At 42.1% G+C, this 279716-nt stretch overlaps 7 protein-coding genes across 10 annotated transcripts; 3 read left to right on the top strand and 4 right to left on the bottom strand.

The window, feature by feature from the left end:
* Nucleotides 1-103645: 103645 nt before the first annotated feature.
* Nucleotides 103646-149952, bottom strand: mrpl23 (mitochondrial ribosomal protein L23). The gene is made up of 5 exons (XM_033634070.2): nucleotides 149819-149952; nucleotides 147475-147597; nucleotides 133923-134005; nucleotides 127594-127667; nucleotides 103646-104688 (listed from the first exon to the last, which is right to left on the bottom strand). Exons 1-5 carry the CDS (start codon nucleotides 149836-149838, stop codon nucleotides 104524-104526), a joined length of 465 nt encoding a protein of 154 aa, XP_033489961.1. The 5' UTR covers nucleotides 149839-149952; the 3' UTR covers nucleotides 103646-104523.
* Nucleotides 149953-161171: 11219 nt separating this feature from the next.
* On the top strand, nucleotides 161172-193512 carry LOC117262625 (SITS-binding protein). The gene is made up of 11 exons (XM_033635670.2): nucleotides 161172-161649; nucleotides 161725-162388; nucleotides 164860-165031; nucleotides 177382-177589; nucleotides 177759-177909; nucleotides 184125-184322; nucleotides 184726-184994; nucleotides 185112-185248; nucleotides 186223-186344; nucleotides 189524-189703; nucleotides 189866-193512. The coding sequence occupies exons 2-11, from the start codon at nucleotides 161918-161920 to the stop codon at nucleotides 190037-190039; spliced, it is 2082 nt and encodes a 693-aa protein (XP_033491561.1). The 5' UTR covers nucleotides 161172-161649; nucleotides 161725-161917; the 3' UTR covers nucleotides 190040-193512.
* Nucleotides 193513-199495: 5983 nt separating this feature from the next.
* cpt1ab (carnitine palmitoyltransferase 1Ab (liver)) lies at nucleotides 199496-218936 on the bottom strand. 4 transcript variants are annotated; one of them, XM_078168029.1, is made up of 20 exons: nucleotides 218784-218890; nucleotides 218278-218306; nucleotides 214908-215072; nucleotides 214251-214393; nucleotides 213052-213223; nucleotides 211744-211845; nucleotides 211241-211378; nucleotides 211042-211119; nucleotides 209079-209186; nucleotides 208318-208405; nucleotides 206041-206236; nucleotides 205489-205677; nucleotides 205284-205389; nucleotides 204894-205010; nucleotides 204069-204233; nucleotides 203512-203643; nucleotides 203225-203377; nucleotides 202615-202728; nucleotides 201473-201565; nucleotides 199496-201369 (listed from the first exon to the last, which is right to left on the bottom strand). In XM_078168029.1, exons 3-20 carry the CDS (start codon nucleotides 215046-215048, stop codon nucleotides 201286-201288), a joined length of 2319 nt encoding a protein of 772 aa, XP_078024155.1. In that variant the 5' UTR covers nucleotides 215049-215072; nucleotides 218278-218306; nucleotides 218784-218890; the 3' UTR covers nucleotides 199496-201285. The 4 variants fall into 4 exon arrangements, with proteins under 4 accessions (XP_078024155.1, XP_033490652.1, XP_033490654.1 ...); XM_033634761.2 differs by lacking the exon at nucleotides 218278-218306 and having other exon boundaries at nucleotides 218784-218936; XM_033634763.2 differs by lacking the exons at nucleotides 208318-208405; nucleotides 218278-218306 and adding an exon at nucleotides 207747-207831 and having other exon boundaries at nucleotides 218784-218936.
* A 5873-nt stretch (nucleotides 218937-224809) lies between these two features.
* Nucleotides 224810-246324, top strand: LOC117262002 (uncharacterized). The gene is made up of 14 exons (XM_033634609.2): nucleotides 224810-224948; nucleotides 236845-236918; nucleotides 237666-237751; nucleotides 237965-238004; nucleotides 238117-238197; nucleotides 238558-238665; nucleotides 238778-238887; nucleotides 240377-240425; nucleotides 241985-242105; nucleotides 243388-243482; nucleotides 243757-243822; nucleotides 244020-244119; nucleotides 244536-244688; nucleotides 244798-246324. Exons 2-14 carry the CDS (start codon nucleotides 236853-236855, stop codon nucleotides 246183-246185), a joined length of 2463 nt encoding a protein of 820 aa, XP_033490500.2. The 5' UTR covers nucleotides 224810-224948; nucleotides 236845-236852; the 3' UTR covers nucleotides 246186-246324.
* A 1732-nt stretch (nucleotides 246325-248056) lies between these two features.
* Nucleotides 248057-253508, bottom strand: uevld (UEV and lactate/malate dehyrogenase domains). The gene is made up of 12 exons (XM_033634611.2): nucleotides 253323-253508; nucleotides 252461-252545; nucleotides 252303-252368; nucleotides 252038-252201; nucleotides 251804-251942; nucleotides 251626-251717; nucleotides 251396-251501; nucleotides 250886-251056; nucleotides 250629-250793; nucleotides 250318-250405; nucleotides 249988-250111; nucleotides 248057-249791 (listed from the first exon to the last, which is right to left on the bottom strand). Exons 1-12 carry the CDS (start codon nucleotides 253362-253364, stop codon nucleotides 249627-249629), a joined length of 1407 nt encoding a protein of 468 aa, XP_033490502.1. The 5' UTR covers nucleotides 253365-253508; the 3' UTR covers nucleotides 248057-249626.
* A 257-nt stretch (nucleotides 253509-253765) lies between these two features.
* spty2d1 (SPT2 chromatin protein domain containing 1) lies at nucleotides 253766-259368 on the bottom strand. The gene is made up of 6 exons (XM_033634610.2): nucleotides 258781-259368; nucleotides 258358-258472; nucleotides 256669-258243; nucleotides 254707-254866; nucleotides 254534-254611; nucleotides 253766-254445 (listed from the first exon to the last, which is right to left on the bottom strand). The coding sequence occupies exons 1-6, from the start codon at nucleotides 258841-258843 to the stop codon at nucleotides 254352-254354; spliced, it is 2085 nt and encodes a 694-aa protein (XP_033490501.2). The 5' UTR covers nucleotides 258844-259368; the 3' UTR covers nucleotides 253766-254351.
* A 2622-nt stretch (nucleotides 259369-261990) lies between these two features.
* tmem86a (transmembrane protein 86A) lies at nucleotides 261991-275236 on the top strand. The gene is made up of 3 exons (XM_033634252.2): nucleotides 261991-262149; nucleotides 272449-272713; nucleotides 273387-275236. Exons 1-3 carry the CDS (start codon nucleotides 262129-262131, stop codon nucleotides 273812-273814), a joined length of 714 nt encoding a protein of 237 aa, XP_033490143.1. The 5' UTR covers nucleotides 261991-262128; the 3' UTR covers nucleotides 273815-275236.
* The last annotated feature ends 4480 nt before the right edge of the window (nucleotides 275237-279716 follow it).

The raw sequence follows: 279716 nt of genomic DNA, 5'->3' as shown, positions 1-279716 counted from the left end.
TATAGCTGCTGCGCAGCCGGGCCGGGCAATTTTAGGCAAAATTAGGCAATTCTGAGCAACACACACACTAAAACAAAGCATATCACAGCATACAAGTTACATCATATAATTATGGCATGCCCTTCAAATTGTGGATGAGTGGCTGAAGTGATCAGACTCATAATATACAAAGGAAAGAAAAAACTCAAGAACAAGAAAGTAAGAATAACATTAACTGCTAGCAATTATGAACAAACTGGCCTCATCTAGCTTAAAGCTAAACATTATCCATGGTGACAAAGATGAAAACATTTTTTAAAATGTAAAAGTAGCTGTTGGATAGACTCTGCATATTGACTGATAGCTAAGCCAAATAAACAGGGAAAAGAGACAAGGGATAACAGGGAAAAGTGTTGATAAAGAGTATTTGTCTCTCCGTGAAACTGCCTGGATCATAATTATTTTAACCTTAGAGGTCTCTAATCCACATAGCATGATGCCTGAACATAGGACTTTCACATTAGAATGTTTGATCTGCCTTAGCTGAGGCTTGAACTCACAACTTCTGAGACTGAGGTCTGTCTTCTAGCTCACTGAGCTAATTGGCAAGTGACAGCTTATGTGTGGCTTCACAAATTGACTAAGCCAAGCATCAGGGTGCCAGACAGAAGCCAGTCATGCCATGGAAAAGCAAATTTCAAAGTGAAAGTTCCAAATCTGTAGCACATATGGGTGATTTGTTGGGAATTTTCAAAATTTTGAACTTTAGAGGCTTGCTGTAGCACCTCCATCAGGACTATTGGTGTGTTTATTGCAGCTGAGGCAATCTGGCATGAGACTGGACCTTTGTGCAAAGTTTGGTGATTTTTTGCGCGTGGGAAGTATGATTTCCTCGGAAGAAGAAGAAGAAGAACATGCAGCAAAACAATAGGGTCCTGGCAGCTTAGGCTACCCGGCCCCTAATGACTGCGCCACTGTGCCTCCTATTTCCAGGAACATATTTTAGTGTACTGTTTAGCTGTAAAATGAGAAAGTTTGTGACCTGACTGCCATGTTGGAAACAGTCAGCCAAAGCACCAAGCACTGCCTACTGGTCGGACCAACTTTCTCAGCTAAACAGTACACTAAAATATGTTTCCGAGAACATTTGAGTAATAGGCAACGCAGTAACAGAATCTCGATTTATATTTGATCAGCGCAGCGTAGTTTGACAGTTTGACTGCAGTTCAAAAGAAGTAATTGACATGATTGACAGCTGCCTTAGAGATACCTCAGCTCCGATTGGTTTATTTTGTTCATGTGCGAAAAGGTCATTAGAAGTGCTGGAAGGCAAAAGAGGAGGCAGAATATGATTTTATGATTTTTTCTTAATAAAAGTTACCACAGCTACTACAGCTTTAAAGCAAATATCAAATCAAATCATATACTCACAGAATCCTGTTTAAAACACATTATCATCAAAATTTTTACTTTTCATCAACCAAGAAAAATCTTTTTGTATAAACTTGGTTAACACTGTCTCAGTAATTAAACTGTCTTTTCTGGGGTTTAATGCTCTTACAAGAAGAAGAATCATCATGAAACTGACAAATCAACCTTCAACACAGATTTTTAGGAGTGACAAACCTGATATTCAGTCACTCCTGAGAGCAACAATCAACTATCAGCCCACTCAGCACTGGATGTGGGAGAGCCAGGGCCTTAGCAGTCACAGTCACAACCTCTATTAAATATTAAAAGGGAGTAATAATGCTAGAAACACAATGCTACAAAAACACCCCAAAATTGCCATTGTTTTATTGTCAATTAACACAGAACATCATCAGTATTTTTCTTTTACTCACTGAATGCAGATGCCGTCTTGGGTTTTGAATGACCCCTTGAGATGAGGTAACAGCAGTGGTTCCACCTTAACTAGACATTTCTGGGCAGGAAAATTAGCTGCAAATCCACATTTGGCTCCGTGTACATGTTGGGATAATTCCTATGTACATGATCCTGAATGCATGTCTGTGCACGAGTGTTCATAACCAGTTTTTTGTCCTGGTTTATGTATGTTAAGTGTGTTTGTGAGAAGTGGCTGCGACAGGTAACCAGGAATTATCCAGTGGCTTGCTCCCCAGACAGACTGTGTGCGTACGCAGTGTGCCAGGCTAGTAATTGTGGGCTCGGAGGGAGAGAGGCTATACCATGTTAGCCTTATTATTATCATTAAAGCGAGAGTTAGCTAGCTGTCTGAGGCCAGGTCCAACAGGGAGATGTTCCTCCAGACAAACTGATGCTTACAAGCCTTCTGTTTGTCCCACGTGTGCTCAGTGAATCAACCGCTGCCTAGTAGCAATTACTGCCAGACCATCACAGCAAATAACAATTTGTCTTTATTTGACCTCCAAGCTAAAACTACTTTTTTTTAAATTTGAAAACAAAAAAGTGGTGCTGATAGTGTCAGACATCTCTCTCCTGCAGCAGTGTGCTGTGTGTTTATTAATAATGTCAGTTATTAGCCCCTGTAAGTTGCGCCACCTGCAGCCTCTCAGTCTGATAAACAATGAGAGCTGCTCAGCTCTCAGCGCCGAGAGCCACCTGTGAGTTTCTGTGTGTGACAAACTGTACCTGTTCATCATCTCTGGACTCTTTTAACACCTGTAACTGCCCTGACAGCTGCTCAGCTGCACTGTAACTGTATTAAGAGACAGTGACAGAGGGAAAGTTAGGTGCTGGTGGGTTATTTCAGGGTACATTTATTTTATCCATTTTTGTTACTTGAACTTTATTAGAGCAACTACAGTGAACTTTATATTGTTTATTTTGGCGGCCTCTGTGGACAAAAATGGTAGTGTTTCAATAAGCACCACGTCTTCCTGTTGTAAATATCTTTATTTGGCTAGCACGTTTATTTGCTCCAGAAGGGAGTGAAAGGAGGACAAATCATTTTTAATGCTACTTTTCTTTTTTTAAAACACAGCTGTTTGCAGGATGCATAGTGATGAGGTAATGCATCTATTTGTGGCTATGTGAGATTCATATCTGTACTATGATAATAGTGGAACAGAGTAAACATTATTTTTGCCAGAAATATAAATTCCTACACTGATGTTAATCAACATCTTGGAATGTACTGCATAAATGAAATACTGTAGACATAATACATACCAGTCTCGGGGGAAGAGGGCCAATTAAGGATCGGATTTGAATCCTTCCAAATCCAACAATTATCTCCATCTGTAGAGTGACCAACCGACGTTGACTCATGTTTTCACCCGTGCTCTATCACTGCCCTTTACAGTTCTTTTCTTTTTCTCTTTGCTGATCCTGTCTCTGTAGTAGCAATAGCCAGAAAATATAACTTCAAAAATCAAATTCTTTAAAGAAAAATCTCCTCCTGCTTCCCTTTAACTGGCTAATGTACTACTCACTGCCAAACTTTACCTGGGAAAACATAAACACAAGCTGTTTTCTCATATGAACTCTGAGCTCTGGGACAATCACGTCTGGATATTGTTTCCCTTGGTTTCCCTTTTCACACATGTAGCACACAACAGGAGATTGTCCATGTCCGAGGTGTTCTCACCTCATGGAAATACTCCATTTGATTTTGGCAAGAGGTTGCACCTAGGTAGAGCATGTAGGGGGCAGGACATGACGTGGATTACGGCATGGTCATGTAGCCAGTTTGTAATTTGGGGGTAATAAGGGAGACACACCAAACTGACATCAAAGTATTAGTGACACACAGGGCGACTGTTGTATCCCCTCAAGTCGCCTGTGTCTCGGCCAAAAACATTGCACAAGAACACACCACAAAGACTACAGCCAGCAGCCAACTGGCACATGTGTTGTGCGCCTGCGTGAGAGTTAATAAATCTCCATTCCAGCAGTTGGTGGTAGTCTGCAGTTGTTACTCAAAAAGGGAAACCGGAAGATCAACAGGACAGGCTCAAGACACTAGCTAGTTAGCACATAAACAACACAACCCTGTAGTGAAAGAACAAATGATGCTCAGTGTGCATTATTAAACTATGACACAAAGAATTACGAGCCGATTCTGCTAAAGAGCCCTATGCCCCCCCCCCCCCAAAAAAAAGCTTAACTAATATAACAACTTTATTTCAATCTCACGCCCCTTGACTTCAGTTATTTTGTTTACTTCCCTCACTTCCATTTCTCTTCTCCTGCACTGAGCTGAACTGCCAATCACAGTGATTTCACTCACTGACAGGTTCCGCTGTCTCTGACGCCGATTCAACCTGCTGAATTGGACAAAAAAAAATCTTACAAGAGCCGACAAGGACCAACAGTGCGGGACACACTACAAAAACTAGGGCGACAGATGCTCAACGATGGCCTAACATTGACCAGCAGTCGACCGTCAATGTTAGGCCGTCGTTGAGCATCTGTCCCCCTAGTTTTTGTAGTGTGTCCCGCACTGTTGGCCCTTGTCGGCTCTTGTAAGATTTTTTTTAAGCAACAGAGTCTCTTGCTGTTCTTTGAATTTGTCTAACAATTTTGGCTTTGGCTCTTACCGACAGAAGTTCACGGATCCCATCGTCTCTCCAGACATTTTCATTGCCACCTTTGTTTGAGTGACCCCTCGTCCTTACCCTCTGATGTTTGTTTTCTTGCACTTTCACAGGAACTGAATAATGTCATCATGTCATCAAATGTCATCAACATGCCCTAGCACTCGCTGTCAACTGTCTGGTTGTTTACCCGCTCCATTCATATTGAGGTTGTACAAGGGAACTGGCAGGGTAAAGTCCATTTAATGTCTGATCCAATTGATTCAGATTCAGCATTCTCATATACAGCTCCACAGTAATGTCTAGATAATCTCAGGTTTGCACTGCATGCGTGGAAGGGGCTATGGGCCCTTTCTGTTTGCGTAGTGTAAATCATTTCATCTGATTTTGTAATTTGGACCTGGTGACAGGTATTAAGAATGATTATACAGAAATAGCCAATGTTCTCACTGATGGACTTGTTTGCTTATAAAGTAGCTTCGCAGAAAGAGGTTTCATAACAAGTTAAAAACTCTTGTCAGCTGCTTTAAACTATATACATCCCAGCAAGGTTTGATACCTCTTTTGCAAGGGACACTTAGCCAAGATTTAGTCAAGAAAAGTTATAGCAAAAACAACACAAAAGCAAAAACCTGATACACAATTGATATTAAAACAGATAATGATACTTTAATAAGGTTAAAAGTAGGCTAAGACAAAATTAAATTGAATTCTGTCAGATATATCAGATTCACCTCACTGAAATCCTCTTGCAGGTTATTTAAGGTGAATGAAGCAGAAGACACGTAGGCTCTCTTTTCCATTTCTGTCCATGTATTCTGTTTCCTGAAAAGATAAAAATCAAAAAAAAAGAAAAGGGGCCAAATGAAGATCCTCGAAATATGTCAGAAATTATCATTTCAAAACTGAAACTTGAAACATCCTGTGGTATTTCTTCTTTTTCTTTTTTCGCTTTCATTTTTCATTTCCAATAAAAAACATTTTTTTTTTTTTAAAACAAAGATATCATTCTTACTATTATGTATCTTTCACGAGTCAGGAGGGAGACAGAGTTCTCGCCACGGACTGGCAAACCAAACAAAAAAGCAAGCAAAACAGCCCCGGACAACAGACAAAGTTTTATCAATAAAGATGTTCTTTCTATGAAAATAATCACAGCGGCCAAACAAAACATGGTGCAGGATCCAGAGCTGTTGTCGGAGGTTTGCCAGCAGACAGTCTTGTAGGAAACTGAGCAGCAGAGGGGACAGGGATGACGCCACAGGGCCTTTTCCCCCTAAATGTCCCCCTCCACCTGTCCCAGTCCGCATTCCAGCAGTATGACCTGCTCATCTAAGTCCCCTACAGGGAGAGTCCGGAGGGTCCGGGGGTCCTGCTTTCCAGCAGTCTGATAATAAGGGATGATGTGTCTGCCAGCTCAGCTCCCATGTGTCATCAGTGTGGGGTTTTGTCGAGTGGGGGAAGGGTGATGGGGACAACAGCAGAAAAACAGGGAGATTAAAGTGCACAATAACACTTTTTTATCATTTACTATGTCCACTCTACGTGTTAAAACGAGCCTCGCAAGACCCAAAGACCCGCGAAAACAACACTTTGGAGGAAAATAACACCCAGGGGTCACTTTGTTTTTGTAATTTTGCTTGTTCCCTTGTCTTCCTTTAAACAAGCAGCTCTGTTGAGAAATACCAAGAAAAAGTGTCACTTCCCCTTCAGCATGACATCTCCATTATTTGTGTGAATTTCTAAGTGTTTTCCCAAAGCTTTAAATACTTTATAGACAAAGTAGGAGCTTATAAATAGCAAAAATTCCAATAACGGAAAAGCCTGATGAAATATAACCTGAGGAGCCGATTTAAACGACAAGGGACTTATGTCCAAAAACTCTGGCATTGGTCTTTAAGACAGGAATGGAAAGAATTTTGATTTCTTCAATTTATTAATAGCACATGGCAAAGAAGCAGTGTGTGGGACCGTGTGTGAGAAAACGATGTGTGCATGTCGAGCACACAACAGGTGCCAAACATAACAGAGGAGACGAGAAAAACATGGTGGGGTTAGCTCACAGCCGGGCTTCCCGCTAACACAGTGTCACAAACAAAGAATGGGACTGTGCGTAAGTTTGAGCGAGTCTATGCGATTTTGTGACTATGTGTGATGTTATGCGTGTGCATTTGATAGATAGTGTGTCTCAGAGGATGCACGTGCGTGTGTGTGTGTGTGTGTGTGTGTGTGTGTGCGGCAGTGTCCGCAGCTGTACGTGTGCAATGAGCGAAAACAGTATGGGGGAAATGAATGAGGTATGTGTAATGGCTTGTTGCTCTGCTATGTTCATTAGGCTACAGTGCATGTAAGTGTGTCTCTGTCTGTGTGTGTGTGTGTGTGTGTGTGTGTGTGTGCGTGTGTGTTTGCTTTGCTTAAACACAAATTCCTTGGAAACAGTAGGAGGTATGGAAAGTGTTCCCTGCACAGCTTTTGAGGTTTGGTTGTCAACATTGTCAGTATAACATCACCGACAGTAACACATGAGACAGATGCTGACACTGTAGCGGATTACCCTACATTTGTTTGGCTCAATGGAACGATAGATCATATTTCTCATTTCTCTGCTGCCTCTGTGGAGAGTGACATAAATTTTGGGCCTTGCATGTTGTGTGGTGAAAATATGTTATTCAGAGGAGTGAAAGCCAGCATGTCCTTTAAAAACCTTCTCACTGTGGCGTGCTGGAACATCATATATTGTACGTGCTGTGTGTGGGCCATTTTTTTTTTCCGATATTCAGGCAATATGCAGTGTATTAGCTGCTGCCTGTGTCTGCCCAAGTAACTCTAGGAGGTACCCTCCAGCTGTTTGGATCCAGAGAGCTTTGCATAAACTTATTTTCTACCTCCTCGTATATCACTTCGCTCCCATCCTATTACCTGTTCTTTCACACGTAACCATTAAGTGATTGTTTTTCCCTGGGTCACTGAGGTAATTGAAATATATTGTCTATATGCACCATATAGTTCAGGAGAGCATGGAAAATTTGCGGCAGAACAATGCATAAAATATAATTCATAACAGAGTGAGATTTTCCCATAAGGTTAAGTGGATATAAATAAGATCTTAATGCGCTGTGACATATTTGGCAAGCCCTGTAACATATACAAGACATATATTTCCATAGGCTATGCTGAGACACACTCTTTCTTGTGTGCCAGACCATACAATAAACACCATTTTTACAGCCTCAAAGCCAGGTCTTCCCAACATCATTAAATGTATGGACCTTGTTAGAGAAGCCGTTATGTCCACGTTGTCCAAGTTGTTTTCCATATGAGGCTGTACGTTTCCTAACTTACCCTTGGCTGTCCTCATATGGCTGGGCTGAGCTTACTGACCCCCAGCACAGTTTACTGGGAGTTTCACTTCTACAGCGGTTCCCAAAAAGCTTTCCGACACAGACAGCGATACAGCTGGCCGCCCTACAGCTGACATTTACAACAGCCTCTCATCTGACAGTGATTCAAAGCACACACACTAAAGATATATATTGCACCAGATGCAGCACTGGAACTGTACAACAACAACAACCAAAGACACTGATGATGAAATATGTCATGCTGAGCAGGTGAACAGGTCAAACTGCCTGAGGGCCTGAGGGGGGGATATCTAAGGTTGGGGCTTCGCTCTACATTTAGGCTGACAGTGTACTCAAAACAAAATGAAAATTGGAATTGTTTGACATCTCAGGCTGATGTTGCAAAAGACTCATCTCGACTTGAAGTTCATTTTTAATGTCATCCATGCTGGAGGAACTTTTACAACCTTTAAGTTTCTAAGAACAAAATGGAAATAGAAGAAAACATTAGATTTTTTATAACTGTTTAGAAGTAAGTTTACGAGCAGTGATTGACATGATTGACAGTCGTGTTAGAGACTTCTTGGCTCTAGTTGGTTGTTTTTGGTGAGCGAATGCTATTGCAAGCAGTAGGAAGAGGAGGAGGGACTTGAATTTCTTTACGGACTCTCACCTATAGCTACAAGGCTCATTTATGCTCAGCAGCACTGAAATCATGAGGGCAGTGTAGCCAATTGACATGACCATAGGACTTTGAAATGATTGTAGTTTTTGATGAGAGGTTATTCAAGTTGGTCAGAAATTTTAATCATCCACATGACTTTACTTAGCCCGGGCACAGGCACAAACAGTTACTACAGAACAGCTGGGAAAAGATTTGACGGGAAATAAATGTGAACTGTAGTGAAAGAAAAGTGGAGGTTTGTGCAGCACCACTGTCCTGTAGTAACCTCTAGTAGATGTATCCATGCCAATGTAAAGGACACATGGAAATATGTGGGCAGCAATGGTTATAACATTTGAATTAGACATACCTATTTTTGTATGTAAAGGGAGTACAAACCAGGCCCCCAGGAAGTATGCTTTGCTTTGAAGCCAATTTTCATAGTGGCCAAACAGTAGAATTACAACTTCTGAGTCCATTGGCTCCAAAAATACTTTTCCCCATAGATTTCCGTTGTGACAGAGATGTCTAGTCAGTCAGTAGATACGTTTTTTTGAGTGTGACAATCCCTGCAAAATGACTCATTTCTCTATCAGAATTTGATTTATGTGATCCAATAACATTTTGAAAGTCTAGAAGAGCTGCCCGATTAAATTGAGCATAGCGTTAGCTCAGACAGGACACGATGTCAAGCTCAGCTCACATCCCAGCTACATCAGCTAATCTCAAGCAGCCCAGTGGAGCAACTGATTGATGGAGGGGAGTCAGCTGATAGATCACATGATTCCTTTCTATGCAATCAATGGCGAATCTCATTCAGACCATCTGATTTAAACTGCTCTGGCCTGCCTACTGGTGCTACTTCCTTTGCAAGCTGGTTTGCAACCTGCCTCCACCCCAGCTCCTCCTTTTCATGCTGTGTCTGACTTATCAATGTCATTTCTGTTCATCATCGATGCTGCTCTGTTCTGTTCCTGGGAGGTCTTTGCTGCTGCTCATTCTGCCTTATGCTTCCATGTAGGCGCATGGAAGGGCAGGGAGGTTTGCTCTGTCTCTGTGCCTCAGGCTTTCCTTGTTTGCGCATGGAAGGGCAGAAAGGTGTGCTCATTCTGCCTTATGCCAGGGCTACACCGGACGCGGAAGCGCTGCGAATAGCCTTGACGCACCTCAAAGTTAAGCCAGTTTCCGCGCAGCTCCGTGGCCAGCGCTGCAGCGATCGTTTCGGCGTCTGGTCTATTTTCTGTGCGAGCCGCGAGCAAATGTGTCAAGCCGGGCAGGAAGTCAAACAAAGGAACAACAACAGCATTCGGTCAATTTTCAGAATAAAACAAATTTCAAAATAAAACACCCCATTTGACAAATGCAATATATATATGTGTGTGTATTTATATACATATTAGTCAGTGTTATCTAAAGTGTGCATGTGAGAGAGATGAACACACACACACAAGAAAGAGAGAGAGAGAGAGAGAGAGAGGGAGAGTGTGGGCCGGCTATAGGGGGTGCGGGTTGGGGCACACACACGAAAACAGAGAGAGATACCCATGATGGAAAAACAGCCCCAAATGTGATGGAGACAACAGCTGGGAGCAGAAGCACCTGTCGACCGGTGTGGAGAAATGTGCGTCTGATGTGAATGGGCTCGCGCGAGAATTTCGGTGCACTGCACTTCGCAGCACTTCGTTGGCAGTGTGGCCCTGGTGTTAGGCTTTCCACGCAGGCATGCAGCAGGGCGGAGAGGTATGCTCTCTCCGCCTTAGGCTTTCCATGTAGGCTGGAAGAGGCTTTCTGCACAGGCCCGAGGAAAGGCAGAGAGGCCCCAGAACAGAGCCATACTGCTAAATATAGAAATAAAGTTTTCTTTGACTAAAGTGTTCCTGACTGAAATGATTTTTATCCCCATTCAAGTTAGCAGAGCGCTAAACCGGATGTAGCTGGTTCAGGTGGCAGAAGTCTCTCGTGCTCTTGCTGTATGGGCCCGATGATGTGGAGGCAGCCAATCATCTGGGCAATATATGCAGCAATAGAGCGTTTCTGGCTTCATGCACCACTAAACAACTTTTATAGGAATGAACAGGGTCCCGCCTCCAATGCTGTATCCAGATCTCTTTATACATCCGTGATATAAATGAGCCTTCAGGGGAAGATAAATGATGCTGTCAAAAAGTTCAGAGGGCCCGGCTGCATGCAAAGCTATATATGCAGCTTCTTTCTGGTCACACTGCTGATGCTTTGCATGTGAGAACACAACTAAATTTACTGGCAGCTTCAGTCTGAAGTTTGCAGCCAACATCACAGAGGCTTTTCAGCCTTGAGGCAATACTATCAATGGATTCTGAAAAATTCACATTTTTCACATTGTTTTTGTGCAAATTGACCCATGGCACCATAATTTGCATGAGAGAACTTGTGCTGCTTTATCTGATAGTGCTATATCAGTGTGTATGATTGGAACTTGTTGCTGGCAGCAAATTCTTTTTAAAGCAGCCTTAATATATGAGTAAATACCTCAGCTACAGAAGCTATTTCCCTCCCCTGGCCAGCAGGAGATCACTGATGTGTGTGTGTTTGGGAAATAGTGTAAGGTGGGATTGCAAATAAAAGTCCTGACCCCGGGCCGTGGAATTCCAGGGTCGGCATTCGAGGAACATGCCCAGCCCTGAGAGTAGACGAGCCCAAATCCCCCTCTGGGCAACTTCAGCCTTACACAACACGTCTGCAACACACACATTCACACATGCACTCACACACAATACACACACACATACACACAATAAGCAGACAGTCCCCTACCCCCTTCCTTTTGTTGTTGTTGTTTTCTCTTCTCCCCCTCTCACAATGGAAAGGCATCTCCACTCTCTAAGAGGCCACAGTGAGAGATCTGCTCAGTAGTGGAACAATAAACAGAATCTATACTGGCAAGGCTCCGCGCCTACCTTGGACTTTAGTCGGCTAACTGATTCTTAGATACAAGGACTAGATAAGGCATAGACAAGCATGCTCCAGCAGGAGTAGCAGAAACACGCACACTCCCCTTCTGTCTAACACAGTTGTAGATGAGGCCACTCGTAGGCTGCTTGAAACAGCATCAACCCCTCGGGACGGGGACCGTTTGCCGCTGAGGCCCCAGCAGCATCGAGGCGCTCCGTGAGTCGCTGTCAATACAAAGCTCCTTTGAGCTTGAGCATTGTCTCCTCCCCAGCTTGTTCTCTATGATTAGTCAGCAATCTGCTATCATACAGGGCCCTGGCCTACTTCTGCACAGGAATTCAACCTATGACGTCAGTCTGCTGCTGCAAAGAGGCCAAAGTCTGTCCGGCGTGGGCCTTATAAAGTCCAGGTGGAACGATTTGAACGGTACGGCTGTTTTTAACCTCATATATAAGTGATTGCTCCCCTTTCTTTGTCTCACTCGCTAACACACACCAACAAACCGCACGCATAAAAAACATTTCCTGAAATGTCATTAAATGAGCACAAAAGTGAGAGAATGATGAAAAGATGATGCAACAGAGGCATGACTGGAAACAGACACAAGGTGGATGCAAAAATGTTGTGGTGAGTTTTTCTTATTTAACCATGACCAAAGGCTTTCAAACTCCAACCACAGCCATAAACCTAAACCATACAGGGTATAGTTTCAGTTTCTTAACGTTAACCAAACCTTTGACCGCCCACACCTCACATTAAACGTTACGATTAGGTAACCATAAATGTGATGAACACAAGATGTCAAATCTGCGTTGGTGTCACATAATCTAATTTGTGGTAAGGCAATACACTGTTGGCAACACATTATTTACATTTCAGACTTTGTACTCATTTGCTGAAATTTTACAAGGCCTCGATGGTGCACGCACACACACACGCACACACACACACACACACACACACATGCAGGGATTGAAAAAGACACTGATGGAGGAGGGGTTAGAGGGAAGGAAAACAGAAAACGTGAGAACAGAAACAGGGAAGAAAGACTGATTAATCCTCCCTTTGGTGGTGTTCTCAAGACGTTTGATGCAACCGTGCACCCAGCCCCTCCAAGCCCCCCCCCAAAACCTGTCTACTTCTCTGTGAGGTGGTTTGATGTTTCATTCTTTCTTATCAATAGCACCTTTGCATCAATTACCCAACAAAAACATCCTTCAGAGGGATGGGGAATGGGGGAGTGCAGGGGGTGGTTTCTCTGAGGGAGTGTGGGAGACAACCTCCTTGTAGCGCATTCCAGGCTTTTGTCATCCCTGGGAATTTGTTTCCTGTCAACGTCTTAAGCCAATAGATAATACGTTATCAGGGATGAGAGCAGCCTCAACGCCCCCTTATGATGAGAGAGGAAAATATATATGAGGAAATACCTTTTAAGTGAGATGCCTCCTTTTTGATAAATGTTTGCTTTTTTATGTCCGTGGCGGTTATCATTAAAACAGGATGGGGAGACTCAATTGGTGGAGTCATGATTTAAAGCTCAAGAGAGGAGAAGAAAGGCCAAATAGTTTACTAAAAAAAAAATGATCAAGAGAGATGATAAAGTCAAGACGCTGCCAGGTTCTTACTCGAAGTGACATAAAAGATGTTTACAGATTTCTCTCTAATATGGATGTTTTGGGGTATTATTTCATAGCTATTTGGTCTAATTTATGAGGTGCTCCACACATGAGCTCGTTCGGTTTTATGGCCCTGTGTTTCCCAGTGTCTGCAAAGAGATGTGTGTGCCCTCTAGACGGCCAGCCTGGGGCCAGTAAACCTCTCTCTGTACAGGCAACCGCAACCATTCTCTCTAAATTACATCACCTTTCCAGATCCCACCAGTGAAACCGGCGCTCAGCTGCTGCTGAATTCACCTCATTTTGTTTCCTTTTTTGTACTTCTCTCTCCACTTCTCCTTTCTTTCTAGATTTTTTTCAAAGTTCAGTGTATGAAATTTCACTCTTTTTCCAACCTATGACCCTGGTAACACCCAAAGCGTTCTTTTTAAATCATAGCAATATCTAGAAACTTGATACTTTTCCTGTTGCTACATACTCACTTTTCTCCAGTGCAACCTGTGCCCACCATCTTCTCCTCTTACACCACTTTTCCATTTCATCCCCTTCCATCTCTGAGACCAACTTGGAAGGAAGTGACTGTGGGTCAGTGGTATGCCTGCAGAGTAAACAGCGGCTAACGGAGGCCTGGACCAGGCTTATCAGGTCGCGTCTGTCTGATTGACCCTCCACTCCCTCTTTGTTTAGACGTCCTGACAGGCGGGTCACCACTCCACATCCTCCTCCGCCTCCATTCCATTATTCCCACAATTTCATGTTGTAAAAGTGAAAGGCCATGTTTTACTTCTTTACTTGAAGGGCAAACAAGCAGCCGGAGGTGCTTCTGGGGGAAACCAAACACTGCAATAAAGGGACTTGGGCTGCCACCTGAGACACGGCAGGTCAGGATGCTTAGACAGGCATCTGTGATATGCAGCTCATCCTACAGAAACAGTAGGGAAAGGTAAAGGCATGTTGTGGGCCGTTGACAAATATTTACAGCTCACTTGGACAACAGGAGGAATGCAGGGCAACGTCTCTATCAGAGGTTACTCACCCCCCACCTTTCTCTTTCCCCTCTGTGTGTGGCAGCGCTGTGTTCTTCAGCTGTTCCCCAGGTCTGTCTGAGGCCACTGCGGCCTGTCAGCCTGTCAGATTAAAGTTTCGGTCTCCCAGTCTTCCTTAAATGCCACACGCTTTGTTTTCATTGAGGAGGGGTGCAGAATGCGTGTGATCTCTTGTCGGCCTCCTTCTCATCCATCTCTGCCAGAAGCCGAGGGGGCACGGGGGGTAAAAGGGGGTTCAGGCAGGGGCAAGGGGCAGGGTCACACAGGGGGAAGAGCAGGGTCAGAGGTTAAGCTAGGTTACCCCCAGCCTTTGCAGTAGAGCGGCGAGGACCTGAAGAGAGGCCTACCAGACACACACACAAACACACACACACACACACACACACACACACAATTCTCTGCCCACCAGTAATAAAGCCTTCCACTGACATTTCGCTCATGTCTGCAACACTGCCGTTATTCATGCAGAGTGTGGCCTGTTATTGAGTGCAGATGTGGGGCTGTAATGAGCAGTGGCTCTGGCACTGACTACCCAGTGATGAACAGAGAGCTGCGCTGTGCCCAGACATGGGAGAAGAGAGAAAGAGATGGATGAGGAGAGTGAAATGGATGAACTGAATGAGATGAGTCTGTTGTTTAATAACTAGGGGAGATGAGGAGTTGAAGTGTCTTTCACAGGTGCAGAATGTGTTGTGTACAGTCACCTGTGAGCTCTCAGTGGAGCTGTGTCACTGCATATTCAGCTGTAATACCTGTAAACTGGGCACCCTGCTGACCTAGAAGTTAGGGCGCAGTTACTACCTGCAGCATCCTCAGTTTGCATCCAGCCTAGGACTTTTGTTGCATGTCATTTCCCATTTCTCTCTCTCTCATCATTTATTGTCATCTCTACTTTTTATACCTGACTCAAAATTATGTCAGTTGGATCAGATTTGGCTGCTCAATATGAATATTCGACTACTTGCTCCTTTTTTTCCATGTAGAGTTTGAGAGTTTGAACAGGGTTTAGTGGGACGTGCAGGGTGACAGTGATGTTCTCGTAATATACACAGTAAGCCAAGTTACCCCTCCGAGCAAATGTGTGCTAAATATCCTAACAACGGATTGGAATTGTGCAACGACATTTTTTGCTGACACTCAGAAAGCCGAGGTAAACATTATCTCTGAGCTTCACCATGCGAAGCCTCTCTTCCTCCATTGCAGCTGTCTCTATTTCACTCAAATTTATCCCAGGTCTGGGTCCGCAGCTGCCTGTACAGGTGAGCACAGTGACAGTGAGGAACACAGCCTAGATCACACAGAAAGTGTTTTTGCAGGTTGCAAAATGCGAGGCGCATTGCACTGCCTTTTTTTAATTTGAATGCCACAAGTAAAAAAAATGCTTGCTGCACCTTTTCATTGTTGCCAGGCAACCACCCCATCACGCCCTTATATTAACCTTAACTTTTAGGGTACTTGCTCTAGCTCTGGTTGAGGGTGAGAGGCTGTCAGGAAATAGTTTGTTGGGCACAGAGAAACAGAGATCTGTGTGGGTACATGAGACCCTTAAAAAGAGGGTGGATCACATGACTCGGGGGCAGTCATGACAACCTGCTGTCTATCATCAGGCCATACAGCTCTAGGTATCCAACAACCGCTACCACCAGTTTGTCCTCCATTGTTTACCAACTGTACACTTGTTCTCGTGACCGCCACAGAAGGCCCGCCTCTCAAATCATGTGATTGGACCATAGAGAAAAAGATGACACAAAAGAGATGACGTGGGGCACTTTTCGGCTCTGAATTCAAGTTCTTTCAACTTGAGGAGTTCTGAACACTCCAGCAAAAACGCCAGGCGCCTAGAGCACGGAAATGCAAAGCACGTCTCAACAAAAAAGAATACAAGTAAAAAGCTTCTCAAAAAGCATTCTCATTAAAAACATTTACAAAAAGCCACCTACAGCTGCAAAAAAAAAAAATCTGTGTGATCAGGGCTTCATTCTGCAGCTACAGCTAGAGACCAAAATGTCCCCAGAAGTTCACTGACCAAAAAAATAAAAAAAAGAAGAAAGAGAAAAAGAAAACAACTGTTCAGCGTAAAGAATCTCCATCAACTGAGAGGTTTCCAACTGATGACCTGGACGATCTTTACAGAGAAATGAATGGTGTGCTCCATTCAAACTGTGTAAACATTACCTTTCCCCTGTTAAGAGTCAGGGAAGGATTTGTTATGAGTAATAGTAGCGGTATAAAAAAAATTCAGTGAAAGCCACATGAACAAAATGGGTAATTGAGAAAGACAGGACTGAGGGGAAAAGGAGAAAGGAAAGACAGAGAGAACAACAGAAAAAGCAATCAATCCTTTGAGAGTTTGTTGAGACTATGTACTCTTTTCCACTGGACTGGTGTAGTCCGCACCACAGTGGACTTAGTGAACATCGGTCAACTCGTGTTGGAGCCTTTCTAGGTCTTACCTAATCAGCTGATATCAAGTTCTAAGGTTCAAAGATCACTTATCAGGAAACCTACCTTGTACACGTTGACAAAATTTTATGACGTCATTATGCACATATATATATATATATATAATATGTAAATTCATCTGTGTAAAATATATATTTCTAAAGAAACTCTTCATCATCTTAGAGTAAGTTAGCATTTTGTGAAAGCACAGAACATCAACAGAGTTTACTGGGTGCACGAGACATGACTTTATTTTTAAAGTAAAGATATCCTCTTTTTATTTTGCAATTGTACTTTTTAACTGTGAGATCAGCAAATATCCTTGCAGGATTTCCTCAGGAGGACGAAACTATTGAGTAACCAGTGAGGGGGCCATTTAAAAGTATTTTCATTTCCCCAAAAGCGTAAACTCAGTGCTGCTGTGGTGCAAGTGATGAAGTTAAAAATAGCATGTGTCATCCAGTGATTCATCATGTGAGAGAATCAGCACTAGAAGTGGGAAGAAAAGTGTCATTCTCTTGTTTCATGAGTTAATTCACTGGTAAACGACATGAACCGGGTAACTTAAAGCCCAGTTTCCACCAAGCAGTCCCATTCAGTTCAGTTTTAGTTTGGTGCACATTTTTTCCATTTCCATTGTGAAAAGCTGTGGACGGTTTCATTTTTGGTCACCCCTCTGTTTGGGTATTTAGCACACTGGTACTAAAAGGTGGAACTAGAAACACTGCAGTCCGTTGACTGGTAAATAGAGGACAGTCACTCTTGCTCAAGGCTGCTTAGTGGCTGGTTTTGAAGCTTATGTAACCACTGTTCATACCGTGGCAAGTTTTTCATACATTAGTAAACTATAACTATAAAATGAAATGATGTTTTACTGCCTCATGCAGCAGCTGTAAACTGAGAAAGAAAAAAATCAATTCACTGGGCCCACTGCGGACAACTTTTGAGGTGGAACATTTTAGAGCTGATGACGTGAATCCATCAACACACCCTAAATTGGAATATGACAACTCTGACCATTCCATTGGTTTTCATTGTCTCTCTTTGATGACATACAAAAATATAATATATATATTTGTCTGCAAAATGTGAGCTGTATGTATTCTTATCCTCACTTGGAGAAAAAAAACGAGGGGAGCATCATTTCAGTGCACTCTGGCAGCACTAAACCCCTGTGGATGTGGCCTTAAAATAGCTGCAGACAGAGAAAAGCAGGCAGGTGAAAATAGGAACAGGTGAGCATCCCCGAGTGTCCCCCTGGGTAATGCAGTTTATCTAAGACCATTATGAATCAACCACAGACCCTGAAATAGAGAGGGGCACCAGGAGCTTGTGAGCAGTGCTGGTGCACAAGAAAAAGTCACGGTACACCAAAGTGCTGGCACTGCGTATCAGTGAGTACCAGCTCACTTTGAACACTAGAGAAAATAAAATTTATTGGTTGTGTCAGATTAAATCCTGTCGTAATTGTTAAGAATCAACTGCTGCTTTTGTGTGGGGATTTTTTTTTTTACAGAATCCCATACAATCTGTGAAATCATTATTTTCTCAAATTTAGAAAATCAGTTAAGGCAAACTAGCAAAGTGTAAAGTAAATAAAGGGTTGGGGGCACAAACCTTGGCCCCGGTGTAGTGCTTATCAAACAAAAGGCCATGACAGAGCAAATACCTTATCTGAGTTTAGTCCACTTTTGAACTGTCTGGCTGACCGTCTGGGGAAATTTGAACAGCACTCTCCCTGGCGCCATGACACATGCTAACTGTAGGGGCCAACATACAACACTGGACTCAGGTCAGACTCTATATAATCACATAGATTTTCATGTCTATTTGTAATCAAAAAAGATTTGAACTTGAACTTTCAAGTTGGCCTCTTGTGTATGCAGCATCACCTCTGAGCAGATTCTCCTTTAACTGAATTCAATCAGCTATCATGACATAGTGATAGTGATGATGATGATGAGAGGAAGAGGGAGGCTCCAACAGCAGAACATCCAATAACAGACTGTGCACTTGTCTGAGCCTCTGTCCATGGTCCTGAACCACTCATCTACACCCATAGACCTAGAGCAAGTAGATTAGCCTGACCAGACATTTTATCATCAGGCCACCCAAACAGAGCTTACGCTCAAGAGAAACTGGCAGCAATCTCGAAAAAAGACATTTGTTTGCACCCTCACATAAAATTGGGTGGAGTCGCCTTTCTTTTTGCGGATCTGTCAGATTTTACAGATATTAAACAATTACTAAAAACAGAGAATTACCATATAATACTGTTGTGCAGAAATGTGTCACTTATTTACATCTGACACTTTAAAGTGAGGAAGAAACTCTTGCTGAGATGTGGCTGCTGCACCTGAGAGAAGCCTTCAGTGCAAAGATGTGCAGATTCACTTCAAATCTCATGAAAAATTTAAAAGCTATTAAAAGTTAAAAGTGTAACATAAACAGAGAAAGCTATCTGCAAGACGACTTCCCACCGTCTTCTGTCCTTTCCCCTCGCCTGAGCATGCCATCCTCCTTTGTTTTCACCTTCTCCTGCGCTCTCCTGAGATGTCAAAGACGTAAGTGTGCCGGGAAGAACAGAGCACTCACCTCAAATGGCGTCCACTCACATAATGCATGAGGCGATGTCCTCAGTAAACACCACAACAGGAAGTGTTTGAATCTACGAAACATCCTGCTTTCTGAAAGTTAAATGATGTGCTGTAAATAAGTTGTCCTGCCGCCCACTGTGACTAATACAAATATGAGCTGCCAGGGTACAGGCTGTGCCGCGCACGGCCAAAAACTGAGACGTTAAACTGAATCCATTAATTAGAGAAAAATTTTCACAGTTTTTACAGAGTGCTGATGCTAACAGGGAGCCTGTGACTCGCTGCGGATGTGCGTATGTGTCTTACTCACCTCAAGCCACAGACCATAAACCCAGAAGGATCCCGCTGTGAGCTCCTGACCTTCCACCCTAATAACGTCCACCTCACTCAAACTCACTCCTCATGTCTCACACACTCAATCATCTTTGTTCAGTGTTGTGCAATCCCAGTAGCTGTTGTTGGTCAAACCCTGATTGAAAACAACCTTTCAATCAGGGGAGTGGAAATTCATTTATTTTTAATACTGTGCACACAGAGGAAAAGTTGAAAAGAGGCTGTTTATCGCAGTCAAGACCTCCCAATTAAAGCATCAGTCATTTCAGCGTGTTTACGTTCAAGTGAAAAAGCCCTCTAGCGGCTGTGGAGAGCATGACTGTGGTCTGTTAGGCGCAAAGGAGGAAGTCGAGTTACCTCGTTATAGAGCCACACAGTCCACAGAGGGAGGAGTTTGGGGTGGATGGATGGGTCAATAAACTGTTGGACTTTAACATGGGAGACCACTGTCATTTCCCCTTTCCTACAGACAGTTAAAGTTATTTTGTTTTAAACCATGACCTTGGTCATTCCCTATTGTTGCAACTATAATGAAAAAGGTCCCCTAACCTTAACAGAGTAGTAATTTTAAACCAAACCATGGCCTTTCCCCAACCCTAACCAAGTTGTTTTTGTATCTAAATCCAACCAAAACTTGACCACAGCAGTGTGAAATCAGAAAACAGTTTTATTTTTGACACAGTGATGTTCACATTATTTGTGCAGGAATAATCCCCTGATTGAGTCCAGACACTGGTGGTGGAGAAAGAGTGAAAAACAAGCCTAGTTGAAGATGTGGATGAATGTGATGTGGAGAGGGAGAGAGGGATGCCTGATGAGCTCATGGGAAGGACCTGTTTGACAGCTAGCTTTAAAAAGAACTGGGGTTGAATGGGATGGAGGTTGGTCACATCAATGGACAGTGACATCTGGCAGCAACATTAAAAGAACCAAATTTGACAGCAGTTAGATGATTGGCTGCCAGAGGCTGTGGCACAATCTGATTGGCTGAAGTGAAAAGCATCAATGCCCTCAGTCTGAGTTGGAGGTGGAAAGCAAATAAAATCCCAATAAATAGAGCAAGAGTGAACATCGTCCTGATTTGACTTGTTTACCTTCATTGCAAGACAAAAAAAACAACGCTAATACTTCAACTGACTTCACTAAGCCCTGTCTCCAAACAGTGATTGCTATTTAGCAGGCATGATTATGTGCAACAGGCTTGTCAAGCTTTTAATTTCTACACATGCCAAAGTGAGGCTCAACATTGCGTCAACAACAGCGTTGTGCAAGTTACTAACAAAAATGTACTATATTACATATTGCTGGTTACCTTCATTTGAAGGTAATAAGTTACTTTATAACATTATTCTCTGTGTAAAGTAATAAGTTACTTCTTACAAAATGATCTCATAAGAGCAAATAAATGGATGATGGTCGTGTTATTTCACTGCAAATAATCAAAGCACAGATGCTCCTGTTTGTTACAGTTCATTCAAATCCAGTGCTGCGCAGGTCTGACCCATTTATGCGTTGAAAAAAAAAAAGATAAATATGGATTAATTGGCCTAGACCTTTTTAAATAAACAAATCGCCTTGGACACTGGGTGGGTCAGGCGAAGGATCAAAGTCTGATAATTATGAGACATGGATCAATATTTGTAGGCCTACGACATATAACACAACAAACAAATGTTGAGGTTAGCACAACAAATGGATTGGCAGGGCAGTTACTATGACAAGCACGAATTAAAACAACGGAGCTGGAACACACACCTGCCGGATCCCGGTGCGCGAGGCAGCTACAGCAGCACTGTTGCTTACTGTTACAGTTACCGTTACAGTTACTTTTGTAATGCGATACCCCCAACACTGGTCAACAAGTGCCAATAACCCAAACCACACCTTCTGGGGGGAAGAATGACACTGTTCATAGGACATCACACACTCGGCTATTAACAAGCTGAAATAACTGACAGACAGCACTTAGCCTAACAATATCTTGTGATTGAATAAAATATGTCTGTCTGTACATGTCTGGATACACAATATCAAGCAACTGTGTTGGGTCATCAATCCTCTTGGATGGGGGAAGACTAAGGAACCATGGTGACAGACCGACCAACCTTCATTTAATACAGTATCTCAAACACTGTGGTTGAGGCAGGGTCACAAAATAATTATTAGATGCATCCATAAAACGAATGTTACCAAGAAACAAATACACACAAACATGTCAAAATTATAATCTAGAGTGAGTCAATTTGTGTTGACAGTTGACGTGACATTGACATGACTGACATCGCCTGTAGGAATGAAGTAGGCCTACTTCTGTGTGTGCCGGGTTAGTCTATAAGAGTGATACGCTAAACATTTTAGAAGGTAGTGTCTCTTTTTTAATCAACTTTCAGAAACCAAAACCACAAGACCAAAAGCGTAAGGAAAGGGTTAAAGAGTGAGTCTATAGCCCTTTTTAAATAGGAATTGTGCAGATTTGCAGGAAAGTCCAATCAGTCTTTTTTCAGCATTAGCAGTATAAAAACAAAATCGGGGAGTGCAGCAAAATGCCGCCTGCCTACTTTTGTTTTTACAGAATGCGCCTTTTTCGGGGCAATGGGGGGCGTGAGCAAGTAACAAAATGTGTAGCTCAGCGTGTAATGTAAACAGTGATGTGGGAGGGAAGCTGCGGCTGGTCAGGCGGCGGTTGTCAGAAAGTGATTCTCTCGTAAATCGGCCCGTTCTTCACCGTCCTGTCATCTGACGGTTAATGGCCTATTCGTTTGCGAGGGAAAGGAGGCTGCGCAATTCCTTGTCTCCCCAGTTGCTCACCTTTACAGTGTCTGTCAGGTTTGTGTTTCACTCTTGCTACTAGCTGCTCGCTAATTCCTGCTATCAGCTGTTTCCTGTTTATCCACCGCCAGTGGCTCACATGTGCGGCGTCATCAACAGCTCCTCCCACAAGTCTTCAACAGCCCCTCCCGTTGCGGAAATCGGGCTTATGTTCTCATTAATTGCAAACATTAACATTTCTGGTTAACTGGCTTATTGCATCGAGTGGCTCGGGTGCCATTAGACTTTGGAGTATGTGCATGTATGTAGCCATCATGTCCTTTACATGTTCATCCATGTCGAACAAATCAGCCGGAAACACTGACACTTTTGTTTTGTTTTCCCTGCTTAAATCTGCAGACCTATTACTTAAAGAACTGCCACAAATTTCGAGTAGTAAATCTGCCATCATTATCACTGTAAACTGTCCAAGTATCAGGCTCGGACTGGCTGTCGGGCAATTTTGGCAAACGCTAGATCGGCCAGCCCACCCTGTGAGCCACAAGACCACCACCAGCAATGTTGGAAAAAAATTGTTGGGGAAAAAAAAAGCAATCCATCTGATCAGGGTTTACATGGTCCCAAAATTGTCAGTAGCCCACCCACTGTAAGGCAGGTGCAGTGGTACTGGCCATCGTCACCTTCCTCGAGTCCTCCGAGCAGATCTGTCCATCATGTAATGTCAGATGTCAAGCAGATGATTAATGAAATCAAAGCTGAAAGAGCAGAGTAAGTGGAATAAAAATACAAATTGGATGGATAAAGAAGCTTAAAGATCAAAAAGGTGGAGCAGAAATGGTAAGAAACAAGAAGAAAAAAGTGTGCAAGGCTGATGCTGCAAGCAGGCTGATACTAGAGGAGTAATGTTAAAGGCTGGAGATTCATTATTTGGTGATGTGTAGTGTAGATACAGTATGTTTGGAAGACTGGAAGCCACAGTGTGTCCCTAAAATCTGTTGAGTGCTGTCGCCATCATCCTTCATCTTTACATGTCTCTGCCCTCCCCTCGCTCCTTCAGTGTCAAACACATTCATGCACATGCACAGCCACACATTTTAACACACTAGAGGAAACATGAGGCATGAAGTCAGCAGACGCTCAGTATGTTCTCAGCTCAGATGGAGGCACATACTGTACAAACGCTCACATGATTTTCTCAGGAACAACCCAACACTTCTTCTAAACCTAAACCACTCAGAGCCCTCTCTGAATTCAGCTCATTTTTGGGGTTCTTCGACAGCAACGTTATCGGGGATACAAACGCTCAACACTGACCCTTCCGATATCACAAGCTCCAACTTGCTGTGGTCGGTCACTGATTAACCTGAGTTTTGATAACATCTGTTGGCTGAGTTGATAAGGCCCCTTGTGTCAAACACAAGGGGAGATCATTGACACTCGCTCAGCATTATGAAACACCAATGCTTCAGCAGCAACCTGTCTTTTCGCAGAAGTGGAAGGTTGATTGATTGATTCTGTTCTGTTCTGTCCTCTCTGTGTGAGATGTGCTTCCTGACCATCACCCCCCCCACCCCAATCCATTATCTTTACCAGAATGTGACTGGTACCTGGTATCATGACAAAATTCTGCTAATTCAGAGGATGCGTGTTGCACTCTCTGAGAAAAGAGACTGGGAGTTGATGTGGACAAAAGAGGCGCTAACTGATAAAGGTTAAACGTTCATGATTTAAAACAGTGAGGGTAATGAGATGCTGTCTGAAAGCAGATAGTCAGTTTTAAACTGAATGGAAGAAAATCAGGATTTATATGTTTGCTTTAAACCAAAAATAAGTGAAAACAGCAATAACAGAAAAAAATTTTTTGCGTAGTTTGCACATAGTAGGTTTATCCATCATGGTAGCCGTGGTATCCCTGCGGTATGGCCCATGTGGTTGCCAGATTACTGTATAATGTTTTTGAATCAACAAACATCTCCATAGTGACACTTTTTGTAAGCCAACGTTGTGCTGCCACTTCCCCGTTTGTAATGACTGAGAGAGGTTTATGTATAAAAAGTTTAAAGGATAGGTTTACATTTTACCCGCTTGCCCATATGTACACTGACGTAGTTTTTTTTCCTGTCTATGCTGGCTGTAAAGAGGTCCCTTGTCAACATAATCTTAAGATAGCTTGTGGGCAGGATTGACATTAGGAATAATTAATGCAATCAATAACTCTTTCTGTGTAAGTATGGGCATGTTGGTATTGTTTTAAGCAAGACAAGAAAAAACGTGAACCCACCCTTTAATGACACTGACATAAATAGTTACATTACCACTAAATAATTCTGGTTTTCTGAAGGCAACCACAAAAAAAAAAATAATTAAACCGATCCACACCTTTGTGAAACTTATTTGGAATGTAACAGAAAATCTAAAGCATGTTGGACTAGTTTGGACTTGACAAATGTTGCACCATTTCATCTCCATATTTATTGCTCAGCAGCTTTGTTTGGCTCCGTGCTAAAGCACTTAATTGATCTGCCTCTGCAGCTCATGGCACACATTCACAAGTCTGCATCAAAGCCTCTGAGGTCGACACCAGAAGCCTGGCTGTTATTCCGGGGAACAGGACCAGGTGGGACAGTGCGGCATAGGAAGCTCAGGCACTAAGATGCTGCCTGTGGGGCTGATGATTTACAGAGAACCAACCAGAGGAGGCAGAAGCCAAACTCCACCCTGACTACAATTGGTGCAGAGAGTAGAGGACGCGGTCACAAACTCCATGAACCCCTTCTGCCAACATCCAACCCTGCTGACTGCTAAACCTTTCACTGCACTGCCAAGATTCCCCCCCATATGGGCATGGACTTAGATCTTTGGTCAGATCTTCGAAAGCCTTCATTCATAAATTCAATAGAAGTTCATTGATAAAAACAGTCACATTGACCACATGATTCATAATAATTATCGATTAAAGAGTCAATATCAGTGCTGATTTGACAGTGAGCTCACGTTACATGTAATGCCCGAGATTTCTATCAAATATTGTGGGAGTAAAAATATATTTACTGGATACTTTTCTACGAATAGAAAAATGTTTTGTTGGTGTAAACTTATCATTCACATTTCACCCCTTATTCTTTACAGGTAAGCAGTGTTGGGCAGTAATGTGATAATAGACATGAACAAATACAACCTCACTTTTGTTGTCTACCCCCTACTGATTTGAAAACTAACAATCAATCACATCCCTGGTTTCATTTCAATATTCACTGTGCTGCACATGCATGTCACAAAGCAGCAAGATAGCTTGGAAGATGGACCTGCTCACAGTGCATTCAAAGGCTGCAAAGATTTCCTCTATTTTATTTAATTTGTCGGAAGGAAAGATAACAAGAACGTGGATATTCCAGGTATTGGTTCTGAGACTCTTCCCACTACAAAAAAACACCTCCTCAAACTTCCTGAAACACCTACTAGGGCCAGCAGCACAAGGCAAAACTCCAGGAAATACACCCCCCCAACGGTCAGCCCACTCCAGCCACAAAAGTTGGCTGAAGCCCTGCAATGGCGAAACAATCAAAACTGGATTTTAATCATGTGTAGCTGCAGGGCTACATGTGACAAAAAAATAACAAAGCTTGTGGTTAGATATGTGGTGGATGAAATGTATCTCTATGATATGGTAAAATACCAGTCACAGGCAACGGAAGACCCAGAGGTAAGAAAAAATAATTTAAATGCTATAGCCTTAGCTGTGCTTATCAGAGATTACATTGAGGTGCACATGTGAGGTCTGAATTTTGAGGAAAAAGGATGCAATTGCCAATTTTGTAGGGTGGAAAATGGAATAGTGATTAGTAACTAATAGCAATTTTTTGAGCACTAAGTCCAACACTGCAGGTAACAAACTACATTACAACTGCACCAGATTAAAAGCCCTGACAGTAAAAATAATGATAATAATTTGACAACTTTAATCACTTGTAAGAATGTTTGGGTCCTCAGACTTTTGTTGGGTCAAATCAAATTTATTCGTTCATTATCAATTTTACTTACTGAAGGTCTGTAGACAACATTGTTAATTAAATGAGTACAAGTGACTGAACGCACTTTATTGTGGGACAGTGATTGTGTTTTTATTTCCTCCACATTCTCTAAAATCATTCATAAAAGTGTCTCTACTCTACCTCCGCTTATAGTTGCCTCTTTCTCCCTTCTCTCGCTCTATGCCTAACACACACACAAAGTCACGTACGCTCATATATAGACTCTGACAAAAACACCTAAAGTATCTGCACATGACTCTCTCACGTACATGCAGAAGCACACTGCCCATGCACACACATTTCCACTGCAAAGCGTCACTTTCATGCGAATTATACTTCCAGGCAGGGAGCAAAAAACTTTACTTAGCACAGGCTGCCCTTGAGCAGATAACTGTGTTTGGCTTTCTACATTTTGGACTTTAGGCTCAGTGATGGCCTGGGAAAGAAAGTTCTGAAATCACGTGGATCAACAGACTCATTTCATCATGATGTCACACTGCTTTTAATTTTTAAAAAAAATCGGGTATTAAAGAAGATGTCATTTCGATTTATTACAGAGATTAGAGCTGCTGATCCCTGCAGCAAATCAAAATCATTTCAAAGTGACTCCACAACAGTACAATGGGAGTTCTTTGGAAATGTTACATTTGAAGTGAGACCACTGTGTGTGTTTCGGGGAAAATTCAGAGAAGTCAAGTTTCTCTAAAACAAAAAGAATAGTCAACAAAGCTCAGCTGTAGCAGCAGAAAAAAAGCCAACGGTCACCTGTGGTTTTGTGGCATTCACAGGCCATCGATGCCCTCATTCTTTTATGGAGTGTATTACAACAATATTTGAGGATGAAGTCACCCTTTTCCCCAAATAATACTTGAGGATATTTGTTCAGCAAAATGATCATGATATCATGACATCATGCAGGATGTGACCTCAAACAGCTCAGATGACATAATTGCTATCACCTGCACGATGCCCAGACATTCCTGAGACCCACCGGCGTTGAGGCAGTGATAATCCTTGCCATCATCATAACAAAAACACACCACACTAAGAGGTTTTGGTAAGCACGTGAGAGTGGATTTCATCTTACTATGAAATGTGACAGAATTTCCTACCACCAACGCTGATGTTTCAACACTGCTGCCAAAGGATTTCCATGCAGACTGTGTCTCTTTTGGCTGCCTCTGGGGATTCTGTCTGGGTCATACTGACCTGGAGACTGATGGGAGTTGTACAAGCAGCAGCAGTTAAAGTAGGAGATTTACTTGTAACAGCAGCAGTTAGACTTTTAACTGTTATGAGACTATTTGATGTGTCAGAGTTTAATATCCATTAATGGCATTCCTGTCAATGCTTGCTGAGAGACGTTTGAAGAAATGCCTCCTTGATTTCAAAGGCCACACTGGTATGCTGCCATCTGCAGTCATCTGCGTGGGACAGAGCTCTGTCTCTTTCTCTCCCTCTTTGAATTTGTGTATCTGCACGTGCAGTTGTATGAACTTGTCTTGCTACACTTGAAATGCCATGCCAAGTGAAACCCGTCTTGTCTGTGCCACTTACTTGTGTGACACATCTGTGCCACATTTCAAAGGTCTAACATTTAAAACAAACCGTACCCTTGCTACAAAGTATGTCTAGTGAAGGTCAAATAAATGACACATCTGGTCATGACCAAGTGCTTTGCCAAAGCTCGTATTCATACCAAATATAATATTTTCACTGCTATGAATTTTGTCCAAAACAGTCTTTTGATACACCTCTTTTACACAAGTTATCCTGAATGAGACTAGCTTAATAGCATATATGAACTGACAAGGGGAAAAAAAAGATCTTCAGGTGAGGCCTAAATACAGGCTGGACAAAGCACGTCCAAATTAACTTAAAAAATGTCTTTGCATTTGGCGCCAGGGGAGCACCATGAATTTAAAAAAAGTTTATATGTTGAAACTGACTGTAGTTTAATATAATTTTAGCAGAGGTCAGGAAAAATATTCAGATCCTTAAGTAGAAATACTGCAGTGTAAAAATACTTTATTACAAGTAGACGTCCTGCATTTGAAATGCTACTTATCAACAAAATGTACTTAAAGTAAAAAAATATGCAAAAACACGTTGTTGTAATTTGTCACTGCACTAAAAAAAATGAAGAATTAAAAAACAACAACGCAATAACACACAAATGGATTTAGTTTTTTCAACTCAATTTCAAAGCAATTGTTTGTGAACTTGATAATCTGACTTTAAAAAATGTAATCAATTGTGTGTTACTGATTAAAGTGATTGTTTTAATTTGGTGATCTATAAATCTATCTTAATTTGAAAAGTAATTACTAACTGAAGCTGTCAAATAAATGCTTGGGAGTAAAATATTTCTGAATGTAGTGTAGTAAAAGTATAAAAAAGCATGAAATAAAAATTCTAAGTACCTCAGAATTAGACTGCACTTGAGTAAGTGTACTTAGTTACATTCCACTGCTTAATTTCCTTTGCATGTCTCAGCTGGTTCACGAAGATTTGTCATAAGTGACAAAGTGGTTGTGAGCTTTTAAACGCCTGCACAGTGAAAACCTCAAAAAAAAAAAAAAAAAAAAAAACATTGAAGAATTTTGATTCAGCTTTGTGTGAATTAAGCCAAAGCTTTTTTTTCTCATTCATGTCTTTCTTCTTGGACTCATCTTCAGTCAAGTCAGTGAACTGTATTTGGGACCTTGTGATGTAACTTTCTTGCTAAAATCACTCTCTCTGTCTCCGCTCTCTTGCAAAATACCAAGAACTGCAAAACACATGCTGTGAACTTTGACCCAGAGGAGAGCAAACAGAATTCAGGACTATGCTATGAACTGTTCTCCCATATCACATTACTCTTTATCTTGTTTTAATGACTCTATCACAAAATGAATGTCATGTATGAACCAGTCAACTGTCGGAACATACGGATGTTTTGCAGATCTTTTCCCTAATGCAAAGTGTCCTGTCACTAGTGAATGGTGAATAGTGAATGGTGAGTAGGCAGCTGTTGTCCGGCCTGATTGCCCACAGGCCACATCAAGCGTCTGAGAGTTTGGAATGCATCTGTAATAGGTCAATATAATGATTCACAGTGAGCTCTGCCTTTCTGATCAGTGGATGAAATGAATCCAGCCCTTATAAGAACCAGGGCAAAACTCTTTGTCCTTCTCAGTTGCAGACTTGAGAGAGCCCACACAGTAAAAAAAAAAAAAAAAAAAAAAAACCTGCTCTGCCGAAATGCCCTGGAACAATGGGCACTAACACACCCAGGAGTGGTCACGCATGCCTCCTCATGGCTGCCACGAAGGTCAAGTGTAGGTTACACAGAGCTGACTGACCTCAATGATAATGTTGCCACAGTTACTCTGCTCCATATGTCCAACAGATTTATTAGGTCAGAGCAGAGGGCCGTAACCCACAAACAGTTAAGCAGCGTTCACTCAGTAAGGAAAGGCTTTTTTTACAAGTCTATTTCAGAAGTCTGAGCCATCGTTTCTGTTGATGATGACGGTATTTTACTCACTAGAAAAATTGCTAATGTATGAGTTTGCCCAGCTGAAAACTGTTGTATGACCAAGTTCAGAGGACATCGTGTACATGGACGATCAAACAGGTTCAAACAACTTTAACCGATTTATCAAAAACACAGACTGAAAGTGAAAACAGCGATGAACAAAGCTCAAATTCTGATCAACAACAGCAGTTTATGCATTCAACTACAGCAAGCAAGAGTGAGAGTAAGTATGTTTTGGTCAAGCTCTAATGGAATTTTGAAAAAAGAAAAGTTTCATTTGGTTTTTTTTGCAAACAAGGAGTTAAACTGGACCTGTTTAAAACTCAGGAACAAAGACAGTCTCTTTTAACAGATGACAATAAATACATTTAAAAATTACACAGAGGTTAAAAAAAAGACAAATAAATGAGATGCTACTCACAGAAACCCCTTCAAGCTGAGCATACAATGTGCGATCTGACCCGGTTTTTGTGCTGCATGACTCATTTTAAAGTCAGACCAAATTTCAGCTTTGTCATGCATGTTGGCCGTGCAGTGCCCAGCCAGGAGCATGGCTCGATCATAGCCTGATCAGCTGCTTATGACCTGCCATCGGACAATGGGATGAATTTCTGACATGTCCAAAGTTTGGGTCGGCTGTCCTCAGGCTCTCGCACATTTGAAGCAGAGCCACGAGTCACTTCCCCAGGGTCAGTGCCTTTATTCGCCATCAGTCATACGGTGTAGCCTAGCTAGTTTGTTGGAGCTGCTAACTTGGTAAAGCCTTGTTCACATTACGCAATTTTAACCACGATTTTGACGTCGCGGAGGATCTTGAGAGCAACCTTGGGTCAGAGGTGAGTCGGCAGATAGTCTGCCACGTCGATTCCTCATGTGTGAACAAGCCTATGAGCAAGTCGCCCCCTCTTCTGAGACTGGGACTGGATATCTGGCATGCTAGAGTACTGGAGAAGTCTGACACGACTGACAAAGAGCATCAGCCAATGTGAGGAGGACAAGCTGCAGGGTTGCCAGGTCTGCTTATTAGCTGCGACTTTGGGCATGTTTTGTAAAGACGCTTACAAATATTGGTAGCTGCGAGTAGCATTTTTTTGGGCTTGTTTCTATAGTGAAGTTGCTTATTTCGGCTTACTCTCTAAACATTGCCTTTCTCTATATATATATCCATCGCTTCTTTTGGGCTTGTTTCCATAGCCCTGGTTGCTTGTTTCTCTCCCAAGATCTGACAACACTGACAAGCCAGCAAGCAACAACCACAATGGCGGCATCCACAGGATCACGGGGAGTGCGTTGTGTTTGGACCCAGGCCCTGGAGGCAGATCTCATTCAACACTGGGAAGAATATCCATGCCTTTACGATGTGTCGTCTCCAAGTTAAAAAATGTAGTTTGGTGACATCACCGTGCTATGTTGGGCTCTGTCACCAAGGGCTCGGTGGAGAAATCTTGTGGTGTGCACACACAGGTCGTAATGCAGTTGGCGAGACTCCCGAAGACAGAAACACACGTCGCCAGGTATGAACACTCAAAAGATTACGATAGTCTCCGTGACGCAAAATCAGGGTGAAAATCGTGTAATGTGAACTAGCCTTAACTTGCGTGTGTGTATGTGTGTGTGTGTTTGCATGAGAGAGGGAGATAGAGAAAGACAGGAAGACTGAGAGACAGAGGGACTGACCCATTTTTGCAGAAATGGACTTATAAGCTCTTTGAAGGACGTCTGTCTTTACATATGTGAACCATACTTCCGCTAGGAAACAAACTTCTGCCTGCCTGCAGCTGCGGCGGAGCTTTCAAAGGAACCCTTATTGACAGTTGTCAATAGCCATAACAGCCTGCAGGGGCCAATGGAACATTTTGTTGTCTATTTTAAACGTCAAGTGTGACCACATAAATCGTGAGCTTTGGCTTTACACTGCAGATGACTCACTTGTACAATTGGAGTTAAAATTAAACAACAGTTTGTCTATAATAGGCTCATATTGTACAGTGTATGCCCAACATTACTCAACACAACGTAATCTGATTAACATAAATACTGATTGATGGAGCTTTAATATTTATAAAGTCGAACAAAATCCACAATCAATTTTTATTCCACAAATCAGGCCACAGGGGTTCAGGCTGCATTAATATTCATAACAGATTCAAGTCTGCATCACAGCATGGCAAGGGGTCACCTTGATGAGCATCCACACTGTACAGTTTGAATATCAATGTCTGAATATCAGTGCCAAATTATGAGTTGAATGCTGCCTCCTGCACAGAAACTCAGTCCACACAAGCATCAAGAGTAGACATGTCTGAGCATTTGCCATTTGATCCATGTAATGTGATGACGGTGAACTGGAGAGGGAGCACTCAGATGTTTTTATGGGGCTTGCAGCATTAGCATACTAAAGCCCATTTGCAGATGGAACAACTAAATTCAGCTGTGCACAACTATTTCCTGAATGTCTCTATGAATAAAGTCGTCCACCACATTACCATCGCAGTAGACTTGCAAGCAGCGGAATTCTGGCCACATAAAGTTACCATTATAGAGCTGAGGATCTCTCTCATCCTCGTTTGATGGAGAAAAATAACATGAACCGTTAGCCACAATGCCACAGCAGACAGGCTACTGTAGGCTGCGTATGTCAGTCTTCATTTTACAGTAGCACGACTAGAGCCCTTTCTATCACTCAATCTGGCCGCAATCTTTAAAGGGGAACTACGCCCACTTTCAGTATTCATACATGTTATTCCTATGGTCTAAGTCAGTCCAAAAATACTTGTAAGCACGAATGACTCTCCCAAATCCAAAAACTGGAGTGCTTGAACTCAAATTTGTGATGTCACAGGGTATAAAGTCAGGAGCTGCTCCATAGACAATGAATTAGGAAAGATGTTCTAGAGAGAGAGAGCACCCAGGGGGAGTGTTGTGAGTATATGGGCATATTTCTGTTATAACTGAGAACACTATAATAGTTTTTTGTTGTACTGTTTGCGTTCATGTGACTTGTGACGTGCAAAATTCAGACAGAGGGTAGGAAGTGAAAAATCTGTATACTGTGTGAATTGGATATGAAGAAGAGTGCAACTGGGGCGTCGGTGGCTTAGTGGTAGAGCAGGCGCCCCATGTACAAGGCTGTTGCCGCAGCGGCCCGGGTTCAAATCCAGCCTATGGCCCTTTGCTGCATGTCATCCCCCCTTCACACTTACCTGTCCTGTCCAATAAAGGCAAAATGCCCTAAAAAATATCTTTAAAAAGAAGAGTGCAACTTGGTGTCACTCTGAGGTTGTCAAAATCCGGCGCATGGGCAGTGACTTGTGGCATCAGACACCAACGAAAAAAGCCGTCCTTTAACATCGGCATAATACGCAGCTGGCTGTTGTTGTAGTTTAATGGTGGCCTGAAGCGTCAGAGGGAAACGCGGCAGGAGAAGAACGAAAGGTACAGCGGTGAAAGTCAGAGTGGGGTGGGAGAGAGCGGTGGTGGATAGGTCGGACAAACACCAACTTTCACCCAAGAGAGCGGTGTTCACATCCCATTACATTATAAAGTTAAACCACATGTGATTGTTGGTGAAGGAAAAACACACGTCAATTTGTGATGTTGTACCGACATAGTGTGTTTATTTTGAAAGAGGCAGTATGTAAACAATAAATTTCCTGTGAAAATGTAAGTGTATTTTGAAAGAGGACAATGCATGTAACAGGCAGAGCTTGACACAGCGTCCCAGAGCATCAACAACCAACGCACCCAGGGTACCTTGAACGTCATATGTGGACGTGGAAAGTCCATGACCAAACGTCAATATGTGACGAAGTAGGAGTGAGAATGTGTTGGAGAGTGACAACATAGAAGGGATGGATGAACCTGCAGGCAGCAGGAAGCCATCGTCAAAAAATTAAACTTAAAATTAAACTTAATTAAAAGTCATGTTGGAGGCGATCCATACAAACTGACCGATTTGCCCAGTGTGAGCATGATTGTAGTTACAAATTTCCATGACCTTTAGACCTCCTAACGTTACTAACGTTACACAGTGAGTCGATGAAAGCGCACAAGAGTCTAATGGGCTATAACTACTTTGTGTGCAGCTGGCTCCGCGACTGAAATGGCTGCTGTCTTGGTTTTTGGGCAGGTGAGTAAATGTGTTTGAATGTAAATGTCTTTTTAATATTTCAAGTCTGTACATAGATGCACCGCTGTCAGGCTAACTTTACCAGCTAATGATAGCTAACTTTAGCCAATATTTTTTTACCTACTGGGTCAACTGTTCCCAGAGGTCCAGTGAAACGCTGTGAAAAGTCCAGGTCGTGGCCAAGAGCACAGAGAAGTTGTCACAGCACATTATTAATGCACCCAGCTCGAGGCAGGATTAACACAATGCTATGATGTTTATATTTGAAATTAGTTGACTCTGCTCCTCCAGACTGAAGATGGAGTTTTTGAGCCACACCTGCAGCTCTTTCTCAGTGATTTTTTTTACTTCTCCCTTTTGTGTGATACTATTTTCAGGACTTTAAATGGCCCTTGTTTTTGTCCCAATTCAATAGATTCAAACAGCCATAAACAGCGCAAATCATATGCACTTGTGGAGTGCTGCTAGTCTTTGCCTCCAGTTGCCTGCCCTACATCTGGACAGCGCACTGCTGTATGACATCATATGCAAAGAAGCAATGAAATAAAAATAATTTGGGTATAAAAAAAGAAAACACACATTTCTTTGGTCTACAAAATCAGACTCCCATTCGTTGTCTGTGGAGCAGCTCCAGACTTTTTCCTTGATGACATCACAAGTTTGAGATTTCCTTCTCTGGTTTCTGGCTTTGAGAGAAAATAGCTCATGTTCACAAATATTGATTGAACTTTTCCAGGCCATGGAAAAAGCTTATTGGAGTTCTCAATTTAGGTGTTTCCCATTAAAGCCACAGCTCGTACGTTAAAAACTACCTGCACTGTAAAAAAAAATATCCCTCAAAGAAACGTCATGGTCTCACTTTCTTTTTCAAAAAGCCACACACTGTATAAGCGATTAAAGTCAAGTGTTGGACGGTGGCAACAAGTGGTGACCTAACATGATGACATCATCTTATTTTGACAGTTTCCCCATTTAATGTGGAAACGATTAAAGAGGAAGACAAAGAGGGATTTCACCCATTACCCATTAAAGTTAACCACCAAATTACATGGGATTTTATAGGTCATAAATAAGAAAATGCTGCTGTATTCTGCCCTCCTCTAGCCACTGTTGAACCTCCCCTGTGAGAGTGTGTGTGCATGCTGCCAAGCTCAGGGGGAGAGACTTCGCCACGGGACTCACCCGACTCACTGCTGCAGACACCCGGCATGCAGCACACAAGTATACAGCACGCACAGTTAGTAGAGGCTTGGACACGGGATAAAACAAACACACACGTACTCTTACTCACTTTCAACATATTGAACTAAATTCAAGCCTATCAAATTACAGTCCTTACTTGGCCAGCCACCTCTGGCAGGGATCATGTTAACTATGCCGACTGCTGAACGCTGTAATTCCTGGAAAGCAACGGGCAAACTTTTTTACAGTTTATTATCTCACGCAGCTCCCTCTCACCCATCCATGCAGCCATCACAGCAAAGGATCTCTCAGCACTTTCACCATTGCGCCACTCATTCTCTGGGCCATTTGGTTGCGATTTACTACCAAAGAAGTTTACAGCAAATTGTTCCTTCCTCTCCTTTTTTCTTCATCTCTTCTTCCCCTGTATTCCCTTCCCATTCTGATCTGTATTATGGCATTTCATTGTGTTTTGTTTGTTTCCCCGTGACTCCTTTCATCTCTCAGTCTGTCTGGCCTCATATCATTTTTAAAGTGGACCCAAATGCTTTCTCTGGCACTTGCCAGCATGCGTTTCCAGTAAGTCTGAGACATAAATCGAATATTTGAAAAAAGACAAATAAATACAAGTGTAAATAGCCTCTTGGAAATGGCCTTAGCAACTCCTGTGTATAATTAGGCTGTCGTCTGTGTGTGTGCGCACATGTGTTCGTTTGTGTGTGTGCGCTTGTAACTCTGTGTGTATAAGAGAGAGGGGGGGAGTAAGATGCAAGATGTTAGGAATTGTGTTTGTGTGTCTCCATTAGTGTGCGAGTGACTAAATGCCCTTTTTAACCAATGTGTGAAATGTTCCTAGTGGGGATGGAAGTGACTTAGAGCCCCCTCGGCGACGGTTAAAGGGTCTTTTCCGTGTTGGCAGACATCAGAGCGACAACCCCCTCCGACCACCCAACACCCCTACCCCTCCAGCAAGCGCAACATTTGACCACCGAAAACATCACTATGGGTTGGAATTTATCTTATGGCTTACTGTCTCACTGATTCACTGCCGTCTGGCTTTGAGTTCAAATTAGCTTCCAGGAACACAAGAGAACAAGGGATAGAAAAAGACGGCGAGAAAGCATGACATAGTTGGCATTGTGGAAGATGATTCAGAGAAACCAATACATGTCTGTGAATGTCATAATCACGATGAGATGATGGGGCAACCCCACTATTTTTCCTTCTGTTGTTTGCTTGTGTGTACATGTGTGTGTATGTGTGTATGGTCGTACACCCGAGTGTGTTTTATGCCAGTGTCGCCAGTGAGTTGGCATATTTGCCGTGTTTATGTGTGGGTATTGTGTCTGGACTGAGTGGTCATTGTATTCCAGACATGTGGTATATTCAGTACTGAGTGATTCACTCCTACCAGCATCTGTTGTCTACCTCTGCAGCCTCTGAGAGGTCTGATTAACACCACGCAACTGACCCACCCGGAACTGACCGGACCTGACCGGATCTGACCACACCTCCAGAAATAAACCAGAGACAACAGGATGGAACCAAGACAGAGGAAAACAATCATCCCTGCTACAAATAACACACATCACAACAAAGGCAAAAATATGTTTTATTGGTGTGATTTCTGGAAAGAATCATTTTACTGACCTTACCAATGTACAAACAATTTTCTTTTTTCTTTTTTACATTTATGGCTGATCTCCAGGGTTTTGTCGTTATTTATCTAGTATGTAACTATAAGCGACAGTTTATGGGCTGTTCATTTTCAGCAAGAAAAGGACACATTATTTCCTCTTCAATTTTCAGTTTGGTAGTTGGAGATAAATCTGCATTGTGAAATACTAAGATGGGATTTTGGTGTGGCAGTTTCATTGCCAATTTCAACTTCCCAGAATGCCTCTCCCAAAGGCGAAGGGAAACAATCTTTCCCCATTTTCAAACTGTAACCATCATTTTTACCAAAACCATTAAATCATTTTCTTTGTCACATAATAGTCAAGGCCTCAGTGAGCTTACAAATTGGCTGTGGCACTGCCTTAGGGCATCTGAAACCCCATTTCTGACAACAGAATCAGTGGGGTGGTGGGGCTGTGTCAGTTATACAATCACATCCTGCGTCTTACTTTGTATTCTTCCATACTTACATTTGCTGTTTTACAGAGGTGTGGACTCTAGTCACTTGACTTGGACTGGAGTCAGGCTTGAGTCACAAGTTTGTTGATTTAGACTCGACAAAATCAAAAAAGGCCTGCAATCTTAGTTGAACTTTAACATCAGTGACTTGTGACGTCACTTGGACAGGAGTCTTTTGACTTGAAAATACTTCAAACCTTCCCCCAGGTCCAAAGATAAAAAAAATGTCATTTAAAAAGTCAAATCATTTAATTTTCCTTCCTTTCTTGAATCAGCTGATGTTACCACATTTAACTCCCAGGAAATTGACATTTTTTATTCCCAGATCCACTGTGTCTGAATCAGTCTGGCAGCATCCAGTTAAGTTGCACAAGACCATGAAGTGCTAATGTTATGCTACTGAGCGCCACTTGGAAAAGATTATAACAAAAATAATTTTGTTTACTCACAAACAAAAACTATGTGGTGATCAATGAATAAGAAATCATTGAATGCAAAATGTGCAGGTCTAAAATGACAGATGGAAACGCAGCAACTTTCAATTTAATTTAACATTTAAACATAGTTAGCAAGCTAATGTGGGTGCAATGAGCTATTTGTGGTACTAAATACAAATTTTAAAAAGCATGAATGATTTTTGTAAGTTTAATATATCATTACTCTGGTGTTAAAGTGGAATTACATATGGTGAACAGCACATTATAACTTGTTTCAGACTCAAAACTCAAAGTTTGAGACTTACTTGTGACTTGCAATACAACAATTGGGTCCCACCTCTGCTACTTTGAGTGCATAAGTGTGTTCACATTGTCAACTATGGCAAAATGCTCCCTGTTGACAGTCAAAAACTTACGTGGGTAATGCTGGATACTTCACACCCTCAATGTGCACCATCTTGGCTATGTAGCAGAACAAGAGGGACCAAAAACTTGTACCAGTGGCAGCTGAGGAAGCTGCAGCAGTTGTGGTTGCTCAAGTGAACAAGCAAACAAGCTGGCAGATGTTTTGGCAGGTGACAATAGGGGTCAAATGTTGGTGATAATGCTCCGTCCAGTAGCAGGAAAAAAAAGAAGAAGCAGTCAAATGTTGCATAATAATTTCTGGTGAGTGCACAAAAGCTGTGCTCGATTTAGGGGTACACAGTGTACTACATGGAAGTGTACTGGCTCTGAACTGAGACAATGCAATCACCCCTGCTTCACGCACTGATTGGTCAGGTATGAAGAGTTGTGAGACGAAGGCAGCAAGGTTTTAAGTTTTCTCTCAAGCGCTGTTTTTCATTCTCCATGCAACAACTTCTGCCACTTTTCATGTAGAATGCAACATTATCAGTGCCTTCAAGAAGAGATGGTACACTTTATCACGTCAGGCTCACTAAGACATGCACACAGGGAAAGATCGGATGCAGCATGGAGGAGTGTACAACTGCAGGCCTTTTGCTCTGCCTATTAAGCGTAGCCATTCATAACAGGTGAAAACATTTTTACCCTTAGACATTGCGTGTGCCTCGTCTACCCCAACTGAGGAGAGAACCAGGTTATGTAAGAGAGAGACATTTCATAATATGTTACGTGTTTTATCATATTTTAGTAAGAGACCTCCACAATTTGCTTCCATTTGCTGTGTTAATTTGATTGTTGCTGTGGTTTGCTGTTAATACAAACTCAACACTTCCTTCATCTGTTTCACATTAAAACCCATTCAGCGGTTGGGACACATAATCCCTGCCCTTCCCCGGGGTGCTTTTATTGTGAAATATCTTTGGGAAAGGTTGGGTTAACAGCAGCTTAACATGTGGACAGAACGGCAAAGCAAAGGCTTGACTAAGACATGACTATGTTGTTGCAGAGATGGATTTAATACCGTGGAAATATTGATTATGCTAAGAAAAATACCATGCAAGCCACTGCGGTCCACATACTGGTATTTTAAAACAAGGTTTTTCCCTGTTCTCCTTTGCCTTTTGAGGGCTTTTATTTGTTCAAACAGGATGTTATTTACCCTCTTAGACCCACCATAGAGCAATTTTTGTTTATTTTTTAGGGTGAACAGGGGGAGATAGCAGGTCAACAGTATGTGCCACATAGAAGTGGTTTACATCATCTGAAAGCTGGAAAGATGAAGATTCATTTGAGATACAGCTTAGCACAGTGTGTCAAGTTCTAGTGATATATACAAAAGTAGTGTTTTGGTTAGTTGCCTATTCAAACATTGAAAATGTATAGTGTATACAGCCTTAGAACATTATGATGGAAGTATATGATGGCCATTCCTATGCTCAATTAAGTCTCAAAAGCTGTTGCAGCAATTTTTGAGTTAATATCATTTGCTACACAGATTTGGTGCAAATTGTTAACATTTTTAACAACTCAAGAATTGAAAAAAAAAATGCTCAGAAATCCCTTCAAAATACCACATTAAGACACTAAGACCTTGAGGAACACCATAGAAAAATCCATGCTTTGATTTGGTATCAAAAACTTGCCAACCATACATCCTCTGAATGTCCAAGATCTCTAGTTTGTAGCTGTAAAGTTTCATGAGGCTGTGATTATCCTTGAGTTCACAATAGGTTATTTTATACAGTGATGTCTGTTTCAAAAATGGTCTCACTACAATAAAAAGGCTACTACGGGGACTAGCATCATCACACACAAGAATAAAATTGGGCTCTTGAACCCACACGAATCTCAGCATTCTAATCATACCAAAGTTATGGAATTCAAAGACTGTTTAGGGACCCTAGTATGCAGAAATGTTCAAATATAGTGGAAAAAATTAACATACCTGCACTGCATGCAAAAAGCTGCAAGGTTTTGGCCCTAAATTTTATGGGACTTGCATAAAGTGGGCATGTCTGTGAAGAGGAGACTCGTTGGTACCGACAAAATCTATTGTCACTCAGAAATCTTGAGGTGAGAGGTCAAGGGACCCCTGTGAAGCTGGTCATGCTTCATGCTAGCTTCAAAACTCAACCAGCTCAATAGACAATAATGTCAGCCGAGATCAGCGGCATCCCGCGGGACTCTTAAGGTTAAAAACACTCTCAGACAGGGAAAAAAAACATTCAAGAGGCAAGCAGTTTTCATTAGTGTTCACACCTTTAAAAACCTTTCTCTGACTTTCATGTAAGTGATCAGCATTACTATGCAAGGTTGATTGGGCATAAACATAATCTGCAGACTAACAAACGGCTCATGTTAGCCCTCTGGTGGAAATTACAAGTACAAATTATAGAATTACTTGAAATTATTATTTTTTTTAAAATCACACAGACTTTATTAGAAATGAAGTGACATATATACAGGGCATGGCACAGGAGCAGATCATGTCTCTACTGAAGTGTTTCAATGTTTATATTTGAACAATCCAAACATTACTGCTCATGTTAACACACTGTCACTCCAACCTGTCTGTTCCAAAGCTTCAAGGACACTTTATCACTTCAAGTATAAAAGCTCACATTTCATTGCATTTGGTCATCATTATGCTGATGATACTACTTTAATGTTGTAGGTCAGTGATTCTCAACAACTGTGTACTTGTCTGCACAATGCTGGCTACCAGGCTGTAAAGATGTTATCTGACAAGAACTGATGAACCGTCCACTATGTAGAATGGTGCAAGCGGCATCAGTTTGTTTTCATATCCATCTGATGAAGGGGGGACGTTTCTCTGGGCTTACCTTTAATCTCTGCAGTTTACACAAGTATGATGTGGAAATTTGAAGCCTCCAGTGCAAATACACCAAGAAAGGACTTTTCAGTGAAGACATCATGTCACCAACACATATTGCATATTCACATATTCTGGCGGGGGAGAATAATGTGGAAACCAGTATCAGACAGTAAATGTTAATCAGAGCTGATTATTTTTATGTTTCGAAACATTTCTGGAGAGGTTCTTGTAGGCGAGATGGTGTTGCAGATGACCGCTCACAGAGATGTTTCCTCAGTCAGCTGCTTCCATGAGATCTGGGGAGGATCAGTCACAAGCCCACGCATATGCAAGTCCTTGAGGAGGCCGTGAAAAAAGGCAGCAGTATTTATCCCACTTGTGGCTGTTTTCAGGACTGGGAACAATGCTGTCTTTATGGTGTGGTTTTATCTCTCTCCGGCCACAGCCAAGAATGGTTGCTGTCTTGTGATGGCCACCGCATAAATCAGTTTTGGTGCTCTCACTTGGCAATGTTGCAGGGGCGGGCGTTAGATAAGAGGAGGACAAACGGGGAGAGGGGAGAGACGGGCCGGGGGAAGTCATGAAGACAGTCAGAGGAGTTTCACATTAAAATTGACAGAGGAGGAAAGATGAGGACAGAAGAGCAAGGAGGGGGGGATACAGGCAGGACGAAGAGACCTGGCTATTAAACCCCCAGTACAGTGTGTGCTTTTAAGTACAAGTCATCCCTCCAACCACCTAAGCTCCTTTTGAATAACTTACCATAAATAGAGGTTTCTAATCGACTTATTCATCAAAGGGGGGTTTCATTACATGTGCCTGTGAATGAGGCAGAATGAGGTGTTCCTCCAGATTACAACTCCTCAACTTGGTCTTTGAGGATTAGGGGAAGTACAACAGAGCACAATGGAGTCAGCCAGGGTGGGTGCTGCACAGATAAGTACTCATAGGAATCAGCAGAGGGGCAGATGAAAACAAAATGGTTTCCTGCCCATGTATTTCTAGAGAGCCTCTCCAAACCAAAGCTGAATATTACTGTCTGAATATGTGAACAGAGATATTTAACTTGGCTAACAAGATCATTTTTCTAAACGACGTTAAGTGGCTCAGTCATCATTTAGACTTTTTTTTCCTCCTCAGACAAACTGCACTGACTCAGATAATAGCTGTTGATTAACATCCAAGAGCTAAACAAAGCGCATTTATCAGATTCATTCACAGAAATGCAGATCAGAACTTGTGCGCATGTATGTCTCTATATGTGCACGCATGTGTACACACACAAACACACACACAAGTACGCAGGCCTCCTTGATGCCGTGGTAACCCTTCATTAAGGCTAGAAAACACAGGCAAAGTGAAGAGACAAGGCCATGCTTTGTTAAGCTGCAGAGGGAGTTAAGTGATGCTGCCGAGCGTGTGTGCTCAGTGGATTAGTCTTAACTGTCTTTGGCGTGGATGAGATTTATCATAAATGTCATAACCATATCATCAACACAATGGCTCCTCAGCCACGATTACAGGAGATTTGGTGCGCCGAGATCTTTGAAGTCTCAGACGAGGTACACAAACAGTGAAACATTATCCCGACGCGAGTGAGACAGAAGTACGCAGATTCACGAGCTCTCGAGGAATACAATAGAAGAAGAGAAAAGGTATGAATGGTGAGTGGGGGAAGTACATGCTGCGGATGCCCACAGGAACCCAGGAGGTGCATTCCCATTCACCTTATTCCGTGTGTGTGTGTGTGTGTGTGTGTGTGTGTGTGCGCGCATTCACGCATCTGGTTGATGTTATGTCAGAAAAATGTGATGTCCATGCAGCTGTATTGGCAGCAGCGTTATCACAACCTGCTACAAGGAAACAACAGCTCCTTTGTGAACATGTGTGTTTGTGCAAGGTAGAGGGAGAGCTTTTTGGCAGGACTCATTACCATACAGCCCCTCTCTAATCCTGCCCTTCCTCTCTCCACCTATAATATGGCTGCATATCCGTTAGCCAGGCTACAGACAGAGAGGGATCTGCAGCAGAGGAGAGGGCGATCAGAGGGCGCGTAATTGAAAACACACAGAGAGCACTGACTCAGAGAGCCCAGCTACCAAGGGAAGGTGCAGTGTGTGTGTGTGTGTATGTGTGCGTGTGCCCATGTGCTTGTGTGTTTGTGTGTGTGTGTGTGTGTGTGTGTGTGCAATGCACTGAGCGAGAAAGCCCTGATGAACAAAGGTTTGAATTGCGAAAGAGACAAACTCACTCTGCGTGACATCTGACAAAATACTTTCATTGTTTCTCTTGCCGAAAACAAGTATCAAATATCGCGGCTGGGAGTGCAAAGAGACACTGTTCTGAGACCTGCCTCATTAACTCACCCCAACGTGTGCTCAGTGAAGAAGAAAAAAAAAACCTAACCCTAAACTATAATAAGTCAATTCACATAATGTTGAGTCTCGACATATGAACAAACTACCACTGGGCTGAAATAACTCCAGCTGCTGCAGACCAACTTTTACTCATTTTCCTAATATGAGTGGAATCTCACTTGTGGCTTGTCTTGTTTTGAGACAGATACTGTGAGAAAATTCCTGAATTTTCAAAAACATCACTGAAATTGAAGAAAAAAAACAAACAAACTGGAAATAATTATCTCAACTTGTTAAGTAACATCTTGACTTGTTTTAGAAAAAATCAAAAAAAGACTGTGAGCATGGATGGCTTATTGAATGGGCCTACTGGAACCCAAAGCATCAGGGGCCCACCTGGCATTCACCTGCAAAATGTCAAATTAACACATACCAAGACAACACAGCGATGCAAAGGAACTGCAAAGAGACACAAAATAACTAAAAAAAGGGGGGCAAAACAACCAATAGCGACACAAAATGACTACAAAGAGACACAAAACCACCAAAAAAGACACAGAACTACCTAAAAACACACGCAAATTACCAAAAAGAAACACATAATGACTATAAAGACACACAAAATAAGTCAAAGGGAGCAAATTAACCAAAAGAAACACATAATGACTATAAAGACACACAAAATAAGTCAAAGGGAGCAAAATAACCAAAAGAAACACAAAATTACTACAAAGATAAACAAAAACTACCTAAAACACACACACTGGACACAGACATATACACACAGACACAAAATTACTGCAAAGAGACACAAAACGACTACAAAGAGATCAAAAAAGGGCACCCAAAAAGACACATAAAATTACTACAAATACAAATTTACCTAAAAACACACACACACACACACACACACACACACACACACACAAAATTACTTCAAAGAGACACAAAACAATTACAAAGAGATATAAAATGACTACAAAAAGGGGCAAAACAATCAAAAGAGACACAAAATGACAACAAAGAGACACAGACACCAAAACAAGACACAAAACCACCAGAAAAAGACACAAACAACCTGAAAAAAACCTCAAAATTACCGCAAAGAAACACATAATGAATATAAAGAGACACAAAATGACAACAGAGACACAAACACCAAAACAAGACACAAAACCACCAGAAAAAGACACAAACTACCTGAAAAAAACCTCAAAATTACCGCAAAGAAACACATAATGAATATAAAGAGACACAAAATAAGTACAAAACGGGCAAAACAACCAAAAGAGACACAAAAACCACCTAAAACACACACACACTAGACACAGACATACACATACACACAAAATTACTGCAAAGAGACACAAAAAGACAACAAAGAGACACAAAATATCCAAAAAGGAGCAACGGAAAAGGGACATAAAATGAATACAAACACAAGTTTACCTAAAAAAAAAAAAAACATGCACACAAAATTACCTCAAAGAGACACAAAACATCTACCAGGAGACACAAAACGACCAAAAAAAGATACAAAACTGCCAAATAACATACAAAATTACCTCAAAGAGACACAAAACATCTGCAAAGAAACATAAAATAACTACAGAAAGGAAAAACAACCAAAAAGAAACATAAAACAATGAAAAAAGACCTGCCTCAAAGACACACAAAGTGACTACAGAAAGGGGTAAAACAATCAAAAAATAGACCAAAAAAAGCCTAAAACAAAGAGACAAAATCACCACACAATATGTGTGTGCTTGTACCAGGGGTCCATTTTCTCAAAATCCACCCATGACTGTGAGGGTAAGTCGGATGCTAAGGTAAGTATTTCTGGCAGTTTTCTTGCTTTGTGCTCATACTGTGTTACTCAATGTTTGTGTGTGTGTGTGTGTGTGTGTGTGTGTATTTTCAGTGTCTTTTATCACCGTTTCACCACTGGCGAGAAGAGAAACAGTGTTTGAAGATTGTTTATTCATCTGAAAGGGTAAAACAATGTAACCCTGTGCACTGCTACTTGGAAGCATCCTGAGGCCTCTTGGAAAGATTTAGTACTCAGAGAAAATGCGATTGATACCGGGGAGAACTTGAGGTTTCTTTCACCGAGGTCTGAAATACGCTCCCGGCATTCAAGCCACGAGGATGAAAAGCTATCGGACCAGGGAGCTAATTTAAATCGAAAAATCTGCGGCTATATGGTTGAATTCTATACTCCCCATATCGCATTTCAAATGACTCCAGTGCTTGAGTGCAATTCAGCGTTTGGATTGTTTGATTGTTTGGGGCTGTCTGGGCTCTCAGTCATGTGGCAGTGCTCCTCGGGACACAGGCCAAACTCATAGCATATGTTGGAAGGGTATGACAGGAGTTCAGTGAGTATGTGTTTTTGAAGTGTACACACACAGACACCCACACACTGAGAAATGGCCTTTGTTTGAACGATATGTTTTTGGCAAGCATTCACACACATTCATGAATAATGAATGTGTGTGTGTTCGCGTCTGCACAATGACACACACACTCACTTTCACACACTTTCTCCCTTTGTCTCGGTGCTTTACACGTACCTAAGCACACACTGAATTCAACAAATAAACAAACACTGAGGGGCAATTTGTCTTAATTTTAGAGCTCGCCTCTAATCTTTGAATAGGAAGGTCAGAGATTTTCGATATCAGGACGCTGGTATCGTCCATCTGAATCAGGGTTTTTTCTCAATGTGTGTGTTTGTCTGTGTCTGTGTGTGGGTTTCTAGCCCACATTGTCGCAGACGTCTGCCAGACACACAACCATGTAAGGTCATTCTGCCATCCTAGATGTGTGTTTTTTTTTGTGAACATTAATATCTCAAACATCTGTGCACGTCTGTGGTTGTGAGTTGGCAACCTCTCCAAAGTTTGCTGCGGACTCCGCGACACGATCAAAAACATATTTGTGCCAACCTTATCTTAAGAGTGGCTTTTATCCGCCATGCTGACTGCTGCTCTGGTATTTTTCTGTTTCTCATTCTTTCTCTCCCTCCCTCCTTCCTCTTCTCCCTCCATCACCGGTCTCAAGGATTTCCTCTATTATTCACTTGTTTTTTCCCCCCTTTTTCTCTGCTCTCCCTCTCGCTCTCTCTTTCTTCTTCTTGCACCCTGTTTTGATTCAGGATGTGCCAGTTTGGGTGGTGAGGATGGAGCTCCCCAAACCCTGGAGGGGTATTGGAGCCGTAGGAACACTGGTCCCCGCCTCTCCATGCGTCGGCATTGTGAGCGTGGGCTAATTGTTAAAGCGAGGCCTCAAAGAGAGAGGACAAAAGGTCATGGTGGGTCACTTTGGCGTCCTAACATGAAAGGAGCTCCCAGTTTCAATGAGGATTAACCAAAAATTCCATTGACTGCAACACTATGGGAGCTGCCAGCATCTTATACATGTGAATTCCCCACCCATATGAAAGTGCTCTCTCTCCTCTCCTCTCCTCTCCTCTCCTCTCCTCTCCTCTCCTCTCCTCTCTGGGCGCACACACACAAACACACACACACACACACACACACACACACACACACACACACACAATCACAAACACACACATACAGACAAACACACAATGCACACATCATTCAGCGGGGAGTTAAATGAGTTCAGTGTCGGCAGCACTAACGGTCAAACCCTGCCCCTTGACCCCTCGGCTGCCTTTCATTGAGTCTGTGTGTGTGTGTTTGTGTGTGTGCGTGTGTTTGTTTGTGAGCGCGTGTGAGGGAATTAAAGTGTCTGTGTGGCCAAGGACAGATTAAGGTCCCCACGGCCAGAGCTCATTTAGAGGTTAATGTGTCAGTGAATGAACTGAATGTGCATAGCTCAACGGTGCTACGAGGTGAGATCCCCAGGACAATGGCGTGCCGTATCTCCGAAATAGGGCGGCGCGCTTTTGCTGGGTTGGAGTGTTACACCCTTGTGTGCTCTCTCATGGAGGATGATGAACTGGGATCAAAATTCAGGGCTTTGTGCCACAACGTAATCATTACACTAAGGGTGAAGAATGGAGAGAATGAGATAAGTGAATGGAAGGATGACAGGATGACAGGGTTACTGAACCATGGCTGTGCCCCCAGTTTTTTTTTGACCTTAAGGCTACGACGCACAATGTACACTCAGTTCCAATCATCTCCGTTCTTCACATGGTGCAGAGGCCAGCAGTGGGGTGCTGCTTGACCGGATTGGCACCCACCTCATGTCATTGGCAGCGCTTAAAGGAATACTCCGACGATTTGGGAGTTATGCCCTTTCCTGTCATTTTCACATTGAGACAACATGATCAATATCTTTTTTGTGTCTGTACGTCCAGTGGCTGGGTCTCAGCGGTTAGCATTGCAGCTTCGCTTAGCGAATGCAATTGAAGTCTATAGGGGGTCAGTAGCCTACTCGGTAAAAGTGAACAAGTGAACAAAGGCCTGAAGGAGCTGATGGACAGCTTTCAGTCGAGTGAGTAATATCGCTTTATAATGCACATTTACAGTGCCTTTTCATCTAGCATGAGAAAAGTTACCTAAAATTGAACTGTGTGCAGCTTGTTGTAGATCACACGAGTCCCTGTAGGTTTTCCTTGAATGTTTTTGCAAGTTGCAATAATACATTTTCGAGGCATGATCGTCCATGTCGTCTCTTTGTTTGCTTTTACCGAGTGACCTAGCGTACCTGTCCCAGAGCCAGCTGCAGCTGTTGCTCATAGGTGTATCCCTCCGCGCAGGGCATAAACACACTATAGTTCCGTGTATCAAACTTCTTCTAAAACGACTAAAAAGGACTCTCGTTTTTTGAATTAATGTTTAAACATGTTTATTTTAAATGCACGTGCAGAAATGCCAGCTTCAGGGTTTCTGTAACGTTTATTTGTTCACTTTTACGAGTAGGCTACTGACCCCCTTTAGACTTCAATTGTATTCATTAAGCTAAGCCGCAATGCTAACCGCTGAGACCCAGCCACTAGACGTACAGACACAAAAAAGATATTGATCATGTTGTCTCAATATGAAAATGATAAAGAAAGGGCATAACTTCCAAATCGTCGAGTATTCCTTTAAAAGCTACATTCCTGCCGTGCTGTAAAGCTATATGCCCATACCACTAGTGGGTCATTATGACAGAGGCAGGGTCCTTATTATCTTCCACGTCATAGTGACCCAACATGAACTTCAAACACGTTCCTCTGGCTCAATGGGTCGATCATGCAGAACCGAGCCCCATTCAGGTCCATTCCTTGAACTCCATTATTTATGACATGTTTTTCATACTTGGTGTAAACCAACCGTCGAGTGCTGACTAATGGCGAATACTCTAATCAAAGACAAAAACGTTGCACAGTCATCTCTTGTTTCACTGTGGTTTCTTGTTCACTATCGGGAAAGCTCACCAGGGTTAAAGGAATTCTTGAACCTTTGTAATATCCCAGATGTAAAATTATGTGTAATGACTGTTATTTTAACTTGCAAAACAGAATTATTCATCATATTTGAGTCATATTGTCTTCTTTATCATATAATGACTGATTTATACCTTAATTATATCCCCACATCAATTTTAACACTTGGCTGCGTTACGTAAGAGTGAGGAGGAACCCCACGGGGCCACACAAGCATTAAAAAGAGTTGTACTCAAAATGAAGACTACACAGCTGAACTAATCTTGTAACAGTAATAGAATGTTTTCCTCTGAATTTCCATGCGAATCAAAATAAAATCTGGAATATTTTTTGCTAAGTCTGTTGAACTAAAGGCTCCGGGGAGCCCTGCATACATGTGTGTGTCACTGATTAATACTGCAGGCTTTCCCAAAAAAATGTGAGGCAGAGGAAAAAAGAAAACACCAACTATCAAAAGGAAAACAAAGATTTCCCATCATCATCCTCTCTGTCACAGGCCAACGGTAAAAGTTCTGGGAAAGAAGCAGTAAAGCTGGTAGTCATGATTCAGTGGCCACGTCAAATACAGAAGCATCAGAGGCCACTGATAGTCATGAACTATTACACGTGGGCTGCACACGTAGGCAGCTGTGATACTGAAGATGATACTGCGCTTTAATTTTGATGCCAAAAGCTGTTAGACAGAGAGCATACCGACATGCAGTGTCACAGAAATTGAGGGAAATGTGTTCCCTCTGATACAGTGATGGGCTGGACTGATACTGTGCCCCCTTTGTGCACTCGCAGGCTGTGTCGGGTGCAGAGATAGGGAATGGGGCCCATGGCACAAGGGACGACAGGCACAGAGGGTGAAAAGAATGGGGCGGACCTGAGTGCCAGCATATGTTACTCATCAACAGGGAAAGCATGGTGATAATCAGGGCTGGGCTTTGATTACTGTGAATGATGTATTATTACATACATGCTGCATACTTGTTAGGTCAGGTGGCTCAGGTGGCCGTGGTTATATTACAGCGCCATTCAATGCTTATATTTCCTTCACCATCAGCTCGAATAGGCTCAACGACCTCAGTGCCCCTCTTGTTCCAACTCTGCAAGACCCCTGACATCCGTTTGTGCTTTTCTGTTCTCTGTTCTTCGCCTGCAAAATGAAACATGTTGCCGTTTATGACCCTTTTTGCAGTCTTTGTACTGCTTTATTTAATGTCCTCTCAATCTGTCTACACAAGTTTGCAATTTACCACAGATTTTCACTGTAATAAGAACAGATGAGTGGTTGACAGAGTAACACAGAGGCTGCAAATATGCTGAAAATTTGACAGAATATTGTCAAAGATTCAAAATAAATTTCTTGACGATACATCCATTTTTAACTAAAAGGTAAAGTGGCATGCTGTGACAATAATATGACCCCAACTGGAGCAGTTTTTCACAGCTTCCACCTCCAGTGCTGAAAGTAACAAGTTAAGAGGAAAGATTTTATTGAGCGAACACACACAGAAATTGAAGATTAAGAGAGAGCATGACAGAAGAACACAAACTGAAAGAAGGAATGGCAGAGACAGACACATGCACATGCAGTACACGCGCTCACACACACACACACACACACACACACACACAAATCCCCAAAAGGACAAACAGCTTTTGTTTCTGTCATGCGAGGCTCGGAGAGGCAGAGAGAGGCTTTATTGGAAAAAGGGCTGTGGTGTTTTCCTCTCCAAAATCACTAGGGCTCATTAGAGAAGACATTTCAGAGCTGGAAAGGACCACATGACACATCACACTTCAGACAGCTGACCTATTTACGGGGTGACTTGTAGCATATCTATAAAACACATTACAGCCCCGTCACTAGAGACCAGTCCATACAATTGGGGGAAAATATGAACTAATCATCTTCTGAGGTTATGTAGAGGGAAGGGAGGAGGGGGTGGGGGGGTGGGGGGGTGATTTAGCTGTCAAAGAGAGAATAACAGGAGCACAGTTCACACACATCAAACACACTTCAAATCCAAGTGACGCACACTTTCACACCCACTCAGACAAATGCACACTGTTATTTGTGCACTACGTATGCTCTGTGAATATTTGATATATACTTTATATGTATGTGTCTGCAGGCTCCCGCTAACAGTCTCCACACCACAAGCTTCCAGTCTGTGCTGATGGCTTCCATGTGTTGTGTATCGGCGGTGAGAATTACCTTTTCCATGGAAGAGGAAGGGCAACCCAACACAGTGGCATCCCTCGAAAATGTCTCCTTCTATGAAAAAAAAAAGCCACCATAGAAAAAGAAACCATAAACCATTCAGCGAGATGAGGTCATACATTTTTAGTATGGGTTACCCCAGTGGTGGGAAACACAATATTGCTGTGGATCATACAAGACTGTCTGCACTTCTGCAGTCATGCCTGACAGCATTACTCAAAATCGACTCTTTCTCTTGGGCTGTCATCTGGATTTGACGCTGCACGGAGGGTACAAAAACACTTTTTCAAAGTATTCTTCAGAAAATCATCATGTAAACAATAAACCTTATGGTATTATGCTTCTTCTTATTGTCAACAAAGTCCCCCACAAATGCTGAGACCAAATGTGTTAGTCCGTCTCTCTACTTGTGCAGCCTTGCTCTCAGCCCCAAGCCCACTGGTTTCTACTGAACACATCTAAAAACTAGTCATGAATATACAATGTGGTTGTTTTTCTTGAGAGGCCACTATATTTGAATAGTTATTTTATTGTGGGTATTTGTATTGTATGTTGTATTTGTTGCATTTTAAATGTGATTTGATTGGTTGCTACCTTGGGGACTTCCTGGTTAAATAAAGGTTAAATTAAAAAAATTAATGAAAATGTGTTGGAGACTATTTTTAGTTGTGGATTAATGCAATTTTGCTACACTGGTGTGTATGTACAGCAGCACAAAGGTGCCAGATGTGGGACTGGCCTCTATACAATTCTACAGTTCTCAGGCACTGTTTGTACATATACCTACAAAAAGTAATGCACCACAATTTGTGCATAACCCTTGTAATCAGTAAGGTTGCGATCACGTGTCCAATGCACGGAAGGGAGTAAAGAAGGAAGAAGGAAGCAAGTAAAGAAGGAAGTCCATACAAGGAAGCAGGCTGGGGTGGTGGATGGGTCACAGGAAAGGAACCATGACAAACAGAATGAGTCATTTAAAGTATGTTGTCACCATGTTTCCTTTCCTAACCCTAACCAAAGTAACTGTACTTGCCTTAACCTAACCTGTGTAAGCTACATAACTTATGTTAAATACGTAACTTTACAGTAAGTACATAACAACATTCATGGGGTGCTAATTTGTTAAATATACGAACCATTGTATGAAGGTACGCTGCATCCATTGCAGCTCAGTGGAGCTCTATGGCACAGAAGAAGCACTATCAGGTTTGGATACACAGGTAGCACAACCAGTTCACTAGGTTGAAACAGAATATCGTCATCCTTTAGCAGCTACTGTTGAGGTGGCCTTCAGAAATTACCTCAGCCTATATTTGCTCCCATGACGCAGCTCAGTAGCCAACAGTGAAAGGGTGAAGTTTAATTGGGCAGATCCCACATGAAACTATGTAAATGTGAGACCAGGTGTTCCCGATAAGAGTTTGCATGACCAGCCAACCTTGTTTCAGACAAATACAGTTTTTTAATGTCATCTTTAATCAGCAAGTGCAAATATTTGCGCACCCGCTACATATGTTCCCACAGCACAGGAGCAATATGTTCCTATCTTTCCTTGTGTCAGCAGTGAAACTCCATCCTTTCCTCCTGTCTCGTTCCCACCTATCCAGTTCAGTCCAGTTGTGTTTTGAAAGGGTGGTTATATTCACTGTTATTGTATGATTTCACAGAACCTCTCCTCCCAGCCTTTGAAGCAGGGAAGAGCTGACCGAAGCTGAGTGATCCCTGCTGTAAGCCCCAGTCTGGGCAAGACCTGAGTCAGTCCCACTACCAGGACTCTTCCCTCTCCCTCATACCCATCCACATTCTTCCTGCTCCTTCATGCAACTGGAACAAATTTATGCCAGCTCAACAGATTTCCAGGGCACTTTTGAGGCACACACAAGGCAGCTATCCTGTTGAAGTTGACCTGGGGGTATTTGTCCGGGTTGAGGCCTTTGAAAATAAACAAGAGGACAGAGGAGCTTAGTCTTGTGAAGCGGTGAGATTTCAGGGGCAGAGGAAAACAACAATTACCCAAGGCGTTATGGACATTAAGTGCTGAATGAGAGCTGTCCAGAGGTAGGGCTCTCTGAGTAAATAAGCAAAGTGGGGATACTATCTGCCGCGCCGTGGACATCGATGAAAGGGAGTAATAGAAAAACATAAATAAACTTTATCTGACTCGGCACTGACCTCCTTTGTCAAAGTGCTACCGCTGGGTTGGAGGTATAGGGTTTCCGTCAGCTACGCTGTACTAAGTTTTCACACCGTAATTAAGGCCTCAGACTCTCGACGAAGCCTTAATGGCACAACGAAGGCCTCTTTCCCAGTCAGCGTTGACCTGAAGTAGCCGAAAACAATAGTGCGTTTGTTTATAAAGCAGTGCAGCTGCAAAGGGATAGTGTATCAGTCCAACAATGTGCAACAAGATTGCAAAATGCCGTGTTTACTTTTCATCCGCCTACTCGTGCTGGCTGTTTAATTCTTCTACTCTTTCGAGGATTTGGCAACGGCGCTGATGGGCCTTCCAGTCTAACCTTGAAAGCTCCAATGACCTCCGACTGATGAGCTCCCACAGGCTTTAGATCCTCTGCAACTCAGCAAGATGAAATGTTCTTCTACGTATGCGTCCTCTCTTGAACTCCTTGTCCTTAAATTATTTACTTTTTCCCTTCCCCATGTTTATCCAGAACCAGACCTCGTTGGAAAACACCACATTTACATATACATGCCTCCAAGTGAACATAAAGTCTTGCCTGTGAGTCATGTGAGTTCAAATATGAAAGAGTGACATGCAAAAAAAAGTGCCTTTAGGGAGTAGGAGACAATTAGTATGAGGCTGTGTTTTTGTTCGTCCTAATTAACACAGCAGTTAATGGCCTCACAAAGGTCTGTTTGCTGTAAAAGACAAAAACATTGTTATTCACCCCTAGGTGCCCCCATGACCTTGTAAACAAACAAGAACTACAAAAGCTGTGGCAACCTTTAATTTCTGCGTGTCCCTGAAAGATGCCTAACATCAGAGCAATGATGGCAGTTTACAAAGTCTAGACATTTTTTTAGTTATTTTACAACAGCAGCTTTTTGTTTTGTGCAAGAAGCAACTGCCCTCACTTTGCCTCCTGTTTGGTGTTTGAGGGCATGCGAACAATTGTGATTCTAGGAAGTGGGGGATATCGGTGCAGGCCAATTGGCCCTGCACAGACACGCACAGTTAGCACAGCAAGGAAGAGCCCTTGGCCTTGCCGCTGCTATAATGTTGTGGCTCACTGGGTCACCATGAGTTCCTAATGACCCAAACAAATACATCCTCTATCCCTGTGTGCTTCAACTGCCTGGTTTTTGCTGCTATTGATTCTATTCTCCAAGTTCGTGCCATTACATGTGCCAGTGTTGATGGGGCATGTTTATGAGCAATTACCAACAATTACGGTTGTCCAGCTTGCTCCATTTGCATGAGAATGTTTTTTTTAATTATGTTTGCGCTAGCACCCGAGCATGAGAAGGCTTTTGTCACAAGAGGGCTGGCTGCGGCACTCAAACGTAGTGACTAGAGACTTTTAAGTGTAGGTGTCCCACACATACAAAGACAAAGCTTTTTTTAACGAGTCGACTTTGTCTTACTGACAGGCTGTGCATTTTAAAAATGACCTTTTTATCAGGCAACAGTAGTTGCTTTAATCATTAACAGGAGGGACATTTCAAGTATTATTGTACTGGTCTGTCACATCACTCTGCCACAGATCATATTGCAGCATTATTGCAGCATGTCTAGACCAGTTACTATGGGAATACTTAAGTGATAATGAAAACAACATCAATCAGGTCTGGAATTTACTACAAATTCCTCCCCAGACAAAGTCTTTATTTTCACTTAAGTACTTTGTATTACCCAAAAATGACTCATGTTGCATCAGTGAGAGTTTTATAGGAAAAACTCAGTCCTACAGTCTGTTTATATTTATTACAGATATTTAGTATAGCTTAATTTATTTGGTGTTATGAGAGAAAGAATGACCCACAACTGTGGCAATGCCAAGGATAACACAAAAAAGTTATTTTCATTGTGGCTCTTGGTGTAAACCAATATAATTAATACCTATATCATTATCACTACTCGTGACGGCCAACATTCCAAAAAATATATTATGTAAAGAGGAAAAAAAGCATAAACATTTGAACCAGAATGGAAATCTTTTTTTTTTTTTTTTTTTTTACAAATGTGTTATTATTATTTAACCCGTTCAGACTCCCCATTCATTCCAATGGACATAACTTTCTAGGATGTCTAGCTCTATGATTGCCATCATATGACTGCAGCCAAATGCATAGACTTATTTGATTGGGCAGTGTATGCTCAAGTTACAGATGATTCCTGTTTAATGGCAAAACACCCAAAATGGCCACCATGCTACGGCAACGTTATTCCACAAAAACTCACAATTTTCACCAGAAAGCATCATCAAGGTCTTGAGGCTTTTTCAAAATAAATTGAAGCAGATCTGGTGAAACTGCGAGGAGTAAATCAAAGTATAAAACATGTTATTTCTTGTTGCCAGAAGGTGGCGCTATAACTTTCATTAAATACTGGCAAGTAGATGTGCTCAGGCCAGGACTTTTATCCAACATGTAAAGTTTGGGGCAAACTGGACCATCTACAGGGGAGTTACAAACCACTTCCTGTTTCATGGTGAAACATGGAAATTTGATGCTTCGCCACAGTGACACAGTTTGATGAAACCTCAAGCTTCTAACAACTTTTGATGTAAAAGGTCTTTAGTTGGTACAGACAAAATTTGAATTCAATCGGATGAAATTAGTTAATTAAAGACAAATGTCCAAAATTACACAAACATTGCTCAGAAAATTCAAAATGGCTGACTTTCTGTTGGGTTTAAGGTATGGCTCTAAGAGACTTTTTTGTACATCTTGGGATGACAAATGTCACTTGCAGTTTTCATACCTCTAAGTGAAATGTAATGTAGGGGCTATTTCTTTGAAATTTTGTAAAGGGCACTACTTAGCCATTTTTTTTGCACGTGAGCATGAGAACCATAAAGAATCAAACTCTCTTCAGTGCACATACCTTAAACATATATGAAATGTGTTTAAAGCATCACTTTATTAATTGATATGAGTTAACCATCTGTGAATAATAAATAGCGTTATGTTATTTATTGAAAAAAGGTCTGTTAAGACCATTTATTGTCATTTTTACGGTGAATGTGAACACAAGAAGCCACTTGATTGTAAATGTGGCTACTCTCGTTCAGATTCTCTGTCAATTGGAATGGACAGACAGAATACCACATAGTAAAGTATAATTATTAAAAAAATGCTAATCTGTTACGAGCACTTTACAGTAGAAATCCACCATTACAAATATTTTTTGTGTTGAAACAAAATCTCAACCTGTTAATATGCAAAAGTAACTGATACCTTCTCCAGGCACCACATGACCTAAAAGAACAGATGTGTATCTGTTCACACAACACTGGCTGTAGTCTAGTGGGCATTATGGTTCCAAAAAACTCCACAAAGGTGGCCTTCTGGGATACTCAAGGGCTACTGATACATACAGACAGCCTGACACTGGTCGCTAACTAATGCAAGATCAAAAGTAACAATCACAGTAACAACAACAGTGGCTGAGCTGTTCAGTTAAGCACTTTTTAATTCAGAGGATATGTTGATCCAGACTCAAGAACGTAGTGTAAGAGCAGCACAAGTATTATCTCACTGAGGTTCTTCATCATTTGTGATTAAATGGACAAACGCCTTGTTTCTGTGAATGACTGTTAACATGACATATTTGCCAGCACTGTTGGCAAGTCATGAAACCATAATGTCAAAATACTGAAGCTTACTATGCAATGTGTCAGCTTGGCTCTGTGTCTCATGATCTGCTGCTCACTCTTTCTTTCACTGTTTCTTTTCTGTATTGGAATAAAATCAGGTTTTCTGCTCACTGGTTATCCAACCTCTGCTGCTGTTTCAGCAGAGTGGAATCCAAGTGAAGCAACTTGCTCTGGGCCACACACAGTCCCACATGCGCATACACACTCAGACCTGCTCTTAAATATATAGATAAGCAGTCATACGTCTACAGACACCAACTTGGACACGCTCACAGGAACCCACTCACCTTAGCAGGCAGGACTGTGAGTTCCCCTCCAGAGCACGCACATTGTTGGCTGGTGGAGGAGCTGAGGAGGAAGGGCAGACATGCTCTGGCCCCATCTCCAGTCTCCTTCAATATTTCATAAGGAACCTTTCTCCTGTCCCCTGGAGCCCAGTGGCCTTCCCCTGCATGCAGCTTCAATTCTTTATTCCTCCACAGCAAACAGCTGTCACTCGTCTCCCGACAGGAAATAAAGGAAGTTCAAAAACCCTTTTGCATACTTTTACAAAACTATTTGCACTGATCATTCATTTCCTCTGGGCTTCCCGCAGCGTTGTGCTTTGTGCCGCCTTGGAGTCAGATCAGCTGGTCAGGATTTATGTTTGGCCTTCCAGCAATGAATATTGTGGTTAGTAAACAGGCACAGTGAGCCTGGTAGCTTCATGAAATCAGGATTCATACCATTCCAGGTTAATGGGTGGAATTACTCAAAAAATGTATCTGATGCAACTCTCTCCACTGTACAGTCAAAAACAACATGTGAAACTATTTGGGGAATTCGGGGAAGAAAGAGTGGTTATGCCATTTGATTGCACCAGACAGCAATTAGAGACCTGATGTGCAATACAGTTCAAGCAGTTTTTTATGTATTTGTGTAAACACATATCTCAGCCCTTCTGTACAAAGCTGTACATTTTTAAAGGCAGGAAAAATGCGGGAAGGTTCTGGAAACAACAGCCAGTCATAACCAGGCAAAAGGAGCTAACATTGGCAATCTGGCTGAACTATGTTGGGAAATACAAATAAACATATACACACATAAAACACAGATTGAAAAACCTACCAGGAAAAGCCAGGCTCTGGCCAGAATACTCCCACAAAGTATAGTTTCTTTCTTTGTTGTGGTCATTTATGAGTTTTCCCCCCTCTCTGCAATTGTAAGCAATGATGTCAACCATCTTAAAAAGTGACCGTGTCAGGAGCAGCGCCTCGTCTCAAAGCTGACCTGATTCTGATTGAGGAGGAGCCACCGCAGGTAAGTCAAAGTCAACATGGTTTTCCACAAAACATTTGGCTTCTTCTCTGTAGCAGTTTGGAGAATTATTTTTCCATGAAGGAAATGATACAGCTCAAAAAGGAAAATTTACTGCTATTCTTCATGAAGGCTTTCCCCACTTTTTACCAACTTGCCTGTTTACACCTGGTGTTAGCATGTATCTTGGGTGATCGAATCACAAGTGGACAGCTCAAAATCTGTCTGTTCACACCTGGCATCAGGATGCAACTCCACATATGCTGCGAGTGACCACTTGTGATTGGATCTCGATCATTACCAAATGATTATTAACATGTTTAAACAACAGACTTGAGATGTTTTGGCGTTGGTATGAGTTTGTTGGAAGCGTTAACAGCTGCTGATGTGTTAGCTCATGCTAACCGGACTAGGGCAGTCACAGCTACTGCATTTTAGTTGTCGTCAAATACTCCCAAAAGACGTTGACTGGTCAATCACAGGGGATTTTTTATTTCACCTATTAAAAATGATCAATACTCGTCCAAAACGTCTCAGATACAACCAGTTAAAGGCAAACTAATGTATGAGGAACTCACCTGGGGGTAGGTGAAATAGCAGAGTCTTCGACTGTCTCTGAGAGGCTGTTTACAAATGAATGATGTTCTGAGTGGACTGAACCCTGAGCAGGCTTGTCTGAGCTGAAGGTACTTAGTTGTTACTGAAGAGTTTAAGTTTAGCAGTGAAGATGTTAAGAGCATATCTATCTGCTATAGATGCATTGCAACTGCTCTGCTGAACCGTGCTAAAACCACATGTGAACAATTAGTTGACAAGCGATTTTGATAGTCGACTAATCAATAATTCGAAACCTCCCCAGCCAAAATTTGCACGTGGAGCCCATGTGGGTAGTAAATGGGCTGAAAAATGGGCCCTACATGGGATTGTACACAAGTTCCATATTGGCCCCATGCAAACTGCCCACATGGTTGGATTTACCCAGGTGGGCCCCACATGAGTTATCCTTGGGCTACCTGAGTACCAAGTGGGTATGGACCCAGAATGGGCATCTCTTCTGGAGCCAACTTGAGTAAACTCGCCCATGCAGGCAATTGGTTCGGGGCAAATATGGAACCTGCAGACAATCCCATTTAGGGCTCATTTGAAGCCCATTTACTACCCACATGGGCCCCACATACAAATGTTGGCTGAGTCTAAACTGGGCAGATGCTGAATTGAGTAGAGTGGCTCTGGGGAAGGTCCTTCACCGCTGCATCTACTGGCGGTGAGTCAATAAGCAAGGACGTCAGGTGAGTAGCCAGTCCCTCACTGTGGCCCGGGACACATTAGTGCACAGACTTCTGAAAGAATGTGGCCACATCTAGCCCAGACCACCTGTGAATGTGGTCTGAGCAATCGGATCTCAAGACGTATTGTGGACACGTTTGTTGCATTGACAGCTGTACTAAGAGCTGTCTACTCGTCATCTGATCAGCCAAGATGCATATTAATACCAGGTGTAAACAAGGTCTCATTTTTTTTCCTTTTGGCTCTGGTACCCGACAAGACAACTGTCAAACCAAATCCAGGGTTCAGAGTGTTCTCATAAAAATGTCCTGGTGTCTAGGTTTAAAATACAGTACTGTCTTCTGGTTATTAATTTATTGTTTGTAACTCTTTACATTATTCTGTGATTTACCGCTTTTTATACTTCTTGTTAGATGTTAAACTGTATTTTGTACCTTGTTACCTGTACTCTGTGCAATGGCAACAAATCTGAATATAATGTAATATCAAATTACAAAGATAAAATGTAAAATGTCATTGAATTTCAAAGGAAAAAATATATACTGGTCTTGTTTTCAATAGAACTCTAGTTAAGCGTTTGTGAAGCAAACATTTAGCAAAATCAACCTTTTATATTTGTCCTTGAGTAACAGAAAGTATGTAAACACACAACCATGAGCCTCAAATAAAGTCAAAACTGAAACTATATGTTTCAAGGAAGTGCAGTGACTCAGCAGTCAGCGCTGTGTCCTCTTCGCTGGAAGTTTCTGAGTTTCAAGCTCAGTAACAAATAGTAGGAAATAGATGGATTGACCCAGTCCCACCACGAAGGGGAAGCCACTTATCACACATTCTGTGAAATAAACATTATTTTATTTACTGACAGAGCGAGAGAACATTATATTTATAGTGTACTTAGGACAAACATCTAATGGTTTGAAATTGCTGTATGGTTTTGGCAGCAGGCAGAAAGCTTTATGACACCCGGGTTGAAGTAAAATGTCAGCAGGCATATTTCACTTGAGGCAAAAACAACCTCCATTGGCCTCTGTCTAATTATTCAGAGGATTTTTACAAGCCTTCATAAGTATGTTTGTGTTTCTGACAGCTCCCTCTATTTTGTAACAGGAGAGTTTTGGATAAAGTGTGTCAGACAGGGATTTAGTAACAGATTTACGGTAATACTGTTTTAGTTAAAACTTCGCAATTTGATTTTTGACAGCTAGAGAGCAGAAAGACTTCTAAACAAATCAGCCTATCTAGTTGTTGTGGGTAACTTATTAGCTTACATTAGCGCTAAGTAGTGTTGTGTTTATAGCTATCTGCTGGGTGCTAATCCAATGTTAAGTCCCCTTAAAGCTCTAGTTTGGTTTCAACCAGCCTCCTGGGATTTAAAGGTAAATTTCACCCCCCAAATGACCATTTATATCAGTTACCCACCCAATGTTACAGTGAATTCATGAAGAAAACTCCACCTCCACAGTGAACAAAGAATCCAAAAACAGAGAAAATTATTGATGAATTGAAATCGCAAAGCATCCATTTAAAAACTGTAACACAATCTGTGCAGCATAATTCAAGTCTCCTTCATTCACTGGTATATTCGGTACTTCCCAAATAAATGCAATTTAGCTGGTAGGAGAGTTAAACTTGTGTATGCTTTCTTGAAAGCCAGACTCCATTGACCGTAACAGTGATTTTAACTGACGGTGGGTGACCTGTAGTTTGTTTGTGTAATTGACTTTAGAGAATCCAAACTTACCCTTTAATACACCAAAGTGACACAATAATACAAACAAGCTAACTGACTGAAGCAGTGATAGACCGGCAGCTCCCATGTTCAGCAAGGTAAAATTATTGTTTTTGTCAATGGAAACTGGCTTTGAAGAGATCATAGATAAAATTAACTTTCAGCTCAGTTTTAAACAGGCTTTAGCTAAAATTCATGGCTTTGGGGAATACTAAGCATTTGACTGGATAAATGCGACTTGGATTATACTGCACAAGTTGTGTGAGAGTTAATAAAAAGATGTTTTGATGTAGTTTTGCTGTTGTTAAACGTGGACCCCTATGACTTCAGTTCATCAAGAATTTTCTCTGTTTTTTGGACTTTTCATTTACCGTAGAGTTATGCGAGAAAAACGACATTTTCTCCATTAATTCAACCTAACATGGGGTGAATAATTGGTACGCAAATGGTCATCTGGGGGGTAAAGTATACCTTTAAGTTTGCTGGCTGCTCAGCTTTCTTGGTGCTATGATGATGTACACATGACTCCTCTGAGCTTGTTACATAGAAATTGCTGCCCGCAGCTATATATAGTGGGTTGATGAGAGTGGTAAGACTCAATCATACAGCTCATATGCAGACTCGGAAAACCAAAATAATAACCTAAAAGAGAAACAAGTCTTTTTATATAAGAGCTATTTGGTAGTGTGTTAAGCAGTGTGACTTTTTTCTGTATAGTCACTATAATTGATAAAACACAGAATAATGTGCAATAATATGATGCAGAAAAATATGGTATTTGTCACTAGTATTGCATGTATGATTTGGTATCTTTAAAATAGTCCTTTTTTTATGCAATTTTGCCAGATCAGAAATAATAATCTTGATTTTTATTCCTCTACTTTGTTTGTTATTTTCACCAGGAGGTTATGTTTTGGGCTCAGTTTGTTTGTTTATCAGCAGGATTATGGTAAAACTACTGGCCCAGTTTTCATGAAACCTGGAGGAAGGGTGTGGCATGGGCCAAGGAAGAAGCCATTAAATTTTGGAGCAGATACAAATCACAAGGCGGATACACAAATAATTTATTGATTTCTTTAACAATGTGAGATAGGGCATTTGATCTTGGTGACGGTCTGCACTCTCCATGTGCCCTTCAAGTGTTTATTTTTTTTTTAGACACAGAAATTTTGAAAATTTCAGCAAAGATATTTCAATATTTCATGGACATCGTTAGATTTTGTCAGCAGCTGCTATTAAAACCTGTTGTATGCTTTCTTTGTAAGACAAATCTTTCCACTTCTGTCTTAAACACAAAACCGAACAGACATCATGAGGAAACACTCTTTATCAGATGGAGCCTGTCTGTGTATTTGTCATCGTTATATTCCCCTGGCCTGTCTCCTCCAGGCTTCCTCTCCTTTGAGGCAAGGGGGGGATGATACACAGATACGCCGCCCCATAGAGAACCTGATCACAGAGATGAAGGAATGAGAGACAATCAAAGATAAGAGAATAAAAGAGATGAAAAGATGAAAGGAGGTAATCGCTGCGTCACCAGCTGAATCGCTCATTAGATCAGACCACATTCTCAGAAACGCCCAGCGTTATAAGACGACCGCGTGGTGTGTGTCTTTCCCCATCCAAATTTTCTCTCTGCATTTTGGCGCCTCTTGCTTTATGCATCCCTGCACTCTCGGTGACCATTGCATTTCCATGAGCTCCACACAGGCCAAGTCACAGACTGAGAGGCACACTTGTGGCCACTGGAACATTCTGTGACGTAGATAACAGTAGAGAGGCATACATTATGCTGTCGCTGTCTGTCAGTCAGTCAGCTCCTCTCTCCCCACTACAGACAGTCCAGGCTGAAGAGCTCTGTCACATTCAATGTGAGCAACAAGCCTAATTGTTTTTAAGTCAGCATCTGTGGTTACAATCTATCTGGAATTTGAACTTACGGAGTGACAAGGTCGCAAGATAAGATGTAGTGCGCTTGTAAATAATAAATACCATTGGTCTCAAGATGAGGGATGAGGTGACTGGTGACTGTGCGGCCAAGGAGTGGGGTGAGCGACGGTTCAGCATCAAATCACAGCAAACAGGCCTCCGCTCTGGAATAAACCTTCAGCCCCTCAAAGCGGAAACATGAGTCTGCTTCTGCCGAGACGTGCCGGATTCACAGAAGTCCTCACAGAGCAAAGGGATGGGAAAGGGGAGTGAGGTGAACAAGCAAGCAGGGAGCGAGAAAAAGAATGCAGGAATGAAATGGATATAGAAGTGTTCGGGGAGAGGGATTGATTTCATAAACCCTTTACCCCCTACCCCATCACCCTGTGCAACCCTCCAAGGTTAGGTCTGTCCATCTGGCATGAGGACTATATAGGCCAGAAGGAAGGAAACGGCAGGGGAAGGAGGATGAGAGCGAGATACCTTCCCTGCTCTGCTATTATTCTTTGTTAACCAGTTTTTAGCACTGCTCAGCCTCTCTGGTGGTTTTCATTAAGAAAGGAATCACCTTGGTTTTGCCAGGACCCCTAATCAAAACCAGACGCGTTGGAGTTTTTAATTGAAGCAAGATGGACCTCCACGTTGTACACAACTGGCTTAATGTGACAACTTATCCCATCACTACAACAGTGTTTCCCAACGGACCGGGGAGAAAAACATCCCCTCGACGAGGGAAATCTAGGGGGTTTGTAAATATCCCTCTGATTTCAGAGGGCTGTTATTGTTGAAACAACTCCAGACTGCTATTTACTACCACATCAGCCTCTCCTTCTGTGTTACATTATTTGCATTGCGTTCGAGCCTCATCTTGTCCTTCGTCGGCTAATGTTATGGCCATTAGTACAGTACCGTGGCGGCATGTGTCTGGTTCTGGTTGTTTTTGAAGCCCGAGCAGAGCAGAGCTTGGCAGTGGGAGAGCGAGGAACACATTGTGTGACTGTGTGTCCAGCGCTAGCCAGCTCACTGGGCAGGGGAGCTTGCTTTTAGCTGAAAGAAAACAAGAGTCTGAATGAAAACGACAAGCTCAGAGCTGAGGATGTTTTTTTAGCTACAGCCAAAGCACCAGTTCCAGTTCTTGCTGTAACCCTGCCATAAAGATAGTGTTTCATTCAGCTTTCAGTCTTTATATAACCAAGGCCACTACTGACTTTTTTTCCTCTCTTTCTCTCACATGTTGACAGTTCACTTGAACCAAAAAACTGCACGGGGACAGATAATCTACCTGCTTCCTTCGCTCTCCCTGCCCCCTTTCCCTAATCCCCTGAGAGTGTTTGGATTACCTTGAAAAACAATATTAATAATTTGGAAATGTGGCTCCTCCGGCTCCTGCTGCGTGCTTTTCTTTCTTTGCTCATTTCCTTCTCAAAGCTCCCTTGATGTGGGGCTTGTTGTGCTGTTTTCAGAGGAGTGTGAGACCTCGGTGAGTTATTACCCAGGCCCCTTACCATACACCCTCTCTAACCTCTGAGACCGAGGTTGATAGTAAGCATCACATATGAAACCAGAAAGCCCCATGTTCTTCATATGTTGTGTTAAAGCACGTGTAGTATGATAACGAGATAGAGATGTTATGAGTGGAGTGGGGGACGTTGAATGAAGTTGGTTTCGTATGTAAATCTAGCGGGCGTGTGTATGTATGCCGAATGTGCACGAATGAACGCAAGGAACATGTCATCGGCCACAAATTGTTTCCCACCCAGGCAGATTTACACTGGGCAAGTCAATGAACTGTCTAGCATTCAGAAACCAAAGTCACCAAAGCCATGACCACAGGCATGAGCAGTATCCTCTGAGGGATGGAGATAAGAGGGAGGAAGTGAGGGAGACTCTGCATATGAACAGTAAACCCTCCGTATCAATGCACATTCAATGTAATTACCGTTCATAAATCAAAGACGCAGCTCGCCTTGTCATCAAATAGCAGTATTTCATCTGTTTGCCATAGATGTGCAGCGTTCAATACTTCCTCCTAATCATCACTCCTTCACCCGGAGATCTCTGTCACTCTTCCTGCTACATATCTATCTATACATCTATCTTTTTAGGCTTTCCTCTCCCTCCCTCGCCGCCCGGTCTTTTCCCACCCTGCGTGCTGCAGTGCAGCTGTGTGTGAGCAGTGATGGAGAGAGGCCCAGAAGAGAGGGGCAGGGAAGTGGCTGATTATTAGTAAGACACAGAGAGAACTAAGGACTTCAATATGTCCCGTAGCATTTCAAGTGGGACAGGGTGAGTCGAAGAAGCCAATTTAGTCGGCCACAAGGAGAGAGTGTTTGCGTTTGCTGCGTTCACAGATTGTTATTCTAACCACCCACTCTCACCAGCATCCTCAGACCCTCTTTGCTCTCCTTTGTGCACACCAGCCCGTTCCCCCCCAGCCTCAATTATTTTACCCTAAGTCGGTCAGCTGCTGTGTACGGGATGACACAAGACTGTTATTTAAAAACAAAAAAAAAACACATTTGTGATTTACCCGCAGAACTTCACTGGCAGCCGCACATGTGGGGAAATGCGGAGACCTTCATGTTTTATGATGATTAGTATAGCATGCAAGCAGACGATCCTTCAAGGCTAAAGGTATTTAGGTAGTCAAAAGCAGCTGAAATATTGCAAACTCTCACTCAATGAGTCATTCAAAACATGCAAATACTCAACATGCTTGTACCACACACACAGTCTTGCAGCTTGTGGTCCACCAGATGACAACAGGCACTTTTCTGCAAGTGCTCCATAATGCGTGTGTGTATCTGTGTGTGTAGCTTCACAACATCCTTCTAGTGGTTCCTTTAGGGATGGGAGGGGACGATGACACAGACGGTGATGAGAGCAGAGGAAGGGTCCTGCCACAACTTTCCAACATCATCCAGCGGTCTCCTCCAACACCGGCACCATGGGACCTTTCAGCGCCAAAAAAACGAGAGCGGCGCTGCACCCACAGTGATAGGTGCATAATAGGACACGAGCAGTTTCATGTGCATCCAGATTCATCTACAGTTTTGTGAGATCTCGATCAAAACAGGGAGTGGCGGAGAAGAGTTGTTGATGGCCTGGCCTCCCTGTGAAGCGGATAGGCCCAAAACAAATAAATCCTAATATAATCCTAGTTGTGGTTAGACACAGCATGAAGAGACTTTTGATCTACCCCTGAAATAAAACACTACTGTACATCTGCCTCAGCGAATGATCAAACCCCTTGATGTTGAATGAATGCCAAAACTATCACGCTGACCACAAAAACGCCCCGTCAGTTTTCGGATCTTATGTTATCCATAGTGGAAAGGAGCAGACAGGACAGTCTGTAGATGAACAACCTCTCGTGACATGAAACACCCACTTAAATGTAGTGAATATGTCTTGTTAGCCTAGATTCCTTCTGCGGCTAGAGAGACCCTTGCTAACTCGGAGCTGTTAAAACAAACAGGGAGGTCCCTGAGCACAGCGCTTTGGACAAAGGTTAAAGCAATATCCCCCGGCACTATTCATTTCAGAGAATCCATCCCACTCACCGGCTTTGATCCTTTCTCTCATTCTCTGCCCCTCTTTCTCTCTTGCTTACCCTGAGCTGGTGAGGAGGTGGTTGTGTGTTTCTGTGAGTGTGCGATGAGAAGCAAGAGTTCATCGCGGATTCCTTGAAAACATCATCTCGCCGGCTGCAACAGCCATGGGCGCCCGTACGGATCTGTCAGTACCGAGAAAAGCACTGAGCTGAACCCGAAGTGATAAGTGCAAAATAGGCACGAGCAGTTTGAGCCGCACACAGATTCGAGTGTGTGCGTGTGGGCGTGCGTGTATGTGTGTGTGTCTGTAGTTCAGCTGCCGAAGGCCCCAGAGGAAAGCCTATCCCTCAGGCTGTTTACCTCCACCAGAGTTGTTTACTTGACCCCTGATGATTTGATGCATAACCAAATAAAAACAGCCAGGGAAGTTCAAACAGCCAGTGACGCATAAAGGGTGCATGAGGTGGGACAGCACTGTGTTCGATGATGGCTCACAGCTGGACCTCCCCACGTCACATCCAGCATTAGAGATGAACCAAGTAGACCAGCTACTCATAATCCTATATCAAGCGCTTTTTCAAACACTTAAGAACTCCTCGAGCCCTTTATAAATCTTCATAACACATAACTCTTAACGTGTTCTGTAGAAGTCTGTGGGTGCCGGCCAAAAAGTTAATTTCATTGAAGTTCAGCGTTCATGGGAGCGGACCATGATTCATAAATTTGCAAAGAGAAGCCTTTTGTAAACTCGCCCAATCTTCCCTTATGTGTGTACATATAATCATGTATACCACCCCTGAGGTGGATTTCATCGTTTTTCAACATTGTGAACATTTGGCCATTTGTACAATGTTGTTTATGTTTTGACAGGAGGAGCATTGTTGTGTAGCAACGGATCCATTTACATAATTTCTCGATGTTGTAAGCACTTACATAATGCCCCCATTCATTTGGATTGAACTGCAGCTCCCTTCAAGGCCCCTGGACCTGCAGACTACAGGACACACACCCATACGCTCACTCAGGTCTGTGGGCTCATACACTTTCTCATGTGGATACTTTACGGTGCAGTGTGTGAGAAAATGGATGCAGAGAAAAAGAGCAGGAAAATATATAAAGAAAAGATTGAGTGCATGAGGAAGTGCGTGGCTTAGAAAAAATAAATCAAATTAATTCAGAACTGGAAATGAGCACAGACCCTGGATTGTCCCATAGGTGTACACAACTTCAGACGTACGCAGAGAGGGGATCATGTGACCTACTGTAGACTCATGTTGCTGAACTTAGCCGAGGGAGCATACGCCAACACGTAATTTAGTTGTGGTGACTACTGCAGCAAGGGAAATATCTGAGAGGGTATAGTTTAGATCATGTTCTCACATAGGATGATGTCACCCCTTTCAAACCAGCAGACTTTGCTTCACACCCACACATACCCACATACACAGTCTTATTGGAGCTCAAACCCTCTTGGGTATGAATTGATTTACAGTGAGTTTAGGATTTGGCAAAATGCTGTAGTGCCACAACAGCACTAGGTGGATGTACTGCACATTATCAGGTTGTGTTGTGTGTTAATATACACCCAGAATAATTGTGTTTACACTGGCTGAGAGGGATGGATGCTGTGTTAAAATTAAGTTGAATCTCTTCATAAATTGTGCTGGCAGAGGCAGTGCGACACCTTTCTAGTCGGATTAAGCCACGTAAAAATATGTGTTTATTAGTCTGTATTGTTCACGAAGCTGCTGCCACACGTGGCAGTTTGTTTACATGCCGCACAGAGCCATCGATTGAGGTTGTCCTGAGTGGCATTTGGTGTGGAAACCACGCCCACTGTGCCCTATGATAGAGAGTCACAGTGGGAACAGTGGGTTTGCTCTGGAAATTCCACTGAATCACAACATACAAATTTTGTCTAGCCACTGAAAAGAGACTGAGCTGTGAATTCTTTTATTTACTCAAAGTAATTGGGATTAAATGTTTTCCTTCACTTTGTGATAAAGAGCGATGATTGAGGTGTCACTGCTGTAGATCACAAAATATAATTATGTGTACTTTATGAAAGAAGTAGAGGATTTGTTAGCTCTTGTTGCTCCATTTTCACAATAAACAATCTCTGAAACAAATTAGAAACATCTCTGGCGGAAAGCAGTCTAACTTGACCAATCATTCATTTTGTGGTCATCTCATGGTATTGTTGTCGCCCTCGTGTAGTTTTATTTTTGAGGTGCACTGCATCAGCTCCAGCAGCACTTCACACGTAGCCTCTGCACCGCCCTGACACAGGCACATAAATCCGGCTTTACACTCATCCGGTGTTTCTCTCCCAGTAGCGGGCCCAGGCTGTGGTAAGATGCTCGAAATAGAAAAAGGAAAGAAAAGAAACAAGGAGAAGAGGAGTAAGACGAGGAGGAGGGGACGGCAAACACGTAGTTACAGATGCATTTACCAGCCCAAGGTAGCTCTGCTTCACTCTGATAGTAACCCGCCATCAGGAACAAAGCACCATCAAAAATTATCAGCCAACCGTAGCAGGTGGCTAAATTTGGACATGCGTGCGTTGGACACTGACACAGTGAGAACCATCTTCACAGAGACATCAGGTAGAGGAGACGAGCAGTGAACATCATGAATATTAATCTTCATAATCCCGTTTCAGACCTCACAAAAACACTTACATGTTAAGTGACGAAAATGATGTGAAAATTGATATATAGTCAACACTCGGCTGTTTGTAATGTGGTGATAGAAATACGAGGAGGGTGGAAGAGCCACTGAAATGGTTTTGAGCTTTAAGTGTGTTGAGCTCTGTTCCATGACTGAAGCAGTGACCTTACAGTTGAATCCTGTGTAAAATCTGTCTGACATCACTCACCGAGGCTTTTCCATCTTCCAATCTGAGCACTGTTTTATTTGGAGAGTGTGATAGTCTCGCACTCTATTTTACTTCCACACACTCACTCTCTTATACCGTAATGTGCAATCACACAAACACGTGCGCACTCGCGCGCGCACTCACACACAGTAAGTGTTCTCAGACAGGGCGAGTGAGTGATATTCCTGGTGTGGTTGAAGGGTGGAGTGGGAAACAGTGGACCAAACCTGGTTTAAAGTTAGAATCATGTTGCCATATGAAAATGATCTCATTTCTAAATTGAGGGAAACCCTGATGGATACTTTGGAACACAATACAGTGGCAGGGCACCCCAACGTCTCTGTCATGCATGATAATAATCTCATAACACTGAGTGATATGACAAAGACTTGGCAACGAGGATGGCCACATGACGTCAGCTCATGACTCCGTGGCTCCTTTTTGGTGCCAGTGAGTCCACTAATCACATGATACTGATGGATCTAAACAGCGCTCCTATCAGAACACATATGTACAGTACAGTATAGATGTCTCGTGGCTGTTTTGACTCCAACTATATGATGAAGGAAGGAACATCTCTGTAATGGCTGTCATGGAATAAACCAAGAGTAATCAAGCAGATTACTTGGCTCTATATTGTCTTGGCCTTGCCAGCGGTGCGGCTTTTGTGCTGGTAAATATTTGCTGTGAGTTGAGTAGCATGGCATCGGCACATCACAGGGACATTTTGTGTTTCCCAAACATTAGGCCAGTGACGTCAGGAGGCCTTAATGATGTTTAACAAGCCCACCCAGTCCAGCATCACCCCATAAACAACCCTGATATACCCTTAGTCCCCTGTTCAACTACTTTGGAGTACAATAGAACCCAACACCCACTTAACCTGGCCGTCCTCCATGTTGTTTTAAGGTAACAAAAACAGACACCCGGACCTGCATAAGCTCATTTTGACGCTCCTTCACCAGGTTGAGGGGCTGATCAGGGCTGGCCTACTGAGGGACATGGCTCAGCTGTTTTGATGTGGGGAAACCCTGTTTGATAATTACAAAAGAAGAAAAGCAAGTGACTGGAAAACCCATAACATCACCACTCCGAAAGTGAGAAAAGGAGAGAAAGTGGACACACCTTCGAGAAAGGGCCGGAGTGAAGAAGAGGGGGAGGAGGAGGATGGAAACGTGACAGTAAAAAGTCATAATTTGTGACTGATTAGCAACCGTTTCCAATTAGAACAGCAGAGGACAGGAAAACCAGAGGGAGGGAGGGACGGGGTCGGTGGGGTTCATTTCCATCCGGCAAGCCTCAAACACACACACACACACACACACACATACACACAAACAAGAACTCGCATGGAGCAGAGTTTTCCAGCAGGAGCCCAATTTGTGTTTGGGCTCACTTACACTATTATATTGGTCCAGTATGATCTCAGCTCAGACTGAGGCTAAATGTCTGTGTCTGTCTGTTTGTAGGTGGGATTTTATGTTTCTGTGTGTGTGTGTGTGTGTGTGTGTGTGTGTGTGTGTGTGTGTGAGTGTGTGCGTGTGAGCAAATGTGCATGCATTTACGTGCATGTGTGCATGCATGCATGCAAAATGTGCATGTACGATATCCGTGTTTGCATGCGCGGCGGCGGCGGCAGGCATGCATATATGTGAGCGTGTGTGTGTGTGGGGCTGCCAGTGTGTCTGACAGGAGAGCAGAGGTCATGCTAAGGTTGGGATGAAGTCAGAATGTAATTATGCTTCAATGAACCAAAGGGGAAGTAATAAAGACCAGCTGCATGTTGTGTGACTCTTAAAGTTCCACTTAAAGCAAGCTGCACATTCTCCCTGCTCTCCCGCGCTGTGCTGAGAAGGGGAATACGCGGTATGTTAATGCTCCTGCCTCGAAAAAGGGATACAAGGAGAGTTTAGAAAAATACACACATGCACACACACACACACACACACACATAAACACACACACACACACACACACACACAGTGAGAGACATTATTAAAAAGCACAGCGTCAGCAGCAAATAAAGAGATAATAAAAATGGGCAAAATATTTCCTCTCACATTCTAATGGGGTGGGGTTGCCAAGGTGACCTGGCATGCAGCCAGGGACGGAGATGGTCACTGAGTGCATATATGGGAGGAAAAGGGGGTAGGAAGGGAGGGCGACACACCAGGTGGTTTCACTCGGGTGATCCAGTCTCGACTGCCTGTGTCAAAAAAAGAAGGGAAAGGAAAGAAAAAACATCAACTGGCCCGTCAAAAACAAGAGGGAAAAAAGGGAGAACTTTATCTTCCCCTGAATGAGCCTCCCTCTTTTCTCTCTCCCTCCTGTGATTTTTCCCTCTCTTTTCTCTCTCTCTCTGTTTTGCTTATACCCTAAATCTTTCTCATTCTCTTTCCTTTCTTTTTTATTTTTATTTATTTTTTCTTTCTCTCATCATCCTCCCCCCCATCTGTCTCACTCAGACATGTTTTCCAATGCCTGCCATCCATAGATACCGTATCCACCAACAGTAGCCCGCCAGTGCCTAGCGGAGAGCCCCTGGGGAAGGTGCAGAGCTGGGGGAGGGCCTCCAGGGAAGGCCTGCTGGGTACGGGGTGATACGGGTGAGTTGCAAGAGAGGTCATAAGCCCTCCTACCTGATAACCACAGCATTTTTATCTCGAGACGCATGAAAGGAGAAACACACTGGCCCATTTCCAGTACAACAATAGAGACAAATGGGTCAGCGGTTTATGAATTTATAGTAGTAGTAAGTAAGTATAAAGTAATCATAATAATAAATCAGGTTAATAACACAATTTTCTTTTTACTCAGAAATGTTTTTAACATGAACATAAAAAGAGAAAAAAAGATATTGAAAATTAGCCAATGAAACTTGCAAGCTGTGACACTGATTACATGTGAAGAAAATACAAAGTATTTCCAGTGTCCTGCTATCAAAAATGTTGTATATCACTCGTCTTTGCATTCAAGGGTGTAGGTTTTGTTTCAGCAGTGGGGGGACACATATGAAGCAAGGGCATTTTAGGGTCTTCCACCAGATTTTAAGGATTAAACACTTAATTTCCTGCATTTCAGTGAACTTTCATGCACAAATTTGTGCCTTTTCTGCATCAATTTATGGTCAAAATGTCTTTAATTTGGTCAAAATAAAAGTCCTTTTGCTACTTTAATGATTTTATTGTGGTTGTAGGGGGGCAAATGGGCAAATGCACGTGTTCTAAATATTGAGGGGGACATGTCCCCTGCATCCTCCCGAAAGCTACACCTATGTTTACATTTAAAAATATGCTTCATGTGACTGCAAGATATGAATGAAAAAAAAACAAAAACAAAAAAAAACCCCTCTTAAATCTATTGTTTCCAATAAATTGCAAGTCGTTCAATTATTGTTTTCAAGTTTGAATTTCTTTATATAAATTTATATGACAACAGTTTAACAGAGGCCGCGATGTGTGCTCATTTGTCATACATTAAAGTCACAATAAACATGAACACACTCCTTAAAGAGACAAACAACGGCTTGTGCAGAGTTCATACACATGCTTACATTGTTGTGTAAGATCTTCTGGTTAATGCGTGGCTTATGGAGTCCCATGAAAGTATTTACAAGATATTGGGAACTTATATGGAGGAGAGAGGTACAGCTTGGCTCTTGCAGCTCAGCTTGCTGGGAAGAAAAAAAAAACACTCCGAAATTCCAAGAGTTTTCCGGGGAAAAACAAGCAGGACTTTATCAGGGAAAGTACAAGTCACTAGGTCCCGATGTGGCAACTGGAGGCTGCTGTCAAAAGGGAACTACGTTAACAGATACTCAGCAGTCACCAGTCATCCCCAAAACATGTGGTTCCTGTAAAAACAACCCCCCCACTGCCATGAACCCCTGCCACTATCCAGTCACACTGCCCAATCGTCAGAGAGCAAGAGATGTGTTTTTTCCTGAGGGTGTCCCCCATGGGTATGATGTATGCGTGAGTGAGGGTGTGTGTTTGAGTGTGTGCACGAGTAAGACAGGGGCTGTTCATTATTTTGGTGTCAAGGTCCACACCACCACACTGCAACTGGTATTGATTTAGATGAGACCTATTCTGTGAGGGGGGCTGCTTCTCGGACAAGGTATTGCGCAAGCCTTGTCTTAACTTAGAAATTAAATGGAAAAGTATAAACATTTACATTATGGTTTTGATGGGGTTTTTTTCAGGCTTTTTCCTCTTGTTGTAGATCCTTCATGGAAAGACAGGGATGACTGGAAATGAGGGGGGATGACATGCAATGGTCTTACGTGGAACTCTCAGCCAACAGACCCACCAGGATGATAACTCAATAAACATTTTCATTCTTTGTCTTTTAGCTGATGCTCTAATAAAGCAGGGATCTTGCAGTGATTGTAACAGAATAATATAACCTCAGCCTCTTCACTGAAAGCATTACAAGTAACAGGAAAGTCATTTAACAACATTTACTACTGTTCTGGAGGTATTACCAGAATCCTCAAAAACTCCTCTGATCACCTGGATCAAATAAAAAAATGCTGCATTATAAAAAGATCTTTAGTTTTCCAAGATGTGACTATTATTGACAAATCTCCTTCTATCACCTTAAATAAAGTTTTAATTGCTTTGTGAAGCACAATTAATTAAAGCTTTATCAAGCTTTATTAAAGCAATGTAAATGCAGGTAAAAATAATAATAAAACTTTTCCCATAAGGGTAAGACCAAGAATGAGAGCATCATTCATTACCAAGTGCCACAAAAACTAATATGTTTACATTCAAGGGACAACTCCCCCTTGTGGCCATAGTAATTATGACAGGAGCAAAGAAGGAAGTCAGGCGACATCTTCATAGAGCGACAAAGCCCATGTTAAGAGGAAGTCCGTGTGGATAGATGGGTCAACAAAACACGTGAGACAGCTGTTTGTTTCCTCTATCAAAATCGATAGAAAGGGTTTTTTCGTTTCATTTAATCGTTTCATAACCCAAACCAAGTGTGTATCCCGTTAACCATGACAACCAAGGTCCCCTAACCTTAAGAGAGTACTTATTTTAACCCAAACCACAATGTGTCTCTAAATCTAAACTATAGACTGTATACAAGAAGTGGATGTAGCCACTGTTACATCACCCATTGGTTTGTGGGCTACATTGGTATTTTGACCATCACCAGGTGGTTTTTTATTTGGATGCAAGCGTGAAGCTGGAGGTCGTAAATCTGACTGAAAACCTGAGGACAGGTAGCTACAGCCTAAAGCATACCTGGCTTTATTGTCTATTTTAGTCTAAATGGGACCATAATTTGCAACATGAACGTCATGCTGTATTGAAGAAGACTTGAAACTAGTGATTGAGCCCATACAGTCATCAGAAAAATGTTTGAGATATAGGGTCATTTTCTCACCGATTTCTTTTTGTGATCAGTGGAGTCGCCCCCTGCTGGCCATTAGAAAGAATGCAGGTTTAAGGCCACATTGGCTTCACTTTTTAGACCAGAACCCTGTACTACAAAGCTGGATTTGGAGTTAGAAGGTATCACTGGTTTTCAGTACTACAAAGCTGACTCTCTTTTTACTGGGATAAATCACTGTGGTACCTTATGCTGAACAGTTAACCTGCTCCAGAGCAGGTTGTGTCAAGAGTACTGGATCACAGCCTGTCAACACCCCGACCTCTGACCAATCAGATCAGTATCCGTGGACAAAAGTCCAGAGTCTCAAGTAAAAAAGAGGAGCATATATATTGTTATAGGTCAGCAGAATCATCTCATTGTTCCAGGTCTCTATTTCCATGGTTTTAAAACAGAGCTCCTAACAGAGAGATCGTTCACAACACTAAACAGGTGATTTTAGCTGTGTTTTAACTTATGCAAAGTTTATTTTAGTCCGCAGTGGTAGTGTTGTAATTTAACACTCTGATTCCATCACTGCAGCTCAAAATAACCTGAGACACCTGTGTGATAAGAACTAGGATAAAACAGACAAAATCTTATTAGTTAAATGATCCACACATTGTTAATTGGCTCCCATTATCATAAATGCAACATTTCGGTGAGACTGACCTCTTCAGTCATTAACGGGTCTGGTATTACTTTAAAGTGTTTTATATTCATCATCATCATCCAAATAAATAGCAAAAAATACTCTGTACTAAAGTAATCTGTAGCCTAGTTACACAGAGGTGTAATTTAAGTCTTGGCCGAAAATTTGGATAGTGTTTTCAACGTCTCTACATTTTCCATTATAAGATTACAGAACATCGTTTATATCCCACGCCACTGACATTTGACTGTCTTGCAGTCCCAGACACTTTCAGCACCATTTCATCTCATATGAAATGAAGCAGCCTACTTCATTCATAGCTCTGATGATGTCACTCGTAATTAACACCTCTTTCACATAAACGCTGGTGGCTGGATAGGAAAACCCAGAGCTGACTGAACTAATTAACCAGCTTTGTAGTACCAGTTATCCAGACGGCCAATGTTAGGGTTAGTCAAACCAGATAACAAAAAGATATCCTGGGTATATTGAACTGGCTTTGTGGTACAGTCCTCAGGAGACAACCCCTTGGCCTAAACCCAGCAATGGAAACCACAGTGTTGCTACATCCATAAAATGGATTTATTTGTTAATAATGATTTTTTTTTAATATTTAATGGCACAAACAGATGACATCATCCTTCCAATAGGGACGTTAGAGGGCATGGACAAACAACATACCTTATTGTGTAATTTGAAATACTATGACCAAGTTGCAACTTGGAAAAATGGTTTAAAATCTTTTTATTGTAAAACAGACTACATGTTTTTTTCATCCAGATGATTAGAGACTCTGAGGGTTCTGGAAATACATTCAGGACAAGTATCACCTGGTATTTATTTTTCAGAAAACTGGATGTTTAGATTTGTGAGCAATATATAATGGCAATAAATGTTATTTGGAGAAAAGATATATCAAGTATAATTGTGCACTTTTACAGTGCATGGTGAAAAAAAACAATTAAATTGACATATTTACGTTTAGCAGAGTTTTTATTTTAAGATCAGATGCAATAATCCAACATGGTTATAAATAACAAATGCACATTTGCTGACTTTTATGAAGTCCGTTATGAAAAAAAAAAAAAAAAACATTCACAAACTGGAAAATTGTCGAAGCAAGAGAATCCATCAGATCCTTTGTTTGATTTGGTCAGGTTGGTGTGTTAACTTTTGATTGTGCCTGAGTAAAATGAGAATTCAGTGTAGAATTATCTTTTTCAATCAGTGTTTTAATGGATTCACTTACTGGACAAACTGTAAAATGACTCTGGGAAATGTAATCTGGATGTAGGCAAAAGTCAATGGATTGGTATTGGCATTCTTAGTTGCAGAGATGAGGTTTCAGCTTCTGCTGGAGGATTGGGTGTGACTCTGCAGTCTTCAATACATTTTGAAGGTCATGCCAAATATTTGGAAATCAGGAAGGAGAATTTGTCAAGGCCGGGGGAAGGTGACCAGGTCGCTGCAAGGAAGTGGAAGCCAAGTGTTCAATAGTAGCTCCATGAACTCAGCAACTCTTATGTTCGTGATTTTCCATTCAACCTATGACCCTGCTCTGAACAGGGAACACAGTGGCATGCCAGAAAGTCACAAAAATAAATTTCATACTTAGTCTTGGCAGTGATGTTTCATTTCACAGCTGCCACTTCTGTAAGTACTGTACGTGACAATCCAGAGCCACGAACTAGTAAACACATCCTTTTGGAAAACTCAACACCTCTTCTCACAATAGATCCATATTAAAAACAAAACAAACAAAAAAAACAATCCTGGAAAGCCAATCAACTGACTGAAGGAAAAAAGCTCTTGAAAAACACATCAGGCTAAAAAAAATGAACAAAAACACATCCTGTCTCATATTTAAACCTCACTGACCCAGCAGCTGATAAAAGTATATCCCGAATAACAGGCAGGCTGGTGTCAGAGTTGGCATCCTGGAGAGCATGCCCAGGGAGGGAGAGGGGGAGAACGGACGCAGCTGGGCCCAAGGTGGGCCTCTAACCCCTGGGCCACCCTTAACCAAAGAGATGTCTGCAAAACGGAAATCCTCTTTAATAGCCACGGGAAATCAGACCGTCTGAGGGAAAAAAAGAAGCCCAAGCATGCATGAGAGCTCTGCGGCAAAAAGCATAGGCGTCCTCATTCAATTCAGTGAGTCCACTGTATATGCAAAGCTTGGGTGCTACTGCAGAGCGAGAAATCCAGCTCAGTGCTTGCTCTCTCCGCAGTGCAATGTAACATCATCAAGTAACGTCCTGCATCAGTGAACCAGAATCATGCAAGGTTAAACACCTTGTAGCATCCACCTCGTGCTATATTTTTATTTAACTTACAAGCATTTAAGCTGAGGACAAAGTTACTGCTGTTATGACAACTTTCTAGAGATGTTCAATCCTGAACAGAGCACAAACAAGGCTGTTGCATATTTCACATCCTTTACCTGTACCCTGTAGCAACTCGTCCTCAACACTGCAGCCAATTGCATTGTGTGCCATGGTGCTGTTGTTGGACGAAATGCACCCTAAAGGCCAATATACAGTACACTCTCAAAAGTGCTTTTTGGGCAGTCTGAAAGTGGAAAATGTTCTGCTTTTGCCCAAATTATTATAACCTTCCAAAAAAAAGAAAGCAAACCTACAGTCATGCATCTACAGCAACTGGTCAGATGAGCGTAGGTGTGATTTGCCCTGGTTCTTCCACCATATTGGTTGATGAACCTTATCAGTTGCCAATTGGGATGGAGAGGAGGTCCATTTTTAGAGAAGACACAGGAGGAGCGAATCAAGAATCAAGGGGTTATGTCAGGAGCACAAAAGTGAAGCCGATGCAGAAGTGCCTTAAACCTACATTCTTCCTAATGGCCAGTAGGGGGCGACTCCACTGGTTGCAAATATAAGACAGCTTGTATAGATGTCTTTGAGAAAATGACCCTATTCTAAAATTGATTTATTGTCTCACTCACTAGTTTCAAGTCTTTTTGAACCCAGCATGATGTTCATTTTGTAAATTATGGTCCCAATTGGACTATAGACAATAAAGCCCAGTTTCCACCAAACACTTATGGTATGGTACCTTTGGAACCAAAAGTAACCCTTCAGACATGATACTTAGACCCTAGCCTTTCCATCGCAAACAGTACCCTTAATTGTGGGCAGGGTTGTTGTCACTCACTGCTGCGTCCAGCACTCACTGTATTTCCTCATTACTGTACGGAACAGTTCCATTAATACCATCCACAACTTTTTGCAGTGGAGACGGAAAAAAAAGCATACTGAACTGAACTGAACTGAACTGTGCTGTGCTGCTTGGTGGAAACAGGGCATAAGAAAGGGTACACTTTGGGGCATGGCTACCTTGTGATTGACAGGTCATTACCATAGCAGTGTCCTCCACAGCGCCACCCTCTGGTCCAAATATGGTCACTTCTGGCTCCAAAAACGAAGATGGAGACGGCCAAAATGTCAAACTCGAGGCTTCAAAACAGGTCCTCAGGAAGTGCTCCAAGCTTTGAAGCCAGTGTTTGTCATGACCAGACAATTGAATACAACTTTCAGGTCTGTCATGTGATGAAATTGGGCCCAAAAAGACTTTTCCCCCATTGTGAAAGAGACATTAAATTGGTAGATAGTTTTTTTTTTGTCTTTTTTCACTATCGGGATTTGAGCCATTTGGTCCTATAACATTATTAAAGTCTAGAAAAGTCACACAATTAAATAATTTTATTCCCTTTAAAGTCAGTGGGGACTAAACCAGAAATTAGCAGCTTGGCTTGCTCTATTGACTCAACAATGCAAGAAGATTGGGGTAATTTGTGTTCTATGCGCCACTGAGCAACTTTTATAGGAATGAACAGAACCCCGCCGCAAATGCTGTATCCAGTTCTCTTTATACATCCATGCTTCAAAACTGTAGTCCAAAAAAAAACCAGTGGGTGATGTCACGATACCTACGTCCACCTCTTTTATACAATGTATTAAGTTCAGAGAGTAGAAGAACACTTTCAACATCTCCACTCCATGTTTTGAAATCACAATAGTGGGCCTAGAAATATACAAGTTCACTTTTTCAGTTGGAAAATGGCCTGTCTGAGCTTGTCCTGAGAGAGAGGACAGCTGGGAGAGATACACACGAGAACAGACCAAGGCAGGACTGATGGAGAGTCTGAAATTCAGCCAGATAAATACAGTAAGAAACAACAGACAGATGATGAGATCTGTTGGGTGAACACATAGTATCTGAGGATACACATCCTCTTGTGAACTTTTCCCCAGATGCTGATATCCCCACAACTGATTATCTTGTTATCCACACACCATCCATTTGCTCTATATCACACAAACACATTCACTCTCATATACAAACGTATTAAAGCGTACACAAAGGCTAATAATCCCACTCGTCTTCCACCTAGTGGGCCACATTAATCAAGAATACCCTGTGTGTAAAACACTGGACCATTAAGAAAATCAGGGCCAAAAATCGTATTTAACAAATGAAGCATGTGCCAAATGTTTTCATCAACCTCTTAATTCAATACAACCTTTCAGCTGAAATGTGTTTCATTGCATACATTAATAATGCTCTTTGTATAAATTTGTTAGGATTGTACTTGATAAATGGAAGCCCACTGAGCGGTGGTCTACGCTACAGCTGAGTTAAAATGAGGACACAGAGTGACCAATGCCCAAAACCAAACACCACAACCCCAGAGAGTCCCCCAACTCCACTATAAATCCTGTCAAAGATCTGTTTGAGGAGTTGTGTGTGTGTATACGTGTGTGTCCCACCCCACATTTTGGAAAGTCCTGCCAAACACAGATCCATGTAAGGTCATTAGCCCACCTCGGACGTCTCTGCTTTGTGTCTTAATGGCAACTTCCCAAACACTCAGCTCCTCTCTGCCAGGGCTTCCCACAACTCGCACGAACACACTTTGTGTCATGCACGCGCGCACGCACACAAACACACACACACACACACACACACATGCACAGAATACAACCTGGCTGCCATAGTGTAGGAGGCCTGGTGGAGCCCAGACATCAGTCTATAAATAGTGGTTGGTCTGATTGTGTGGTGCCCAGGGTGAGAAGTTATTTAAACTGACTTTATCTAGTCGTTGTCATTATTTCCTCGACTGTAGCCAGTGGATACTTGAGTTACTTAAACTTTATCGGTTTTTCTAAGTGCTTTACTTGTTTGTTTGGTTTTGGGGATTTTTTTGAGAAAAAAAATGCATTGTTTTTCTACATTAATGAGATTATTGAATCAGAATTTTAAGATTTTTTTTCATGGAAAAAAAAATCCTGCTCAGAAGTTACAAAATTATTGTGTGAAAAACTGAGCAAATATTTTTTTTCCCATGAAAACTTTTCTCAGAATTCTAAGTTAATAATCCCATTAATTCAATAAAAAAAGAGCAGAACTTGATTGTTCTCAAGTGTATTATGCTTCCAAGGTTTTTCCATTACAACTACATTATTTTGGAATCGATATGGAACTAGAAACCATCTTGTGATGGGATCGCTCCAGCCATGATACAGCAATCTGCAATTTAAAATCAATGTCAGCCAGGGGCAGGCAGGCAATGGCTCCTTCCCTATTTCCTGCCCCCTTCTTCTGGCCCCTTGCGCAGACAACACACATCTTCGAACTCAGGCTTTAGTTCAGTCTCAACTACACACTTGTAAAGTTTGTGATGTTATCATGTTGACAACATCTGTCCACAGACATATATGACATATAAATTACTGGCAAAACACAAACCGTTTCTTTGGTAGTTCCCCTAACAGATGATGTCACCTGGACCACATTTCACCATGAAACACACAAACACACACACGAGGAGAAAACAATACCAGCCATAACAATGTTGGCACGGCTGGTGATCAAATGACTTAATGCATTTTTTTACCCCTTTTCAGCTCATTAATTTGTTTTTTTGACTGATGATTAAATGTTATTCAACTGGCTCCCTGAAGAGAAATAAAGTAAAAGAAAGAGCAAGAGAGAAAATACATATGAACAAAAGGAGGGAGGAGAAACTGAAAATGAATGTAATAATGTTTTTGTGTTATTCTCTAACGTGGCAGTGATTCATAGGGAACTGCACTGCAGATGTGTGTACTAGTGACAACCAGAGATTAACCTATGAGAGATGTCTCAAATGAATGAACATGCGTTTAGAAAACCTGCTAGCCAGCCATTTCAGCAAATACTGGATACTACCTGCAGACACAGTCAGCAAATATCTTGCAAAGTAAGTCGAGTATCTAGTGGCTAAAGACCCAGAAATTCTCCAAAGGCTAAAGCAGAGTCACACGGACAGGATTAAAGAGCTATAATATTGTATATCAGATCTGTGTGTCTATCAACTTGTTTTGGAGGTCTTTTACCTTCTAGTGCAGTGCTGGCCAAAACTGGACAAGAAATTCTTTGGTACTTCTGCGAATTTTATGCATAACGGGTCTGCACTGGTACATACTGCCCTCAGTAAACAGCCATATGCTCCCACAGCGACGAAAGCTCTCCTCTTCCAGCGTCTTTAATGAAATAAATCAATGGAAGCCTTACAACCTTTACTGGTGTTACAACAGTTGTAGCACTCGATACCCGCATATCATGTTCGTTTGAACATAACAACACGTTCTAACTAACACTAACGCTTGGTTAGTGGCCCTACACGTCAATCTTTGATGCCTTAGATACCCCTCCAGCATCAGTTTTGGAAGTTCAGGGATGGCGTGTGATGAAGACTCGTCACTTAGTACGGGCAGCATGGTAAAGATGGCACGTTCGTCACATGCATTGTGTCTTTTGAAAAACTGCCATTTTCACAGGAGATGTACAGTTTCAGCTTGTTAAATGCATGCAGTCTCTTTTCAAAATTAACTTAGAATGTAGGTTAAAAAAATATGTTTTCAGCTATACTTCCATAGGTTTAGGCAACAAAAGCACATGGCAAGGTAAAAAGAGAAAAAAAACATCATGGTCTGGTTAAAATTTGTTACTGATGTAATGTGACGTCATGTGACATACATCACATACGTCATAAGTATAGAATGCTAAAACCTACTTGCACACTATGATGTTATTAAAATAACTCCATTGAGTTTTGGTCAGTGGTTAGCATTGTGGCCTCACAGCAAGGGGGTTCCTGGTTCGAATCCAGGGTGTGGGTTTGAATGCCAGCGTGGGGGAGCCCTTCTGCGCGGAGTTTGCATGTTCTCCCCATGTCAGCGTGGGTTTTCCTTGGGTACTCCTGCTTCCTCCCACAGTCCAAAGACATGCAGGTTAGTTGGTGACTCTAAATTGGCCGTAGGTGTGAATGTGAATGGTTGTCTGTCTCTATGTGTCAGCCCTGTGATAGTCTGGCGACCTGTCCAGGGTGTACCCCGCCTCTCACCAAATGTCAGCTGGGATAGGCTCCGGCCCCCCCGTGACTCCTAACAGGATAAGTGGTTACAGAAAATGAATGAATGAATTAATGAGTTTTGGTTTCACCCAGGACATGAACAGTCATCTCCCGGGTAAAAGTCCAAAATTTGTTTGACCCGGAGCGTCAATAAATTGGTATCTGAAGCCGAGGGCCACTGACGAGGTGCCTGTATTTGACAAGCGGGATGAGAGACTGGGTTGAACATAACGTAAATGTTCCTTCCACAGGTTCATCTACAGAAACCTTGTTATGACTTTTACTTCCTCTAGATAGTCCAGTCTGATGGTCTTCTTGGTCACTGCACCTGCCAGCACTACACTAGTGGCCAATATTTGTAACTGCAGTTATAATCACGACTTTAATGTAGTGTTAGACAGCTTATCTAAGCTGTCAATCGGAGGCAAATACCTTTTGACTCTTTAAATACCTAAAACACACTTACTCGTCATTGTTTAAAAATACAATAAACTTCATGTTGAGACAATACAGATACTTTAATGTCTGTTTATTAGATTTACCCTCTCTGAGGCTTTGAGAAGTGCAATAAATGGGGAACTTACTGGCACTAAAGGTGAGCGCTATACAAGAGAGTTTCCTTTGATGCCTTCTCCACTTGTCTTTTCAGCTTTTAGATCTAGTTCTCAGAAATACTCAACCTCAGGGAATACATGAGCTGTGTGATACTGGACTGACCAGTAAGCCGGGCCAGTCAGTTCGTCTCACCTGCCACCAAACAGCCATGAATACTCAGAGGAGCTGAGTTAAAAGGAAGAAGCAGGACAAGCGTTCGGACAGTCTTTGTGTGTGGTTTAAGGTCTGTGTGTGTCCTTATAGTAATGGGGTCCTGTAACACAGCTCTCTCTCATTCACTATTGTACTGCTTCTCTAGGTGCTGGCCGCGTCACTATCGATAAGACAATCTGCTCTGAATAACAGATAGACTGAGATGAGATCACTTTCTGAGAAGGCTGTGGGAAGGTTGTGTTCTTCTTTGGAATTAGACTATCGAGACGGGAGCCGGCTGTTCCTAAAATTCCTGAATGTTCACATCTCCGTCCCAGCATGCTGCTCTTTCGTGTACGTCAGAAGACGGACACCATTTCCCTGAGGTAGCTCAGACCATATAGCATCATGCATTTACTAAATCATCGCCAACTGCACTGTAGGCTGTTTTTTAGCGTCTGAACCATATGGGGTTCCTCAGTAGGAGATTATCTTTGATACAGAAAATCAACTGCTAATCCAGCAGGTTTAACAACATGCCCACGCAATGAATCCAACTGGTAAAGTTGTTTTCGAGTGTTGCTGTTTTAGAGCACAGTTCTGCACTCATCACCTGCAGTGAATTTATTAGACCCCTCCATGGATGAGGTCAGCGTGTTTCAAGCGAGGGATATGCTGGGTATTTTAGTAACTGACACACACAGACACATGTGTGCACTTCCACAGACGTACACAGGATGTACACAGAAAAAAAGCACACAGAAAACTCTCACTCTCATGCTTTCACATGCACGCCATCTATCTCTCTTTGCCTTTCTCTCTCTCTTACACACACACACACACACACACACACACACACACACACAGAGTATGACTCAGGCCAGCAGAATGTGTTTGCTGCCTGCTCAACTCTCATCTGGAAGCTCCAGACATGAGATAACGTGGATCCAATGATGACTGTCTGTCTGACCGAAGGAAAACGACCCCCTGGGCTTAGTCCTGTTACTAACTCCATTGCCCATACGCACTTTCTCTCTCACATACGACTGACACACACACACAGCAGTACACAAACAACCCCCAGCTCCATGGCACAGTCCACCCTATTACCAAACAATCACACGAGGCAAATGTGCAGTTGATCTATTGCATATGGCCGAGAGGAAATTTACACTCGCCATCCGTTCATTTACTTAGCTGTTTATCTATGATTAATCAAGGTACTACATCCTGTCACCCGCCTACAAAACAACTCATATATCTGCAGGCTAATGGTCCAGCATGCTATTGTGTAATGTTTAACGTCTGCTCCAATGGATTTATATATACAGGGATGGAAGATTTTAAAATGGGAAAGGCGTATGAAAGTGGATCCCATGTGCAGCGCTGGAATCCTGGTGTTGTGCCAAGGAAAAGCCCCAGTTTCATGTACACAACACTTATATCTGTAATTAATGCAGTGGACGTGCATGTCAAGATATTTTGCTGTTCAATGACCTGCTGCAGCACAGAGCTGCTGCTAAGATCTCAGGAACAGATTGCATTTCACCTCAGAGGGATCCTCATGCCTCAGCCACCACACACATAAGGATATAATAAGTACAATGCATTGCATGTTATAGCAGCAGTATATACTGTAAGACTACACACAAGCACCTGTGTTCCTAAATCGTGCACATACTGTATAAACCCTACGTATGCAAGTATCCCATTACAGATATGTCCATGTTATTTTACCCCTTTGCCATTTTCCTCCCCGGCCAAACGCAACACAGTTTGGAAACTCAACATGGATCGCTTCCCATCATTGCCATAGTTGCCATTTTCATAGCGTTAGGTTTTTCCAGAGTGGAGAACTTCTGTTTGTTTTTGCTGCTACTGTCAAACATTCAGCTGCCCTGCAACCTGATTCATACTGCCGAACCTGACAGAGCTCCTTTGTATCATAAAACTGGCACACGAACGGTGCATAGTACATACTTTCGCACACATACATACATGAATGCACACCTTCACCTGAACTCATGGAAACGTGCATACACTAATGACAGATAATAAAGGCATCCCCTCAAACACACACACACACACACACACGCAACCACGTGCACACCGTTGACAGTAACTTTACATCAGAGTTTCCTCCAGCCCGCCTTGTTGGGAAATAATAACCCGCGTTTAACAGGCACAAAAGGAAACAGAAAGAGAGAGAGAGAGCAGCCACCGTGTCCACTCACACAAAGAGTGTGTTTGAGCGCCAGTGTTGCAGATGGAGCAAGTGAGTGCGCAATAACAACGCCGATGACTGATATTTCTTTAACACTGGAGCCTATTCCTCGGCATGGAAAAGAGCAGAAGAGAAGGAGGAGGGGAAAAATCACTGTATTCACCTGATGCCAGACCAAAACATTATGACCCAATCCCTGTTATATTTACTGGTGGGGAACACTTGGTGGTGCAGGAAGCAGCTATAACATTGTTTTTCCCTCCTGTTAAAAAGCCTGTGTTCTAGTAAAACTTTGGGGGGGCCCAAACTCACAGCTCCCCTCAATCTGCTTCCAGGGGGAAAGCTGAGTCACCTGAGCCCGCCTCTGCCCTCCGGCTCTCTCCATCTATCTCTCCATCTTTCTTTCTCTCCATCCCTGTTCTCTGCCTTTGGAGGTAACCACAGAGTTCAGAAAAGCGGAGCCAAAAAATGGAGGGAAAAAGACATTTTTTTCCTCATTGGAAATGTTCTCACAGTAATGAATCCATAATGTAACCCACAGGAGAATCTACTTTCACACACTGTGCCGCCAAATGGGCCAAAGGTGTATACGCTGAATATATACATCGAAATACAAGCCAGGGTCTATTGTAATTTTGCCGAGATAGTGCTGTTATGTAAGACGGTTTGAAGACTTGGAGACTGACAGAGAGAGGGAGGTCAAAGAAGTACAATAGAGTCCCTCTTTTATGAGTCATTTAGTGGGTCATGGGCTGCCTTTTCAAGATGTCATCAACACAACAGAGGGATCTTTCACACACACACATACACACACACACAAACAGATATTATGTTACAGGAACAACAACCGAGAACAGAAGGGGAAAGGAGGGAGAGAAAGAAATAAAAGCAGGCCACGATCATAACAAGGCCAAGGCAAGATGGATCTGTTGTTGTCTGGATGAGGACATCGCAGGGCAAACTTTTTAATTACAAATAGATTAGACCGCTGTGATGTTGTTGTGTGGTCTCTGTGTAAACTCCCTCAATATTTTGTTTTGAGACTTGCGTGGATTCCTCCCTTTTTGTTTGTCTTCACGAGACCCAGGAATCTCTCTCTGCGTAGAGGGCCAACGCCACTTTGTATACAGGAAAGACAGAGAGGGAGAGGGGGGCGGTGCAGGGGGGGGCAGTTGGTCAGTGCTTGGGCCGGAGTGCACATGCATCCTAAACTGCCCTTTTGAGTGGCAAGACTTGCCAGGATGTTACACTAACTTTACATCCCCAGCCCTCACTCCCTTACCTCGGCCTGCCTCTGACTCAAGTCCAGCTCCCAGGGCTGTGGGCTTATGTTGTTATTGTTGTTTTTCGTGCTGAGAACAGGAGTCCTAGCCAAAACGGACTCCTGTTACAATAACAAGACCTGGAGGGCCCCTGCTCTGGTCTGCTTTACAGATAACTTTATTGGTACAGGGGAGCACCAACAACGATGTCTGGGGACAATCAACAACCAATTTGCTAAGGGGCGGGATGGGAGATGGGCCAGAGACTGTTCTTACTCTTTGTTGTGCCTCAAGCACAGAGTCTCTGTCACTATTAGACAACTATCTCTGCTCACTTCCTCTGGTGTGTCATTGGCCACCAAAAGAGGCCACATGGAGATGTTAGAGGCTATCTAACATGTACCCAAGAACATTGTGGCCTATCTCAGTCGTAAACATAAAAATGTGGGGGGTGGGGAATACACCTCAGATTGATATAGTGTCAGTAGAGCAATGGAATATAAAGACATTCAAATGATAAAAACGTTTTTTATTTATTCTGATTCATTCTGAATCACAAATATTTTAGTCAGGAACACTTAAGTCAAAGAAAACTTTTATTTCCATTTGCAATATTATATTTTGCCGAATGGCTCTGTTCTGGGGCCTCTCTGCCTCTTCTTGGGCCAACGCAGAAAGCCTCCTCCACGCGCCTATGTGGAAAGCCTAAGGCAGAGAGAGCACACCTCTCTGCCCTTCCATGTGCCTACATGGAAAGCCTAAGGCAGGGACATTGATAAGTCTGACACAGCATGAAAAGGAGGAGCTGGGGTGGAGGGTTGCAAGTAGGCAGCCCAGAGCAGTTTAAATGGGGCACCCTGAATGAGATTCGCCAATTGGTTGCATAGAAAGGAATCATGTGATCTATCAGCTGACTCCCTTTTATCAATCAGCTGCTCCATCAGCTGATGTAGCTGGAATGTGAGCTGAGCTTGACATTGTGTCCTGCCTGAACTAACACTTTGCTCAATTGATGGCTTTCAGTGGCATAAAACCCAAGGAAAACATTTGTATAACAACCAAAGTAAAACAAGAAAGACAATATATTACGTGGGGCTTTATATCCCGTACATCACCCTTTATCCTTAGACCCTCAGTTTGGATAATGAAAAACTAGAGAAAACCTCTTATGGGGAAGGAAGGGAGATCCCTCAGGAAGAAGCAACAGAGTAAGGATCCTTCCTCCACGATGGACTGACATGCAATAGTTGTTATCTGGAAAGAATGGGCAAGCATATGGAAATATTACACTATGGAGAAATGGAATGACAATACTCTGGAGGTCAGCCAAGCAACATGAACTTAAATTCTTTGTTTTCATTCTTACATATGTGGATTATTATGGATTCTTGTTTGCATTTGCCATACCAGTGATGTCAGCTATATTGGCCCTGCTAACCTAACAGACGTGTGTGTGTGTGTGTGTGTATATGTTAGCATGCCTTACATTAAATATACCTGTCTATGTGAAGGCAGATACCCAATATTAGAGGAGTACTGGATTGGAATCGGAGCGGCACGGTGGTGTGGTGGTTAGCACTGTCACCTCACAGCAAAAGGGTTCCTGGTTCGATCCCAGGAGGGAGCCCCTCTGTGCAGAGTTTGCATGTTGTCCCCATGTCAGCGTGGGTTTTCTCCAGGTCCTTCAGCTTCTACCCACAGTCCAAAGACATGCAGGTTAATTGGTGACTCTTAATTGGCCATAGGTGTGAATGTGAGTGTGAATGGTTGTCTGTCTCTATGTGTCAGCCCTGTGATAGTCTGGCGACCTGTTCAGGGTGAATCCGGCCTCTTGCCCAATGTCAGCTGGGATTGGCTGGATGGATGGATGGATGGATGGATGGATGGATGAAAACAATGTTATCAGGGCATCCCTAATTTTCATTTTATTTTAATTTTATTGTTGATTTTTGCAGGGGCAACACATTATTAAAAGCAATTGCACTAGAGTTAGCTGGCAGCTAATTTGCATATGTTGTCCCTTGGCAGGCACTTGAAAACAACAACAACAACAGAGCAGCAAATACACCACATAAGACAGCACAATACATATAAGGCCAGGGTTTGAACCAGGAGTCCTCTTACTGTGAGGTGACAATGCTAACCACTGCACCACTAGACCTTTAAAAATCCACAAACAGCAACTTATCACATGTGACCCAGACTGAGACATCCTAACTGTAATACCATAACTACTTCATTTGGCTGTCTGGTGCATTTGGTGTGTGCTATGATGATCAATGTGCATTAATCCTGCCAGTGCTGGAGAAAGGTCTGTTGAACCCATCATAATTCTGCAATATGTGAAAAAAAATGGTTTGTTTGAATTTCTTTAAACCATTCACAATCATCTTGGGCGATGCAAAGCCCAGGATGCAGTGACGGAGCCTATGCCAAATAGTGTTGGGAGACAGTGGAAGGGGAAGAGAATTCCATCTGTAATAAGCAGCCGATGGCAGGCTTTTATGCACAGTCTGCATCCTGTGAGTCAGACTAGATGTGCATCAAATAATGCAACATTACCGGACACAGATGGTATGTGTTGTACTTCAGAGCCTGACGAGTTAGCCATCCATGCAATTGTTTTTTGGGTTTTTTTTTGGTGTGGTTTTTTTTTTTTTTTTTTTTTTTTTTTTACTTTAAGCCCTCTACCAAATGCTTTGGTAGACACACAGGCACCTACAGGTATCAATAGGCTCTTGAAGACAGTTACGGTCCCACAAGCATCTAATTGGTGTCCTTGTACTGTGACATGTTATTATGTGGATACATACCTGTTGGGATAACAACAATAAGTGCAAGCTTTCTACTAACACGGTTGACAAAGGAGTTACTGATGCCGAGGGTGGGGATTAAGATGGCAGAGGAACCCCTCAGACCCCGCTTTGCCCCCACATACTGGGGAAAGCCCACTCATTCCATCAAGACTATTTACATAACTCCATGGAGAAAACTGGCCCGTAGCAGTTAGCTTTTCCATGTGCGCCACACAGTAGAGACGCTGTTACGATAATTGTCCTCTTACACGAGCAGAGGGCATATACAGTACAGTATTTACAGTAAGAAAATAAAGACGGGAGGGATGGTGAGAGGGAAAGGGGGAAAAAGGGAGAGAGAGAAAGAGAAAACTGCTGATCAGGAAAGAGAGTGGGGTTCCACGGATATTCCCCCAACACAAACACATCCAGTGTTGATTTTTGTCATTTTCTTGGCTCTGTGAAGTACAGTAGTTGGCAGAACAGTAAGCTCTCTGATGGTTTGTATGACTGGCTGTCATGGTCTTAGAGGTGGCTTCGCACTGCCTCAGCGTATGCCCCCTTCCCTCCCTCTGTGGTGACCCTCGCCTCTCTTCTACCTACTCCCTCTTCCGTATTTTTCCTCGTTCACACGTCTGCTGTTTCTTCTCTTTTCTCTCCCCTCCAACCCTGTTGAAAAAACAATCAACCTGGGCCCAGTTGTGCTGCCTGCTACACCTACTGCCCAGCTGGCATCCATTGTTTGCAATTAGTTCCAAGGCATGTGTTTGACAGCATGGGTACTTGTATACGTGCAAATCTGCTTGTGCGTTTTTGCAGGAGTGTGTCAGGGTGCAAATGTGTGCACACATCTGAGCATAAACACTTCTTTTTTTTCCTTTTTTGCTTTTGCATATTTTATGATCAGCAGAAAATCAGGCAGCCTGGGAAAACCATGGAAGGACATGGGTCTGAGCAGGTCCAATTATTAAGAACAATCCATCAATATGCAGAGCGAGTCCTGGAGCAGGCTCAGCAGAAAAACATGGCAAAAAAAGTGAAAGCAGAAAAAAATGCGGTTCTTACGAGGAGGGAGAGAAAAATCTGTCTTTACAATCCCCCTGTTTCGGCTTGCCAACTTTCTGCTGGCTGTTGGTAGTGCGGAAATGAGAGCGTGCTAGATTCTCCCCTCCCGAGAATAACACAAACCCCTCAAAGCTCAAATCAAACACACAATCCACGTCACAGGAAACCATTTTGAAGCGTAAAACCTCCCAATGGGAGCTCCATTTGAATGCTGCGGGTATGCACTGCCTTGCTCACCCCCTGCGCCTCCCCCTCTCTCCCCTCCCGCTCTCTCAAAGCTTCAACCACAACCTAACCCGAACCACACCACCTCTCAGACGACAAGACTCCCTTTCTCTCACTCCCTGTCCATTTCCCCCTTTATTCCTTCCTTTCCTTGTTGTTCTTCTGTGCCTCTCAGTCTGAATCTTCTATCGACTATTCTCATTTCATCATCAACAATAAAGACATTGGATAGACAGATAGACAGATAGATAGATAGATAGATAGATAGATAGATAGATAGATAGATAGATAGATAGATAGATGTGCATATGAACACATGGTTTAATTAGGTTAACGGTCACGAGCCAGCCCTCTCTGTGAAGTACTCAAGTGACCTCTCCTGCCACCAACAGCCCACCCCCCACCCCCGTCATCTCGAACCTCAACCACAACCTCTAGTACCCCCATCCTGCTCTCCTCGCTTCTCTTAACCACCTCTTCCCCTCTCCCCTAACCCCTTCTCTTCTCCCCTAACCCCTTTTTCGTCCTCTTTGCCTGGCAATTGAAACGCAGAGGTCAGGAGGGCATATGGGAGGCAATCACAGTAGTTTGTTTTGGCTCTCTCACCCCCACACCAAGTCCTTGGCTGTGCAGGAGCAATGCCGCCACCTTGCCTGCTTGCTGCCTGGGAAACAAACACATCCTTAATCACCCAGGCCTTGTATCCGCCAAGGCCACACTAGTTGAGCCCTGTCTGACAAGCTGAGGCCAGAAACGTTGGAATCCATCTGATGAACTCAGGCCATACAAGTCAAGCTCTGTCTACTGAACCCTGGCCACATTAGCGGCAGCCAGACAGTCAAATCCAGGTCGCACTAGTTGAGTACCCTTTGTTGAAACAGAGCCAGTGAGGACATACTCTTCAAGCTCAGTGTCTACTCAACCCGGGCCACTCTAATCAAGCCCTGATGGTCAAACTTAGGCCAGGGAAGTCAAGCCCCATCATGTGAATCCAGGCCACAAGAGTCCAGCCGCACCGGTTGAAACCAATCCAGAAAAGGCTGATCTATCTTTGGCTGGGTGAGCTGTTCTGTCATTATGTTGGCTAAGTGTTGCCTAACAGTGGGAATCTCTGACGTAAGCACTGTGCAGCTGAGGGCTGGCAGTGAAACGAGATGTTAGACAGAAGAGAAGACACTTTAAGAAAGAGCCAGCGGCCGACAGCCATTTAGACCAGAGATGAGTTCGTAGAGTTGTCTTACGCCATCCATCCCTCCCTCCTAATCCCCAAAACCAAAACATATAGCCTCTAAATCTCACTCTATTTTTCTCTCTGTCCATCTGTCTCTCACCAGTTCACCTTCTCAAATATTTTCCTAACTGCTCCTCCTAACCGCTTCCTGCTTTACCGCACTTTCACCCTTCTCTCACACCTCCCTTGTACATCAGTCACGAACGTGCTCAATGTGAATGACCAGGACCAACAAAATGAAGGCATTCAAGTCTGAGAATGTGTTTGTGTAACTGTGTTTGTGTGTAAACAATAGGGGTACTAAAACCCTGGGCTGCATTTTTGCAGCTCCTCCACTAGTGTCTGTTTGACAATGAGAGCTAAGGCGGGGCCTCAGATTTGTGTTGTACTGTAAACCACAGCATTCTCAGACCTTAAAGAATCTCCCTTTTGGGATATCCTATTAGCATGTGCTGTCTTAGCCCTAAACACACATACACACACCATCACAACCACACCCACCACATTACGTTCTGTCTCCATCAGGATGTCAGACAATTAACCTCGAGGTTCTGCTCCCTGGATGATATTAGTGACCCTGGTTTGATTCTGTGTGATGAGAAGAGACTTGTGTTAAAGCACAGAGGATCTCATCGCTTGGAGGAAATTAATTCATCCAATCTTCCCATGGTCTCTCGTCTCCTCTGTTCTCCCCTAAACCAGGCACAGAGCAGTGATAGACCCACTGATCCCCATCCAGCCCACCGTGCAGCCAGGCGTCAGCTGGAGTGCTGAGCAGGTACATGAAGCGCTGAGACCAGCCGGGGCTTCCAGGAAGTTCAGCATCAGGGATCAGTCTGTGTTATTGACTTGGCACAGCCTCCAGCGAATACGATTCCACCAGCGAGGGGTTCGCTGACTGCACCAGAGCACATATGTGTATGTGTGTAGACCAGGGCTCAGTGCTCTGTAGTCCAGATGGGTGGCCAGGCCCCAGTTGATTTCTGTTACTCTGTTATGACAATTGAACTCATTTGAACCAAGGAATCCTTCTCTTTCTCTCCCCGAAAAGCACACGCATACTGTAGACTTCACTCCAACTCCCCTATCCTCCTTTGCTCTCCTTACATACATATCACTATTATTAAGTTGTTTAAAATGCAAATGTGTGTGTTGAACAGCTGGCAGGGACATGGACCACCCAACCAGCAGAGGAGCATTGTGTTGATAGCAGATAAGCTGAAACGGAGTGTCGGGAGAAATTCTTCCTCTCTTTCAGACAGACGGCTGCACGTAAGCCTCACAAACACTGTGCCACAAAAAAACAATGCCCAATAGCTCCTCCCCCTCTCAGTCACCACAAACAAATCTTTCAGTGCAAACACAGATCAAAGACCCTGCCGCAGCGCGTTTAGTGATGAAGGCTGGCATGTGCCATCTTCCATTGTCAGGGCTTCTAATTGATCCTAATTGATGTTGTGACAGGCGAAGAGGGGAAGGATCTGTGGAGGAGCGCAACGTTGGGAAAACAGCATTCAGCTTTTATTAAGCACCAGCACTGCTGAGGAAACCAGAATAAGACAAGGCTGGCTTTACTGATTGATCCTTTGTGTGGACGAGCATGGAAGCAATAAGATGCTTCACGCAAACCAGACCAGGACAAGATGTTGACAAATCCTACAAATAAACAGTGGTGGAAGAACAATTCAGATCTTTAACCAAAGTAGAAATAGCAAAACAAAATTACCCATTATTCAGAATAACCTCACTCAATATGTTATTTTATCATATAATGAATATTATTGATGCATTACATGTACTGGACATATTACTGCTGCAGCTGGTTGAGGTAGAGCTGATTATACTTTGTACTTTATATCCTGCTGGGTAATTTAATCAAATGGTATGAAATGACAAAATGTTTTGTACAAATTCTAACCACAGAACAACTAGCAACCAAAGCTGCCAAATAAATATAGTGGTGTGCAAACTGTCCTTCTTATATGTGGTGGGGTAATTCATTAAAAACTGGCAACACTCAAGCAGATGTGGAAAGTATAAGTACTGCACTTGCGTAAAACTTTGAGTTACTTGTATTTCTATTTGATGTTACTTTAAACTTAAACTTACGTTACAGCTCATCTGCTAATATTGCACTTTTTACTTCACTAAATCTATCTGATGTTTATACTACTAGTTACATTAGAGGTTTTACATCCTGTACAAAACGTGACCATCTTAAACATGCATTTTTTAAATTTAACAGTATATCAAGTGAAAAATCTGCAGCTTTTTGACATGCTACAATATTAAAATGCTGTTTTGATAGTAGTGCTTAAATTTTAATGATCATGAGAAACTAAAAAACACATTATAATATGTTTACATCATTACTTGTAATACTTTTGGTACCTAAAGTACATTTTGCTCATAATATTTCTGCAGTTTTACTTAATGTAGGACTTTTTAATGCTACTTAATAAAGGATCTGAGTACTTATGTATTCAAATAAAGTACAAATGCTTAAAAATACATACATTATTTACAGTCCTGAAGTTTTAAATGAGATGAGATAGAAGTACTGGATAGTACTGTTGCCATTTGTAAAAACTCTTCACAATGAACTTCAATTTTAAGAATGGAAACACAAACTGTGTATCTCAAAAATGTATGTCAAATATATAATGTTATGTTCTTTTCAAGCCTGACTGTAAGTTAATGCAGTTTATTGACAGTCAACATGTGTAACTGCAGCTTAAAGGCTGGATTTGATAGGGTTTGTTCACAAAAAGCTAAAAGAGTGCACATAAATCTGTGTGATCTTTACTTATACTAACAACAGGAGATCAGCTGTCATACCTTCTTAATATTAGAAAAGACTTGTTTAATAGTAAAGCACACTGCTCCTCTGTAATCTAAGCAACAATAAACAGCCGGTCCACATGTTTTCTTCAGCGTCCTCCTTCAGTTGTTGCTCCTGGATCTGAGCCAACGAGTGTATAGATGTGAGTACAGTATGACCGCGTGTACACACCGAGGGGCCACATCAGGGTACGTTTTATGTATGTGTGAGTGGTTCACAATGAAGCATGAACACGAGCATCTCTGTGTGCGCGCGCGTGAGCGTAGTACATTCTTGGAAAAACGGAAGATTAACTTTTTTTTATGTAAGGGTACATACGGTACATGGACTCACACTGAAGCAGACGCACACATGCACATATATACACACACTTATGGGGTGACAGAGTGCACTGGCTGAGCTCAGATGAACCAATGGCAACCTGGGGAAGGAGGAATGTGTATGGCGCTCGTCCAAGAGAGGCCGTCAGAATCCTCAGCAGGCAACCCCGGTTGTCTTAGTGAGCGCAAGTGTGAGTGTGTGGTGGTGTGTGTGTCTGCACAAGAAGGCTGGTAGGGTTGGTAATTGTGTAACTATATGAGTGTGTGTAATTTTACAGACAGTTGGCGATGAATTGTGTGAATGTATGTGACAAAACCTTCAATTTAAAGCTTTTGTTATTAGCTGAAGCAAACTAAAACTGATATGAGCTCTCCCTTTCATCCTTGCATACACTCTAGCACAGCCATAGGGTGGGCCCAGTGACCACATAATGATGAGTGTAAGTAGAGCATTACCTTATCTGATGCAGTGTTGTGTAATATATCAAAATTCCTTAAGAGCTACAGGATGCAGTGGAGCATCTGCAGATGTAGAGTTCCCTTGCAAGTGGGCAGTTACTACAGTCACTAAGGAGGAGATCTGCCCCCTAGGGAGGCTATCAGGAGTGAGGGAGGACACTCACTTATAGCGCCACGCATCCCACTAATCCCAAAAATACAGCATGATGTCATGCAGATTCCAAGCGTGGACTGCAGTAGCAGAAACAGGGTCATGTGTGCACTTGACTAATGCACGACCGAAGAAGAAGAAGAAAAAAAGGGAGTGAGAGAGGAGTAAGGAGGGAAAAGGAGGAGAGTGAAGGGCTGTTTAAAATATTCAACCCCCCTTCCATTAACTAACGTGTAGGGATGGGAACACGACCTGCACTGTACATCTCATGAGGGAGAGGAAAGAGGGAGAGGGAGAGAGATGGTGCACTGTGGGAGTGGACCTCTTTCATCCAGTAGCCCTTGAATCCAGCTCAGCATTTTCTCAGTGATGTCATCTCTTTTTTTCACTCTCACTTCAACCTCTTCACTTTCTCCCTCACCTCCATCTGCTCTCTCACTCCATCCTTCCCGGGCTTTCTACGTCTCGCACGCACATGTTCGCACCCCGCAACCCCCCCAACCCTGCACTTACACGACGCGTGATGCATTACAATGTACGATGCATCTTGTTCAGCACACATAGATCCCTATAAATCTGGAGCTTTCTACAGTCAGCCCGAGTTCAGCTGGAACAGGACGTGTGGGGTTGGTTTGTTTCGCCGCATACCTCTCTCCGTTCCTACATTCTCCTGTTCCTTCACACTCCAGCCACGCAGCATCATCTGACAAGGCACGAAGAACACTGTGTTAACAAACAGGGAAATGGCTGCCAGCTGCATGGACAGGGCTGGACAGGGGGGGATGCATTGTGCTTGCAGCTTTTTATTGGGTATGAAGAGAAGGGAGAGGTATGGGGAGAACATGGAAGAAAGGAAGGCGAGAGGAGGAGTGTACGTAGCTCAGGAGCAAAAAAAAAAAACCCTCCCTTTGAAGTAGTCATTATTTTTTACAGCAGTGGAGTTGGTGCAGAATATTTACAGTGTAGACAGGTTTGGCTGTACTCAAGAAAGATTCAAAAAGACTTTCATGAGGGAAAAGTGTAAAAACCCTGACAAGTCCTGACTTATGTTCGAGTTCTCTGCAGGAGACACGGATCTGACCGGTCTCTGCCAGCGAGGACTGGTCGGATCTGCTGTTCAAGGAGCCTCAAACACCTGCTTACATAAACTGTAGCTACTGACATTATTAATCTATTTATTAATCATTTAATATAGTTTTGTCTTCTGCGTGTTCTCTGGCTTCCTCCCACAGTCCAAAAACATGCAGGTTAGGTTAACTAGTGACTCTAAACTGGCCGTACAGGTGAATGTGAGCGTGAAAGGTCGTCTGTCATCTGTGTGGCAGCCTTATGATGTGACCTGCCCAGGATGTAGCTGCAGCAGGTTAGCGCTCTCGGTGGGACCTCCAAAGTATGTTGTGACAAGCCTTATCACATACCGAGGAGGAACGAAGCACGTCTTCTGACCAGAGAAGGGAAAACTGCATCTCTTACAGCTCTTCAAACAGCATCTCATTGTTTAAAAGTACAAGCTACTTGTCAGCTGAGCAGCATCCGACTTCTTAAGATGGAATAAAACACAAAAACCTGCTATGACAGCAGAGCATACGATGTCATATCACTTGCTGTTCAGTCTTTAGCAAACAGTCATGTAACTTCCGTATGAAATGTTTTCAGTTTCAACATGAACCGAGTGTGCAGATTATACAGTAATCAATATTAAAAATGACATTAATGTTGTTATACAAGCTTAATTTCACCTAAAAATGACAATTGTGTTACCTTATCTTTAGTTTGCCTCTCACCCAGTATCAGCTGTGACCCTGAATGGGGTCAGCAGTGACAGATAATGAATGAAACAATTGCTTGAAAACACTATTTTCCTGGAAGCTGACTGTAAAGTTGCAATGTGCCAGATTCAAGTTTTGCCAGAGACATTTGTTGCAAGTCACCCTGCCTCTATTGCCCCTCATTTCCCATCAACTCTCTGTCAAACTTTCTGAAAAGAGTGATTTTCCCTGAAGAGGAGCCCAATCCCTCTCAGACTCTACCATACTACCTCCATAAAAGGAATCACCTGGGTCTGGTTCAGCATTTCCTGGATCTAACACAAAGGACAGTCAAGTGCACTGGGTAGTCAGGGCAGGAAATTAATTCAAATCTGATTTAACGGGGATGTGCTTAGATTGGCCCGAGGTGATACTCAAGCACCTGCCCTTTTGACAGCTGACTAGATAAGTGCCCTTTTTTTTACACACAATTTTTTAAAAATATTTTGATCTTTACAAATTAGCCCATGGCATCAATTCTTAATTAAAACCGTGTTGTAATGCCTGACAACTGCATTTAAGTTTAATTCTGCAAACCACACAACCCACTTTGACTTCCCTTCTCGCAGTCACCTCAGTTAACACAAACTGAGGACTATGTGGAGCAGCATCCACGTCTGCATTGGTGCAGGCTGTTCTCATGCACTGTTTGAACCTATACCTATGAAAAGTAATGCACCACAATTCATGTATAACCCACATAATCAGAGAGACTGCCATCATGTGAACAATGCGCTGACGGGAGTAAAGAAGTAAGTAGTGTAAAGAGTGAAACTCTTCATAAGAACAGCACAGGACTTTCCCCCAGGAGACCAGTGTTTGGAACAGTGTGATACAAAGTAGGGATGCACCGAAATGAAAATTTGTGGCCGAAGCCGAAGCCAAATATTATTAAAGGCTTGGCCGAATACCGAGTACCGAATACCGAATATCGTTGTTTAGTTTTTCATTAGTTTTTGCAGATGAACCCCCTCCAGATTAGTGTTGTCACAGTACCAAAATTGGATCCCACTGTACAATACCAATGAAAATATCATGGTTCTGAGTAGTATCATGATACCACAGCGAAAATGAGGCAGATGTGCCTTTTGTCATTTATAAAAAGATAAATCACTTTTCTATAATACATCAATGATATTTCAATGGAATAAATTACTTATTGACTTATTCATACTTCAAAAACAGCATCAATGAGTGATTAACATAGGAGGGATCAAAATAAAATAAATAAATAAATAAAATAAAAATCAACCAGCCACCCTCCTCACCTGACGGTCCCTTCATAAGTAAAGAACAGTCCCTAAAGTGCGGTGAGGTTTGTGGGCCGTGAACGGCTCGTTTCTCCTCTGACACGTCACATACCTGTGTTCGACCCCCGTTCAACCCACAATCGGTGGGATTCGCCTTTCGTTTCTGCTGGTGGTTGAAATCTGTAGGCTGCTCACACAGCCTGCTGAATAATTTAAGCCTACTTTGCTCGCTCAAAACTATCTTTAGTCGCAAATGCGAGTGCAGTGAGGGACGGATCGCCACACTGCCGACATTTTACTCCGTGCGTCACGGCACGCTGTTTGATTGCGTTATCAAAACACGCCACTATTATTCGGCCTTGCTTTTAACTTATTCCACCAAATACTGAATGTGTGTTTTTTTGCAATATTCGGTAACCAAATATATTCGGTTACCGAATATTCGCTGCATCCCTACTACAAAGTGAACTTTGAGTTGTTTAAAGGTATGTCATCACCATGTTTCTTTTCTAGCCCAAGTAATGCCTGCCCAAACCTAACCTACATTACTCTATGTTAAATACGTAACTTCACATTACACACATTATGTCACTTATGGCGTGCTAATTCATTAGATATCACACAAACCATTGTATGTGCATTTTCATAAGATACACAAACTGTATAGACTCACAAGTCAGTCTTTAGACGCTTTGCTTAACTAAAGACTGATGACTTTCTCCCTGATTTTGTATTTAGATGGGCGGATACAATTTCAGAGTTTAAAAAAACTCCCTAAGCTGCAGAACCAATAGTAAATCCACAGGGTGGTCCTTCGGTGGCTCGCTGAACTCTTGTGCTCGTAAACATAGTCTGACTAGAAACACTTGTAGCGGTACAAAATGGTTCAAGTCGCTGTAAGTCCTTCATTTCCACAATCTTGTGGACTGAGCACACGTTTGATAAAACGGAGGTAAATCTCTCGGCATCCATTTTCAAGCTCTCTGTGTGTTTGTGTCCTTGCAGACGAGAAAAGGGGGAGCGCACATTTCCGGGAGGGCGTGTCCTTTTCAAAAATGCGAGAGGTGTTGCTTTGTTGCCGGCCGTTTTCTCCGGTGTGTTAAACACACTTTAGAAAGGAGTGTCCCCAGACTATCAGAAGGCGGAGATCTCTGATTGTCTGGTGGCGAGACTACAAACTGTATAACAAGGATATGTTGATTGGCGAGAGCCAGCCAGGTAACAGAGTGTTTCGCCCTGAGCCTCGCAATTGTTTGTCTCCGTTGTGAAGTTAAACCACTATGCATGAGTGTGTGGCTGTTGAAATTAATAAATATGTTCATTCATTCATTTTCCATAATCGCTTATCCTGTTAGGGGTTGTGGGTGTGCTGGAGCCTATCCCAGCTGACATTGGGTGAGAGGCGGGGTACGTCCTGGATAGGTCGCCAGACTATTGCAGGGTTGACACATCATTCACGCTTATATTCAAACCTACAGGAAATTTTGAGTCAGCAATTAACCTAACATGCATGTCTTTGGACTGTGGGAGGAAGCCGGAGCACCTGGAGAAAACCCACGCTGACACGAGGAGAACATGCAAACTCCGCACATAAGGGCTCCCCCACCCCAGGGTTCAAACTCCCCACTGGTGCTGTGAGGGGACAATGCTAACCACTGCACCACCATGCCTTAAGTTAAAGATGTGCTACTGTATGTAACTTTGTTTTTTATAAGTAATTAGGAGGGGTGCCTTTTTTCTCATGTGAACCCGCCCCCAGAAATACCCTTGCACTGCCCTGTGATTTAAAGTGAAAACATCTGTCGTTTTTCTGACCAGGTCTACCTCTGCGGAGTCCTGCACATTCTGCCACACAGTTCTCACATCCCTTCTCGTAAAAGATCTCAAACGCAAAGCGCTGCTACATAAGGAGACACCTGATGGTACTAAAGTTTGAGTATTACTTCACATTCTGCAAGCAGGATGATTCACTACGAACCACTCAAATGACCTCGCTTCTCAGAGCTCACTTTATGGGTACTAGACACTTTTCAAATCAGACTACCTCAACTTGTAATTAAGGAGCTTCCTGCTGTTGTACGCAATGAGATGAGGGTCACCCTGTTGCGAGGTCTAGCCTCTTTCTGATAATCTGAAATAAAAGACTTCTGGTGATTATTAAAGAACAGCTGGAAACCACAGTAACGGCAGATATTAGAAACACATAAACTGCTCACATCTTAAGAAATAAGATTTGGCATTTATTCTGCCTCAGAAGCTTTTAATGTAAATGTTGCATTTTGAGGTCAAACTGTGTTCTTTTCTGGAACAGGAAACAATCATCTGTTTTATTCACGTCCAAACACTACGCAATTTTGGCAGGTCCTCCACAGATGTTATCACTTAAAAATGAAAGTCTATTCTCCTTCAGCTCATGTAACATTGTTATTGATTAGAATAATATGCTAAATGATCTTGTCAGCAAAACGATCATCATGGGCAACAATCAACTTATGGAATCTTTTTTCTGTAGAATATAAATGATCTTGAGATTCACATTACTTCCATAAAAATTTTTAATCACTCAGAAAGCAGTCTGTCGAGAGAATATCATGTTACATTGTGAGTCTCGATCTGTCTATGACCTCATTTATTGTTTTACTCCTTCCGCCTCCGAATGTTTCTTTTCATCACTTGTTCCCGTTTGCTTGTTCTTTATAAAGAGCTAAAATGACTAAGAGACATTTATCTGTGTGAGCAAGAGATGAGCTCATCAACCAAGTGTGTCTCAGTGTCTGTCTGTTCATTAGCAGTGTCCAAAATGTCCAAAACACTACATAACCATCGCTATCTGCAAGCCTTAAAGGCGCAGTTCACCCCAAAACCAAAGATACATATTGTAACTCTTACCTGCAGTGCTATTTATCAGTCTAGATTGTTTTGGTGTGAGTTGCCCAGTGTTTTCATTGGCCGTAGAGATGTCTGCCTTCTCTCCAGTACAATGGAAATAGATGGCACTTGGCTTGTGGTGCACAAAGCTCAAAAGCAATGTCTCTTTCCAGAAATCATGACCCGCATACTCACAAGAATCCACAGACCTTGTTGTGAGCTGTTTCGTGTAAGAACTATTTTCTTTCCATCAAGGTACACCTGTCAATTGAATCACCATGCAGAAGGAAGCGTGCTACTACTCATCTACTATCTACTCATGAACAAGAGCCTTATGGTTGTGACAGCACAAGATGTACACCTAAACGGTGTCCTCCTTGGCTGAACTGTAATATTAGCTAGCTCAGTAGTGCTAGGTGAGCTAGCAGTAGATGCACTTGTCCTTCTGTGCAGTGATATGGTTGGCAGGCGTAGTTTGGTAGAAATACTTCCTACAAAAGTGCTTACAACAAATCTGTGGATATAACTTGAGTATGCGGGTCATGATTTTTGGAAAAGAGGCACTGCTGTTCAGTTTTTCAAATGTATTTTTTGGTGTTTTGAGCACCACAAGCCAAGTGCCAAGTAGTTCAGTCACACTGGAGAGAAGGCAGACATCTCTACAGCTGATATTTGCAACACTCTAGACTGATAAATAGCACCACAGGTAAGAGGAAAACTACGCTTTTGATTTGGGGTGAACTGTTCCTTTAAACAGAGTAATACTCAGCACCTCAGTGCCAGCTTACAGTACGGTATGTGCAAGTATGTGCATCTGATTGACTAAAGGCACAGGGTATCCCCGTGACAGGGTACAACAACAACAACTTGGCAAACACCAGATCTGGATTTCTCAACTTTCATGTGGGGTCTGTTCAGGCCAGGAGAGTGAGAACAGGAATTTGGTCTCCCTCTCTGTTGATTAAGCAGCTGTTTCTCTGGAGGTCCGGACTGGGTAACAGAGAGTGAAAGGGGAAAATAAAAAAATGAGAAAGTGAGAGTGAGGCCGACAGAGAAGAAATGGAGTGGCTGTGTAACAGGAGGCTTGTTTGGTTCCAAATCAGATTGCTTTATAGCGACGCAGGGGGTGAGTGGTTCCAGGCAGCAGACAATGGGCCAACAGGATCAATATTGACATTCTCCTTAGTGATAGCTGAGTTGGCTTGGTGAGGTCAGGGACTGGACCTTTGTATTAGCCAGCCAACATTAGTGGTCACGGCTGGGGGACACTTACTGTAACCTTGGCCTCTCAGCATAATGGTGGGTCTGAGCGAGCCCAAGAGAGATCCCTCCCCTTTATGGGCCTTATTACCGTAAGAGAGCTCTGTCCTCCAGTGGCCCGACTCGAACACAGATCTTTTTTCTGTTTTTGTCAAAACAGCTACCAGACCACGCTGGCACACGCGCAGGCCAGCTTGTGTGGTGAACAGCATCTCGAAGTGCCAGTTGTTGAGCGCAGCAGCCGTGGGAGATGAGGCGAGGAACACAAGAGAGAGTAAGCAGAGCACTTTTGGACAAGTGACCGTTTATTAGTTCTTATTCCAACAGCACTTACAATTAGACAGATTCACTGGCAAGTCCCGCGTGCTAGGCAAACACACACACAAACACTGGGTACAATCTTCTCTCAGAGTTATGGCAAGAGGTGCTACCACAAAATAATAAAACACTCCAGCAAATTCCATGTCGTTGCTTTGCTGAAACAACATCTCAATTGTTGTTTACCTAAAGTGGTCAATTAATCCAAGGCAAACTCATAAAAAAAGGAAAGGATGTGGGTTGTCCAGGTAGTCTGATCCAACTGGCGGAGAGTCAGGGCTACTAGGGATGGCACACTATACCCCTCCCCAGTGTGGCAGAGGAAGAGGAGCGTAGGAGAAGGACAAGGAGGGAGAGGGACGGCAAAGGAGACGGACGAGAAGGAAAGGAAACTCCTGAGGAAAGAGGAGAGACAAAGAAAGAGGGGGTGCGGAGGTACTGGTGGCAAAGAGGAGGGGTAAAAGGAGGGGGGTGGCAGATCAGGAAGGGTGGGAGGAGGAAGGAGAGGAGGTCATCTGAGGTGATGGAGATTCTGTACGGTGGGCTGGTTTCATGAAAGATGGAGCCGGGCCACTCTCCTCCTCCTCCTCCTCCTGTGATTCTGTTCTGGCTCGAGTTACTGGACCGAAGCCTCGCTAACTCACATGCGCACTCACACACACCAAACACATGTCTCCAGTCTCCCACACACATGCTCATTCTTCTTCTACTACACACTTGTGAGCAGTTTCTTACAGAAATAGAAGTGACATCACAACAGTCGCGTTGTAAATCAATATATGTTGCTCCCAATGAAACACCCACGCGCACATATGAGCACAGAGTTCCCGGTCAGTGGGCTGTCTCAGAGTCCGAACCACTCCGTGACCCCTCCTCTCCTGGGGTCGGGTTTCTGCCTCTGCTTCTCGTCCTCCATGAACTTCTCCTGCATCTCTTCGATGGAGCCCTCCGCTGACGTCCCATCCTTTTGGGGGAAGATGTCAGGAAAGGTGAACGTCTGGCCTTGGGCCTGGGATGCAAAGGAAACGAGAGCAAAATGAGCAAAGACACCATCACGTTCCGACCTAATAATAAGAGGAAGTAGTTCTTATTTTCTCTTTAAATCATTTCACAAACCATGTTTTGTGCAACAAAAAAAAGTGTCAACTGAAATTTCCTTAAACCACTTCCTTTTCTTTTCAGAGATGTGAGATACTGATTTGGGATTCAGGACACAGTTTCTCCTTCTATATTCCTCTTCCAGTTACACAAACGCTCTCTTTCTCTCTGGCATTCAATTTCTCCAACTCTCTCCCACATTTAATCTCTCATCTCTCTCCATTTCTCTGGTCTTGATTTATTCAGAGGGAAAGGATGGTATCCATTATTTATTCCATACCAACCCATCTCTGGCCATAGCTAATGCACCACTGGCCCAACTGTAGTCTGTGTCAGGCCGCCGTGGAGTACAGTACGGTACACACACAAATGCATGCATGCACGCCCACGCACAAAAAAATAACAGGTCAGTGGGTGCAGGCATGCACACATATCCATAGCCTATCCCTCTCAGCCTCTCCCATGGACACCTGGCAACAAGAATTCACTGTTATCTGTCTCAACTGGAGCCAAATCATTGTCCTGAAATGACTTGACTTCACACAAAGCCGGATCATATCTTTTTATGGTCAAACCGCACTGATGTGTCATTTTTTAATCGCTGTGTGTTTGGATTTTGAGCCAACTGCGAATCCTCACAAATGTTCCTAAAGTGATTAATGATCACTAACATTGTAGTTCACACCAAAACAACAGCTTCCCCTTCATAATGACAGATAGCCAAAATGTCCTAACGTGACTTGTAAACTTCTCAATTATTTTATATAGAGGCCTACTACTATAAATGAATTGCTTCCATGAACACAATTGTCAATCAACTATTCTGTTTAAATATGTGAGATATTTTGTTTGGGGTCAGTGTGTAGGCGTTAAGGAATGGTCTGGCTCTGATGTGAATGTTACTTTGTCTGTCTCCAACCCCCAAAATACCAAGAGAAACATGCATATAATTACCACATAGCATGGTTTAATTCCCAAAGGGCGAGACAACATGAAGCTCAGTCAGCCAAAGATAAAGAATGGAGCTGGCCTCGTCTACTTCGGAACCTGCTCGAGTGCGACAACCTACAGCAGAGTCTCGGGGATCAGTATTGTATGTTTAGACAAGTGTATGTAGAAATGTGTGTGCTCTGAGGCATGTTTGCATATGTTATGTTATGTTATATTATGACCAGGTAAAAACTTAATATCTATATAAAACAAAATGACAGACAATAAATTCGGATTGCACGCTCGGTGGACTTCAACCTGTAAAAGCAGTGACTGGATACTACAAAACACCCGAGAAAGACAGGCTGAGTTTGAAACGGCATGTGGGACCAGCAGCTCTGATCATCAACATGTCTCTCTTTCTTTCTTTCTTTCTTTCTTTCTTACAAACATATAGAAAAACACTCGTGTGCACTCTCATGAATGGAACCGCGTGTTGATCCGCGTGACCGATATATGTCCGCAGCTGTCCGCAGATGTTTTACAGGCAAAGTATGTCTGAGCCTCACACACACTAGTGCGGGCTGAATGTCTTCTTGCCTGAATGAAAGAGGTGCTGTTGGGTGCACGGGAGATCCTGAGAATCCTGGATGCACGTGTGTGTGTGTGTGTGTGTGTGTGTGTGTGTTAAATGCACTGTAAATAAATGTTAACTTTTATTTAGTGAATTGTTGTCATGTTGGATTTTGTATTGTAGGACAATGTTTATGAGGCACACATCTATGGTTATATGGTTATTTAAAAATGTGATTAGTGATTCAAATGATGCTTATAAATAATATTTCTTTCGGACAATGATCATTAAAGTTATAGATTAATTTGTGCTTAACTGTGACTGTGTTCTGAGTGTTTTATTACTTAAGTACACAAGTCCCTACTTCAAACATGACTAATAATAACAACAGAAATGAGCCTGCAACATATTTTGCTTAGGAAACGCTCCTCCTTTCGGTTTAACCAAGTTTTACAAAAACAAGAAAAAGAAATGATTTTTAAAAGCAGCAGACTGGTTTTTAACTAATTTTGTCTTTAGCTTTATGTCTCATGTGTTTGCTGCTGCCAGAGGACACTGCTAATTAAGAGGTGTCATGCAAAACAGACACTATTTAATATGCCTCTGATAACTCAAAGTGAAGAGAAAAATGGGGAGGAAATGCAAATGAGCTGCTGATCATGTGTCAGAGTGCCTTAACTAATTCAGAACCCAGTTAGATTCCAAACACACAAAAACAAAACATTGTAATGATAGATTTCTACTTCAAGTGCATTATTAGCCAAAAAAAACCCAACTTAATTATGTGTTATCTATCTTAACAGCCCTTTTTCCAACACAGAACTTGAAATGATCTATTTTCATGAATGATTAACTCATAACATTGAATTAAGTTATGCTTTCAACCACATTTCATAAATATTTTTGTATTGTATTTATCATTACTGATCAAAATATCCTCAAGTTCTTAAGTATGTCTCCACAAAACAGTAAGTTCAAAACCTCCTAGGATGAATTTTCAGTTGTACATAATAAATAAGATGGATTATAAGATTATTATATCATTAGAAAATCAAATTAAAACAGTATTTCCATTTTCAGTTTTACTCAGATTACCGTCCATTCCAATGTTTTTTTTTCCCCAAAAAATCCTGAGTAGGTGCCTAAAGCTCGTTCTTGATACTTTGACATGTATAAGTAAAATAACATCTTGTGTTTATTTTAAAAACATTTAATCACAAATTATGTGCTTAGACAATACTATTGATGGATCAAAATGTGCCTTGCACTTCCTGCTTGCCTCACAATCAGCCATGCTTGGTGACAAAGGGGGCGTGGCACTACTGCAGTCCACTTTAGATAATGGGGAACTCTGTGATTGGCTTATAGACACCGAGTCTAATAAGTTAGTGCATTTAGGTGGAATCAGACAACAGTAATGATAGAGCTAGACATCCTAGAAAACTGTATGTCCATAGGTATGGATGGAGGATCTAAACAGGTTATTGTAAATAAAAAACAACAACAACAACAAAGAGTTAAACTACACAGTTCTCATGCTGCAATAGGTATTTTTAATTTCCATTTCTGTATAATTAAGTTGCCACCTGTTTATTTCAAAATAAACCTCAATGATTTTCTTTTCTGTAAAAGCCAAAAATAACGAGGCCCAAAAGCCACTCTCTATTTTCTTTGTAATGGTTGGAGAGACCACAGTCCACCTTCCACCAGCATTTCTTAGTTACTGACTAATCCTAATTAGAGGTTTTGAGTGAAAAACAAGACACCCTGGTGGGAGAGACTGGCTGGGTCTTAGCCTACACAGATCCAGAGGTCACTGCATTAAGATATTAACCACAACCCAGTCTTTATGTGTGCGAGCTACAATCGAGCCTGACATGTCCAATCTGACAATACTGGCATGACCAGGCTTCTAACTACATCCAACCATCCAAAACACAACTATTATGGAAACTACTATTTTGGTGTGATACTTTACACAGACTTGAATTCATGTTTCTCTTTAAAACCTGGCCATTTGAGTCTAAACTCTCTGATACCAGCTTTGAGGAGCAGCTAGAGCAAAAACATGCACAACCTTCAATCAAAAGAAAAACCACCCTGTTCTTGTGTTCCTGTCTTGCGGCAACGCCTGTATTGCAAACTACAGGAGGTTTTCTAGTGAGTGCAGTAATGCAGGAAGAGAGGCAAGAGTGCAGACCCAGTGAGGAGGAGAGGGGTTAGTCAGCCACAGGCAGAGGGTTGCCAAACACCAGAGAAGCACCTGGAAACTGAGCGCCCTGCCAAGGCCCTCAGTGTCTCTCTGCACTCACACACACTGCCATCGAGGAACGCATAATCCAGAACACAAACACTGGACTGGGCCAAGGGAAGTTTGCTGCAGGAGTAAATGGAGGAGAGGTGAGATGGAAAGAGGCAGCGATGAGAAAGATGGGAGTAGGCGACGTGAGGACGTGACTTGGGAGGAGGAAGAGGAAAGCAGGCGTGATGGAGGAAGGGGTCTACCACAGCACTATAAACACCAGACCTGGCAACGCGGGGGAAACAATGAAGCAGTGAGCCAAACAAGACTTCACCCAACTTGAACCAAACCTTGTCACATGACAATTCCCAGTTGTACGGCGCAGCGCTGGACACCTTATGTATACACATGGCGAAGATTAATACCGGCCTTAGAGAGCGCGATTCACAAAAACAACAAAGCCCCGAGATTGAAATCAACAAAGCACAGAGACTCGTTAAACAAGTCTTATTGTTGGCAGCAGGCCTCACCCTGCATGTGTGTGCATGCGCGCACATGTGTGTGTGTGTGTGTCAAGTGTCTGCTGGACACATTTCCGCGGTGAGAGAAAGTGCTGGCAAAGAGCGTTCATATTTTTGTTTGAAATATATACATTGCACCACAGCAGAGGCAGACCCCATGTCCCTTCGGTCTCCATGTGCCCCGAGCCAAAACCATCTTTCCTGTGTGTCTGTCTGCCTCTCCTTACTTGTGTATCTGCGTGTTAGACACAGAGAGAGTGTGTGTAAGAGTCCATATTGAGTGATTTATGGAGAAGACCGAGGGCCCTGGCCAAAAAGGACAAAAGTGGAGAAAGACAGTGAGGCATTATGCGCCTCCAAGGGTTTTCTTTGTGTTACCTACTATGCTTCCTAGACGACAAATTGTAGGAGTGGATATTTTTCCTCGCTCTGCCATCATCCTCAACATGCTATCCAATTGAATCAAGCTGCCATCCAGGAATATTGGAACGAGGCCCCACGCTGCCAGTGATGTAAACATACTCCTCTTACGCACATGAACAACCCATTACACCCACAGTTTCCCTCTCAATGGGAAAAGAAGGAGAAACACTGGAGGGGGGTTAAGAGGGGAAGGCAAATGTTGTCATTGACTCACTACCAACCCATCTCACTTTCCCCATCTGTGTGTGTATGTGTATGTTTCCTTATTAAGCTCTAATTCTATGTCTTGCTCTGTTCCAGGAAGTGGGTATTTAGGGTGTCGGTCTGCGCTGTGTCATTTGGGGACCACTGTCAGACTTCTAACCAGTTGATTGGGGACATCTGTCAAATTAGGGACAACAAACGGTGTCCCCGTATTGTTTTCATAGCAGTTACATTTTGAAAGTGGTTTTTGTCTTTATTGGTATGTACCGTTCACTTACAGTTGGTGGTAGCCTCAAGGGCACGAGTGTACTTTAGTGAAATGTCCCTAAATCAACTTGGTTTTGTGCATGAGTGTGTGTGTGTGTGTGTGTGTGTGTGTGTGTGTGTGTGTGCTCATGTGAATACAACAGAGTCATACAGAAACTCTAAGTAATCCTGTTTGCAGCCCCAGAGGGAAGGAGGGAAAGAGGAGAGTGAAAAGAGAGAAGACCGGGCGAGAGATGGAAAGAGACACACAAAGGACAACTGTATTCTATCTGATTGACCTTTGCTTCTGATCTGTAACAAACTAAGCATGCAGTCGTAACTCAAAAACAGCCGTAGGGAGAGGAAAAGAAAGTCCTGGTGTGCGTTTGTGTGTGTGTAACAATTTCCCCGTAACAGAAGGAAAAAAATAGAAGAATGTTGAAAGAATGGAAGAATTTGTGTCCGGCAACCTTGGAATGCATGTGAAATCAATACAAGGAAAATGTGAAGGGGGGGACTCTTTTATTATTCATAAGCTTAGATTTAAGTATGAAATATGAAAGCCGCAGTTGTTCTGGCTTGATGTGTTAAAATGTCTTTGATGAAAACAGGAAGGTGCCGGTGCGCTGCGCTTTTCCGACCTGGAGCTGAATAGAACATTATGGCACAGTCGGCAGCTGAGGACACAAAAGGTTGATTCAACCTGCTGCTCTGAGAGTTAAAACATAAGGGACACGACTGGACTGGACTGGACTGGGACCAGACATCACCGTGTGACAGATGAGATACTCATCAGCATTTAAATACCTCTGAAAGAGCTGTACAGTAAGCACAGAGTTAGAACTATGCTACAAATCTGAGAAAAAAACAAAAAAAAACCAAAAGATGGCTTTCAAAGACGATTACTCAACCCCATTGTAGTAGTATTGACTTCATTTTCCAATATCCTCTATCCACAGGACAGCCTCCATGGTATCAGATTTTATGTCCTCTGGAATGAAATAAGTTTGGCGCAACATTTTATTACTTTGAAGACTGTTTAACAGCTGTAAACCTACTCTTGAGGTCAAACGGTGACTTCCATTCAGATAATCGAGACGACGTAAAAATTGAATCCATCAGAAAAAAAAACCTTCTAACCGCTATTTTACGACCTGAGATCAGCCTTTCTTTTGTGCTCTCTCGAAACCTTGTGCACCTAGAGTTATTGTGCAGCTAAATAAGATGTGACTGAGGGGTGGAGGCCAAGTACACTGACTTCTTGGATGACCACACTTGACCGAATTAAAGAACAGAGGAGCTTTCAATGTGGTCACAGAGACTGAAAAGGCTTTAAAGTGGTCTGAAAATGTGAAACTGAGCCATTTACACTGGCCATTAGAGACTGTCAGACAAACTACATATCCCTTTTTATTGATGAGGGACAATCCAGAAGGCATCACAAGATAGAGCCATTCACAGAGCACTCAATAAAAATCAACCATATGTTGGCGGTTGCCGGTCAAATCTGGACCGCACACTGAAACGGAGAGGTGTTGACGACGCGGTGAGAAATCTCACGAGGCTGCGGCTCATGTGGCTGCGGTGGCAGTGTAGTGGGTTAAACCGTGGCAAAGCACAGAGACATCTTAAGGAGTAGTAGTAATAGTAGTAGTAGTAGTAGTAGTAGTAGTAGTAGTGTGTGCGTGTGTGTGTATGCGTGTGGTGTAAAGAGACAGAGAGGTGTTCACATTGCGGTAGAATCTATTTTGACCACACGGTAGGAGAGCCTGGCAGACTACAGAAGGAGAGACCACAGTGATGAGGTTACCAGGATTAGAGCTGAGGGCAACCCCCTGCTGAGTGTGTGGGATATACGTGTGTGTGTGTGTGTGTGTGTGTGTGTGTGTGTGTGTGTGTGTGCATAAACCCTATTTAACTAGGGAAATGTTGACTGCAGCATGCTCTTTTTCAGCAACTCATCAACTGCTTAAAAGAGCCACCGTTCTCCGGCTGCTGGCCAGTGACCAGCTCCACTTGACCATTTGGAGGAGGTCACACGCCTTGCTCAAGGACAACTCAACTCAAGGGAGGAGCATTTACTATAATCTTTCCAAACAAGCTTTAGCAGCCAGACTGTGAATTTAAAAGGTGTGATCACACCTTTCTGAGTGCATTTTCTTTGGTCTCAGCCACAGATGAAAACGCTGTTGCATTTTTTCTTCTCGGTTCATTTAAGTTCACACTGGCCAATTACAAGTGAACCGGGGCTTGTAAACTAAAGTCAGATGGACTCACAAGTAGCTTGTTTATTGGACAGGGTTTTGGCAACCTGTCATCCTGCAAGATTACGGATTTTGGCAGCTGAGGAACATGGGGGCAAATCTTATTTCAGTTCCTTTAAGTTCAACGGAGCATTATGAACTTGTCTGCGCTTTTTGACATAATTTAGCATCTCTGGTCATCATACCAGATAAGAAGGAAAGAGCTGACTAGAGTGATCAGTGCTGGCTGTGGTTTGCTCTTGGTTCATTTTGTTATGCTTGCCTTTCCAAGCATGAGTAACTGCTGGCTATCTGATGTCAACATCCGTCTCCTTGTGCCCATAAAATCATATGAAAAAATGACCAAACAATGGACAACATGAAAATGTTTTTGGGGCTGTTTCTTGCAATTAGTTCACATAACATGCCCTGTTCTAGCAAACTGCATCTCATTTCTCTTGGAGGTGGACCAACTGATTTTGTTTTTAATTATACAAGTCTTACCTGAACAAACCAACAGAAGTATAATCAAGGAAAATACAAAAGACAGGTTAAAAAAAGAACGGTCATGATGACAATGACAGCGTTCGAGGAGCCAGATTTTGGTGTCAGTTCTATTGGGGCAGGGACTGCAAATCACATTTTAACCCTTCATATCTTTGTTTCAACTTTGACTGAAAAATCCTTCCACCAGATTAAAACAAAACACACATTAAGTGATACTTACTGATATGCTTTTTTTCTTGTCATCTTGTGCTTTGTTTTCCTTGTTACTGGTCTCCAAACAGATCATGACTGTGTCCAGCAAAGAATGAGGTGCAGCTGGCTCCTCAAACACTCAGTACGTTTACATGCACACAGTAGTCGAGCTAAGCTCAAAGCTCAGCTAATCAGTCAAGTCGGACTTCTCATCTTGTCTGAGTATACATGCAGAAGAGAAAATCGAATTTCTGACCAATTACATCTGACTCCGCCTCGATAGGCAGTGCTGTGTCCTTTTCAATGTAGTGCGTATTGAACTACGTATTTCCGGCTGACCCGAAGAGGAAGCTAACGACGAATGAAGATGGCGGAGCATGAATGTAGTTTCCTCGTGCATCTTCTGCTTCTCGGTCGCCATGGTGTTTGGTTGTTTGCTTGTTTTTCCAGGAGTTACTGCACTGCTATATACTGAACTGCAGCTACGTCATCTCCTCATTCTTCCGGGTGAAAGCCCGCAAAAGAAAAAGCGGTGCATGAGCAGAACGCAGAGTCTGACTCCAGTCGGACTAAGTGGATACATGCAGCAATAGTTCAATTTTCAATCGAATTATCTAGGTGTGTTAGTCGAGCTATGGATAGTCCAATTTCAGTCGGACTAAGCCAATAATTCGATTTTCTCAAGCTGCATGTAAAGGTACTGACTGTCACTGTCGTCATGACTGTTCCTTCGTTTATCTTTTCCCTGACTAACAAAAGGAAGTTTGTCTTCACAGCCAGTTAAAGAGGTTGTCCCCAATCAGACAGTTAGGTATGCTTAGTGAAATGTTAAAGCTGCTGTCAGACTTGGTGCAGTTTTATAAAGTCCTCTTGTGTCTTGTATACAGAGGTGGGACCAGGTCTCTGTTTTGCAAGTCACAACAAGTAAATCAAGTCCCAAGTTCTCAATTTTTGAGGAATACTCGTACTCGTACTCGTACACGTGGATTGTTTATTCCTTTGAGGAATAAACAATCCATAATGCACCCTTCACCAAATAGTATGCCAATGTAACAACAGAATAATAATATATTAAATTTACAAAAATTATGAATGCTTTTTAAAATTTGTATTTACTTTACAACGGCATAGGTTTTGTTACAAACCAAATTATCTTTGGTTTAATTTTTTTCCAACTGGCGCTCAGTAAGGTTACATTAGTTCTTTTTTCTTCCTGCAACTATGTCTGAGGCTGTCGGACTGGTTCAAAGTCTCGACTTACTGGGAATGAATAGCATTAATGTAAGTGATTCAGGAAATTAAGGAAAATGAATTGATTCACGGCACACTTTTTAAATAACACACCTTTTCATCTTTGGCTTGAGGGAATGTATCAAGTATCTTCAAGTCAAAAGGCTCAAGTCAAGTGAAGTCATGAGTCATTGGTGTTAAAGTCCAAGCTGCAATACTTTTTTTTATTTTTTGATTTTGCCAAGTGGAGTCTGAAGTCAGATTTGTGACTCAAGTCTGACTCAAGTCCACACCTCTGTTACCAACCACAGTAATGACTCCCCTCTCTGAAAGGCTAAAAGACAGAAACCTGGATATGCGCTCAAGTAATTACACCAAATCTGCCAATGCCCTAATAGCTACAAAGATCAGCTGTATCAGTCCACTCCAATACAGTCCAACAGTTGATGTCAGATTGTATGCCCACACCTACAGAGAAGACTGTGCTCATATTGTTGATCTCTACTCCTTAGTTTCTTAGCCTAATATTACATTATCTATGGGTGCTTATTTTATCTGCAATCACAGAGAAGAAATCGCCAGAGAATACTGGGAGAGGCAGGAAAGACGATGGACGAGGGCAGAGGAAGAGAAGAGATGTAGTATGATGACTGTAAACAGCTCCAAATGCCAGGCCCCTGGGTGGGCCACACATTCACTCTCACTTTGTCTCACTGACACACACACACACACACACACACACCATACTCTGCCCAGTTATGCCTCTGTCCAGACCTCCTGGTAAAACCCATTCCAGGAACAGAAGAGTGAGAGACAGAGATGGAGATAGAGTGAGAAGAAGAGAGGGTGAAGGGATGAGGAAAGTCAACACCGAAAGATAGATAAAGCTGGACTGTTCCCTCAGGACAGGCAGAGAGATGAGGGTGATTCAATGGGAAGATGTATGAAAACATAATAAAACAGTCAAAAAAAAGTCAGGTAAAGAAGTCAAACTGTTGAGATGACATGAGAGCCTGAGAGGCATTTAGCAAAATAACAGCAGAGAGAAACAGTCAAGTAAAATCATCTCTCTCAGTAAAAGACAGATAAGTGGCAGTGAGTCGACCACTAACCAATAGCATCCTGCTGTGGGTTCATTCAGGGTCACGACCCCGGCCCTCCCTCCAATTACAATGACATCTCCTCCACAGCTCGGCAACAGCCAAATAACTTGGTCAGCTTTGGCTTGCAGCAGTGTGTGTTTGTGTGTGTGTGTGTCTCCATGTATGAATGACATGCAGACACAATAATGGCCTACAGTCCACATGATGGAGACAGGCAATGTTTTGGACACTGTTTACAGGCAATGTCTTGTGTGCATGTATGTATAAGGTTACATGGGGATATTAACTGCTTGCTGTTTCATTCTTGACTTAGCACTGGTGGTCATTTTATAGTTGGGCCAAACATACGGGGCTGCAATGCATATGTAGAGTCTCAGTTATGCTAATGCTGATCTTTGTCACTGATTAGCTGATGTCATTATTTCTATTCTACATCGAAGCAGAGTCTGGAAGTCTTTCTGACCGAGACTAAGCAGTCCTATGGATTTTCTATCCACCTGAATCGACTTTTTTTTTTTTTTTAAATTGACCCGTGCAAATCCAAATGTATGCAAATAGAACACGTCTAACATCCAACATTGCATTACACGTTTCCACGTGGAGGTAAAAACAAATGGTTAATGTTTCGTAGACACATTTCGACAACCGCATTGTGTCTCCTGTGACTGCTTGACAATAAAAGCAGTGTTTTGCCAGTTGAACGCTTTAAATGTAAGGTAGCAGCGGTAAAATATTCCGTAACTTCATACAGCTCTGCTTTCATGTAAAGAGACTCAACAGTCAAGACTGAGGCAGTTATCAACAAGACAACATTGACAAATACATGAATTGCATGAATGCATTGTTTTCCTGTAAATTCCTCATGCTTAGGTAGGCAGTCTGAATCCATGACGGAGATGGTGGACTTCGCCACTACCAATAAGAACTACTATCTATAGAGTTCATTTCTAAAAGTAAATGCATTTAATGGCTATTGCTGTAACGATGCAGACCATAAATAGTATCAAAACTGGGGCTTTAGTCCATCGAAATTTAAAGGATTAGGCTGTAACTTTACATGTTTCTTAGTCACTGTTCTAAAAATGTTCAAAGCATTTTTTTTAAACTTACAATACAGTTACAATATAAAACAACATTTGAGCACAGCCCTAAAATAATGAGGCTGCAAAGACATGATGTGTAGTTACAGCCATCCACATAGGGTCCTAATCAGTTCCGTGCAGCCAGGCATTATTTAATCTTTTAAAATATATATAAACATTTTTAGAATAGTACTTCATTGGATTGGTATTTGGTATTCGCCAATACCTTATTCAAGTGCAGAGTTTATATCAGATCAGGAACTGGCAGGCGGAGAAAGTTGTACTGGTGCATCAGTGTGTGCTTTAATGAAATGGAAGTAAAGTCAGTTCATCTGACATTACTATGATAGATATTAATAATTATGCTATTGTTAATGCTGTCATACAATGAGAAAAGTGCAGAAATTCAAATGCACCAAGATGCACAGAAACTCACATTAGAGCTGTCAATCTTCCTCTATAATCCCATTCAAACTTAATTTCTTATCTTCTACTTTTTAATGCACAACTTCAGTCTCGTATAATTGCTAACGAAAATAATTACCAGGGATTAGACATCACCAGTTACATCATGATTATTAATTAACAGTGATTAAATTGGCTGCACTAAAACACATGAAACATGGCTTTGGCATTAAAATTTGGCTCAATAGTAATTATTATTACCGTTATTTTTGGTGTTGAAAAAGATTTTTGTCTGGCCTGGCAAGATTTCCCGTACCTCCTCATTTCACTACAAAAACCTAAATACAGTAGCAGCTGGATGAAGGGAGATCATCAGGGGGCTGAAAGTTTCTGGTTAGCTAAAGACGCCTGATCGAGGTAAATGACCATCACTAATGATCTATTTTCCGTTGGCTATGTTGTATGTCATATTCAGTAAATATCACAATATAAAATGTGTGTTTACTGTTTAAAAGTCACAAACGTAGGAAGATAGCAAGTAGCCTACTCACCCATCTTTTAAGCAGTTACCTCGAGCACACAGCTGAGAGGTACAGTGGATTGTTTACATGATGTAACAGGAGTACATATTTCGGGGATTCAGTATCTGGACAGAGAGTGTCCGATGTGACACGATAGTCAGACGCTTGTTCTCTGTTAGGACACGGTGGCAACAAATTTATTAAAATGAATTATACCCAACTGAATAGTGATTTTGGTATTTGATTAGTGGGGTTTTTTTTTACTATTTGATTTATATTCGACTGCTTAAATTCGTTCCAACAACTCACGTCATTGTCTAGTACCTAAACGTCCCCAGCTCTGGTGTGTACGTGCTTTGTGGGACAAAGAGAAGGAGCAAGAGTCAGGCAGGTGGAGGAACACGGGCTCTGATGTCAACTGAAAATACTTCAAGATCTTTCACAGGGACCTTCTGACACACTTGGTGCAGGGCGTCCAGTGATACATTCGTGCATACTTCTGCCCGGAGACAAACAGAGGGTGTGAGTGAGAAAATGTGCGTGTGAGCGTGCATGTGTTTGTGTGCGTGTGTGCGTGGTAGTTTTCATGCCTGGACATGTCTGCTCCCAGCCTGCTACTGGAGACATTGGACCCTGGTAACAGAGCCCTCAGGAAAAGATCATCACCATCTAAATACACACCCAGCCACCCACAAAAACGTTTACATCCATCTGGTCTTGAACTGGACACTCAGAGGACAACAACAACAACAATGACAGCACCAACCAAGAACAACACGACCAAATCTGTCCATATTAGCAATAATGACCAACAAATGGTGAATCATATCGCCTTCTGTCTCAGACGCCAACCCAACCTCTGTACCTTAAAGCCAAATCACACCTACCCCTTGCCTATCTCAACCACCCACCCCCATTACACACACATACACACACATAAACAGCTGTTCACTATCATTATCCCCTCCATCTATGTCATTACCCCCCCCCCCCCCCCCAACCCCCACAATGTACCCCATTTCTCTCTCGCCAACGCATGTAAACAACCCTCACATACCCTCCCCCCCCAGTTTTCAAGCATCTCCTCCACCTCCCCCGCCCCCTCTTGGTCCTAGACCCAACTATCTAGGCTACCAAATACACACTCACACAAACACACAGTTAGACTCTTGCACACAAACACACACTCACTCACCCCTACATGCACATGCAACATAAACATCCAGGCAATGCCCCTGCCCCCTCCCTGACTCTGAGGAATGCGGGGACCAGCTGGTGGAGAAAATAAAAAATGAAGAAGCATACCAAAACAGGAAATGCATCAGCAGGGGCCTATCAGAGGGCTTTATCAGGCCAGTGGCAACCCCGCAGAGAACCTGGGTGGCGCCGCATGGTGATTGGCTGATCAAAGTGGCAGCTGTGTCATTACAGGTCACGAGGTCAGGGGTAATCAAGAAAGGTTACGAGCACGCGCTCGTGTGCACGTTTGTATGTGTGTGTTGCCAGAGCTATCTAAATAGAAGGGGAACCTGGAGGAAATGTGGGAGGAAATGAGGGTGATGAGAGAAGATGCTGCGAGGAGAGATAAAGTGAGGATCAATCGCAAACTACAAAGGAAACATGCAGACAGAAATGTAGAGACAGAGAGGGAGAGGATGAGACTTACAGATCCAACTGTGTACCTGAACTGCACCATTTATTTGATGTTGCATACATGTCTGTACTCTCTTCAGACATTTGTCCCACTTGTCCCACTTTTGTTTTTCTTGACATGAATCTCTAATAAACACTTGTCATGGTGCTAAATCTGCGGCGCAGTTATAAAATTAGACGAAAGCCATTCAAAAAAAGGTTTGCGTGTGAGATTCCAAACCGGATGGCTAAGACCCTGCTCTGTTCTGTTCTCTATAATTCATGTTCTCTCTCCACTGAGCTCTTATGAAACCTACACATACACACATACACTCGCACACAGCACCACACACACACACACACACACACAGGGTTTTACTTAGGAGTGAATTTTCCAAATCAGGAGACACGTAGGGAGATGGGGGGCATTTCAGCGAAGCTTGATTGCCAGGAAAAGCTTCTCCTTGTATTAGGCTTACCACCAGTATACGTGCACGTGTGTGCACACACACACGTATATATGTACACACACTAATTAGCGTATCAGCCCATTCCTTCCTTCCGAAGATTTATACGCCTAGAAAGCTGACAGATATGTTTAAGTGAAAGTGGAGCTGCATGACTCGGGATAAAAGGAGAGGCGTGATTTTCTCACTAAGAACTGATAATAAATGTATTTCTCTCAATTCTTAGTAAAAACATGTTAATAAAATGTCACTGGTTGTACAAGAGCTCAGTGGACATGGAGATGCCCTAAATATAGCTCTAGTTTGTGCAGTTAGGGAGCAGAGATCTTCTGTTAGATTTTCTGGCAAAGTTTACTTGGCCTTGATCGCTGTATTACATTGTATTTTGTGGTGATATTTAAGGTGATTGTACAAATATGTGTGCAGCAGAACATTGATCGATATTCAGTATGTGCTTTTGACTGACAGCATCATTTTATATCTGTTAAAGTTAGAAACAATACAATTTGTCCCTTAATCAGATTTGAGCACAATTTTGCCAGAGCTAGGGTTTGATAAATGTTCATCCTCATCTTCATCAGCATGGTTTATTGATTTCAGACTAATTTTGTTTTCATTTTTGATGTCCCTTCAAAGCTTTTTTTTTTAACCTTGATACTGCGGCAGTAGTCCCTCTGTAATGTTTGACATTTTTGTTTCTGTCCTGTCCTGAGTGAGAATGACAAGGGTCACGTGACCGACAGAGGTTGTTATCGGTTACTGTTGGCTTCTGTTAGCTTCCCCGGACCCTGGGTTTTTTCGGACCTAACTGTATTGCGGAGTTTTGCACAGCGGCGACCGGATCTTTGCTCTCAAACCACAAAAAAATGTAATGGCACAACAGTCTCCTTCAGTACATTATTCTATGCTTTCTTTTGATTTTCACATTGGCTAGTCATCCTGTTTAATTTGTCTTCTGATTAAATTGGAACCGCTGAAACAAGTTGTAGGAAGCCTCTGCAAGTAATTTGTTGCTGGCAGACACTCTGTGCTGCAATAAAATGGTTAATCAGCAGTGCCGTGCACTGTAGAGCCGATGCGCTGCTGGTTCTGCGGGCCTGAATAGAATATAATGTCTATAGCCTTACTGTTGTGTACAGCATTTATAAACTGAGTTGAGTAGTGATGCGCGGGTCGACCCGTAACCCACGGGACCCGCAAATGGACCTGCGGGTCGGGCAGCAGTGATCGTCTGTTAAATTGGTCTGTAAATGATATTTTGACATTATTGGCTATTACTGTCATGGCATCTGAAGGTACTGATGCGTTGAGCAGGTGACAGTCCGCGGCTGTTTTCAAAACACACTTGTGTCACGCACTCCAAAAGAAACTTGTTGAAACTTTAAACAATAATTTATTGTACAAAACGGGGGAAACAAACATTGACAAAAACGGTTCCATAATTCATATTAAATTCAAAAGATAACGAAAAAACAGCTACAAGTTGGAGAGAATAGTGATAAAGTGGTAAAACTTGGCATTGATCCACAGCCTCAGACGGATGTGCTCAAGCGTGCCGTGCGCACAAGCTCCGTTGGTAGGCTATACTATATTTTCACATTTTAAACAATGCAATTTAAAAGTTTTATTTTTTATTGATAACCTACATTTACCAACAACAAAAAGACTACATTTAGCACCAAAAAAAAATGTTAAAAAATTTAAAAAAAAAAAAAGTAAATAAAAAAACGAATATCGAATGCCAAATTTTCATAACGAATATCTACCCATAGAAACGAATATTCAAATATCCGAATATTTGGGTACAGCCCTAGATATTACTTGAAATAAATAGATTAAAGTTTGTTTAGTTCTGCCTTTCTGCTGCTTTCAAATACTGTTAAAAAAACAACAAATTGCTGATTAAATTAAAAAAAAAAAAAGAAAGAAAGGAAATTAATTCCAATATTCCTTTATTGAACAAACTGAAAAGGCACCATTAACAAAGAATGCATGTTACATTGTAAAGCATAGTTTTCAACTGATACTCTTTCAAACCACCTGAGTGCAATACTGCAGTGTTTTGCAGTGTGTTTATCGCACAAGTTGACACTGCAGTGACGATAAAACAATTTGTACAGCTCTAATATAAAGTCTATTATCAAAACTCAACACTATATGGCACAAATATGACCATCTTTTGTAATGTTCTATCCCTGAATTCATGGTCCTCTTGTCTTTGTGTGTTTTGTTTCAATATAACTTCAATGTAGTTATATATAATAACTAGGCAGTGTATAAGACACTGCCTAGTTATTAGAATATGATCCTTCTGGCTACTTTTACATTATAATTGTTTTTAACTAATTATGCCTACAAGGTAAACATAAGAGGATGCCATTTGCTATGAAGAGTAGAGTTTCAAATGTCAACAACAGCTAGTTACTACATTATAGGCTACCGTAAAACAGCCCAGCAGACAGGAGAAACATTGTCATGTAAGAAAAACTAGTGGTATGAGCTGATATTGCATTTTTTTCATGTTATGAACTGTCCAGCCCTGTGTGAAAGAGAAAAATGAGACAGATGCAGAAGAGAAGAAAGCAGTGGAGAAAAAGTGGTAGCAGTTAAAAATGTTAATTGGCGTGATAAGCAAGGGTGAGGCAGCACAGGGAAGGGAAGGAAGCAGAGCGGCAGACAGACAGACAGACAAGGCTGTTGGAGGAAAGCCTGTGTTTGCGTGACAAGGTGGAAAGAAAGGAAGAGGGAGGGAAGGAGAGCAGGAACCATCATGATCCAAATAGTTGAAAATAATAAAATTCCACACAGATAAGCAAGATTTCCCCCCTCGCTTGACTGCCTGATTCAGCACCTCCACCTCCAAAGAGCCTGGACTTCAGGAACAGGAGAGGGGGGATCACAGGGGTTTGCACCCCCCTATCCCGTACCCCTCTGCACCACCACCCCCAGCCCTGCCAGATACACACAGTCAAATATATACACACACAAGCCTTGAGGGTCTATTGTTAAGCAACAAGGAGTCAATAACAGATAGGAGATGAAGGGAGGCTAAAGAGAGAGAAGCTGTGCAGCAAAACGTTGCCATCTAGTGTCAGTCAAACAGAGAGGAGAGCCAGACTTGGCCACAGCTTCCCTCTCATAATCACTCTCAATACAGCTGTTTCGTTCTCTCTCCCTCTCTCCCCCCTTTTTCAGCTGTGTCACAACTCCTCCATGTTTGCCACTCAGTCTCTGCCTCTGTTTGTTTGTCTCTCACTCCCCGTGCTCGTTCACTCCGAGTGATGCCTTCCTCGTGGATTGGGCGGGGGTGGAGAAAGCGACAGAAAGAAACACGGGAAATGAGCAATTTGAATGAAGCTACCACTTATTCTACAACTGTTGGTCCAACCCCATATCTTGTTTTGTTCTGTGGTTGTCAGGTCAGGACGTTGCTTTAAGGCGGCGAGCAATCTGACTGGTGCAACTGGTTTGCTGCATTGCTGCCAGTGACCCGGCACTGGAGAGAAACCATGACACCTTATTTACTACTTTTATGAAAACTTCACCCCATAATAAAGTGCCACTAGTGGCTAAAGGGACAACTTAAGGGAGTAAAAACAACCTCTGAAACAGACCTCAATATTTTAAAGCTATAGAAATTACAATTTAAAGATGTGTGAAAATGGATCTAAGCTGTCCTCAGATGTGAGGAACTAGATCGTGACTACTATCAAAATAGTGACATCACTGGTTTATGTGTAAACAAAACTGGCTGCTCCTCCTCATGACAGCTAAAGGTCGGCATCGTGACAACACCTTAGACCATCTGTGTGCCTGCTCTCCCTTCTGCTGCAAAGTTTTCACTCATCATCTACTTTCACTACTTGTGCCCTGATGCAGACTCTCCTCTGACTGTATGAAGTGAGCTTTTGTCTGCAGATAAACGCTCTTGAATGGAGCTTGTGTGGGATTCTGGGCTGCCACGCCCCACAAAAGGACAGACTTAGGACGATGCTCAGCAGCGAGCCCAGACGACTGTTGATGCACATGCACTCCTCATCTCTGTGTGATTTTATTAGGCCTGCACAGGCTGTCGAATAACAGTTAGCTGATGAGGATTTTCATGCTAAATGCTTGCAAGCATCCCACAGGTGCCTGGACGTGCCATGCGGCGCTAAACACACAAAGAACATAAACTGCTGCTCCTCCCTTCTGACCTCCTCTGAAAAACTCGAGGAAAATGTCTGAGATTCCTTTCTTTACATGGAGATCATCACAGTCTCTCAAGAACATGATGTAGAAACTTTGCTCACTAGCTAACCAACGTCTCCTATTCAATTAGAAAAATAAGGACAGGAATAAGTTCTAAATATGATCTTCTAATAGTGTTGCACGGTATACCGGTACTAAAATAGTACCGCGGTACTAGAGTATTCTAAACGGTACTATACTGCATTTGGAAAATACCAGTACTTTGAAATTGATTCAATTCATTAATTTCATTAATTTATTTTACTCATTTATGCACACAAACGCCTTTCTTGTTCCTACTGGAGCACAGATTGCACAAGTGGTGTGTAAGACAACACCTGTATCAACATTCACAGCTGGCGCACGTGAAAAAAGACAAGAGAAAGTCTGAATCGCAAAGGGAGACAACACGAGACAACACAAACTTAGTGGAACATTTGAGTTACCAAACCGTGACGTCCGTACCAAGGTACTTACCGAACCATGATTTTTTTGGTACCGTTACACCCCTACTATTTATTGTTCTAAAGGTTTGCATCCAAAAGGACTTTTCCTTAGGAAAAGTACCGAAGAGTATCGAAAAGTATCGAAATTCATATTGGTATTGGTACCGAAACAAAGATTTTGGTATTGTGACAACACTATTTTCTAAATATTTCCACTTAAATTCAGTAGAGGTTAAATCACAGAACTGCAGATGTTACTAAATATGAACAAATAAAATCAAAGTTATTTTTCGAAATCCTCTAAGCAATGTTAAAATACAGCATGTTGTCAGATGAACAATCTAACCAGCTGCAGACAATCTGCTGATTGGACATCCTCCTTTTATTGCATGCATTTGACATTTACAGCACAATGTGGCACTGAACTAGATCATTCAGAAATGCTGAGACTGGTCAGGCATCCCATTCATATATTCACAGCGTCACCCTCCGGGAGCTTTCAACATGCACTCTGAGCACTCAGCCCGCTGAAGTGCTGCAGCTGGCACCAGCCAGCAAAGCTCGCTTGCAAACTAGCTGCCACTCTAAAGAGAGAAAATAACTCCTCCTCCGACCAAAACTCACCACAGCCTTTTCATTTGCATGCCAGGCAGAGAGTACTTTATCGTAAATGTTTGACTGACAATAATCCTGCCGAACAATGACTGAAAACATTCAAAAATGACTATAATTTCAGGAGTGGAGTGCTTTCTCTTTTATGAACAGCACCAGATTGGGTTCACGAGGGTTTCGAAGGAAACAAGGTTTAACTGGAAATGGTGGCACGGTGCACTTCAGCTGTGAGATGGGCCAAGAGAATTTAATGAGGGTAAACCACAGGGTCTGACATGCATTATGAACGTGATCGGCTGCAGAAAAAAAAAAGCCCTCTTCTCTACCAGGCACATTCAAGTCAACAATGAACGAGGATTTGCTGCTAAAATGCTGCAGGTTTCCTGATAATAAAGGTGATGTGAATTGCTTTCTAAATACTCTCTTGTAATATCTCTTAAAAACCTGAGGAAAATGTTACACAAAGGCGTAGAGAACCAGACAAGAAATCTAATTACACCTACTATACATGAAGTAATGTCTACAACAGAGGTCAAAAAGTGCAATGCATAATTGGATTTTCCAACATCAGCCCTTTACAGCATCAAATAGACGGAACGGTATGAGTTGACTGCGAAAATCGGAAACAAGTGTTACCCGGAGCATAGCGGTTAGAGTTAGCCCTTTTAGACCCAGCTAGTCTTAGCGGTGCATGAAAGCAGTCTGACTCCATACACACCAGTCCCACTGATGTGCAGCCAGACCTAAAAGCAGTCTGATAGACTCAAGATTTTTCATTTTGCACTGGTGTTTTTGTCACCCCACCACCAGTACCACCACTCTGCCCCACACACACACTCACACACACAGCCTCTTCTCCCTCCCCCTGATGGCTTTGCCCCGTCTCTGGACCTCCCTGCTCTGGCATGACTCCATCATGCCCTTAGTCACCTCCCTTCTGCGAGCCCCTCACACACACACACACATACACTTTCCCACACACAGTGAACATTTCACACATGCAGACGCTATCTCTTCCCCCGTTACTGGGGTCCCCCCCTAAGCCTGAGGAAAATGGCCGTCACGGAACCCCGCTAACGGGAGGCCTCCCCTCAACCGCAAACCAGGAGTAAGGAATGTGACAGAGAGAGAGAGGGAGAGCAAACGTATTACTGCTGCAATATTAGCTGATGGAGGGAGCAGGGGGAGAGGGAAGGATGAGGGTAGAATGGGGGGACCGCGGTGTGAGCATCGACCCACAGAACACTCTCCCACATGTGGAGTCAATTAGGAACAATCTTGTTTTCTACCCACCGCTGCAAAAGAAAGGAGGGTTTTCTGGGGCTCTGTGTGTGTGAGTTTGTGTGAGTGTGTGTGCGTACACAAGAGAGAGAGAGAGAGAGAGTGAGGTAGGAAAGGGAGCTGAGAGAGAATGTTTTTTCCAAAAACCTGCCAGAGAAATAGGCCGGATATTCGGTTTTATATCAAGCCATTTTACGCACGAAGAGCCTGCATCTGAGTTTTTTCTGCCCGCTGTTCACCGTCAAATGAGCATGACTTCAGAAACCGCAGCGTGATTGCAACTACAGAGCGAATGACACTTAAGGAAAAACATCAGTCCTCTGGGGCTGTGCATGCATGACTGATGCACATATGTCACAGTCGCAGATGTGTGTGTATGTGTGTCCGCTGTTCTGCATCCTCACACCTATCATCGTCGTGTGCATCTGGTGAGACAGAAGCATCCCTACTGACTCCGCTAGGAATTCCAGACGCACACAAAATCACAGGCCACTTCCTTGGTGTCAGACAAGAGGAAGTCTCCCCTTTAAAAGATTCATGGCTGCTTCAATTATGTATCCTCTTTCAAATTGTCGTGTTTAGACAATTTTCATTATTCATCCGTTTCAAGATTGATGGCTCCCAGTCGGGTGGGCGGCGCGGCGTAAACAAGCGTCTACACCGCTGTTGATTTATCTGGGTAAGATCAAAACGGCAGGCGAAAAACAAAGGCCCCTTGCTTTTCACGTCTGCATCAAAGGCGCATTAAAACAGTGACTTTTTTGACATTTTGGAGGGAGGTTTGTTTGATTTCAAAGAGTAACCGACTTCAAACATTGGCAAGACGTGCAGGGAATGGGCCCTCCTGACCCCAAGCTCACCTCAAACACAGGTGTGAAGGCAACCACTGTGACCCGATGAGGGAGTCTAGGCTGGCACGCCACCACCGGGAGTGTCCCTTCAAACGCACACATACACTAAGTGCAAATGACTGCTCACATTCCATCCATGGCACACAAATACAGAAAGGAAAGCTGCACCAGGTGATAACCATATCTCAATATTTCCTGTAATAACTCTGGCATGTAACCAAAGACGACCTTTCACCCTCAGGCCCTCCAAGAACCCAGACTGTTGCTTTCTTCAGAGGGCAACCAGAGTGTGCAAACCACAGAGGAGGGAGATTTAAGGTAGGGCTGCGTGATTTGTGTGCATCTACATTATGTGCGTGCATGAGAGGCATTCTCATGAGACATTTTAAATGGCAGGTAAGAAGTACGGTGCTTGTTATCTCTTTTTGGTGCATGTGTGCACCCTGATGTTCATCTATGTTGTGTGTCAGTTATACCACGATTTGTGTGAGTGAGTTTGAGAGATCACCTTCAAAGGCTGCCTGCCCCCTCAGGGCTCTATAGGGGAACATCAACTAACCCGTTTTACCTCTCTCACCCAGCAAGTCGCCCCACTTCAAAAATAATCCACGACACAAATGCTGAAGGCTCAAGGACCCCGAAATGCCCTTTCCCCCCTGGGTGTTGTGTTTAATAATGCAGCCCCACAAACAGAAAAAACACAGAGGGCTGGGTGTTAGAGAGAAAGTTATTGTGGAGGGGTCTCCACCTCCCACTGTGTATGGGACAGGAGTCAATGAGCTAATGCTGCTCAGACAACACACCAACCAGGAGAGACAAGAAGTAGGACGATGAGTGTGTGTGTGTGTGTGTGTGTGTGTGTGTGCCTTCTCACCAGCTGAACGTAGGCTACTTTATAGTCCGGCTGCTTGACCTTCTGGTTTTTATGATTCCTCTTCTTATTGGAACCTGAGAACACACAGAATAGCACGTATTGAATTAGCTGTAAACAGGAATGACAACACATAAGCTAATTCTTGTTGTGTGACAACAGTGTTGATGGTGACATTTACAAATATGGTGACAGTGGGGTTGGGCAACATGACAATAAACAATGAAGACAACAGAAATTTCTCAGCTGCTGTAAACTTTGCTATACTGCTTCTACTGAAGTAGCTCGACCTATAATATCTCTAGGTGGGTTTTGGTGGGACATGTTGCAAATAAGTGAGCAAGACTGCTTTGGTGTTTCGAAGTACCTTGATTATAAAAGAAAATGTTTAATACACTGGATGAGACAAAGTGACTTATTTTAATATTTAATATTATTAATATTTTATCTATGAGCAGCTGTAATGATTATCACTATCACAGCTGCAACATTCAGAAAATTAACTGACAAGTCAATGAAATGGCATCTATTTTATAATGAATCAATCATTTTTCATTGTTTTCTGATGAGATTAAGACTAAATGAAGAATCAATTAATGGAGCAAATAACTGTCAGATTTAGATCCACCCCTAGGTGACAGTTAGCAAAATGACTAAGAACTATCCTAACAGCTATTTATCTTTTTTTCCTTTAATTTCACATGAGAAAATATACAAAACAAGTCAGGAAATACATGTATAAAGATTTTAACAACAATGGTGGAAATGAGGCTGCAACATAATAAAATACAAAGAGAAAACGTTTTGTTTTGTTTTTTACGAAAAGTTGACAAAATAAGAGAAACAATCAGGTGAACAAGAGAGGAGCACAAAAGAATGAGGTAAGAGACATAAAAAGAGCAGGGACCTAAATATAGATGTAGTATGTTTTTTTTAAAATTTGATTTGATTTTTGCTTTACTGTTCAATTTTACCATGTATTTTAGCAATTTGAAATAACTGGCAAAGTTATATATAAACAGTGAAATAGGGAGTACATCCTTTCTTACAAGTATGACTATTATATCTACCCCAAATAATCACAAGATTAACAGTATCTGAAATGTTTGCATCCAGGCTGTCCATAGAAAAACTATATCATTGTAACTAAATGACAGTATGCTATCTATTTTGAGTGACAACCAGTTGTGAATATCAGACTTAAAAATAAGCACATGAAGATTTAAAAAACAGATGGTCAATGGTTTAATCAAAAGATGCAAGGATCTACTTCAAATTTAAATCTATTTACTACCTCTGCAACAATCACATTACGCTTCATTCCTATCTGACCAACAGATATTTCACTACGCATTTTTGTTCATTTCCCAGTAGAACAGAAAATACTTTGTGTGTGTGTGTGTGTGTGTGTGTGTGTGTGTGTGTGTGTGTGTGGGAAAGCAGAGCCTGATCTTGTTGACTATGGAAGGCAGGTTAACCTCTTCCCCAGCTGGAGATGATGATGACATCATCCTCTCTCCTGTCAAACCTCTCCAAGTCTGGAAGAGAGGGGACTGTGGAAGCTGCTGAGTGTGTGTGGTATGTGTGCATTTGTGCGAGTGCGCGTGCAGAGGCAGGACGAGGAGTCTGGATTCGAATAAATCAAAAGTTAATTTTACTGGACTTACAGGCATTTCACACAGGTATCTCAATCTTTACGAAACGACTAAAGCGCGCTACTATCAATGACGGATAATGGCCGCAGCATCAAACGTTTCATCTCTGCCTTAGAACCCTGATCTCAATGAGACCCTGGTGGTCAAGTCAACAGGCCCTCTGAGTAACTGCCATTGCCATGGGAACGGTTTATGACATGAAAAACAAGGGAAACATTCCGCTGTAATGAGTCATTTGTGTGTGTGTGTGTGTGTGTGTGTGTGCGCAAGTGTCTATGTGTGTGTCGTATGCGTAGCTAGTAATCACTAGCCAAGCAGCCCACTGCTCAGGGAAAGCCCTGAGCAGGGTTGTAAAACACCCCCCTCCACGCCCCCCTGGCTAACTGGAGGCCCCTGTGTGGGTGGGAGACAGAGGTAACGAAGAGTGTGTGCCCCTGTGTGTGTGTGTGTGTGTGTGTGTGTGTGTGTGTATGTTTGAGACTGCTGAGGAAATCCACAGGGAAATGCTACAACCTTTGAAAGAGCGAGGTAAGACACTAACCTGCCCCCCCCCCCCCTCCCCAAAACAAAAGCCACACATGAGACGCACACTTGCACACCTTGAAAGGGCACAAAGCGTTTCTCCGAATTCACACAGGCCTTTCGTAATGCATACAGACACACAGACAGAGCTTTCATGCAACACTCGCAAACGCAAGCACAATTTCTCCCACTTTGAGATTGCGGTTTGGCAGCCAGCTATCACGTTACAAATCCCAGGCCAAAGGGGTAACCATGGCAACTCCTTCCAAAATACCCCTGCCGCCCATGGAGGGAAGAAAGGGTCGTTTGCGCCCCTCGCTCTCCTCTGCCTGTTGCCGTCTTTAGGCTGCCAATGGAGTGGAACTCCTGACGCAGACAGGGATACCTTCACTGACGCACCTCGGGATCACCAGGGGCCCTGAGCCGCCCTTTCTTCTCCGTCCCCCCACAGTTCACTGCTTTCCTTCCACCCACCCTCCCGAGGGGCTTTCCTTTTCCCCTAGCTTTTAATGACACAACCCTAATAAACAGCCTTAATGGGTCCTCCAAACTGGAGGCTAGGCTAAGCTAGGCGCCACTCTCCTCTTTCCTCCCTCCACGTCTCCTCCCCATTCTCTCCTCCAGAGGTAGAGGGGGATCCTCGTGGCCCTTCAGGCATAGCACACAGGGAGCTCGTGCCTCTTCTCAGCATGTCCATCACAGTCGCTCCAACGTCAAGCCACCCATATGTCTTCTACAGCGCTATTATGAACTTGCAAATTCCTAGACTTGTAAGGAGCCCCTGAATCAGTCCATGCACTCTTAAGCAGTTTCCTCCCCCAATAAAAAGTAAAGGGGGTTATTAAGTCAATGATATAACACTGTTGGTTCTCTGATCGTCCTTGACAAGGAGGGGGACTTTGGGGTTGGGACGTGTGTGGAGGGGACGGGGTATTTAGGGCCCTGAAGCTGCAAGTTTGTAAGTGAATAGTATGTGTTTGTGTGGAGGGAGCGTGGGGTGTCCTGGGACAGCTGGAGGCTGGAATGCTGCAGCAGCAGATTGTCAGATAAGCAGCTGTGTGTGTTAGAAGGAAAGGAGAGCCAGGCACGCTAACCACTACCGCAACTAGCCGCTGGAAAACACTCCCGCTGCTGCACGTCAATGGGAAGACCGTCTACGTCCCGAGCTGAAATTGCTAATCGCCGCTAACCACCGCTTAGAGTCTCCAAAACAGAATGAATTTGACTTTAAGCTTCCTAAAACAAGAATCATCTTTCTGTGAATTCCATACACCATAACCAAAATTTGCCTTACAATTTGTCATCTGATTAAAAAGACTATTAGGATGGATATAACCCTGAAGATCATTGTGGATATAACCTTAAAATGATGTCCAAATTATTTTTTATCTGGACAAAAATATTGACAAAACCTCACATTTAGTCCAGTATGTTTACACACCAATAAATCCAACAAATTGTTTCAGAACAGTCAAATTCCTGCGTTTTTGTCATCCATCAAAAGTCTTTCAGAGCCTTAACTTTGTTTTACTTTTTTTTTTTTAATAACAAGCGCAAATTTATAAGAGCTACAACCACGTACACACATGAATCGTCCCTTTTTGCCAATTGGCATGCACAGTTAATCAACTTTCGTTTGGCACCTGACCAATCTTTCCTCGAAATCTTGTGCAAGTCTGTGAGTCTATTCGCAAGTTAAGCACCTTTTAATGAAAGGCCACTCCCATTACCGTCCCCCCTTTTCACGTACACATGAACACACATTCACACATACACACACACACAGACACACACACACACGTTACCTCCATGCCAAATTTCAGTCTCCTAGAACAAAAACTGGCCGCCACAGGTTAGAGAATTTTTTGTGGACCAACAAGCCTGCCAAGACACGGAGCAAGCTATGGAGCTGCTGGTCACAGCTAAAACTGAAATTGACTGAGTGAATAACAAATATATAAAATAAAACAAAAATAAATATCAAATTGTTTCACATGACTACAATAATGGTGACACTATTATATTAAGCAATATTTCTGTGAAATTATTTCGTATGTTTCTGACATACGGAGCATGTGGACAGACAGCGATCAGAGCATTATGCTACAGGAGTAGTTTGAGAAGTCTGAATTGATGCTTTGATACTATTTTCTGCTGTGTAAAGTTCTCATCACAGGAATCCACTGTAACATGAAAAAGTTGACCACAGCTACTTATAACTTCTTACGGCCATATGTCATGCATACAGATAGCAAATGTTTGATACTTCAAAGACACATCTTAATTAGAGACGGGGCTGTACAGATTGCCGAAACACTTATTTCATAGTATATTGTGAATACTGGACTGTCGTGAGTCGCCTTATGTATTAACTGTATAAACTACTTTTATATTAAATTCCAGTACGGCATGACTGACATGTAAATGTATTGGATAGACCTTTAATTCATCTAGTTATCAAATTATATACTTAACAGTGTTCTGAAGGCAAAGTTTAATACAGGGTGGAAGATAAGAGCTTAGCATACTGAGACTGTGTGTGTGTGTGTGTGTGTGTGTGTGTGTGTACGCGCACCATTTGCTCAATTTACTCACAACAGCTGCAGTACAACTTTAGGATTTTAATTTGGATGAAATGTTTGTGGCTTGGTAATGCATACCATAAATCAAGTGTTTTCACCACTGCCTCAGCCCTCTCTCAACAGTCTGGATGGGCTCCATGGCTTTACATAGATGTACAGTCATGGTGTGTATAATGTTCTTCCACCACGAGCTTTCCCAATCATAAGGTCAGTGACTCAGGGAACAATGTCTGCATTGTGGGGTGTTTTTTATATTCTCCAGCACTCCTCGCACTCAGTCCACTTAATGTGATACAACAAACCTTAGGAGCCAAATCCATATCACTGCACAGACCTCGACAGGGGTAATGTTATTGCCAGTTATTCCACTGACCCAAAGGGTGGAGTTATCACTTCAGGCCTGAGTAAACTCAAACTACAATTGCTGCATATTTGCCCTTACAGGGACAAATACAACTGTACTGAACTGAACTGCATTAGAATCTCTTCAAAAAATATGTGTGTGTCAGTATGTAGGACTCACAGAGTTTGATTTCACTAATAATTTTAGAAAACTGTCTACAAATGTAACCTATCTAAAAGTGCTGGGTCAGCTAGAAATTCAGAACCTGATCTGAAACTGACCTACAAAAAGTTAGACCCGAGAAAACGCCACCTCTGACAGCAGCATGATACTCAAAAATGCTATAGGGCAGTGGTTCCCAACTGGTCCAGCCACAGGGTTCAGATTTCTCCCTGGTCATTAGTTCAAGGTCCACAAAGTTAATATACCAAGTGTTATACTTACTGTTTGGCCACGTTGGTGAGTCACTTGTGGTCCATTCAGAATGGACCCGCGACCCACCAGTTGGAAACCACTGCTATAGGGCAGCCACTTTCGGAAAAAATAGCAATATGCCAGTTTTCCTGTACTTCACTCACACGCTCTATTTCAGGCCCAAAACAGATTTTACTCCTGTAAAATCACGCCTTAGATATGACTGTGAGTTTACTTGGATCCATTCTGGTATAAGGCATCTTGGCACACAGATTATGTGGCAAAACAGCAGGATAAATTAGATGAATACAATGTGGACTTGGCCCTCTCTCAGGTCATGGGTCAGGTCTCAGTTACTAGGGTCAGAATGGACCAGTCAGTAGGGTTGTATACCGAACTCGGTACTCTTACAGGTAAAGACCAAAATAGGTCGATGCTACCAAGTACCGATTCAGGATAAATACGCCGGTGCCCAACGTCGATACCTAAGAAAGCATCTGGGTGAGAACGTCAGTCGGCCACTGCGTCAGTGGCTCTGTTGGCTTCCCAGCGAGCCAAAACTATCATTGCAGCACCAATCTGCCACATTGGTTTCAGTGTCTCGTCTATTTTCTTTTCCTTTAGTTTTGTTTTTTTAGTTTTGTTATTACAGAGAAAGTAAGAATCGAAAAAAAAGTAGCATCAATCATCGGTACCAAATTACAGGTACCGGTATCCATATTGGTTCAAATGTGAACGCTATCCAACCCTACCCTAGTATCAGCCACTCTAAGTTCTATTCTTTATGTGCTTGTGCAAAGCAGTGAAGAGACTCACCAAACTGTATCCTTGTGCGGATTGCTCCCACAGGGACGTCGTAGATCTTCTCCAGGTAGTTCTTTACGTCATACTTGGTCATTCTGTCCCGACATGTCCAGAACAGACAGAAGAAAAAAAACACCCAAATATGGAGGGAGAAGGAGAGAGAGAGAGGAGAACTGGGGTTACACAAGGTATCCAGCATCAGTGTTCACATGAGGTAAGGATTGTTTGAGTGTGTGTGTATGTGTGTGTGAGATGTGAAGGGAGTAAGAGAAGTCTGAGGTTGCAGTCCGACACTTGCAAGGTTACAAGGTTACATGCTGGATCACTGGCCATCAAATAACACCACACTGACTTAATTGACACAGACACAAAAAATGATACAGCCTATTTCCACACTGCATTCCCATAAACTCTGCTGTTATATTACCTACTGTAACTGACAGGACACTCCCCTATAAACCCATATTCAGCTTTTATACTCTGGAACATAAAGTGGGGAGAAGAGAAATGTGAGTGTCAGTGTTCATCCAATTAGCTGTCTGCATGTATCGATCGCGCCCGGTGAAATCCTACACAGGAAGTGGGCCTGGCACCAACTGATCCGGTGGGCCAGCCCAGCTAAAGCTAGCTCACTGGGCAGCATTTGGAACGGATTGCTCCGACCAGAGGAAGAAAGGCTTTTAACTGCTAATCAATCTAGCCAATTGGATTAGCCTGGTGGAGAGCACTTCCCAAATGCGTCTGACAAAGTGCTTAATAGCGACGCTGTGGTCTGACATGAGTGCCTCGGATATGGCGTCTTCTATCACCTCATATGTTCCTTTGATAGAACAGGATAATGTAATATTCCCTATTTTTTCAGAGGAAACAGCACAATACCTTGAGCTGCTGTAACAATATTTGGCGAGGCAAACATTTGCATGAGAAAATCCCATCTGTGAACACAAAGGCTCTTTGTACCTGGAATGATGTAATATATGTTTCCATGCTGTACAAACAATTGCCTTTTCCTCTATAATACGCTGAATTTTGGCAAAGCTGGCACTGATGTAGACCTAGAACACTTCCATTTGACCTGCTAAGTTGTGTTTATCAAGAGAGGTAAACTTGCATTTACGATACTTGGGTAACTATTTCCACATTTGATTCCACCATTACAGAAGCGGGATGGTTTGATGTGGTGACTCTTGAATATGGTAGGGTTTTGTTACCAAACACCAACTTCAGGCAGCTGCCTTTGAGAGACGAGAGAACTAAGCACTCACTGAGCTCTCCCACTCAGACCCAGTGCTGGTCCAGGACCACTGGGGTTGTTAGGGTAGAGGAGTTTCTGTGTCACGGTGGGGGGAAAGGTGTAAACAAACTTGTTAAGGCCCCTTTAGACCTATTCGTCTCCCTTTACCCAGTCAAGAGGACAAAAATGTGTTTCTGATGTGACATGCAGATGCGCCTTTCTGCTCCATTTGCACCCACCTTCCCCCACAAACCCCCGTCTCACAGTGTGTGTGCTGGAGGGTAGTGAAGCAGAGCGGGCTGACCGGGGGTACTTGAGATCAAGAGAGGGAAAAAAGAGAGAGTGATAGCGCTGAGAGACAGGTTTTCCTAGAAAGCAGGGGCGGGGAAGTGGGAGAGAGAGGAAAGTGGCTTGGGGACTGTGAGGTTTCCTCTGGATCATTAGCAGATGGAACACTGATCCTGATTAATGGGGGAATCTAAATCCTACTGCTTTTACCACTCCAATTATTCAGTCACCACAAACACAGAATACGTGCACACTAATATTTCACTGTGATTGCGATCATGACAATATTCTGAATTTAATATGGGTCACGTGAACAGAATATTTTCATTTGGATATTCTGAATTAAGCCTTATTCCGGATAAAACATTTTCCGATTAAGACATGTGGGATGTGCGGGTATTATTTGTGTTTTAGGACAATGTATACAGTGCACTCCGATATGCAAAATTGGGGTTTTTAACAGCAGTTTGTGACACATGGCCTCTTTCTCTGTACCTTGTCATGGAGATGTTGCAAACAAACCAACAGTTTACAAGGTTGAGGTAGAGATGTACGCCAAAAAGAAAAGCCGACATGTCTGGCCAAAAGAAGAAACATACCGAAACATTATGAAAGACTGATAACAACAGCTTTTCGGATAGCGTGAATATTGCAATGCTGACCTTTTCAAGAAGCCGGTTGAAGGAATGAAAGAGGGAAGCTGTGTTCACACTATCAAACAAGTCTGCCACCAGTGGAAAACTTGGAAAAAAATCCTATTTTTATTGCAAGGCAAAATGACGCAAGCAGCTCCGACCATTCCATCCATCCATCCATCCATTTTCATCCACTTATCCGGGGCCAGCAGGCCAAGCAAAGCACCCCAAACATCCCTCTCCCCAGCAATGCTTTCCAGCTCCTCGTGGGGGACACCAAGGCTTTCCCAGGCCAGATGAGATATGTAATCTCTCCAGCGTGTTCCAGGTCTGCCCCGAGGCCTCCTACCAGTGGGACATGCCAGCAGCACCTCTAATGGGAGGTGCCCAGGAGGCATCGTGATCAGATGCCCGAACCACCTCAATTGACCCCTTTTGACACGAAGGAGCAGCGGCTCTACTCCGAGCTTCCTCCGGATGTCCAAGCGCCTTACCCTATCTCTAAGGCTGAGCCCAGCCACTCCACGGAGGAGACTCATTTCCGCCGCTTGTATCCACGATCTACCCTCACTCGTGAACAAGGCCCAGAGATACTTGAACTCCCTCACTTGAGGCAGTAACTCTCCCCAAACCCGGAGAGGGCAAGCCTTGAGTTTCCGGCAGAGCACCATGGCCTCAGGTTTGGAGGTGCTGACTCTCATCCTGACCGTTTCACACTCGGCTGCAAACCGCCCTAGTGCATGCTGGAGATCACGGTGTTATGAAGCTAACAGAACCACATCATCTGCAAAAAGCAGAGATGCAAAACTGAGGTCACCAAAACGGACCCCTCCCTCCTCCCGGCTGCGCCTTGAGATCCTCTTACTTGGTGTAAACTCCAGCCGTTCTACTTTGCCATATTCTGACGGGATAAACCACTTGTTAGGGCACATTTATCGGAAAATTCAAGTCTGCATGTTAACCAGAATATGAGTGGAATATCTATTTTCATTCACCATGTAAACAGCTTAGTAGGAATATTGTCTTTTTTTTAATAAGGGCAAAAAAATGAATATGTTGTGCATGAAAATGTAGAAATAGAGATAGCATATATGAAACACGCACAAGCTATTACTCTATTACTCTGCACAAGATGCCAATGCGTGTACACAAATAAACAGGTGTTAACTATAGCTGAAAAAGCAAATCCACACACAAAGATACAACAATAAGAAAAAGAAAGCCCAAAAACACATACCAAACTGGTGAATTATCATTTATCAGTATCAGTGACCAATATCAGTAATAAGTTAAATGGAATATGTAACTAATAAAAGAATGTCTACACCTATTAATTTATATAAACACTATATATTTATAGATCTACAATGAATACATCCACACACGCACACACACCTACAGATCAGTACTGTATACTAGATTTGCAGGGTTTATATTAGTTTTTCTCTGACCTGAGTCAATACATGACTTCCATTTCAGCTAAAACTGGAATCCAGTCTGAGATAAAGCCTTGGGCTGAAAGCTGAGGAGAAAATGTCAAGTTAAGCGAGTACATAAACAAGGCTAAACTTAGACAAAGGGCGTGGTGTCTCCAATAGTGATGCAGGCAGCATCTGATCATCATCCCAGTTTAAACACCCATCTGACTCCACAAGCTAACCTTTCACACCTCTGCCTCACAGGAAGAATGAAAACCTGCCTCCAGCAACTGCCAGGGCTAAAGGCATCGTTCCTCAGCAACTGGTATATATTTATACGCAAACACACATGCTACAAAGATTCCTTGCCCAAGATGATGAAAGAACTCCAAACACAAAATCTAGAAGGGCATCGGATGACGCAGACGATGGATTAGGTTCAATTATGGTCCCTTGTTGCCGAGCAGGTTTAAAACAGCCACACAGGCATCATTGTCAGAAAACAACTTAAACAGTTATATTGTCTGCATTGTTCAAGAGGAGGTGCAGAGGGGCAATGTAAGACCTAAATCTGATATGAAGCAGAGCTAAAAGAATGGGTCTCTGCAGGCATGCAGGCACAGGTGAAGACACAGGGTAAACTTGATGCCTTTGTTTTGCCCCGCTGTGACACAGTTGTTCGTGTGCGACAATATAGCAGATTTGTCGCTCCGCATATTGACCCACACTCCTCTATCAGCTGATCTCAAATGTAATCCTTCCTCTGCAATGCATCTACATGCTCCTGGATATTTCCTCTTCTCAAATATGGGCTAACTCGCAGCACGCCAAGGAAAGTGTGAGTATCAGTTCCAGTAGTTTAGGGCGGTCCATTTACACCTGTGCCCTGAAAGCATATGAGAGAAGTAGGTGAAAGGGCACCGTTGAAAAAGTGCAAGACAGGACAGAGGCAGCTTTGACGGTCTTTGACTGAAAGGATAGTGAATGTATTCTTGAAGCACTACTTAATGCCACTTGTCTATTAATGCGCTGGTGCTAAAAGAACATCTGCCAGGTGAATGGGTGGTGCCTCTTTTGTACACAAAGGACACCCTATGCAGCCACCCACTCACAGTAATCTTCAGCCACAAATAATACACAATATTGACTGAAACACTAAGGTTCGGCAGATCAGCACTGTTCGGCTGAATATTTGTAGAGGCTGAAAACTGTCTTTATAACTAATGTCATGATAACTACCTTTGTTGGACGATATATGCGATAAACGATACTGTCATTTTGAGACCACTTTATGCCACTGATAAAGACCATTTCAAACTTGACAACATAAACATTCTAATGGGTCCCTTGGTATTTCCTGTTAGAATGTTTGTTAATGCAGTAACTGACAGGAAGTGCACAGGGACCAAAGCTGTTGCCAGAGCAACAGAGCATCAGTGAAACGGTCTATACGATAACATAGTAGCACAATAATGCAAATACACCCTTTTAAAGAGCAATGAATTTTAATTCTTGGGAATTTTTAGACATTGGAACTGGAATATAAAAAAGAATTAACATTTTTTTAAAAGCTAATTAACGCCAAATTAATATATAGAAGAAAGTATATAAGATTATAGTACCTTTATGAGAGTAGCCCAAAATCATTCCGTTGAAGGCTTTACACAAAATATGGCCAACAAAAATGCTCTTGCAACTAATAGAGAAGATTAGCGGTGCTACAAGAACACCGCAGTTACCTCCATAATCTTTTCGGTGTGCTGCTGGGGATGGTTGGCCGGGAGCCGGGCAGTTTGTTGGTGGATTAATGGAGTGGAAGATGAAATTGTTGGAGCATTAAAATACAAACTACAGACTTTTTGACTTGCTATCAGGGGTTAGCAAGCTCACAACTTTCAAGATGTTGACTCTTCCACCAAAAAAGTGCAGCCACAGACTACAAGTACGCTACACTGTGTCATCTTTAAAGTATGGTTTTATTTTTCTCAGACTTGCACTAGAGAGGAAAAAATAAAAAATAAATTATAGCTGCTGCGCAGCCATGGGTCGGGTCCGGGCATTTTTAGGCAATTCTGAGCAACAAGCAGAAGAATTGGAAGACATTTAGGAATTTAGCAACACAATCTGTCTTTTGCATCAGCTGAGGCTTGAACTCACAACCTCTGAGACTAAGAATCAATTTCTATCTCACTGAGCTAATTAGTCAGTGACAATTGATGTGTAGCTTCACAAACTGACTAAGCCAGACGTGCAGGTTTAGCAGCCGTCCATGCATGGAAAAGCAGATTTCAAACCACTGTAAAAAATTCAGTTATCGAAACAAAAATTTGAAAATACACATATTGCATCTAGACAGCATGGAGATGTTGGTAATTTGTTTTAACAATGATTGATTTGCTCCATAAGTGAAAAACTGATGTTTAACTAGTTGAGCTATGTGCAAAGTGAGAAGCCTCAGATGATTTCACACTGAAGTATTGACACTGGATCTTTGTGCAAAGTTTGGTTTATTTTCAAGCATGAGAAGGCAGATTTTCTAGCAGAAAAAATACTTGAAGATGCTGCACAGTGATCAGTCACGCTCAGACAATTTTAAGCAATAAGCTGGAGCACAAGAAGATGATTACATTACAATGTGGATTCTGCACCAGTTGAGGCTCGAACCCACAACCTCTGGAACCTAAGACAGTCATCTACTGCTCTTAGCTAATTGGCAAGTAGCAACTCAACAGTGGCTTCACAAATTGAGTAAGCCATTCACTGTTGTGTAGGAAAGCAGCCATCCATGCATGGAAAGGCAGATTTGAAACCACTGTAAAAAATTCAGTTATTAAGACAAAAATCTGAAAATACACATATTGCAGCTAGACAGCATGGAGATGTTGGTAATTTGTTTGTAACAATGACTGATTTGCTCCATAAGTGAAAAACGAGAGGGAGAGAGAGATTCAAAATGCTGTCCAAAATTCAGTTTTTGAGATAAAATTCTGAAATTTGCCACACATCATCTACCATGACTCTAGAATTTTGTCATTTTTTTCATCAACACTGAAGATTTATTTAGCAAGAATTTGCATGAATATGTTTACAGTACCGCTTACAGTCAAACACTTTGATGCACTGTAAGCTCAATTTTTGATAAATCAAAAATCTGAGAAACTTAGTTTTTGTAGGACAGTCTGAAGATGCTTTGTAGCAAGTTTGGTGTCAATTGAGCAAAAATTGTGGGAGGAGATAGATTTAGGAACTTTTACAGTTTTTGAAAAAAACAGAGTGATGAACTTCATAATTTTTAATAGGTTTAAATGTACAAAAGTTTCTTCAGTATTGATGAAAGTTGTGAAGTTGTAGCACGTATGGTTGATTTGTATGAATTTTCAAAGTTTTGAACTTTAGACGCTTGCTGTAGCGCCACCATCAGGACTAATGGCTTGAGATTACAGCTGAGTTTATCTGGCATGAGACTGGACCTTTGTGCAAAGTTTGGTGAGTTTTCACCCATGGGAAGTACGATTTCCTCGGAAGAAGAAAGAAGAAAGAAGAAGAATACCTAGGATTACAATAGTGTCCTGGCAGCTTAGCTGCCCGGACCCTAAAAATCGCTGTGCCCAAGTCTTAAAATGGTCAGCATAACCCTGCAATTTATATGACTTAAATAACTATAAATGTTTCAAAAAGTAAAACTATTGTAATTCTCCGCCAGTGCACATTATACACAAAAATAACAAAGCCAAGTTCAATGTTTCTCTCAAACAACAACTACAGAGGCATCAGTTATCTTAAATTTGACTAGGGCTGGGCGGTATACCGGTTTGTACCGAAAACCGGTATTTATTTTCGTTATGATATGAATTTTTCATATACCGCCATACCGGTGAATAGCCAAAACAGCGTCCGAAACTTGCGCACACACACCCACCCACCCACCCACCCACACACAACCACCCACCCACACACAACCACCCACCCACCCACCCACACACACCCACCCACCCACCCACACACTCACACACACACACACACACACACACACACACACACACACACACAGGTGAGCACACTAGAGCACGGCTCAGGCCGCATTTTCCTCACCTAAGACAACCCGTCCCGAGTCCGAGACAGTTATAACCGAGCACAGCACTAATGGAGCGGAGCGTGTGTTGCTTTCAGGCATTGTCAGGTAAATAACAAATTCCGGCACTTGAATAGGCCATAGAACAACACAGCAGCAAGTTGGCCGAACCTGAGCAAAATACAGTGAAACCGATATGATTTTTTCTTAAAACCGTGATATGAAAATTCTGTCATACCGCCCAGCCCTAAATTTGACCATATAATAAAATCTGTATGTAAAAACATGTTTTTGCTGTATTCACTGTATTGCTGACCCCTGCACATCTGACCCATAATGACCTATAATTTAGTATGGGAAGACCCACAGATACAGACCCTTTTATCAGGTTAACAACAATGGGATGGTTTAGTGGTAGGAAAGTGGGTAACTGAATAAATGTTATGTGAAAAACTATGTTAATCTGGTAGTTCAGCTTCGTCTTTGGGTAGGAGTAGTGGTCATCATGGTGAGTCATAGTTCAAAAATGGTGTGTGTGCTCCATTGTATAAACTGAATGCCGTGCCACAGGCCCTGTAAAATTGTAATCGCTGTAACAACATTTGATTCAGAGAACAGGGGTGTTGATGTTGTCATGTCCTCCTTGTTTTAGGATGAACGTTACTTTGTAAAGCGATGATTCAGTGACCATCATGCTTCTTGTGGCTACCATGAATCCTACTTGGAAAGGTTGCTTGTTTTAGCAACTTGACTTGGCAAACCACTGGAAAGCTTTTAATGTGGTTCCTTGTTTGATAGAAACTGTGCTGCATCTACATTTGGGCGTTTTATGGGGCCTTTTAGGTTGGCAGATCAGCTTTAAGCATCACAAGGGAATGGAAAAAAGCAGGATGCAGCCACACATAGAGGTGATGCAGAGTTGCAGGCGACAGGCGCTTACGCTTTGGAGGAACCTCAACCCTTCAACACATCATCAACTATACGGCTCATTTTTCCCCTGTATTTACGTTGCCTTATGTAGCCCTGCAAAAAGAACATTTATACAATGGTGACGGCCTAGCTTTTATTAAGGCTGGTGCAGTTGTTATTTTTAAAGTATGCTGACAGAACGTTCTGTTTGAATTGTTCTCACATCACCTCATGCAGCAAAATTATGTAAGGTAATAAGCAGAAAATAATATCTTACATAGGCAGATTAGGGCTGCAACACATTCTTATTTTCACTGTCAATTAATCTGTCAATTACTTTCTCAAATAATCAGTTAGTTTGGACTATAAAATGCCAGAAAATTGTGAAAAATGTCAGTCAGTGTTTCCCAAAGCCCAATATGACGTCCTCAAATGTCTTGTTTTGTCCACAAGCCAAAGATATTCAGTTTACTTTTATAATGGAGTAAATAAACCTGAAAATATTCACATTTAAGAAGCTGGAATCAGAGAAGTCTGGCAAGCAATTAACTGATTATGAAATTAGTTGGTGTATAATTAAATAGTTGACAGCTATATGATTAATTGCTGCAGCTCTAAGGTAGACCTAAATGAACTCAAACTACAAACAGTGATCTCAAAATAGCATTTCTCAATACCAAACAGCTGCATTGTCCCTCTGACGTATTAACTTTGTGTCCTGATATGCCTCTCAGACATCACTTTATGTGCAACCTTTATTAACACAGTGTACGGTAAATATCCAAGGTACAACAAACAGTCCATACGCACGTACACACACATACACACACACACACACACACACACACACAACATCAAAGTACATTGTGTTAGAGCGGCTTAGTGGTGAGAATGAAACAGGAGAGTTGTTTTCTGCGCAGATGAAAGGCAAAAGAAAGCCGCTCCTCATTGTCAGCCTGCCCCATTGTCAGGTTTGGGTCGAGATATGCGCACTCACTACTTTAACCCTCCCATCTACGGAGACAATACATGCACAGAAGTTGCTCAGCACTAAGTATCAAGATCATAATAGCAGACTTTGTTTGGAGGGAAAGCCATTGAGGAACCTGAGACTTAGGGAGAGGAGAGACAGTTGAGAAGTTGAGAGTATAAGAGCAGCGTGTGAAGGATTAGATTTATTGTTCGAGTTCTGGTCTGACAATGGAACAGAAATAGATCAAAGACCAGGTCACCAGGAGTCACTAAACTCCTTACAGGGAGACAGGTCAGTAAAGACTCGCCACTCCTCTGCTGGCTCGCAAAATGACTTCCTATGACATAAACTGAGGTTAATTAGCGTGAAAAATAACCCAGTTTCCAGCTTGAGCCACGTGTTTATGAAGTGGAAGAGAAACAGAGTGATTGCCATGGCGATCATAACACTGTCGGATCCAACAGGTACTGAACGCTTGTCACAGTGGAAAGACAATGTGAGCTGCTGTGTAACAGGGTCAGTTTGCTCATGTCTGATTACAGTGAGAAACCGCAGCATGGTCTGGTTTCATAGTTATTAAGACGGCATAGTAGCATGAAATGTGACTGAGTAGTAGACTGAACACAACATTCAGCATTGTGTTCTTTTCTTTGTGCGTGTGTGTGTGTTGCCGCTGGCCTCTAGCCATGCCAGGTGAGGCACAAGAGGTGTGTGTGTGTGTGTGTGTGGGTGTAGACCCAGAAATTTGATGATGTTCCTTGTCGAGCGGAGAGGAAATACTAACATAGCACAAAAGGTTTGAGAACAATCAAAAAGACAAACAAATACAGTATGTCCCTCCAGCAGGTAGAAAGAGAATTACGAGAGAACGCAACCCAGGTGTCTCAAACAACAAGTGCCAAAGAGGGATTGGTTTTGGACGTGTTGCAAAGCGTTTAAGAAAAGCACAATAAACAGAGGAGCCCAGGGTGGGACGGAGAAAGACATGTGCAGATGATAGCAAGCGATACAGCAAACAAGCAAGTAAACTGGAAAAAGAAGGCAAGAGAGAAGAAGACAGACAAGCATAGATATCTAGCTCCCAGGTGTCGATGAGACAAAGGCCACCTTGTGTTATTGCCCTGAGAACGCCAACATTACCACTTCTCATTAGCAGCTGCTCGGCACTACAACTTACCCACGCCAACACCGCCTACCCTTGAGAGTCATAGCTACAACAGCTTTCACTGCCGTACTGACTCAGACTCATCAATAAGCTGGGAGTGGGAGTGATATTTGGTTTGTGTCACTGTCTCTCTATGTGTGTCCATTTACTACATTGTGAGTATAAAAAAAAATAGCAGTGTTTCAAACGCACACTGAGGCCCCAGCAGCATATCAATCAGCCATGTACCTCTCCCAGGCATCAAAGACTGCGAGGAAAAAACCCTTACACACCCTTATAAACACACACGCACCCTGCACTTACCCACTTTTGTGCATATATACACAAAGACACACACCATTCTCACAAACTGACTAACCCACACTGACAAGCGTGCACACAGACACACACACAATTACATAAGCACCCTAGGAGTTTGGCAGAGAAGAGGCAAGAATCAGAGTGGGAGGCCAGGCACCTGGATGAACAGATTATGGTCTAAACCCCACCAGAGACACATAGATGATCTGCCTCAAACTTCAATTTTTCTCCCCAGTGTGGGCTCTGGCCCTCTCATCGCCTGAGGAGCACTGCTAACCTCAGTGACCTTGGCTCGCTGAGGTAGTCAAAATCAGCTCATCACTACTAAGTGCTGACTGGAAAAGACCTCCTGTTGCGTTTTATGGCAGAATACGTTTTGTCCAAACCCACCAAATTGACTAGCCATAAAACAAAAAAAACAAAATACACAGTATGCACTGTAAATATATAAAGCATGCTTATATGTAAAATTAGGAGGCAGTAAAGTGGTATTACATATAGTAAACCCCACTGGACATGAGTTTTGGAGCATGATCAAGAACATTTCGCTTTCATTTTCTGTGTAGATATTAATATTGGCTCCCTCAGATGACTAATGTTTGACGTCTCGCTGTCTACAACATGGCCCGAACCTCCACTGCAGCGCCAAATAAAAGCACTTTTGACCTCACCTCCCACCCCGCTGCCCATGTTAGCCTTTCGCAAGTCATCATTGCAACTCAGCTCATTAAAGACAGACGTATGGTGGTAAGAGCTCTCTATGCTGTTCAGGACTGAGCCGCCGATTTCTGTTCTTGAGGCTGTCCCGCCACCTGGTGGCCACGATGCGCAACTTCAGCTACATAATACTCTGCCAACTAGACTGCTTCAGTGCCAGTACAAACAAATTATTGCAGCCCAAAACGTGAAACATGTGTTCATTATATAATAGTTCTGAATGACGCTAAACTACTACTATAGTCTAACAAAAGCAATACGCTAAAATAACTTGGATGCCAAATAAAACAACTAATTTTGTAGTCTCATAATAGTAAGATTTACAGCTCATACAGGCCATCAGCTTGTGAGAATTTATTTTTAAGAAGCACTGTAAATTTTGCTATAGGAGTTGGTGCAGTCACCTTCATCCTCAAAGTTCGGGCCCCTGTGAGAGTTATCATCCAATCTGCTGAAAACATGTGGTAAGCTCTACAGTGCTGCTCTGAGGTTGAGCAGCCTGTACTTTAAGAAGACGAATACTATGATGAACATACGCAATTAAGCAGTTTATCATTTAAGGAACTGTGATTGTGTGCAGTGGCAATATTAGAGGAATGGATGTACTGTAATATGTGGTGTATGGCTCTAAGTTATCCATAAACAAAATTGGATTAGATCAGATGCCTCAAGTCAGATTTGACATTTGTAATTTTGACATTTGTCAGTAATAATTAATAACAACAGACATTATCAATTGATACTAAGAAATGTGTGCCAAACGTGGTCTGAAAACTGTAATTTAAGAACACACTTAAATAAAGTAGGTCTAGGCACTTAAGGGATAGTCGGATCTTTTTAAGAGGGGTTGTATGAGAAACTTAATCATAGTCAGTGTATCTGTGGATGTCAGTCGACACACCCCCAGTTTGGAAAAGTAGGCAGGAGTGCTAACATGAAAGCTAAGCAATGTACTGCTGCAGCAAAACGTATTTTAGCCACCCACAAAATCAATATCAGTTTAAGTGTACGATATATTGAGAATATTTTCACTGCTTTGCCTTGACGCCAGACAGCAATTTCCAATAGTGAACTGAAGCCTTTCACTCTCTTCAAAGCCAGACTCCATCGAGGAAAACAGTAATTTATTACTGCTGAAAGCAGGAGTTTCTGGTCTGCTGCTGCCTCGATCAGTTAGGGGATTTTTTATGTGTTGTTGTGTGACTTTAGAGTTTAAAAGGATTAGTCTGGAATTACCAAAGTCACACAATAACAAAAACTAACTAACTGATCAAGGCAGAGGTAGACCAGAAGCTGTCATGTCCATAGGGATAAAATTGCTGCTTTTGTCAATAGAGACTGGTGACTTTGACAAGAAAGAGCCGTCTACATCAAGGTAAAGAGGTGAAAATATTCTCAATATAGTGTACACTTAAACGGATGCAGATTTTTTTTAGGTGGCTAAAGTACATTTTGTTGCTGCCCATTCCGTAGCAGTATATTGCTTGGCTTCCACGGTGTTACTCATGCGTGCTTCGCCAAACTAGGGGCATGCCAACTGACTTCTGCTGAAGGTAACACACTGACTCTGGATAAGTACCTCACACAACCCCCACTGCAAAAGAACTATCCATTTTTTACATGACATTCAAAGTAAACATTCACAGTAGACTCTTCTGCGAGAACATTACCTGTGTCACAAACATTTTTAACAGTAGGAGACACGACACCTGAAGATGATGTAATATTGCCTACATCACATACAATTTGACTTACCAAAATATGTGTTAAAGTGATTGAAACTTAATTTTATTCAATTACTATTGAATGCATCTCTGCACAATGACAGGGAAGTTCTGTAAGCAAAGACTTACTCCATTGGGATTCGAAACTGCACAGTGTCAGGAGGCTGCTCTTTACCCGGCCTCACCAGAGTCAGGAACCAGTTGGGTCTGAAGATCCTGAGCTGAGGGTTTCCCAGCTGGTAGAGAGGGTATCTGAGGGGAGAGGCAGACTCTTATTATCCACAGTATTGCTTCCAGACATTCTGTAGTATTTCCTACAACCGCACTAACAACTGAGAAGATGTCAGAGCTGCCCACGTAATCATGCAGAATTGTGCGGTCAGTTTTAGTTTCATTCGCTATAGCCAGTTGTTGTCAAAAGTTGATAAAAGCAAAGACAATTAAAAAAAAAAAAAAAAAAAGATCTCTTTCAAAAGACAGTTGTGTAATCAAACCCCAAAAGTATGTGATCATTGCTTGTGGTTTGCCATCCAAAATCACACAAACCACACGCTGTGCCTTCATGTGACGTACGTAATGACATACGGAAGTATTTGGCTCCTTAGCTGCTAAATGCTCCACTATGTTCACCAGCTGGTCAAAAACTTTGTCTGCTTTTTGGTGCTGGGCATTACGTGTACAGATTGAGGGTTTGGCAGAGCTTTTTCTCTGAAATCAGCTGGAAGATTTATATATCTCCTTATGTTCGTACCCAGCTCACTTGAAAACTGCAGAAAATGGCTTCTTTGAGATTTGTTTTGTTAGTTACATAAAGAAAAACAATGGCCCTGAGAGTTTCTTTAAAGGGTCCAGTGTGTAGGATTTAGATGGATACACTGGCATATATGGAATATAATATAATATAATAAGTATGTTTTCTTTAGTGTATAATCACATGAAAACAAGAATTGTTGCATTTTCATTACCTTTGAATGAGCCATTTATATGGAGCGGGACTCTAGATCAGAGATTAGAGATCTGTTTCTATGTTTCTACAGTAGCCAGAACAGACAAACCACACACTGGAAGCCCCTCTGCGATGAGCAGCATCAGAAAAACACACATTTTTTGCCATGAAATTACTTTATTTAGTGTTTTTACTGGTGTTAAATCATTTGTTTTGGAGAGGAGGAGACCACTGCGGATAATTTAGCTCCAAGCAAAACCTCCCGAATGTCTGGATCTTAAGTTATCAGAGGAAAAACTTGAGCAAACATTAGCAGGTGCCGGGCTAACCAAAATGCCAAACAGCGTCAAATAAACACTGATTTGTAAAGTGAAACTGCTTTATTCTGTGTTTTTACACGTTTAAATCACCAGGTCCATTTGTTTGAGAGAGGTGGAGACCTCTGTGGACTGGCTAACAGTAAAAACCTCCTGACCGATGAACACTGAAGGAACTCTAATAAGGATACATTTCAACTGGTTGCAATCTGCAATCCTCACCGTGAGACACCACAACATTTCCCTAAATCTCTACACACTGTTCCTATAAGAAAGAAAGATGGTGAGTCATTCCTGGTCAGAGGAGAAGTACATGTTACTATAATGAGGAATAACCAACATTACAGATACACCAACTGTCAGTTTTATCTTCAAATTATGTGGTTTATAGTGTGGACTCCATGTTTTAGTTGTTTATAACGTTGTATCATCTATATGCTTGTTTTTTGCCCTGTGGTACTTTACTGCAGCGATGCTGCAGTGTTCCCAGATATAAGCAAATAATTTGGTAAGTAAAATGTTTTCACTACCAATAAAAATGATAGTCACGACAACAAAAAAGTCAAAATAAACTGCAGTTGTCCTTTAACCCTGTGTGAAGCCTGCTAAGCAATAAAAACTATCTTATACACCATCTCCCAAGGGTTCAAAATAATGCAAAAGGAAATAGACAATGACAAAAGAGGCATAAGTGTTGACATAAACACAACCTCTACACATGGGGGATAAAACAGTCTCACACAGACATTTATTTTCAGTTAATGGCAAATCAAAAATTGTTGAAAGCTACATGATCGAATGAATTACGATAACATTACTGTCACATGTGAGTAGCTTTACTATCTAGAAGTAATTACACTGACCTGGGTGTCTGATGCTGTTACGACTCTAGCTGCACGTTAACGGCAGTTTGTTTTTAGCATAGCTGGCTAATGCTAGACACGCTATTGATGCGTTTACACCATTTAAACTTCACAGTAACACACATATAGCTGATTAAAGCGTACCGACGATGTGTTAAATAAATTAAAACAGCGTGTATGAGAAGCTGCAGTCAGACATGTTACAGACAGCTGGAAAGAACACATGCTAACATTAGCTTGGTTTGCTAGCTTATCGACACTGCCTTAAAGAGGACTAGCAGTGTCTCGCTGGGATGTCTCTTTGAATATTCACGCCTATAAATTAGAATAAAAGACTCGATACTTACAGTAGTCTTGTTACTGGCATCTCTGGAACTGTTTGTCCTGAGACACAAGCTGCCAGGTAGTTGTTTTGTAGTCTTTTCAAGGTTGTCAAATGCTACACGTGCAATGATTTACTTCCGGGGACACTCCCTCAGCGCACGCGCAGTGGATGTAATCCATGTCCTTGAAGAAAACTTCATAGGGCTTCAGTATGAATGTAAAAAAGGCCTGCAGCTTCAAAACAGGGATTCAAGGTGAAGTGGGGGTATTTATATCTTTCTTAGGATCTTATATTTCTGTGCTACACTGGGTCAAGGAAGTATCCTTAATTAGACCTGTTTAGATCAGGGATGTTTAGGCCTAATGAGTTTAAAGTTGTCTCTTAACTTCAACAAAACAAATCTAAGGATTTTAAGAAGATATTTTGTAGTCCATGAAATCTTAATTATAAGACAGCAAATGTGTCTTTAAAATCTGAAAACACATAGAAAGCAGGGCTGCATTTAACACCTATTTTCATTCTTGATTCATTTGTTGATTTTTTTCTCCATTAATCCATTAGTTGTTTGATCTATAAAATGTCAAAAAATGGTGAAAATGTCCATCAGTGTTTCCCAAAGCCTAAGATGTGATCTTCAAATGTCTTGTTTTGTCCACAATCCAAAGATATTCATTCTACTGTCATAGAGGAGTAAAGAAACCAGAAAATATTGACATTTAAGAAGCTAAAACCAGAGATTTATTCTTCTTATAAAGAAATTAGTCTACAATTAATTTAATAGTCGACAACTAATCATGTAAAAGTTGCAGCTCAACTGCAAAGGCATATACCAGTTATAAAAGCAAAAGATACTGGCTAAAAATATTGGATAGGAGCAGAAAAGTATCAGAATTTACTCATTACTCCAATAGTATTTATCTTTATTTATCTTTAAATACCTGCCACCAATCTGCCTTTGTTAGCAAGAGGATTTCATTTAAAAACTCTGAGCAATAAACAGTTAGTGACAATAATAGCCCCATTAGGTGTTTTGGTGTTAAACACAAGACTGTTGATGATACTGTGCTGACAAGTCAACCTCTTACCAATCCAGTAAATCTGCTGAATGTTTCTCAAACCTAATAATTCCTCTGCATTTTGTCAAAATTGCTCAAAATACTCTGAGTTGAGTGAACACATAGATCACATCTCAAATGTGTATGGTATTTAATGTTGGCATTCTTTCAATATTAATTCTCATATTTAATTTAATCTTGCCATTTGAGATCTGCACACATGCAAAAAAAAAAGTGTTTTATTCATATGCACGTACAGAGTAGTGTATATTCATCACGGATGGAGGATGGAGAGCTAGATATCCATAATAGACATTAAAATAGTGATAGTGATAGTGAAACTATATTAGTGCCTTTGTATACAAAATATTCAGTTTACACTTGTCAGTTATGGATTTTTTCCCCTGTAAATACATTTCTCCCATTAAGACCAACAGCTTTCATATCCCTCTTTGATAATAGTTAATAATCTTGTTTCATATTCTTTTTAAAAATGTGTTTCTATTTTGGACATGTCACTGCTGTGAGTATTTTCTCAGGGCACATATGAGGAGACAGCAGCAGAGGGAGACCTCGTCCCATCTCTCATTCAGACCCTATGCCCCGGCGTCTGACCTCACAGCCACTACGATGTGCCTGCGGTGGGGGTAAGAGTGATTGAAGGCCTCCTGAGTGGAACATGAGTCCCTGGCTCAGCTGGTTCAGTCCTGGCAGGAAACGGACCACACTGACAGCCCACACTATGCCAGGGAGGGAAGTTTCCATCAGTTAAGATGCCATGGAGTGTGTGTATGTGTGTGTGGAGGGTGCTGGAGGGCAGTTAGGCATTTGATTATTATGCAGTTGTTATAATGTTTACCAGTTGGCACAGGTATTTATCACACTATATCAGGGTGTCCTGTCATCGTACGGTTGTCCAGTTTTTTTTTCTGATTTTTTTCCCTCAAGAAAAAGAAGAGCACACTGCCATAGGTTCATCAGTTGTTTACTTGTTTGTTGCGCTGGAACTGATTCATATCTGACAGCTGATATGAGAGCGTACTGGAGATTCATAAAGGTGATGAGACGGACGTGGGAAGGCCTCTTTCCAAACTACTGCAATGTGTCCTGGCCACTGACACAGAAAAACCTTAGATTGTTCAATAACCAAACAATAAATGTTCAGTGAATTAAATTATAGAGTTAAGTTGAACACCATTAACTCTTAAATTGATCATTTCACATCCACAGAGAGAATTTATTAGAGTAAAGACCATAATCGACATGCTGTTCTAGTAATATTGTGTTATCCTTTATGCATGGCATTAGCCAGAAATATAATTTCCTTTTCTTTCATTACCATTATCCCTGCAGCACATGAATATGCATACAAAAAAAATGAATTTCCCCTCTGGGATTGATAAAGTATATATAAAAAAAAATAATAAAGAAAAAAAATTGTATCATAGATGGTGTGAAATATAGTAACATCAAAAAGTGGTCAGCCTACACAAATACACTACTGATAAATGATAACTGATAAATTAAACTATGTAATGCACTTCATACATGATGGATTTGTTACTGGATACCAACTGGACAAATTGGTCACCTGCCCCAACGCCACAGACTCTTAGGGGCCCCAAATACCTCAGGTTTCTTGTGTGACAATAACTACATCATACTTTTATTAACTGACTACTGTAAATAATGTGAAATTTTAAAAAGTCCCAAGTACAACTCCTGCATTTGTAGGCATTTCGTGCCATTGTCACATAGTAGACAGTAGACACATGACAGGAAATGGAGGGAGAGAGATGAAGGGAATGACTTGCAACAAGCCGCTCTGGATTTGAAGTTGTGTTGATGTTGTGGTTCTTGTTCAGCACTTTAAACCCCATGGCTACCGGAGCACCACAGCGCCAAGTTCTCCTCTTCTCCAGATCAAACAGACCAGGTGATTTAAACTGGTAAAAACACTGAATAAAGCAGTTTCACATTACAAATCAGTGTTCCTCCCAGGCTGTCCTGCACATTAGTTGGCCCACTCGCCCAGCACTTGCTAACGTGTGCTCACCTTATTTCTGATCCAGACATTCAGGAGTTTTTTTTACCATGAGCCGGATTATCCGCAGAGGTCTTGAACAGACCAGTTGACTGAAACCAGTAAAAACACTAAATAAAGCAGTTTCACATTGCAAATCAGTGTCTCTTCAACACTGTCTGGCATGGCGAAGATGGGCTGCTAACCTACCACCTGCTAATGTGTGCTTAACCCTTTTCTCTGATAACTTAAGATCCAGATGTTTAGGAGGTTTTTTTTACTGAGAGTCAAATTATCCACAGAAGTCTCCTCATCTCCAAAACAAATGGACCTGATGTTTTAAACCAGTAAAAACACAGAATAAAACAGTTACAGGTTAAAAAGAAATCTGTGTTTTACAGCTTTGCTCGTCATGGAGGGGCTGTTAACTTTGGTGGCCAACACGATAACACGAATGGCCCTATCTAGAGTCAGTGTTTGGTTTGTCCACTCTGGGCTACTGTAGAAACATGGCGGAGCGACATGGTGGACTCCATGGACAATGACTCACTCCCTATGTAGATATAAACAGCTCATTCTAAGGAAACGAAAACACAATAATTCTTATTTTCAGGTGACTATACACTAAAGAAAACATACTTATTATATTACGGTATATTCCATTTCTGGCAATATATCCCCCTAAATCCTACACACTGAACCTTTAATAGATACAAAATATTATCAAGCTGCTAAAAATGATAATCCTCTTTTGTTGAAAAGAACAATCATTTAGAAAGAGAAAAAACATGTTATTCTTTGAGTGTACAACAGATTTTCTATTACCTTTATATTATGTATACTGTGTGAGTTTGTGTGTCATGTTAGTAAGGTTGATTTCCATGTCCTTATGGCCCTTATCCTTACCTTGGCCCCAGACCTAGAGCTGCCTTTGCAGTAGCAGTAGCTGCACTCATTACCTCCGTCAGGATGCCAATGTTTAGCAAGGCTTCAGCCAGTGCAGACCAGGCCAGGTCTAAGGGGAGAGGAGGGGGCCAGCAACATGAACTGGTGCAACCTCCGGCCAAAAGACCGGTCTCACACTGTTATCCAACTCTGCCATTTATAGATGCGATTCAAGCCTGTTTGTTAATGCACACAGTTGGGCTCTTATAGGGAAAATAAAAGTTAACTACATTATCTAATTTCACTGGTTTTAATAAGAATACAAACCAGATTGATGAGGTTTTACTGCTTTTCAAATGACCGGGGCAAAAGCCTGTGAGAGCTCTGCTGCTCTCATTAACTTTTTAAATTTGCTCTCTGTGAATTTCTTCTTTTTCCTTGTGGTACAGTTTTCAGAAGTCATATTCTGGTTAATGGCTTGGCTACTTACATGTAACTGCCTGGCCTTTACAGTAATTAGTGTGGAACACACAGTCACACACATGCAAACATGCACAAATATGGAAGTTATTTTGGACTTAATAGTTGTAACCCACAGAAGAGGATCAAAACTGTTTACCAAGGAAACATACAAACATTTTTTATTTGTTTTGTGTAAAGTCATATCCAGGAATATACAGTGATTTGCAAATAAGCATAACTTACTCTGAAACTTGTTTAATTTCCCATACAAATCTTAGGTTTTATAAATGTAAATAGTTTCAACAAATACATGTAAAATCATGTTAAGGCATTTGTACATCCATTTATACGTGTGAAAGGGGTTTTTCACAGTCTTGGTATCTCTTCCTGTCAGTTTGTCGGCCACCTGACATTTGTGAATTCGTGAAGTCACGCCCACTTTTGTAGGACAAAAGCCTCAAGGACGGCTTTCCTATGGAAACTGAGTTCATGCAGTTTGAAAAATAGTGATATGGGCCACTGAATTTGGCAAATGAGAAGAGAATAAAGCACTATTCGGACGGGATTAGTTTTACATGGGCATGTAGGGTAATGTCACTTTACCACAGGACGTCGGTAATATTAATGGCCAATTCGCACAGGATAAGAAATATCAGTAAAACTACCACAAGTGGGAGGGGTAAGTCCATTCACGCACCGCCGTCCCCTCCTGTCGTCATGTGCATATTAGGGCTGTCAAAAGCACAATGAAATTGAGTTCGAATATTTTCAAATTTATTTATTTATTTATTTAATTATTTATTTATTTATTTTTACAAAAAAAACACAAAAAATAAGATGCTTATTGCTGACGCAATATGAACATGACACTCAGATGAAAACACCCGTTTTGACCTCACTGAAGTGCCAGGTATGACCAGCTTCTGCCTCGCTATCTGAGCAATGTTTGGATACTTCAGTGGGTAGTTTTCCACCACAAGAGTGGATCCTGGTCGGCTCGTAGTGGTGTCTCATTCTGGTTTCATCTCATTTGTGGTCTGATAAACAGTAAATTCATAGCAATCTTCCAAGCTGCTGTAGCTGTTACATTTTGTAGGACCTGCATGAGCATGGTTTCCATGGGAACACAGCTGTCAAGGCTTTTGTCATATGGGTGTGGTTTCATCTAAAGTAGATAGGAAAAGTGATAGATGCATTCAGGTCTGTTCTCCTTTGTGTGTATGTGTGTGTGTGTGTGTGTGTGTGTGTGTGTACTTGTACATGCTATATAGTGGGGACCAAAAACTGTATCTTAGCAAGATAGTGAGGACAGTTTTGCAAAGTGAGGACATTTTGGCCAATTGTCACTTTTTCATAGGCCTGTTTTAGGGTCAAGACTTGGGTTTAGGTTAGGGTAAGGGTTGTGGTTAAGCATTTAGTTGTGATGGTTAAAGTTAGAGCAAGGGGCTACGGAATGCATTATGTCAGTGAGGGTCCTAACAAAGATAGAAGTACAAGAATGTGTGTGTGGGTGTGTAACTGTGGATTTTCTACAGATCTGATGCACTACAAAATTGACAAAATCCACAAACAAATAGGAGGGAAGTCACAAATGTCATGCGGCCCACAAACTGACAGGAAGTGACCCACAAATGTGCAAAAGCCGTTTCACATGTACAAATTGAAGACCAAATGCATAAATATGATTTTACGTGTGTGTATATTATGGTGAAACTGTTTACATTTGTAAGACTTAAAACAGTTTTATGTGACATTTATATATGTGTTTACACAGTAAGTTATGAGTTTTTGCAAATCGCTCTGTATTTTTGTGGATATGACTTTACAACACAAATAAAATGTCACATGTCACAAATGTCTTGGGATAGGGAGATATTTGTGGATCATAGTGCACATTTGTGGATTGACTTCTGTGGGTTTCAACTATTGAAGTCCTATAAAAACTTTCATACACAAAGCATCACACACACATATGCATGCACAGAAATAACTATACAGGACATGTAAAGTTCATGTCAGTGGCATAAGGAAGTTACGACATGCCCCGGTGCACAATATTTTGACAGGCCATAGTGCACACTATCATGCGTGTATTGTCTTTACACAAATAGAGACCTGACATTGGACAACATCAGCACACATAGTACCCAGCAATCATCATTGCATATCTGACAAAATATAAAAGAAAGTAAGAAATGATTTCATAATTTAATTTGATAGTTTCTATAGTATATTTCTATATTTTATACTTATATAAAGCATATAATTTTGTTTTACATAGCTACTGACTATATAGAAATATAAAGAATAAAGAAAACCATGATGCAGATGAGTTTGCCTTTTTGAGGAGATATATAGCAAATGGCACCATTTTTTAAAATTAATATTATTCTTTTTATTATCATTTATCTTTGAACACAGCTATATTTCCAAGGTGGCCATCTGAATCACTTGCAAGGCCCCACTCTCTTGATGGGCCCCTCCACCCCAGGGGCCCCAGTGCAGTTGCACTGCCTGCACTGTCTGTATTTACGCCCCTGGTTAATGTTGCGTTCCATCAGCAATCAATTTATTTTAATTCAGACACTCAGCAATGTCCTCAGGATACTTCCAACTAAGTGAGACTTAACTTGTGCGTGTGTGAGAGAGACTAAGAAAGAGAGCTGGAATGACGGTTCAGGTCTGGGGCAGTGGAAAGTGGCTGTTTGTGTCACAGTATAAAAAGGGAGAAAGTAAGGGGGAGAGGGGGGAGCGCTCTAACAGCAGAGGTGGATTGACGGAAACAGTTCGGTCTACAGCGGGATTGTCCCGCCAAGAGCGGGCACTGGGGCCGCATGGAAACTTTCCCCCTCCGACTCTCAGGCAGCCGGAGAAGTTGTCGGTATTGAATATCCTGGAGAAGAAAAAAGGGAAACGGTAAATTGAAGATCCAGACGCAAAGATGGAAAAGTTTGTCAGTTGAAGTGAATAGTTTTGCATGTAACTGGACTGTTTAAGTGTTTCCCTCCGAAGCCACTTCGTCCTTCCATGAAGAATGGACCATACTGATGCTTCGAATCATTTCCATAAATAGTTGCTCAGCTAAACAACATGATAATGATAACTTGTGTTTTTAAGACTTTGTATGCAAAACACCTAATCCAGAGTTTATACCATCTGCAGCACCTTACTTTATTGCATAGAGCTACAGAGAAGTGGATGAAGAGCAGGTACAGGAACATGATCAAAGACCGAGAAAGCAATTAGTGAAAGTCCAGATCCGATTCAACAGTGGCCTGTTAGCGTCTGCTGTCACAGGCAAGGCTCATACAGTAGGCTTGGGCTGCAGTATGTTGTGTGTGTTATGTACCACAATCAGGGATGAGGCAGAACTGTGTCGGGGGAGCCAATTATCATTTTTGGCAGCAGTTGTTTATAAAACCATTCTCATCCTCCGTTGACAATCTGTAGCAGATGTTTCAGAGATATAAGACTCACAAGGCCTCAGTAGCTTGTTGTCTATCAGGGGTCACTGAACAAGTCAGTCGATCTATACTTACATTTTTAGCGACCCTTATGGCATGGCTCTGCAGACTGCTTTGGTCCAGACTGAATGAGCTCAACAACTATTGGATGGATTGGCATGAATTTTGGTACAGACATTCCCAGTGCCCAGAGCATGAATCCCAGTGAGTGTGGTGATCCACTAATTTGTCACCTATTGCTGCCAGCTGGTCAAACTCTTCATTTATCCATTTAAATATCTCGACACTGAGAAGGGTTGGCACAAATATTTGTACAGACATGGTTCCCAGACAATAGTAACCATGATCCCCTGACTTCTTTTGTATTTATTTATTTTTATTTAGTGTATTTCTGGTCAACATTTTCATTCTTTGGGTCATGATAAAGTACCTGCAAAACTAATAACATTCTCATCAGCATCAGTTGTTCTCATAACCAAATATTAGCATGCTAACTCGCTAAGGTAGTTAATTACAAAAAGTTTTCAATAATTGCCACAATATAAAGGGACAGTTCACCCCAAAATAACAAATACAACATTTTCCTCTCACCTGTAAAGTTGTGTATAAGTCCAAATTGTTTCGGTGTGAGTTTCAGAGCGGTTAAGATATCAGCCCTAGAGATGTCTGCCTTCTCTTGAATATAATAGAATTAAATGGCACTTGGCTTGTGGTGCTCAAAGCGCCAAAACATACATTTGAAAAACTTGTGACCTGGTTACTCAAGATAATCCATAGACCTTGTTGTGAGCAGTTTCATGTAGGAACTATTTTCTTTCCACAGAACCACTCCTGCCAACCATATCACCATGCAGAAGGAGGCGTGCATCTACTGCTAGCTCATGAAGCACCACTTAGGTAGCTAACATTCCAGCTCAGCCGAGGAGGATGCCATTGATGTTTACATCTTGCAGTATCACAAACTCCTTCTCCATGAGTAGATGCACGCTTCCTTCCACGCGGTGATACAGTTGGCAGGTGTAGTTTGGTAGACAGAAAATAGTTCCTACTTGAAACTGCTCACAACAAGGTCTGTGGATTATCTTGAACTACCTGGTCATGATTTCTGGAAAGAGACATTGCTGTTGAGTTTTTTAGTGTATTTTTTTTGGCACTTTGAGCACCACAAGGTGTCATTTAGTTCCATTATATTCGGGAGACAGCATCTCTACAGCTGATATCGCCAACATTCTGCAACTCACACCAAAACAATCTAGATTCATAAACAGTACTACAGGTAAGAGGAAAAAATTGTTTGTTTGATTTCGGGGTAAACTGTCCCTTTAAGTTTCTCTATCCTGAATGAAGCAGTCGACTTGACACACAAAACATAAACCATTAGCCATTCCACCCCACACCTAATTAAACCCTTGCCCCTTTGCCATCAACACTAAATGAGTGGTCAGAGGTAGTGGCCAGTTCAGGTCAGATTCCTCTGTTTTTTCATGTCCCATGTTCACACTCTCGGAGGGAGCGGGTGCATGCCACCCAGCAGTCCTCTGCCTATTAATAGCCGCGAGGGATGGAGTCGGGGGGCAATCTGGATGGCGTGTAAATTTAGACCCTCCCCCCTGGATGTTCCGTTGATGTCATAAGTCTGACCTCTGACCCAGGAGCCTGGCTGCCACAAGGCCCACGCTGAACTTGAATTTCAGGGTTCCGAGTGCAAGCATGCACGCAGGACACATGCTAGCGCTTATTCATTTACAGTACATATACATGCACACAAATGCACAGTGCAACAGTTTGTGGAAAAGAGCTGTATGTTGTATGTCACCAAAGATGCTAAGTACTCTGTGCCCTCTTTCACTGAGAGAGACTATCACACTAACTGACTGTGTGGCTTCTTTGTCTTTCATTCACTTACTTTTTGTGTGCAGATAGACGCACTGTTTGTTTCCTGCAAAAAACAAATTAACAACTGATTTGTCAGTCTTGTTTCATCTTAAAAGCTTGGCACAAAGCCGTACACGATCATGGTCTGATTTCCAAAGATTTTGAAAGCAACTGCAGTAGGAGCGGGGCGATTAGGTAGAGTGCTCGCACAGGTTCCCACAGCCTTATCCAGTGTCTCTGCCCCTGCCAGAGCTATGTGATGGATCGGAGACTGGGGGGCTGACATGCATAAACTGGGACAGGGGCAACTGATCTTCAAGGTATGTCAGCCGACACTCTTGGGATATCTTGTGCACAGCACCGCGGAAGAGACTTTAACCCTACAAACACAACAACATTGTTCAAGCCATGATTCCTCTTGTCTTATTTTTGGGTCCGATAAGGTTGTCGTTGGATACCAATAGAGCCATGACCATGTTACAGTAAGAACTGTGTTGAAATAAATGAATAGTGACACGGGATTAAAATGAGTCAACACAAGCTGTATAGAGTTTAGGTTTCGGAAAGTTATGGTGAAGGATACGCTTCTGTGAGAGCTAAGAGTCAAGCTTTGTGTCATTCATCCATGAACAATGACTTTGCATGTCTGTTGTCAAACACTCGACCACCTATAGTATGTTGACATTATAACTCCAGACACAATAGATGTTGACAGTCCAAATGGCAATGAATGCCACCTTAGACCAATCACACCACCCCCTGCCACCCTTGAGGTGCTCATAAACAACATTCCTGCCCTCAAATGTCTTCTGCACTCCACATGAGACACGCAGACCATTAAACAGCGCACAGCCTATAATATATTATCACAACACACCCTGAATGCACCACAGATTCTTGCATTGCTTCACATTTTATTTTCTGTCCTATGTGATTCTCCTGAAGCAGTTACATACAAAATTTTGGATACTTTACTTAATGCTTTGGCTAAACAAGTGCTGCAACATGTTGAGCTGCAGATTACGTCCTAAATTTGCTGCAATAGTTAATGATTCTAACAGCTCAGTTTCCTTTCAGGTTTAGCATCATTTTAATAAGACGTCTGTCAGTGTTGTGGCATAATGTTGTCAGTGTCATATGTATCTAAAAAAATAAAATAAAAACACAGCCACTAAGGGAAATGCAGAAAATGGACAATAAAAGAAAGGTTAGACAAACACAGCTTTTTACACCATTTAATCTGGATAAATGGGGTAAATCTAAAATCACAAATATAATACTTGATTTTGGTTGTAGATACTTGATAAAGGTGAGCTATAGCAGAGAGCGTTGGCCATGGAAGTTCAGCAGAGATGTTTCCTGGATGATGAGCACTTCATCCAAACTGTCTCAAAGCCAGTCTGTCTTCTACATGCAGTCCCTTGACCCAACGTAAATGTTTAGACCAACTATTTCTTTAATTTATTGGACATTTTAATTAATTATTAATCACTGTTAATGTATAATTAACCTCCTGTTAACCTCAGTTTAATTAATTATTCAATAAGATTTAGCCAATTCCATTAAACCCACATGACAGGAATACAGCATTGGTTTTAAATGTTCCACTGCTCAGTTGTAGCCTACTTCTCATTTTGGAATCAGACATCACTCCTTGTGCTACTTTAAGATGTGAAACACCACAAGATCAAATGGCAAGTGTCCCGACCTTGCCATGCCCAATTGACGCCCCTGATCCGTCCACCAAACCACCAGATGACAAGTCTCCACAGTCTTTACGCACGGAGAGCGCACGGAGAGTTTGCAAGCACGCATGGGGATCCCTCCCTTCCAGGCTGTCCGTGGCCTCCTCGCCCGGGCGGGCTGTTCCAAGACTCAGCCAAACCCTCTTGATCCCCCATTTCCCTCTCTCTACCTTTCCTCTGAAGAAACAACCCGGCGTTACGTCAGAAAGTGCAGGGCAAGCAAGTCAGCGTCTTAGGAGCTATTCGTAGGCATTGCTGCCAAACCCGGCTTGGGGCTGCTCACGAGCTCACTGCAGCCAATGCAATTTACAAATGCAACTCTTTTAAAACAGCAGGAGTATGTGGTAAGTCACTTATTCATTCATACTGTTTTATTTCCTCGCTGGGATTTTATTCTCACAGCTTTCTTCACATGACAGGTCTCTGTTGCTGGCACAATTGCGCAAAAAAACAACATCAACAGTGTAAACGGTGCAAAGATAAAGAGTAGGCTGGTTTACCCTGTAGCCTCACTGGAAACACCATGACATGATGAAGCAGCAGAGCTTTTTGACGCACAGAGATTTCTGCAGCATTTTTTGTGTTTGATTCTTTGCTGATCTCAAAGACAACATGCCCCACGCTCGAAATAGGAACCCCAGCCCCATCCCAGAGGTAACATGGGACACGGGGCTGAAAGAGATGAACGAGACCTGGAAAGGAGCTATAGCCTGTCTCGGAGTGGCCGTCTTCTTTGTCATGACCATCGGGATCATATATTGGCAAGTGGTGGACCAGCCTAACAAGAACTGGATCCTCAGGGGGACTTTTAGCGGACTGATCTGGGAGAGAAGAACCCACTCGCTGGTCATACAGACCCTGACGGAGGACAAGACCTATGTGGAGATAGACGTCGGGAACGTGGGGAACCCCGACATCGAGGTTCCCTTCGTGAGGAACCTGTGCTGGTTGAATAAAACGGAGTTCTGCTATACGTGGGACTCGGTGGCCGAGGTGAAGATCTCGCTGGAGGTGAATGAGGAGACGGAGACGGAGTGCTACAGTATGACTTGGGCGCCGGTGCACTGTCATGTGGAGCTGAAGGTAGGGTGTCTCTCGGTGTGGACTCAAGAGCCAAAAACACAAGCAGAATGTCATCAAAATGCACTTTTACGCACAATGTGATGCGCAAAAAAGCAGTTTTGCACGTGGAAATTTCACGCCTTAATTTCCAGTTTACGCAGTGTTAATTGGCATATGATTGTGCGCATTGGTGCACAACAAACCATAAATTTGAAGGCCCATGTTCACGTTTTAAATCTAAAAGCACATTATGCGTATTTTCTCATACAAATAAGTTACAGGACGTTTTGTCTGTTTTATATAAGTGGTCTACTTAAATGTACATGATTTTAATCACCACCTGGTCATATAAAATTATTAAATCACAAAAGACTGAACTGAATTAAATAAGTGGCTCAGATGCAGCAGATGAAGGCGTATAATCCATAACTTGGCTCATATGTTCGGATACAAAAATACTACAATTTATGTTTATTTTAAATGTCGTTTTAATTTAATTTTGTTGAAATTAAATTTCTAAAACTATGACAACCTATTAAATTACTTGAAACAAAACACAACCATGACGCATGAGTGACTCATTTGAGCTTACATGATGTAATAGACCAAAAAATAAATAAATAGTTTGCGTGATCCCCTCATCCTTTCCCTCTTTACAGCCCTGAGCGGACTCCATTCGTGTTAAATCTGCCTCGTCACAGTTGTTGTGCTTCTTTACATGCACAGTACTTACTGTACTTTCCCCCCACAGCTTAATTATCAAAGGCATTTAACTATTGGGATGTTTGGGGAGGTTAATCTCTCCCCACTGGAACATTCCTCGCCATAACTCCCTGTCATGTGGCGCGACTGCTCACAGGAAATCTCTCCAAACTAAAGTCGCCTTTATTTTTCTAATTTCCAAAATCCTGCCCGGCGCCTCTCAGGTGACCACTTGGCACCTGTTTTAAAACTCCTTAGCAGAGCCCGGATTTGCTTACGTGAAATAAATGAGCTGCCGGTTTGCGCATTTGTACCCCCCATGCGTCAAGGCGCTTTGAGGAAGGACAGACTTTCTCTTAGAAAACACTCTGTCATTCAATCCCTCCTGCGTGCGATGCTCTCTGAGACAGTCTCATGTGCCAGCCGTCACATAGCCTACAAGCCCTGTGCCATGCAGCTCTGCACTGAAGTCATACTACAGTCAGAGATTAGATTCATCCCTACTGCAGCACATCAGGTACATAATGTGATAGCACTGGAAACATTTAATCTGTTCCAACTTCCCCCCTCTGGAAGGCGTTACAGGACACTGTACGCCAAAACATCCAGACACAAGAACACTTTCTTTCCACAGGACATCACTATGATGAACAGTTAACGTCAGGCATACAGTGTCAATAACCCTGTAACACCAAACATCCACTGTACCTGCAAATTACGTATCTTTATAGTTTACACACACTGTGTTTTTTAACATGTAAATATCATTACTGTCAATATGAATAAAAGCAGGCTGGATATACTCCCAAATCCAGCTTCCTCGTGTAGATAAAGCAAACTGTCACATCAATAATTCCATATTTGTTCCAGCACCTTTTGCATCATTGATCTTCTGTCAGCATATGTTGCTGTCAACATTTGGGGGCACACATATAAAACAGGGGGTTTGGGTGTCCCCGGCAGAAAAAATTGGAGCATCAAACACTTAATTTTCTGCATTCTGTGGGATTTTTATGCACTAATTTGTGCCATTTCTGCACAAATGTATGGTGTAAATGTCTTCAATTTGTTGAAATTAAAGACCTCTGCCACTTTAAAGTTATTTTGGAAGGGGCGAATGCATATGTTCTAAATATAAAGGACGTCAGAGGAAGAGCCTTTGGCTCAAAATGCATCAAAATGCTTCCAACAGGAGCTGCTTGGTGTGTGGATGTATTTGTTTCCTACTGAATATTGACATGTCCCCTGCCTCCTCCCCAAAATCAACACATATGTCAACTCATACAAAATCAGTACATACATATTGATATAGATAGACTTTTTTTATATTTGTACTTACTGTGAAATGTTTATGTTTATCTTGTTCAGCTTTGTTGTCCTTGCTTTTAGCTGTTGTGTCAATTTCTATGCAGATGCATTGAGAGTAACAAAAAACTGAGTCAAATTCCTTTTATTGGCCAATAAAGCTGATTCTGATTTCGATTAACGGACAGTCAGAGTCATCTTATACCCACTCATAAATGAAATTCAGATACCCCATTCACGCTTAAGTCCACTTAAAGCATTTGAGTTGTCTCAGAAATTAATAAAACTTGCATTTTCTTCTACCATCTATTAACTTTTAATCTTAACTCTACCACTAATTTCTTATGTATATTTTCCTTTTCTTTGTCAGCATCAATTTCATATTGCTGTTTTTAGTCTGTCTTGATGTATGTAAACCTGTCTGTCTCTTTCTCTATGTGTCTTTCTCCTTCACACTGTTTTTGTGTACGTGCCTATCTTTTCAGGACTGCTTCTCCATGACCAACGTGTCCTGGTACGGTGGCGCCAGCGTCCGGGGTCAGACCTGGCCGATCAACGACCAGAACGCCACCACACAGCCCTTCATCGTGAGCGATCTTAAGGACAATCCCTCAGGCTTCGGCTCTGCCCTGGAACGTTACTTCCTGGGCTCATCAGGTGAGAAGGTCACGGTTGGAATGAATCTTTTGCATCAACTGAGATTTACTCTCGCTGTCATTAGCAAAAGTGGAGTCGTAGTTCTTCTTTACACCTTGGCCTGTTACAAGAAAAAAGACCTTTGTAAATCTTTTGAATGACACATCGTCAGCTGTTTTTCCACACTTGCCATTGGCGCAGGGTTAGCACAAGGGCTCGGGAAATCTGACCCCGCATCAGTGGGTATACGATGTGTGGCGTGAATCCCAGGGCGTGAGGGAAGCCCTGTGGATGTTGTTGTGTTTTCTTACCACCCCCCTCGTGTTTGTTTGTGTTTGAGCTGAGGAAAAAAACGGCCTCCAGAACCAGCATCCTTAAAAAAACCACACACACCACTGACTGGACAGGACGTCGTCCATCCTACTAATAGAGTGTAACGTAATACTGTCTGTGGCATGTCAGTTTATTAATTTAGAGATTAGACTACAAAGGGAAGCAAACCACCTTTAGCATCTTAAATTAACTCTTAGGGATACCGGGGTAATTGCCTTTTGTTTCTATTAAAAGGGCAGGTTGGATGAGGGCCCTGCTGACTCTTATAACTCACCAGGTTATTTTGGGGGTGTTAGATTTTATCCTGGGGGCAAAGGGGGGAGGCAGGGACCACTGGCGGATGTGAATGGTTAATGTGACTGACGAGGAACGTGTGGTGTTTGTGCGTGAGTGTGTGTGTGTGTGTGTGTGTGTGTGTGTGTGTGTGTGTGTGAGTGTACATGTGTGCTTGTGTGGTAGGGGGTATAGCATTAACCTCGAGGGACTTTGCTCTCAAGTTGTGTTTGTGTGAAGTTTGCTTACTGAGCTGCTGCTCAAACTAACCACTCTATTCTTAAAAGAGTTCACATGACATTCTTTTTTGACAACCAGACATTTTAAAATCCCATTTTACACACATGCACATTGCAATGTGTACTTTTTTTTAGCATATTTCTTAGATTACTGACTCTCAGTGTCAAAGGGAATCCTGTGCATGTGTGTGTGCCAGCCAGCGTCCAGATCAGGGCAGAGAGTATGACTTCATCCAGTGAGGTGACACAAACAATCATCTATCATGACTTCACTGATTGTTAGCAGCAGTCACACACATTCATTCACATACTGACAGACACAAATGCACCCATGCACACGCGCATACACCCATACACATTTTGGGGATGTTATGTAACACAGTGGCAGGCTTAACAAGAGAGTCACATGACTTAAATCCCTTTTCCACCTTGTGAGAGGACGGCAGTAATTATCAGGACCCTGTAACCCTTTGTTTCTCCCGTTAGCTTCACACAGAGAACAAAAAAAAGAAAAGGGATGAGATGAGATCCCGACGAGAACAACTGTTTGAACGTTGCCAAGTAACCACTCGCAGGCACACACTGTACATAGCCCCAAACATAGCAAACTGATGCTCAGCAATGACAGCGATGCCTATTGGAGCATTAAAGGTATATTTAACATGATATCTTGCTTTAAAGTTCAAGGATGTTTTTGTTTGGCTCTTAGATTTACATAATGTACCTCAGAGAGAATCGTTTTTCACAACTGAAGACATACTGATATTTGTACTTGGCTGCTTTCCGATTGCAAGGATCAGCGGAAATTATTATTGGGAAATGATTTTTAATTGATTTTGATTTGTCATTCTTCCTTCATGCACGCAGCTCATGAGTTAAAGAGACCTAACAACGTAGACTGTCACACTTCAGATTTGGCTAATGTGACAAGAATATTTCACTTGTAGGGTCCTGTGCAGGGCCATGCACAGACATTTTGGGGGTCAGGTGCTCGGGTGAAATAAAGGGCACCCCTCTCATAATCATTGATAATAATAAAAAAGGCACATACAGTAGCATATCTTTCACGTACTTACCTATTTATTTACTTCATACCCATACACTCATACGTTGTGGTTTAACAGAGACAAACAAATGACGTCATATGTAACATAAAGTTACATACTTAACATAAAGTTACGTAGGTTAGGTTTAGAATAAGAAACATGGTTAGACGTCTTTAGGTTCAGACAAGTAAAGTTATGTAGGTTAGGTTCAGGAAAAGAAACATGGTGAAGACGTACCTTAAAATAACTCACAGGGATGAGGGTTAGAGGGTGAAGGTTAGGGGTTAAAGGGGACTCCTCACGCAAACTTTTTGCTCTCCAGGCCCTGATCACACAGAAAGCGTTTTTGGAGGCGGCTTTTTGTAATTGTTTTAAATGAGAATTAAGTGTTTTGCTCATGTTTTTTGCACTGTGACACACCTCGCGTTTCTGCACTCCAGGTGCCTGCCGTATTTGCTGCAGCATTCAGAACTCCTCAAGGTTAAAAAAACTTCCACTCAAAGCAGACAAGTGCTCCATGTCATCTCTTTTTTTTAATCAAATTTTTTTTTTTTTTTTTCATTGTCCAATGAGATGACCTTCTGCGGTGGTCAAGACAACAAGTTTACAGTTGGTAAACAATGGAGGAGAAACTGGTGGTAGCGGTTGCTGGATACCCAGACCTATACGACTCGACGTTAGACAGCAGGTTGTCAGACTGCCCCCGAGTCATCCTAAAATATGCCTGGAAATGGCCATCATCGAGGTGAAGCACCTGGACCAGGCTCCCTTTAATCCACCCTCTTTTTTAGGGTCTCATGCACCCACCCAAATCTCAGTTTCCCTGCACCCAAAAAAACTATTTGCCGACAGCCTCTGACCCTCAACCAGAGCTAGAGCAGGTACCCTCTGCCTGAACATTTTAGGAACTCACCGCTAATTACTATGAAATAAAAGATGCGGTAGATTGATAACACAGGAAGGTTAGTGTGAGGATGCGATGGAGTAGTTGCCTGGACACAATAAAATGGCGCAGCAAGTGTTTTTTTTACTAGTGGCCCTCGCATCAGGGCTTTATACTACTTCTGTGTTTCCTCTCATCAGTGCATTGGTCACATTATCACAGTCTTCCTGATTATGTGGGTTGTACATGAATGGTGGTGCATTACCTTTTGTAGGTATGCATACAAATAGTGCATGAGAACAGCCTGTACCAGTGAAGGCAGGTCAAGGAGACGTGGATGCTGCTCTACAGGGCACTCGATTTACATGTGTTTACTATGGTGGCTGTGACAAGGGAAGTCAAAGAAGGAGGTACTGGGGCTCGCAGAATTAAAACTCAAATGCAGTTGTCAGGTGTTACAACATGTTTTTAAATGAGAATTGTTGCCAAGGACTTTAAAATATGAAGATTAGAAAAATGTAATAAGTGCAAAAAGGGCACTTATCTAGGGTCGATCAGTGTGTGTGCCTGGACGCATCATTTCACAGGTAGAGGTGATGTTTCCTTGAACTCCAGTGAGAGTTTTCCCCCCTCAACACACTCTTGGTATTTGGTGATTCACCATGGGCCCTGATAGGAGGATAGGCACCACAAATAGAATGTATATTTTTGGTGTTACATTAAGACGGACACATCTCCTCAGACCACCTGTTTTTTAACGAGTAGCCACGTCTGGATGTGGAACAAGGATAGAGTTTCAGTTCAGTTTTGGTAGTAATGACATTATGGTAGTAATAGTAATAGTCTGATTGCTTACTGGCATCCACAGTTTGCATCCTGTATGAGATTGGATTGATCCTCTCCTTTCAGAGGTATAGGCTCAATATGTGCATCCACTTACCTTGAATAAATCATTGATGTATAAGGCTCCTGCAAAATAACCACTCACATCCGTGCTCTTGTGCACATCAGACAGGTCGGACCACCGTTAAGAAGCATTACATTTTTAACAGCAATTGATGACTGCGGCTGTGACGAAGAGCATGATGTGGTAGTCATAACTATGTTATTGTTGTGGGACAGGAAACAATTACAGCAGCTATTATGGAGAGAAAAATACTACCATTATGTGTGGATAGTAAACAGGATCATTATGGGAAATTTTGAGTTTGTGCAGGCTTAATCAGATCATTGATTTGTTCCTAGTATTGGCAGTAAAACGTTATTATTTCTACATGTAAACAGAACAACTCTAATTGAATGCAGAACTAAAAATTAACTCTGCATGTAAAATTAAAAAAAAGATTAAAAAAAATCAGTTTGTTACATACACTGAATACTATTCATAACCACGTCTTTTCTTAGTTTAGATAAATTAATAAAAAGGAAATTAGTTGAATTTATTTTTGTGTAGTAAAGTAAAATTGAACTAAAAGCACAGCGACAGGGCTCTCACATATCTGCAAAGGTAAATTGAACTTAAAATACTCGCTGTATATTTGTATGTGAGACTCTACACCTCTCAGTTCATAATATATCCTCTCAGGAAAAGCTGAACTCCAACTATTCACACCGACGTCACTGTTTTGAACAAGATAAGAGGAGCTGCACTGACCATGTTTGATACCAACAAGCTCAATTTTTATTTATGTCATGATTTCACCCCGTTTCTAGATGAGGTGCGGTGTGCTTCTTTGGTTTCAGCTGGTTTAAAAAAAAACCAACTGTGGTATTTTTATTTTGCTCGACATAGATTTGTGAAAAGCAGCACACCAGTGGTGATAAAATAGTTAAGCATCACCACATGTCTCGATCACACTGGTGAGCTTGATTTAGAATTAACAGACAAATCTGCATCTCAGCAGAAAGCCTTCATCAGAGCTCTGATGTCTCCTTTTTCCTGAGTCTGCTCTCTGCAGTTTTAGAGTAACATTACACAGCTGTGTAAGCCAACTGACCGTCGTGTATGTATGGGACCTGTCTGCACGGACTCTAGTTAGTCATAAGAGCACATTATGAATGTGGTAGGCAATATATGGAGCTGTGACTGACATCCCTAAGAGGGCCCCTGGGCATGATTAAAGACAGACAGACTGCAACACAGAGCGACAGAGCAACAGAACGACTGCGCACTGTGCTGTAATACCTGATATTTCACAAAATCAGGAGTAAAGAGTTGCAAAGTAAATGTTGTGAAAATTTCCTTTGGTTACATTCCTCGCTGATAACACTGAACAATGCCTGTGTGCTCTGTGACCTTGTCTTATAGTTCACAGAAACCTGTTGCACTCCCTGGCTCACTGTGCCATGACCGAGCCTTGAACCACATCCTTCTTGTCTTATATTCTCACATAAATCCGCTCGCCCACAGCATCTCTGAACAGCATTTAACTGTGTAACAGTTAGGAAACAAACTATGGGACACAAACCACAGAAAAAACGATGATCTTACAGCAGTAAAGAAGAGGTAGAAAAGTAAGGCAAAGAGACAGCAGAGACGATATATGCAGCTGTGCAGCAAAGTGACATTTGAGAGTGTTGCCAACTGGAGGAACTTGTCACAGCCCCACCTGTCTTTAGTCATACAAAAACAACTGGGCTACTAAGAACAGATTAGATATCACTGAGGCTGTGTCCTGCATTAATAACATAAGAGAGAACTCTCAGGGAGACGTTGTCCCAGAGCTTTAGCGGCTTATTCCTACGTTTATTTAACTGGAGGTCTGTGGGATACAATTTACACAGGCTTTAGAGAGCAAATGTATGCAGAGGAAGAGTGGATATAGGTACCTATGTTTTGGAAGATAATTACTGTGCATGGCAAAATCACATAGTAATCAGATGCGGATTGTTGGCTTGATGTGATACAGAGGGGAAACATACCATTACAGGTCTAATATAATAAATGAACAGTTTATTTTGCTAATTGACATAGATGCTTTCATTATTGCTCTACAGTGTCCATTGAGGGTCAGAATTTGAAAGATAATGGCCTGACATTGAATAAAGGTTCTTTAAAAAATGAATTTACAGATGGATCAGTATTTTAATGGTAATTTATTCCTGATATTTTTCATTACATTGCAGCTAAAATGTATTTGTTTATTATCAGTCTTATAATACTTTGTGGTTTAGTTGTGTACAATTTAATTATATATTTGCATGGTTAATTTAAGCTTTAATTGTGGCCGCTTTATAATTGTTTTTTATTTTATATAGCGAAGGACACGTGATTTTTTTCTCAGTGGAGGAATTAGAAATAATTAAATTGTGAAAATGTTCATTTGAAATGAGCAATTTGACATTTGTAAAATAACCAAATAATAGATTAAATTAAAAAAAATTAATATTTATTTGCATTTGTATTCATGTAATTTATTGATACACACACAATAAATAAAAACAGTGCACGCTATTTATCTTGACAGAACTAAAACACACACACTCACACACTCACACACACACACACACACACACACACACACAGATATGATTTTGTATATCAGCACACAGTGTACAGCTTCTTTTTTTTTTGTTTGTTTATTTTGGTTAACTCTTATAATATATTTAATATATTTACATATGAGAAGTTAAAAGTTGTCTTATATTAATATGAGTATTATTTATATTCATAGGGCCTCACTCACATGCAGACACAGATATTGCGTGTTTACATCAGACAGATACCTTGGCTGTCATCAAAGCTGAAACTCAAACTCATTACAAATAAGGGCTTAAGAGTTCCTATTTGTTTTCACAGCAGGCCGTTGTAATAAGTGAGAGTGCGATAGCTCTCTGGATCCAATAAAAGTAATTTATCTACTGTCTCCTCATATCTACTTTTCTTAATGCTAGCTTTTATAAAACGAGCATCAGAGATTAGAATCAAATGTAATTTCTGTGAATTTATCAGATTTGGCAGCAGCTCCGGCAGATATTAGACCACCTCCATGCAAACGTGTATCTGTGCAAATGTGCACACACATTACCTCTGCCTTGCTCTCTCTTTCAGTTTCTGGTCCTTCCATTTTAGCATAATTTCCTTCTCACCATCTCCCACCCCTTTTTCTTTATTTCTATCTCTGACTCAATCTTTCCATGTGGGATTCAAAGAAATGATACTTTACTGCTCCTGCTCGTTTGTTGTTCGGTCTCTCGGAGGGAACCGGCCAAGCACAACACGCAGATATGGAGGAAGGTTATGTAACAATCGGGGATTTTGATTTCTTTTTTCTTTCAGATAATGATACTTAATCATCTTTATTTGATACACCGTATAATGACGAGGATGGGAGCAGTAAAGATGTATTTTCATGCATTATGGTGTTTAATATTGACCAAGCAGAGGAAGCAAGAGAACCACAGACAATATTTGTGAGTGCAAAACATCCACTAAAAAGAGGCTTTAAAATGCAGCAGTTTTAACTTTTTTCCAACTGAAGGTTTACAGATCATGAGATTTGTTTGAAAGCCCCCCCAAAACCAATAAAGGGACCTTGAGTTTTTGTGGTCATTTAAATGCACAAAGTTGAGAGCTGGTAAACGAAATGCCAATACTTTCTCCAAGCATCTAAAGGAGGTGACTTACTTTAAGTCTCCATGGAATAAAAAAACGCATTTTCCCATTATTAATACTCTTCCCCAGTGTTCATTGATCGTTTATCTCTTGTTACATGCTAAATATATGTAAATAAATAAATCAGTATCATTTTATTTTTACATCAAATTTCCTGTCTTTTCTCTTTCTGTGAAACCGGGTAAAACTATTTTCTGGGAGTGGGAATCACCAGAGGCTCTATGATATGATATAATCACAATACTCACAATACAGTAGTATTGCAGTTCTAAAAATGTTGCAATATACTGAGTATTGCGATAAAAATAAATTGCAGTATTTTGTGTTGTATAACCTTTTTTCAATTGTGAATTCTGCCGTCAAAGGAAAACTTTATCAACATCTGTTTCATCTAATAAGACAAAGTTTTTAGTCTGTTTATCTCACTTTAGTCATTTTATTTTATTGCAACAAAAAATATGTAGTAGACTGAAAAAGCAATTGATTTTATTGTTCAAGTAGGCTACCCAAAATTTAATTTGTAATATTAATAATTTGTTCATTAAAAAAATAGATACATGGTATTGTGTGACAATGCGATAATGCCACACAAATATATTGTGATACTATGCTGTATCGAAATTTTTTCCCCTCCCCTACTATTTTCAAATGTTTGATGTCTCATCCAGCACTCGGGGGCTTTTACAAAAGTTCGTCCAATCAAATGAGACTTTGGGAGACTAGCTAGCCACAATGATCATATAAAATCACACCTGACTGTTTGTGGCTTGTCGCAGCTAACAGAGCAATATGTCTATATAGTAAGCAATGTGTGTTCGGATATCAGTGGGCAAAATCTCTGTTTTCATCTACAAAAACAACATTGTGGAAGTCTAATTCATGCATCTCTCCCTCATTCTCATCCTGATCTAATGGCAAGAGATCTAACGGACTCTGCTGTAGCTTTGTATCGCACTAAACTGTAAGCCTGCCCACGTTAACACAGTCCAAAGGATTTGATTTAAACCCCTCTTGTAACTGTACACTGCTGAAATATTCAGCTTCACTGGGAAATACATCACAGTACAGAAGCTAAAGACGCCCTAACTTACATTTCACAGGGACTTTAAGCTGAGTTTAGTACCAAATAATAATGAACAACAGGGGTGTAGGGGGGACTGAGTAGACAGAGTACTACTATAGTAGAATAAATAGATGTGGATGTGGGGAGGGGCCCATAGAGAATGGGTACAGGGTCCAGAATTTTGTGCTACGCCCCTGAAAAACAACACAGGTAGATTGAGAGCTTGTTATCTTCTAGAGGTTTATTGTTTTGGTTGAGTTTTTCCCTTGCATTTTCTCTGTCTTTGTGCCAACCCAAGATTACTGAGTCACACCTAAACAGAAATAAATGCTCAAAATATTCAGCTTGCATGGCGAAGTAAAACAAGCTGCTGCTGCGTTACTCAATAGGTCACCAGGAGGTCCCCGGGCAGCTGCCCTGAAACCTCGACTCTCGACAAGTAAGAGGTGAAACACTTTGACAATGACTCACTTAGCCAGCTGAAGCTTTGTTAAAAGCAAGCTGTCATCTCCTGAATGAGAGCGCTACTGTATATGAAAATCATCCCACACAATTTTCCACAGCCGATGTCCTACCTAATACTTTCCATCAAAGACAACAAGCGAGAGACGGCAGAGAGAGAGGCTCTCCTTTAAATGGACGGTTGACACAACACAACAGCGCGCTGATGTAATTACAGTATGTGATCAGTCTGTGGTTGCTCAGGTCGGCTCTGTTTCCTGCCTTAAATACTGAACTATTACAAATGATCTTACGAAACAATATCCTTGTTTCAGAGAGCATTTCTTCATGTGAAATGACTACAAATCTAGCATTGAAGTTCTCCGAAAACGTCAGTACTGAATTGATTTAACAGTCTGCTAACTTCACCAGCTGAGACTGACGTAAATGAAAAGGACCGAGAAAAAGAAAATACTTTTTTATGACATCACAGTATTTGAATGAAGGATCATCTTGTCTGATCTATTTTTACATCTCTACTTGTGATATTTGCACAGAACACCGCGTCTCACACTTGAAACAATAAAGCTGACTGATGCTAGGAATGGAGCAGAGAAAGTCTCTTTAGTGTTTCATTATTTTTTCAATAAGTGGAATTGGAAATTTACTACCATGGCAAGATCCCAGTTTTGTGGCCATCAATTTCTTGAGGTTGGGCACAGAAACTAAGTTTCCATTGTTAAGGAAATGCATGCCTGAACACACACACACACTCACACACACACACGCACACCCACACACACACACACACACACACACACACACACTTGCATGCACACACATAGTTAGCGTTTGAATGCACCTTTTTATAACCCCAGGTCAGGTCTGTAAGTGTGCACAGGTGTCATAAATAACAGTATAAATATGACAGGTAAAAGAGTGCAGCCCATCTGGTCCGCAGCAGCAGGGAGTCAGGCGGCAGCGTTTTCCACCCAGACAGGTCGCTCTTCCAGGGCCTAGATGCCACATTAAAACCTTCCTGACCCATCAGAAGGTGCACGGGGTCACCTCCGCTACCACCTCTAAATGCTCGGTTCAGACTGAGCCAGAGGAAGTGCAGAACCTTTATGGTCCCATAAGTCCTGCTCTGTTTTTCTTAGAAGTCTACATTTTCCTATTAAAGAAAGTGCATGTGAATGTGTGGGAGAATGCACGTGTGTGTGTGTGTATGTGAAGAAGTTGATTTGTGTGTTCGCTCAGCAGCTGTAAAAACTGAGGCATGTGTGTGTCGAATCATTCAAATCTGCCCGATAACCTTCATTCATTTTCACATCGGCCTATCTGCTGCTGTGTAGGTGAGCTGATATGGTCGGTCGCCCGGGCATATAATTTTGCTTTTGAGAGCTAGTGGAAAATATTTCGGGGGAAGCTTGGAGTGTTTAAGGAATTGTTCTAAAAATAGCCCCCTCCCCTCTCTCCATTTCCCCTTTAACTCCTGTGCACCCCACCTTGGCTGTAACTCAAGGCCTCAAACCTGCTTCACTTTCTTTAAATAACACTTATTGATTCCTGCTCCCCCAACACCACCCCCAGAGTCTGTTCTGTCTGAACGAGAGGTTAGAAGTTCATTTTCAATCAGGAGTCCCCCCTCCTTTATACTGAAAATGCATACCAGTACATGCAAACTCCTTTCAGTGGGATTGCATAAACACATCAGACAGGATTTAGTGTATTTATCATTCAAATCTGCGTGTTTAGTCAAAGATGGAATAAAAGGTACAGCTGTTTTGGACGACATTGTCCCGTTTCCTTGAGGCCCTGCAGTGTCATTTCCCATAAAAATTAACTATGACTCAAGAAGTCATGCCTGCAAACCTTAACTCCACTTTCCACCCAGTGTGCACTTTGGTGAAACACACTGTTTGCAGCCTTCTGTATCTGCACATCATTCAACGAGGCTGCTTGGTGTCTGGTGTACGCTGGTCGCCTCTGTTTCCACTGCCTGCGTTCCACTTCCATCCTTCCATAAAGCTATAACATTTTCACCACTGCCCCACTTTCTGCTCCCTTGTATGTGGACATTAATGACGTGTGCAGTTTCATGGCACCTGTGTTTTATTAAAAAAAAACAAAAAACATTTTAGCTATTTCATCCCATGTGGTTAAAATATACAATAGTGTTTGTCGCAAAAATCCATATTTATCCACCATTATGAATCCACACAAGCAGTTGAGAGGTGACTTTATACCTTGTGAGGGGCAGCTGAGGAGTTACCAGTATCTCTTTGACATTATCCATTGCAAACACGTGAGAATTACCCTGTGCTCGAAGGCTCTTCGCGAGGCTTTATGCCGCACTTGAACACTGATCTCTGAAACAATTAATCTGATTATGGACCGGTACGTGAGTATCCTGCCTGCTCCTGGTCCCTGCCTGCATGAGAACAGTAAGCCCATTGAAACTAGAGAGGGTGGCCGGAGTGAGCCAAGCTCTCAGCCTGGGTTCTCAGACTGTCTGCCTGCTTTGGAAACAGGTCTCACACCCTAATCTGTTCATTGATCACCTCCCAAATCCCAAATCCCAGTTTGGCTGCTTTGAATGAATTGTGCAAAAACTGGAGGTCACAGTCTGGGTTGGAGGGTCTGATCAATACTGGCTGGGTTGCGCTGACCTGAGATGGAACAGACACACAGCACAGTAAAGCGGAGCAGTGAGGAGAGGAAGGTAGTTAAAGTTGGGAGGGAGAAGGTGGGAGTCAGGACGGGTGAGAAGTGGTGAGGATAGGGGGGTAGGAGTAACCTGAGAGGGACGAGGCATTCCTTGCAGGGCAGCTACATCTGCGGACACAATTATCTGCCTCGCATAATTATATCATTTCACACGGCCTCTAAAAGGCGTCATATACATACAGTAGGAGGAAAAACAAGATTTTCAGAAGGCTAAAGTTGGCTGATTTAATCGCAGCTCCGCTTCCTCCGAGCTGCTTTTGTCACCAAGTTTGAATAAGAGATGTGATCTGGATTAAAACTGACTTTATCTTCAATGTGACTTTGGATATATATCCGAGGCTCCTCTCATTGGTGTGCAGTGTAACCTACCTACTCAGAAGTTGCCAGCAGCCCCGGTGTAAACTCATCTAACCACATACTGCTATATCTCATTCTAGGGAGTGTTTTTCTCACATCTGAGTGGAGCAATATCAGCTGACACAGCCCACACTCTACCTCCCACAACACTCCATCCGTCACACTCATCCTGGTCTCAGTATCACTCGCGCACTATGTCATATAAGAGGAATCCGCAGTGGACGTCTCATACTTACACTCCTTTTTATTGCTTTACGTCAAGGCCCGCCTTCTATCTGTTTGAAGCGAGACGTTATATCATGTGTTTATCTGATTCTCTGTGGATTTCTGACAAGCGTGGTGTAATGAACTAACATCCTGTGCCCTCTCCTGTCTGCTTTCCACCCTGCAGGTGTGGCAGTGCTTGTATCTCCTGATATTCCCCTGCAGCTTGGGGTGGACAGCAGGCAGCAATTCTGCCTGCAGTCGCTGCCCAGTATGGAGCGTCTCCCTCTGCAGTACACCGTGTGTGTGGCCCACAACGTGAGAGCTGCTCACCAGGAAGCAGTGCAGCAACTCTCCCAGCACAGCAGGGAGCTGCCCAACATGAACACACTGTGGTTAGTTCAGTTAAGATTCAGATTAGTGGTGACTTCCTCGCCTGAGGGGGCTTCTGTTTTGTCAACAGTGGTGCATGTGTGAGCACTGACTGAAACTTTGTGGGTATTTAGGGGGTCATAAACTAAAAATCCATCCAGGTTGTGTATGATCCCTCTGTGTGTGCTGTAGGCTGCCATTCTGGAAGCTGCTCGCCAACATGGATTCAGGGCCGAAGGTGGAGAGGGAGCTGAGGACCTTCTCTAATCGTCTGAGGAGACACCAGCTAGGGGAGGGAGTCATCAGCCTCAATGAACATTCCACCACCCTCCTCTCCGAAATGGTATGTTCCCCTCACCATGCTATCTCTGTACCACCAGCCTCAAATTCTCACTTACTTGGTTGAGTTAAACCTCAGGAAGGCAGAACCAAAGATAACACAATGTGTAATGTTCATCATGAATTTTAACAGTCTCTACAGAATCAAAGGGCAGAAATCTGAAGACAAAATAAAAACATCACATATTTTTGAATGAATCAAAATAACAGTCGCTCTCCCTACAAAAATAGCCTGTTGGTTTAATTTTACCTTTTTAGGTCATGCCTCATTTCAATAGTGTGTTTCAACGGAAAATACATTAATCAAAAAGTAAGGTGAAATTTCACTGGGGCCTTTTCCCACTTTTTTGAGACCAAATATTTCTCTTTCACAATCAGATTCAATATTTATCTGGCACTTGAGCTCACTCAAATAAAAACTACAACTCTCAAATGATCATTTTAGTTGCTCCCTCCATGTTATGTTCAATTTGGGAAGAAAACTACCTCACACAAAGCACGAAGTTTCTTTGTGTTATTGTGTGACTTCAGTGTTTCAAAGGGTAAGCTCGGATTTACTGAGGTCACACAAACAATCTGACTGATCGTGGCAGTGGTAGACCAGCAGCTTGTGTGTTCAGCCAGGTAAAACTGTTGTTTATGTCAATGGAGTCTGGCTTTGAAGAGAGCATATGTAAGGGTGCTTTACACCTGCCCTGTTTGGTTCAGTTTAATTGAACTCAAGTTTGTTTGCCCCCTAAGTGCGGTTCTTTGGGCAGGTGTGAACACAGCAATCGCAGTCAGGTGTGGACCAAAACAACCAGACCGAGACCTTCTTGAAGAGGTGGTCTTGGTTCGGTTACAAACGAACACTGGTGCGGTTTGTTTGTAGTGAGAACGTGTTCCGACCTCGATCCAAACCAAGTGCAGTCGCATTACACATTGTTTGGTTTAAATAAACAGGAGCATGTTCCAGGATTATTAATGCGTGCCTCCTCCTGTACTGCCTTAAAGGGAAATTTCAGTTTATTTCAACCCGTCTCCTATCGTCCTAAATTTGTTTCAAGTGACTAGTGACATAAAAATAATAGTTAGCATGTTAGCCGTTAGCCCAGATACAGCCGTAGCGTCAGACCTGTTAAAACGTAAGTGAACGGGCATACTTCAAGTGCAAAGTTAGTCCACTAAACAAGCTTTTTTCCACAAAGACCGCCTCATATCGTTAGGATAAATGTCAGAGAACATATAGAAAACGACATGTAAACATGTTGTCTTACCTTACCGGTGTGGTGCCATGTTTGTTTACCATCTAGCTTTGCTTTCCAAAGCGCGGCCGAAATATATCTCGCGAGCTCTAGATAAAGCCCAGCTGGATACTACTCCAGGTGGAGGTGTCTCGTCCTCGGTCACATCCAGACCTTAAAAATAAGGCTGCAACCGGTCCCATTCCTTGCAACAGAGGCATTCCTCTTCTGTGGGCACTGGGGCACAGCATTCACAGGTACACCACCAATCTCCAGAGCCACGCAGCCTTGCAGCAGCCATTCCTCCTCTCTCGTCCTCTACCTGTTGCGCCTCTCTCTCTCTCCTCCTCCGTTCTTCAATTTCACAAAGCTCTTCGTCAGTGTATTCTGGCTCAAATAAATAAGGGCGGCCATCAAACTCTGCAAAATCAAATTCCTCCTCCACAAAGTCGAAGTCTGGCAAAAAGTCAGCCATTATTCTATAAATCTTTCATAAAATAAATGAATGAACTTTTCAGGCTACTGTCCGGTTCTGCCTTCCAGCTGTCGCTGCTTGTTCTCGCAAAATATTTCGGCCGCGCTTTGGAAAGCAGAGCTAGATGGTAAACAAACATGGCATCACACCGGTAAGGTAAGACAACACGTTTACATGTCATTTTCTATATGTTCTCTGACATTTATCCTAACAATATGAGGCGGTCTTTGTGGAAAAAAAGCTTGTTTAGTGGACTAACTTTGCACTTGAAGTATGCCCGTTCACTTGCGTTTTAACAGGTCTGACGCTACTATGCGCCCCGGCTGTATCTAGGCTAACGGCTAACATGCTAACTATTATTTTTATGTCACTAGTCACTTGAAACAAATTTAGGATGATAGGAGACAGGTTGAAATAAACCGAAATTTCCCTTTAATATGCACATTCAGCATACCCAATGCATTAAAACATTGTTTTCTAGTTGGAGCCGCGCCTCGTTTTCAGTCTGTGTGATTTGCCTAAAATGAACAATGACAGCAATATAGTACACAATGACCAGCACTAAAATCAACCTGCGTAGTTGTCCCTCCATTGTGATATTAGAAAGTGTCGCATTTATCTTGCAAGTGTACTCTTCTTCAACGTCTTGTTCACTTCCTGGATTTTTCCCACATGGGAGTTATGACCAATCAAGAGCAGCTTTCTCACACAAGGCATTTTATCTGGTCCGCTTGTAAATGCTGCCGTGAGAACACGAACCAACTCTGGGCAATTATGCAACTTTGTGACAAAATTAGTCCCTGATTTGGACCAAAGCAAGACAACTCTAGGTCTGAAAGCACCCTAAGTTTCACTTGTAGTTCAGTTCCCCAATTGAAAGAGCTGTCTCTATGGCAAGACTTCGACTATACTTAAGACTTTGATTTTACTGCATTGATGTTGTGAGTGTTTGTAATCAGATGTTTTTAGTTTTTCTGTTGTTACATGTGGTCACCTATGACTTCAGTTCATCAAGAATTTTTTGTTTATCTGAGGCATGCAAGAAAAACAACATTTTCTTAGAGATTTTAACGCAACAGTGGGTGAGTAATTGAAATAGGCAACAAATGGTCTTTGGGGGAGATGAAGTATTCCTTTAAATTTGTACCAGCAGAGATACTTTACAGTAGCCTACTACTATGCTTATCTCTATTGGTACAAGTGGTCATTTCTTCATCCTCTCTTTATTTGGCTGTTTCTTACACCATGTAGCTGTAGACTCCCATAATCCTCCTCTTCAACCATCTGGGCTGTGAGGCTGGTGAGGGTTCATCGGTCACAGGCTCAGAACTGGTCAAGGACAGAGATGAAAGAGTTTTCTTAAGTGGATCTCCAGAAAGCTGGAGACGGGCGGGAAGCGAAGGAGGGAGGACAGGTTCACAGAAATGTCACAACGTAGAAAAAAAATGTTGAAAAATTTGTTTCCCTGAGTGCAGACCACACTACCTGCAGGCCACATTTTTAAGTTCTGTCTTTAAGCTTGTAAATGTGATATATCAGGCTCACCTAATATGTTTCAGGTATTCTAAACTTCATGATTCATTGGTCCATACAGTATCTGGTGTGTGATACAAAAGGGCAGGTGATGTTTATCATCATCAGTTCACATTTATCCAGTTACTTTCCTTGAAGGTTGTAGGGAACTGCCTGGAAACAAGAGACCACCAGGACCACTCTTGAGTGGATCTAAGTCAATACCCTGTGATATTCCATTACAAAACAAATATAGCTGAGAGAAGACAAACAGAGGCTCCCCTAACTGATCTCAGGTTGCTCCGAGTGTGGTAACCGTGGGACGGCGAAGAATTGGGTGTGTTGGGATTAGAAGGGATGTGAGCCAAGACTAACTTGAGTAGGTGATCCTGACACCAGCTCGATGTTGCGATCTGACCTGGACCGTGTGGCAACAGAAGAGGAGGCAGAGGAGTTTCACACAATCTGTCCATCAGAGAGGTCGAGTTTATTATATATACACACACAATGCTTACAGTAGGCTCCCATTCCTGGATCAGAACGTGTGAAAGGATGAAAAAGGGGGGAAGAAATGGGAGGAATAACACGTCAGTTGATGGGTGTCATGTGGTGAACAAGAGTTTCTCTTTACCACAATCTCATGTCCTCTGTGTCTATCAAGACACTTAATTCAAATGACTATCATCACTTTTATCTGCATACTGTCTTCACCATGACACACCCCGAGAAAGCTGCGTCCCTCCACATACACAACAAAGCACACGTCACACACTCACAGGTTACCCACAAGGCATAAATGCCATAAAGAATCCGCCAAGTGTATAGACCTGCATTATGGAACTTTAAGTTATTTGTGAGGTATAAGGATCTGAAGAAGTGTGACGGGCCACAATAATGTCTGTAAAGAAAAATGAAAAACTAGTCTTTTCTTTCACTCTACATATTGACAAGTGTCCATAAATGATCAGTCACACGCGACCTTTCCCTTCCAGTTTCCTATTATCTTGGAATTGCAGGCTTTGGAACACTGGAGTTATTCAAGTGGACCTATTATGCTCATTTTCAGGTTCACATCTGTATTTTGGGTTTCTATCAGCACGTTTACATGCTTCAGTGTTCAAAACCCATTTTTATTTTTCTCATAGTGCCTGTGCTGGAGCACCTGTATTCACCCTCTGTCCTGTCTCTTTAAGCCCCCCTCCCAAAAAAAAGAAAAAAAAAAAGCCAAATGGTCTGCTGTGATTGGTCAGTGTTTCCAGGTCTTCGGCATCTGCGTTCTTGGTGTCTCTGTACCATCATTGCAGCCAGGGGAATGACTGTAACAGAGTATAGTTTGTTGGACTAAGAGTCTCATCCTACTCTCCAGTGTGCTATGTGTGAGCTCAGTCCTGCGTGTTCTTTAATGAAGCAATAGGAGAAGATATACGGTCTCAGTTAATGTAGTTTATTAAGCAGTAAAGGAATAAAATTACAGAGCTCTGGGTCTCAACTTCACGTCCCTGACGAACAACAAAGGTGTGTCAGTTCACGAAGTCTGACCTCCTGTCCTTTCCCTGACCCAGTATATTTGAGCGTAACAGAGTGTCATTGTGCACGCAAGGCGTTGTCCTCTTCTCATTGGCAGTTCCACTTCCTCCTTCACCACACCACGCCCCTGCCTCGTGTTAATCTGACTCCTTCCCGCTGGCGGTGGGGGCGTGGTTCCTGTTTTGAAAGACAAGAGAACAACACAACTCCCTACACGTGCTGTACCTTACTATCTGTATATCACTTTCTATTCTTTTTACCATATATGAAACTAATTATCTAAGCATTGCGGTATGTGCTCCTCAGACTTCATGTCTCTTCCTCTCCTGTACTTCTCCACTTCTGCAAAGCAAACACATTCAGATCAGCTGAAATCATCTCAGTATTCTCATTGTTCACACATCTAAAACTTATATAGTGAAACACAACTTATAGTAAAACACATAAAATCATTCTATTCCCAACAAGTTACACTTTTTTATAGTAAAAATCAGCAATATAACCTTTTTAACCCCAAACTTCCCAACCACCGGACATATTTCAGCAACATTGGCAACCAAGATTATGTTTCCCTGAGGTTAGCATGTAGCTCTATGTAGCAATTTAGGCTATGTAATGTAAACACTTGCAGCTGGAGCAGATGACCATATTAAGAAATCCTTCATGAGCCAAAGTAGAAAACAATAGTTGGAAACAGAGTAGTCAGGATGGTCTGAAGCCTGATGGTTTTGCTCATAGGGATTACTTTTATATACTTTTACCTCATTATTTGAAATGTTGGCCATGTTTAAAATGAACATCCATCATTATAACATATATATGACAGAAATAAAGAAAAGCATCGGCCCCCTGTAATACATTTGCAATGTTTCTAAACCTATTCCTTTGACACTAAATATGCAGCTTTTCACAAAACAAGACCAGATGCTTTTCTATGTTTTAGTCCTCTTTAGTTTTGAGTATTTTGACAATTATGTGTAGTTTAAATTCAGGAAAGAAGCAGAACAAAACGAAAAAACATTCTAAAAAATTACATAAGATGTGCTAATCTACTCTTTCTTCTCACAGCCGGTTCACCTCCTGGTCAATCTTTGTATTCTTAAAAGGTTTCGTTCCACAGTTATGTAACCTGAAATCTGTGTTTGACTTTACCAAGCGAATTCCAAAGGATTATGATATATGTTCAAAGGTTCTGGCAGAGGTTGTATTGTCACAGATACCAGTTTGCAAAGCAATGTGTCCACATGGAGAGATCAGTGTGTCTGTACCTAACATAAAGCAATTTTTTGTACCGGTTTATGAACATTAAAATTGTTCAATTAGTGCATTGAATTGTATTATAGTTATTTTGATGCAATATGGCCAGTTGCTGATTCAGCTACTGTTAAATGATGTTGGTACAGACTGCCTCTCGCAATGCAAAGTGCTGATGTTTCAGGTCTGTTCATGCAGTTATGGCAGCGTATCTCTGTGTCTCTGTAGGACCATGACTACCTCAACAGCAGGAAAAGGGGGATGTCCAAGAGACTGACCAGGGACCTCCCACTTGTCAAGCTTCTTAACATTTCCATCACCTTGTCCCCTTTCCTGGGCGTGGACACCACGCAGTTCCACACCTCCCTCGTGGATGGCACTGAGGCCTACTGGCTCAGTCTCCCCTCAGCCCCTCAGGGACAGCTGGTGAGACCTGAGCAGAGCACACTCAAAAGCACTTAAGTGATTTTATTCTGGTTGTTGTTGTGGTGCTGGTGGTGGTAAGGAGGGGGAACTCCGCTTCCTCTACCTTGTGATTGGTCCATTCACAGAAAACATATTCCATGTCTAAAACATTGAACTTTCCTCAACTTACGAGAACACTCTTTATGAAAAGAAACCAGACGCAGAACTTTTTCCAAAGTGAGCACTTTCCATCTGCCCCGCAGCCTGTCTCCATTCACTAGTTGCAGTCTGATAAAAAGCAGAGCAGTGTGAACATGGCCTAATCCAGAAAATCTATTACTGCAACAGCAGAAGCACTGAGGTTCATAATTAATTACCAAAATAGAAGCTCTGTAAAATGAACTCTGTACTTTCTATCCTTCAGATCCCTGTGATGAGTCAGTGGCGAGGAAAGTTCTGCGTTAAGCTGAACATTACCAACCCAGGAGCGGTGAGCTGGTTCCTGGACAGGGTGGGATCCCTGCAGGCCCATTTGGGGATGGAGTACGTCATGCTGGAGGGGGGCGAAGGGAATCTGTTTGAGGAGCAAGCCCTGCGGCCACCGCAGGCTCTCAGTGGAGACAAGTACATCAGCCTGCTGGCCGACCTGGCCACAAGGATAGGAGACTCCACCATTGTGACAGCAGGGACACGGTAACAGCCCTCTCGCGTTTTGCAGTTTGCCATTTTTACCCAATACCGACTGACAGTATTTATAGGTACAGAGTCCTTGTTCTGCTTCCGCTTACTATGATAGTGTATGTGTCTTAGGTCGAACCACAAACCTCTGTTTGTGAAGATGACCCCCTTGCAGTCCGACTGGAGCCCAATGGGCCTGAAGGGCATCATTCCCTCCCTGCTGCACCACACTCTGCTGGGATACAACTTCCTCATTCCTGATGCAGTAGGTAATACCACAGCCTATGGGTCATCTTTCTCATCTCTAATACGACAGTCCAGTTCTTAATATTTCATGAAAAAAGTGCATAATTCTTCTCATATGTCTCATCCATCCCTGTCACCTGTTGACAATCGGCAGATAAATCCATATTTCCGAAGTCTTTAGATCCAGTTTCTGCCAGTCAATTTCATAAAGATTTTTGAAACATGTTTGATATTTGTGACTGTCATCAACGACTGATTACATCACGTGTGTCAATAAACAGACTTACCTTAAGTTCACTCACCTCAAATGCTCTCTGTCGGCTATACCGTTTGCATTGTCTAAACTTCTCAATCCAGGCTCTCGCACAATAAGCCTTTGCCCTCCTTTTAAGGCCATTTCAGCACAAATTGTTCTGCATATAATCAGTTCAAACTGCTGGTTGCCGTCCCAGTTTGTCTTTAGTATGTGACAAGTGCTGTTTTGCAGGATTTTCGGGGTCGTCTTTTGCCAAATCCCAAGTCGTTAATGACCAGTTGTTCAGCGTGTTGTGTTTACTCAGCCGTAAGGTTTATGCTGCTTAATGAGCGCAAAGACTAAAAAATCTGGACAAGTTGTTGGAAACAATCTTTACAAGTGGTTTGTCCAGCATTACCAGGTTTCAGCAAGTTGTAAGGTAGCCCCAGACTTTGGTATGTGAGGACGCCCTCAGCACACCTGGTAGAGTGGGTGCCCCATGTACTGTACAAAGGCTATGTCCTTGCCTCAGCAGCCGCTGGCTTGACTCCAACTCTGGACCTTTGCTGCGTGTCTTCCCTGGTCTCTCTCCCCGCTTCATGCTGGACTCTCCTTTCTAATAAAGGCAAAAATGCCTCACATGCATGTTTTTTGAATAAGTCAATTTCAAAAGCCAGAGAATGAATACAGTATCAGTTCTTAACTGTTCAACTAATGTGTCTTAATTTCTGCCTCTGCCCATCCCTCTCTCTTCACCTACAGGTGGCTCTCTGTCTGGAGACCTGGTCACAGATGAGGAGTTGTTCATCCGTTGGCTGGAGATCACAGCCTTTCTCCCTGTTATCAGCTTCCATACGCCACCCTGGGTCTGTGGAGAGGACCGGGTATGCAACTAGAATTATGATTATGATTATGGAAAAAACTACAATGAAAAACACATTACAAAGCAGTCAGAGCACTTCATGTAGCCGCCCTCTAACCCAGCAACTCTTTCCTCTTGACCGCACTTTGGCCAACCCTGCAGCTCCAGGCTGAGGAGCTGTCATTACATCTGCCTTATCCACATTAAAAATGATTACATCAGCAAAAAGAAAAGAGGTGTTCACATTCTTTTCTGGACTAAAAACAAGATTTTCATTTGTGAAGGTTTACAGTGAGAGAGATCAAGTGAAGTGATGTGTGAATGCTGCCAATTAGATGTTCTTAAATGGAGAGGGAGATTATCCTTCCTTCTTGCGGAGTGGCTAAGGTTGCTTATGAAAAGAGGCGAGAGAGGGAGAATTTATTGACCCAGCAGCCTCTCCTTAGTTTTGAGGGTCAATGCTGAGAAGTTCCCACCGGTGTGTTTTGCAGAGGAGTGTGAAGGCTGCTGAGACCTGGACTATCAGAACTCAAACGTGACAGCATGAGAGCCAGGACTAAAACCCTGACCCTCTCCGCTGGAAATCAGGAATGTTCACCGTGCATGGCAGGAAAACAAAGCCTGCAATCTCAGAGAGTCTGGTGACAGATATTGATAGTTTTTACGGCTCAGGTTCCCCAACAGAAAAGCACTTGATGCTTGTCAAGAGGGTTAGGGCTATTTTACCCCCCTCCCCTCCACTGCCCTTCCTTTCTTTCCTCAGTAGGGGCGACTGCCTGGCCCCTTCCCGACATCACCTGTGGTTAAGAGTCCATCTGTTCCGAATTACAATCCCTCCTCTAGATTTATGGCTCACTCTCACTCTCAAGAGCCACTTCGGCAGGAATGATAATGAATTTAAGGACAAGTCTTGGAAAAATACTTTATTGTGGCAATTAAGATTTCCATGAGTAATTGACAAGTGTGACAGAGTGGGAGTGATCAACGGCTTTTCTTTTTTCCACGAGGAGAGGACTGAAGCAGCAAAATATATTAGTTATGACTTGCGTTGCGTGACAAAGATAAAAATAGGCCTTTTGGACAGCTAGACATTTGACAGCAGCAATGTTTTCCATTTGGGTCTCTTGCGTGGCCCTCAACTTATAAACTCGGATGAAGTGAGACTGAGAAGAAATTTTAGAGACTAGACTGCTGCGTTACACGTGATAAATGAGTCTTTTTTTTAATGGGTGTTTTACTGTAGTTTTAATGTGGCGCACCTTTATTTCCAGAATGTGTGATACTTCAGTCACAGACAGGTCACGGCAGCGACCACATTGGAATCAAATAGCAATAAAGCCACAAACCCACACACATGCCTGGCTTCTCAATTAGAGAAAGATCCACTCAAACCCAGGCTGTGACTTCAAGCTCATTCCTACAAATGCTCTCAAACCAAGCTCATAAAAAGACATTTTTTATAGATGCGGTCACGTTTTTGTTTTTGTCATGGGACACTGAAGAGGATGTGACCCTTCCAGGAATGCTTGACAGAGGGAGACAAGAGGACGACTTGGAGTGTTAAATCACTAAGTCAACAATGAGCTGCTCTTAAGTTCTGACTGCATGTCTGGGTGCAGAGATGGCACAAATGGCTTTTGCAGAGCTCGTTGTCAATATTTTTCTTGTCCTGAAATCCTTCAGTCAGATGATTTAGTTAAGGAAATGGCTTTTTTTGTTTCATTTTTTTCATTTACTTTAGATTTCTTGAAAATATATTTAGGTCATAGGGGTGGTCAGATGGGGCCACTGAAAATTTGGGTGGCACGACAAAACCAAAAGCCATAACTGCATTTCAGGAATATAAGTATAAAGGCTAGTTGAAAACTATGTCACTATGGCCAGTCAAAGTGCTGCATTCTGAAATACTTTCTTATTTTACAGATATTACATTTTATTAATTATCTGATGTCCATAGACTTATACCAGTGCCGTTACCATTTTGAGTCCCACAACAATCCTGTTTAAGTATGTTTTGTATCTCTACATGTTAGGCGATTAATTCTTCTTCAACTAGGCAAGGTGTCCTTTTCCTTAAAAAGACAAATATACAGTTTTAATATGAAGCAGCACTTTCATAGTAAGAAACAAAAGGGAACCTGCCTTATCAAGTTTAGGAAAGACTCGCTGATACCCATAGAACCCATTTTCATTCAGATATCTTGAGGTGAGAGCTTAAGGGACCCTTTCGAAAAATGGCCATGCCAGTTGCTCCCTTGCCAAAATTTTGCCTAATCTTCAACCATTATTTAGCCCTCTTCCAAACAAGCTATGCTGATGGGATTGGTACCAATGGATGCCTTAAGACCCATTTCCACCAAACTCTTTTGGTATAGAACCAAAAGTAACCCTTCAGACATGGTAAATAGACAACTTGGGTTTCCACCGCAAACAGTACTCTTAAATGTGGGCGGGGTTGTTGTCACTCACTGCTCCGTCCAGCACTCACTGTATTTCCTCCTTTATCAATCTGCACCTTGTTTATCATCCGCAGAACAAGGTTATACGCCAACATTTTCAGAACAAGGTAGGACAGGGTGCAGTGAGAGTCTCTCTCCATGGGATATTTAGAAAGAGCGGTTTGTGCATTTAGTCCTTCTCAGGCAATTTCAGGGGTTTAGTGTTGCTGGAGCCCACAGGAACAATGCTCTGCGGCACGTTTTTTTCTCAGAGCGAGGATTGGGATATATGCTGTTCACATAATCCGGTCAAAATGAATATTCTTGAACTCTTGAAGATCCACTCATTACTAAAAGTGTATGTCATCCGAGAGAGACAATAAAAAGTACAGTAATGGTCAAAGTTGGCACAGTGAAATTTAAGGTCTGTTGATGGATTCACGTCAACTCATACATTGAGTAAGACAACAAGTAAATGTTCCACCTTAAAAGTCATCATTGTCATCCATCCATCCATCCAAGTTGTCATCCACAACTTTTCACAGTGGAAACAGAAAAAATGTGACCAAACTGAACTGAATGTGTACCATACTGCTCTGTGGAAACGGGGCTTAAGCTTGTCTAGTTTTACAGCATACCACTACCTTTGCACCATTACCCTAACCCTAGCTTTAAAAAATGAGCACCCTATAGCCTCTTAATGTCAGTAGAGAATTGGTTATTTTTACTATAATCTGTACCCCTCTCCATTTGTGACTTACAGGTGCTAAACCTAACACGGGCCTACATAGCAAAGCACCAGAGGGATGTGATCCCACTGATAGAGAAGTATGCAGAGGAGTGGCAGATGACAGGAAACCCCATCTACCGGCCGATGTGGTGGCTCAGTCCCAGCGACCCCATGACTTTCACCATCGATGACCAGTTCCTCATCGGAGACGAGGTGACTTAATGATGTTCTGATGGGAAGGGATTGAGTTCCAATATACTTGGCATACAGTAGCGTATGAGTCACCCCCCTGCTGTAACCTGATGTCACCCTAATTAAGTGTACAATCTCCCTGACATCTGATTTCACTTTTACCAAACTGATGTGTGTTGCCAGGTCCTGGTGGCACCAGTGGTGGAGAGGGGGGCAGTGCAGAGGGATATTTACTTACCTGATGGGGGCTTCCAGTGGCAGGACAGCCAGAACGCTCAGGTGTTCGACGGGGGGACGTTCCTACAGGACTATCCTGTGCCCTTGGAGGAGGTGGCTGTTTTCTTACGGAGAAGCTGAGTCACATGACCGATCCGTCGAGTCATCTGACTTATCCTGTTACTGTTTTGAATCAAATAATTATTATTATTATTATTTTTTTAATTACTCGTGCTGTTCTCAACTTGCACTTTTCCACTACAGACCATTGACCCTGTCTCAAGGCTTGAGACGATATGTAGAAAGATTTTTTTTATACTTGCACTTTACAGTACAAAATGATTTTTTTTTCTCTTTGTGACAGTTTTTTTCTTCCTTTTTTAAAATGTTAATCGGTTTTACCTCTTGGCTGATTTGTTTCCGGACTGTTTTGATTTGTTCTGCCTTTTTTTTTTCTCTTTTTTTTTGTATGTAAGTCCTGGAGAAATCTGTGCGTTTACATACTGCATTTCTACAGTCTTTAAATTTTTAGTCGCTGCTGGCTCTCTTGATAAGGAGGAACAAAGCAAGCCCATTGTTTTGCTTGAATCTCTCAAGAAGACCAAATGAAGATATCGAAGGACGAAGGAAAAAAACAGGCTTATTGGGAGGAAATTAGCTCACAGAAAGCTTCGTACTGAGACCGACGCACCATGGTACCATATGTCTTGCTCACTCATCGGAGAGGCTTTTACTTGAACTTTTCAGGCCGACGGGCTGATATTTTATGAATGTACCTCAAGTTATGGTTTTTGACTGCTTTACAGAGTCATCAGACACAACAGCCTATCACCCCTTATACTTAGCACTTATTCTTAGAGTAGTTTCACTTAATTTATCAACATACCACTCCGTTGGACATGTCTGAATGTCCCTTAGTACTGTAGGCCAGATGAACTTGAGGCCAAGCCACTGTAATTGTAACTCTGGCTATATTTGAATTTAGATTAGATGTAACCTTCTTACTAACCTGCTGTAGTAAGGGCTTTTAGAAGGGCTGCTCATTTTTTATTAAGTCTGTCTGATGTTGTGTTGATATTCTCTTTCATGAGTGTCTGAGGAAAGCCTTGTTGACGACACCACATAGGTTGAAATTACGTTTTTAACAGATAGTTTGACATGCTGGGAAATACTCTTATTCTCTTTATTGCAGGGAGTTAGATTAGAAGGTCGATACTGCTGTCACGCCTGTAGGGTAAATAATAACCTACTGCAGGCAGACTGCATGTGCTGGCTCCAAATAGAGTGCTGCAGGAATGAATTCTAAAACCTGGAAATGAGTTAGTATTTTTGCAACCATGGTTCCCTCGTCTTGAAGTCAACAGTTTTTTTTGGTTAGGTGCCTGAAATAAGATCTGTGGTTAAAACAAGCTTCAGAGACTTTCACGTTTTGTTCGCCGATATAAAATACATCAATATATTCCCCACTTGGTAATTTCTAAGCTTTTAGATATCTTAAAAAAGCCGATCGCTAAAAAGTGGCTAAATGAGACTTTAGAACGCCATCACGCCGAAAACGCCTTTACAGCCACGCTGTGGTGGCAACATTAAGTCATCTGGCTGTAATGTGGTTTGTTTATAGCCTAACGTTAGCTTTTTACTTCTAGCAATTGCATTTTGCTTAAAAAATCATGAAAGTGGTGTTAGTTTGTGAAGACTCTTGTGCTGAATGTAACATAAGTATCATAAAATTTGTTTGCAGCAGAGCTTATTTTCAGCAATAATTCAAAATCCAGTAGAAAAATCCCACAGGCTTTTTTGTCGAGGGAACCAGGACGAAGCTAACTTCCATGTCAACCTTAAAAAAAAACAAAAAACTCATCCCTGCACCACTCTATGGGGTTGTGTTTACCGTGTTCACGAGAGGAGTTCGTATGAACACCAGAAATTTTCTAGAAGCTCTGAATTTACGAGTTGTAATGTGATTGCTGATGTTTTCAGAGATGGGGGAGGCCATGGAAGTTCATTTTTTGGTGGGTGGTTAGTTTAGGTTTAGGTTTAGGTTAATATATTGGGATTTTAGAAGTTATTCTTGGTAATTTTATACTTTGCATGAGGAAAATGTTGATATTCCCAACAGCCTCCTCTTTGTCCTCTATTGTTATGCCTCTGCATTACGTTACCCGTTCGCTAGCGTACTAAATTGTTAGCCTGGTTGGCTTCTAGATGCTGTTGCCTTGCAGCAGTGGCTTCACGACTTAAACCACTTGAACGCCAATCATATTGTTTACAGAACTTCCCCTGAGGTAACCACAAGCTTGCACTTTCCATTTAAAGGCAGCAATAGGACTGGAAACGTGGGGAAATAGCTCGCCTGGTCCACGGCTAACGAAATCTGACTACCAGCACCTCTAAAGCTCACTAATAAACAGTTTATATCTTGTTTATTTAATCCATTCAAAAGCCAAAATGTAAAAATGATGAATTATGGTTTATGAGAGGTTATGTGCTGGACTATTTCTTGAACAGAAGCAGCGACTTCCTCCAGTTTCCAGTTTTCATGCTAAGCTAACGGTCTCCTGGCTGGAGATGTCCTATTTATGATACAGATACAAGAGTGGTATCAAACCTTCTCATTTACGTCTCAGCAAGAAAGCAAATAAGTGCATTTCCCAAAATGTCAAACTTCCTCTAATAAGACGGCAAGGGGGAAAGAGCTCTTTAGACCCCAAAATACATAAATAGGATGCTCTCATAGGTCAGACATCTTTTTATTGCAACCATCTTGGATTGATTTTTAAAAAGTCACAGAGATGCAGTGGCCATTTGACATAAACCCTGATGAGTATCTCATTCTTTGGACTGTCATTGTAATCACATCCATTTCCATCGCTTGCTTTAGCTCAGTAGGATTACTTATGTCAGATCATTTTGTATTTGGTTTCAACCCTGACTAAATGCTTTCAGCAAATGATATGTGAATGAGATAACTGATTCTCTTCATGGAGAAATGTAATCACCTTTGCCCCATGATGCATTGCTCTATGTACAGTTTATTAGTTAGTTGTCTTTATTGATTTGTTCTTCACGAGACGATCTTAACTGGCCGGCAGTGATGATACAGACTCTGAAACCTTAGTGAATGCTTTACCACTAAATTGATTGTGTCACTTTGATCCAACACGTTTACTGTATCAACTCCAACACTCAGGTCTACTGAAGCTTATCAAATCACCAAATGTCTTAGTGCAACGCAGTATGTTGTGAACACATCAACGTCTTAATCTCTCCCAGAGCTGAATGTACAATGGACAAACTGTGATTTCCCAACCGAGCCCTTCGTGCGGGGAGCTTTTCTGGTTCCCCGTTCTAATACTTTTATGGAATGCTGTGGTATGTTCACGTATAAGTTGCAGGAAAAGCTTTGATGTGTTATTCCTTCCCTCTACAGACTGAGCGAATCATGTGCCTTAATATGCCACTCTTAAATCTGGACGACACGAGTGTCTGGATTATTGCAGTATCAGCAATGTACATATTACGATGACTGTGCCATTACAAGTGTTTTTCTCTTCTGTAAATCAGAGAACTTAGAATGACAAAGTTGCAATAAAGTTTACATTTTTCTTACTTCACTTTTAGTGCACACTTATTTCAAGACATCTCCATTTTATGTATTAGCAGTGACAATGCTAAGGGAACAGTTGGATGAGAAAGTGGAGAAGCTTTTCTTCTCAGAAAGATATGTGCTGTGTCTCAATTCAGATATTTCACTTAGTACACTTCCATGTTGTACACTATGTAGCCTACACTGTGTACTTACTTGGATAGTGCGTGAACTTTGACGGGGTCGTGTTGTCTCAAATTGATTTCTGCCCTTGTGAACTTACCAGATATGACAATGGCAGCATCTGACCACTTCTTCATCTTCCTCTTGTTTCCCCACCAAAATATCTGCTGGCTTGGTGGTGAAGATTCTCAGTCATCCAGGTCATGGCAATCCTAAATGCTATATCATAGGCAAGCTTGAGTCTCTCGAAGACGTTTCCCCTCTGATCCAAGAGGCTTCTTCAGATCTAGGCTTGTTTGCTTGTTCACCGCAGCAACTGCAACCCATGGATGTATACAGAGAACTGGATACAGCGTTGGAAGCACGACCCAACTTCTGTGTATAAAATTAACTGGACCATCAGCACTGCTTTCACATCCCTGCGCCCCATAAGGCAAGTGCGCTAGAGACTTCCACCGAATTAGCAAACTACTTCCAGTTTTGCACTGCGTTGACTTGAATGGGGATAAAATGATTTCATCATCATGTGGCTCTTCTAGACTTCCAAATGTTATAAGACTGAATGGATCAAATCCTAAGAGTAAAATGAATCATTTTCTGGGGGTTGTGATGTGCAAAAAAAATGTATACACTGATTTTCAGACTTCTTTTTCACTTCTAAGTCTATGGAAAAAAGGTCGTTTTGGGCCCAATGGCACCACGTGATGGACTCAGGTGTTGTAATAACACGGTTTGGTTACTACAAAAATTGGCTTCAAAGTCTGCCGCAACCTCTGTGGCTTACTCTGCAGTTATTTATAAAAGTTTGATAGTCCCTCCCCCTAGGCCATGTAGCCAAGATGGTGATGATCTTTCGATGCTCAACTTTTTGACTGTTGTGAGTACAGAAGATCGCAAATTAAGACACAGCATTGGACTTCATCCAGTCAAAAACTACGCCTCTATGTGTTTGACCATCCGTGACTAGGTTCCTTACCTGCCACCAAAGGATTGTGAGATGGTGGGCTCCAACAACCAGTGACCCCAAATAGAAACATGCAAGTATGGGAAATGAATAAATGTAACCGGTGGATTCTAGTGTTGTCTGCGTTGTGTTAATATAAAGACGCCCGGACTGTGGATATCTTTGGAGGCGATCTCCGTTTACTGCTGACAGCAAGAGGTGAAAACAAAACCCTCCGTCAATTACAACCACACAAACTCGAGCCCCTGCACAAATGAAGTGACACAGGAATATGTTAGCATAAAATGAATTACAAAAGCAATGCCGCTTACTTCTCCCATGGAGTACCACAGCAAAAGGGGAGAGGTAAGGTGGGAGACAACCCTTTCTAGGTGGGGTACCCTGAAAGGTGAACATAGGGGTACGGAAACTGAGTATCAGATGTTCCACATATTGAGTATGGAGGCCTAAGCGTGTCAGGTAATAACAACTGAAACAAATTTTGTGGAATTATAACACTTAATATTACAAATGTACATTTGACTTAGTTACATGTATTACTGCTGTATAATTGACCCTGTTACATAAATGATGATCGTCTTGTAAATTAACTGGTTTCACTTGAGGAATTTGTTGCGTCTGTGTCCATGCAAGCTTGCACATGTGCATGCTCCTGTGCGAGTGTGTGTGTGTGTGTGTGTGTGTGAGTGTGTGCAAGGCTCTTATTATTAACACCCCTCGCTCTTCCGTCTCCTCATGTCAGAAAGTCTATGTCTATATATCCGTGAACATGCTGACGACTACCATCTCCACTAATTCCACTTAAACCTAATAAAAGTTATTTTTAGGTTTCGGTGAGCACGTGGTGAGAGAGATTTTCAGGGGAATCACATTCAGCTCAACGTAAGCTTCTCTTCCTTTCCTTCCTCTCCTGCTGCCCCTTGGCTGAGCTCCACCTTGGGGCCCCAGGCCCTGCTCCTTTAGGGAAGTTAGACAGGTGCAGCCGGACGCAGACATGCACCGTCCCCTCCACACCAGCCTCCCAGCTCGTCCTCTCCATTTACACCCTCGTCTTAATCACTTAGATTCATATGGCACTTTCTGGGCGCAGTTCTCGGCCAGATAAAATTCATAAGACATACTAGTGTGGCTCCATGGTTTGTGAGGTGATGAAGTTACAGTGTTAGAGGCTCGGGTGGGGGGGGGACTCTGCTTCAGAGGACAGCAGAGGTTAGGGAGCGAGAGTCAGGTAACTTTGTGAGCAAAACCTTACGTGACCCTCATTATTCTATCCTTTTTTTTAGCTTGCTATATTCAGACTTGAACATAAATATAATTTTGCTTTAATCTGTGTGCAATTTTTGTCATCTGTTTGGTATTGATCCTTTATCCTACACTCTTTCTGTGAGGTCCACTTAAATGTGAAATCATGCCACAATAACACAATCCCTTCCAGAAATCTTGCAGTCAAAGACATCCACCCTTAAACTAACATTTAGCAGCAGGACACAGTGGTCCAATTATTTTTTCCTCATTCCCTGAATCAACATGTAACATTCAACCCAATTAGTTTGGGGCATAACTGAGCCTTACATAAGTTGTCCGGCACAGTGCAGGAAAAACAAATTGTCCTGCCAAAACCCGAATCAAGAATGACACGAATGATCAACATACAGTAGCTGCAATGAGAACAATGTAATTCTCCACTGTTAACAGCTACCAGTGATAACCACCGGACAAAATGGGAACATCCCAGCTCCTGCGTTCGCTTATAAAACAGGAGAGGCAACGTTGGCTCCCCTCTTTTCTTTGAGGGTGTTGTGGAGCAAGTGGCGCATGAATTAAACCGGTGACAAGCAGAGGCCGCAGATCTCTCTCAAAGTCTACTTTTAGAAAGTGCAAGTGAAGGTTTTAGGTTTCAGTGTCTGCTCTTCGGTGAATGGGTTTTCCAGCTTGCCAATTAGGTGTACAATTTAAAGGCTTGTTGTCCATAAGCCAGACGGTGTAAGTCTTAATGCTGTATGGATTTGTCAAAGTTTGCCTGCACGTCTTCTGCAGGCAAACTACTGCCTTTTTCCTTTGTTTAAATACTCATAAAAAAGAATCCTTATTGCACACAAAAAGCAAAAACACACTTCATAATTTTAATGTGACATAAAAAAAAACCCCAAAGAAATATAAAGTGCTGGCTTTAACTGTGATCATTTCTCTTCAAGTAGCCAGTTTCCCATGAGTAGCTGAGAAGTAAGCAGACCTCGGGAATGTAGTCTTGAAATGTTAGCCTGCTATCGGAAGCTCGAGGCAGGGTGACATCGGGGTGGGTATACTATTGTGGAGGGGTGTGTGTGTGACAGAGAGAGAGAGAGAGGCTAGTGGTAGACAGGAGCCAGAGTGACACTGTCACATGTAATCACTTCCTGCCCACGCCCTCCTTAAAAATCTGTCACCTCGTGATGCCCTTAATCGTCTTCCGTGTAATTCAGATTAATAACTGAATATGCCCCGAGCAGCCCCAGTGCGGAGGGACTTATTAATACCCTCGGAGACGGAACTGGCTCTTGGGTGCCGTCCACTTGAGCCCAACCACCTGGCCAGATGGCATGCCACAGCTTCCCCTTGATTAAGTAAACACTGAGCTAAGGAAGGAAAGATCTCATTTTCACACCAGACCAGTTTCAGGAGGTTTACAAATTGTCAGCTGAGAAAAACTGATGAACATGCACATGACTATAAGCCAACCCTGTGAGGCAGATAGGGGTTGTGCATCCAAAATAAATAAGGTCTAAACCATCATCATGGTGCAAAGTGCATGTCGTCTGTGCATGAGAGGCCATTTCAGATTTCTCACCAAAAGCCACGTTGGTTTTCAGGGGAGGAGATGGTTAGAGCTGGTTAAAGAACACGGGTCATAATACCATAATCCTCAAAGCATAATCGTAGTTATGATGATATGTTACGTAACTTTTGCACTTCTTAAGCAGAAAAGCCTAACCAGGGACAGGGGTCACATATTAGCCTTAGCTCAGGGGTAGGCAACCAGTGGCTCTGGGGCCACATGCGGCTCTTTAGCCCCTCTCCAGTGGCTCTCTGTGGCTTTGACACATGAAAATGATTTATTTTGTTTTTCAACATTTTCATCTACAATTGTAAAAAGATGTAGTCTATGCCCTGATTTATTTATTTATTTTTTTTTGTCAACTATAACGTGCGTCATATGTCTAAGGTCCGGCACCTTTTCCTCTAAATTTTGCCAAACCTTAACAGTAGTGGCTAGTCTTGAGCTTCCCTTGCTAGGTTAGCAATGGATTCCAAATCTGAAAAAGTAAAAGTGACAGAGGAAAATAGAGAATTTAAAAGTGCATGGACAAATTCTTTTGCTTTCACCACAAACGCCACAAACTTAGAGTACCAATAGCCCACTGCAGAGCAGCATCCTGTAGTAAAACATATTTTTGAATGCTCATTTAGACCTATAGACTTATCCTCCTGAAACCCCGTGTCCTCAGATAAGGACATCACATTTTGGGTTTGCTTGACCTTATAATTCATTCTACTTAACTTAGACCTGTTGTCCTTGTTCATGGACACTTTTTGTGCCATTTAGTGGTAGTAAGAGCACAATACACTAATCCTTGTTAAAATAAGATGGCATGTATGGCATGGCATATGTTTAGTTTTTTATGCTAATCAGGTCCTACTGATCCCAAATAGCTCGGAGAAATTAAAAATACACACCAAACAAAAGTTTGGGTCTCAGGAGATTAATAGGCTAAGTTACCATAAGGCTGAAATAATTTGTTTAACTTATGTTTGGTCCAAAATGGCTCCATTTCTGTCTTAGCTAGAAATAATATGCCCTAATAAAACTTAGGGCATTTATTATTATTATATTTTAGAATTAGTTATAATAATAATTTTTTTATTTTATCAGTCTACCCTCTCTTCTGTCTATCAGATAGAAATATGGCCGCATACATGTGTGCCCTACAAAACCACCCCAAGTAATAACAACTAGTTTTCATATTTTTTCAGCAGCAAAAATAGTTTCCTTTCCTTTTGTTTGTCTCGTTTTGTCTATTCTGTTTCCGTCTACTTTTATGTATGTAGTGTATGCCTCTACCTCAGGTTTGTTTACTGCCCTTTGCACCAATTAAAGAAGGTGGTAAAATACCCTGACTCATGAAGAAAAAATAACAATAATAAAAATAAAAAAAACATGCTGGTGGCATGGTTGATAGATTACTTTGAAATTTTATGCAGACGTTCATGGTCTCCAGAGAGAATTCCTAGTGACTTTGTTGATTCTGACTTTTCCTCTGGTGCCACCATGAGGACGACACAATTTAGTGAAATGTCTTGACAACTATAGAATTGATTACCACCAAATTTGATACACACATTCATGTCCCCCACAGGATGAACTGTAAAAACCTTGGTGATCCCCGTACATTTCCTCTTGCACCATTATCAGGTAACATGTTTGTGTTTAATGCTACTTAGCAAATTTTAGCATGCTAACAGGCTAAGCTAAGATGAACTCGCTGAGGTGAATGTGAGCATGTTGACATTCAGCTCAAGTCAACATCTTCTAGTTGCTGATTTTGTCCAACCCACAAACCAAAACCCAAAGTTATTCTAAAAACCAACAAATCCTGACGTTACAAGCTGAAACCAGAGAAATTTTGGGGCTTCATAGTTTAGCTTGATAAATGAATAACCTATCAAAACAGTTTTCTGTCAATCAAATAATCTATTAGCTGCATTATAAATTAGGATTTTCCAAAAATCTGATTTTCTTGGTGTTTACATCAGCCATGGCATTAATGGTGGACAATGCAGTGTGGAAACGGATTGTTAGCAAGAGATGGCAAACTCAGAGGTGATATACAGCTGTCTGACATTCACTTTATTGTTAAATCTCATTTTGGTATATCAGCTGGTTGGGGTTTTTTTGTTGTTGTTTTTTTTACACCATCTTAAAATTAAAAGGCAAACATATACAGCTTCATCTTCAAAAACCATGCAGCAGTGTAAACATAAAGTCTATTGAAATAAAAGTCATACAACTAGAACATACTGGCAAAAGATGCGATAACAAAACTGACATGTCCAAAAAAAAAAAGGAAGCATTTTGTCTGTTGCACTTTTTTTAAATCAGTAAAGCTTTAACTTAGTGCTCATCATCTGCGCATTCAGCTGGTAAATATGCATGTTTGTTTTGAGAATAGCGAGGTTAAAACATGGAAGAAAAATAAATAATATGATGAACTGAGAATATATACATAATAATAAAAACAGAAATGCATTCCTATGATAGCGACGGGCCCTCTACTGTATATCTGCACTTCCTAAGTGTTAGGCTGAGAGAAAAAAAAAAAAGATTTCCTACTGCACTGCAGAGACGTCACAACCTATTAAGTGATTCTGCACCTTATATCGACAGCGGCAATACCACTAACGCTGTAACTGACAACTTGATAAAAGTCAACAATTCATCTTGATCTGACAAAAGGCTACCAAGGTAGTTAGGAATTGGGTAGTTTGAAGGACCAGTCATGGAGTGCACAGTTAACACGAGAGACAAGAAGAAGTCACTGTCGGCCACGCGGTGTGTCAGTTGGTCTCCCCAGACACACACCCCGTCCTGCATATCCCTCACTTCACCGCAAACTCAACATTTAACTCCCCATTAGCTCACCGGGGTCACATGGCATCATACTGCATCTCACTTTCTTCTACTGTTGCTCAGGTACGCGGCAACGTGGGTGTTAATCTTTCAATGTTGTCGCCAGCACCCTAAACTAGGTCAAGTTAAAAAAAAAACCAAAAAAAAACCTGAGTATGAAAATGACCAACACGCACACACAACAATGATCTGCCTTCATCGCTATGTTGTTTCACGGTAGCAGCTGAGAAGGACAAACACAGCGGCTGTGCACTTGAGTCAGAAAGGCAATGTTGATCCGTTGATTGAAACGCTCCCTGTCTTGTGTTGGGATCCAGGATTGCATTGATACAGGGCTGAATGTTTGTGATTTGTGTGATTATAGATCAACAGCTTGACTCCTTCTGGCTTCCGTAGATGTAAGATTACAGGATACAACTGTTCAAAGCCATATGAAATTAATGAACATCATGCAACAAGCAATTTGTTGATGATATTTAGCATCACGTTGTTGCTTTTGGCCAGTTACACACAACTCAGGTGCTGCAGTTGGAAAGACCAGAAGAAACCTAAAAGACTAAAATAACTGGGACAAAACTATTAAAAAATATTGCACCATCTCTCAACTTAAAATTCATACTGGATGATGCTACTGAACAATCCTTTAGCTGAAAAGTCTCTTGTAGAAATACAGACTTGATATCAGACTAGTGCTCTAATTTCTCCCTCCCTTTCTGCCCTCTCACTAAGGCACCCGTGCAAACAGTCCTGTGGATAAAGACTTTGTTCTGTGCACTACCTGTACCCAAAAACACCGGAATCTCACCTTGCCCATACATACAGTGCACATAAACGCCTCACAAACATATTGACACATAATCATCCTTATATCTGTAACATCAATTAACTTAAAAATAACCCAAAAATCCAATATTTGATTCTGTACAAGCTTCAGGAAGAATACATCTGTTGCTAAAACCATATGCTTATTCCACTCATAGAGAGGGCGATCACTTGGTTTTCTTGTCAAGCTGGAAGAGATCCAGTATGTCAAGCATAGCCTGTCTGATGTTGGTGCCAAAACGGTGGGAGTCCTGAAATAGAGCAAAAAAGAGGACATATGTAATCATAGGTAATCAAATTATGGACAGAGACAAATCTAAATTGTCTGTAAAAATGTAAAACTAGTGAACTTACAGTTTCTGAGCTCGAGTGTTTGCTGGAGATGTGGAAGTTGATGAGGTTCTCACCAACAATGATGTAGGAGACACCATAACCATCATCAGCCACCTTTAGGACACAAGAGGAAAGAAAAAGAAATGTGAGTTTAATCTCAAGAACAGTCTCAACATCTGACATGTACATACAGATCCTCAGTAAACGTGCATAAAAACAGGACAGAGGAAACACTTCGTGTGACATGCAACCCCTTGGTAAAGATCAAACAAATATTGAGCCATACATGAAGGAAATAGATTGCATGATTTAGGCCCAGTCCCATCGCACCTGTTGCTCTTACAACTTATCCCTTATCCCTCCATTTTGCATATTCACGTCGAGGGGCAGGGTGAACCTATTCTTGATGGGATAAAAGGGTGGGGCGAAGCATAAAGGCTACTTGTTTTCAGAGGCACAATTCGAAAAGTGTGTTAGGCGGAATCATCGGTAAAATGTCAGCACAAGCAACAAGAAAAGCCCACAAATGGATTTTCTTTGTTATAAAACATTTTAAAATTATAATAACCATCATATTATTCTAGTTTAATGTTTCAATGAATTATTTTCCGTCCTTTATAACAAGCATGACAAAAAAAATTGCTAGTATGCTGATATCTCAGTAGCTAACTAGCTAGCTACACACTGTTACACTGTTATTGCTGATTTGTGCATGACAGTCCCACATTTTGACATATTTCCATGTTGCATTCCCCCTCTTTCAAACGGCTGAAATTTAACTTAAGTCCAGGGACAAAGTCGCTGCGCTTGTTACAGCTCTTCTAGTATCAGTTCAGGATGGCAGAGTAGGAGCACAGATTGCTAACGTTAGCCTGCAGAGCACCACTGATGGCCTGGTGATGAAGCAGCGTTCTTTGTTATTTTATGTCTTGTTTGATTGATTGGCAGTGTGAAACTTAAGTTGTTGCGAACGAATCGTGAGCACCCTGACAAGCGCAAAAGGATGCCTGTTGCACATGCTAGAGAAATCAGTACTGCAGAGGATGGCATGTTCACAGTGCCTGGCAAAACAAAAAAAGATTGTCCCATTTCCTGTTTTTCAGTTACAGAAAAACTGCACAACCTTCTTTTAAAATTTCTGTGAAAACTGATGGATAACTTACTGGACCAAATCCGCCGCCGGAGGACACATACTCAGGGTGTTTGACCAGATCGAACAGCTCAAGCTGCTGCAGTGGCGTCTGACTGGTGGACAGCCTCCATGGCTCAGACAGGACCTAAACATAGCGGTAACATACATTTAATTCTCCGGTCAAACAAAACTCATGCTGTCTCCTCAGCCAAAGTAACATGTTTTTCTAGCCTGATGTAGAAGCATTTTTTCTTTAATGATACTTAATACACAGTGGAAAGTTACTGAGAGAAGGGCAGAAGTAGCACATGTTATATAACAAAAGTAGCTGGATTTAAATATACCATGTCACATGTAAGTAGAAGGTGGACAAACAGGACGTACACCTGTAAATTTTATGAGCCAGATTAATCAGTAGTGAAGCTTAATCTAGAATAGTTATTCCTTGTTTTAAAAGGCTGGTTTCCCTTTAAAAATCGCACTAGTAGTTATTTCTTTATGGGGTCCTGGACAACATTCATTTCAACCACTTAACACTCAACTTAACTTCAGACTTAACTTTCAGAAGTTACACCAACAATATTTCTTTAGTAAATTCAAGTTGTCCTAATCTCAGAACAACTTGCAACAAGACATCATACCTCCTTGAGGAAGGGTGAGTCCTCTCCCAGGTATTTAGAGACCACATAGAGACAGAAAAGGTGGCGATCGATGCCCTGTCCTGTCATCGCCAGGCGGTACATGTTCTGGTGCTTCTCTGCCGCCTGTTTGAGCAACATGAGACGCTCTTCTCTCTGAGATGGATGTGAGATAAAAGCAAAACATTACAAACTGTTAAAGAGCATGATCTGCATACCCGATTAACAATCAGAGAGTAAGAGTAGCACTGTAAACAGAGGTGTGGTGTGTTGCTGCTGCGTAGCCTTACTGTCTCATCTCTGATCATGGCACGGACAAAGGCACAAGTCTCCATGGTGCAGGAACGCACAGTTTCTGTTCGGCCCTCACGGAACAAACGCGTCATAGAGGCTTCGTAGGTCAGGCAGAACTTCCCTTTGTCCTGTTGAGAGATGGTATGGGTCAGCATTTAAAAGACAAACTGCAGAAGGCTGTTTTAATGAGATAAAAGTAGAGTTTTGACATGTTGGTAACTACAAAAAAAATAAAAAAATAAATTAACTTTACAAAGATGTTTAATAACCGCTTATATATGATCATGTCCTGTAATTTATATTATCAAATACACTGCAAAACTAACAGGAGAAAACAACTTCAAACTGTAGTTAAACAAAGTTTACTATTTGAAATGTTGACTTGAAAGTGGAGACTGCCCTCTGCTGGACATTCAGAGGAATTTCACTGGATTGTTTCAGTTTTTATAATTAAAATCACAACATGGACAAGCCACTAAATAACAAATAAATGCCTACAAGTGTTATTAAGTCATGACTTTTGTTTTGAAACCAGTGAGATGTATGCACTTACCCTGTAATGGGCCAGCTGTAGGGCGATCTGGATGAAGGCATCAGGACTGGTGCGGCACTTCTTGATCAGGCCTTTGCCAAAGTCATTGAAGGGGAAAATATGAGAGTCCACATCATCGGCCAGAGGCTTGGCTACTGAAAGAGAGCTCTCGATGACCTCCTGGCACTAAAGGAAGTCACAGAGTCGTGTGTTAGTCTGAGCAGATGCAGCATGACGTTACTGATGACGTACTTATAAAACAAAGAAATTAAGAGAGCTCTGATTGATAAATTCTCTATCAGTGGTATTAGTATCTATTAAGCTAGCATCAGTTACTGCACTGTCACAATTTGAATTTCAAATAAACAATACCCAATGGCCCTTCTCTGAATGGAAATAATAAAATACCAACACTGGTGCACATAGTTCAAGCTACCAGCAGAGGGAAACCAAGGCCTATGAGTATCAAATCTTAGCTATCAGCCCACAGGTCAAACAGCTTCAAGAACACCATCATCCTAGTGTGTCAGAATTTAAGGGTTGCATCCCTTTCCAAAACCAATAGTTCAAAATTCACACCCACTTCACACAGTGAGTGACCAGCTGTGCAGGGTTTTAACTTCTGTTTTCATTATTTACACAACCATTTCTCATTTTCGATGCGCACTGAATTCAACACTATGAATGTCTTTGAGGAGAGACTGTCTTATAGTGTGTGCAGTCATCCTTGTATTTTCACGATTATTAGGTTCCCTCCTCTTTATGATAGCCAGCTTTCCTCCCGACCTTCAAGTGTGGCCTTTCCCCTTCCAACGTGGTTCTTTATGAGCATAACCTGACCCTTACCTCAGTTGAGAGGTCCCACGACAGCCTCTGAGGTCCTGGCAGGTTGGGGTGGGGCTCCCCACGGCAGTGACCCTCCTCAGTGTATCCCAACTTTACAGGGTCCATAGAAAGAACATGCTGCAACGCAGAGTCAAGTTTTAACATGACTAATTCAGTTAAACTGATGAAATTGCTTTTACATTTGTGTGTGGTGAGATTTAATGGACAACCATCACAGCAATCAGAACATGACAACATTATTCCCACTCCACTGTATTAGTTCAGATTGTTGAGCAAGTTAAATACATTTCTTATTTTACTTTAAAGAAAAATCTTCTGAAGTATTCATTTCTTAATTCAATCTTTGTGACGTAATTAGAAGTTGGTTTAATGCAAACATGAGAAATGTACCTCCCAGAGATGGCCAATGATTGGAGCGTCAGCCCAGGAATGCTCTGCGTTCAGTCCCATGGTGCCATTCTTGAACACGATCAGGTTAAAGGATTTATCAAACCACCTAATGGTAAGAAAGAATAAACAGTTTATTTCTAAATGAACTTGTGCTGCAAATTTTTTAATTACCTGAAATAAAATATACTAAGTTCATTTGTCCCACCTGTCGTAGCACTTTCCGTGGAGCAGGGACTTCGCATAACTGTCCAGAGACTTGACTGGGTTGGCTGCATCATAGCGCTGCTCGGTGTCATCGAGGGTTACAAAGAAGGCTGCCTTCTCAATGGCGTCCAGAGATTGCTTGTTCCTACCACGGCTGAAGAAGGCTTCACGAGCTTTGGCCCATGGAGTCCTGCAGAGGATCAAATAACAGCCTTTTTTTAGGGCAGGTCTGAGGCAGTCAAGTCAAGCCCACTTGAGACAAGTGCCTTTAAGTTTCTCCTCAATGAAACAATGATGACGTGTGGAAAAGCGGTACAGAACCTTTTGCATTTTTGTGGTTGCTGACACAACCTTTCCTACCTTCAAATTCTACCTCTAAAAGTCAGTATTAGCTTCCGACCATTACACTGTCTGGGCCCATATCACGGGCAGATTTAAATGGCATTTAAATGTCCATCTACGTAGTGTCTTTCCTTACTTCCTGTCTTGATACTACAATACACAGTGTAAAGTGTTTGGCCTCATCAGCAGCTGACTCTGTAATGCCACCCACCTCTCCCCTGCAGTTAGTGCGGCTAGTTTCTCCTCTCCTGGCAATGGCTCCGACTTGTCGGCCAAGATCCTTTCCATCTGCTGCTCTATCTCCCGTGGCAACAGCAGCCGTCCATCATAAAACATCCACACCTTGTAGAAACGGCCCTTATGGTACACAGCTATGTGTTTGCTCTCGTTCATGTGCTGAATGGTGTCTGGGGCAGAAGGACCAACGGTAAGGAGAGAGAGGAAGAGGAAAACGGAGAAAGAAAGACAACTGGAGTGTTGGGGTGGTGTCAGGGTAATGTCTGGGTAGATTTATGTGTTTGTGAGTGTATCTTGGTGCATATTAAAATGAAAATTGGATGTAATTAAAATCTCAAAAAGAAGGCAGCAGTTTTAACGGAGTGAGGATGTCACAACATTTCATTTCTGGGAACAACAGAAGTGTTAGTACCCAGTTCTGCGTCCCAGTGAAATGATGTGACATCCACACATCCACTGATTTCTGTCAAGCGCAAAATACAATTAAAAGGGCTGGTTCTTTTGTTGTGGACATCCTTCTTTTTTAAGTTTCAGGGACAAAAAAACCCAACTGAATTCATGATGGATGGGACTACTACCCAGTTCAATAACTAAAGCAGCTTGAAATGGGAAGTGCGGGAAGTGAGATGAAAAGGGAAAGTAATTTGGGAACAGAATGGTGGTTTGGAATACAATGGATTGAGGCAATGTTTGTTTGAACAGCACTGTGCACAACCGAGAGAAATCAATTCAAAAACATCACTTCCTTCTTTGACGATATTGTTGTGGTGCTGCTCGTGTTGTTCAAACAAGCGTTACCCTTGTTACAGGCAAGACAAGGGAAGGGATACTTACACTAGGACCAAACCCAAGAACAACCAACTCACATCCAGGTAACACTAAGCCTAGACCTCGGCCGTATTAATATGAATCTTTCTGTCTCCAAAAACTCCTTATTAACCTATCATAACATATGTTTTTTATTGAAATATGTGAATGTATCACTTATTTAGTTGTATTTAATTCAAAAGTAGTTGTTTTTCAAAATTTTCCAACACTGAATCTCAGTATTTTTCTAACATATTTCAGTTCATTTAAGTGGTCTTAAATTGTCTTTGTCCAAAGGCTTCAGGCTTTGGGCTTTCATACCAGAGTGGTCCTCGCCCTGGTTATTAGACTGATGTTATATCATGCATCAGAGGTCATTACCACACTGACCATGCATGTTATACTTTATTTTAAATCTTCTCCTTAATCCCAAGTTTTAACCAGGTTCTTGTTGAAGCTGCTTTATAAAAGCTTCCTGCCACCTCAGAGGTCATTTGGTGCTTTTACACAATGCTGAACAAACAATGGGCATCACCCAGACATTAACGTGATACCAGTATTTTATTATCTTTTGGAAATACTGAACTGAACATTCCCTTTATAAATATATATACATTTATTTTCTATGTATTCAGCCCAGCGTAGCACTGTTTGACATTTCCAGGTCTTACACTGTCGCTGTTTTGCCTTCTCAAACTCAAACACTAGAGTTCAGTCACATGCAAATTAGTCCTTCAATCTGCTCAGACCTTCACACATGCATTATTTATTCATGGAGGTCAGATTATTTCTGATTCAAACACATGGACAAGTGTCCCAAGGAGAAGTACAGTAGGAGTAGTGTGGAGGAGGCGGTACTGCTAAAGACTCTACCTGTGTCTACACCTGGGACGCGACTGGTGTTGAACATATGCTCGTATTGGGCTGAGCACATGGGAATAGTGTGTAGGAGCATGAGCTGAAAAGCAAAAGGGGAGAGTCAAACACACAGAGATGACAAACTAAATCACTAGAGAGCAGCAGCAGACACACACCTACGCGGAGAGGAGCATGGATGAAGTGGAAAGGAAAGATGAGGATCGGTTTAAGAAGCAGTCTTAAGGAGGAGAGGGGACCTGAGAGGGCTGCCAGGGAAAGGGACATGAGTAGGGTCCAGAAAACCAGTGGTCTGCCATCTCAATGCCACCAGCAAAGCCCTGATATTAGCAGTAAAGTCTGTACTAAAATGTAGATGCTTTTACAAATTCATACTAAAACTTAAATTTGTATATCTCTCCAATAGATGTCTAAAATAATACTACTAAAAAAATGAGAAGTAGGATTGTTTCAGGGCTGTGCTGTTGAGAATGAGCGTAGTAGTCAGGGTTTCCAGCGGCTGTTGCCGTAGCTAGGGTCACGGGGTAGGGGGTTCAGAGGGCACGGCGGAGATGTGCCCTCCTCTTACCTGTCTCCAAACCAGGGACGCGAGTGGTGTTAAACATCCGCTCCCACTGAGCCGAACACAGAGGAACCTTGTTCGCCAACAAGTATATCTAACGCAGCGTCCGACACAGCGAAGGGACAAAACAGTAAAACAGAGACAACTGAATGTGAGTGTGGAACAGAGCAAGCTCATGCATTGCATACAATCGGTCTTGGCAAGAGATCAGTGTGTGTATGTTCAACATGTTGTATGTGTTAGGGGTGTGCAAATGTAAAAAGAATTTGCACTCAAGCATCATGCAGGTTGGTAAAGGAAAAAGGGCCGACAGAGGAGCAGGAGAGGACGACACTGATGAGTGTCAGTGAAATCACCAGCATTCATCAAGCCTTTAGAAAATGCTTATGATTTCACTTTGCCGGTAATAACAACTCCACCTCCATCAATACAAGCAAAAAGCACCGTGCACAGCTAACATCAAAGTCACAGATAAGCACAGTTAGCTAAGGATATTATCAAGAATCTTCATAACCACTGGCGAGATAACAAACTTACTTACACAGATCATACACAAGAAAGGGTTGTGACAGATAAGCAGCTCACATTGTAAACTTAAAAGACAAACACACTGAGATAACAGCTATTCATCAATAAATCATAAATGAGAAAGTTAAACATTTACAAAGGATTGATATGGTCAAACTTGCTAATATAGTTAATATTGCAGCTCACACACGGTCTGATTAAGGAGTGAAACAGGAAGACAAGAGGAGCTCTGTACTCACTGGTTTGATCTGAGCTCTGTCCAGTTTTCTCCTGTAGAGCATGATAGCATGGATGGCATTACCTGCCCTGGCTGCCTGGATCGAGGTGGGAAACACATACAGGAAATCCTGGAGATAAAAAAGGAGATTAATAGTTCTGAATTAATAATCACTCACGTTTTATCCCACGTCACACGCTCCTGAGGAATATAAAACGTGACTTATAAGTGCAAACAGAACAGAACAATGTCACAGTGTGACCCATCCATAGATTCTGTGTTGTTATTTTGGTCGAGGACTGAATGCACACATACAGCAGGTCTCGTGACCGGCTATTTCAAGCATGATCAGTGTTATTCCACTGCCCCCATACCAAGTCTACCTCCTTTTAGAGTAGTGTTTCTCTGATATGGTTTTGTAAGCAAGAGTAGAGTTTCCCATTTAGGCTGCATTCATGCTAAATTTGGCGTTGTGGCGAAAACACCAGTTTTCCCATTCATTGAATGCGGGCAGTGTGTCAAGGCTGAAGTGGTCGAGCAGAAAGAAATGCAGCAGCCTGCAGTGAAAAGCTGAAACAGAATCAACTTTTGGAGAAACACCACCAAACATCACGCTATTGTGGCCACTCATGTAACTGGTGATCAGACCAAAATACGCTCGCAGTCCATGCTAAAGAGTAATAAAGTTTCTCTCTATTGGTGAATATTATAGTGAGTAAAACGTGTGTACAATCCCGCTAAAGAGAACACTTGTTTGTTCTTTTGTGGCAGTCAAGATGCTACAGTATGATAATCAAAAGGAGCTCCACAGATCTTTTGAGCAAACATAAACAAACTAACCGAAGACAAATAGTCACTGAGACAAGGAGACGGCATTTAAGTGACACTCTTAAAACCGTCACACATACCTGCGGCTAATCGCTGCAACGCCTGATTTGGTGTGAAAGCAGCTTTATACTATCTGTTTGATAACCTCACACAGACTAAACAGATCCACAGTACTGTGTCTAGGAGCAGCGACTCATGCCTGCCATGCTACAGTGACAGTTCAGTCTGCTCTCATTCATTCAGGCAGAAACAAACAGGGGGAGCTGTGGGTTTGAGTCCTCAGTGCTGGGTAATTATCCCGCTGAGTTCACCCGGTCCAGGATCACAAATCTGGAGCATTCAACCTGCCCACTACTAACAATTTAGACATACTGTAGTACGGTGATTGTTGCTTTGCCAGCCAAGTAGCTGTAAAATCCCAAGACTGTAAGACTGCAGCTGTAATGAGTTCCCCTAAGACACACATGTATGGGGTTTAAGCCGCCAAGTGTGTGACCTTGCCATAGATAGAAAAACATTTGCTACCCAACTGTGTACAGCTAATCACACATAAGATAAGACTAGTGGTACACCATAAAAACTACTCTTATCCAAAGGCTAATTTAGATTTTTCAGGAAATCTATCTAATCTGTATCACTAAATAAAAGCAAGACAATATTCAGTCAGATCAAAGTTGCAGGAAGAAGGTTGAAAAATTCATTTTTAGGAAGTTTAGCTGTAGAAGAAGCTACAGATTTTTGTTATAGATAAGAATTATTTTTCAGTATGTATAGCGATAATTTACTATTTAGCCTGAGACGTGTTAGCGGAGCTGTCATGTGGCATGTTACTATATGTCACTTACAATGTCATATATCAAACGAATCTCAGCAGCCTGGAGGCGACCCAGGTTACTCCGCAGCTCTACTGACAAATTACTTTATGATTACACATTTGATTACACTTTGCATAAACCTCTCAACATTTCCCAGCTGTGTTTTAGGTCACACAGCTGCAAAAGGGTCACACTCATCTCATCTCAGGAATTTATTAGGAACATGAAACACATACCTTCGGAGAATGAATCACAACCCACATTGAGATGCTTATTGCTTAATGTTTAAACAAAAGGCTCAGGCACTGTTTGCAAACAGACACTCAGGCAGACATGTCTTACCATGGCATAATAGTTGCTGTTGACCATGATGGGCCCACGGCCTCTGAGGTAAATGTACTCTTCCCACCAGTCACTGACCTGTGCGACACAAGGGGGGGTGACATTATAAGACAAGCTTCTTTTCTTCAAGAGGTTGAAGCTGGTACAAAGCCACAGTGTCCAAAACTGGGGCAAAGGACCAAAGAAGAGAGAAACTTACATAGTTGGAGGCCCACCAGGACTTGAGTTTGAGGTACCACTGCAGTCTGGGTCCCAGGTTCTTCTCAAAGTCTTTAGTCAAACCGGTCATCCGTTCATACTGCTCATCATCCATCAGTGGGCGCACTGACTCCAGATACTGTCACCACAGAAGAATGCATAGTCACATGTCAGGCAAAGGGTCAGGCAAAGGGTTGTCAGTTCATTTAGTCATCAATTCTTTGTCTCCTGAGGGATAATGACAATCGGCTTGTTTAGACAAACAAAGCCCTCGGCTATGTTGACATGACACACAAAGATAATAATTTACATGCAATACAGTAGCCCTGATTGGCTTTTATCTGAATACATTATTAGAAGAACATTTTAGAACATTAAGCCCTCTTCAGTTTTCTTCAAAATGCACACTCTGGTTCCCGTCCAATAGCTAGGATCACTATGAACAATGAGGTAGTGCACAAGGCATTGGTTTAGACAGGAAGTGACAGGACAGGTAGAAATTACCCTTTGGCAGGTGTCCTTGATAGTGGGAAGAGGTAGTCGTGGCAGGGAGTTCTGGAAACTGTAGAGCATTGGCTTCCTGCCAGAGAACACCTTCACTAATACCTGGACAAGCAGAGCAAATATGGGAGAGGTCAAACACACTTTGAAGTTACAGTTTGTGTTGCCCCAGGAAAGCTTCAGGGTCTTAGGCAAACATATAAACACTTGGATAAGCTAACGGGACCAAAGTATAAGGTGCATGTCACACAACTGTGTCGTGTTACGTAAAGAAGAAATCGAATCTTCAAACATGGCATACCTTTACTTTATTCTGGGTATTTTTTACGGCTTGCATCAAAAGGAAATCAATGTCCTACAGCAATGCACCCTAGACTTTAATTCATTCATATCAAACTAAAGGTCCAGTGTGTAGGATTTAGGGCGATACATGGGCAGGAATGGAATATATTAATAACAAGTATGTTTTCTTTACTGTATAATCACCTGGAAAGAAGAACGGTTGTGTTTTCGATACCTTAGAATGAGGCGTTTGTATTTACATAGTGAGCAGGTCCTCATCTACAGAGGTCATCATGTTGCACCATGTTTCTACAGTAGTCCAGAACGGAAAAACCAAACACTGGCTCTGGACAGGGATATTCACATTTTTTGTGTCAGCAACTGTGGTTAGCTGCCCCTCCGTGACAAGAGCGTCAGAAAAACACTGATTTTTTTTAAACATGACACTGCTTTATTCAGTGTTTTACTAATTTACATTACCAGGTCTGTTTGTTTTTGAGAGGGAGAGACCTCTATGGATAATTTGGCTCACGATGAAAAAAAACACCTGAACGTCTGGATCAGAAATAAGGTGAGTGCACATTAAGTTATCAGAGAAAATAGGTGAGCAAAAATTAACAGATGCTGGGCAAGTGGGCCGTCTGCAACGTGCCTAACAGCGTAGGAGAAACACTGATTTGCAACGTTAAACTACTTTGTTCAGTGTTTTAACCAGTTTTAATCACTTGGTCTGATTGTTTTGGAGAGAAAGAAACCCCTGCAGAAAAATCGGCTCCCCGTAAAAACCTTCTGAAGAATAAACACAAAGGGAATTCTAACCAGGAGAAGTCTCAGCTGATCGCAATCAGCAATATTATATAATATTATATAATATTCACTTTAATCGAGAACAGTCTTGTTAGCCGGAATCGTGTAGCCATGAGTTAAGTAAATGTTTCCTTCAACGCTTGTCTGTCAGTGTCACTAGAAATTTCCTGTGTGAATCTGCTCTAAAGTGAACTGAACAGAGGAGCACATCCATTGTCTCACCATCCACAGACGAGTAGACCAGGACACAGAGCCGTGGCGAGCGTGCATCCAGCCGTGCCACGACAACAGGCACTTTAGGACATTCCTCATAATCATGATTATGGTGACCCACAGGCCCGTGCCCACCAGAACTCCTCCAACTATCCTCTGGCTGTCTGTAGACATGTACCGACTGTGGACAGAGACAATACATATGAGAGATTATATGCTTAAATATGATGTTTGACATACTAACACAGGTCATTTCATTCTCAAGTTTGACCGATTAATGAATCTCACTGTGCACTGAAACAAGATAATGGATGCATTAGGCATTTAATGGCATACGGCAGCTGTCAGACTTGGCCCAGTCCAAAGTCACATCAAATCATGGCTGATAATGCATGCCCCACACACACACACACACACACACACACACACACACACACACACACACACTATGACTAATAAACTGCCAGCGGTAAAATCATACACCTTTATTACTCAGTGTAGCATGTATAACAGACGATACATGTTATAAACTTAAGAAGTGGCACTGCATTTCTGCTATTTCAGTATCTAAAGCAGCGCAACACCAACAAGTGCCCTTATCTACACAACACATATGCTTGTCCTTTGAAAATTATGAGACATTTCTGGGAATAATAACCTTAACGATGCTGTCATAAACACCGTCCTTGACTTGAGGGAAAATCCCTGCATTGTTGATAAGAGTTATTAAAGGCTTTAAATGGGCAGGAAGTGTTTCCATGACATCAATAAACATGATCAATACTGTTGGCAAATAGGAAGATGAGGGTAGTGGGAAGGTTATTAAGTTACAACTACTTCACAATCTGTTACTACACGCAGAGCTGTCACTGAAAGACATACTGGAGAGACAGGCCTGTGCGTTTTCTCATAAATACCGGAGGCATGTGCATAACTGCATAAATGTAGTAAAAGCTTGATGACACTGCATTAAAAGCATTCCACCGTCATTTGTCAAGATGGGGCATTTTCACATACTAGATTTCTAATCAGCATTTCCTGTGAACAGATTCACATGGTAGCTATGTCTTGACATTAATAAAGCTCTTTGTTGTTCCATATTGTTTTATAAGGCCAAAAAAAGAAGGCTTTCCAGCTTACTCTATCTGCTTATGAAGAAAGACATTCACCACATCATACGTGGCAGCACCTCCTATCAGTGTCCTTACCTGATGGGTATGTGTTGACCCAGCTTGGCGATCAACCCCAGAGAGGGATCCAGCTGGTTGTATTTATTGTAGGACATGTAGGACACAACCACAACCATGAACCCAGCAGGGCTGCCCGGGTACACGCCAGTCATGACCCCATTCTGTGGGAAGTTGAACCAAATGGAAGGTTACAAATCAGTGTCACAGAGAAAGCAAAGAATCTTTGAGGACACTGTTTATAAAACCATTGATGCCATAACAAAGTGTTCTGGCTCCTGCTGATTTATGCAAGATATCATTTATGACGCTGGACAAAGAGCAATGTGTGAAAACGCTAGCAGGTGTTTACGTTTGAGTGACTCAGTATTTGACTGGGTGTAAACAGACAACTAGGTCAAAGGCTAGGACACAAAGAACAGACAGGAAGGTTATCGTCACTGTTGGCTGTTTGTGTGAGAGTAGGTGACCTTCCAGCGTGAGCGAGTTAACATCACCCCAAACAGATTTACAGTAGGAGCAAATTAATCAGTCAAAAAACAGTATCATTGGGACCCTATGAAGCTGTTTATTAATTGAATATTTACTGAAAAGAGACAGACAGTAACTCAGTCAAAGATCATCACAAATTTCCCCTCATACTGTACTTTGCTCCCTCATGTGTCTAACATCTCTCACCTTGAAGCGAATGAACCTTTTCTTCCAGGAGTGGAGGCCAGAGAGGTAGATCTGGCGTAGAGCCTCGTGGCACAGCTGTAGGTCAATGCCATCTGGGGTGACGGTGAACTGGAAGGCCACCGCCTGGTGAGCTTCTGCCATGGTGGCTACTACTGTGCAGGGTCACTGAGAGTAAGGAAGGTGAAAGATAACAAGGTTAGTGAGGACGAAGTTTCAAGATAGATGTAGGTCAGAAACATTAGCCCACCTACGTTTTAACTACTGTTCCTACAATATGTTGTCTCTTTACGTGAATGTGGATGGCATAAATCGAAGGCATCGACCCTCAAGCAATACTTGTAGTAGTTAGAACAATTTTATGTTTCAGCTTGTGGCCTGCTGTCGATCTTGCAATTACGTTCTTCTAAATACTACAAGTGTTGCTTGAGTTTCACCTTTGAGTCATATCCCTTCTCCGTGCACCAGTGGGTGAAGTTGCTCCAGAAACCCTCACCCTGCTTCTACAATGTGGATGACACAACCATTTAGCCAATTCATCACAAAGTTGGGTTAACAGATAACTGACTTCAACAATGATTAGATCACAACCAACAACCACATCTTGATATGTGGAAGAGGCTGTAAATAATTGTCAAAGGCAAATATCGTCACTATCTTTTATAGTGATGTGCTCCTGCCACTGTTCTTTAAAATATGTTGTCCTCATTCCTTGATGGCACTGCAGGTTACCTAATTTCCTAGACTGAATCAGTCTAAATTGTTTGTTGGGAACCAGCAACTGAATGGGAAAGGATTCTTATTGGACACTGACGTAGAGTTGACACAGAGTTAGATAGACAACTGCATGTTTACGAAGAAGGACAACATATACATAGCTAGAGGCCAAACAGTTACAGTACTGAAATATTGAAACATATGAGCTGGATGACCAGGCGTTTCGAGTTACTAGAGTTTGCATTTCCTTCCTTCCCTCAAGTCTCTTTAACTGAAGCCTTGAGTCCACTTTCCTAGTTAGTGTAGCCCTTATGGTCATATCCAAATCATCTTGGCTTTGCTTGCAACTTTACTTGGTTTTAATTCTGTCTTAGATCAAAGGACTGATTTTTTTTGTGAAGAACCATTAGACTGTGTCTCACAGAGGTATCTTCTGACTGTCTGTGTCCCCTCTAGAAAGCTGTCTTGTGAGCCAGTACTGAAACTTCAGGGTATTTATAAAAACATCAGATGCCCTGAGAGGTACAAAGAATAACCACAGATACAAACTGGCAACATTTTAGCTGTTTTCCTGCGTTAAAAATACTTTGTCACAGTGATTGTTCATTAGCATTTTATGATTACGAAAGCTGCATATCCTTTATTAGAAAATATCATGAATAGTGGCGTGTCCTTCATCAATCAGCTTTATGCGCATGATTCTACACTTAGTTACTCTATCAACTAAACTGGATCCTGCAAGCTGACACCTCAAGAGATGCGCAGGGAGGTGGCTATATTGTTCTCATCACTGAACTGGTTAGGCAGGTGTAGCGTCTTATCCTTTACCATAAGAAAGCTGATGCAAGACACCCTATTTGATTCAAAGCTAGAAATGACATCTGTTTCAAATCTGCAAATGTTAAGTGAGCGATTGCGTGTTAAACTAATGTTAAGATGCATTTTTGAATTGAATTCTTTTTAATTTGATATAGTAAGGAAGATAAGAGGGGAGGGAGTAAAGGAAAGCTATGTGGGAACTGATTTTAAGCATGCATGGATGACATAACAAGGTGTGTATTTTGAACTGCTATCATCCATCACTGTCACTGACAGACTTAAAAAACTTGATTGGTGGAGAGTTTAGCCTAAAGCTCATATTTGGCAAATGGGTCTTGTCAGTGCTTACCTTACCCAGAATTGCATATTGTAGACTCCCTGTCTCTTGGAATTGGGGAGCTAATAGGGCCTCTAATATACAGATTTAATTGTTGTTTGTGTACTAACTGATGATGCAGATGGTGGTTAGCATTAGCAAACACATTAATTTAACCATCCCTGGTATTTAGACCATCAGCAGCCAATGTGTAAACTGCAGGCTATCATCTGAACGATGAGACTGTGTTTGCGGCATTGTGAGGGACCTGCTGTTTCCTGTTGCCTTCAACTGCTGTCGGAAATCAAACCGCTGCATGAGCATATGTTTAAAAAGTAGCTGTCTAACACAGCTGTTTAATTCCTTAATTTTTTTTATCATCATTTGTGAACATTAAACTGTTATTTACACATCAGCGTCAATGTTTGGCATCCCATAATGCCATGCTTTAACGTATTAGGTTTTCTCTTCCCTTTCCACCAATAATACTTTAACGTTTCTCCACACAGCTCTTCCTCTTTTCTCACAAGCAACGCTTTTATCTTCGCAAGGTCCATTTTTATTTCATTCACCCAGAACACTCTGGAAGCAGGACACGTCGTTTCTATGTTTTCAGTCCTCGGAAGGAGCACCTTCCACGCAGCAGTGTTTCAGCAGCCAGTCCCCTCCCCCAGCCACTTTCCAACATCACATGATCCACCCTGTGCTGCAGAAACTGGGGGAAAGGTCGCAGCGCTGCACCGCTTAGATACCGAGTATAACTGGTATCATAGTACACACAGGTCCTCGTATGCCGGCAAACATGTCACATCGTGGTCACAATGAAGCAACCGAGAACACATTGTTTGTTTAGGAGTTGAATAACAGGCGTTTATCCATTTTATATTGTTGAAGCAGACACAAATCGCTGACTAGAGTTAATTAACCATGCAAACTACCCCCGGTTGTCATGCATAATGCCTATCTGCATTCTGATTCTGACCGTAAACGCCACATCATCCACCCCATAAAGCCTGTTCAGCCAGTTGTCATCATCTAACACTTGATCACACGAATTAACTCCCGAAAAATCCACTCAGCATATGTAGACTACATTTATTCTGGTATTATATCAAGTAACCTGCCCACGTGGTCTGGGAGAAATTAGGTCACTAGTGTGCACCCCCCCTCAAGTGTCAATAAACTATATTCAACATATTAATCACAATAACAAGCGTTTCAGTCACATGTAAATAAACAGAGTGTGTTATTTCTGCTTTTATGATGCTCTTAATACAAGGACACCATGGCAAATCAGCTCTTACTGACCTTCACTGGCAGGTGATATTATCACACCTGTGCTAAATTTCTCACTTTGTATTATTACACATCACAGGCACAGACATATTACACTTTGTTATTACTGAATATCAGAACTGTGTGTGATGTAATGGTGCTGCCATGAAGTTGTCAATGGGTGACCTTTACTTGGACTTTTGCCTACATTCATGTTATGACTTAGCAAGGAGGATAAGCCCTTACCTGGATCGTTCAATATAAGATCCTACAGCCTACAGAAAGTCACAAGAGGTTAAATGAGTAATGCAGATATTTAATAGAGGCCATATTTTCACAAATGGCTGTTAAAAACTATGGCTGTGAGTGTCATAGACAGTTCCCCTAGAGATTTAGTCTTGACTTTCATGAGTCAACATTTGCATGAAAACTTAATTTCTGCCAGCTACAGGCCAGAGAAGCACATACCCGGTTATGCCAATGCGAAGGTGAGAAAATCTACTGTACATACTATAAACACCGCACAGCTTTACTATGTACTGCGCCGATAAGGAAATGCAACAATCTGACACGAAGGTAAAAGCTGCGCACAGATATGAACAGCTTTCAATGGGTTTTTGTTTAGCTAGTCGAGTTTTTTTCCTCCTATCATATCTATTGCAGCCATATTTGCAAACCTACTTCCAAAACTGCCGAGACTGAGTCATTATGAAGCTGAGACATGTACCGAAAAAAGCATAAATATTACTCACCGACCCTTTCTATCAGTCAGAGAGAGCAGAGCTTTCTGTTTTGACCAGGATGTGACACGGCCTGGCTGTCGGCGGAGACTGCTATACACTCAACATGAATGGGAGTACACAGACTTGTCCAACGCCTGCCCCCTTTTGAGACGAGTCGCCTACTGAACGCGTCCTTGCACGAACAGCGCCCCCGCGAGGTCCCTGAATTTGTTGCGTCTATGGGTTGTGTGAGGACATCAGGTATCCAATGGAAATATATCGTGCTGGCGATGACATCACAGACACCATGAGCATTTCACTGCACCGAGGACTGCATGTACCCAGACTGATGAGCTGTGCAAATGATAGACACCATATCAACATAATGCAGGGGTCCCACCCTGCTTTTTTATTTACTTATTTTCTGCCTCCATTCATTTATATATGTTTTTTTTTTTAAATTTTTCATTAATTTATTTCTATTATTTTATTTATTTTGTGTGTGTGTGTGTGTGTGTGTGTGTGTGTGTGTTAAACATTCAGCAGTTGTACCAACATTTTGTTTTGGTATTTCTTTTACATTTCTGTGCCTGTATATGTACACACACCTGATGTGTGTATGTCCTTGTTTATTGTTGTTAGAATTAATAAAGATACTGTTGGGAAAAAAACTATTGTGGAAAATAAATTTAGAAAATATCTATAAATAAAACAACCAATGGGAAAGTGTTTTCTTTTTTGTTAATCTGGCCATAACATAACATCCTACACTGTCATAAATCAGTCTTTCCCATGACTTGCAACATTTCCTATTATGGTATAAAACAGTTATAGACATGGTAAGGAGTGATACCACAGTCTAAGCTACGTGGCAATCTCTGATGGTTGACAAATTCACACAGTTTCACATATTGTCATATCGATGAGCCCTACAGTTTAATATGATAATTCTCGGTTCTGCAGTTCCTGTAATACAGGAAGTGGACATTGTACAAGCAACACTTGCACAACAGCCTTGCAACAAATACTCTGCTCCCATGTTAAGTTTTGCTGTCATTCATTTTTTTATCCCCCATATACAACCAACAAGGTGCACTCCAATGCCTAGTAACACCTCTGTAACACGTATCAACAAAAACAACACGTATCACCATTCTTAATAGTAATTATAATACATTGCATTATATTCCACAGGTGTTACTATTTGATATTGTGCCCACCCCCCTATATAATGATATCGACACCATCTCACCAATAGAGTGTGCCTTCTCTAGGTCTAGGGTTGTTTAATACATTGTTGTTAAATTCTCAGTGTACCCTGATACAGATTAAGCCCCACTGATAATGATAAATAATTTGATCACCAAAAACAATATAACAATACAGGGGGACACATTATGGCAATTCTCAGAACTTACTGCAATTGCAGTAACTGTTAAAGCTCATAACAGCCACAAATTTAAAAAAAAAAAAAAAAAAAAGTGTTTTCACTTTATATCTTGTTTTCCTCGGTGTCAATAAGCCTTATACACCACAGACAGTCTGACTTGTCATAGCAGGAACAGCTCAAGTCTTAGGCTACTAATCGCATTAATGATGACTCTTGCATTAAAGTGCAAGAGGCAGCAATTCCAACACCATGGCCTTAGAACTGGCATACCTATAAAATGCAGCCATCTTCGTTTTTTTAATTATTTTCCCCTTCCCCTGTGGCTGCAAACTCAACTGTTTGATGAAGGGTGGTGCGGACAGTCATGAGGTTTCTCTGATGTTGCCAGATGCTTTTTTTCTCCTGCCGGCAATGACCTTTACAGAGGCTTCTTGCTGCCTTTAAGATCCCTCTAGTCTTTGTGCAGTCCACTAGTGAGTTACTAACAGTGAGTCACTAGTCCCGGTACTGCCAAAAATGATGTAGTGGCGCAAAACTAAGCTTGAGGTATTAGGACCTGATAGGACCTTAACCAGGATTCCTGCAGTCATCACAGAGCGCCATCCAAGTGACCAAGACTGATCTTGACAGACCTCTTTTTAAGGCTGTTGCACCTCTGATTATGGGACAGCCTACATCAGTTATGGCCTGACATAGGGTGCTGGGTGGCCCAACGCCATTTTCTAATTCACAGTGACAATGAATTAATTCAGACTGGGAGGGTTTTTTTGTACTTTAAATGTGAATAAGGTGCCAGAGGTAAGCCCTGGAGCCCCTTACAAAAGTCTGGGCTAAATATTTACATATTAACTATTAACGTTTGTTTATTAACTGGCCCCTGGCCTCCTGTCACTCTGTTAAAGTGCCCTCGAGCAAAACAAGTTCAGCATGCCTGGCCTACACCCTTATTACGTATACTGAGTTTGATGACCTCAGCAAATTCCCAGCACTACTCTGCTCAACGTCAACCACTAAAAAAAGGTCTTATCAACCTCAAATAACTGGACACACCTGTTTGGCTGTGCACTGTCAGTGTCAGCTACTACACAGGTTTTTCACAGCAGATATTTTGACATGCTGTCGCACAGACAGCACAGGTTTAATTAATAACATGAATAAAGGCTCTATTTCACTTAGGTGTCCCAGTTGAAGGGCTTTGGAATTGCTCCTGCTGACCTAGTAGTATTGCCATGAGGACACCCAAGTGGAATGTAGCCATTAGTAATGTTAGTCATACCTAAACTCTCTATCTGCCATGAAAAAGGTCTGAAAATAGGCCCTTTTCATAGCAGACATTTTGACTTGTTATAATATGAAAATCACGTGTTACTGATAACATTAACAATGTCTCTCTCCTATTACATTGTAATTTTACACATGTGATTTTCCTGCTTAGACTTGTCACATGTCTTCCATGAAAAAGGCTGATGGTTACAGAAGGCAAAACAGTTCAAAGTCAGAGAAAAGGAAACACATAGGTCAATGTACATCCAGACACAGGGGGGCACTGTTGCACACTGTTGAAAATAATGGGAGAATGGGCCAATCCTTAGGCACAGGCAACATTCACCGGGTAGATTTTGATGTTGTATTAAATTACAATGTATTCTGCTGTTCATTTGCAACAATTGCACACATAAGAAGTCTTGTTCCTTCTCTGTGTTATACCCTAAAACAACTGCATGACTTGAATTCATTGAGATGTAGAGCAAAGTCCAATACATATTATGTGGAAGACATCCACTGCTGCACTGACCGGTATGTGTTAAAAGACTGCAGTCTGTTGCATTTATTAGGCGACACACAACAGATCTGTGGGGTGTTGTTGTCAACAGGCCACATTTGCATGGTGACTGATGACCATTCCAAATTTACAAAATATGCAGATTTTGAAGCAGTTGTTTTTTCTTGAGGGCACATTTCAAGATTGTACTTAAGGTATCATAAAATCAGGTCAGATCCCGAGATAGATATGAGTCACAAGATGACTAAGTGGATAAATAAGAAAAACATGTTATGATTTCTGCATTAAATTAGATTTTTTTGATACCCCAAACAATTTTTAGCCTATCTAATGCCATCCCCAAACCATTATTACTTGTGCTAAAGAAGTGATACAACATACTAATTCAGTATGAACATTGTCAAATTTATATATGGGAGAATTTCATTTCCTCAGTAAAAAATGTAGTAATAGTCAGATGAGAAAAATAGTAACTGATGATCTATATCCAGTTCAATAGAGTAATGGATTTTCATGACATGCATCCTGAAAAGGAATGAGATTAAAAACAGTATTCTTAGATTATCCAATATTATCCAAAGCCAAAGAAATTCATTTTGAATTAATTAATAATATATATCTTTCAAATGAATTCCTTAGAATGAGATTTAACTTTGAGATTAATGTTTGTTGTTTCTGCATTTCAGATACTGAAACCACAGAACACATTTTCTGAGCTTATGGTCATTCCCCAACTTTTTTTTGGAAACAGACAGAAGAATGGTTTAAACAAAAGAATGTACAGCTACACCCAGTTCACACGGGGATGTAATGTATGGAGTAGTTATGAAAGAAAGACGAGAAAATATATTGACTAACACAATTATCATTATGGCCAAATATTACATGCACAAAGCAAAATTGTGAAAGCACCACCCATAGTGATTTTTGTTGTACTGTAAATCCTGACAGTGTATGAAATCTAAATATGCAAACAAATTGCTCAACTGTGTAGAAATGTACAAATGAACAGACCCTAGACAGGAATCTCCATGGACTATGATGTTTGCAGATGACATTGTGATCTGTAGTGAGAGCAGGGAGCAGGTGGAGGAAAACCTATAGAGGTGGAGGTATGCCCTTGAAAGGAGAGGAATGAAGGTTAGCCAAGACTGAATGCATGTGTGTGAATGAGAAGGACCCAAGTGGAACGGTGAGGTTACAGGGAGTAGATATAAAGAAGGTGGGGGATTTTAAGTACTTAGGGTCAACAGCCCAGAGCAACGGAGAGTGTGGAAAAGAGGTGAAGAAACGTGTGCAAGCAGGTTGGAATGGGTGGAGAAAAGTGTCAGGTGTGATGTGTGATAGAAGAGTACCAGCAAGATTAAAAGGAAAGGTGTACAAGAAGGTGGTGAGACCAGCGATGCTATTTGGTTTAGAGACAGTGGCACTGAGGAAAAGACAGGAGGCAGAGCTGGAGGTAGCAGAGATGAAGATGTTGAGGTTCTCTTTGGGAGTGACGAGGATGGATAGGATCAGGAATGAGTACATCAGAGGGACAGCTCATGTTTGATGTTTTGGAGATAAAGTCAGAGAGGCCAGACTGAGATGGTTTGGACACGTTTAGAGGAGGGATTGTGAATATATCGGTAGAAGGATGCTGAGGTTGGAACTGCCAGGCAAGAGAGAGAAAGACCAAAGAGGAGATTTATGGATGTAGTGAAAGAGGACATGAAGTCAGTTGGTGTGAGAGAAGAGGATGCAGAGGACAGGGTTAGATGGAGGCAGATAATTCGCTGTGGCAACCCCTTAAGGGAAGAGCCGAAAGAAGAAGACTTTCAAAGACCAAATAACTTTCTTTTGTATTATTTATGTTGTACTATTTTTAATTTGTATCTTTATTTATTTTTTCCTGTTAAGTATTTTTTTTCCCTTTAATTTGGCTGACATCCCTTTTTCCCTTTCTTTTTTTCTACTCAGTTTCATGTCCATTTACTTGTAATATGATGGACTTACTGCTGTAATTCTAAATTGTTTAATAAAGTTCACTAACAAAGGGAGAACATATGTTTGTAACACATAATTATAATTATTCTGACTTTTCCCTTTTCATGTCTTTTACCTTGTGAAACCCCTTGATGTGTTCACTTCCTCCCCTCCCACAGAGGGCTACAGTGTCAACTTAATGGGTGACAAAAATAAAAAATAATTCATCGGTTTGTGTCCAAGTTAAGGACATAACCTGAAATGGAGGTCGTAATTAATCTTCAAATTAAGACTTTCACAAGCCAAACAGATCTAGCTGGAGATAAAACATGAGGCAACGTCCCAGTATGACTTGTATGTCTAGTGTTAATTCAGCAGAGGGCGCAAGATGACAGTTTTTTTGTCAAAGAGTTTGTCCATCCGATATATTTTCTTGCAACTATTTATTTCAAAGTAAAAAAACTCGCTATGTTTTCACTAAATGCCCAAATAACATGGATGGAACAAGCTACGAGCTACAACAAGCTAGCATTAACGTTAATTAACGTTAACTATTCAACTAACCTTTAACTCATCGCGTTTTTCAGCTACCAAAACAATGCAAAACAAAAAGAAATAAGTAAAATTATCTCATCGTTTCAATTAAAGTATCGTGTTCGCAAAAAACACGCAGTAAATATGATGGCTTACCGTCTTTTTTCAGCTGCTGCACATCATATCAAACACGAAAACCCCTTCTCAATCTTTCCCTCTGAGGAGCGCGCGCCTCCTCCTGCCTCCCCTCGCTGCCCGTGTGCGCGCATCGCACTGTCACTGGTGCTCAGACAGCTGCAGCCAGTTCGCGGCATGTTGAGCTGTCCTGGGGGGTGCGTCCGTTTGACCAGCAGCGACTTCAGCGAAGCTAGTCGACAGTCGGGTACAAGCCTTCAGCTCGGTGACAGTATTTTGGTTACGGCTCCCCTGGACAGCGAGGGAGAGAATGAGAATAGTGGATTTAGTTTCTACTTGTAGGTACAGCGCAGCAGCAGCAGAAGAAGAAGGGAAGTCACTTCAAAAGGTAAGCAGCGACGACGCTTTGCTAGTTAGGTTACTGTGAACGTTAGCGTCTTTACTCCACTGTTTACTCCTCATACACTTTACGGTTATTAGCGCTGGGAAAGCCAGGACGTGGGTGGCCACAAAAGACTTGTCGCCCGAATCTCTGTCTGGTCCTTGTGTGTTTTTACAACTTGCTTAAGCAACTATAAAACAGTAAAGGAAGCTACACCTAACGTTAACTTACTAATCAATTGTAACGGCTAACCGCGCGTGGACAGCCATGGATAACGTTCGTCCCGTGTGCACGTGATTTATAGAAATGAAGATTATACCAGTTCTTGTTATGGGAACAGATACCTTTTACTGTAAGAGAAGATGGCTAGCGTAACAAACCCCTTGTGGTGAGAGCGGTGACCGAGCGCTTCTCTAAGGGAATTTCTGCTTTTGCATCACTCCTCACGGGCTTTCCAGCACTTTAATGGCTTGTAAACACTGGCCATGATGGCGAGAAATGTGTCCATGATGGGATCCGTCTCCCTGTCCTCAGTTCTCTGGTTACCCACTCCAACAAACAGTATTTGTTTGGTTGCGATGTCAGTCAGCCTTGACATCCATAAGTTCCGCATTTTAATAATAGCAGGCACGAGACAAGAGTCAGAATCAGAAACTATACTTTTGATCAAGATAGCAGACCAGTCTATGTATTTATTTATAAAAGGAGACACAGCTCTTGTCATTTGAGAGAGCAGATTTTACTCTGTACACAGCCCCACTACACAGACCACAGATGCCCCAGCATCCAGAAGTAGGCCAGTTACTGGTCTGTATGTCATGCCATGCCATGCGTGGTCCCCTTTGAAAGGTTAACTGGGCGTCTCACTGGTTCATACATGGAGAGTGGGGGAGGTTACAGACAGTCTGAGTGAAAGATCTCCAGCAGGATTTAGCCCTCATCCTCTACCAGATGTCTCGTGGTCATTGTTGTACTGTCATTTGCCCCCCTCATTGTTTTTTTGTTTTCAGTGTAATGTAACAGATGTGCATGTTGCTAATGACAAGTGCACATTTGCTCTATAGTCATTTCCCCACAATTAAATATGCACGGTCATTAATGGGTGTGCACCATTGTTGAAAGAGACAAATGAATATGTTTTATGTATTTGCACATGCATGTTTGCAGTCTGGTGCTTATGGATGCTCAGGAACATCTAATTACCTCAGTATGAATCACTCCACACATTGTCATCTGAGAAAATTTGTATAGTCTGTGGCATGGAGGTTGGAGCATTTTTATTTATTTATTTATTTTTTTATTGTGTCTATGTTAAGCCATTAGCGTGTCACATCGTGTGACACTCCACTTGTGGTTTGAGGAGGAAGCCCCACACCGGAAAGGTGACAGCGCTGTTGGTGTACTGTTGTGTGATGCATTTGAAAGCCCCCCCCTCCTCCCATGCCTTAGCATTTCTTTGTGTCTCTCTTGCTGCTCTGTGGTCTTGCGGTTTGATTTCCGATCTGAGAGTCCCGAATGAGTTGACCAATCCTCAATTTTACTGTGATGCCCATTTACAAAATGGTGGTCCTATGTACAAGATAAAGTGCTTATGTGATCAGTGTATTTACAAAAACATGCTTCTTGATTTATATTTTACTCATTGCTAGGTTGAGGAAAAGTCTTAACTTTCTGCTGTGCCGCACAAGTTTGCTCTTTGATCAGCTTAACTCAGCTTTACAGTTTGACTTCAAGAGATGTGTGAGAACCGGACTTTCATTTGCAGAAAGCTTTCAGGGACTTAAATGTTCTCTTGAACAATGATCTGACTGCCCTGTCTGATGCCAACAGGATGTGAGCCACGTGTGAGGCAGAGCAAGTGAGCCCTTATTTTGTTTTTATGCCTGTGAATGGGCCTCAGTCAGCAGCATTAGCCTTTTTTGTATTCTCAGAGTTGGTGATTAAGTCTTTTTCATTTTTGTGCTGTAAATCACCACTTATCTCACTGCATGAGGCATCAAAAAGCATTGATGTATTTCTTTTCATGATGAAAGCATTGCACATTTCAGCAGCATTGCAAATGAGTTAAGATTTAGTTTGCTGAACAACTCTACTGGTGAAAACCATCAGTTCAATAGTTTTATCACTAAATCTCAATGTCTCACTCTGAGACCAAATTTAATGTTCATCTACGGTTGACTCGTAACTCTCTTCAGTCAGCAGCCTTCATTGTATTCCATTGTGATAATATTATTTCAGTGGAGAGGCATCAATGGTGTTTTTGTCTGCCTGAATGGCGGCTTTATGATAGACGTCAAAGGCCCGATGTGGGTGTCACAAAACGCACCAGATATTGAAGGCTTTTACCAAAGAGGCTTTAGCCCTGCTGTGTGACTCATGAAATGTCTTTTCAGAGTTTCAGTGTTTTCTTTCCGGACGTCCATATTCCTTATTTTGGTCAGGGTCACAAGGTCCCGGAGACAATGGGCGATAGTCAGGGATACACAATCACACATCAGGTTGTCACACTCACATTCACACCTACATACTATTTTTGGGTTAACAGTTCAACAAACATGCATGTGTGTGGAGTGTGGGAGGGAATCTTCGCAGACACAACATGCAAAAGCTTCAGCCGGCCGGCAGATTCAAGCCCATGAGATTGCTCATAGTATTCCTGACCAAATACATAGATATTTGAACCGCTACATTAATGATTGTGACTAAAGGATACTCATACATGAGAGAAACCAATCATCATCAATAATATTGTTATGATGACCAAGCAAAAAGAATCATTGTTTTTTATTTAACTAAGATGGAGCATTCTGATTAGTTCAGAAAACGGTGTCACATCCCTATAATAACATATGACTAAAAGACAAAAAAAGCCAAGACCTTATCAAGCCTTATCTCATTTCAATATCATGTGATGTGGCGCTGCTATATATAGAGGCCTTTTTAATAACTGTTTATCATTGCCATGAGTGCTTAAAGGATTAGATGAATGTTCAACTTGTCAATCAACAGCAAAGTAATTACTAGTAATTTTGTTGATAAGTGATTTAACAAGAAAATACCAAACTGTGGCTGGTTCACGTTTTTCAAATGTGATAATTTGCTGCTTTTCTGTTGTTGTTTTTTATATCTTTGTGAATTGGACCTGCCAAGATCCTGGTGTGAAATTTGGTTGAGCTAAGTTTGTCTCGAAATTAAAAAAGTGAGGTCACACTTCTGTAGAGATTGCACATCGTCACCCGGGTTGAAAACAGACACACCACTGAGGAGATGAGTGATAGCTCCATGGAATAATAGCCCCGATAGTTGTTTGTCTTTTGGCATTTGTATAAAGGCTAAATTGGGCTCACTTGGAATTTCTCCTCTATTATCATTTCTAGTTTGTGTCTTTTTTAGATGCCATTTAGATTTGTTTTTGCTCTAAATGCTTAACATCCTTGCAGTGAAATTAGAGCTTCCCTCCAGTGCAATGCTGTTCCCCTTCCATGTACCATAATCCCCCGTTTCTGTGTTGAACATGAAAATTATGATAAGCAAATCACCAGTGAACCTAGCATAATTTCTGCTTATCTTTTGACTCAAGATGAGCTGACTTTGGCCCCAGTTTGGCTTTTTTCATTGGGTAACAGGTTGAATCATTTTGGCACTGTAAAAACCAGTGCTGTGCTGCAGGGTTTGCAGCAGTATACAAACAGAGTAAGTATCAGATATCATGTTGTTGTGCGCTTATTGGTTACCTGTGCATTTGAATCTTGGTGTGAAGGAGGTTTGTATTGCAGAAGGGGATAATTGTGAAAATGGTTACATACAAGGTGAAATTTAAAAATAGCATGACATTCAGTGGGAGGTTGCATAACTTCCTCAAACATTGTGTATTTTCCCTTGTGCATTTTAACCATGCATTATTGACTTCGTATCCAAATCTGACTTAACAAAGCTTTTATAACATAATAGTGCCACTTATTTGAACTCTCTGCTTTTATTATGACTCTATCCTTTGCTAGGAAGAGCATCCAGTTATGAGAATGTGGCTTTCTCAGCAGGGTCCTGTGGTTTTGTGTTTATGAATACTGTTCCCTTGACATTCCTGTCCTCATCATACCACCCCTTGAAAAAGTGCTGCCACTCTGGGAAATAAGGCCTCTCTGGCTGGCCTGCGACTCCAGCATCTAAAACTTTGTGTGGTCATTGTTATATTTAGACACCCCCCTCCCCCCAGGTAATGGTGGAGGCAACAGCAAGGACCAGAGAGGCTGTTCTCAGGCCGGGCAGATGCAGGGAGAGGTGATAGCAAGCTCCCTCTTCCTCAGACTCAGACTTGTTTTTTCCTTTGTTAAGATGGGGGAAAAGGTTAGGTAGTTTTAGATGGTGAGTGTCGTTTTTGAAGTTGTGTTCTATGTGCTCAGCTTTGGGAATACGATAAGGCAGAGCGACAGTGGTAATACAGAGTGGAACAGGACAGAAAAGCCCCTTGGGGACAACAAGCTATTCTGAGCCATGTGCTTTTTTCCCCAGTCCCTGTTCTCTGGATGTTTTGCCCCTGGGTCACACAGTCTCTGTGTTGCTGCTATTTTTCTATGCATAAACACAAACGCTACAGCGTACAAAAGAATCAGAGGGACAGTGAGGAGGAAAGAGAGCCTCAGACAGCGAGAAAGACAAGGACTCTCTTGTTGAGGAGACTTTGTGGCCGGCCAGCAGTTTTCTCACATTGGCCTAATTTGGTATCATTCTCCCTGTTCCTAAGACAATTTTTCTAGTTCACATGGTTTCAGTGGTCACTTCAACCCAGTCAAGAGCAGATTGAGTTAGCACACTGTTTGTCATGCTTTGCTGTGAGTCAGTAGCCACTGTGTACAATTCCTGAGAGGAACCACTGGGTTTAGGGTAAACAATTGGCCATTGTCCATGCACCATCACACCTGCAAAACACATGTGTGGTAGCATGGAACTTTGACATATGCGTCCTTGTAATGTGTCTGAAGGCTGAAGTGTTTTTTTACATCCACACATCATTGTTGCATATATATTGATCATTACGGGCAACATGCTTGAAGATGGCAAGCACGATTAAACCTAGTAGTACAACATGTTTTTCTGTTTAACCAGTCAATTGTGTAGTATGCACTGATATGAATCACCCTCTGTCTTACACCAGAGCCTCGGGCCTACATTTCTCCAGTTTGAGCAGCTTTACTGTATCTCTGGAGTTCCATCTGGACTCCATACCCTCCTCTAGAGAAAGAGACGGCTGTTGAACATCTCATACCAGCCTGCTTAGATTTCCTGTGGGGCGACTCGGTGATATTCTTAGTCCCTGAGGTGCTCCCTTTTTATAACATGACTGTTTTCCAGTGCCAAATCAGCGTTGTGCTGAGAGGAAATTAACAAAAGATCTGTTGAGGGTGAACATGACTGCAGTCTGTGATAGAAATATGTGAAGCACGACAGGAATTTATAAGCACAAAACATTAAGAAATCTATAATATTTATTCATGTAGACCACAGCTACCTTGCCCTTGCTGAAAACAGAGAAACCCCCTCTTAGTGTGATCGTCTCTCCCTTTCCCTCTGTCTCTCTGTCTGATATTTTGCACACACTGTGTGTCTGACACCCATTAAAAACTGGAGCTCCGAGGCCATCTGGGACTTCAGACTTCTTCATGTGGAAATTAGAGCCATGTGGTCGCTTGTTAGCCTCCTTCCTTTTTCTGAGCTGGAATGATATGCTTGTTCTCCACAATCACCACGAGCCTACAGCATTAAGCTAATGTAATGCCTGGGATGATTACATAGAGTGCATTACAGTACGGTCTTTGAAGTCAGTTGCCGTAATTGTATTAGTTATTACCGGACTACTTACTGAGTGATTACCTACCACCACAGTGGCAAATAGAGTAAATTTAATGTGTTTTGATATCATAAGAAGGTCCTGTTTAGGCACCATAGCATTGTGCAAACACACACAAAAGCATAGATGTCATGGGATTTCGGTATTCTGGAGACACACAGAAAGGGACCCAATCACACAAATGAGAGGCATGTGATGAGGTTTTCTGTTGGTTGTCTATTAGATTACAAGAAACCTCTTGATTTTCCATTGTAGACCTTTTAAATTTAAATACAAAAGCAGGCGCCTCCATTTATGAATCATCAAACATAAAATGGTATTTTCTTACTTGCCTTTGGTATTTGGTGGGCGGTAATTTCAGTGAATCCAAGCTTGTGCACGACTGTAATACATACTGAACTACATACTAAAATGACAGATGTATGATAGAAGAGTCATGGTATGGAAGTATGCTCTGTGAGGTTAACCAGGTTGAGTGAGTGCACGGCCTGAGCTTGTCTGATCTCAGAGTTAGAGCGTCCTTTGGCTGACCACACAGCATGGACTAATCATTCAGTGGTAAAGAGAACCAAACATCTGTCGTCTTCCCCTCCGTCACGCCATCGGCGGTCTTGGGAGAGGGTTTGAGTGCCAGCCATGAAGAAGGTGCTCTATGAAAAAAATTGATCGGATCTTAAAATAAGATAAATCCGTCCCTTTGGGTTTGAATTCAGTATCTGTAAGTAGGATGGAACCTCCCTATATCCTTCGTGCTGTTGGCATAAACTTTCCACACCCCAGTGTAGTTTTACTGAAGGGTTTCAGCTCAAGATGTCTGCCCACTAAAACACACATACTTAACATACACACAGAGTAAATACACGCCCCTTGCTATCACTCCAGTGTAGCTTGCTGCATTCAGAGTTTCCAAACTCCCACAGTTAGTTGACTCCTGCCAGACTCCTTTTAATCTCAGGCTGTCATTCTTGACTTGGCTTTTGTATAATCCTCTGCCTTAACTCTGAGTCATTCAGATTAAGATTGATTATATGCCAAAAGAGAGATGATTATGGATCAAGAAAATGTAGAGATATATGTTAGAGGATATGTGCTTTATCATCTCAGTGAAATGGGATGAAAAGTAAATGAATACAGAAGAATGTGTAATTTTAGTGTCACAATCTCATTTGAATTTAATGTCATCAGTGATTTAATGCAACATCAGCTGTCTTACGAGGCTCTTAGACAGGAATAAATAGCGTGTTGGGTTCCGATGCACAAAGACTGTCTTACTCCCTTTACATCTTTGTAATGAAATACTTGTCCTAATGATTTTGTGTCATGAAAGTCTGAGTATTTATAGTTTTATCAATAAGGGCATGTGGGTCATACCTTGGCTGAACACAGCGCAGAGATGTGATCCATTTAGAGACATGTTGGTGATGGTGTACATCAGCTAAGTGCTGCATTTTTGCTAAACACCATGCTATTAGCTGGATGTGATTCAGAGTGCTGTGCAAACTGTTTTGTGGTTACAGCAGTGCACTGACAACTTATATACGCAAGCTAGATTTAGAGCTCTATGTCATAACAGGAAATGATGTCACCCAGGCCCCAGGCTCAACATCTTGTATCCTGTAAGCAAGCAGGTTATCAAAATTAAGCCATACAGGAAAGGGGTTTTTCACTTCAGTGCCATTTCACTGACTAAACTGGCACACCTACTGCTCTCACCACCTCCGCCTCACTCCACCTTCATTTTAGAGACTTGTTAAAGGATCTTTTTAATGTAGAATATGTTTGTGAATATCTATGTGTTTCATCGTGTAAACTTCTTTACTGCTGTAAATAATTTGCATCTTAATAAATCACTTTCTCTCTATACTTGTTCTCACGCCTAAAGACATGTACCCCCACCAACTACACTCCTCCAGGTGTGATGTGTAACTGTCTTTGCCTGATCTCTCTTCCCACTCTGTGACCTTCTCTGCTGCTTACTCAGTTTTTTCCACTAGCTTCCATCTGTTTGACACCCCTATCCCCACCACAACTAGCCACCTTTCTAGCCACCACTTGAAAAGAGCTGTCAAAGTAAATTTCTCTGTACCCAACCACAAGAGGTAATGTCTTTGATGGCCCATTGAGGAGGGCCTCAGCTGTGTTGGTGACTCACAAGCAAAACACCACCATTGTTAATGTGAGCTGACCACTTTGTGGCATTACTCATGTCTTTCTTGCTGACTACGAACACCAAGTCTGGATAATTTGAAGCTTTGTCCGTAAAAGGTTTTTCCTTGGTTGGAGGAAGACGCATTTTGTTGTCATACTTTTGTTGTAGTTCTCATTGAACCTGTTGTTGAAGGAGTGGCAGCCGCTGGTTTCCTTTTCTTCCTGACCCAAACACAATACTATCAGCAGTCTGGAGTCCCAGCACAGGAAGTAAGCAGCTTGAACCTAAAGATGAAGCATAACAGACCTTTTACAACCATCTACCTAGCTAGTAGCCTAATTAAAAACGACTCGCAATTTCACATGTGCAGCTTGAATGAAAAACATTTCTGTTTTATTCCTTCAGACAAACATGACTAACATTAAGGCCCCTCCAGAGCCTTGAAGTTAGTCATGTGTTCCTTAGAATTTGTCTCAAAGCTCTTGCTAGTCATGTGCTGCCATGTCTTGGTAAAATGATTAATCTGTGAAATAAGAATTGTAGCCAGGAAAAGAAAATAAGAGGTTATTTTATGATAATAAATGCTGGTAGTGTAAACACAGCTGTGATAATTGGTTTGGCCTGGTTTTCATTTGCTAACTCAAATATTTTTAGGGTAACACTTTACTTTGAGTCCCTCTATTTAGCATTTATAAGTTATATTCGAATAAGCAGGGGACACAAACAGGCCTTCAGTGTTAAATGTTTTTGTGGGTCAGACTTAATTTTGGTATCTTCATCCCTTGAGAGGGTAACAAGATACAGAAGGTTGACAATCTCAGCTTTCGTCTTTACTTAATTTCATTGTCAAGCTTTGTCACAGCAGAATTGTGAATGAAAAATACTAGACAGACTTTTTTCCTGATCATATGATACAGACAAGGTTAGAGCCATGTTAATGACACCACCACGCAGACTACTTTCTCAGCTGTTCAGAAAAGCATGCTCACGCCTAAAAACCTGAAATAGTTTGACCTGAGATGGACGAGAAAAGAAAAATTTTAAAAAGGAAAGCGTAGAACAGCGGAGGCCATTTGTTCAGTAGTCTGGTTTCACTGCCCACCTGTCAGACAAGAGACTCAGCTGTTGTTGTGATGGAGAAGACTGGATGCTGAGGCTGGATCAAGTTGAGGGACTTGGTAGTTAATGAAAAGCATAAAGCAAAGCTCCAGTTTCTTTTTCTCACTTACCTGCTGTCCTGTGCATTCTCCTTACCTATTCTTTTCTCTCTCTCTCTCTCTTTGTATACAAACTGCATCTGGAATTTTTTTGCCCAACAACCTGACCCCTGTAACTCCTCTGTCAGTGTGCCCACCGCTGTGGAATTAAGTTGTAAATTATGCAGGGGAATGCCGCATCATTTCAGACGAAATGTGGTGTGGTCAGCACAACGAAGCAGGAGAGTCTGTAGGGAAACGCTAAAGGGTGTTTGTGTGAGGTGGCAGGTGCCTTCACACCTGTTGCTGCAAGGCATGCCAGACATACATACTGCCTCAGGCATCAGCTGGCTACACATGTCAAACGTCAATGAAAGTACTCCTCAGTCATGACATGTGTTACATTTACTTGGCTTGGGCATCTGTCCCATGACGGCATTTAAGGTTGCAGCACGAGAAAGGTTGTGTAGTCCACCTTGTTGCCTAAAATAAACAGCAGATAGTAGCAGGTGGTCCTTAACCCTGATGCTTTAATGCTTACAGTGGAGTAAAATGGTGCGACTGGCCTGGGTTTTGTGTCTGTTTCTTTTATCTTCTGTCATCCACTTTGCCTGCTAGGCATAACTGGCACATTCTTCATATCCACATGTCACTTTGAGATGCTGGTCTTGCAAACGCAAGATGAGGCTGTTCTCTCCTGGGCGATTATTGAGTCCTGACAACTGCTCAACAGCCAGGCCTGCTGCCAGAGCTCATCAGCCCTGGGAAGGCTAGCGGCAGGCTTAGAGGGGCAGACTGGGGTCAGGGGGGTTATACTGTGAGAAAAGGGGAGGTGGTGCAGCTCCAGGAGCATCTGAGCTCTGGTTTCACCAACAGCTTCGACCTCAGTTGTCAAATTTCTGTTTCTATCCTCATGGGCTCAGGCCAGTCTGTCGCTTTCTTGCACACACACACACACATATTATAGCAACATAAAGTCAACATGACTGTCACTCTGTGTCACACTTCATATATGGCTTTCATGACCCGCTGGCCTTCTGTGACTGTCTGCTTGTGATTAACCCTCAGATGGAATGACACACATGTGCTTTTTCCAGTGATCAGAGCTTCAACCTGATTCTTGATCACAAAGTAATAAACCTGTGGCGGCACACCAGAGGATTTTTGGGTTGTTTTATACAGTATTTGTGCTTTCCAAAATCAAGGAAGGGAAAAAGTTTGGAAAGCTTCCTTGGAACCATTTCACTGCAAAGATTATTTGATGGTGTGAGAGGTTTAGAGGTTCAGTCTAAACCGTTCTGATCCACTCACAGTCTGACCTGAGCTGGCCTTATCAGAATAAATTATTGGGATTTACAACCTGAAATTTAGACAAATTTAGGACAAGGCGAGGAACAAGCCCTAAACAGTCTGTGACAGTCATATGTAACATGTCCACTACAAAATCAGGTCTAACATGAGAACAAAAACTGTCTTGTTTTCAAGTGTATTTTCTGTCTACTCATTGAAACAACTTGGATATGAAATAGATTCAGTAATACAATGGCAAAATGACACTTTTGGATGTGACTACTATTCCTAAAAATAGCCGACTAATGTTCAGTATACCACTATTCATAACTTCACACTGAGAGTCAGTGAACTCGTGCTGTAGTCTAAATAGCCTGACAGTTTTGTCATCTGAAGCTGTGGGCCCACTAAAGGGAAGTTACTGATGACCTTGTGGATTCCAGCCTGCCATATGTCTACTTATTAAGAACAACAGTTTGTATAATTTGTCAGATGTGTAACTGTTATTTTGGGTTTTAATGGTGGATAAGTAAGTAAGAGAGTTAGTATATGTTGGTGAGACATATGGAAAGGATATTTAGCATGCTGTGTGGTCTTTTTCAAGATGACATCATCTCACATGATGCCTGTTCTGTGTAACCGCCACTATTAAGAGGTATGCACATCTATAGGTACGAGCCCCTGTTAGGAAACTACTCACAGCGCTGAGTGTTCCTGATGAAAATACTGAAACATTCTGCACTGTTCTGTAGCTGACCTGCACTCTAATTTCAGCTTGAACAGGTCATGGGTTTTTCTCATGTTAATAAACTGATTAAACTCATTGAGTTTTTGTGGCCATAGCACCTAAATTTTTGAAATGCTGTGCCTGCTCACTTACAGTCTGCTGACTTAGTGGTTTCTTTAGAAATTCAGCTAAAGACGCACCTGTTTAGACAGGTGTTTGGGTAACTTGAATGCATCAGATCTTTATTTTATTCATATTTTGTGTATTGCCCTTTTGGCATGTAGCTCATGTAGTCACTTTGTGTTGTATGTTTTCGTTTTTTGCTATATAATGCCTTTGTGAAGCACTTTGTGACCTGTGTCTGTGAAAAGCACTATATAAATAAATTTTACTCACTAAGTTCAGACAGAGCATGTCCAGTCAGAATCTATCCTCCATGCTTAGGCAAGCAAAAAAAAAAGTTAAGCTACTGTTAGCAGTCAATTTAACATCAATTTTAACATTAAAGCAAAATGTATCCACCCATCTAGGAAAGGTTAAAGTATGCTTATCATCTCTCCATGCCCTCTCTACACCAACAACCAGCAGTAAAACAATAAGCTACCACATCTTATAAATGTAAATGTTTGGTCACATTGATATGGTTTATGCCAATTATGTTGATTATAAATGACATTTTGTCTTCTTTCCAGATTTTGACATGAAGAAGGACATAGACACATTGATAGCAGAGGAACGCGCTGAAATCATCTCTAAATATGACAAGGTAAGCCTGCCACCTAAGTCAATACTCAGTATGATGCTTACGACACTTCTGACAAACAACAAACTTGAGGTTTTGTAGCTTAAAAATTATCATAGCTCAGTTGGAGGAAACTGCACAGTGGGGCATTTCCTTGCCGTATCTCTGTCAGAGATCATGAAATTCTATGTTAAGTTGGCCCAACGTAAAAAGTAAAATCTGGATTCTTTGGAACATAACATTTCCTTTAAGGAAGGGCAGTAAAGGTGTATCTAACACAACAGAATGGAGGAGTGAGTAGTCTGAGTGAGGCCCTGAGTGGTGGCTGCAATCTGTGGACTGAGAATAGATTTGTTAACAACAGGCAGAGAAAATGGGATTACTGGGAATGATCAATTAATGACTCAGAGACTGGATGTTGCATGCAGTTCACACATTAGGGTTAAAACCCTTTTCAGACCCATTAGGAATAGAACAACAAGAGAACCTTGTGTGAAAGAGAGGACAAAAAAAACGGGAAATGTTTGTCAGGTTAGTGTTGTTTTAAATTCTAGTATAGTTTGGCTGATTTACAAACAAATGAAGCAGGCAAAAAAATGACAGAAAATCACTGTTGTCACTGTTTACATAGCATGTTCAGTTTATTCTACTTGTCCTGTCTGTATCACAGTTTGTTTGCAGCACACACAAGCACTGTCGTATGTCACTTTTAAACAGTTTGTTTTGCACACAGTGTTTTCTTATGGGGGTTATGGTATGTGGATGTTTCAGGGCAGGCAGGAGGGTGTCAACATTGACCCATGGGAGGACGCTGACTACAGCATCTATAAGGTCACCGACCGCTTCGGCTTCCTGCAGTAAGTTACCCGACTTAAAGCTCTGACGGCTTCCTTGCAGTGGTTTGAATCTTCTAATCTCCAACTTTGAGAACGCCTTCATTTGTATCTACATTCCCTCTTCCTCTCTTGTGTCTTTCTCACATTACGGTGATATTTTGTATCAGTGCCAGATTATCCTCTCTGTGTCCCTATTTCTAATACATGCTCTGTATTTCTGCTTGTCCCCTTCAGCGAGGAAGAGCTGCCAACACCCAGTGCGCTTGAAGAGAAGGTATCAATTTTAAACCTGCACAGCAAGTCCAGATTGATTTTGACCTTCCATGTGATATGTTTACACCCACATAGCCACTGAACCTCATGATGTCCTTCTTTCCTCTCCCCAGCAAAAGCACCACGAGATAGAGCGAGTGGAGAAATGGCTGAAGATGGTGAAGAAGTGGGACAAGTACAGAAACAGCGATAAGGTGCGCAACTCCATAGTGGTGGACGCACCGACATGCTGTCCTAATTTAGCCCTCTCTTCCCTTTTTTCCCCTCCTCAGCTATTTGATGTGTTATTTCCGTTTCTGTTAATAATCTGTTTTCCATTCCCCTTTTAACCGCAGCTTATTCCCTTATCCCTACCTCCCCTCTGGTCTAGACAATCAGAGCAAGAAAATAAGTGCCTATGATGAGTCCTTGTCACTCAAGAGAGCTAAAAAGGCTGCATACCATAACGCAGCATGTATACTTGACCCGCTGCGTCTCTCTTCTGGTTGTCGTGGTGAACAATGTCTCTTTTTGTCTCGAGAGTCCCCATTCACATCTGCTTGTATGTGTTTCAGTTGGCAAAGCGTGTGTATAAAGGCATCCCTCTGCAGCTGAGAGGCCAGGCCTGGGCCTTGCTTCTGGACATAGAGAAAGTCAAAAAGGAGAACGACGGAAAATATGAGGTCTGAATTTATTAAGTGATGACAATTCCTCTAAAATGCAGATTCTGTGAAAGGATAAATTCTGACATTCACCGAGCTTTAATGACATTTTGTCCCTTTTTTTGTCCTTCAGAGAATGAAGCAGCAGGCTCGTAACTTTTCCACAGAGATCAAACAGATTGACTTAGACGTCAACAGAACCTTCAGGAACCATATCATGTTCAGGGACCGCTTTGGAGTCATGTGAGTTTGCAGCTTCACTCAACAAAAAGCTGCGTGAAACAGCTTGTGTTTTGATTTATCAAGTGACATCAGAAACCCCATCCTATCCAGAGAGTTTATCTGAGTGAACAAACCGCTAATGTTGCTGTGGATCATATGACTACTCCTCTGACCTTAAGCCTGTAAAGTGAGTGACAGTTTAAGTAGCTTTCATAACAAATGTCTTCATCCAAGTGTCTCCAAAGTGCGTGTTTTTATTTTCTTTGTCACCTCACATGCTCAGGTTTGCCCTCGCTAAGTCTCTGCAGAGTGTGACCTCTGGCTCAAACCTTGAGGCAGCCCCACACACACACACACATGCACACACACAAAACCAAAGCAGTGGTTTCCTCCTCTGTGTTTTATTAGCCTTCCTGTCAGTGCACAGAGCCCCACAGGAAATGCCATTCATACAGAAATGTGCACCGACATCAAGTGTACATCTGCAGAACAACACTGTCCCTATCGATATATTGTTAATACATTCAAAAAGCAGATTAAACATATGTTTAAATGAGCTTCACAACATGATTTTGGGAGAGCTGTGTGTGTGTTTGAACATCTGATAGCTGCTGGTTTATATTTGTCAGTTTAACGCTGACAGAGTGCGACCAAGCACTCTTCTCTCGCTCTTTGTAACGTACTTCCCCCCTCAATTCAAAGCCACCGAGTCCAAACAGACCAAAACACCGCTCCATCCTGCTTGGCTGCCCACTCCTTCCCTGCAGGTCAACAGCTGTCTCACTCACACGGAGACACTGACAGCTATTTAAAGCTCATTTTCCTGTCTCTGTCTATAAGACAGGCATTTACTATAGAGGCCTGGAGGGGAGACATCCTCTCTTGTTGACATTATATTAGTTAATGCCACTTCTCTGCTCAAATACACATTCACACACACATGCACAATAGCTGCCTTGTGTTCACTGTCTGAAAGTTGAGACTCCAGATGTAATCAGCCTCGCAGCACGTAACCATGTGGTTATAGAAACTGGACAGAAGCTGCGTGATTTGGGCGAAATTATGTGATGAAATTCTTCTACCTTATTAACCCCTAAACAAAATAAATTTAGAAAAATTAGATTTTTTTTATGTCACCCTGGCTCTGATAGGTCACAGAGGTCCTTTCAGAAACACCCTTCATAATAACTTAAAACACAGCTCAATAGCTTAAGCATAGGACCGAGACTATACACACATGCACATACACAAAAATTTTACAAACACTGTTGGGATAATATGATGCAACCAGGGTTTGTTAGCCTCAGCAGAAATATTACAGCTGTCTGTGCTGATTAATGGAGTTAATTTAGGGAAGAGGTGGTGAAGAAATCATTACTCATGTGCCCTCAGGGAATTAACATGGAATAAATTAAATCACTATTCTCCGAAACACTGTTCCAGCTTGCTCGATTGTTGCCAAGGAACCACATCCTCATTTTAACTGGTGGTTTCTCTGTTCCCTCTCTAGGCAGCAGGCGCTGTTTCACGTACTAGCAGCTTACTCAGTCTACAACACGGTAAGTGTGTGTGCGCGTAGATGCGTGTATACTGAGGTGTGTGTTACATAATATCGAAGAGTCCTGTGTACACTGGCTGCGTCACAAAAGCAGCATGTCAGTGGCGTAACAGTCCACAGAGTGTGTTGGTTTCCATACAGCAAAGAACAGGCCGAGCACTCTAAACCCATCTGTTCTCATTCTCGTTTGGAGCCCTGGGTGAGATCTTTTATTTATGAGTGTGGTGCTGCCTGAATGTACAGCAACAAAGTGTAGCAGTCCGACCACCAGCGAACCCACATCCATACTCAGCACTCACGTTGTTAGACTAAGTTCACCCTCAGACACTGCGAGTCGTTTAACGGGCAAAGAAAATGAGCAAATGAGCCTTGTTTTGTTGATTTACTGCCAGAAAAATTACAAACATAAGATTTTGTTCCTTGAGTAGTAATTTCTGCTGACAGCCCACCAGAAAAGTTTCATCGCTTTTGTTTTAATTAACGACATTCATTTGCAGTCTAAACAGTTTTTGCTTTGTAATAATGTGTTTGAATTGCAGTTGTGGATACTGAGGTTAGACATAATGATGATTCCACGCATCTACTTTAAAGTGCTGTCTGTACTTTCTCCACTACATGTCAGAGTTTGTCTCAGTGGGGTGAAATCTGGCTTTTACAACTAAGCACATATTTATGAAAATACAGTAAATGTGTATATGTAGCCTGTATCTCAAAATATGTGGATTAATCTGTATATATTAATTCCTGTATAAGCACAGATTGCTGCCGTCTGGTAGGGACAGAAATATTGCCATCCAAAGATAGCTTCATGTACAGTACATTACATCTCCCACACACGAACCCCGTCCAAGTCTGTTTTTCAGATTGGGCTCTGTAGTTTGTTCCTCTGTAGTAGAGGTGTTTGAGCCAGAGGAAATGGGCATGTGCTGTTCCCGTTTTCCTTTTCCCCTCTTCTCACACGCTGCTGAGAAGAAATTGGGTCAGTAGGAGAGAGAGCGGGAGAGAAAGAGGGGGTTTGTGTGCGTGTCCTTTCGCTTATGTGATGATAGGGAAGAATGTGGAGAATGTGTAGTTTAACCTCTGTGGTAACCCTGATTATATTTACTGTATTTCCTTGAAAGGATACGTTGGAGTGTCCATATTTGGCTGAACAATAAATCGGCCTTAATATGGACAAATACCAAGTGTGTGCCTGGTTTTGTGTATCTGCGCTTGCCAAGGGCGATGGGTTTAGTGTAAATCATTGAATCATTAAGGAGTCAGATTGGCAGTAATTCAAGCTGAAGACATGACATTACTGAGAATGTACGTTGGGCTCGAGTAAATATTTGAACAGCCTTTGGTAAAAGTGTTTATAATATCTTAGCTGCACGTACAGTAGGTCCTCGTGTGCAGCATAACCACACACATCCTCAGTCTGGCTTCAGACCACATCAGACATTCAGGTGCTCTCGTGTCTCGGCCTGTGTGTGTGTGCGCACACTATTAAATTATGAATAATTCCTCTCATTTGCCCATTCTGTTTAATTGAACCTGTCTGTGCTACTGTGGTTCCCCCAGGAGGTGAGCTACTGCCAGGGGATGAGTCAGATCGCTGCCATCTTGCTCATGTACCTGAATGAGGAAGATGCCTTCTGGGCTCTGTCCCAGCTCCTCAACAACAGCAAGCATGCCATGCACGGTGAGAATGAGGAAGAAATGAAAACAGAAAGAAAAAAAAACGCAGAGCTGATTAATGTTGAGACGTCAAATATCGTCATATGTTCCTAGGAAAAGGATGAAAATGTGTGTTGTAAAATTGCACTTGAGTCTGTGCGTGTACACTCAGATTTGTCTGATGTGTGCTGGAATCTGTGAGTGCATACTCATATTTGTGAATGTGTATCCCAATCTCTTCATGTACATAAGATTATATGAGACATCTATAAAAATCTGAAAATGATATACTCAAAAACTGGAAATCAGAAGTAAGAAATGACCTTTATTGATGAGTGACCCATCTTAGCGTTAAGCTTCAAGAGCTGGAAAACAAAAATGCTCAATTCTGTTTAATGTATGTCTCTCAATTTCATGTTTAACAGGTCTCCACCACAATTTCATATATTATTGCTATAACATTAGCCCCATATAAATGGTGTATAGATTTATTTATTACTTATATACAACCTTAATGTTAGTGGAAGCAAATTCACCACATTTTCCAAATGATTCAAGGACACTACAGAGTTTTGTCATGTTTTCTTAGTGCCCTTGATGAAGTCCTTTAAAGGAGTATTACACCCACAAAGTGACCATTTGTATATCAGTTACTTACCCTATGTTCCATTGAATTTGTCAAGAAAACTTTGTTTTTATCGCATGCCTCAACAGTAAACGAAGAATCCAAAAACTGAGGAAATTCTTGATGAATAGAGGTCATAGGGGTCCACAATTAACAACAGCAAAATCTATACCAAAACATCTACGTACAAACTCACAACTCATGCAGTATAATCCAAGTCTCATTTATCCAGTTGCATGCTCAGGACTTCCCAAACACATGCATTTTTGCTAAACCTTACTATTTATTTGCATAAGGAGTCTCCTGTATGGACAAGCAGTGGGCCTGGGCAACGCAATGGAATGCTCTTACAAAATCTGAATATACATATTTGCCCATGCGCACTACTCTTATGTGGAAGTGTTATAAATAATTTTGCTTTTGTTAAACATGGTCCCCCTTGAGTTCAGTTCATCAAGAATTTTCTCAGTTTTTGGATTCTTCATTCAAAGTGGAGGCATGCGAGAAAAAAAAAGTTTTCATCATGAATTCAGCGGGTGAGTAATTGTTATACAAATGGTCACATTGTGGGTGAAGTTTTTCCTTTAAGACAGGAAATACTTTTTCCTTTGTAAATGTTATGTCTCTACTGTTACCACACACCATTTATGGCCTGCTGATTTATTTTCTCTCACTGTGCTAGGGTTTTTCATCCCGGGATTTCCCAAGCTGCAGCGTTTCCAGGCCCACCATGAGCTGATCCTCTCCAAAATGCTGCCAAGGCTGAAGAAACACCTGGTAGGTTAAAGTACATCAGTATGACCGATGCTTTCTGTCCATGCAAGAGACACAGGGCAAATTGATTGCTCAGAAGGTCACGCACTACAGTCGATTTATTCGAGCTGTTTCTCAGTGTTTAATTAATTAATATTGCAAAAGGACAAATTTTAGGAATGTTACTGCCAATCCAGGAGTCATATGGAAAGTGAGATTTATAATCGAAAAAAACGATTATGAGGAGTGACTTCCCATAGAGACTATTCCTCATTAATTCTTCTTAATGCTTCCACAGGACAAGGAGCAGATGACAACAGGGATTTACACCACCAAATGGTTTCTGCAGTGCTTCATTGACAGAGTGAGTGTTTGGATTTCCCAAAGATCACAAACTGCATGAGTGCTCCTCCCTGTTTATATCCAGTCTGAGACATATCCTACATTTGAACACATTAATCAGTATATCATTGTGCGTTCTGTTGCTTTTGCTTTTAAACATGAACCCACATCTGGGGTTTTATTATTATTTAATCTGCTGCTATGTGTCTTACATAACAGACCCCTTTTACCCTCACCCTGCGTCTATGGGACATCTACATACTGGAGGGAGAGAAGATGCTAACTGCTATGGCTTATACAACCCTCAAGTTACACAAGAGTGAGTATGAGGATGATTATATTATCTCCCATGTCGTGCAGTGCTGAACAGGTCCAACCAGTTTCATGCCCAGATACAGCCACGGCTACTGTTGCTATACCAGGGAGTGTTACGTCGCACGCTGCCTCTCGCTTGGCTGCCTCCTAACCGGATGGCTTACATAATGCCAGTGGGTGGTTGCTGTGGAAAAGAATCGAAAGCTGACTTTTCATTGGACGCCTGCACCAGCATCGCCTCAGCGCGGAGTTCTTGTACAACATCTCTTTTGACAGGCCACTTCTTTACTTAGTGTCTAAAGTTAGGCCGAGCACTTCATGGTTCATATCACAGAGATTACATGACATGTAAGCCTCATAGATTACTGTCACCCATTCTGTGAGGTAACTTTTTTGTCCCTATTGTGTGTGTCCAATCAGAGCGCTTGCAGAAGCTCCCGTTAGAGGACCTGAGGGAGTTTCTCCAGGAGCAGACGGCTGTTTCTTTTTTCCTGCCTGATGATGTGGTGATTGAACAGTTACAGGCTGCGATGTCTGAGCTTCGTGGTAAAAAGCTGGACCAACCTCCCCCAGGTGCAGTTGTGTTCTTTTAGTTATTTTTCAGTATTAAGCTACATTGAGCTCCGAAAGTATTTTTTTTTCCTGTCTTGATGTATTCCCTATGTTCCATTTCCTTTTTTAGCCAAGTCAGAGGAGCTGCCAAAGAAACCTCTGGGTCAAGAGAGACCAGTTCTCATTCTGCCTCTGCAGCCTGACTCTCCTCTGGAGGTCAAAATAAATCTGCAGCCCAACAGTCAACCCAATACAGAGGCCCAGCAGACAGTGGGAATCGCCCTACAGCAGACCCCTTCTCCTGCAGACCTTCAGGACTCGAGAACACCCCCTCTGCCTTCACCTGACCCAGTTGTAGTCTGCACAGAAAGAACACCTTCTCCTTTAAGGCCGTGTAGAGCACCTCCGTTACCTCCAAAAGCAGACAAATCACGTGCTGAGGTCAGGTTGGATGGAGATGTGAGGGAATTGCCTCCAGAGGTTACCCAGACCGACAATGTGGGAAAACAGGAGAGCCAGCCTGAAGACCCAGATACTGAGGACGAGCCTGTGGATTGGCCTCCGCCCTATGAGCCCCCTGCTTTGGATGCTCTTGCCATGCAGACTGAGGAGGAGATTATGGACCTTCCAGACCTGCCACCTCCACCTTTCTTTGACACTGAGCAGAATGACCAAGGGCCTCAGGACAGTAATTCACCCCGCCTGGGGGTTGGCCGGGACATCCAGCGGCGCTCTCCTTCCCCCCGCTCAGCCTCACCACTGGTCCCACAAATGAAGCTATCTCCGAAACCATGTCCAAAACCACCCACGTCACTTGACCTCACACAGAAAAAACCTCTTCCCTTAAAGCCTTCCTCTGCCCGTGCCTTCACCAACACCTCCTCCTCCTCTCCCAGACTTCCTCCAAAGCCGACCAAGTTCCCAGTCTCTCTCTACGTCCCCGTGCCCGCGGGTGACCGACGACCATCCAACACCTCCCAGTATGACAACCTTTCCGAGGCCGATGAAGACGACCGCTACCTGGAGAGGCTGCTGGGCTCCACGCCCGAGGAAATTCCCCCTCATACCATTAACAGAGACTATGACCCTGCTCTCTTCCCTCTGCCGCCACCTCCTCTGTACATCCCTCCTTCGCCTTCTCTTACTCCCCCCTCGCTGTGCGCTCTCCCCAGTTTGCCTCAGGAGCCAGAATACCAAGGGGAAGACAGCTGGGTGGAGGACTCCATCATCCCCCCTCCTCCAGCTAGTTTTGCTGACAGACTCAGTCCCTACCAGTGTAGCGCTGCCAGCCGTTCAGACACACACAGAGCCACCTCGCCCAGTTACTCTAAGCCGTTCTCTCGGGGCCCCAGGGACCATTCTGCTTTTCCAGCACCACTGTTGTACACCGGGTCTCCCCCAGGCAACTCAAAGCCCTCAGGACAGTCAGCAGTAGGGGTTCCCATGATCCGATCCAGCCCAGACTTTTGCAGGATGCCTCCAGGTGAACAGCAACTGCCCAAATCAGTGACCTTTTGAAGTTTCACACTGTCATCGAAGCGTCACTGATTATGCCAAGACGATTCGGACTCTCTGTCAATGCTTGATCAGTGTCAAAGCCATTTAAGAGGTGAAAGGCCAGTAGCTATTCAGTGTGTCAAAGGTTTGTGTGTGAATGTGTGTGAAAGGACTTTTTTCATTGATGTGTACAGATTTATGTGATATTTGCACCTTTTTTGTAAGGGCAGTTAACTTTTTTAAGTGTCAAACTTGTATTTAAAACTGCTGTCTGTGTTACTGTTTGCTGCACAAAACGTGAGTGTTAACCCGCCTGCTCTTGTTCGTGTGCGAGACCCGATTTGGTCTTCAGTTCAGTGGGTGGTAAAGGAGAAATTTACACAGAAATAAGGTGATCTGATACCAGCTGAGTGTTCCGCTGTTGCTTCATCGCCAGTCAGTTCCATTTTGTTCCAACAAAAGTGTCTTAACCTGATCGCAGTGCACTGAGACGAGCAACCCTTAACACAAAGGGCTTTCGAGGCTGCAGAGTGATGTCATCTTTGCTAAAGCACCCAAAGCCTATACATTTATACTGTATTTATGGTCAACTGTGAGCAGGCTCACACATCTTAACAGTATGTCAAACTGTAACGAGTATCTAACAATTTCTTTACTGGTCAATACTTGATAACAAAGGACCACTGAACCAGGTTGCGCCAAAGCAGTTTGCATGCACACTTTTTTTTAAAAAAAAGTTGTAACACCAACAACAGGGAAGACATGGTGCAATACGTCACTGATGGAAATACGGAAGCTTGTTTCATTTACATGAAGCCCGGTCAGGTTTTTCCCAGGCAGGCAGTCGTGGGTACTCTGTGGGTACTTTGCTGCTTTTTTATGTTTTAAACTGACTCGTAATGATGATCAGTTTCATAGAAATAGTTATAGTGCTATATCTGTTTGTCTGACACATGGGTTCACAGCGATAACGTACTGTTTCATGTATATATACATGCATGTATCAAGGCTAAACGGGAAGGTTTTATTGAATGCAACTTATTGTCAGCACTGACAGATACAGTAAAAATCCTCGTCACAATATTTATGAAGAGTAGCTCCATCTAGTGGCCACAATGTGTCATTGACAGTAGCTGGCTTCAAGCTAAAAAATGAAGTCCTTGCATTAAGCACACATATCCAGTAACCATGACATAAATGCTACCTATCATGCTTATTTATGAATGTGCACACATGAATACAAGGACAGATTCCTTAAGACACTGTTCTCTACTGCCACGGACCAGGGAGAAAAGAAGATGAAGCAAAGCTGAATCTATATTTTAGAGCCATTGTAAAGACTGTTGTCAATGTATTTTAATTGCTCTGAGCAAAAGAGAAATGGAAGTTGAGCCATAACATACTGTACAAGGACCTAATAGTCAAACATGTTTATATTGTTCATGCAGTTACATATTATGTTTATATACTACGTCTAAACATCAGTTTGTTTTTTGCACTGACCTTTGTTATTACCGAGAGGTTTTGCAATTCTCTTTAAGTATTCAGATTTGTAACAGAGTTCCAGGTTACTGCTAAAAATGTTCCTCTTAGGAAGCGATGTTAACAGATGTTGTGTTCATGAACTTTGGTCTTGCTGCTGTGATGCGTCCCCAACAACTTGGATCGGGGCCTGCACACAAGTATATTTGGCTCGCGGGAGTATTCTTTAGTCACCTGACCCGACCACCAACTGTACATCACTGCTCCTTTTATATGAATCTGGTTGACATCAGTGATGCTGTGGCTCAGACCAAAGCTTATGTACATTTATGCAACTACTTATTTGAGTTTTATAAAGAGATAAACCTTAGCTGCCTGTTGTCTTCTCTTTCCCACAGAGACAATCCACATCTGGTTCGAGATATTTATTGCACACCCACAAAATCGTGTCCTCTTACTGTACATATTTTAGGTTCTTGCTTTGCAATGTGTTTTACACACAGTAAACAATTGTAAGAGCAAAGGCTGTTTAAATATAAAGGCATCTCAAAAGCTTATTGCATTAAATATGGAAACAGCACTGATACGGCGAATAAGGCCATTAAAATATACGAGCCGTACCTCATCAATGAGGCACATTATTAATATACAAGGCTCACTCTTCATCTGCCAACACCCTGATTGTCTCCCAGAGGACTGTGTCAGGGACGGGTTAGTAAAAAAATAAGGTGAAATACATGATCTTTGGTAAAAGTAGTCGAAGCCAAATTCAGCTTTCTGACAAAAATATATACTGGACAAAAATTTAAATCCAACACTTTTGTTTTTGCTCCCATTTTTCACAGGTTTAAGTTAGAGATCTAAGACTTATTTCATGTACTCTCTCAAATTTTGGTCACAAATTTGTTACGATACATCTAACCTAGTGTAGGGATGGTTACAATAAAAGGCCACACTAAAATGTGCAGTTTTATATCACAACACGATGCTATAGATGACCCAGGGAGCGTACCGTTGTCACGCTGACTGCAGCAATGTCCACCACAGCTGTTGCCTGTGAACTGAATGTTCATGTCGCTACAATGAGCTGTCTGAGTAAATTTAGCAGAACATCCAACCAGCCTCACAACCGCAGACCACATGTAGCCACATGCAGCATCTTCCCCTGCAAGATTGCCAGAGACCAGCCACTCGAACAGCTGCTGCAAAATTTGCATCATCATTTGCACAACCAAAGATTCTATGCGCAAACGGACAGAAACTGTCTCAGGGAGGCTCATCACCATGGCTTGACCGCAATTCGTCATCATAACCAACTTGTGAGGCTGGTTGGATGTACTGCCAAATTCAGGGAAGTGACATTGGAGACGGCTTATGGTAGTGAAATGAGGCACATGTGTCTTGATATGCCACACTCATTTTGGTGGATATATTATCTTGGATTTTAACACATTTGTGACCAAATTAGAGAGAAATATATCTACTGAGTGCACGAAAAAAGTCTGAAGATCTTGAACTTCAACCTGTGCAAAACGGGAGCAAAAACAAAACTGCTGTGTCAGCATTTTTGCTCAGTGTAGATACATTCCTACGACATTCTTTAGATGCTTTTGCATAGAATTCCATGCCTTTCTAAAAATATAACACAGTGCATTCATGTAACATGTTCCAGGTTGCAAAGTTTGTATGAGACAAAAAGAGTAACTGATACATTCAAATACAAAATGCAATCTGTACACTGATACGTACCCACATTTTTAGTGTCCAATGAAAATACAGAAACAAATCTTTTGATTAAACCATACATATTTAAGACAAGAAGGCAATTTTGATCATAACTTCAACACTCCAGTGTTAATAGCTGACTAAAACTGCATTTAACTTCAGCACAGTTACAGTCCAGCTGTTGATAGCTGCTGCTGCTGCTGCTATCTCCCAAACTGCTCGGTTAAACCACAACTTCGACTACAATCATATTCTTCATATCCTGAGCTGACTCATGAGGTTAGAGAGGGAAGTCACACTTTCCCTCAGTTTGGAGTCTTCCTCCTCTCCCAGCGACACTCCAGCCAAGCGAGTGGAACCGTTTGAGCCCATCATGCACGGCAAGCTGAGGAACACCTCTGCTCCTATGCCACCCCAGCCCTAAAGCAAAGAGAATGCGACATCATCTATAATCAAATTTCAATTAAAAACATCCTTTAAATAACATCTGACACATTCAAGCACTGATGCTACTGACTTTGTACACTCAGGGAAATGACTGAAGTGAAACAGAACATGCAACACATGATGACAGTGAGGCTGACAGACTCAGATATGAGACTCTTGGTGGTTCTACCTGAGCCAGCGTAGAAACGGAGTGGGTCTTCTTCTGATCTGTCAGGATGCTGTTTGTGATGTCAGCGATGGACAGACCAACAGACCACGACCGCTGACCGCGATTCTTCATCATATCAAGCGCTCTACAAGCACAGAAACAGTTGTACTTTTTTTAAACTTAAAATTTTGATGCAAAAACAATCAGAAATTGATGAAGCGTGATCAAGGAGAGGGACCTGCTACCTCTTCTAATCCCACAAATTCTAAATTTCCTTCAATTGTGTCCACAATTCCAGATTCTACAAATTCTAAATCCTTCCCTTGAGGTTATACCTATTCACGCCATTACCTGTCTAACAATGGTTTGGTAACGTTGGGTGTTGCTGCGATCTCTGTCCTCACACTGGAGCTCAGCCCGACATTACTCATCACAGCAACTGCAACACAGCAACAGTGACAAGCTCAATCGTGTGCTTCATTTATTAAAGGGCCTGAAGTCTCAAGAATCCAAAGAATGTTTAATAGAAAACACTAAAAAAGGCAGATGATCCAAATAATGACCACGAATGAAAAGAGAAGAAGTGAGAGGGGAATGATGAAGACAGATTAAATCAACACAAAGTCTTCATGTAACTATTAAAGTGATCTCTTCTGGCTCACCTTTGTTGTCTGAAAATTCTCCAATGATCCAGGCTGGTTTGTGAGTGTTCAGGTTAATATTCAAGATCTGACTAAGTCGCTCTGAGTCCAGATTACACCCTGCTCCAATCACCTGCGTCGGAGGCAGGCAGCTCTGCCTCCAGGCGACATGTGTCATGATATCCACTGGAAGTGAAAAGACAAATAGAGTTAACGACAAAAAAGTTAATGAGCAAAATGGTCCATTTCTCAGAGCGAGTGTTTTCTCCGTCACCAACCTGGCTGTGAAGCGATGAGCATTATTGCATTAGGGCTGAGGCGTGCCAGATTTGGGATGATTTTTTTGAACAAGTCCACATTAGTCTGAACCACGCTCACGTACGACTGCTCGCCGCTCCATGCATTCGCAGTCACCACGACAACCCTGGAGCCAGCAGAGGCTGAAAAATCTACCAAAGGAGAGTCATCAGTAGTTATTCCTGCACATGTCTCAGAGCAAACATTAAAGCATTGTCAGTTCTAGCAACAAACACTGTGTTAACTCTCCATTAATCACAGATGGATACATTGTGTTCTGTTATCCCTCCGACAGGTCAAAGTTCAGGGTCAGCTACAGCACAGCAGCTGGTTGGGATTAGGTGAATGCTTGCTGTCATAGAGGTGAGTCATGACAGAGAGTCTCCCTAAACACAATGCCGGTATGCTCCCTTAGAAACAGCCTGACATTAGCGATGACTCAGCTGAGGCACTTCAAACAGAACTGTGTGACAGTGCAGAAAGTGTCTTACCTCTGGACACCTCAACCTTGGGCAGACTGAAAATCTCTAGATCAGTGCTGCCGCCCTTGGTGGAACTCTCAGCGACGTCAATGAAAACAAGTTTGTCCACTTTACACTGAATGAAAATTAGAACAAAACAAAGATTCACTGTCAGCATTGGAATTTGACATTTTAATCCACAAAGAATACAATATAAAATATTAATTAAAATCCCTGATATATATATATATATATATCACCTTTGATAAAATGCTCATCACTGACGCCATTCCTAAATCTCCACCCCCAATAACTGAGACTTTGCCAACTGGTCGATTTTGTCTGCCTCCACCTGAAACAGACATGAGGTAAGCAAACAACAACAACAGCACACAATTATCTGATCATTAATCATCAACAGCAAAGCTGCACACCAACCATCGAGCTGTAGATTTGAAACCATCGTCAGGAGCTCATGGGGGTCTTTGTGCTCCGCTGTGGTCTTTGTGGACAGTGGGGGATCCTCCTCAAACTTGGCAATCATCTCTTTCAGAAGACCCACCACGGTTGATGTGGGCTGTTACAGAGCAAAAAAAAAAAGATAACACACCTAGGAACACTTCAACCTCTTTTGTGCAATTTTAAATTCACCCACAAACTATAAAACCTTACATAATTCCAGTTGTGCAGGCCCGGCAGGTGGATCCGTCCTGTTCCGTCGACATGCTTGCCCTCTCTGATGACCATGCTCGAGGTTGGTCTCAGGAGGCATATGGGAGGCGAGATGGGGAATGAGTCCAGCAGCCACAGCTGAATGGGGAAGTTGTAGGTCCGGCCTTAAGATAGAAACACTGGCATCAGCACGAAAACAATGACTTCACACTGACATGATAAGTCAATTTCTTTGGACATTTCTAGTGTTAGAGGTCAGCCTTACCTCCATACTGGACAGGGACGTTACCAACTAATTTCAGGAGATCTTTTTGGGTGTTGTCAGTGAATGCTGAAATTGACAACAGGAGCAGTCAGTTTTCAGCAAAGAAATATCTGTGATGTATGCGGAGGGCAACAAAAGATGAGTGAATAAATACTCACTGTATGTGCCTGTGGATGGTATGATGTCAGGGTAGATTCGATTGAGTTTCTGCAGCTCCTCAACAGCAACATCGTGGAATTTGTACTAATATCCAGGACAGAAAGACAGACTTAAAGCATTTATATACAGTATATGAATATTTCCATACTTTTATTCACTGTCAGGATGGTTATGTTTGCAGTTGTTGCTTGTGTGAACACAGGAGGTGGGAAAATCTACAGATTTAGCCCACCCATTTCCAACTGTTATAAACCCTTTCTATTGCTATTAATGTTTTTTGTAGACTTCAACATTAAAATTAGGATTCACCAGTTAATCAAGGCTCAGTAATGTCATACAAACACACTCTTGAGAAGTTCAGTCAAGCATTCAGGATTTTATTATGCTGCTTGCCATCACACAAATGAGCTGTATTCAACACTGGTCACTAACATTCACCAGCAACACTGGAATACATGTTTGTTTTGGCTACTTTATCAGCACATAGTATGACAAAGGGCAACAGATTAGCTTTCAGTTGTAACCCATGGGTGTTTGGACAATTATGTAAATTCCTTTAGCAATAACATAACGCAGCACTGAGGGGTCAAACAGCCCATGGCAGTGATTTTACATTTATCATGGCTCTCTATCATTAGCTTGTTTTGTAAAAATGCTAGCTAGCACTTCGTTTTCGTCTTTCACTATGTCATATTTCTGTGTTATTCCTCCGGGACATGGCAAGTAACAGAGCTGGTTCTGCCAGTTGGTGAAGCCCGACAGTAGCTTTAGCTAACTAGCCTGCTATGCTAACCGGCACTGATACGTAAACAGCTTTAAGTTTAACCATTTCCATAACTGTTCGTTTATTAAATAACTGACCTTGGAGAGTATCCGCTGTATTTTCTCTGAACGTAGGTCCATCTATTGAAGTACAACCACAAAAATCACGTGTTTCGGTTCTTTCCCCTCTTGTCGGCTGACTTCCACTTTGGCTGCTGAGTAAACTTCCGCAAACTTTCAGGAGTAGCTAAGCGCAACGACAGAAACTCCCACTTGATACGTCATTACGGCAAGCCAGGAAGGAAGAAAAAGGCCTTAACGCTGCTTGTTGCTGTTCATACTGTCAGTTTACGGCTACATACAGTCATTTAACATAATTAACAACTTTAAAAAAAAACATAACACACAATATATAGCGAAAGAATAATAACTGACTAAAATTCATACCATTTTTATGATATTTGTACTAGTGATAGTACCCAAGTCATGTATATATTACTAAGATTGTCATACTCTGAGAAAACTGACATAAAACTACACAATTAAACGCTTCAATAAATCATTTCTGTAATTCCCTTTAAGAGAAACACACAGCACATCAAGTGGTAATGTTTTCTGCATACGTAACCGCCTTTACAATCAGTTTGTTTGGAAAAATATGCAACAACTTCTGCTGAAAAATAGCATTTTATCAACACATGACATTATATGTCTTTGTCTAAAAAAAAAAAATCACTCTTTCATATTAATAGTTCTCTTTGAAGCTCAGATGCTCTTAAGAAATAGGGGCTGTTGACAGTGTAAACCCTGCACTTGGTGGGGGAAATAAATAATATAACAGGGAAAGTGTGAGATTTTTTTGTCAACTAATGCCTGAATGATTTGTGCATATTTGTCTTTGACTTTTTCAGGTTGTCTTGAACCGACACTCTTCTCCTCTCCTCTGAAGCCATCGTCATTAGTCACTCCACTCAGTTTTTGTCCGAACATAAGGAGAGAAGCAGAGAGACAGCAACAGAGGCCAAGGTGGACACAGTCACTTGGTTTCAGGTGTTAAGGATGGCCGACCCTCTGTCTCCACCTTTCAGGAGACAGTTTCTTTTATTCATCTTAACCACAAAGTTCTTTTCAGTTCTTCTTTTTCCTCTTGACATTTCTCCTTTTCAGCTCCTCTTCTTCTCTTTTCTCCTCCTCCAGATCTTCCTGCACAGCCATTCTCAAGCTAAAGTAGCAAAGAGAAGAAATAACATTATGTAAATTATGATATTACACATTATGACACACGTATGTGAGGTTTATGTTCATCGTACCTCCTGGCCTCCTCCTTCTGCATATCCTTCCAGCTGCTCTCCATGAATTTAAGTGCATAGTCACTTTCATCTTTGTATCTGAGGAGGTTAAAAGCAAAAAACAGTCTGTTCATACAGAATTCACAATACATTAAAATGGACCTGTAACCACAATGTATGACAACAACACTTACTTGTTTCGATCGTAACCGAAGATTTCCCTTATGTGCCTGGAAATGTCATCTGGCTCATCACCTCCGTCATCAATAAAATCGTCCATTTCTGGGTCATACTCTTCTTCCTCATCCTCGTATTTCCTCTTGTATGCCGAAGTGATAGGTGGTAACATCGGACCTGGATGATAAATACAGAAATGACTGTCAATGTGGGTATTGCCTTCTCTGAATGTTAAGACTGGCAAGCTTGTGATTTGAGAATTATTGAGTTTACAAAATTCAGTTTCATGGTACAAGGTTGATGACAAATTATGTTTTGTTTATCCATGTTAAAAAGATAGCCGCTCTCTGACCCACGAATAACGACAAAGGCTGCTGAGTGTTGCTGACACACTTCATTCGTTTAGGCAAACAAACCCTTTGCCCTGTAATACTGACTGTGTTGTTGCTGTTTGCAAAATCTCAGAGGCTGTTTGTTTTAATATATTATATTTACAACAAGATTTCATGCATTGTTTGACGATGTTCATTGTAATGTGCTGCTGATAGGGGTATCTGTTATGAGCTGCAATGAAGTGCTTAATGTCTCCTTTATTGTGTTCATAATACTGTACTATAAAATTGGTACAGTGCACTATGTGTAGGCTGTGAATACATACAGGAAAACATTATTGGCACACAATATTAATGCAATCATTAAATTCAAATTATTTAATTTAACAAACAGTTAACTCGTTTGTTTTGCTGCAGAGAGACAATAGACCATGTTGCTATGGGACAAAGCAGAGCATACAGTGAAGGTGATATTATCTGATAGTATCAAGTGATTTCCATAAAACAAAACGTTGCTCTGCCCAAAAAACAAGCTTGAGCAAGACCCTAAACTCATGTGCTCTCTTTTATGTTGCTCTGGTTAAAAGTAGGGCTGGGCGATATGACAAAATTTTCATATCACGGTTTTAAGAAAAAATCATATCGGTTTCACGGTATTTCACGGTATTTTGCTCAGGTTCGGCCAACTTGACATGCTGCTGTGTTGTGCTATGGCCTATTCAAGTGCCGGGATTTGTTATTTACCTGACAACGCCTGAACACAACACGTGCTCCGCTCCATTAGTGCTGTGCTCGGTTATAACTGTCTCGGACTCGGAACAGGTCGTCTTCAGTCAGGAAAAACGCGGCCCGAGCCGTACTCTAGTGTGCTCACCTGTGTGTGCGCGCTTTGTCTGTGTGCGTGGGTGTGTGCGCATCTGGTCGAAACTCCGCCGTGCGCAATACAGAGGGCAGAGGAGAATTGTAAACGTCGGTGCGCCGCTGTTAGTTGCATATAGGGGAAACACTGCTCTTTTTGGTATGAGTTCTTCTGGGTCATTGTGTACAGTTGCTTCACTTTCAGGACTCTATCCGGCAGCCATTCTTGCCTCTAAACGTTTCTATATGCTCTCACTCTCGCCTGCTCAAGTGCGCCTGTGGTGTGCAGCGGTGAAATGGGTCCCCGCTGAAAAACTTTCCCGCCGCGCACGTTCCGGATGTTGTTTGGGCTATTCACCGGTATGGCGGTATATGAAAAATTCATATCATAACGAAAATAAACAGCGGTTTTCGGTACGAACCGGTATATCGCCCAGCCCTAGTTAAAAGCATGAACCAAATACCCAGGTAGAGAAGGGCTTACTTTGCTCTTACCTGACCTACTGCACTGCTTTGATTTTAACCTGTTTGGTAAGGCACATTTGCCTAAGTCAGTCTCTGTCTCTATTTCACTTGTATCCTTAGTGCATTAACCTTTATGTTATTTTAGTTTCAGCAATATTTCTGTTAATGTCCAGCTGTTTCCTCATTGGTAGTAATTTCTTTGCAAACTTTGGCACATTGTAAAACTGAACTGACAGTTATAACCCTGAAATGTTAACTCAAAGGCAACAAATAACAATTCCAGTTTGTTGGTAATATGATACCATTATGCTCTCTCTTTCTTACCTGGTGGTCTGTTCATCATAGGTCTCTGTGGCATTCCCGGTCTGGGTGGCATTCCCGGCCTAGGTGGCATTCCCAGTCTGGGTGGCATCCCAGGTCTCTGTGGCATTCCAGGTCTCTGTGGCATGCCTGGCCGAGGAGGGGCTCCTGGTCTGGGTCCACCAAAATTCTTGGATGAAATGGTCTCTGACACCACAGTGCACTTGGGTCTTCCAGGTCCTGATCCAATGCTGCCAGTCGGTCGTCCAGGCACTGGTCCTCCACCACCAGGCCGACCAGGTCCGCTCCCAGGAGGTCGGGATCCACCACCTTTGGGTTGACCCTGTAGGCCACTCCCGCCAGGCCTGGCCTGAGGGACACCACCAGTTTTTGCCTGGAGTGTGCCTCCAGGCCGTGACTGAGGATGACTACCTGCCTTAGGAGGGATGCCTGATGAAGGTCTCATCATCGAATTACCACTTGGCTTTAGAGCAGTATTCATACCAGGTCTTAGTGGTTCTCCCTTTCCAGACTTGTGGCCTCCAACTATAGGTCCCTGCTTTAATGAGCTACCCTGACTGGGCCTGGTCTGTTGGGAGCTTCCATGTTGAGATCTTTGGCCTGTTACAGCTGTACCAGGGGTCTTGGTCCCAGGAATACCCGAGGCTCTTGATAAGCTTTCTTTTTTATGGATAAGGTCACTTGAGGTGCTGGGTTTGTGGCTGGATGAGGGCCTGGGGCCCCCTTGTTTGGCTGAAACCTGAGAAAATGTGGCTTTTGAAGGAACTTTACTATTAATGGCACCAGATGAACTAGACAAGCTTGTCTTGGGTCTGTCTCTATCACTGTGAGACATCTTGGGTCTGTCCCTTTCTCTGTCACTAACAGAGGGCTTGGAAGAAGAAGAGTGGCCTTTGTCACTAGTTGGTGTTGGATGCATCTTCTTCACTGACCCACTGGGCAGACTTGGCTTTTCCACAGAGTTTTTTTGCGTTTTGTAGTTCTTCTGCTCCTTCTCGGAAATGTTTTTTCTTACTGAACTAGAGCTTGGCTGAGACTTACTGTCTCTTTCTTTCGGTCTCTTAGCCTTGCGCTCCATCTCCAATTCTTTTATCTCTTCAGCTGTTCTGAGCCTTTCTTCTTTTTTAACTACCTTGGGTTTCACGTCAACTGGCTCATGTTGCTTCTTCTCTGCCAATTTGAGTAAATCTGCAAAGTTCATGGGAGGTGGAGGGGGCTTGGGTGGCCCACTTGGTTTTTTAGAGGAGAGCTTGCTGCTACTGTTCCCACTAAATCCTGCAGTTTTCCCAGGTCTCAGCAGTTCTGGCTCTGGTTCTGAATCTGACTGTTCATACTCATAATTATCCTCATCATCCTCTGGGTCAACTGAGTTATTCCTAAATCTTTCCTCATTCGCTGATCTTTCTTGCAGCATTTCTTGTTTTGATCTCCTCTTCTTGGGCACATCTACCACTGGGATGCCATTGTAGCCTCTGAAATTGTCCTTAGTTCTGGAAGCCATTGCTCGTGCCTTACGGTCTGACTTCAACTCAACCCTCTTGGCCAGTAGCTCCTCCTTCTGTTTCTTTGATTCAATTTCTGAAAAAAAGAAGGCAGACATTCAAATAATCAATGAGAAATGCATTCTGTACACTGTGTGTTTAACTATCAATCCCTGTTGTCTACCTTGACACTTAATTCTTACAGTGTTACCTTTCTTTTTCATTTCACTGCGTTGCTTCTGCAAAAGTGCCTGCACAGCAGAAGCACTCACACCTTTCGACCTCGGGTCCTTTTTAGGTGGTCCAGCTTGTAGACTGTACCTCTTCTGCTCAAAGAGACACAAATAACACAGGAAAATCCACAGCTTATTCATTTGGACTAGTTGCACAGCCCTCTGTACCGTCTACAATGTTCACATATTTTTATATAAGAAGGTAAGATATTGATTATCAGCTATGTTGGTTTAAAGATCACCATTGATTAGACATATAAAAACGTGACACGACGGTGGGAGTTAGCAGAAAGCGACATTGTCAGATCCTCTCTAACAGATGAGCTGGCATTTGTGAGCTCACAAGGCTGGCCCCAAATCCTGACATTACTGTTAAGCCTGGGTGAAAGTCTTTGTCTTACCTGTATACTGCTGACGCCCTGGTTTTGCGAGGCGATGTCCAATATGTTATCAAAGTCCATCATTTTGGCAGCAGATGATGTAAGATGATTGTTTGAATGAAGATTCAACGAGGAGTGACTGAGTGCTAAAGCTAATGTTAGCGTTTACCTTACAAACCGGGTAAGCTGGCCTGGGATTTAGCGTTACCAAACAGCACTTAACTAGCTATAAAGGAAAACACTTTCTCAAACACAGACCATAAGAAGAAAACGGTATATCAAACAGTTGAAGCTACTTTACTCCATCGGCTTGCGTTAGCACAAGCTAGCAAAGTTAGCGTTAGCTAACCTTACGTTTACCAACGTTAACTGCTGTTAGCCAACCAAGAAGACTGACAGACGAACTTTTGTACTGATTTAACACACCAAACTAAGGTCAAATCCATCAAAATATCGGCAAGACTAAAGCCAACTGAGAGAAAACACTAAAAACGAAGCCATAATGTTGAGCCGGGTGTTGGTAGAGACAAGAACTAACGTTAATGCTGAACTACAGCTAACAACTAACAGCCCCATGCTAACGGCGAGAAAGACAGAATTAAAGTGTCCAAAGAGTACGCTAAGGAAGTGAGAGGACTCACTCCTGCGTGCGTCCGTATTTGCCAGATAACAAAGAGTCAGTAAATAACACAAGCCTATGCTGTTAGAAAAATGAATTTTGTTCAACAAGTACAGTCTTTTAGTGTATGATAGGTAACAGGATGTTGATGCCAGTGTCGAAATGAGAATTTTGGCACATGCAATATGAGGCATGTCTTAAACTTGTACTACGATAGTGACACTCGATTTGTCCCCGTTTCTTGTGTAATTTATGAGAGAGGGGTGATCTATCTTGACAGATTACGATGATGATCGGAGCTGTTCGGCAAAGTGGACTTTGAAATGTTGAGCTGCCTCGATAAAAATGTTTAGCATGGGAAGATATGACGATGTATTTAACACACAACAAACACATAAAAAGAGCTCTGAAAAAAATGTTGACAGTATTATCATAGTAGTATGTAGAAAATTATGTGAAAAGAACATTTCAATATAAACCAAATATTTAACAAGATTGATGGTCATTGGTGATTTTATTTTGTCAGATTCGGCCTCTCTATGATTCCAGGTCATACATTTGTAATAATAATAGTTCTTGGGGTTTTTTGTGTGACTGATGCTTCCGCTTTTCGCCCTATGGTTTCTTTGCGCAATATCCGTCCAAAAACAAATGTTGACACGTGTACACCACATGATGTCGCTACTGTTGCTGATATTCTTCATCAAACCAGCATTTTGTCCAAATATCTGTTAGTCTGAAGCTCTGCAATACTGTAGCCTAACAATATTCTAATACAAGTTAAAATCCTGCTTTCAAAGTTATACATGAGCAAGGGTGCAGAGACGTTATCAAATGTGGGTCTGCTTTACCAAAAGTAGTAGCAATCATTATGCAGAATGTCACTTTTAGGGAATCAGTCATATAACTGTATCATATGTTACATGAGCATTACATGCACATAGTGCAGCATTTTCAATGCTGGCCAATGCTACTTTGAACTACTTTATGTCCTGTTTAGGTGTAAATATTGTATTACATTTGTTAAGCTGCACTTTTATAAACTGCAGTTTTTATACAAATTAAGTGGGATAAAAACTAAAATATCTCCCTTTAAAATGTAGTAGTAGAAGTATAAATTAGCGTGAATTGAAATTCTCCAGTGAAGTACCTCAACGTTCTAGTGAAGTACAGTATTTGGGGAAAAGAAAGTTACTTTTCACTTTTGTGTCCTACAATTGAAGGCAGTGTCTCCCACACATGGGTCCATTTTCCCAGTTTTGGAGCCACAAAAATGCTGCTAAAACACACAATACTTCCATTAAGTATTTTTGACATTTTGTACCACATCAGTCAGTATTCAAAAACTATATAGCCTCCAATCTTTTATCTCTGTGTGTATTTGTGTGTATATATTTGTATACATTTTGGTGTCTACTTCATTCCAATCTGATGTCTTAAGTCATTACCTCAGTTTGAGAAAAATCTTATTATAATCAAGATACATTAAATATACATCTACAACAAAAATGTAACTTCAACAGTCCTGTTAGATTAGTCCTTTAAAGTATAGCAGCAATATTAAAACAGAGCTAAGAGAGAGGGAGAGAAGGTAAATGGAAGAGTAAGGGGGAGAAGAATCCAATTATGAATGTAAATTTTGAAGCAAAACTGTAGTAGTGCTGTACCATGGGATTATATTGATACTAATTTAGGTTAAAAAATTCCATTCAAATCAGTATAAACTCATTTTTAATACCTTAATGATCCAAATTGAAGAGCACTCATATATTTAGTTCAAGTTCTCTATTTATCATATGCACAACCATTACAGAGAAGCAGTCATTAGCAAGGTCTCAGCGTCCTTCCAACAATGCCAGCCTAGTTAAATATGTATAAGAAGATCATGCAATGCAAGCAAAAACAAAATGAGAATCTACACATATAATAGTGCAAGTTAAAATAAGGGATACATGTAACATATATGAAATATATATATTAAAAAAAAAGAATGGACAGCAATTGCAAAAAAAAAAACTGAATGTAGAAGAATGTTAAATGTATAAGCATAATAATAAGTAGCTATATAGAGGTGTAAACAGTATAGAGATGTATCAGTATATACAGTAGCAATGCAATGATAAGATGCATGTGCTCATTATGAGATTTCAGTGGAAAACGTTTGCCTGATTGGAAACAAGCAGAGCGAAGGGAAATCAGATTAATAGCAGTGTATTTAAATCAATGTACGTAATCAGTGCAATCAATCAATGCAATCAGCAATGTATTTAATTAGAGAAACATTTCGACCTCAGATGTGTTTGCCGGGCTTTTTTAATCTGATTCCTAACTCCTAATCTGACCCATTACCAAAGGATTGTCTGCGCACAATCACAAATAAGCTCGACACAAATGTTTCCAACGAGCTCCATCTCTGTAAAATGTAAATAAAGGCCATCTGCTCCGACATGTAAACAGCACACTGAGTCCTCCTATCAGGGCATCCCTCGCGCCTTGGCCCGCCCTCTTTACGACTTCTCTCTGCTCCTATTGGTCAACAGAGTAAACCCCGCCCACGCCACGGCTGGAGTCTCAGTGCCGTATTCAAGGGCTCTGTGGAGTCTAACCTCCTACCGGACGTCGGACCGCCCACCTGAGCGAGGACAAAAACAATCGGCATCTCTCATGCAGTACAAATTAAACAGGAGGACCCCGGCCCAAATTTGATATTAAAAATCTTTCTCGGCGACACGGACACCACCGAGAGAGAAATGGTTTCCCCGGTAACAGTGGTGAGTATCTGCTTCCGGCCAGCGGTGACATTTTCCACACATTAAACAGGATTAATAGTGTTAGCTAGTTTAGCTACACGATAACAGCACTTCCGAAGATAAAACTATCAATCCTTATTCATGTATCTGTCGCTATATGTTCATTATGGCAGCGTCGAGTTATTAATTCACTGTTTAATGTTTATATTTGCGTTATTATCATAGCATAGCGTGTCATACTTTGTCTTCGAGGGGCAGCGCGTGCTCCTGTGCTGATAATTGAATTACCGTTAAACAGGAATGTCTGTTCGGTAAATTAAAAATGCTCAGTCGGGGTGTCCTTATCAGTGTGTTAGTGCCTCGTTTTGTCATACTGTTCCTCTGTTAGTGTCAGTGACTCCGAGCAGGAACTTTTGTGTACAGTGTATCCGCCTCCCTGACATTTGGACACGGTTTAGCAGCGGCTCTTCACCCTATTCCGTCTCTTTATTCCGAGAACAGAAGGACGCTTCTACAAATTTCCAAAGGCAGCCCCGGACAAAAACGCAAACCTGTCATGTGACGACCTTTTTGTCTTTTTTTCTCCCCCTCCGGTAACGCATGCGCCGAGCAGAGCCCTGCTGTGGCTGCCTTTCTTTTCATCTCCTTTGCTGTAGCTGTACTTTACATACACTCTGTTGTTCAGCCCAGCCATTAGCCACATAACTGACCCAAGTGTCACTGCGAAGGAGGAGCAGGCAGTTTTGACAACAAAATTGTGACAGCTTCGTGAATAATTTAACCGGGCCGAGCATCCTCTTACTTTGACAGAGCTGCTATGAAATTTTACCCCATTTGAAGGGGCCAACTTGGCCTGTAGGAAGCCTTGACGTGTAGCCTGTGTGATTGCTGTGAGAGGAGGCTGTGTGGATGGAGGAATGCTTGCCGTACAAACTGGTTGCCTCAGTGATGATGATGCTGTGCAGGTCCTGGGGTTGCTTAACTGCAAAGCCTTGGCCCTAGTATTGCAGTGAAAGGGAGTGTAGGGGCATATGCCAAGCAGTGGCACCTCAAGCGGGGGGCCAGGGGGTCCATGCCCCCCCCCCTCATACAGTCGCCCCCACTTCTGTGAAATAATTGGAGGTTAAAGTGCACTGTTTTTTTTTTTTTGCTTTTAAGATTGAGTTACTTTTTGTGTGCCTTTATTAGATAGGAGCAAGGGGCTACAGGTCGGAAATTAACACACAGCTGCTGTGGTAGGGACATAGCCTTTGTACATGGGGTGCTCGCCCTACCAGTTGCTCAGATGCGTTCATTTTTTTAAGCTAGTGCAAAAGTAGTGGTATCTTACACAAGCAGAGCACCGAATTCACACATTGGTAGCCATACTGGCATAGCTTGTCGGGAAGAAGGCTAAATAACCCTGCACAGCTAGGCTAAATTTTGACGAGGGAACAACTGGCATGGCTATTTTTAAAGGGGTCGTTTGAACTCTTGCCTCATCTTAGGTTCTATAGGTACCCACGAGTCTCCCCTAAACTTAAGGTTTGTTCCCAGTTAATGTTTTGTTCCTTATAATCAATGTACTTCTTCAAATTAAAGCTGTATATTTGTCTCCTTAAAGTTGAAGGACAACCAACCTATTTGAAGAACAATGAAGCAGCTAAAGCCCTGTTCAGACCAAAGATTGACGATGAGACAAAACCGTGACCTGGCCAGTCTCAGCTTGAGTCAGGCCAGCTGATGGTGTCACTTGCGACTCAGCTTGTCAAGTCTCCAGCGGCTCGTTTTATAATGTAAAGCACGTCACCTGTTTCTACAGCCAGTCAGCTTGTGGCCAAGTCTGTTAACTGTCCGCAAATGGCGTGTTAACTTGCTGTGGCCTTCTCTGACAACAGCCCTCCATCCTCACCGTTTCCGTCCTCACGGTTTGTCAGTGTCAGACGGTGGGTTGCTGCTGTTGCTTGTGATATGTGCACATGTCACACGCACACACATTGAGTGATTAACAGGCGCTAGTTATTTAAATGATTGTGGCGTATTTGTTCTGAATATGGCTCATCTGAAGCTCAGGTCAGTTGTTTATGTTTTTGTCGTTACATCAATACTAGAAATCCAATTGTAGCAACTATTGAACTATCACTATTCTTATTCATACTGTAAGTAAGTACATTCAGTATATTCAGATACAAAACAGCCTAAAAAGCGGAAGTACAGACAGTGTGGGATGACACACCATTTCGTCTAGTTGAATTGGTGTGAACTTGCAGATTTTCAGAATGTTGCAGACTTGGGAATTGAAAGTAGTGGCAAGTTTCAACTCATCTCATTGTGAATCTTTGGTCTGAACTTTAAAATAAGAAACCAAAGTATATCAGTATGCGACTCCTTAACTCTCCATATTGACATAGTTTTTCACTCACCTTTATACTTTAACAGCATAATAGACTTCCTGAAATGTCACTGATGGCTTTTGGTATTGGCGTGCCATCCCAACATTTTCCTGGACACATCTGGCTATGGAAAGTTTCTTGGGGCACCACTGGTGCTGAGACAAAACACTGGTGGACAGTGTGTAGTAGGACGCACATTTCTCTCCCTCCAGTTTAAAAAGACAAGTAGGTGAGCAAATGGCATAGACTTTGTGATCATTATGAAACATCACATCGACCATTGCAAACAAAAGTCTATTAATCATCATCAGTTTACTTTTAATTTTCCTCATTTTTGTATACAGTGCTCTCAGAGTATTGTGATCTGTTATTTTGATTTACTGTTATAACTGAAGAATAGATATCAGTGGGTTTAGAGCCTCTATTCCTGCTCAGAGGTCAACTATATTCTGAAAAAGGGTTCATTACCCATTAGATGCTGCTATAAATCTAGTACATCTACCTCACATGCAGCTGTATTAAGGCCTTCTCATTAATTTCTGACTCTAAAATAAGTTTTTATGAGGACATGTTGTCTGCTGAACAGACTGTTGTGCTCTTTGGGGAATGTATCAACTTCAGTCCGTTACAGATGATCTCGTGTCAGTCTCTGAGAGGAGAGACTGGCACAAACTGTACTTATCAAATGTGGACTTTGCCCTTGCTGGCAGGTGCGTGCTGTAACCCAGAGATACAGTGGGAGCTTCAATTTGCTTTTTTGGCTTTTTTAAGTTCAATATTTGAGGTGTTGGTCCCCAAATGTTTTTACAGCACTAAATGTTACATACTTCAAAAACTTATTAAAGTGCAGCAAAAAGATAATGGTACAAAGGTGCATGTTTCAACTGTTTCAACTGTGCCGTACTGTACTGCTTGTCTGAAACTGATCTCAAGATTAAGGATAGACCGATAGGGTTAGGGTTAGGCCGATATATCAAGCCGATATTTGAGTTTTTTACTTGTATCGGCATCAGCCAATACGCACATGGGTTCGCGGATTTATTTTTTCCTGGCATGATTTACAGACAGGCATCCATGGGCAGCTCTGTGTTGCCGGAAGACCCTGCAGCGCACATGCAGCGAATCCTACTGTGTACAGTAGTTGTTGTTTTATTTATGCTTCAGCTTAAATATTTGTTTATTTTATAAAGACATTACTGGAAGATTTAAGAGCACTGAACTCTTTTTTTTTATTTGAATGTATAATAATAATAATAATATTCTACCTGTTCTACCTCAACTTTCCATCTTGTTTTAGTATTTTTTACTGTTCAACAAATGTTTCTTATTTTAAACTTGAGACCTGTAATATTTGTTATCATTGTGTCATTTTTTTGATGTAAATTGAGGGAGCAAAAGCAGTATTGGCCCCCAATATCGGCTCAAGAAAATCAGCAGTCCATAATCGGTCATCGGCTAAGGGTGATGGAAAAAAATCGGTATCGGCATCGGCCCTAAAAAATCCATATCGGTCTATCCCTACTCAAGATATCCTTGGAGTTAAAGCAGCTGTAAGAGGGATCCTTCCCACAACAGTGTTGCATGATGCTACATAGAAATAACATTGTCATATGACTCACATGCCAGCTGTGCCTGCCAGGACCATACTTATGTTACAGTTCCCCTCTGCCAAATTAAGTACACAAGACTTTACAGGTCTTTTATATGTTTATGCGTATCATGTTTCTGCCACTCAGCCAGCGTATGACCCAGAGTGACCCAGAAAAATTGAATAGATGTTCATCCTGGCTGGATGTTATTCAGTGCTTCAATGCGGTACTTTTGTTGGTTCATGGTTGGTGCAGAAGCAATAGCGGCTTGTTCCTTCCTGAACTGCAGTTACAAGATGGGTTTGGGTTCTGGTTGCTGATAGTTTGGCCAGATACAGAGGTGTACAGATGAATTAGCGTGTAAGTATAGTCATCACTTCTTTTGTAGCATTCTCAAGGGATTCTGCATCATTTGCAAGCTTGAAAAATACATTGATTTTGTAGTTAAACATAGCTAAAGAAGCACTGCATCAAAATACTTTGCTAAAATCCTTTGTTCCATCAAGCCATGTCATCCTGCTGTTCATTTCCAGCAGAGCAACCCTCTATTGCTTGTTAGTGACGATGTAAATGCAGTCAATCATTAACCATATTCTTTAACAAGGGACAGAGGGAGGTGTTTGCAGCCAGTCAGCTGTATCACTACAGCACTTCTGCAAACAGCCTTCATTTACAACGCGATCATTCAGACAGCAAGATGATAACAAACTGATTCATTTTGTTTGCCTCCCAAATGAGGCAGTATGTTCTGTTCTCTTATGCTGGCGACAGCTGACTGTCACACAGGGGCTCGTAGCCGTCACTAATATCCCCTTCAGCGTCCCTGCAGACCAACTGACGCCTCAATCAATGTGAGTGGAGTAGGTTACAGCTGAGACGATACCGTGCGGCAACCGCCCCCGACAGTCTCATTCAGGTACATAATGCTGAACAGGAGAACTAGGCTGAACCCGAGAGAAATAAAACTACTACATTCACTGTGGACCGATTTATGGAGTTCATCAGGCAATTAGGCCTTGTTAATGTAACAGTTTGATACAAGGAGAAGATTAGAGAAGAACAATTACACCAGATATAACAGCAGCAATGGCAGCTGATTTGACAAAAATATCCACCAGACACGATCATTATTAAGATTAAAGTCTGAACACAGTTGGATATTTCAGTCCAGCTAATGATACGGTGAGGTAGACATTTCCCGGAAGATTTCAGTGAGTGGTTTTTGTATGCTGGCATAGCTATGTCCGATGCACTGAGTGCTGTTTTAGCCTTGTCTCTCTCCCACTCGCAGCACTTATCTGATTGTGTAGATGCAGTTAGTTTACATGAACAACAATGGAAAGGGAAACTGCAAAGTATGGCTCAAACACAGCATGAACAGGACCAAAGGTTGTGGGAATCTCTGACTTCCTCCCACCTTCCTCCCCTGGAATCTGTGTTCACCCTCCAAATCCCTCTCTAGACTCCACTGAGCTACATTTCCTTTCAGGATTTTCTGACACAAATAACAAACTGTTTGTGATTATGGATCATTGAGCCTAAATATCACTTTATTAAATGATAAATAGGCCCTATGTGTGTAATGATCCCAACAGCACAACAGAATTTTTTCTTCTGACGTACTGTTTTCTTGTGTCCTGAGTTTAAGTAGCCACCAGTGGCCTGATAAACAGAGTTGTAATATTGGCTTGTCTGGGAGTCCTGCCAGTTTTATCTCATCTGCTTGGCAACCATTTGGCCTTAATGGGATAGATAGACTCACCATACACTCACGCACGCTCACACACATACACCCACACACATTTTTGTAATAAGACTAGCTTTAATCTTTATTTATGTACCCATTTGTTTTATGAAGGTAATTGAAAGTAAATAATGGAGAGAAGATGAGTGCATTAGTTCACATTATACACCTTGCTTCAGTTTTACCTCAGTGGAAAGATTCCTCTCATCTGGAGGAGACTGATGATAGCTCAAATGTGCTGTATTTGTACGCAGATGGCAAAATATCATTCTGCAGGGAAACAGGGACTTAAAACACTAGTTGAAAACAGTGTAAGCTTTCATTTTAAATAATGCACTAAAACTCCGCATGTATTTGGAAATGGTCATGAAATGCCATGGATTGGGAGCAGAGTTGAAGATTAAATGTCCAATTTTTGTCCTGAATGTGTGCCAAAGCCACAGTAAGAGATCTGAGTGAATGTGAGGACACATAAAACAACAGGGTGTCTACATTCTTGGCCAGTCCTTGGTCATTTTCAGAGTTTCACATGCTCTGCAATCAGGTCTTAATGATACAGAGAGCCAGTCGAGTTGTCCTCACTTTTTAGTTTTGTAAGGAGGACTCTGAGTGAACTGTTGCTTCTCAGTACTCTAGATCTTTTTAGACAAAATGCGAAAAGTGCACCACATTAAACTGGCCTTCCAAAAAGCAACACATGAATTACTTTGCCAATATTTTGTAGATGAAGTAATGCAGTTATGGTCACTCTGTGATGTGTGATAGAGTTTAAAGGGGATACTCTGGGTATGTGCAAATGAACAATGGTAGACATCCCTCGATCTTCACAGTGCCCTGATGTCCCTGTTCATCTCCCTGCTCAACGCTGGATGGCATGAAATGCATCTTCCAGTGGATATTTGCTGGCTCTGGGGCTGCTGCTCCAACTACAGAGTGCACTTCCGCATTTTTGTATTCCCGCCGCCACTGACACAAAGAACATAGAAGCAAATCGAGAAAGAGTAGCCCCCCCCCCTCCCAGACTCAGAACAGATTTAATTAAACTGTGAAACAAAGCAGTGCTGATCAAACATGAACCAAGATTCTTGTTACTGTGTTGTCTATTTCAGGCCTCAAATGTTTTCAGTAACATGTTTTAGCTTACCGTTTAACTGTGATGCGAGATTGTTTGTACTAGCTGGCCGCCATTTTTACTCCTGTGGAAAAACAGCCAACATAGCATTATGTCACCCACTGCAATCTGGTAGTTGTAGGTTTTCTACCTCTTGAGTAAAAGCAAATGCCACAGCTGTTTTCCCGCTGTTTCCTCTGGTCATACAGAACCAGTTTTAGAAGTATTTGTGTCCTACTGCATAGACAGCCCACTTTCGTGAAAAGACCATCCTTCCAGCAGTGAAATACTTCCTTAAATCACAGATAACACCCAAGCTTGTGTTTTTTGTCCCAACATGCTTGTGACCATGGGGGCTATCCAATTGTCTTCCTGCTGCCTCAGTCATATCAGCTACTCCAGAGGTCAGAAGTGTTGTCTGATCCTGTACAGTAATTTGACCCACTGTTATTGAGTAGTGAAATTGGGAGCTGCTGCCCCTCCCGCCTTTTCCCCAGAAGCGTAAACCATATGAACTAGAGTGACCCCTAATCATCTTCCACCTCCTCTTCTTCTCGCCTCTCCCCCTACCCACGTGTCCAATCCTAAATCCAGCTGTCATCTGAATGCTTGTAACTCCATCCCGCTGTCCCCCCTCCCCTGAAACGTCCCTTCCCCACGCTTCCTCCTGCTTCCCCTCATCTGCCCTACTTACTTATTCTTTCGTGAATATTGCAGTCTGAGCATCGCTTTCATTTGCATCGTTTTACTTTGCCAGAGAATGGTTGTGGAGAGAGATGCAAAATGGCTGCTGGAAAATAGTCATTTAGGACATCAAATACAGGGGCGGCTGGCCAATAGAGGGTGATAGGGCACCGCCCCTCCTCGAGCCACAAAAGAAAAGAAAGATGATAATAAATGTATGATTATCATCATCATTATTGTCATATATACACACAATATATTAATTATTCTGATAATTTTCACTTGAAACAGCTCGTCCTGCCTCTGAATATCCAATCAGATGCAGTGTGAAGTCACGTTCCGGCCCTTTGGGGCGATATCAGCCTGGCTGGAAATGGCCCAGACTCACTCTCATAGACTTCCATGTAAAATGCTTTTTTTTCTAAATGCAGGCACTCCAATGCAATCTCTATGGGTTCCGGGAGGGCTTGCCCCAATGTGTTTTCGTTATACGTAAACCAAGTATCATTCATGTGCTCCTTGGATTGTCTGATTTCCCATGTCGGGAAGTCGTTCTTACTTCATTGTGTGTTCATGAGCATTTAGGTGGTAATGTGGAGACATCATGGACATTACAAAGAAGATGTGTTGTATTTTATCACTCAAAATGTTTAAAAAACACGTTGTCAACTGTTTCCACCGAAATATTGCTTTACGGTCGGAAACTCATTTTTCCGATTATTCCTACATCACATGAGGCAGCGCCACTGTGCAGCGGTCACATTCAAGATCAACATGGCTAACATTTCCAGCTGATCCAAGAGGTTTTTTAACCATATAGGTTGAAAAGGAACAACACATAGTGCGTCCAAATTCACACCTGTTCGTTCCTCTCTATGGATTTTCTCCGCGACTGTTAGTGAGAAGCCACTCATATCACATGAAACAGCAAAACTGCAGCTTTGTCGGACACTTGTCGGTAGTCCAATGTTTTCACAGCGAAAAAAAAAAAGCTAAAGTTACACTAAAATGATGTATAACAGAGCTTTCATACAGCTTTGCACACACATTACTCTTGGATGGATTACGCGCGAATGCAGGGTTGCACAGAAATGCCACGCATATCACATGAAAGCGCAGGAGCAGAGCTTTCATGTGATACCACACACATCATTGTGCTGTCATCCCATCACGCTATACATACAGATCAATCGTCTACAAAATGAAAACCTGACGAATTTCTTTACAATCCATTATACAGATCTTGTTATCAGTCACTTCATATAGTGAGGAATATCGTATCTTACCACGTCTTAGGCTTGTGTGTGTTTCTCCCTGTCTATCCACATTTGTAGTCCGGCTTTCAAGATGCAAATATCTCCATATTGTCCAGTTGACACGCCATCAAACTTTGTATGACAAGACCAGCCACTTGACCTTTGCGCACCCAGACAACTGAGGCCTAATTATGCATGCCTGACAGGGCCGTAGTCACCATATACATTGAGGGGGGCATGTGTCCCCCCAATGCCCAAAATGTCCCCCGAATATATAACTGAAACTGAAAAACAACAACAAAAAACGTTCAGGTCAGGTCAAAGAGCAGTGATACTATGTCATGTGCATTGTATTAAGTGTAGGGTATGCCTGCATTTATTTCTTTAATGAGAACACAAAATTAATTTCCACTTAGCTATAATGAAATGTTTTCTGATTAAGACTGACAATGACTCAGTGAATACCTTACTCAATTTTATTTGATTAATGGTAAAACAGGTCCCTGTTTACATTCAAAGGTATTTGTGTGGGCAAACTGATGAAAATTAGTTTGTTGATGACCACGGTGGATTGTTCAGTCATTGCAGAGCCAAATTAATTCAAATTTACCCATTGAACGGGTCACCTCAGCCATCATCACAACAATTGCCCCCCCCTGAGAAATTTGGCAGGAGCCGCTACTGATCAAATAGTTTCCCAGTCTTTTCAACTATTTCCCTGTTGCACTATGACCCCATTGTTATCATCCCGTCCCTGTTTTACTTGTGTCCTCCTCATCTCTCCTCCAGTGATCTCAGCTCTAGTGAACCCTCACTCAAATCCTCTCCCTCCCAACTCAAGCTCTCTTTTCTTCTCCCTCTTTGCCTCCCCCAGGGCCTTCTGCCTCAGCTCCAGAGGGCGATTCTCAGAACCATAGGTGTTGTGAAACCTCTTTCCAGCCCTGTTTTTGTATTTTTGTGACCTTGTTGGGTGTCATCTGTTTGGACAGAAAGAAATATGGCTGGTAACTCAGTTGGAAAGAGTAAATTGAGACTTGAATGTGCTACACAGTTCACAAGAACACGAGGCACAGAGAAGAAGGTGAAGCAGAGGTGGAGAAGAGAAACAAAAGCAAACTGGGGAAAGAGTGAAAAAAGAAGATAAGAAAAGGTTACAGGGAGTCAAAGGAGTTGCATGGAGCTTTTTGTATTTCCCCTTCTGCATGCTGTTTCTGCAGTTTCGCTTCAGCGACAAAACACGTGCATGTCTGACACAGTGATGTAAACGAGTGACCACACAACAAAAGCCTGTTTCAGTCCAAACCAAACCACTCTCCCAAATAAGGAGAAGTGCAGACAGTTTGCTGCTTATGTTCTGTCTTTTAATCAAAGATGCGAGATAGCGTACCTCAAACAGGTTTTTGCTTTGTGTGATTAATTCGAGCTCTCTGCCTTGAGATAAAAGCCCTTTTTGATACATCTAATTTAAGGCAGACTGACAGTAGTGCCACTGAGTAGAATCACCTCATGTGAAGTGCAAACAGCTAGGTCTAAATTAATAATGTAAATATTTAATCTCTTTCAGGTCAAGAGTGAAGGCCCCAAGCTGGTGCCATTCTTCAAGGCAACCTGTGTATACTTTGTCCTGTGGCTGCCCACCTCAAGCCCATCCTGGTTCAGCGCACTGATCAAATGTCTGCCCATCTTCTGCCTCTGGGTGTTCTTACTGGCACATGGGTTCAGCTTCCTCGGTGCTCACTCCAGTGCCCGCAAGATCTTGGCTGGCCTCATCTTTTCTGCTCTGGGTGACGCCTTTCTCATCTGGCAGGAGCAGGGCTACTTCGTCCACGGTGCGGAGAAACTTCACACACTGAGTTGCAAAACATATGAGCGGTCAGGTATTCATACAGGTTTGAAACAAAGCCCCAGGTTAGAAAAATAGTCGTGAAGGACAAAGTGAGGATGAACAGGAAATCAGTTGTAAACACCCATAATTGTTTACGGACATAACTTGTTGTTCAACTTTGACTCACTGCACGCACTTTTTCCTCCTACTACTTTTTGGCTAACCTTAACATTAAGTGGTATATAATCCGATGAAATATTTGGCTTGTGTACAAGTTGTCTCATTGCCCAGTAGACTTGTTTTGACATGTTGCAATGATGCAGTGCTCCATATTATCAGAAGGGGCTCTGGTGAGTCACAAAGTTATCATGACTAAATATTGTCAGTCGTGTTGTCTTTTTCTGAGTTTATAGGCTGCATTACAGTAAAATTATGTACTTTTCTAGCTGTTCTATTCTATTATTTGCCTTTGCCCAATTAGTCATTATATTCACATTACTGTTGATTATTAATCAAAAATCATTTGGTGAATATTATGTGAAAGCACGAAAACATAGAAAATACAACATCGATACAGAGGTATCTGGTCAAAACTATCACAGTATTTGATTTTCTCCACATAAGCCAGCCCTAATGCACTGTAGGATTGTATTTAAATCATACATATTTTCCTGCAGGCCTTCTGATGTTTGCCATCACCCACATCCTCTACTCATCTGCCTTTGGGATGAAGCCCATTAACATGTCCGCCGGCCTGGTGATCACTGCCGTGTCCTCTCTGAGCTACATGCTGTTGTACCCCTACCTGTCCGGCCCCTTCACCTACCTGGTGGCCGTCTACATCGCTTTGATCGGCTTCATGGGCTGGAGGGCCATCGCGGGCCTGCAGCTGGCCAACGACCTCTGGACGTGGACCAAGCTGTCCGCCTGCCTGGGCGCCGTGCTCTTCATGGTCTCTGACCTCACCATTGCCGTCAACAAGTTCTGCTTCCCCGTGCCCCATTCGCGCGCCATCATCATGGCCACCTACTACGCCGCCCAGATGCTGATAGCGCTGTCGGCCGTCGAGTGCCAGGACGCCGAGGTGGCCAGGAAGAGATTGTGAGGTGCTGCGGTGTCCGCAGTGAATGGCCGTGAGGCTGGGAAGGCGGCAGCTGCCCCACCTCCGGCCCTGAGTGATCATGGACACATCTCACTGCCAGATCCCCAACCATCAACCCTCATTTCAGTGTGTTGCTCCCACACCATTGTTACCATGACGACTGGCTCACTCCAGTCTTCACGTGGCTATCACTCTACTACCCCACTAGTACGATAGTCTCACACCTGTCTTCTTACCATGAAGATAAGATAGAATTATCTTCAGCCTCTCCCGACAACAGTCCTACCTGCCTCCTCCGATCCTAGAATGGCCGTCTCTCCACCTAGTTACCATGGAGACAAGTGTAGTGATATTAACCTGCTATATATAGAGAGTATTACTTTACTTTTAACTATTATGTTTTAATTTAAGGGGAGCACGTCACTGGGGACCTTCAAGAAGTGCGTGTGGGAGAGCGATTGTGTGTGTGTGAGCGATTGTGTGTGTGTGTGTGTGTGTGTGTGTGTGTGTGTGCATTTTATGTGTGTTTGATTAACACTCTTACCTCGCTTTCCACACAGTTCCATCACGCACAGTCAACACACTGACTCCCACCACACACGTCTTCTTTAAGTGGTCCAATAATACAACATGACATCTTATTTTTGTCTTTTTTGTTTTGTTGCCTGAGACCTTGTTAAAAAGGGATTTTTTTTCTTACAGACTCACCCATGTTTGGCTTTTTTCGCCCTCTGTTGCTCCCCCTGAATTAAGGGTGCTATTCTTAAAGTTGGGAGCATAATCCACACTTGCTTTATTATCTGCAGTCCCTTCCATTTCATTTATAATAACCACACTGCTTTTATTCACTCCGCGATTTACATCGTTAACAAATCCTCACCTGGTCTTTGCGGGTGAATGAATTAGGTTGTTCTTGAATAGCTGGATGTGCAGGAAAAGAATGACGGAGATGAGGAATAAGGCAATGAGGCGGAAAGGCAAGCAGGGAAAGTTGCGTGACTGCAACAACCGCAGTGTATTGTAGCTGTAGTGACTGAGATTTGGAGATTGTTTTTAGAAGCTTGATCCAGTTATTGACACTGTCCTGCTGTCACAAAGAGAACTCAGAACACACCATAGTCCTCGCAGACTGCTGTATACATACTAACATGCTGCACACTGCACCTGCTTACCCTGATGGTGTTAAGTCTCTCGGGCTTTTTACAGTGTTTTGCCTGGACAGTTTTTTTCCAGAAATGAGGTGTAAATGTTGACACGCACACACACCTGACACCTACGACCCCTGCCAGTTTAGTTATTAGGAAAAGTCCACAGGGTTCTAGATCAGCCGCCCCATGCTGTCATTGGCCAGGGACCATGTTATGAAGAATGAGAAAGAAAGAGCTGTGTTACTGGCTGGAATCTTTTTGTTTATCACCTCTCCCTGTGTGTATCTGGGCCTCAGAAGGCATTCACTCATAACGACACGCACACAAACACGCACATAAACATACACACTGCCCATGGGCAGTGTGGGTGAGGAAAAAAGGGAGATGGGGGAACTGACTTGTCATGTGAGGGAACAGTTATCCCATTATTCCCAATAATTCCCTCTCACAGGACATTTCATCAGCTTTAATCCCGCAAAATCCACCGCGGCTAATCCCCGACAGGTCTGCTGATATTTTTTGTCTTTCATCTGTCACACATTTCCCTCTCTCACCTTTCATTTGTTACGCTGCAAACCATTCATGCAAGGATGAACGGTCAAAATACTGAAGAAGTATACTGTAACCCTTTCCTCAGTTGTCTACATACTGTATATGCATGTTTGGAGTGTGTGCATGTGTGAGAGTGTATGTATTGCTGTTGAGTGAATGTGTGTGCCTGTGACAAGTCAGAACCAACTCAATGCCAGAAATGCTGTGAACCATCATAGTTTGTGTGGAGTAGACACACGACTGGATATCTTTAATGTATTCTCACAAGGCTCTTAAACTTCATACTCTTCACCTCTTGAGATTTGCAACTACTTAATGTATTTTACAGCATCTCCCAAAAGTGTTGTCAGTTAAGGATGACTTTAAGGTAGTATTTGATGGGCAACAGTATATTGAAACTGGAGTCCATCTCTTTTTTAGGATTAATTTGACCTTAAAGCTGGGGTAGGCTATTTTCTGGAAAAGTGGAAAAAAATGCCAGGACTTTAAAATACAGCCCTCCTCTTGCAGCTCTCCCCCCTATGTCCTAAAGCAGGATTCATATTTGTACGTCAGCTCTATGCAGTGCCTACGTCCTTGAGCATTTATACTTGTGCGATGGTGTATCTGTGTCACTCTGCGGTTACACCTCCAAAACACTAGTTGGCAGCGGGGTTTCTGTGAAGTGCTGTAAAGTTTAGTTGATTCAAAACACAAATTAAACATGGCTTAATAGCGACAATTTCAAACACAAGTGCACAAAATCAGCTTCACTATAACTCACAGCATTCACAGACAAAGCACTTGTCTTTATCTGGACACATTTTCCCCACAAATACAACATGCTAATGTTTTTAGCACAAGCCTATGGCATTTTTCATTCTATAAACTAGCCTAGCGGCTAGCAGACTTTTCTTCTACTCATATGAAGCCAGAGACAACAGCAACATTTAAGAAAAGGTAACGTTACAAAATTCGTCTTCACAAGGTTCACTGACCAAACAACTATCTTATACTTAACACATTTTCCAAACATATATAACATGCTAGCTAGCTCAAGCCTATGGCATTTTACATCGTATTAATTAGCCTAGCACCGAGTGACGATTTCCTGTACTCCTATTAAGCCAGGATAAATCACACACAAGATTTAAAATGCTATTTAGTGGAGGCTTTATTGTCTTCACAATTTATTGTTTCTTATCTGTGAAATGAAAGTAAATTAAGGCTTCATTTCCACTGAGGGAAATGGTTTCAGTTTACATAAATACACAAGAGGTCTGCGTCACCTGCGTCAAGTATAAATCCTGCTTAAGCCCCTCCCGCCCAAACGAACGTGGGCATGTGCATGCACTTCATACAGTAACCTGAATGAGTATTAGTCATTTATTTCAAATATCCTGATCATGATTTTGATCCTGATGCCATCATGTAGCATCAATTCTATGAGAATTAATGTCCTGTTTTCTTTAAAAAATTGTGGGCCTGTAAAGCCTGTTGAGATGTCACACCACAATTTGAGGCTCTAGCTAACGTTAGCTAGCTACATAAACATAGACTTAAATTAGCCGCAGCCATGTGAATTTGGCTACAGTGAGCTGAAGACTAAACTCTTCGCAACATTTTCTCTTGATCTCTCAAACACTTGCCGATATTGACACATTTTATTGTGTTGTTTCTTTTTTGAAAAGTCCATTCCGTTACGTGCAAAAACATTATTATTGGATTTTTGATGATGAAAAAAGCCTATCCCAGCTTTAATAGTAAACATTTCGACCAGTTACCTAGTATACATCACTGGCATTATGATTAATACCACTAACCAGCAAATCAGTTTGTCACAAATGTACACTTGCAATTTAAAGTATTAATCTATCAATAGCAAAATTGATAGAAAAATAGCAAAGGGACTGGCCTGTTTGGTGTTTCAGTCTACATGCACCTCAATGTGATATATTGTCCTGTGTATAAAACAAACAAGCGTGGAGAAGAAACAGACCCGTGTTATGGGTTCCTTCTGTTGGGTCAGTGGCCCCTGGAGCTGTCAGTAACACACCCACATATGTACACAAAAAAACCCCCACACACATCAAAACATGTTTATGCATGGCATCAGCCACCATCGCAGATCTGCAGGCAGATCATGGTGTTGACACTCATCAAGGTTACTTAAATACAACAGCAGCACGCAGTCTTAGTTTGACCAGGAATGACACTCAGCTTGAGCATCTATTCCTCGCCACCTCGCCGGATAGTTCCTCAATCTCCTTTCGGTCTGTCAGCACGCTCGTCAGCATGATATTTCTGCTTTGTCAGTCAGAAGTGTTTTATCAGTCGGTCTGTGTAACCAACAGCCCGACTCTGTGGTACTTTTCCTCTTTTCATCTCATCCACCTCACTGGCAGAACAAGTTCTGTCAACAATTAATAAGAGCCTTTGCGTGGAACGACGTCCACAGAGGCTTGCCAGCAGACATATATTTGTCTGCTTTATGCTGTCTTAAATCAGGGTTTAGCGGAGTACAAGCAGAGATGCTGGTTAACATGATGGACTATCCAGTACGCAATCTAATGTAAGACCACGAGGGAGTGACGAGACTGACTCAATCTGTCTTACTCATCCTTACTATGTGGGCAATTTATGTAGGCTCTACTTTCTTTGTCTTCTGCCACATAAAGCCTCCTAACTTGTGTTCCTGATGGCTGCATGCCAGAAGACAGGCTTTACTTTGAAGTATTGCTGAGATTATTTTTGTCGGCCAGCCCACAGTTTTGGAAAATCTCCACGACTTTGGAAAGTGAAGTTGCTTTTTCTATGAGTGATAGATGAGTGGTAAAAGACGAAGTTAAATACCATATTTAATTTTGAATACTCCGTTTCTCCTCCGTCATTTCTATTTTTATTTGACTCGGGCACAGAAAGCTTAATAGAAAACCGAACTCGTTACATTGAGTGGAACATGTTAGCATCAGAGCCCTCTCATGTATCAAACAACCTTTTGTTCTCGAGGAGGCAGAGGTCTCCCTCATCGGTGCAGGAGTGCATTTGGCCTTCCACTTAGGAAGGAGGTTATTGTTGAGCGATACTGTAGCTGTAAATTATGCGAGGAGGTGAAATATGACACACAGGGGAAGACTCCCTTTCCATCCGGCCCGTTGGCTGCCATCCTGTCCCCCCCACAGATGGCAGGCCAGAAGGCGCATCACTTTACCTCTGCCTGTCAACAGCCCTGTTGTTCTGAGCTTTGTGCACGCAGACAAAAGGGACCTGGGAGAGCTGTGGGAGGCCAGTATGGTTCGTCCTGCACTGTGAGTAATGAGCTGGAACCAGTAGCTGTTGTAGAAAGGTCCTGTGGTTTCACTCGGCCCTCCGAATACGTTTGCACTTTTTTTTTTTCTGTAGTTCTTTTTTTTTTCTTCTTTTTGCTGTTGTTTCCTGTGATGTTTTATTTGAAGCCTTTGCTGTGCTCATTACCACGCAGCAGGTGACATTCAAAACATAGAGCTGTAAAGTTGGTATTCCTTTACTCATTCATTACAAGTAGGGTAGGAATCCTCATGACTCATCTACAGTAAGGGAAATGTGCACACTACACACCCAGGTGTTTTGACTGACAGTCCTCCGACATCCGTATAAGCCTATGACAAGTATATAAAAGGAATGCCATCTTTTTAATACTAACTTACAGTGTGCTGCAACTTTCTGTATACAGAGTAAGGCCAGTCAATCTCTCTTAAAAAGCTAGTGTTTAAAACAAAAAAGTTTGTCATGTACTGTATCTTTTAAATATATATTCCTCTTTCATTTAACTCTTTGCATCCCTGTCTTTAAGAGAGACAGCAGTGACTGTTTTGATGACGATGGTTGAAGCACAAGAAGGTGACGTATGGGCGCATGAGAGAATCATCGTTATTCTTTAGAAGGTATTAATTGCTCTTGAAGTGTTACAAACCTTTATGTATGAATATATTTTGTAAGAATTATCCTTTTATTTGCAGAAAAGTATCCCCAAATGTTATTCTTGCGTGTCACTGTGGAAAGAGCTGGGTTTGTTTTCCACAGAAAAACTATTGAAGGCCCATTACAATGCAACATATGACCTAATTTTATGAACAAATGTGTTTTTTTTCTCTCGCTGATATATTTGACCTTGTTTTCCTTGATTTTCACTTTGTGATTTCTTTCTTTCATGACTGTAGAGACGAGATAGTTTCTTTGCTGTAGTG

This window comes from Epinephelus lanceolatus, chromosome 5 (genome assembly GCF_041903045.1).
Source record: "Epinephelus lanceolatus isolate andai-2023 chromosome 5, ASM4190304v1, whole genome shotgun sequence".
NCBI classification, from domain to species: Eukaryota; Metazoa; Chordata; class Actinopteri; order Perciformes; family Serranidae; genus Epinephelus; species Epinephelus lanceolatus.
The sequence above is the reverse complement of the archived record's forward strand: the minus strand, read 5'-3'. Positions and strand labels throughout refer to the sequence as shown.

Excerpts from the sequence above, each read along its gene's own strand:
- mrpl23 (XM_033634070.2), bottom strand. The coding sequence starts at position 149,838 with ATGCCAGTAACAAGACTACT. Across the intron at positions 147,598-149,818 it reads ATGCCAGTAACAAGACTACT|ATACCCTCTCTACCAGCTGG; the intron begins GTAAGTATCGAG and ends CTCTCCCCTCAG. Across the intron at positions 127,668-133,922 it reads CCGCACAAGGATACAGTTTG|GTTCCAATAAGAAGAGGAAT; the intron begins GTGAGTCTCTTC and ends GTGTGTTCTCAG.
- LOC117262625 (XM_033635670.2), top strand. The coding sequence starts at position 161,918 with ATGCCCCACGCTCGAAATAGGAACCCCAGCCCCATCCCAGAGGTAACA. Across the intron at positions 165,032-177,381 it reads TTACTTCCTGGGCTCATCAG|GTGTGGCAGTGCTTGTATCT; the intron begins GTGAGAAGGTCA and ends TCCACCCTGCAG. Across the intron at positions 184,323-184,725 it reads CAGCCCCTCAGGGACAGCTG|ATCCCTGTGATGAGTCAGTG; the intron begins GTGAGACCTGAG and ends TCTATCCTTCAG.
- cpt1ab (XM_033634761.2), bottom strand. The coding sequence starts at position 215,048 with ATGGCAGAAGCTCACCAGGCGGTGGCCTTCCAGTTCACCGTCACCCCA. Across the intron at positions 211,846-213,051 it reads GGTCTACTCGTCTGTGGATG|GTATTAGTGAAGGTGTTCTC; the intron begins GTGAGACAATGG and ends CTGCTTGTCCAG. Across the intron at positions 211,120-211,240 it reads CCTGGTGGGCCTCCAACTAT|GTCAGTGACTGGTGGGAAGA; the intron begins GTAAGTTTCTCT and ends TGTGTCGCACAG.
- LOC117262002 (XM_033634609.2), top strand. The coding sequence starts at position 236,853 with ATGAAGAAGGACATAGACACATTGATAGCAGAGGAACGCGCTGAAATC. Across the intron at positions 236,919-237,665 it reads TCATCTCTAAATATGACAAG|GGCAGGCAGGAGGGTGTCAA; the intron begins GTAAGCCTGCCA and ends TGGATGTTTCAG. Across the intron at positions 243,823-244,019 it reads TGCAGTGCTTCATTGACAGA|ACCCCTTTTACCCTCACCCT; the intron begins GTGAGTGTTTGG and ends CTTACATAACAG.
- uevld (XM_033634611.2), bottom strand. The coding sequence starts at position 253,364 with ATGGACCTACGTTCAGAGAAAATACAGCGGATACTCTCCAAG. Across the intron at positions 252,369-252,460 it reads ACCATCCACAGGCACATACA|CATTCACTGACAACACCCAA; the intron begins GTGAGTATTTAT and ends TGTCAATTTCAG. Across the intron at positions 251,502-251,625 it reads TGATGAGCATTTTATCAAAG|TGTAAAGTGGACAAACTTGT; the intron begins GTGATATATATA and ends ATTTTCATTCAG.
- spty2d1 (XM_033634610.2), bottom strand. The coding sequence starts at position 258,843 with ATGATGGACTTTGATAACATATTGGACATCGCCTCGCAAAACCAGGGC. Across the intron at positions 258,473-258,780 it reads AGGGCGTCAGCAGTATACAG|AAGAGGTACAGTCTACAAGC; the intron begins GTAAGACAAAGA and ends CTCTTTGAGCAG. Across the intron at positions 254,867-256,668 it reads TATGATGAACAGACCACCAG|GTCCGATGTTACCACCTATC; the intron begins GTAAGAAAGAGA and ends TTTATCATCCAG.
- tmem86a (XM_033634252.2), top strand. The coding sequence starts at position 262,129 with ATGGTTTCCCCGGTAACAGTG. Across the intron at positions 262,150-272,448 it reads TGGTTTCCCCGGTAACAGTG|GTCAAGAGTGAAGGCCCCAA; the intron begins GTGAGTATCTGC and ends AATCTCTTTCAG. Across the intron at positions 272,714-273,386 it reads GCAGGGCTACTTCGTCCACG|GCCTTCTGATGTTTGCCATC; the intron begins GTGCGGAGAAAC and ends ATTTTCCTGCAG.